Raw genomic sequence first — 288,358 nt, 5'->3', positions numbered from 1 at the left:
TTACTCCTTGTCGCAGGGCAAGAGTCACTGGAGGATACCACCCCTGCAGTAAACTCTTTTCACAGAAGACAGCTACGACCCTGAAATAACCTGGTGAAGGCTTCAATTGCCAGGAAGCAGCAATAGCAACACAGTGAGAAGGCTGAACTGTGTCAGTGTTTCGTTTATGTAATAGATAACCTCCTGCTTAATGAGTATCTGAAATGAAAACCTGCCATTTTATACTGGATGAAACATCACTCCCTCTTCTACTGTAATGCAGTATGTAAGCCTGCTCCTCATCAGTAGCATTGCAGATTTCACTCTGTGTAACCTGTATTTATTTTGCTGTTGGAGCTGAATCCTCTTAGAGCTGCAGTCAAGGAGTCAGTCTGCGCTGTCTAAGGGGGACATACCACATGACCAGTGTATCCTTTCACATGAGCTAGTGGTTTGATTCTCATTCCTTGCTTCCTGACATAATTTTATCCAGTGGGACAATGACTCTGATTCTGCCTTTTCTCAACAATTCCCCACCCAGCCCATGGCTTTGTGCAGCAGAGCTCTATTGCCCCTGTACCTTCTCTTGCTGACACTGGCTGCGTGAGGACAGCCACCAGAACAGTATTACGGTTCTCATAACCCATGCTTGCATGGTTGTCTGTCCTCTCAAAAGACAATGAATACTCAGATTGCAGCTTACCTACTAGTGATCAGTGATAACCTGCTGATGTATCTCAGAGACTTTGGGCATTGATACCTTTTAAACTTTCATGCTCAGTTTGCAGCATCCAGCTGGTGATGACATCTGCTGGTTAACAACATGTACCCATGTTGTTTAAATCATGGATGTTGCTCCTATTCATGTTGAAACTGTTTAAAGGCTGCGTGTTAATAAGGACAGTACTTTCCTTTAATCTTGTCTGCGAAGCCAGATGCTGCTGGTATTCTTGGTAGGTTATAAACAGATCTACCAGGTTTGCTTTTGGAGCACTGCCACTTGGGTTATTAACTCCATTTTGCTCTGCGACTTGTTGCGGTATCTTTGTTTTGTTTGTGGTTACATCTGATGAGAAAACAGATGTTTGCTGTGCTCTTCTTGAGTCATGAAATTCTAGAGAAATGGTTTGAGTATATATCTAGAACTTTCCTTTTCAGTAGCTTAAAAAGAATTGCTACATAAAGCAAACTGACCATCCTACATTTGTTTATTACACATGCATGCCCATATGTGTATAAAATCTATATATCTATGGATACGGCTTAGGAAGAAGTTCTTTACTGTGAGGATGGTAAGGCACTGGCACAGGTTGCCCAAAGAAATGGTAAATGCTCCATCCCTGGCAGTGTTCAAGGCCAGGTAGGACAGAGCCTTGGGCAACATGGCCTAAATGTGAGGTGTCCCTGCCCTCAGTGGGGGGATGCCTCACATATGGCAGCAGGGTTGGAACAAGATGATCTTAAGGTCCTTTCCAACCCAAACCATTCTTTTAGTCAATGATTCTATGAGCTATTTTCCGTGCTTCTGTTGCAGGGCACAGCTATCTCAACAAAATATACTTTCTGCTGTCTTGAAACTAACTTTTATTGTGGTGACATTTCCCCTTGCCTGGTGATATATATTTAAAAGTGGTTTTCATGCCACTGAATCATACTGTATACAAAAGACGGAAAATGACAACATTATTAATCTTTTTCCTTGCTTCCTCAGATAAAAACCTCTTTTTTTTTTTTTTTTCTGTGTGGGTTTTACACACTCAGAAAGAAAGTAGCTCCTGTCACTGTCATCAATCTTTATAAATTTTACTGTGATATATTACTGAAACATGGCTCAATACAATACAAATACTGAAGTTCAGTAGGTTTTACCTTTGAACTGAATAGAATTTGATGTACTTTTGTAAATGCCTGAAGAACACTCTGAATTAACTACTCACAAATACCTGTTTTTGTTTTTTTTTGGTAATGCAGCTGATGAAAAATAACTCATATCTCTGTCTTCTATATTATGTGAAAAAGTAGCCCAAGGAACAAGATTTGTCAGGCTATATTTGGACTGCTTCATGCATTACCCCCTCTTAGTTTATGGCTGTGTGTTTAAGTGATATGGCAGAAATGAATGGCTCAAAGTGTTTAGCTTGTGTGTGTCCAGGTGCTAGGGAAGGGAAAACTTTGGACAAATTGGTATGATGAGATTTTTTACTTGCTGCTGCCGAAAATAATAATTAAACCAAGTGGAATTCCTGTAAAAACTATTAGCAGGCTTTTCTTGAAAATACATGCTTAGGTAGCAGTTACATATTTTCTATGCTTTCATTAAATTCTATCACCTAAGTAACAAATAATTTGAAACCGCATTTTATCCTCTATTATAATTCTAGGGTTTTTAAGATAACAGCATTATTATTACTTATATAAGAGATTATTTATATTTAGTTTATATTTTCCTTTCATCTTACAGTACTTACACTGCTATTCCAAAGATTAGCAGACAGAATTTTGCAATAAAAACTCAGTTTACTTTTCCATTGTGAAGGTACTCCAAGACATCTGCTCTCTGGAGTTGTAATGTAAGAGGAAAACCTGCAGAGGGCACTGTATTGTCTTAGATGAATTTGACAGACTTCGGAATAGATGCGGATGTAGGATTTTCCAGGTTTCTGCATTTTGGTAAAATTAAAATCACAAAATATTTTTTCATACATGTAGTGATAAGCGAAGTTACAGATAGGAAGTAAGGGTGACAATCTCTGTTTCTGATATCTTTGAGATGAAAGGATATAAACCAGAAATATGCCAATGTAATTCTTGCCCTCACCTTCCTTTCTTCACCAGCAATTAATTGGACATTTTAGCTGTGTAAGTGCTTGGGAAATTAATGTGTGAATGAATAGGGTAAATCCTGAAACTGCCATGTGTCATAACAGGAGACCTGAAAAACACAAGGTGTGCAAAATTTGCTTCCATCTATCTAAAGTAGGGCTCGGATTTCAGATATGAGCTCTGCCTCCTCCTCAGGAGGATAGTACAGTACAGCCCTCCTGTAGAAAGGGATTTGTGAATGGAAATTTCCATTCATTGTGATTTTCCAGAGATTAACATTTTCTGCACTCCATCTACACAGACAAAACATTTTTCATGCCTAGAGAAAAGTGGTCAAAATGTGTTCCACTGTGTTTAGTTTAAGTGATTTTAAAATGCAGACCACAAGTTACTGCATATCCTTTCAAGTCTTGTTGACATCTTTGTTTAGATTAAGGGGTGTGAGCCAGCTGGTGCCTCAGCATTCCAGCACTCTGCCTTGTTTTTCTTCTGCAGATAATTATAATAGGATTTGCTTTCTAGTTTCATTTTCACTAGTGTTTAAATTTGTGTCTGACATAGTTGTATGTTATAGGTTTTATTGCTCAAACTGGTTCTAGTCCCTTCACATGCACTCTTTTCACAAAAGGGCTTTTTCCTTTAAAATGATTTCTTTTTTGTTTTGAGAGCTGAACTATAAAACGGACCTCAAGACTCACCCCTGTTCCAAAGTGATGCTTTATAAAGAACAGTGAACAATGACAGTCTTCCACAGCTTGTAAAGTGCTCAGCTGAAAAAATACAAATGATGATATGCCTTGATTTTTTTATCTTAGGTCTTCTAGTTTTTCACATTTTGCATAATTTATGTTCTAGTTCTGTAATTGGAGGATATTGTGTGATAATGTGAGATAGGTTTTCCAGAGTCTCTGCATCTGGCCACTTTGTATTTCCACTGCATTCTGCAGTTTTTTCTGCCTGTAAAACCAGGCAAAGGTAGTGCCCTGCAGAGAAGAAAAGACCCCAAGCAGACTGAGAAAAGCTAAGTTATCTTGACTCAGATCTTGCTTTAGAAAAAGTTACAAATGATCTTCATCTTTCAGGCTTGTGGCCAAACTTTCATCCTTTGCTTGTTAGCCCCAATCTGACAACCCCTCCCAGTGTGCAGGAGAAAAGCTGATTTCCATGTGATCAGATCTTCCAGCAACTCAGCATTTAAAAAATGCTACTGTCCCTATGTGTTTCCATCAAGGGGACTCAGGACAGGTGAACAGATTCCTGCTCCTTGATAAAGTAGAATTCTTCAGCTGTCAAGGAAATTTATTTGGCAGAGGATACCTCCAGTTCAGCTCCTCTAAGGTTCATTGCTCTTGGCACTTCCTGGTGAAGGACAGTTTGCTTTTCTGCCTGGAGCTGCAAGCTAACACCTGAAAGCTATATTATAAAACCTGTTAAAGATTATATGGCAGAGATATGAGAGCAACCTGTGTCTAAATACTTTATCTGAACAATGAGGAGAGTGGATACTTGGACTGTAGCTTGGTTCTCTTCTTCCATGCCCACTGGGACCTGTATTGGGACTTACATGGTTTCCTTAGTGTCACACGGACCTCCCAGAAAGGGGGATAACTATGGCAAAAATCAAGATTGAAACAATAAAAATCAATTTTTGTCTGTGATACAAAATAATGTGATCTATCTGTTTGTCTTGATCTGTAGAATTGTTAGAGCAGGGTGAGCTGTAAAGCAATGGAAAAGGCTAAAAGTCCTGGCAGTACCCAAATGTCCTTTTGGCATTATAGAAGTAGCAGGTATGACAGCAGAGAAAATGCAAAAAATCCTGTATTTGTCCTTGCTGTGGAGCCTGTCTCCTTGATGCTTGCCTTACATCTCCAAGTCCCTGCTAGGTATTGTGAGAGGGAAGGGTATTAGCAGCTCTGCAGAAAGGTGAATTAAAACTCTGCACAGCTTTATTTCCACTGCAAAAGAGCACATTTAATTCACATCCTGTAGAAGGCAGGGCAATACTAAAGCACTTGGAAAAGATAAATTTGTTCATATCACTGGGAAGATGACCCAGAGTTTTCAATAGCCTTTCCTTGAAAGCCCCTACTGCCGATTGCCTGAAAGTAATTATTCTCTGAGACCTGAATGGCAATAATGTATAGTTGGTTTTGCCTTGTGCAAAGTCTGGAAAGCATGATACCCTCATACCAGGGTGAGTGGGGAGCTGAAAAAAAAACCCCAATAAACGTATCACTTGCTGTGGTTTGCTATCCTGGCTGACAAAGACAGCACAGATATTAAAGATTAAACAAACTGGACGCTCTGTGCTACTCATTTCCCTCTCATGTCAAAGTTCAGGTGTGCTTCTAGTTTTGAATATTCTTTCCCTTGAACTGGCAATTTTGGATACACACTGTGGTTAAAGAAGAAGCACACAAGGTTTTAAGAGCATCAGACTCACTTGAAAAGAAAGTACTTGCATTTCTCCTAAAACTGCCCTTACAAGCTTTCTAATTAAACTTTCCTAACACCATATAGTCAGGGATATAGGTAACTTATGCCAGTGCCTCAGATCTAGCAGCACTTGAGGACTCCTGTAAGCCTTAGCCCTCTTTCCTGAGGTCATACTCCAGGTGAGTGGCAGTCAGCTGCCATGTGGTATGGCCAGGTTCTGTGTGCTGAGTTTTTATCTGAAGGTAAGAACAGGAAAGGACAGAGCCATTTTCCATAGGTCTTTCTAAAAATAACCACAAAAATAATTGAACTTGCTGCTGAACAGCTGTCTCTGGAGTGCACCACAGTGACTTATTAACAAAGCCCACAGTAATAGAGACTGGATTACAGCAAGGATGGGCTGTCTGTCCAAATGAAACCATCCAGAAAGGTTGGATGAGCAGGGTAGAATCTCTTCAATCAGAACTAGGGCATGTCACCATCACAAACACATCTTAACCATAATAAAACATGGCACAGAATCTGTAATGATCATAAACACTCTGGATTGCTGATCTTGTCTGAGACACCAAAATGGTAAAGTCAGAACACTCTGAGCTGCTCCCATGCTGTTTCTGTTTGGCATCTGTGTGGGAATTATGAAGCAAGATCATTTCCCCTTCCTACATTTTTATAATTTTTATTGTTTTCTCCACTTCCTTGATCAGACAAAGCATTTTTTATGCTTAGAGAAAAGTGATCAAAATATTGTGTCCCACTGTGTGCTTTAGTGGATCCTAAAGTGCATATAGGTTATGTTTTAATGATTTTTAAATGCTGACCATTATTTTAATTATTATTTGTAATCATTATTTAATTATTATTAGTGCATTTGAGAAGAATTCCACATGAAACATCACCATGGAAAGTCAGCATGCCAAACACCTTGATAAGTCTTTTTTGTTCATTTCCCAGTAAACTGCAGTTTTAATCTGTGTAACAATTTCTAGGGTCAATGTTCAACTCAGCTGAAGTTTTCTCTCAATTTTATGCCATACTTACAATCTTTGGTTACCTCTAAATAATGTCTTCATTCCACTGTTACTGTAATGGGTTGAAGTAATGAGTCATGACAGGAGTGAGCCCAAACTGGTGCTGGAATTCATTTGGCCTGTGGAAAACAGGGATTTGGCTAGTGATGCAGTAATTACAACATCTTGAGTTTTTGAGTAGCTGCAGACAGGCATGTTTTCCACTGCCGGGAAGGCAATCTGTGAATCAGACTTTTCTGATGGAACATTGGAATTAAGTATTGACTAATACTTCATTTTTCTTTGGTGCTTTTTCTCCAGCTGGCCATTGTATGCATGAAAGTGAGTGAGATCAGTCTGGTTGGATAAACTGTGACGAAGTATTTAGCACTTACTTTGTCTTAGTAACAGTGTATTATAGTCTGCTCCTATGTAAATGCCTATGGGAGTCCAGCAGTCCAACTACAGCAGGGAGACAGAGGCACTCAAACCAGTTTATATGATTTTTGCTTTAGTCTTTCCATAGTTTCAGTGTGTTGTGACATGTTTGTTAACATTTTTGTTAAATGCTGAAGCCTTAAACCTTAAGGTCTTTTTAGATCTTTCCCTCTTCACCCTTTTGCCCTTTGCAAAATGAGGAAACTATGATACAAAGGCAAGGAAGTTTAATATTTTCCCTCAAAAAATGAGACTTTTTCAGTGAGGTGTCCTTTATCCTGTATCTGTTCTGAGCTTCAATGAAAATAAATTTTCTACTCCAAAAAAGGTACTGTATCACGAATGCTTTTTACTTAGGTTGTACTCCAGGGAGTTCCTATGCTTAGACACAATACAAATCACACCTATTAGTTGGTAATTTTGCCAAATGACTTCAGTTTCAAATAGTCAGACTTTAAGCAATCTTGTGGGACTCTATAACCCAAACAAATAAAACCAGTTCGGAATTTAAAATCATTTTTCTGATGAAGCAGAAGGCAAGAGTAAATGGAATCAAAGAAGATGATATAAGTTCTGGGTTTGGATTAATTGATTGACAGGCAAGAGAGAGCTTTTTTCCCCACACTTCAAATTTAAATTCTGAAACAATGCTCTACAGTATTTTGCATGCTTGTGACTGTCTCTAGTAGGGCTAAAATGTAGGTAGTGACAGTTATAAATAACTCAAGCTGTATTAATGCTGTGTACTGTGGTATAATTTATGCTTTAAGGAAGATGGAACTCAGCTTTGGCAGGGGTGTCATTTTGAAGGAGAGGCTCCAGAAAACCATAATTTTAAAAATATTAAATATATGACATTATTCTTGTCTAAACATAAGATTCAGCACTGACAATTTTAAGTTGACACAAAAACTTGTTCAGAGAGAAGTGAGTGTTTGTGACAGATCCCTGGTCAATATTTTAGAGTCATTTTCTGAATACTCAGAGGAACTGCTGTGACTGTAATTCACACAGCACTGGTCTTCTACTCGCAAACAACAGTAATAGGAGACATGGTGGGTGCTTACAGCAAGTAACAATTAGCAGAGTGGCTCTGGGCCAGGTTAACTTCAACAAATCCAATACTTTTCTGTGACCTGCTGCAGCACTGTTCTCCTTCAGTAATTTTCCTTGATTTCTGACTTCCATCAGTACCACCTTACAGAAGCAAGGCCAATTCATTTTCAGGTACCCTCTTGGTCTGACTGTCATCTTCCGTCTAACTCTTCTGGCTGCAAACCCTTCTCACCAGTTTGAAACTGCCCCACTAGAAGGGTTGTATTTTGGGGGAGTGAGGATCAAGAAGAAAGGACTTTGGGAGGAACAATTGACAATTGAAATTTGGCATATTGACAAAATTGGCATTCCTTGTTTATGCCTGTTAACAGATATACATTCAAGGTATAAAAAAGGATTAAATTTCTTGATTTAATTTTTCATGTGATGGGGCTCCAAGACAGACAAAGCTTGGAAGTGACCTGCCTAGACAGTCTGCGAAGTGTGGTGCCCAGAATGCTCAAAAGGCTTTAAGCCATGGCCTTAAAAACATTTATTTAGAATTAAACTCATTTCAAAATTTCATTTCAAAAATGAAAAATCCAAAAAGCCCAGAGAAGGGTAAGCAGGAGCTAGTGCTTATGCACAGTTTTCCAGCCCACTGTCCTTGCAGATGAATCTGCGTACTGAAGCTTTAATTGTGTAGCTCAACAAATTTTGGTGCCAGGAAACTCTGCTCAGTTCGTGTTGGTCCTGGGGAAGTTCTAAGTTCTGAGCAGCTCTTTCTTTCCTGTTTCTTTCTGTATTTCTGGTTGGGCCTCTGTTACCTTACCCTGCCACATACATCACTGTCCCAGGGGCCTGTCTGCCTTTTCCTTCAGAATGCTCTACCAGGCCCTGCTTCATGCATTCCACTGAAACCACATGAATATAACAAAAAGAACTTGCCTCACTGTTTTTAAAGCATGCTGTGGCAAAGAGAGACATGTTTGTCTAAAAAACCTCTTAAGGAATGGTCTTGTGCAATTCCAGAAGAGCGAAAACACCCCACTTTTGCTTTTTAAGAGGATATGGATAAATTTCAGAAGGGAGTGCATGGCTCTACCTCTTGTGGAACTTACTGGTTTGAGTCTTTCTGGGATTTTTTTTTTTTTTGGTTTTATCTCTATATATACATAACTGCTGAGCTAAGCTCTGTGTTGTAAAAATTTTAGTTATCTCTGCCTATGCAACGTACTCTGACTTTTCATCTTCCACTGAAGCTTCTTAGTTGTACTTCTGAAATTATGTAACTGCAAAGAACTGTGCCTGAACAAAGTTTAGAAAGGGTTGGAACAATTATGGAGATTTCCTCCATTGCTGCTAAGGATTGACTTGAGTATTTGTACCAAAGAGTTTATAGCAGTTTCTATTTAGTATAAAATCTTGGTTGTTTCTTATCTAAGATAAGATGAAAAATAAAGCTGTGCAAACTACATAACGTGAAGATGGAGAGCTTAGATTCAGATATAAAATATGGAGAAATGTGGAAAATTTTATTTTCCTTATTTGTTATAATTTAATACCTATTAAAAAGCAAAATTAAAATTATTTAATTACTACAAGTGAGAGAAGCCTAATAATAGGGGAAAACCTTCTTTTATGCTGAAGCAATAGCGCTTGCAGATAAACTGGTGTTTAATCAAGTGGTCTGTTAGACCTCAGTCCTTTCTGTTGCCTTGTTTGACATTTTTGATGAATTTGCAGCATGTGTTTGTGAGATGTTAATGAGACTTAAGTTATAGAAGCATTGGGAAAATACTAAGCTTTTCATCACGAGATGAAAAAGTAGCTAAGTGAAAATTTATGCCATAAAGCTTCAAGTGGCTGGATTCAGAGAATGTTTAACATGTATTTGCAATTAAGCTAGGAGTTATTTTTGTGAAACTGCCTTTGGGTAATTGATAGCTCTTTCATGAGAGGTAAGATGATGATATAGGTGTTCTATAAATCACTAAAATTAATGTTTGTCTTGCATTATTATAGTAGCACTGTTCTTGAATAAATTGTCTGAGCTCTGCTCTTCCTCCTTGAGAAATCTTGGTGCTGATGTGGGTGAGGCTGTCAGCATCTCATTCACAGAATAACCAACCTGGCTACTCTCAAACGGTTTGCAATTCTTACAGTGAAAATAGCCCTTTCAATATAAATCTATATCCCAAAGTCATGGAAAGTCTGTAGCAAGGCCAGTAAATAGTGGCACTAGAATATCCTTAGGTCCTCTTTATACATTTTGTGCAATCACTGAAGTGCTATAAACATTAGCGGCTTCAGAAATAAATGAGATTATAAGTGGCTCAGGTAATGTAGTCCTCTTATGAGACTGGGTATAAAAATACACTTTAATCCCCCGAATTACCCACCAACAAGAAGAACAGTTAATAAAATGGTGTGATTTTTTTTCAGGAGAAATACTAATGCAAGACCCTCTTTTACTAAAAGAAGCCTTTCTTGGGAAAGCAGCTACTTATAGCTGTGTGGGTGGGGAACAAACAGTATTCAAAGATCAAATTATGTGGGCTGGGATCATTTCATTTGTATGAAAGTATGGATGTTCCCACTGGAATAGCAGCTCTTTAAGTATGTTTTGCTGTATATTTTTTTTTTTTTCCCTTTTTCTGAAATTTCCCGGGGCTTTATCCTCGCTCTATGTGCCAGGAAAAAAAAAAAATATTAATGTTAGCCACACTTTAAGCAAGAAAGTGAACTAGACCTATGGAGCTTCCTTCCAGAACACATTTTTCTGTAAGAAATCATAGATTCCCTGAAGTTTTTCCTGATGGAATTTAACAGTAACAGAATACTATCAGGGCTTACATTTTGCAGGGCAGTATTGAAATATTCTCCTGTTTTGATTTTTTGCAAGATGTACAGGAAGCCAGAATATCAGCTTCAGGGGTTCTTATCAGTGCAGAAAGGCATATACTGAGCCTGAAGAACAGGTGAAAACAAATGTCTGTGCCTGTGATGAACCGAGTAACAAGAGCAACGAGTGAAACAGGGCTTGCTATCAAGCCAGCTCCTAATCTAACAGTAAAATCATTTAGAAATTTGTTCTGTTACACATTTAAAATACTCATCTTCTAATCAGCCAATCACACCTGAAAATTATTTAGGAATTCTATAGGCTGCTGCAGCCATCCTGAGTACTCCCTTCTCGTTGTATTTCATCCTGATTCCCTGCTCTTTTAGGAGGCACAGTGAGATTCTTAATTTCCTACAGCTAATCAGATTCTTACTTAAAGTAGACTGAAGTTAACATACACATTGTATGTGCAGTAAACCATGCCCTAAGTCTTGTGACAATAAAACCCATGTTTGTTTATGGGTGAAATAGCTCTAATTTCTTTCTCTGAATTAATTCCTCTCTTCTGTGTTCCTCTTCTCTCAGTTGTGTTTCTCCTGATCTTACAGGAAAATAATTTCTTTTCCATGAAAGAAAATATTTTGAAATCATCCAAAACATCAGCGGTTCTGAATTACTCTGGTTGCTTCTTACCGTGGTTAATGAAGTCCTGACAGTAGCTAATTAGGCTGTAAACAGGTATTCTAATTGTAAACGTGTCTAGTGTGGAAATGAATGATATACTTGAGAGGACTCCTTCCCTTGACTGTTTATCTTGGAGTTCTGAGCTTTAACCCAATGGAAAATAGAAGCATTACTGAAGATACTTGGATATTCAGCATGCTGTTCATTGGCTCTTCCCTATGTATGTTTCTATTAAAATACTAACAATAATAATAGATGGGGACCCCTGATGCCCGCCCTCCGTGTAGGGCTGTTGCTCTGGGAATCTCAGCTCAGGGTGCATTTCCAGGCCTCCAGTTTTATAGTAGAAAACCAGGAAATGCTATGGAGAACTGAGACAGATGGGATGGTAAGGAGGCAGGCACATGGGCAGGGAGCCAGAAAGCTTCAGTCAGTAGAGTTCACTTACTTGTCCTGCAGAATTTTGCTGGATTGGCATTGTTCTGATGGAAAATATTTATCTATGTCTGTTGAGGAACAGTACCACTTTTGAACAAAGAGCTCCCAGCCAGGCTGGAGTTGTCATCTCACCTTCTGTGCTCCTTTGAGTAGTGTTGCAGGGCCAGGGCAGTGTGCTTTAGTGGGGCAGCATGGTGGTCTCTGACACGGACTCCTCTGCAAAGGGCACCTGGTACCCTCTGCTGAGACCCTGGGAGACCACTCCAGGAAACTGGGGTAGTTACAGCCTAGTTCTAGTCTGCGCTAGTCCTGACTAAAAGCTAGAACTATTCTCACTCAGTTCTTAGCTAGATGAGACTGGAGACAGACTAGTTTATTGGTCCATTTTGTTGAACACGTATTTTCTGATTTCACACTGAAAAAGTCTGAATCAAGTGAGCAGATTTTAAGGAATTGTTTGGTTTTTTTTTTTTTTATTGCTAACAGTACCCTGTGTTATTTCTGCAGTGTGTACATTGAAAGGTCCCTAAAAATACCCACTTTATTTTTGATTTGTGAGTACTCAAGAGGAATGGTGTCTACTGTTGCTCCCTGTGACACTATTACCACTGTTAATGAAGCCACCTCTTGCCCTGTGGGGACTTGCAACCCGTTTCTCAGAGAAGTTGCTTCTATTTATTTATCTATCTAGTTATTTATTTATTTTTAGCAGATCTAGTTATAGCAGCTGTCTTGATTCCTTTGCCTTGCCTTTTAAGCATGGCATTTCGATTATATCCTTGTCACCTCTGAAGTATGAAGAGCCATTTACAGTATTGTTGACATGTCAGTTATAATGCCTTCCCTTCTGCTCTTCTGAGAAACTACCAAATGGGATTGGATTTGAGGGAGATCAAGTTTCTTTGATGATCACTTTTAGTATAGGCAGAACAGAATTTTTAAATTAACTTTACTGTGTGACATCAAGGGGAAAACCCCCACTATATACCATAATGATTGAATATAATTCATCTTCATATACTTTATTGGTGACATTATCTCTCCCTCCTTAATCTAATAAGAGCTTTGCATACTCATGTGAGGAAATGTACTGACAATACATTGTTTTCTGTGAATTTTCCAGAGCAAATTATTTTCTGTGTTATGATTTAATTTACTTCAGACCATTTTCCAAGTTTTTCTAATTGAAATTTGGGTTATTAAGCAGATGAAAATATTTTTCTATGTATTTTTTATTTGGCACTGCTTACTAACTGGTAGTAGCAAACTAACAGGTGGAAAAAGTAAGATTTGCAAACTTGGCTTGGACAAAGCAGGAGAAGGCTAGGCTGTTAGGAGAGTCTCCTCTGCTCATTTCTCAACCATTTGTGCTCCAGACACCACAACAGGCTGTACAATCCACTGCCATGCCAACATGGGCTGCCCATCCGTATGGGCCCAGCTAGCAAACACAGTATGTATCAGAAACATTGGATTTACTGCCCAGTCCCAGGTCACCTGTGCCACAAATTCACAGCAGGTTCCTGGGTCAGATTCCATTCTGGGGGATAATGCATGAATTTGGACATGAGGTGCAACTCTGAAGTTCACTATTTTTTTAAGCCTTTCCTCTATTAAATATTTTCTGCCCCCGTCCACCTGGAGCTTGCTTTAAAAGTTAGTCATGTCTGAATCCCTGGACAGGAAATCTGCAATGTTTGCTTTCACATATGGTGCAACCACTGCAGAACCTGAATTTAAAAAAAAAAAAATTAGAAAAGGAAATCTAACTTAAGTAGTAAAATGGAAAACCTTGGAGAATACTTGATGTCAACACAAGTAGTGTTGGAGTAGAATGAAACATTAGCTGCCTTTCAAATACTAGGAAAAAGTCAAATGAACAGTGACAGTCAGTAGGCAATTCTCTGCTTGTTTTTCTTCAGAAAGATTGATTTTCTTCTGACAGATAAAAAAAAATCCAATATCTTCAGGCTAACAGCTAATAGAAAACCAGGAAGCAACAGAAAATAAAGTTGCCAAACTTTAAGTCCCTTTGGGATCATTGAGTCACGAAAGAGACATTGAAGCAGCAGAATGTAGAAGTTCTGTAGAAGAAAAGTAAACCCGCAGAGATCTACTTTCCTCTTATTCGCAAGGTCAACACAAACAATCTCTGCTGCTTCAGTGTCATTTCTCCATGAAAGCTGCTTGGTCAGGTACTCTGAAACAAACCAGCATTAACTGCAGTGCTACCAAAATATTTTTGCTTATGGAAACATGCATTTATCATGAGTAGATGTAGCATAAGTTGGCATAGTAGAATGATGCTTGTAATTGAGACTGGGGGCTGTCTTGCTTCACATGCAATAATGCTTTTTCTACAGCTTGTCTTAATTCCTCTGTGAACTGTACAGAAACGGGGTTGGAGTCTTTCACTGTGGCCATGCGAGTCTAGTTTCTTCTCTGGGCTACAGCTATGAGAGGTGCAGAGAGTAAGTTTAGCATTTTTAATGCCATCTTATCCAGGAGAGAGGGCTGCTTCACTGGATGGCTTGGGAACATGCTAGTTCACAAAGGAATGTAGAGCCAGGAATCTAGTAGGTACAAGGGGTGTCAGAACTGCATTTACAGTGTGGTACTTTGATCTGCTCAGATGGCTTCAGCTGGGTTGTGGGGGGGAAGGCAACCTCTCAGCCCCATCATGGTCCCATGCTGAAGCAGGGCTGTGGAGGACAGGAGACTCTGGAGGAGGGTCAAGCAAGCAGCCCTGGTGAGAGGCACAGCCCACTTTCTCACAGCAGGAGAGCAGCTCAGAGCGAATCCTATGGCTGAGAGAGTAGGGCAACTTCTACAGGGGTGGTTTACGGTCCTGAGGAGTTTGTTGTAAATCAGGAAGAACTGAAAATTGCTATATTAGAAAGGAAGAGCAGTGCAAAGCGCACTGTGCAAGGACACGGTAGGGAGGGAAAAACAGGGTTGTTCTCAGGTCATTTAATTTTAATCTGTCCATCCCAGCAGGTCTGTGTTTTCCTGCTTTAAAAGGTTACCTTGGTATAATTTTCCATATGTTTCATTTTAATGAAACCTGGCTTTGCAGATTGGAAGCTTTTGTTGCCTTTTGGCTTTGAAGTGAAGATGGGTGAAGCAGTTCCTCTCTGAGGTACCTGCTGATTCAGGTCTTGTAATATATGGCAATCAGAGGGGAAGAATATATGTACTAATGTGTCAGTGTTTTAGAAATTCACTCTTGAAAAATGAATGATAAAGAGCCCCTGGTAAAAAGTCCCAAACACCCAAAATACCTAACACCTTGCTAATTTTATTCTTCTGGCATATTCTGGCTGGTGGGAGCATCTAAAAGCATCTAGTTTGCATTTTCCCCTCCTACAAAGTAGGTTCATCACTTCCTTGTTAGGCTTCATATTTATGCAAGGGTATGAATTGAAGCAGAGAAGCACTGTCTCTGCAGAAAATATTTTCCAAGCTATGGCTGTGGTCCTCATGGCACTGTCCATGTCACAGGATTTGGGTTTGTGCTGAGATTACCAGGCTGTTTTGTTCTCATGTTCTCACTCCATTTCATAAGAAATTCAAATATCTTTCAAAATATTTCTCTTCAGAGCTGTGTGTTTTTAAATCAGAACTGATAAACCAAATAACTGTTAGGAGTAATGCTGGCATCAGATTCACCAGATACTGAAGTTTTATATCTATGTACCCACATTTTAAACTTGCAAGCTTCCTTTCTGGGTAATACATATTAACTTCAGTGTTCCTCTGGTTAAAATCAAAGATAAATTTGCATCCTTCATATCATAACCTGTTACCCATGGACATATATTTAACCTCTTAGTATAGCATGAAAAGGCATGGTAATGACTCTTTCTAAATACTTTTTTTTTGCATGAGTGCCTGTTGGAGCCTTTAGCTTTGCTTTGCATTTGAATAGGTGTTATAAAAGTGGGAAGAATGTTGATGACATTGAACGTTTTAGCTCCAGGTTTGACGCTCAAATTTTGGTTAAATTCTAAACTCTTTAATGTTTCTTTGTCTATAGTGACAAAAAAAAAAGAGTAGTGTGGGCTGAAATTCTAAATGCTCACTGAAATGCAGCAGCAGGGTGATTTGCTCACTCCAGCTATGATCCTTTGTGTTTTCTTGGCTGTTTAACTAAGATCAGTTTTGTTTCTCCTACAGCATTTTGCAGGCTAGTGATTGAGAACCTTTTGGAGAAACTGTGTAACACACCAGGAGGTTATTCAGATCCTATCTTTACTATTAATTTTTTAAGTCCAGTTAATGGCAGGTTAGGGAATGGCTGGTAGCTGCTTTGTAGTTTTTCCTTCTAGCAAGACCTGCAGTGTCAAGCACTGTATGCCTCTATCCTAATCACAAGGGCGTGCTGCTGCAGAGCTGTTCTGTTTTCCTCTTGAGCTCCCATTCTAATAAGGAAGGTGCCAAGTGCCAGATTTCTCAATTGTAAACTAATGATTTCTGATTTGACAAGCAGAGATAAAAGGCAAATATTTTTCAGGCAGCAAGGGAGTTTGATACCCTGCTTGTTTGACATTACTGAGGCGTTTTGCTGGTGGTGTTTCTGCATATTAACTTGTCTAATGTGAAAAGATTTAGTGAAAATCTAGAGAAAGGCATTTGTTTCTTTTGAACTGGGTCTTGGGCTAATCATGAGAATGCCTGGCCCGCCTCGGAAATTGGGATGATAATGCTGAGCCCTAGAGAAGTGTTCTGAGCTTTTTGAATGGAAAAGTCCTGTGGTTAGTACGAAGGTCAGTGTTAGTCCCATTGGGGCAGCACAGGAGGAATACTCTTACACAAAACACATTGAGACTTGGTCAGCACATGTCTCTGCTAAGTGGTAACTAGGTGTTGTTTTGTGATATCAATCCTTTCTTATTATTAGTCAGGCAGATTGAATTTACTGCTTAAAACCAGGCAGTTTTAAACTAACACAATGGAATTCAGAGTGGTGAAATCTACATTCTTCTTTTTCCAAACTGTAGCTTTTACCTGTAATAGGTGCAGCATAGAGAGAGATGGATACACAGTCCAGATTTTCGTAGAATACAGTCTGCTAATAACAAACACTTTGTATATGAGTATTACTGTGCAGGGTTTTTTAAAATGGAAGTTGTTGTCACATGAGCCTCTGGTGTTTTGTGGCAACAAATTTGAAGAAAATTATAATAAATCAAGTGGTTGTAAGAATGGAAAGTACTAGCAGAAATTAATTACTGGCAGAGGGCAGCAGGAAGAAAACTGTCAGATGAATAGCTCCCCTAAAGGTTTTAATTTTTAATTATAGATTAAAGAAAGCCTTTGCTGAGTTGCCTAAGATCAATATGAAATACAAATCATTCATCCACACAACAGTAGCACTAGTGGAATAGTTATAAATATTCAAAGAGAAAACGAAAGTAATGCAAACAGCCCTATTTTCCAAGGACAATTACTTCAACTTACAATACTTTATAAGCTGTGGCATACCGCAGACTATTCAAAACCATGTTCCAAAGGTCTAGAAGTATGAACAGAAAAAATATGTAATTAGTGATTGCATATATTCATCCTGACAGAGCTTTCCCTCAAGGTTCCTTCTGGTGGATTTTGCCCTGCAGGTGAGTGAGCCGCAGCATTATGTAATGGTGTTTTCAGAATGAAGAGTGTTTGCCAGCCCGGGGAGTGCAGTTCACTTCAGTGCACAACAGTCCTACTGCCAGTCTGAACTATAGTGTTTTATTGCTCTGCCTGATTTTTGCTCAAATTTAGTTGCTAGATTACTGACCTTTATCTGCTGTTTTACTCTGAATTTATTAAATTAATAATTTTGTCCTGGATGATGATGTTTAATATAGCCAACAACTGTGCAATTTTTTATGAAAGTATTAAATCAGATTCAGTTTTAATTTAATGAGCCTTTCATTCTGTGTTCTGAGTTCTGCTGAAAGAGGTACATTCATTTTAGTTTCCTATTTGCGTAATAGTATTGCCTTTTAATAACATTTTTTTAGATACCTTTTCTCTTGACAGGTGAGGTTGAGTTATTTCTCTATTGACAGTTTTGTGAACTAAAACAGCTGTAGTCAAGGGGGACACCCTAGTGAGCTGGATGCATGTCTGATGTGAGCTCTGTTTACACTGCCTCCAGGATGACTTGCTCTTAACTCCTGTTGCTGTGAGGTAGCCCATTTTGTTGTTAACAGGTTTGCAGAGATGCTGACATGAGAACTTCTGTTCTGTGAAAGCCAAAAGAATGTGAAGTTACACTGATGGGAATAAGGAACTCATAGTGTAGGAACTGTTTGCTGCAGATGCCAAAGATAATTAAGGGGCCTTCACTTGAGCCTGGCTGTGGAGACATCTAATTCACTATGTAATTGATTAGTTGCAATTATGTGTATAAGACAAATTAACAAGACTGTTTCAGTGTTCTTTTAGTTACCCATCACTCTGTCAGTACTGCTGCTCAGTGTCGTGGGAATCTTGTCTTTCATTCCGGTTTGCATGTCTGAATGCGATGTTAGAGACAGAAACAAACTGACGACTGAGGCAGACTGAACCTTTTAATAGTGTTTCAGAAAGAAACTTGCCACCTGTATAAGGCTGCAGAAGAAAATAACTTCTGGTGACAAATTCCTTGCATGACTGTCCTAAAATGATGTGTGGGAACGGGGTGGATGGTTTGGTCTTCAGCCTCTGGAGTGGGCAGGGAGAACAGGACATGAAATCACAAGCTGCATATGCAGAACAGTTGAGGTTACTGACAGTGAATGAATCCTCTCAGGTGCTCTGTTTTGGTGACCTCCTCTCCCCCAAATCTCTTGCTAAAGAAAGTAGATATAAAAAGTCCAATGAAAAGTAACAGCTGTACTCCTTTCTCTACGGCAGCTCATAGAGAAATGTTCCATGTGTTTTACTGTGTAAGAGTTTTAGATGCTGAAAATGTGAAAGCTTCTTTGCAACCACAGCCCACGCAGGGAGCTAGGAAGAGAGAGGGTTGCTCTGCAGAAACGGTTTAAGTCAGCTATTTTGACAGGTTTCTTGGTGTTGTTTTTATCTCTGAGAAAGAATGTCCAGAATCCTTCATCTTCCAACAATGGGAATAAATAATTTTGCACAATAATTCTGGCTTAACAGCCACACATCATTTGTGAGCTCTTTCCCTCTTTGCTACAGTTAGCAGAAGCAGCTATCTGGGCCGTTAAGATTCTGCCGGCTTGATATTGCTGTCTTAAGAGCACCGAAGATGGGGGTCTCTGGAACATGTCTATTCCAGGTAGGAAGTTGCAAGAAATCCTAAGATTATTTCAGCACTGGTTATGATAGACAAAAATTTTTGAGGTTATACGTGCAGGGGAAGAAGTGAAGTTAAAAGGTGAAAAACTAAGATGAAAACAGTGGCTGCAGCTGGCAGAAGTGCCCTGGTCACCAGCCAAAGCGTCAGACTGCAGTAGACGCTGACTGGCATTTCAAGTGGAACACTTGAATGTCTCTAGCATTAGATAGCCCCAAAATGTTTATTCAAGAGGCATCATAAAATAATTATTTAAGGATTTTTCTTTGTAACTCTGTGTTGTCATCTGAGAAACCAGTAAATCAGTGAGGACACTTTAAAAATAATGTGTGACCATACAGAGACTCCTGAGTTGTGTTTTGCAAACACTGTCCCTTGTGAAAGTGTGTGTGTTTGCCAGGCTTCTGGGTGGGCTGCACAGACCCCTCTGTATGCTCTGCAGTCCTTATGGAGCTCACTTCCTTTGGTCAAATGGCCTTCCCAGAGCACTCTGGTATTCAGATAACTCTGACACAGAGCTACTTGTTGTTAAGCAGTGTTATTGCTTCTAAATCCAGTGACCCGTACTGTCTTTTTGGTGTGACTCATATTTTGTATGCATACCATTGAAGAATATACGTTATCCCAAATATTTCAGAAATTAATGTACTGTATCAGTATTTTAAAGAGCTCTGAAGACTTTGAATGTCATAGTGAGAGGAGGCACAGTTTGAAAATTAAGGCATAGGAGGCAGGACTTGGGAGAGGTTTGGGCTGTCTGCCCATTCTGGTCACAGATGTGCTGTATGACCTTAGCCAGCCATATAAGACCACCTCAAGCTCAGACTCTTTTGTGCTGGGAGGAGTTCTGGTGACTGCAGAGGAGACCCTACATACTGTGAGATACTGTGCAAAGCAGTAGAGTGTGAATAATATTTTTACCATATTTTTTCTATAAGACATTTATTTCCTTCATAGAAGTTCTACAGATTAACTGGACATATCATATTGATAAGTGAGAGGGCTATTGTTATAGCAAAGTGAGTTACTGCTGTGTAGAGAAGGTGACTTCCAGATCTCAGCAGAAGTGTTTCAGGAGTAGTGTTTTGCATCAAATGCAAGCTCCTTCAAATTCACTATCTGAAATCAGAATCTTGGAGTGAAATCCAGCAGCATATGGCAATTACTCAGGCCCTGCCTATGGTAGGAGCAAAGGGCACAGTAGAACTTCATGGTTCTCTTTCTGCTTGCAGGATTTTGTGTGGCAAATACTATTTTCATTAAATTTAGTAATAAAACCCAAACAAAACCAGAAGTCTGATAAATATAACTATGTCCAAACTTGCATGCATTTTTGTTGTAGTGTTGAAGAGTTTGGACTTTGGTTCCAAAGCTCTTGGTACCAGTAGCTAGGCCAGTCTCTATAAATGAATTTTCAAGGCAACTGTATGAAGCAGTCAAGAAGGACGGACAGAGAAAATGTAGATAGGAAGGCATGAGGCTTGAATCAAAAACAAGAAAAAAAACTGCTCTGTAACAGCTATATTTAAAGTTCACAGGCTATAACCAGCCTGCTTAGGTTACATCAGTAAACTGTTATTTGTAATTTGAGGTCACCTAGGAGCATTTATTAAAAAAAATATTTTCTTGCTACAAGACCATTGGAAGCATCACAGCCAGGGACTGAACTGAAGCCCAGTCCTTTCTCCCTCTGCTTTGGAGCCCAGCTTCTCAAGTCTTTCTTCCTATGCCTTTCCACTGTCAGAATTAAACTTCAAACACTTCAGAAGCTTTTTAGTTTCGTGTTGTGTTTTTTTGTTTGTTTGGTTTGTTTGTTTGTTTGTTTTTCTATCTTATGGCTTCTTTTATCAGCAATTTAATAGTGGAATCAAAGAATGGTTTGGGTTGGAAGGGACCTTACAGATCACTTGCTTCTAACTCCCCTCTCACAGGCAGAGGGACATCTTCCACTACACAAGGTTGCTGAAAGCCCCATCCAACCTGGTCCTGAACAATGCCAGGGATGGGCAGCCACAGCTTTGCTGGGCTACTTGTTCCAGTGCCTCACCATCCTCACAGTAAAGAATTTCTCCCTAACGTCTAATCTAAATCTCCCCTAATTCAGTCTAAATACATTCACCGTTATCCTATCACTACATGCCCTTGTAAAAAAAACCCTCTTCAGATATCTTGTAAGGCTCCCTTTAGGCACTGGAGGCTGCTCTAAGGTCTCCCCAGAGCCTTTTCTTCTCCAGGCTGAACAACCACAGTTCTCTCAGCCTGTCTTTATAGGAGAAGTGCTCCAGCCCTCTGATCATCTTCTTACTGCTTCCATGGACTGAGCTATTAGGAGTAAATTTAACCAATTGCTTTAATGGAAACCATTTGAGTGTAACTGAGAGCCCCTTCTGGTTTCACTTGGCAATCCATGGGCCATCCTTTAGTGAGAAACCAGAGCAGGTTATGCATCAGCAGACATTATGGCCTTTCCAGCAGTGAGAGGTACAAAGCAATAAAGCTTATTTTTGATCTTGAAGTCAGGATATACAAATCTGAACCTCCACAAAAGCATTGATAATATCAAAGAAAAAGTGGTAGGGATTTTGTACAAAGAACAGGAAGGTATTTCAAAGGCATAAGGGAATTTAGCTGTCTGGGAGTAATTACAAAAATTGGAGCTGAGCCAGCATACAAGAACTGGTGTTCCTGACTTGTATAAATGGCTCTATGAAATCTTAATAACAAGAAGATCTCAAGGCTTTACTCCTTGGGCAGAATGTTATCTCTTGTATGTATTCCCTGAGGTCTTGTTGGGCTATTTGCTCCCCCAGTAAAAGGAACTTTTTCTGTGAATCACTAGCATTAAGCCATGTAACACCTCTGGGCTTGTGGAAGGTCTTCAACTCAGAATATTGCACTACTACAGGACTTGAACCAGAGATTTCAAAAATTGTATAATAAATATATGTGAGTTAAAAGGTCTTGCAAAATTGAAGAAATATGAGTTACCTTCATTATAAAATAGCATCAGAACAGTTTTGCAGAAAGCTTAAATCCTTGTGGTGTTCTCTAGAGTGAATGCAGGTCTGTAAACTGTCATCCTACTACATTTATTGATAAGGTGAGAGGGGAAGCCAAATCTGAATCTCCTGTTGTATCTTCTGGCAATAGACTTGAGGTGCAGTCTTACTGTAAAAAAGGTTATCATCCATCAGCCTGTATTGCCCCCAGGGAAAAAGTTACTCTCTGAAGAATGCTAGAAGCAATCTTTAAAGAATTTCTGAGTGTACAGATTTTTACTTAGGTCAGGGATTTGGAGATGTAAAATTAAAACTTTAGAACATCTCATAATTTTTCTGTAACTTTTGTGGAGATTAATATATTAGCTACAGTTTTGTCTAAAGCTTTAAAAGAACATCCTAAGATCTTATTTATTTTTCTGTAGCCTTTTTTTCCTCCCAAGAAGCATGGCAAGTATGATAACTACATCCTGTATTCACCCTGCAGAGCACATATACATTTAAATAAAGGTAGTGGAGGTTAGGATGTGATTGATATCACTTGAACTGCTCGAATGACATCACTGAATAAATATTGACAAGAAATGAGGACAATTTCATAGGCAAATTCTGATCTATCATCTCCTCACAGACTACTGATATAAGATTAATGGAGAAAGCGTAATATTATATCTGATGAGTTGTGAACCACGTTGTGAATCTTGCCTGATGTATTGGTGACTTCTGACCTTTTTCCACTCATGAACCACTTAAGTTTTTAAAGTGAAAGTTTGTTTTCTTGTATTGCAGGTTTAAAGCTACTGCTAATGGACTTCCTGTCCTTAGTTACATATTGTAGACATTTTATAAATACTGCAAAGCCCCTGACAGGAGTCCACAGACCACAAGATTAAAACTTCAGGCTTACACAAACCTCTGCTGAATGGATGCCACCTTGGTTGGATTTATATGAATGTTTAACAGCTGTTGCTTGAGTATGTGCAGCATTAATGGATTCATAAAAGAACAAGGGAATCAATAAGTAAATCCTCACTCAACTTTTTCAAGCTAAACCTATATGCTTCCTTATACTCACATCAGTTCTCTCCGCCCAGTAGTATCTACAGTGCGTATTTCTAACTTCTGCTTCCACAGACTGTTCCAAACATGTAAAGTAGTTCAAAGTTGATGTCTCCTTCATGCTTCAAATGTTGAATAAGCTTTCCACTAAAAAAGATGACTATGTGTAATATAGTTTTATAGTAGGGATGTTTTCACGGTTAAGTTTGCAAGAGGTGAGCTTTATAGCTCTTTCTATAAACATTTCCAAATAACTTTACTCTTCTGTTATTAAGCTCTTATTTGAATATTGCATTGTTACTTTTTATTGTGCTAAAGTCAAAAAACAGAGCAGCCAGTGCTTGCACTGTACATTTAAGGCTAGATTTTTTTTTTTTTCTTAGAAAACAAAGTAGGGAACATTTTAAACAAATCAGCATAAACTTATAGTTGTTAATGAATAGAAACTTTAAAATATTACAAGAGAGTCTTGAATTTCTTTCTGACCATACAAATCTGAGTTAGAAAGATAGAATATAAAGAGTGTAGCAGGGTGGAAAAAGATCAAAGGTGTAGGAACTGTATTAGGCTGTGGATGGTAGGTTTATATATAAGCTATAATGTGGAAGCTGCATGTAGAGCACTAGTTCCTGATTAACAGAAAGAATATGTGTGATTTAATTGGAAAGATGTACTGAGATTTTTTGTATAGGAAAAATAAGGAGAGTGTGAAGTAGAGAAGAAAATACATCCAAACAACTACTGACAAAAATTGTCATTTGGCTGCCCTGAGAGAGAACATAGGCAAGAATAAGAGACAGAAAGGTCAGAGAAAAAATAATTGGAAATGGCTATTTATAACCACTACTGCATACCTCCTAGGTGTTTCAGCATAAGAAAAAGCAGACTAAACCAGGACAAGGTAATGCAGGTAAAAAAATTCAGGAAGATGGCCATTGCTGAATGGCATTAACTGGATCTTTGTGGAATTGTCAGGGTGGGAAAACCATCTCTCTATGTGGAGCAAACAGCTGTAGGACACATAGAAAGTATTCAGTTAAAGATATTATTATACTTTTAATATTAATTTGGGCTCATGCATGAAAATGTTTTGGATATGTAGGAGGAAGTTGTAGGTCCATACCCTGTTTGCAAAACAGAACTACTGAAAACTCTATGCTTCCAATGGTGGTTAATGAAAACATGGAGGTGAAGATGACCCTGAAGAAATCTCAATTTTATGTCCTGAGTTAAAGGCATGAAACCTGCAATGATTATGAATGTAAGATCATAATTGAAGACATTTCTAGAAGTTATGCATCGATGAAAAAAGCAAATCCAACCTCCAATCATTCCCAGGAGAAAGGAAAGCTAATTTAAAGATATCAGTAAAGCTTGGGCTAAGATGCTCAGACCTGCAGAGATCTAATACAGCCCCTCTGTGGGAATGGCTGCTGCTCTGGGCTAGTTCTGGGTCACTTAGAAGAGCAAGTACCTTGTCCAGGTGGGTGAGCTAGAAGAGGTTCTGAACTTTGAGAGGTTGTCTAGGCATGCTTGCTCAGGTCATCTTTCTTTGTTATTGGGGTGATTCTGCATTGTTTTGACCATTGCTCAGAGTCAGTGAACTTTAAAATAACATTGCTTTGCTGAGCTCTTGTGACTAATGTGCCTGTCTGTCTGTAGGAGGTACCAAATTCATTGCTATTCATTGCAACAAAAAGCTTTTTAAGCTCTCCCCTCCCTGCCCGCCCCCATGATAGTGCTAACTATGGCAATCTTAAAAGCAGAATTTGAGTCCTCACACTGAACTTTTCTGTGAGAGCTGCAAGTACCATCAAGCATTCATTGTCAGGTACTCTTTGAAAGGAATAGTAATGTACCCATTATTGTGGACTGTTGATATCCTAATTACCTGCAAGCAATTCAGGTCAAAGACCTCCTGTTTCAGTTTCCCCTTTTCAATTGATTTCTTAGAGTTTAAAAACAGTAATAAAACGTGAACTGGAAAGTCTCACTATAACTTAAAAATAACAGTTGGGGGCATTTAATCTTTTCATGACCATTAGTTGGGATTTCCGTTTGTGTCCACACTGTCTGACTGTGCTCACATTATTAGCAGAGATGTGGGAAAGAAGCAGAGACATTCATTTGTTCTTTAATTATCCATTTTGTGGGTTGAGGTTTGAAGAGTCAATAAACCAAACCGTTGAACTGAAATACCAGTTTGTATCATTGGTGATGTGGCACATAAAGAGATTTTTGATACACAGGATCTGCAAATTAGCCTTCAAACACTTGCCCCTGGCCACAGATTTGCTAGTGGTAAGCATATGAAGTGATTGCAGGGGGGGGTCTCTCTGGCCAGCACCCAGCAGTCTGGGATAACCATAATTGCAGCAGATTTTACCTGTTTGAATGTTTGTGTCTTTTTTTCTGATGATCTTTTCCAGGTGGATTGTTTGGGTTTTTTTCCCCTTTCAATTTATAGGAGAAGAATAAATGAGTTTGTATCTTCATGACCAGTCTCTAACTGACTAAACAAAAGATTTAATTTTGCTAATGTATTTTCACTTATACTGAAAAATTTACCAGAATCATAACCCTATGAGGTTTTTTGTGTGTGAATTCATTCAAATAATCCAAGAGTTTTCAGTCAGTGTAGTACTATGTGCATAAAATCTAGTTTATAAACTTAGCAAATCTATGAATTCAAATGATCTTCCTTGAATTTTCTCTTGCTCTATTTTGCTGGTTGGAACATATGCATTTTTTACAAGAAAGAACAAATTTGTGAGCTCTCATCTGCTGGTATCACATGAATTTGTTTTTGATATATCTCAAATAACCCCACTGTAACTTTATTGAATTCTCTCTTTAATAATGCTTGATTTATTGGAAAAGACAAGGCTGAAATGCTAAAGCCTTGGAGCAAATTCAGATTAGTTTAGCTAATTGTCTTCAGTGGAGTAAGTTTAGCAGCTAAATATAACGTGTTTTATTTCACCTCTGCCGCTGACATTAGTTTCCAGTTCTGGAGTGAGTAAGCAAACTAGAAGTCAAACACATAATTGAAAATATTTGTCTGATTTATCTGGAATTTCCAGATTACCTTTAGTTGTGTTTCCAGCTTCCTAATTCAGGAACCTTGTGCCAATAACGAGTGAACCAAAATTTTCGACTGCATGTAATGTTACCCATTTGTTGATTTACCAAAAGCAATTCAGTTTAATTTCTGTTTATTTTGCTGTGACTGGAAAATATGGACATGGATATTTTTATACACATCCTGATATCCAGCTGCTGTGTCTGGGAATCATGAATAACAATAATGAGAACCATGGTCCATGTGGGAGAAATCCATGCATATGCATATGTTTTGGGACTATTTTCTTCTATTATAAAGCTCAAAGTCTAAGTAGTGTGACATAATGATGTAGGAATCATTAAGGCAAAGGCAGGCTGAGAAATGTGCTGCTGTATACAAAGTTTCTTGTCAAGGGTGCAGTACTACTGAAATAGATGTTATTTATGTTTCATATTTAGATTTTAAATTTTTATTGTCAGGTTGTGTAAAAAAAGCAATTTTGCCTTTCCAAATAGATTTTGCTTTTTCTACTTCAAGTTTTTCCCTGAACTGGCTTTTCTTTCAGTGTTGGAAATAATAGAATAAAATTGTTTCCATAGAGCAAGAGGTTTTAAGAAACATAAACTGTACTAAAATGAAATTTAATTCAAGCTTCATCTGACGAACCACTGAAATTCTAGGACATTAGGTGATCCTGGAATATTTACGAGGAAAGCTGCAATCATAGAATCATAGAATCATAGAATCATAGAATAGTTAGGGTTGGAAAGGACCTTAAGATCATCAAGTTCCAACCCCCCTGCCATGGGCAGAGACACCTCCCAGTAAACCATGTCACACAAGGTTCTGTCCAACCTGGCCTTGAACCCCCAGGGATGGAGCATTCACAACTTCCCTGGGCAACCCAATCTAAACTTCCACTGTTTAAATTTGAACCTGTTACCCCTTTCCTATCACTACAGTCCCTAATGAATAGTCCCTCCCCAGCATCCCTATAGGCCCCCTTCAGATACTGGAAGGCTGCTATGAGGTCTCCACGCAGCCTTCTCTTCTCCAGGCTGAACAGCCCCAACTTCCTCAGCCTGTCTTCATACGGGAGGTGCTCCAGTCCCCTGATCATCCTTGTGGCCCTTCTCTGGACTTGTTCCAACAGTTCTATGTCCTTTTTATGTTGAGGACACCAGAACTGCACACAATACTCCAGGTGAGGTCTCACAAGAGCAGAGTAGATGGGCAGGATCACCTCCTTCGACCTGATGGTCATTCTCCTCTTGATGCAGCCCAGGATACGGTTGGCTTTCTGGGCTGCAAGCGCACACTGCCAGCTCATGTTCATTTTCTCATCAACCATCGCCCCCAAGTCCTTCTCCTTGGGCTGCTCTGAATCTCTTCTTTGTCCAACCTGTAGCTGTGCCTGGGATTGCTCTGACCCACGTGTAGGACCTTGCACTTGGCATGGTTAAGCTTCATACAGGTGGCATCAGCCCACCTCACAAGCATGTCGAGGTCCCTCTGGATGGCATTCCTTCCCTCCAGCATATCAACCAAACCACACAGCTTGGTGTGTGGTTCTATGTAGGAACCTTTAACACTAGCAGAGAACTCTGAATTCCAGAAAGGCAACTGAGAGGAATAAGAGGCAGGAGGACACACAGGATACTGCAATGTTTTCATATTTATATTTTTGATTTAGATGGGTTGGGAGGTAGAAATCTAAATGTCTTCTGCTGAATTAAATTAAATATGAACATTGTCTCAAAAAGTATCTGAAATGTCTCAAGGGAAAGATGAGATGTTGAACTATGTAATCTTTCGAAAAGTATCCTGCACAGGCTCATAAGAGCTAATGAGGGCACAGGAAAGTATGAATGCAAACAACTGAGAAGTTTGTCATGTCCATTTATTACTGCTGTGACAAATTTAAGTGTCTAGTTCACACCAAGAAAATTATGAAATATGGCCTATGAACTCTGTAGAAGATGTCTTCTAAATGAAAAAAGCTGGTTTTTTTTTTTTGTGTTTATTTTTTGTTTCAGAACGACATGGTATCATTGTATATCCACTTACAAAGGGAGATGTTTTCGTTGCATGTTATCTATGTCCAGCAGAGGTTCGGTTCATTGTTTTGTTTGTTTTCTGCTATATGAAAATTTCTGTCCTTTGTGCATCTCCAAATTTCCGCTTCTGGCTGATGACCTCTGCCCTTATAAATGAATTTGTTGGGTAGAACAGCATTGGATACTTCCCAGAGATTCTGGTACTTTTCTTTTACAATTTATACTTACCACTTCAGGAGTGAAGATGAAAAAAAGAATAGATCATAATCTTCTTTCTGTAGATACAGTTTTAACCTTCCTCATGCATTTCAACTTTGTGATCTTCTCTTACTTTACTGATTCAAATCTGTTACTTGCCATCAGGTTTGGTTACAAAGTTGGCCATTTTGTAGTTTAATACGGTTATTCTGTACTATCCAATTATCTTCTTTCCCTTTCTAGACTGGTTAATGCACCACTAATGACATGCATCCCTGATGATTTACTAAACGAAGTTATTCTATATAATATTCCATATTTTTTATCAATATGATTCTGTCATAAAAGTGAGTTAATTGAATAACTAAACTCCTTTAAAGCAGAGATTTATATTTTGAGATTGAGTGACACTGGTTATGCAAATCAAATATTAAATAGGCTTTGAAAAACATTGAAACAAAGCAGGAATGGCCATAATTTGTTTTTCCTCAATGAAAATATTTTGGGTTGTCTTCTTCTAAAACATTGGCAATCCATTGGATTATCCTGTTCAAGATAACAGAATGTGAAAAACTGTCAAATAAGTGAAAAGTAACTTCACTCTTACTCTTTGGAATGTGTTAAATGATGCAATTGAAAGGAGAAATCAACTTTCCTACCAGCAGCTGGACATAAAAGTACACATTTTTTTTCCTCCTGTTCTAACCTCTACAAATGAAAAACCTGATGGCAGGGGAAAATCTCTTCTGTATAAGGACTAAATTTAAATAAACAGAACAAATTGTCATTGAAGATGTTCTGATCATGGCAATGCTTGAATATTTAAGGCACAGGAAGGTTAAGGCAAAGCTATAGCTTTTCTCTTGAAAAGCGTCATGTTAAATGCAAGGCAATTTGAGGAATGATTCTTCCTGTTAGGATAGACCTGCTGCTACTCTAGAATGGACTTGCACAAGATAACAAATGAGAAGACAGAGAAAGAGAACAAACCTAACAAAGAGCTGCATTAAGCCAATTGTATCTTTAAAGTGGTGCTGTAATATACTGTGCTGCAATATCTCTTTTTGTAAGAAAATTTTAAAGCCTGTTTTTTCTTCAACGTGAAATCAAAGTTTCTCTGTTGCCATGTTCCTGACAGCATCACAGTAGAAAGGCATGTTCCCTCATTTAGCAAAATTGCCTAATTCATGAGTAATTCTCTTTAGGTTTGATTGTCACTTATTGAAAACATTAAAATCAAATATGCAATGGCTTATGAGTCTAATAAATCTGCTAAGGACAAAGATATCAAAAAAAGGGTAACCATGTATTTGAGGCAAGATAAAATTTTCACAGTTCACAATAGCACTTGAAAATAATGTTTTTCCTTTTAGAGAAACCTGCCAAGGTAGGAATGGTCTGCCTTATTCCTACTTTTTCTATTGCTGTATGTTTATATAGTGTTAAAATCACACGAATCATTTGCAGATAAAGCCTCCTAGCTGTGCATGGGACCCAGTGCTCCCCACACCTGTGAACTTCCTGAGGAAAAAACACTTTCCCTTTGGGACACTCCTGTATACTCAATGGGAAAAGCACCACTTGCTGCTGTCTTGTGAGAACATCACATGTGGGTGTTGATGAAGGACCCAGCCCAGGGTTTGTTCTTTGTCAGTGCGAGGGATGAGGTTTATGGAGACATCGATGAATTTGTTAATATGGAGAGAGAGAACCAAACCCAGCAAGGCTGAAAGAATAATGGATATTATGGAATGTAATTTTTGTCAAAACTGATTTAGGAAAAGCAGACAATAATTGAGATAAATGAGTATGCTCCACTGCACCTCACCATCCCCTTTTTCTTCCCCCCAGCACTACAGGAACCTATGAATGTATTTTTGGTTTTTTAGCATTGGATCTTTGTCAAGGTTACCTTTACTTGACTTTCTCATAATGTGTTGTAAAGCTGTAGTCAAATTCCTTTCTTGTGTCTGAAATATAAGGCATGACTTCTAGGGCTTCTCCTAGAAACATGCACTAACCGACTAGAAGCAGTCACATGCATTTCAATAAATGCAATCATTTGAATGGTTTCGAGCGAATTGTGATTGTAATGAGAAGCAATTCCTGCAGGCAGCAACCAGAGACTCCATAGGAAGTGGGAATGCTGGGAAACTGCACTGAAGAATATATTTTTTTTTATATAAGTGCTTTTTGTAAAGGATATCTTTCAGTGTCAGTTCACTGGTGTTGTGAAACTTGGCTTATACATGTCTGAGCAAAACCAGAAGGTAGTAACTGCTAAATGCCTAATCTAGCATCAAGGATATCATCCCTTAATGCAGTCTCCAGGCTGGTTACAGTGGTCAGTTCGTGCCACAATGTGAAGGCAGATGGGACCAAGCTTCCCATTATGCTAATTTCCTGGAGTGGGATGCCATTAATGGAGATGAAGTCAGTGTTACAGGCACCCTTTTCTTGTGCTGTAGTGAGAGAGGTGCCCGTGCTGCTCTGTACATTCTCCCCAGCACATTATCCAAAGAGGAACTTGTCCTTCAGGCCTGGAGATGATAGCTAGTTTCAAGCCATATTTACATTTCATAATTACCTTAAAGTCTCATTACAGCAGACACCTGGTACTTGCTGTCACATTTAAGGTTGCAAAACAGTTTCCATAGCAACAGCTGTCTCTGCACACCATAATTTCATGGAATGTTTCCCTATTGGCTAAAAAACTCCACAATTGCTTTGTGTCCAAGGTTTAATTTTCCCATCAATCAATTCTGAATTAATTTGAGGTGAAAGAATAGATTATTTCTTATTAGAAAAAAATATCCCCATTTTCTTCTGGGAAAAAATATTGCAAAATTAGAGAGGCTGAGGACTACTGATATTGTTTGGGCTGAGTTTGGTTTTAATTAAAGTAAAATAATAACACGGGTGTACAAGGCAGTGATGTGGTTTTGACCATTTAGATGTACTGCTGTGTGTCTGTCCTTTTACTTGACTTGCTCGCCAGTTTTAAATACTTAAACGTCTTTAAAAAGTAATAACTATCTATCTTAAAGATTAGCTTTCTTGGCACATATTGTACTTTGAATCTTAGCTGTCCAAACAGTACAAATGATCAGTGTTTTCAGGCTGCATCCTTGTCATATTAATGTACCTATAACTTTGTTAGAATCAGTCAAAGCTAAAGCCATGCTGAGAGATTTATACCCTCTAGCTTTGAATTTATCCACTCTAACATGAATCAGGCCCAGGATTTGTTGCTTTAAATGCTTTTAACATAAAATTAACAAACTGATTTTCTTCAGACTTGGACTTGTACTGGCTCCTGAGGATATCTATAAAGCAAATCTAATTTGAAGAAAAATACCGTTTTAGTTCTAAAGTTACTGCATTTAACAAAATGAATTTTAAAGTGATACAATCTTAGTAATGCTATTTCAGATCTCTATCTATATTCAATCATTGTCTCTTAATGTTGTCATTCTTGGATTTCTCCAGTTTCTCAAGCTTTATGAAACTTTTTTTTTGATACTCAGGGCGGTCTCTTTTATTTTTTTTGGTAGATTTTAATTAATATAATTCCCATGTAAAACGCTTGAAGGATTTAAATTATGGGCACGTGACCAAAAGTTAGGGGATAGCAAAATGTACTAGGAGCTGAGATATATTTAGGTTCCTATTAACAGTATATATACTATGAATATTAATCTGGAATTGCATGGTCAGCTCTCAGATTCATTAACAGTTTCCTGTGCATCACCTTTGTGCCCAAAGCAGCTGCAGCAACGTTACAGGTCTCCCATTGCACTTTCTGGTGCCTAGCAGTTCTGGGCATTGTGCTTAAATGCAGTTCCCAGCTTGACCCCAAATGCCCTCTTATCCAACTGTTTACAGTTCAGATGTAGTCTTTGTTCCTTAAAGAAAGCAGTGAAGGTTTATTGCACATTTACATCTTGAGAGATCAGAAGAAAATAATGACATTATGTTTAAATTAATTTTATTCTTTGTGTATATATGTTACAATAATCTTCAATAATTTGAAGATACCAGTTTTATTGATGGCATGAAACAACTTCCTATTCAAACTGAAAATGTGTATTGGTTTTTATACTAGAACACTTTCTGTGTGAGGGAATGAGTTAATGAAATTGACTTAGGTATAAGTAGAAAATTAAACGCATTGAATTACATACCGAAACTGTGGTATAAAAAAAGTCTGCAAAAATCTGAATACTAAAGCTGGTAATGTTAATGTAATGTGACCATATTTTTTTTTCATCTATCACTAAAATGTATGCTATTGCAATTTCAGTGTATTCAAAATAATAGACTGTAGAACCTGGGCTGCAAGTCTGAGATGGATTCAGGGTTTTTGAAAGCTGTTAAAATAATGATAGAAGGTTTTGGAAGGAAATATTTTCAAACATATTTGTGGTCTAGGAACAAATTTTGCTCCTAAGAGCATCAAAACACATACTGACATTTTAAAAGATCAAAGTCCAAATCTTATTTAAAGAAATACCTTGTTTGCCGTTAACATGTTTTAGTGGCAATTATGAATGGTATATTTTGAACAGTTCCATTACACAGGAAATACCTATTTTCTCCATTTGCATTAAGGAATGTATTTTCCGAAGGATCAAAGACATACACTTAGTTCTATTAAGATTAAATTCTTTCCACAATTTTGAACTATACCCCTTTAAATTCGTAGTTCAGCAGCAGATTAGCAGAAGAGGGTACATTTACATTCACTTTTTCACCCTTCTTTGCATCCTTATCCATCAAGTTCAGACCTTGGTTTTTATCATATTTTTAGTGAAATCTTAATGTATAATGTGAGCCTGCAAAAAGATGCTGGGAAAATGTGTGGGGTGAAAATCACAGGCATCCAAAATAACAATTAGGGTAACTGAAAAGAGTACATGGATCTTTTGTTGCTTATGTTCAGATGCTGGCTTTTAGAAGTTGACAGTATTCCTAAACATCTGAATGTGCCTATTTCTTGAGTCTGGTTGGTTATTATTTTTCCATTATAGCTGCATTCTTGGACTCTTATAACGGTACCATAGTTTTTGCACTCTGACACTGCAAATTATGTGGCAATATTAAACTATCTCTTTACTCTTCGTGTTTGAATAATACAAGCAGGTCAATAAAAGAGATGAAAGCTGAGGTTTGCAAAGACAGGTCTAGCTAGAAAGGCAAAATGATGTGTGTCTCTGAATCAACAGTAGGCAGAGTGTTCTTATGCATATGGATATCCAAGGACACCTTTGTTAATGACAGAGGACATCAAATTAAATAGCAAACCAACACATTTTTCATGCAAAATAAGTAATTTTCCTTGGTGTGTTTGGCAGGTTCTGCAATTTCCTTTAATGTTTTATCATTACTACATTTTTGTGTGGTGTATTTCTAAGCACTTTTTATAAGATGATTTATCTTGGAATGACTGTCTATTAATGTTTGGGTTAGACATTAATGTTTGGTGTTTGATGTAGTGATACCATCTTCTGACAAAGGCTTTTGAGGAATGAGAATCACTTCTATAGGATTTTTTTGTTTGTTTGGTTTGGGTTTTTTTTTGTTTGGTTGGTTTGGTTTTTTTTTTGTTTGTTTGGTTTGGGTTTTTTTTTGTTGTCTTGTTTGTTTTTTAAAATAACATTTATTTTCCCAATAGTCAGGAAAAAACCCCATTTTTTTTTAATTTAAATGCCAATTAAGATGCTGATCTGAGCATGATCTTTAATGATTGTTTGCTATCTACATATAGCTCACTTCCAGTATTTTGGACAAACTCTTAATTTGATCCAGCCGTTCTATGTTGCTAAAGAGCAGGATATCTGCTAAAAATAGGCAGAAGGAGTCTCTCCCCTTTGGGAGGAATCTGTGGCAGGGGCATAGCTAATACAGCCAGCTTAATACCCCCTTGTTTTACATTTTTGATATACTGAGTTTTGTTTTCATTTTGAGTGCCTGCTGTGGTATGGGACGGGGAGATGTGCACTTTATTCATCCTATGTTCTGTTGTCAAATGCCATTCAAGGAGTTATGCGAAGCTAGTGCAGGTCTGAAACAGCCTTGGAATTGTTCTAATTTACATGTGGAGCAGGAACAAGCCAAACTGGGGTTCTCCAGGAACGTGAGGACTATAAACAGCTGTAATAATATTATTCCCAGCTCCCTTAGGTCTTCTAACGAGCATTTGAGGACCTTGTCTCAGGTTACTGAAGTCAGAGATTGGATTGCAGTTGATCACATTCTGTTGCGTTTGTTGTTAAGTGCAATTTATGTCCACAGAAGAAAACAACAACAACAATCAACAGAGGAAAGAAGTTTTCACTCAGGGGACTTTAATTTTTGCTTCACTAGAAAAGTGGTAAGTTGACATAAAAAGAATTTTTTGCATGGAAATCACAATAGCAATTGAAGAAGTACTATTTTCATTGCAGTGTCCTATAGGAAGCTTTGGGTCATTTCCTATATCTCTGTCAAAAACACTAGAATTTTTGACAGTGACTGGAAACATGCCCCTGCATAGAAGCTTTCTGAAAGAAGGAGGTGGGACACCTGCTCAATCACTACAGTTTACAGTTGGATTTTATGCTAGGAAGACATGATGTGAGCTACACTGGTAGCTTGCCTGTACCTATGCACTGGGAGATCTTCTGTGCAAGTTTTAAAAACTGGGAATAGATCCTTTTCAATCTTCCAGATGCAAATTTTTATTTTACAGAGAACCCCAAGTGGCCTTCACTGACTCAGATGTCTTTATAGAACTGCAATGCACCTTTCCAAAAAGAGAACAGCTTGTTTTCACAGGGCCAACTTGCTAGGAAAACATCAGTTATTGTTTTGACTGCTGTCACTGATGATGTTTGAATGTGTGTTGCCAGTTAAAAGTTAAATGTTCCAGGTTTTGCATAAGGATGACCAATTTCCAGTTCCCCAGCCACCACTTTTACTGCTTACAGCCCTACAATAACATCGGGAACACTTTGTACTTGAGGATTTCCTTGGGTTTGATAAAAAAACCCTGTTAGTAACTCAGAGAGCTTCTCAGCTAGTTATCTGGGCCTCTTGATTTGAAACTGTTAAATTTTTTCACATGCTGCCTTACATCTTTTATTACAGGTCATTCAATTCTGTTTTGTTCACAGTCAGGGAGGATGAAGGTGTCTTTTAGTGCTCTATTCTAAACATCGCACAAAGAACTAAGAAGCATGTCTTCCTGTTATGAATTCATATTTGGTTGTACTACCTGTCTAAGGCACTGAGTATGTGCCTTGCTTACAAGTTCTTATTTTCAGAATTTGTTTTTAAGAGCATGCACTTGATGTCTGTGACCTCTTTCAGTGTTCGTCATCATCCACTTGCATTACAAATCTTGTAACGTGTTTAATCTTTTGCTTTGTACCTTTCTTTGATTATTGATTAAATTGCAGTTCTGTTTTGTTTCCCTTGCTTTTAAATCTGCTGCATTTTTCAGGTTTGTGAAAGTGTGGGTTGCTGGCATCCAGTAGGATTTTTGCCAGTGTTTTTAGCTTGAGATCACACAGAAACTCAAAATTGTTAGGCTTGGAAGGGACCTCTGGAATGCAGTATTTTTAGCAGGGATGTTTTTGCTATTATACATGCATAAGTTGTGAAAGAAAAAAAAGGGTTTCTGGGGCTAAATACTTTATAATTCTTATTATCTTTTTTTTTTTTTTCTTTTAAAGCTTTTTTTCCTAAAGAAAGAAGTTAGAAAGTACATTTGTGTCGTGGTTTAAACTCAGTCAGCCAGGCAGTCTCTCTCTCACTCCCCCTCCCCTCTTCCTCCTCCTTACTCCTGGAGGGATGGGGAGGAAAATTGAAAGAATGCAGCTCCCATGGGTTGAGATAAGAACAGTCCAGTAACTAAGGTATAACACAAATCACTGCTGCTGCCGCCAATAATAATGATGATAAGGAAAATAACAAGGGAAGAGAATACAACCACTCACCACCCACTGACCGATACCCAGCCCAACCTGAGCAGTGATCTAGCCCTTCTGGATAACTGCCCCCAGTTTATATATATTGGGCATGATGTGCTGTGGTATGGAATACCTCTTTGGTCACTTTGAGTCATGTGTCCTGTCTCTGCTTCCTCCCGGCTTCTCCTCCTGCTCCCTGGCAGAACATGAGACTCACAAAGTCCTTGGTCAGAGTAAACATTACTGAGCAGCAACTAAAAGCATTGGTGTTACCAGCACTGTTCCCAGGCTGAAAGTCAAAACCACAGCACTGCACCAGCTACTAAAAAGGAGAAAAAATGACTGCTACTGCTGAACCCAGGACAATTTGACATATTGTGAAATAAAAGTAATGCAAAGAGATACAAAACCAGAAAGAAACAACTTCTATATATAAAATAAATCTCTGAAAAGTGGGTTGATTATACAGGAGAGGTTTTATTCAGGAGAAAAAAGTAAAGTCAAGGTTTTTTTTTAATTTTAAGTTACAACTTCCTAGCTAAGCACAGAAGTCATGCAAATGAGGGAGAGGTGAATCATTTGAGTCCTTTGGAAATGGAAAAATATGTCTCATCTTAGAATCAGGAGGGAATTCAGTGAACTATTTCATACAGACTCTCAAGTTTATTAAATAGGGTTTCTCAATTTCTGAACTCACATTAGAAAAAGTCCTAGCTGATGTTTAAACTATTTGTTCTATTTATGACATTGTGGTTCACCTTAGAGATGATAAAGGCAACGTCGTCTGACTGAGAACTGACAATCCAGAGCAGATTTATTATCTGGATTGCTGTCTTGTGTTCCAGGATCTATGGAAAGCAGGACTTGCCAATTATATATTTTGACTTAAACTGGAAAGAACTGTTGATAAAAATTTTACCAGAAATATCAGCTGAAGTTTTACAAAAAGCAGATTTAGTTTGAATCATAAGATATTACGTGCTACAGCAAGCTTTCACTGCGTATGTGTAGCTCAGATGGCAACACAAGGAACATATCAATATGAGGCAGCAACACAAGTAATGTATTAGTCAGACTGAAAGCGCAGTTTGTTGTTCCCAACATTAACCCCCTGTGGTTAGTTAGGCTTCTGGAAAACAATTTGGTTTTCCTGAGCTGACAGCTGTATATGGACTAGTGTGTGTAATGGCAATTATCAGACAAATTTTCTATAAATGTATATAATTATTCTTTTTGTTCTTATATCTCCAGAATGTACCTGGCTATGTTTAAACTGGTCTACAGTTTAACTTGGCTTTCTATTGGCAAGTCATTCACTATAAACCTTCTTGGTACTGTGTCTGTAGCCTTCACTGCACCAGAATGGCTGTCCTATGTTTTACCCCATACCTCCCTCTTGTTATCTCTTTCTAGAATTGGAATTGTGTTCTCTGGGCTTTCACCCTGGTCAGTCTCATCTCTGTTGTTCTGAGAAGCAGACAGATTGAAATCCTCATGGTAAGTTGGTCAATAAATTTATATTTGCATGTTTTTGATATTTTAGAGGAAAATTTTCTGGTCTTAATGATTTTTTCCCCCTTCTTTTTATAATTTGCTTCCTTTTCTCTGCATTTATTCTGATGCAATTTATCTCATTTCTTTTTAAATAATTGAACTGTTACAGGAACTCTCCAGATGTTCACTGCAGGGAATAGCAGCACAGGTAATTCATTTATTTTCTCTGCAGAGAGTCCATCTAGCTTGCAGGTTTTGCTTCTGATCAGCCACTACCCTAACCTTATAAGAAGGGATAAAACTGTGGATCCACTGTACACAGAGCTGCAGGTCAGTGCTGCAGAGTCACAGGGGTCCTGAAATTGACAGAGGTACCTTGACACTGAGAAGGCAGGACTCCTAAGTTAGCATGAAGTTATGCAACCACATTTTGAAGAGTGTATATACTTGAATGTACAGAGTCACAGTGGTGCTCCACTACATACTACCTGCTTGCACTAAGTAGATGCCTAGTCATCTATTTGGACTTGTGCAAAGCGTTCGACACTGTCTTGCACAGTATCCTTGACTCAGAGTAGAAAAAGGCAAATATATGTGATTAAATTAGCTTCTAACTTCACTCTTAAATTGTATAAAGCTGGATACTCTGTTTTTCTGTTCTTTTTAAAAATTATTATTTGTATTACTGTTTTGAAACAAATCATATGAAAACTGTCTCCATTTAGTAAGTAGCATAAAGGTTTACAGTATGACAGAAACACTGCTTGTTCCGCTATTGGAATAGAAGTTTCTGTGTTTCATTGCTGAGAATTGCCATTTCAAAATATGCTTACAAACACTCAAAGGAAAATAATCCTATTTGCTAGAAACTTTCCGAATGTAATTTCTTTAATAACTTAATGCAGTTCAGTAATAGAATGGCATGTTTGCAATGCACTCAGGGAAAGAATAGTGGTTTTTTTGAAAGCTAGTATGAGATAGCTGAAATAGAAAATGTTGCTATTTTTCAGTAGATATTAGCTCTTGAGAAATAAAAGCATAAGGAATGACATCTGGCCCATGAAAATATGCCATTGAATTGACTATGGTATTAAAGAAAACAGTCTACTAACATTTAGCAGTGTAATGAATATCATTGCTATCACTTTAAATAGGTTGGCAAAACAGAGGATTTGTTAGAGCAAGAAAATTCTCCACTGTACGAGAGGAAAGAAATTCTTCTATGACATTTATGGCCATAGGTCACCAATTTAGATAAACTTCTCAGTCGATGCAAGACTGCTAGCAATGCAAAGCTGGTGCTGAATAACCATTCCAGTTTCCCTTACGATGGAAATGTGTGTGTGCAGCTGTAAATGTAAAACCTCCTACAGATTTTCTGTTCTGTTCCGCTCCTTAGATTGCTGGTATTTCCCCTGGCACATAAAGAACCCTCTGTTCATCTCTGGAGATATCAAAATATTGACTGTGACAATGATGCATATAGCACAAGCTGTACAAAATGAATTTGTGTCACGTCACCTGTAGAGCCTGATAACCATACTGATCATTTCCACCTCTGGGAAAACGTTTGTGCTCTTATGTGAATATAAAATGCCTAGATGGTTTGGATGTGATTTGAAGATGGTTAACATTTTACAGGGCAATGCTGGTAGTTTAGCTTAGCCTGGTAAATGTGTGTCTGCCTCTTTCAGAAACAGAGAATGAACTATGAAAAATATGTGGGAAGCAAACAAAACTGTTCTCACTTATTAATTTAGTACTGGACTCTGGGCAAATGAGTGAAGTTTGTATTTGCAAATGTGACCCTAATTTTTTGGTTCTCCACACCTTAGAGTAATTTGACATTTGTTTTTTCTGAGTTCAGGAGGATTGGATGCCTGCTTTTTCTATTAACTACTACGTAAAGTACGCTCTAGAGTTGTAGGAAAAAACCCCCACCCAAATCTCTGAAAATCAAGTAATGAAATTTGGGACATTTTTGAAATACATCTTTTGATTTCCTGCACTTCAATGTCCCCAGGTGTACAATGGCCTCCCCAGCTGGATGTTGAAGACGCTTGTCAGCTTGGAAGTAAGCTGGAAGAAAGTCATTAGTACTGGTCCACGGTAATTCACTTTCCCTCATGGAGCTTTTTTCTTACTGCTCTGTCAGGGAAAAGACTGAATTTCTGTCGCCCTTCAATGGACTTGCCTCTAAATCTCACAGATATTGGGCCCTATGCAGAAACTCTGAATCACCATGGCAGTTATGTGCCACTGGTGACTGGGTAAATCTTGTCAGCACAACCTTAAGGGATCTGTATCATCCACTAAAGGATCCCCTTGAATGATGAATATCTGCTCACAATGTGCTTCTCCATCCTTTTATGGCCATCCATCAGCACGCCTGCAGAAGTGAGGAATGTGTTTTAGTAGAGTGGCCTCTACTCAAATACACATGATTAGGGCTCTCTGTGGGGAGCTTTGATAGTCTCATATCTGCCTCCCCACCAAGTGGTTGTGATGTTTGTCACATAATGTCTACTATGTATACAAACAAAGTCCCACTGTGAACTTGCTGGGCTGGCTGTGAAATACATTAAACTCTTCTAATTGGAATGTTTAGATTGAATAGTAACATCCTGAGACTATATTTAGCTTTGTAGTGTCTAATTACCTCAGGTTTCTAGGAGCTATGAAACAATCCTTAATTTTCTGTTAAATACAAGGAGTTCCTATTTTATGTTATCTTTTCCATGTTGAAAGTGAAATACCTTGAACATCAAATAGGCGTTGAATTTTACATAATTTTCTCCCCAACTTTGATAAAGCAGTGAGCCCACACAGAAGGTAAAAAACTCTTTAGCTGACCAGTCTGAGCAAACGTGTTTAGAATAAAGCTTTCTTTGCTCATCAGTTAAAACTTTGTGGAGATTTTGATGACACATATCAAAGGCACCTTGTCTGTGCACCAGAGCAGCTCACAGTCATTTGCTGAAAACTGCTGACTGAGGCAGATTGTTGCACAACACCAGACAGCTTCCAGCGCTCTTCCTTCCATACTCCTGTGCTGCAAGTAGCAATGACCCATTCTTTGCCAACTTTTATAGGGGGTTATTTTAATTTATATGAAACTCCATTTATGAAAGATCAGGTTTTCAAACTCCTGATTGATCAGTCTCAGATCTCTCAGAAGTATTACATTCCATATTACAAGTTTTCTATCATGAATAATTTCTGATAGCTTTGAATTCTTAGTGGCTAAAATAGCCTGAATTTCAAATTTCTAAACTTTACAAGCTGTGCTAGGAAACAGCATGGGGAGAATTTCCCACTAAGATAGGATTCAGATAGAAAAGGTAGAACAAACCTAAAAATAATTTAATTCTTTTTCCTAAGTAAGGTTCTGACTACTCATTCTATTTGAAAGAAGAGTATAATACTTTGATAAACAGAAAAAAATTGGAATTAACTGTAAAAGCACTTGTTTTTGTATTACCTGCTTGACAATGTGTTATTGCCTGCAAAATAATAGCAATACCTGAGCAATATCAAAGGCAGTTTTACACACATTTACCCTCTTATTTCCAATATCAAGTACATTTATGTTTAGTATATCTATTCCTTGGGTTTATACAAGACAACCTCCTGCACACACATTCGCAGGTGGCAGTAATAGTTCTTCCTTGCAAAACTCCTTACATAGTCATTATCAATGAGGCTGTTTTTTAATTTCCTAAGAAATTTTAGGAACCTAGCAAGGCTGAGAACAGATGTGCTGCAACTGGGGTAAGCACAAGAAAGACTATATGCTTGATCCTGCTTATGCATGTTGTGGTAAATGAGCTCCAGTGGGGTGGTGGAGCTGTACCCACCAAGTCTGACAGTAATTGGAAATACAAACCTGACAATTAGAGCCATGATAATTAGAGATATGAAACCCCTTCCAGCAGAGGGACTCAATGAAGTGGTTGTGTCTTTGGCCTCTCAGTAGGGAAACAGTGCTTGTTGAAAATGGGCTGTATTTTAATAACATCTGATTTCATAAACCAAAAAAAAGCTATTTGTCCATTATGAGATAGAATGCTGTAATTCCTATTCTGTGGAAATCAATGCTGAATTTCATATGTATATTCAGATCAAAATCTAGCATCATCTATTTTCATCTTAAAGCTTAGTTAGGTGCATACCCAGAGTAGCAACAGCAAATCTATTGGTATTGCAGCAGTTACTCATTTTTTATGTTTCCATGGTATTAGAGTTATTTCAGGGACAATCTAATGTGGAAACAGAGACACTGCAAGTGGCTCAAGATCATAATGGTGGTACCAGTTAGAAAAAAAAAAGGCAGAATTTATAAATATTGGATTTTATATGCAGTTAAAGATGCTCCAAAACAGCTTCACTTATGAATATGATTCTCTTTTTTAATAACCTGTGGGCCTCTGAAAAGCAGTGTGATTGTTCTGCAAGTGTATTTCCATGGCAAAGAATAATGACATAGTCACACAGCACATTTGTAACACAGAAACAGCAAGATTATGTTCTGATTTGCTAATTGAGCTGTTCTTTCCCAGCTAACGTGACTGGATGAGATGAAACAAGAACACCACCATTTTTAAGGATTACTTCTGGTTTGGATGAACAAAAGAGGGTTTTTCTTTTTTCTTTTTTTTTTCGATTTTTTTTTTATTTTAGGACTACAAAGGTAGCAACTAATTAAAAAAACAGTTATGATGGAACAGTGTCTGGTTTATTACAACCAGTGAAATCTTCATGCTATTTTGCGTTTTATAAGTGAAAAAACAAAACAAAACAAAAGCAAGTGTAGACTAAGAGCATTCTCATACAAGAAATCTGTTTCAAGGAGATCCCTCTGCTGCCAAGTGCAGTGGTGAAATGCCACCAGTTGCAACTCAAGCACTTATTCAGGAAATATTACAAATGGCAAAACCTACTAAACAAGCCCTTTTGCTTAGACTGCCAGTCAGGCTGGTCTAAGGGTACTAAGGGTTTGGGGTCTGGAGGGGGAGTCTTCACCAGGGACTGCAGCGATAGAACAAGGGGTAACAGGTTCAAACTTAAATAGAGGAAGTTCAGGTTAGCTATACAGAAGAAGTTCTTTGCTGTGGGAGTGGTGAGGCACTGGAAAAGATTGCCCAAAGAAGTAAATGCTCCACCCCTGGTGGTGTCTGAGGCCAGGTTAGATAGAGCCTTGGGTGACATGCTCTAGTGTGAGGTGTCCCTGTCCATAGAAGGGGGTTGGAACTAGATGGTCTTAAGGTCCTTTCCAACCCTAACTATTCTATGATTCTAAAAATGGGAAAAAGGCTGAATTAAGGGAATGGCTTTAGAAAGAAATTGCAGTAGTCCTTTACCTTACCCGAAACAACACCTGTAGAAGATAAAGACCTACAAAGGAGTGAATACTTGCAGGCTATTTTGATGTTTTAGATGTATTTTCTTTTTCTTCTTTTACATATCGTCCTCACCCTAAATTTTAGTCACAAAAGACGTTTTCTAGATGATTTTCTTAATTTCTGTTTGGGATGACTTTATCAATATTTACATGAAAGCTACTATCTGTAGTATCTTTACATGAAAGCTACTAAATATTGCATATAAATATTTAGATGTAAGAGGAAAGACTGAAACATCTTTACAGAGAGATTCCTCCGCAGTAGTAAGATAAACCTTGTCTCTGTTTTTGCAGAGAAAATTAACTGAAGCTGTTTGCCTACAGGATGCAGATCTGGACAAAACTGTGCTGACTGTGCGAATCCTTATTGTGCGAATAATTTATATAGCTCTAGAGACCTGCTGTATGTTTAATGACTTTCAAGCAGATGTATTCATTTTACAAATAGATAAATCAGTCAGTTAAAAATCTCTTTTAATTTCTGACATAAAACACACTGAATGGTGATGAAGTCCAAGTTATGGTCACTGAGTCCACTGTCAGTGCAAAGTTTGCACTTCATCTGTGCAGCTTTGAGATTGTGGCTGGCAGTTCTAGCTGAAAGGTGCTGGAGATGAATCCTAGTTACTGATTGTACGGGCTAAGTAGGGTAGAAATAGGCTTTTATTCTATGAGGCAGTAGATCTGAACCAGTGAGAATAAAACCAAACTACATAGTTAGAGCCACTCTTATCTTCAGCAGTACCCTGAAGACCACTGAATATCAAAACCACTTATACTTAATTGATAGTCGTAGATGCCATGTTTTTCTTTTAAGTACTTTGTCATAGAAATGCTGCTACTGTAACACCCAAAAAAATCACATTTGCAAGTGGGGACAGTTTACATAAGAAGGTTCTTCAGGCCAGGGCACAGTCTTGCATGCCTGCAAACCATTGTGCACACAGACTCTTCCCTGTTAATGACAACTCAAGAGAGCTCTCATGGGTTGGTTCAACCCTGGAGTAACATGGTACTTACAAATGAGGGGCAATTCAAAACTGCATTACCTCTCTACTTATTGCATTCATTGCTATTGGGAAACTGCATGTTTTGGACATAACTAAAGCAAAAAACATCTGCTGGTGGTGTAAATAAGGCCGGCAGTCACTGGCCAACCCACAGACATTTTTCACTCTGAAGCAGTGTGGAGGCACTGGGATCTAAAATGCAACCCTTAACCTTGGTGCAGTTCATCCCAGGATGACAATGCCGTGGGCTGTGATGATTTACATGGCACTGTTCCCAGAAGTGCAATCTTTTGAAGTAACTATTCTTTTCCAGAATATTAAAACCACTACGTAAATATCATATGGCATCATTCAGTGTATGAAGGATAGTTAAGGGAGTGGATCCTCATTCACACAACTTTGACTTTTAACTCATTATGTAAAGCTCATGAATCTTTACTAGACTGCTTCTTTCACTGCAATCCCTAATTGATTTTTTTTTCACCATTAGACTTGAGCTGAACAAATCAATTTTTAGCATCTGTCTGAAAACAGAGGTCATAAATCACTTATTTTACTATGAACTCTTGGGATTTTAAGTAGCAGGTTTTTAAAGCCTTTTCAACTAACTTTACATGAGGGATCTATCTACTTATTCTACTGTAAAATGTTCTACTACATTTACGCTAGTAAAATCTGTGTGCAGCTAGGAGAGGTCTTACTTGTTCTGTTATTTTAATTTGGCCCAAGACATTGACTGGCTTTTGTTAAAATGGAAAACAATGGAAAAATACATCGAGTTTAATATTTTAATATCATATTTTATAGTGTTCTGTAAAGTCCTTTATGAAATTTAACATCTACCTTGTGTTTGCTCCATCAGTTACTTAATTTGTATTCCATTCACTCTTAAATACCTTACTTGGAGTCAAAGCCCTACTATATTAGATGCTATGGGAATGTGAAGGAAGAGGACAATCTAGTTTTACCATCTGCTACTCGGCCTTGTGAATATGCACTTATGTGGCTCATTTTATGCAGCTAGTACAGTTACTGTCATATTAAAAGTAGTGTTTGCCGTGTATTAACACACATAAGCCCTTGCCTAAAGTTTCAGGGCTACAAGTGCTGCTTGAATAGTTCTCAGTAAGAAATTGTTCTCAATATAAGGCTCTGTGTGTGTTTGTGCCTGTAAGAGTGAGCTGCAGGTTAAAACGTATTTTGAGAAGGAATAAAAGAAAATGACAATTACAGTGTCTGCGAATATAGGCTAGCTACATGTACAGCTGGTTGGTTTGTTTATTTTCCAAGTCCTGAATTATGAAGAACAGATTGTGTAAGAACTGCCTACCACAGAATTACTACTCTATCATAGCTGGCTTCCTATGGGTGTTGTAGTATAAGGTCTCTCCAGGCAGTTCTGCCACTGACTCAACAAGCAGCTTTCATCAGCATGCTTGCAGTTGTGTTTCAAGGTGTCAGGGCTGCTCACCTTCGCTTTTTTTTGCTGTCTAAATTGGATGGTGGTATCTTAATTTGATATATCAGCTGCCAGTGAAACGGAGCAGATTATAGGATTTGCAAAATTGCAAGGCATATAAATTGCCCATGCTCTGGAATCAGAGAAGAGAGTTTTCCCTGTCTTCTGGTTCAGCTTCTCTATGCACAAATTAGAGATTAGCCTTAACCTTGCTTTGTGCAAGACTTGTAACTCCTCAGCTCATGCAGTTAGTTAGGATTATCTTCTTCTTTCATTTTATAGGTTGTTACATTATTTTATCCATACTCCTAATAAAACAAAGTTTTACTTTCTAATAAAGTTCAAGTTACACAGCAAATCCTTAAACAATACAGATATGAGAGGTTAGCTACGCAACTAAATCAAATACTTCACTGAGACCTTAGACTTAATTATTCAGTAATAATTGAAACACTTTAGTGCTCATTGTGTTTGTTTTCTATTTGGAAAGGTAATTTTTATATGAAAATTACAATTATATAATTTGTTATTTCTAATGCCCATATAAACATAATGTACCCAGCTAGGAACCTGCAGGCTGTGAATAAGCAAAACCAGCTATGAACTTCACTAGGCATGAAACTGAATGACTTACATGTTCATGACGCTTTATGATTGTCACTGATGGATAATACTATCTGTTTTATATATTTCATGCCTCTGTCTATGACTCTCCAAAGTAAAATTTCTTGTGATTTGCCCTATGGGATATAGACAATATTTGTCAGGCATACCAAAACCCGTAAGAATAGTAATTTTTCCTTTAATTATTTGTCCCATTACAACACCTTTCGTGCGAGCTTACACATTTTAGTGATTTACCAGCTACATTAACACATTTGTTTTCTGAGGATTAAGCTTAATTGTGGGAAAATAGGTTTTCTGTTTAGTTTACTCTGTGTAATTTCAGGGACCATACTTTCAGGGACTACACTGGTTATAGAGAAGAACTCATTGGAATAGACAGCATCAGCTGCCTCCAAGCATCAGTAGCACTTTTCTGAAGTCAGTATGAAGCATCAGCAAGCTGTCTACAGACACCACTAGCTACAGTGGGATACATTTTGCGTTTAAAAATGGAAGAGAGACTTTGTAGCTCAGTAGAAATGAAAGCAACCTGTCAGCAACCTTTCATGTGTCATGATGGCAGTGGGAGTAGGGGGAGGGCTGGCCGTTTAGGAATGTCAGGGTGCAGATAAAACTGACTGATCCCTAAAGTCAGGGAACAATTCCACGGGTGGCAGAGCAGGGGTATCTCCAGCCTTTATTTTTGCCTATAAAACTGAGGAAGAAAAAGAGATTCTCCATCATGAGTAAGGGTTATTCTGTTTTCTCCCCCTGTATAGCTGGTGTTTTCCAGGTGAGGATAACAGAAAAATATCAAAGTTAATTCTAGTTCTGGAAGCTGTGTATCTTACCACTGTCATCATGCTGATTGCTCCTGCTGCAAGTTTGGGATGTTTCTGGGAATTTTTCCTGACAGAGCCCCATTGATTCTATACAAGTGGAACATTCCTAGTGTGCAGTTTCATTTGCATTAATTTAGGCTTATTTTTGGTAACACTGACCTCTGCAGTAATCTATAAGGTTCACAACATTTTAAATAGGTGCTTGCTCTCATGAAAATTCAGAAAGCCAGAAGAACACATACAAATTCATGTCCACTGTTCAATAGGGAACGCAGGAGAAGGCCTGAAATAACACTTTATAGAAAGTAATGGCAAATTCATTGAAACAAAGAAACTAGAAATTCCTATTTTCAGGCTGGGGAGTTTCTGACCTATGCTGGATGATAGCATGCAGGGTGGAGTCCCTTTTACTGGGTGAGTTACCAGTGTCTTCTCTCCAGATTGCGAGAGCACTTCCTTAGGCTGGGAGTCCTAAGCTCCAAAATCCTCATACAAAGGAGGGAGTTGAACTGTACAAGTGCCCTACCCACTGAATTACCTTTTAGTTTTTGAGGGAAGGGTCCTAACAATAGTACCAGCCCCTTACTTTTTCTGACCATATTTTGTAATTTCAGTCCTGAAGTAACCAACCCCTCCAGATTGCTGGTGGGTTGACACAATAAAAGAGACACAATTCCATCACTCCAGAGAATGGCTGAGATTGATTCATGCAAAGATATGTACCACTGTGCCCAGACTGGGAAGATTCTGCAGCATTGTGGTATGTGCAGAAATTCCACATTGAAAAGCTAGCCATGTATGAGCCTCAGGTATTCCCTGGAGGTACCCGAGGGATGAGTAGGAGGGTTGAGTATTTCATTTTTTACTTTTGTTGCTTAGATCCCTTTTGGATGTAGATGAACACTGGTTTCTTCAAAGCCTCCTTATGTCATACATATTTGTTTCTTTTCTATTCCTCTGCATGCAGCACTGGTGCTTTTTAATAAACAAGATATGAATCCAGTTAATTTTAAGTCCGTGTGACTCTCCTATTACAAAATGGCTTCACTGCTATATGAATAGCTTTTGTATAAATATTTTAAGGAGTCTTCTAGCTTGCATTTGAAGCCGATATTCGAGAAGTGCTATATGTTTATTTAGAACAACAAAGCAAGCACAATAATCACCAGCTGGCAAAATAAGCACTGTCAGTTTGGTCTTTGTGATACCAGCTCCCCACCCCCTTCTCCTGAAATGTTGTTTCCGTACTTGTCAAGATGAGAAATGAAATTGAAACATATCTGGAAACAGCAAAGATGCTGTTGGAGATGAAATCTAATGAAAATCCACCAGCTTGCAGAGGGAGGTTGTGTTTCAGTGCAGTTCACCTGTCTGAGCTGGGAGGACTCTGAAGCTGCAGTGACAAAATGCTGGTCTATTACTTGCATATTTCTGTCAAAGCTGAAGCCTGCCAAATTTGAAATATCCTCCCAGATTATACCCCGTGACAGGAAACTTAAAGTGGGAAATAGTATAATTTTGTGATTAGAGTGTCATTTCTAATATGGCTGCTTCTAGAAATCTCTGTTGGGTATCTTGCAAATGGTGGATTTTTCTTTCACGTAGTAGTAGTTAACTTTGATCAATTGTTATTGTATATATAATTTTCATCTGAAGGTTTTGTTTTGCACTCAGGTATATTCTGTGAATGGAAGGTTAATCATAGAGTCCTATTGAGTATGATAACAATACCGGTTCTAAAGATGACAGAATTTTGAATTGTGGCAGCACAGGTGTGTGCTCCTGTCCTGCGTAGCAACAGTGATGCAGATTCCTTTGTTAAGTCAGGGCAGTCAGGATTTCACCCTTTCTCTCTTTTAAAAAGATGTGGAAGCTAACAATAGCTCTCACCTCTGTCTCTCCTGCAGTTGAAGAAGAGGTATGTGGTGAAAACAATCAGTAATGTTTAAAGTTTCACTAAAAGTGTGAAGTTTTCAGCACAGGCCCTGTGAAGAGCTGTGTGTTTACTCAGCATTTGGAATGGTTGCTTACTTTGTTACACACACAGATGAATATGTACACAATCTTTCACAACTTGATCCAGCTGAATGAGGTAAGAATACCATATCTGAAAGAACCTGCACATACTCTAATTTTGATGTGACTTTCCCTAGACCTTGCTAATGTTTCTTTGGCACTCTGCAGATGCTTGTACATTCAAATTTGGTAGTAAATACCACAATTCATCAAAATCAATGATTACAATATTTGATACTGAAACAGATTAGTTTATGGAAAAATCATTTTTTAAAATGTATGAATGTCATCAGTAGTTACACTTAAATGTTTGTGTAATGAAGCCCCCTTGATAACTGCTCTTTTCCCTTCCTAGGAACAACAGATCAAATTCAGAATATTTGCAATCAGTTCTTTGGAAAAAATGGTTTATTATTTTAAGCTAAAATGTATTGAGTAATTTTGTATCTGCTGGCAGAGACAGTCTTAATGGGTTGAAAAGAAGTATTAATTACTCATTCAGCTCTAAAATAAACATGCTTTCAAAATTGTAAGGGATTTATACTGATTATAATGGAAATTGTGACAGTGTTGAAGCCACTCTCAGATTTAAAACCTAATGTGATAGGACATGTAAAGTTATATCTTAAAAATGCCTCAGTAATGTTTTCCTGTTTAGTAGTTACACTTATTACACTGGATGTCTTTTATTACTGTTTTAGAATTTCAGTAGTGATTGCGAGCTGAAAGCATAATTGTGGCCTTTAAATATAATATTCTTGCTTTGTGTTTGTTTGGAAAAGCTATCGTTAAAAAAAAGAAAAGAAAAAGAAAAAGTAAGGTGTATCCTGAGGTTCTTTTTCATATTGAGAAGTGTTTGTGATAAGACATCCCTAGATATATTGTCTGTTTTGTACAGAGTAGTTTTTTTCCTGCGTATTTAAAACTGTCCTTGATTCAAACTTCACCTGGGTAGCTACAAATAGTGTCACATTTAAATCACTTTATTTCCTTTCTTGTTTTGAACCCATGTTTTCAGGGACTTGTCCTTTCAGGAAAAGATTAAAACATTCTGCTGGGGCCAAATTCTGCACTCTTGTGATAATTGAGCAATATAGTTTTGGGCAGTTGTGTGACTTTAACCAAGGACACAATCTGATGTCATTTTCTGAGGACAGCTGCATATCAAGATAACAGTAGAATTACTGACACCTGTGTGGGTTAAAATCATTGTTCATACTTCATTATTCTATTTATTTAATATTAACACTTAGCAGTTAGACAGTTGAAACACCATCTCTCCCACCAGCCTTTGTGTATAATTGTGTAGAAATGCTAATTATGTCTAATAAATAATGACTGGATACAAATCAGTGTGGACATCAGATTTCAGTGGCAGACATGCCATATGGCATCAGAGCTATAGTTGTTTGGATGTGTGAGTTGACTGAGAAAATAGAAGTTATTAACAATTCTACCAATTCTCTCTCAGTGTGGACACTTCTGCACTCACATAGAAACTGGTGCTGTTTAATTAAACAAATGGCGTATAAGCACATATGAGTGCAAACATAAATTATACGGTAATGCAAGCTGCATACATTAAGACATACATTAATTTTCTGTTATAAAGTAACCATATGTTAAATGAAGATGAAGGGTAAATGGCAAAAGCTTGTAATGATGCTGAAAACCATTTTTGATTTAGAACTATGTCTGAGGCTTTGCTTTGTAACAGGGTGACAGTAACTTTTCCTGGTAGTTATGTTAGTATATAAAGCTTAAATGGCTGTGCAATGCTGTATGAAATCAGTAAGTATTATAATGATAATGTGCCCACCAATTCTATTTTTAAAACCTGATGCATTCAATGTTAAGTACCTAGATTCAGATACAGTAAAATAGATATTTTTTATTATTATTTTTATTTCTTTAGTACAATATCTCTAGGCCTAGATCTGCAAAAGGCTGATGGGTAGGTTGTAATTTTGGTTTCATTGTAATTATTTGAATCCTTGTACCTTTGCAAAAATTGTGATCATGACAGATTAAAGTTGAAAAGCTTCGTATTTGCACTCTTGATAATAACATAAAACAAGTATAAGACTTGCACCTTGTATAACGAGCTTTTGATTTAATTCTACAACTTACGTTGCTTTTGTAATGATTTTTCCCACTCATTTTTGTTAACACTGTAATATAAGTTTTTAGTGCGTAATATCACATTATCTTCTAAAGTGCATGTAACATGGAGGTCCTTTAATCTGTAAAATAACTTTTGTCTTCATGTACTGTTTTAGGTATATTTGATGGCACAGCAGAGTTCTTCCCCCTCCCCCCATTTCTTTCATTATTTTCCTCAAAAAGCTGAATTCTCACTACTTATTCTTCAGTATTTCAATATATTGGCTGCATGTCTATTACAGTCTATAGCAGTAGTTTTCTCCTTGAAATCATTCATCATTCTACTAGCTGCAGAATAATAATTTTACATTCTGTTCTGCAATATATAGGACAATGAGATCTAAGAAATCCAGCTTACTGAATGTTTCATCTTCTGGAAATCATTCTCAGAGTTTTCTGGGACTTGCTTGAAATATTTAGTAGTTCCTCAGACACAGTTTTGTGAGATGTGAAAATACTGTATCTTTTTGGTAGGTACAGTAACTGTATGCTTTCATTCAAATTTTATAAATGGAAGGCATTCATTTTTATAGTTCCACCATGAGTGTCATAGAATACTATAAGGCTAGTTTATGTGCACTCATATGTCAGAAAATACATTGCAATTTAATGATGCAATATAAATTTGAAGGACACGAAGCCCTTATTATGCTTATGAAAAGTGTATAAGTTCCTTCATCAATCAAATGGGGATTAATTATATTCTTAATTATGCTATGCCATGGTATTTCTCACTGTAATTCCCTATTTTAAAGAAAGTAATGTGTGTAAAAGAAGAAATATAGCCTTACTTCTGTAAACCATCTTCAGACGCTTGTAAGAGTTACATCCTACTTAATGAAGGTCTGATTGATAGCGTAATCAAGTTGAAAGTAAGTTGGGATAAAAAAAATTACTGAAATTGAAAGAGATTGCAGGAATGTTTAGTGAAAAGTAGCCTTTGTAACACATTTTCACTCTGAAGTACAGCAGAGTGATATTTGTGTATTATTCATATATAATATGTGTTATATTAACACATATCATATGTGTTATACAGGGATTGATAATGAAGTACAGTATTACAGAATTACTGTTTTACAACTTTTTATGTAGAACCATTGGTTCCTTTGCTCTGATTTGTCAATTAATCTCAAGAGGACAGGTACACAGGTAATAAGTTTAACCATAAAAACCAAGTTTAAAATTATGTAAAAGTGTATAACTGATGTATTGAAGCTCCAAACTGAGAAATTATATTTTAAAAGCATTGGACCCATGTCTGGTGATTTAATCCTCTGTAATCCTGCCTTGGATCTCTACACATAGAACTCAATACTATGTAGTGCAAGAAAAGTATTTTCTCACCTGAACCACCTAAATTCTTTAGATAGAGATAATGTAAGAGGAATTTAGTGCAATTCTAGTCTTCAGCATTAAACCAAGAGCATGCCCATAATTTTTCGAGTACAAATTCAAGCTGGAAAGTTGTCTCGTCTCTGTCTGGTACAAAGTTGTTCCTAATCAAGACATTTTTAATGCATTGTAGTGAGCAGTAATCAACTTGACAGTGTTCAGAAAGGAGTTGATGGTGATATGATCTCACTGCCTAAGAGGCTTTGTTATACAAAAAACCTCAAAAAATTCTTGTCACTGTTTCACCTGAATATTCCCTTATCTAAATGCTACTGTGTATGTCCCAGTTTAATTTCCTCATAATATTTCAATTTTCAGTCCTTTACCTTATTGTGTATCTGTATCATAAGTCTTGATGATCCATATCTTTTTGGTGGAAGTATGTAGAACTGCTTTATTTCAACCTTCCATGGCAGTCAGCATTAGCCTGTTCAGGTGTTGAGAACATTTTAGTGGAATATACATTGTGAGAAAAAAATAGACTAAAATGAACGTGTGTATGTATGTACTGCATACAGCAAAAATAATGATATTAATTTGCAGTATCTATGAAGAGCTGATGTTAAGTTAGAACACTTTAATCATGCAGATATAAAGCTTGCTGCTGATGGATGTTAATGTTGTAGATAAATAATCCAATAAATGGATTATTTTCTGCAGACACAGCACTGGATTTTAAGCGTGCATACAAAGAAGATAAAGTGAATGGAATGTACAGGGAGACTTTGTGTTAATTTCTTTTTTCTTTTCAATTTTTTACTTTATACACATGCTGCTGTCCAGGCATACAGGACATGCAATTTGTACAAGTATTTTGTTTGTTATCTTACATAAAGGATCTCTTCCATCTATAGTTAGAATCAATTCTAAGAAATACTTTTGTGCTAGTGGTTGATTCTTCATTATTTTGAGAGTGTTTAATTAAGAAGACATCTTCTGAAGGTGTGTGTACTCCAAAATAATCTTTGTATTGCTCACTGTTTTGTGGCAATGTTAAGGCATTTGTAATTTGACCTGTAGAAAACACATTGAAGTTGTTTCTAAGAAAATAATTTGATGAAATACTAAAACTTCAACTGAAGCAGACTAGTTAGAAACCTTCACAAAGCAGAGAATTAAAAAAACAGTCTGTTTTCATAGGATGGATGAACAGAAACAAATAAAAAGATTACAAGTCTTTCAGCTTAAGATAAATACATATTTTTGATGTACCTTTAAATTTAAAAATACATTAGAAGCTTTCATTTTTAGGTAATCTCTTGTACAATCTGTCTTTCATATATTTAGATTTATGTGCACAATGCAGATTGATCCCTACAGAAATGAGAAAATAGGAAAACATTTTTATCCTAACAGATGTGTATTGGCCAGGAGAATGACTGTTTGGTAACAATAATTCTTCCAGGTGACATTCCAGTTGACATCTTCTGTTGTGTTTTCAGACCCCATGAAGCAGATTAAAACTAAGTGAAAGAGCTTGGTAGAATACTCCTAATTAATTAAAAATGTTTGGACACTCCCTTTGGAAATGGATGATGAAATTCAACTTGTTTTCCACTGATGAGATGTTATGACTTCATGTCAGTGAACTTTTATATGCAAAGTCTTTCTTCTCCACCCCCCCCCCCCCCCCCCCCCCGCCATTTCCCCTGTTTGTATAACTAAAGCATTTAATATATAGGAGTATATCTATCACCCCATAGAAAGGCAAAAGCTAGATTCTCAAATGGTGTGGTATACCAAAACATAATCATAGGCAGCAGCTTAGATGAAGCTCTATTTTATTTAAAATAAAATATAATCAAGACTTAGGCAAGAGTAAGAAGTTATGCTCATTACCATGCATGATACACCACCAGGTTTTGACAAAAAGCTGAATACATGTATCTTGTGCTCAAGAAAGTACCCAAATGTACTGTCTGAGGCAGCCTTGTAGATGGTGTTCAGCTGTGTCACAGCCTTTGTGTGCGCACCCAGATGGAGCTAATGAATGGTGCATGTGCTGCTTGGACAGACTATACATTAACTAGAAGTGCTGCAGCTGCTGCAGTTGTGGAGTTGATTTTCTTTGAATTTACCTATCGCTTGGGAGGTAATTGGCAACAAGAGCTGATTGAAAATTTTCTGATAAAATAAAATACCCAGAAGATAGTGAATGTAATTTCCTTTGCTCATTGAGATTAGTGGGTCAGTCCCATTCATGGACAATAGAAACTCTGGGTCACAGCCCACAAGGTTTTCCCATGACAAGTTTGCTCCAGAGATGTGGGCCCTGAATAACGTGACCAATGGACTCTGTCCTGAATCCTGCTGTACTTCAGAACAAAAGTGTGTTAAGGCTAGGGCTGAGAGGTTCCTGGCTGCCTGTGGTCCTGGGGATCAGCTTGTGTGAAAAATGGTGAAATGTGAAACATTACTTTTCCCAGGGAGCAGTGTGGGAGGAGCCCTGTGCTGCTGTCAGGGTCTTCCATGCTTCACTCGTCCTGTGAGCAAACTGTCAAGTTAATTTGACATGACCCCAGGACCATTTGCTTCAGGAATACCGCACTTCAGTGTTTTTAGGGCAATTTTTTTTCAGAATTTTCTTCGAAGTTTGATGGATTAGATTCATCAAAAATTGAAAGAGAGACTGATGCCAAATCAGAATTAAATTGATGTTTTAATGAAATATCTATCCAGCCTTTACAGCCAGTTTTACTGACCTCAGAGAAGATTCAGCTCCTAGAATTCTGTAAATCAATTGGAAGACAATTGTAATATTTGTATTGTCAAGTACAGTTAAAGTCAAAAAAAGAAAACTCTTCTTTCATGTATATTCATACTAGATTGAGCTGTCATCGGATGTGCTTCTTTGGTGATTTTTCTCTTTCCTTATTTACTAGTATTTAAATGATCTATAAATGCAAGTAAATACTGATGTCAGTTCTCATCATGCATTGTACTAATTATTGTATCTAAGTTTTAGCTGGAAATGCAATTAGCTGAAGATGTAGCAGGGAGACAGCAATCTATAGCATGGAAAAGAAGAGGATACCTTTTTATGGTTGTGTGGGTTTTATTTATTTAATTTTTTTAAACCCCAAACCTTGTAACTTAGTTTTGCTGAGAGATATGGTTGGAGTCCTGAAACATATTTAATAAGATTATAAATTTGAAACATTTTAGTGGCTTTAATAGCTCATATTGAGCTGCTTTTGGCAATTGCAGATATGGGTGGTTGGGATGTTTGTCAACCCAAACTGTTTATTCCTCAGGCTTAGTCTGATGAATAAAAATGTCAAAGTTATTTGAGAAAGCTCAGCAGGAGAATGGGAGGTCCAGCAGCTGCCATTAAAATGTTACGGATGTGGTTCCAAATGACAAGGGGATAGCCTTGCACAAAGAAATCCAGACAGAATAGGAAAACCTTTCTGAAAAGACTGTAGTTAACTTTGACAGAAGATACTAAATGCCAAATTAAAAAGAAAAGAAAGGCCAGCTCTCAAATTGTCATAATTAGTGTCAGGAGAGATTTTACAGTTCTTGCTTGGTGATGTTTCTCATGTTTTCTCATGGGGTGATGAAAGTGATGGGAGTCTCTGTGAGACAGAGAATAGAACATTGTAGATGAGAAGACTTTCTGGTAACTTGCTCTACACTTGCAGTTTGATCCGAAAGGATTTCACTGTCTTGCTGAGCATGTTCATCATTTTGTAAAGCTGTAACAGGATTCATAAAACACTGAGTGAACCAAATTTTATAGCTTTGCACATTCCAGAATATGTACTCAGTTATTTTACTTTTAGAATGGTGCAAAAGCCAGTTTCACTTTATCTCAGTCTATTCTCCTAGGAAGGAGGGGATGGTAAAGAGGCATTCTGTCTAAAAGATACCACCTGAAATACCTTTTTTTAAAAAACATACCACAACTAACACTTCAAAATAAAACAATTGTTTATTCTTTTGAGGAACTCTTCTAGTCATGAAGATACACCTTCTCTTTGATTAGCCCAGTTTTTTCAGGCTACCTACTAAGGATGCAAATGTCGGAATGTGTGTTTGAATTATGCAATATTCTGAAGGCAAAACAGTTTATTCTGAATTTGTGAGAATAAATAAAAGATCACAAAGTGATAATGTACATAGTGTAGAGTTTCTTAAACGGATCTTGTTCTTTTCCTGTTGCCGTCTCTTATGGACCATATTTGATTTGTTTTATGGTTTTTCTGCTTGTTATGGCATCAAGAAGATTGGGTGGAATTGAGCCTGCCTGGAAAAGTTGTGGAGATTACACTGGCAGCAAGTGAGAAGGCTCAAACTGAGAGCAGCCAGCCTGGCCATAGGGTTGGGGGTGAAAGGAACTTCCTAATGATCAGAGGAGATTGGGAAGAAGTTTCTGCAACTCAAAGTTAATGAGCTGGGTAAAATCAGCTCTAGAATGATATATGTGCTGGAAAGAGCTGTGTATACTTAATTGTCTTCTGCTTTCATTTTCCTCTTGTGCCTTCTCTGTTTAAGGCAGCAACGCTTAGTTTAATTCTAGTGATACTTGTCTGTTTGGAATGATAAGCCTTTCAGTATTCTGCAGACCCCTGGTCACCTCAGGGTTGTTGTTTCTGTTAACTGCTGAAATGATTGTGCTTGACCTTGGATCCTGCATATTCTTTACTTCTGTGTGGCTTTTTAAGACTGCATGAACAGCAATGGCATTGTAGCTGACTCTACAGTCTTTTTATTGCTCATCTAGGAAAGCTTTAAACTCTGTAGCTCTGTTCCAAACAGCTTTTGGTGTACATATATATTTTTTTATTATGTTGTAAAGTATAAGCTTCATAATGAACTGTCAAACGTTGCTTTGGTGTAATCCTGTGAAAATTCAGAAAGGATGATGTGATTGTAGATCACAGCAATATCTGAATTCACTTATTTTGGTAACAGTTAATGTTGTGGACTTTAACCAGATGAAGATTTTCCTCTGTTTCTAAATATCAACTTCCAAATATATAGGCTTATTCTGGGAGACCATGCTCATTCTGTCTGTAAGATATTAAGGCAAATGTTTTCCGATAACTGTATTCTTTGTAAAAGAATGAACATATTCATTGTGAACAGGATGGGCTATGCAGCTGTTCAGTCATGAGCCCATTTTTGCCCTAAGGGCATGACTTGGTGGTGTGGTGAAACCTCCCTAGATTACTTCAGTAGAAGTTACTTGAAATTGAAGTTCTGCTCAAGGGAGTTTATTCATGTTGTCTAGTTAACCTGAATTGCATTTGTGTCTCTCTGTGATCCTATGTAGTTTCTTCCACATCTGTCTTCAAGTCTTGTACATGCTAGAACTTGCCATACTCAGACAGAAGAGGGACCATCAGATAGGTTCGTATTCTGTTTGATCCCAGGGTTTATGTTCTTGTGTTCCTCAGGGAAGAGGAAAAAGTTTTGTGGTGCTTTTAAACAAACAAACAAAACGCTTGGTCATAATGATGCTTGCCAAAGTATGAAAGCTTTTCACTCTGCAATGCTAATGTCTTCATTGTTGTTTATTTGGTTTTTGAATTATTTCACTGAGGTTTATGTGTTTCTGTAGGAAGATTTAAGGAATGTTTTCTCAGGTACTAGGAACTGCTGCAGAAAATCATAGAATAGTTAGGGTTGGAAAAGACCTTAAGATCATCTAGTTTCAAGCCCCCTGTTGTGCTCTTGAGGAATTTAGGTATATTCTGCAGAGTAAAGGTTTGAATCTGAATGAAGGTATATTGTTTTCAAGTTCAGAACAGGAATGGCAAAGAGCACTCGGCTTATGTTATGGCACCTGGATTCTACTGTCCTCTACTTTCCTCATTGACAGCAGAAAAGACCCTTCCATTTTCAGGAAGATACAGCAAATTTAACAACTGTAATATCATCTTACTTCAGATTTTCTCCAGGAAAACTCAGATGGATTGGGGTTTTATGGTATTTAAAGCATATCCTTGCATTTTGAGAAAACTCATTGATTTCCTATACCATACTGTATGTGTCTGTCTGATGTATTTTGCTATATATTTGTATTGTAATTCCTGTAATAGAACGAATGTCTTTTTCTTCTGATTATAAATTCTAGTACTTATTTGATCAACATATATAGCTAGGTATATGAGGAGGGAAAAAATTATTTTTAAATATTAAAAAAAAATTCCTACACGTTCTTGTTATCAAGAATTCCTTTCCTATCTTTAAGCTAACATTACTTGATTGGAGAATAAAAACAGTAAATCCCAAGCACAGGTAGTGATCAGTTTTCAAATGGTTTGTGACCTGCATTTAGTTACCAGGAAATAATTTGTAGTACCATTGAATAGTGAAAGATAGATCTTTACTAGAAAGATATTCATTGTGTGTTGCTGGCCTAATTTTCAATTCTTCAGTGTTTTGAAGGCAGATAAACTTATGGCTACTGTTGCAATCAAGGGAAATCTTTATGTGAGAGAATGAATGCTCACTAGATGAAAGGCTGACGTGTAATTCAGTTTTTGCTGTGTTTGCAAAAAAAAGTCCAAATTTTTAACTTTGGTATCCACCTCTTCCCCCCAAATTTAAAGAAATGGAGAATGAAGAATTTTAAAGAAAACTAACCTCCCACCTGCAGGGCAGGATTGATGTTGAATAGCTGTGAGCTGCAAATCAGAATTAGTCTTGAGCAATATTGACTGATGGTTGAATAGCTGTGAGCTGCAAATCAGTATTAGTCTTGAGCAATATTGCTAATGGTGACATTGTAAAAGACTACTTTTTTGTTAACCTACATGTTACCTACTGTTAAAAAGAGAGGTATTTTTCTACTGAGAAAATGGTCATTGCTGGCATCAATAGCTGGATTATTTGGGATCCTGTTCACATTACTTCTAGGAGCGACAAGAGCAAGAGATATATGTTTACACAAAATCGGCAACAGAAAGAAATCAAGGTAGTGAATGTGCACTTGTTTTTAGGGCAACGGCTGTCCATAGCAAGCAAAAAGAACATCTTACTTTTCACATAATGATTAGTGGAATTAGGGCTCATACTGAACAGACTAGATCCTTCTTGTTTCTGTTAATCACTAGTTGATATATTTGAAGCTGCATAAGGAGAAACTGTAGATTTGTTATGAGTCTCAGGTAATGCATTAATAATTCGTCTTCTAGAATTTCTTGGCTGGAAGGAAGTAGCATACAGAATTTATTATCTATTTCAGCATGTTTTGGCTATAGCCTGTGACAGCTATAGAAAAATATTACCAGGGAACACAGAAGATTTAAGTAACAATTATTAGCAAAGTGATTATATAAAATGGTACTTGAAACATTTTCAAAGTGGCAAAGATTATTTTGTTGTAAAGCATGAATTCTTACTTTATCTATTCATCACTTTTTAGAGAAGAGTGATTTTATCCTAGAGTCTTGATAAAATATTCTAATCAAAACACATATTAATACTGTTTCTCCAAGGAATGATTTAGCTTATGGGAATTTGGCTTTATATATTATGTTCTCATATTCTGGATATACATTTTCTGAGGTCTTTAAGTCATAATAGAGGTAACATGTTAGTAGGAAAAATATAAATACTGAAAATAATGTCTCTGCAGTAGAAGAGATATCACTGTGGTGTTAAGCAAGATATTGTAAATGTTTTTTATTAATAATTACATATATATAATATCAATTATAGCTATTGACAATTATTATTTACTATAATTTAATAATTATTAATATAAGATCTGCAGAAATGCAGATGATACTGTTATTAGAACTGTGGTATTAATAGCCTTCCCAGTTTTTAGTAAGATCATGAATGCTACCAGTAAGAAAAGGTCCTCAAATGGGGCTAGGCAATTTGTTTCAGCTGTGATAAGCTATCAGAGCAGACATTTTACATTGGCTTCTGTTTAATAGGGGGAACTAAGAAGCTAAATTGAAAGCAAAAAGTTAAAAAAAAAAAAATAGTATTTGCTTTTTAAGGAGAAGATGATATTGGAGCAGCAGAATAATACATTTCAGAGAAACAGACTTGCACAAGTTCAGAGAATTGATATATAAGACTTCTTGGGAAGATAAGCTAAGGGATACAAGAGTGCAGCTGCTGAGGGAGATTGGGAGTACGCTTTTGTACGTGTTACACAATGCGGAGGTGAAATAGGAATGATAGAAACAGAAGATAATGGTGTATCAGGAGCTCTTCACTGACTTGAAGATCAAATAGAAATCATATGAAAGTCCAGAAAAAGAGCATAAAACTAAGGGTGAATGCAAAGGAATAGAACAAATCTGTAGGGATAAAAGGGGATAAGAATTTCAGTTAAGAAGGCACACACAGGATAAGAGACAACAGGGCTGAGTTGAGGACACAAAGGAGGTACATTTCCACTAATAAACAGAAAAAGCATAAATTCCCTGATTCAGAGAAGGTGAAACTATCCAATAACTTTTCTGCTATAATGCTTATTGTTTCCATATTTACAAAGATCCATGTTAACAAAGAAATGGAATTTTAGGTCAATTTACCTCAAATAAACGTTTCGGGATACTTCAGAGCTAAATGTTCAAGTTGGCCGGATGTGACTAAATTCCCCTTCCAGCACTTTTCAAAATGAAGATGGAGTCACTTTCAAACTCCTTTATGACTAACTTTCTGAATGAATGGAGCCAGCTGTTCTGCAAGAGTGTCAATATGACTATGCTGATTGATCAGGACTAATAATACTAGGGAATCGTCCTAGCCTAGTCCTAATTTAGTGATTTTTCCTATAAGAGGTTTTCACTGAGACTTGTATGTCCTTCTTTTCTATTTCAGAGAAAAGCTTTCCTTCTGCCTTCTTCCTGCTCTGTGCTCCTCCCCATCATTGGTAAGAAAGTGAACAAGAAACGAACTCTTGCTTATGCATGTTTTGCTGAAAGATTTTTTTTTTGGGTTAATCTCTCCCACTTGGCCAGCTAGCCAGCTTTGCTTTTTCTGGGACCTCCATGAGAGATGCTTTAGTGTGTGGTGGCTTCCAGCTCTATAATGTATAAAGGCTAGCTTTAGATTTTCTGTTTTCTCCTGACAATATAATACAGGACGGTAGAAGTGATGTATATTAGTGTTCTCTTCTTTTGAGAAGTGATGACAGTGAAAGATTACCATTAATCATATACACTTGTAAATATTGTAACCAGAAGAGTAGAGCAATTATTCCTACTAACTTTCTCCATATTATTTTTTGACATTATAGACAAGTCATTTGAGCAAAAGGTGATGCAGTTCTGTGTTAGGACTCCCATGATGACCAATTTACTTTGCAGTCAGTCTACATCTTTTTTTTCATTTGTTTTTTAGTGTGCTGTGTAAAATATGAATATTCTTTCAGTGCCATGCATAGTGTGAAATCTGCTTTATTTGTACAATATGTCAAGTTTTTTGTGTCCTGCATTTGCAGGGGAATTTGAGTCATCACATTCCAAAATTGTCATCTTTTTATTTCACAAAATGTGTGTGGAATTTTCCCATGACAGAGTGACTGTTATGAGCTGGGCTCTTTGGCAGTTATTTTCATGCTGAGGAGCCAGATGGATAGGCACAAGAGTAGATTAACTCCCTGTTTAAAATGGTATGAACTGAAGATCATTTCTTATTATTTGAATCAGTAAGGTTGTTGAGATCTATTAAGAGTAATTTTGGCCTTTGCACAATTTTGCATTCTTATAATCACTTTTTCTGAATTTAAGAGCAACATACTTACTCCTGGCTAAGAACTTCAGAGGTTTAAATGTTGAAATAAGCATTTGTGCTTAAATAATGCATTTGATCAAAAAAAAAAAAACAAAAGAAGAAAGATTGTTTTCAGGGCAGACCAAAAATGCAAAACAAAACTAAGCTGCAAATGTCTTTAGTAAAACCTCTTTTGTGGTAGAGGACAAGTTGTTGTACGATCTTGGAAATGCTTCTTGATGTTGAGAGAACGTGATCAGAAGTTATCATGTAATGAGTTTTAACCATTGTCCACTGAAGTAGCCTGTGAAATGGGAAATTACAGAGTAATGCAGTGCATCTATAAGAATAGCTGGTTTTAAGGGTGTTATTACAAGAAGAGTTGTTATATTCCTCTGGGAAATTACTGTAATTGCTTAATGATTCTGACAGAGGTTTTCCACACAAGCTACATTTCTGCTATGTTTCTAAAATGCACCCAGGAGAATTATGTGCTGTTCTTCTGTTGCCACTGAGCCTCAGGGTCACCTTCAGGCAGTGCATGTGTAAGGCTGGAAAGAAACCTTACAATTCAGAGAGAAAACCAAAGCTCTTTATAATTATCTGCTTTAAATTGTCTAGACCGTGTAGGAAAACTCACAGGCTGTGGGTAAGATGATTCCATAAAGGTCATCTAGTGGGATTTATATACAGATTATTTCTTAGAAGAATTTGCTCCAATCCTCCAGAGTGAAAAAGACTTTCAGGCTCTAGAGTAATTACTGTTCTTTCAGAAAGATAGTTCTGCAGAGCGAGTGGGAAACCACATGTTACTAAAGAATACCATGTAAAAAGCTTGGAGGTGGTTTCAGACAAACTTATTTCTGATCAACAGCTGCATTTTTTAGATTATTTGAACATACTGCGCATATAAAGTAGTCCTTAGCTGCTGTTTGGAAGCAGCCCATGCAGACAGCTTACTGTGAATTCTCTCTATGAATCTTCTCTCCCCTCCACATTAATTGATTGCATATTATTATTTACTTGGTTATTTCTGGATTCCTCAGAGCTTGACATAACATGAGAATTGGGCATGTCTAAACCTTTGTGTCAGACCAAACCCAAGATATAAGTTAAAAAGAGGTATTTGAATGGAGATTCCTATCCTTTGATTCCTAAAGCAAGCTGCCCAGGGTGAAGGCATCAGAAATGAGAAGGTCATTTTAGATGAAAATAATCTGCTCTGTTTCTCCAGCACTAGGGAGTTATTTTTTATAGCTGCTGAAAGTCAAGAACCCTTACGAAGTGGTTTACTTGGGGAATTCTATTGAGATCAGAGGTGCAGGAGACATTGTAAGGGTCATAAGCTGACAAGAAGTAAGTGATACCATCTGCACATCCAGGTGCAGAACAGAATGCATTTGCCATTTAATGAGTCTCATGTTGCAAGTCTTCTCACATGAGTGGTGAGAACAGCTCAAGATGAACCTAAACCTGGGTGCAGGTCAGTCAGTTGTGGCAACGTAATTTCCACATTGGATGTGGTCTATACATTTTCTCACTCTAGAGCCTGTTGCTCCTTCAACAGTGCTGGGCCTTTCATTGTTTAAGGGTTATTTGCTGGTGGAAAAAATCTGACAGAAAATTACTTATGATGACTATCATATAGGTGCCTGAATGGTCCCTTGGGTTTTACAAGCTCATTTTAAAGTTCCTAGGTGCCAAAAAAGCTTTTGTTTTTAGGAACTGTGCTTTCTAATTCTAGAATATAAACAATATAGTTTTGCAGGTTACATCACAAGATCAGTATTATTTCCTAATATGCATATGTATGCTTCAGATAAATCTTTCTCCATTATCTCAGGGTGTTTTGTTTTCAATGTTTTCTGCTTGCCTTTATACATAGAGCTTACACAATTACTTTGTGTTATCTTTACTTGCTCTCATTTCCAGACTTAAAGAAATAAAAAAGAAAACATAAATCAACCTTCCCCCTACTTATGTTGCTAATTAGAAATGATGGTTTTCATGTGACAGGGGAGGAAGTATGAATTGGAACAAGAAGACATAGTTTATATTAGAAAGAGAATTTATTCTTTTAGGTTAAAGAAATACAAGTGATTAGTTGTCTTTGTGATGTTCATACAGCATAATTACCTCACAACACAGCAGTAAAGAGTATTATTGAGCTTGCTAATATTCTGAGTGTAGAAAACCAAAAACCATAAATCCCTGCCCCAACCAAATATATCTGGATTCTTTTTCTTCAGCTGTGGACATGAAGCTCTAATTAAGTATGTGCAGCTTGGTCAGGGAGGGTGGATGGTCTCATCACTGCCCACAGCTGGGCTAAAATCAGGAAACATGGGAACACCTGTGACCACAGGGCTCGGAGGGGCACTGAGGTGAGTTCTCTGCTACCAGTCAGTGGCTGTTACTCTTATGAGGAGGTCTGTAGAGGGGTGAGAGCAGGTTAAGGCGAGTCTCCCTAGACAGCACCAGTCAGAAGAGAATGTTCAGGAGTGGCAGGGTGCAGCTGATTGTGGCACGTGGGTCTTCAGGACTTGCAGGTCAGTTCCTGGGCTGGCTCTCAGTAAAACTTGAGTTCTACTCCCTTTCTTTCTGGGATATCAGCAGGGATGTGTCCAGCACAACTGGGACATGCCCTGAGAGAGGGGGAAAATGGTTTCGGGGAGGAACTGCCAGCAGGAAGATGGCAAGCAGCTAAGGAATATGGTGGCAGAGGAGAAGAAGCAGTTGTCCATTCTGGGCTCTGGTATGCCAAAGACTTTCTTGTTTCTTTTTTTCCATGCAGAATTAGAGTAGAGTTCTAGGGGATAATGGAAGTGGGCCCTGTTTTTGTGATGTGAGTTATACTCTGCTGGGTTAACCTGGTGGGAGTGATCCCCCTTGTCCTCAGGGAGAAGGGATGGCACAAAACAAAATGAATCCCATATCCACCAAAAGGTTTGTGTTACTGTACAAATTAAACCTTTTGAGGGAATCGTTTGAGATTCAATAGTCGACTGCTGGAATTATTTATTTAGAGAGCTACATTTTCTAGGTTGAATCCGAGCTTGTGATGCAAAACACTATGAGAGCTTGTGAAATGAGGGATAACACAGAATAGGAGGTATCATCAGAGTAACTTTTGTTGTTATAAATCCTGATCTAGAAATAAATTTAGCAAAGATACTGATGATTTCTGCTGGTCTTGTTCCCATTTTGTGTTGTGCACTAGCTGTATTTTCTGTTAGCCAAAGAAAGAAATAAAGATACTGCATGAATGGAGGTTGTTATGAATGTTATGGTTTGCTGAGAGAGTTTGATGCTTGTGATTAGAATCATCAATCATCACCCCTTAGCTTTTAGCTGATCTTAACTTTCATTTGTAAGAACTTAATTCCCCCCTCTCCACCCCTAAAATCTGAACTGGCCTCTTGAGTTGAAAACTGTTATGTCTTCTTCTCCTGCTGCTAAGATACTCTCCCTCATTAATGTCAGTCTGAGTAACGGAAGTACTAAGTATGTGATTACTCTGTTAGGTTCCAGTTGCATGGCTGTTCTGGATGGTTAAGGGAATGTGAGAGGACAAAAGAATAATCTGAAGCTATTTGACAAAAAACACAAACCGAAAACAATAAGGACATGAATTCTAGCTGCTTTTTCTCAGAAATTTGTTCTCTGATTTGGTTTTTGTTTTTTTTTTGAGGCAAATTCCAAAATATCCATCTGCATCCACCTCTGAGAGTTCTAAGTTCTTTATCAGCTGTTGTCTGCTAGTGTGGTTAGACAGACATCATGGAATCTATGTAGCCTGTATTTATGAATGCATACAGTTCGAGCAAGTAGTTAGGCTGTCAAGTGCCTGGCAAGATGCAGATGTGTTCTTTTGCAAGCATTAACACCATATGAATTGCAGGTTGTAATGTACTGTCATTCTGAAAGGAATTTGTACTCCTCAAACTAAGGAAAGACAAGGGGCCTCAGCAAGCCTCCTGTGCTGAAGGGTGAAGAATGTGATGTGCTAAGCCTTTCATTCAGGGCAGCCTACTTTAAAGAAAGAAAACAAATTTACTTATGCAAAGCCAAGACACAAACCTTGCATCTGCACTTAAGCTGTGAATGTCTTTAGGTTCTTGGGTAGTTAGATCCCAGTGGAGTCATCACCTGGTATGTAGTGTTGCAACTAGTCAGATCAATACATTTTTGCTTTCATAAATGGTAATACGCTTATTAAAGTAAGGTTGTATTTTCTTCTCCAGATCTCTTGCTTCGATATCTCTTGGTTTTGTTGTGAAAAATAACTCTGAGGAGTAGAAATAATTAATTTGCCTGGTAGGTTTAAAATATATTTGAATATAAAATAAAATGATGATTAAGTAAAGACATCTTGTATTCTTAAACATGACAAAGATACATGTTTATATTTTTGTTGCATCATTTTACATCCCTTATATTGCTGTAGATTCATTTATTGTTGGTATACATTATGCCAATTCAAAGTATTTTTTGTAAGTAATCTTAGTCTGCCAACAAAATTATAAGAGAATGAATGCTAGCTTTAAATAAGATTTTGTGCTTAGTTTTATTTCTGTCACCTTCTAGCTTAATTTTCTTAAACTTTGAACTGTATAAAGAAATGGTCTCTAGAGCCAGAATCACTTTTAACATCCAGTTTTAGAAGTGAGCTTTATTTTTATTGCTCTGAGCTAACAAAAAAGTGTGATTCCTCTAGAGGCTGTTCCAAGCAACTTTGTGAGAAAAGAAATATTTCAGGAAACAGATTATCCCTGACAACTATATACAGCTGTCTAATAGCGCAACCTCCTCAGACCCCATCCATGTCATAGGATTTTTTTGGTCTCTAATCTTCTTACTTTTACAGAATCCAGTTTTGTATTCCATTAGTATGCATGTGTATATTCTAATAGACTACAAAAACGCTGCATGACCTACTTACTGAGAACCTGGTTTTACATCCCATTAGTGGGCATGTGCATTCACAATAATAGACTTTTAAAAACACTGTGTGACCCATTTATTCTGCTTCATCAGTAACTCCCTATGTAGAGTGTATGTGTGTGTATATGTATCTTCTTTTTCTTTGTTTGAGAAAACATGAGAAAACATTGCAATGCTGAATAAGAGTTCTGTGCTGTTTGAACTACTTAGACACTAATACGTACTTGTTTTGCATAAAATAATTCATGATAGTTGAAGGCATTTGCAGTGTAAGAAAACAGAATGTAGATAAAGCAGCCTGCACTTTGAGGAGAATTAATATTGCAATGTAACCTGACCTATTTTTAATGGGATCCTTCTCATCTTGCTGATTTGATTCCCTGTTGAGCTCACTCATGCCTTACTTGATTTGGTTTTCTCCAAGACTTACTTAAGATGTTGAACAAACAGGAATGCCCATACATGAAGAAAGCATCTATTTTTCTTTTTCTCAGAGTAATTCCTGATTATTGTGAAGAGTGACATCTTTTGTTTGTTTGGAACCTGCCACCTGCCTGTGTCTTTTGGTATGCTTTATTTTCCATTACAGCCTTGATTTTATAGACTTCTATCAAAATTATCTCTCAATCTTAAACTCAGGAGTCCTTGTTTATTAGAATACAAAATGATTTATTACCTTTTCTCATCTTTGTCAGCCTCCTTTGTGCTTTTTATTGTTCTATTTAATTTTTTTGAGGACAGTGAGAGCAAAAGTTGATGGTATTTAAGATAGACTTCCCCATGAAGTGCATAATAGTGATTTAGTTTTTTGTTTTCTTTCTTACTACTGCCTAATATTCAATTTACTTTTTTGACTGATATTGAACAGTAACATGGTGGCTTCATGAAATTAACTCTTATAACCCTGGATCTGAAATCCAAATGAAGGAGCTCTTAGCTAAGAGCTTATTGTATATACCAAGTGATTACTTCTCTATTTGTATCATGGAATGCTATTTAAAATTAGCCTTAACTGCTGTGATCTTTATTTCTTTTGCCCCATATATTTTCAAGGAGATAGAGTGTCTTGTGGTACAGTGACATCCTTGGAGTGTCCCCAGGGCACCATGGGTTTAGATGATCTGTGCACTGGTGAGTCTGCTTTCAGACATAGCCCTGGAATGCTCTACATCCTGAATCAGAAGCATATGGTAGTGGTTTTACTTTCTTTGTATCACCCATACTGATGGGGAGACTATGCATTGTATGAGATGGGACTTGAAAGCTTTAGGTTATCCCTTAGGATTATCATCTGTGTGGGATACAGTTATCTTAGGACCAGCTGTGCCACTTAAATGGGTACAGTGGTCTGACCCTGGATTGACTCTGGGAGTATTAACTTGTTGCTGGTGTGAAGTTAATCTACTGAACTAACTGTACATAATTCAGGGGTTTTACATTGTTCTTCTGAGGCAGAAGCATTTGCATGGAGGAATTACACAAAATCATACAGGTTGCTTTATTGTACCTCAGCACATAAATGCTTCCCCTTTTATTATATTACAGGGGCTTATTTACTTATTTATTCATTTTTAACCTAAGCTAATTTATACCTGCATTCATTAACTGCAGCACTGGAATTCTTACTGTAATAGGAAAAGTTGCTCTGTTGAGAGTGGCATTGTAAGATCTATGTTGTAGCTAACTCCTGATGCATAGTTAATACATTTGATCTGCAGTTAATCACCCCATGCTTGTAGGGAATGGTACTTTATTAAATAGTTTTTCTGCCAACAATATGTTGCCTACAAAGCTAATATTTAGAAGATGGCCATTTTGTTCTGACTTTTCCATTTGGGAACTCAGAGTGTGAAGAAATCTACAAAAGAGATGGGAAAATGGTTAGGAGCTACTGCTTTCTAAACATCTCTTTAGTCTTGCAAAACATAGTGCATCTTTCCTTGTGTTGCTGATAAATCATTCAAAGTAGTAAGTGTTATATGTCTCAAATAAGTGGATATGTGACCTGGAAAGATGCAAGATCAGTCTTTAGTTTGTCAAGGTACATTATATGAGGTAGTTGATCCATTTGATATGTAGTAACATGATATAAACAAAGTTTGTATATGCCTACTTGTTTAAGGAAACCAATATTATTAATGCTTGCATGTTTTGGAGCCCAAATATTAAGCTCTTAGTCTTGTAATGAGAACATGTTTTAAAGTCTGAAACTGAAATAGATTCAATAGGAATAGCTGCGTTACATAAACATATATTTATTGTTTAAGTCTGTTAATCATGTAGGGAAGTCTTTACTGTATTGAACTTTTCACCACCATAAACCTGAGTTACACAGACTACTTGATGGGGAAGAGGAAACAATCTCTCTTTAGATAGAATCATAGTATTGTTAAGTTGGGAAAGACCTGTAAGATCATTGGATCCAACCATTAATCCAGCTCTGCCAAGTCTACCACTAAACTATGCACTTTTTAAACCTTATTGGATGGTGACTCAACCACTTCCCTGGGCAGCCCATTCCAAAGTGCTTGACAACTGTCAAGATTTTTATCCAATTGAATTGAATTTTAATTATATTTACTGAAATACACTCTTTTCCTCTTGGATATCTGTAACTGCTGCTGTTCAAATGTGTTTAAATATATCTTTTATAACTGTTTTCATGTGCTGGCTGTGATTTTCGTATTATTTATTTATTTATTTACCTGGCTTAGGGTGGGTTATTGGAGAAATAATCTACCAGGCAGTTGCCAGCAAAGTCATCTCATAACTTGCAGGGAAGTAGTCAGTACTAGTGCTCCCATTTTGTGGTATGGTTTTATACAGGACAAATGGATTGAAGAAGTGAATAAGCTCTTTACTTGGCACTGCTCAGAGATTGGTTGTTTGGTTATTTCACAGTAATACTGACAAGTGTATAAAGTGAAATGGCAATTAGTATATTTTTGCTCCTAATCTTTATTATCTATATATAAGCCCCCAGAGTTTTGCTTTTATTTGTTAATTGCTAATACTATGTTAATCCTATGTTAATACTACGTTTAATAAATTTATCTGTTTTATTTTTGAACTGGTTCCTTCTCTGTTTTAAGGTTTAACTAAATGACTTATCATTTCCCACTTGCCAAAATATTAGCTGTTGACTAATTATACTTTATGATGTCTAGGATTAAACAGTCAAATTCTGTTGCAGAAAATGTGATTACAGAATGTTTTAAAACTATAAAATGCATATAGACATCAAAATTTCTTTTCGGAAGAATGCTCTGTTTAGGGGTGAGAATAACTGTGTGGGTTTCAGCAGAATAGTTGATGAAGATTTCAGTTTTCCACTTAGTTCATGAATATTTGTGAATTTTATTGGCTATTTTAACAGTCCATTGGGCCCAAATTGTTGGCATAGCTCCTCTTAGTGTCACAGAAAATTAGTTGCTGCTTTCATAATATAAATCAAGAAATAATATCTCATTTTATTTAAAAATAACTGTTGCTCTTTAAAGACAATAAATATAGATAAATGTTTTCATATTTGCATAAATGACAAATTGAAATTTCATTTCTTACTGAAATATTTTTAATAAAATTCTGTTGCTGATTAAACCAGATAGAATCCAACTCTCTCCTGGGATTATATCTTTTGAATAAGAAATATTAAAAATGAATTGCATTATATTGATATAATTTGCAATTGTAGGAAAAACCTGTTGCATTAGATGAACAAAACAGATGATTGTGGACAGAGTATTAAGCATTCATATTTATATAACTACTATACTGTCGTTTTTGAAGAAGAGTTCATATTATAAATTTTGTCTGGAAAGCACAAGGTTTACAAACCACTTTTGTGGGTTTGTTTTGGTTTGTTTTTTAATTTTCTCCATGATGGTATAAGAGAGAACTTCTGCATATTCATTCCCAGTAAACACCTCAGTTGTGGTTAGTAATATGACATAGAAAAATGTTCCATTAAAATTTACAAGTGATGCAACTGAAGTTTTATTTTTGTTAGATGAGCTGAACACATTTATTACTTTGATTCATCTCACGTGGGTTCACATGACCTCTTCAGTTAAAGTAGTAAATCTTTTTTCATATGACTTCCTAAGAATGTCTGTCTGATTATTTGGTCAGTACTGTTGACATTCTTCCATTTGAGAGCAATCAGATTAGAGAATTGCTAGGAATCTGATTCTAATTCATCTGGCATTTGTTTAGATTAAGCTGCTGTACTCGGTAGTTACCAAAACTGATCTCTTGGAAGTGAGGAATGAGGGCAGTTCAGAAATGGAAACCGTTTTAAAGTGATGTGTTTCAAGTATAGCAGTCTAGTGTAGTTTTGCAAATAGAAACTGTCATTTAGACCAACAGCAGCAATAGCCTTTTGGTATCTTATTTCATTGTTTACTCAAAATACAGAGTGGTGTAAAATATCTTGACTATATCATTTACAATCTCCTCCATCTGTGAATGCAGTGAAACAGTCTTGTTCTCCATCTGTTCCTTCTTTCTATCATATGGTTGATTCAGTAAAACCTATGGTTGTTTTCTTTGGAAGAGTCTCAAACGGAAACCGAGCAAACGCAACTAAGTGAAATGTTAAAGTGCATTGCTATTTTGATAAATTGTATCACTAATTTCAGCACCGGTGATTTAGATTTTGTCATAGTTCTGAGTCAAATCCTAAATATAAACTGGGTGGTTCTTTTTTCAGAGACTTTTAAAATTTCTTTATATAATGTCCTATGAAAAGACATCAGATCATGCTTTATTTATATGTTTAAATGATTTGAATCTAAAGCAGCTGCACAGGTACTGGGGATGTAGAAAACAGCTCAGGTTAAGATTTAATCACTGTCTTTTAATTTGTCATTGTTTGGTGGTTGACAACTGATTTTTGTCCATGAAGGGAGCTTACTCTAATGCAGATGTGTCTAGAAACAACTGCAAACCTTGGAGTTGCTTATTCGCAAGGAATTCTGTGTGTGATTTTAGCTGATCTCTTTATTTGTCTTTTGTCCTTGTTTATTTATATGTTTTTTTCCACTGAAATATAGGGTGATTGATGATAACTCTGGAGGCTCATGTAATGTTCAAGTTAATGTCAAATGTTTATGAAATTTCTGTGTGGGTTCTAGTTGTTTTGGCTATATATCTGGCATTACTGGTTTTAGTGCAGACAGTTCTAATTATCAGTTGAATGACTAGGAAGGTAATATTTTTCCACATCTCTCCTGTTTGCAATACGTTCACATGTAACTTTTTAAACAATGGTACTTTCAAAGGCAGGTCTTGAATGATGTATAGGTTAGCATCCTGTTACTCCCTTTAGTGCAGTCCTATCTCTCTACTAGTTTCATAATAACACAAGATGTTAAACGTTCAACACCTTAGGAAACGGGCCATTAAAACCATAAATATATTCACTGATCATTTTTTGTGGACAGCATTTAGTCTGCAGATTATTTGGGAGTACTAATCATAATTGCACTTAAAATTTGAAATCTAATTCATGAAAACATTGAAAGATGGAAATGTCTTGGATTTTTCCCTTCTGCTCTTGGTATACAATTAGTTAACAGCAATTGACATTAGGTTTTACTGCCATATCTTCATGAAGAATTATTTTATGCTTTCAAAGGTTTTGAAAAGAGCATATTGTCACATGCTGCTTCATAGAATTGGATTAGCTAAGTCCAGTTAGCTTTATTTTTTTTCCTGCATAGGTTCAAATCAGTCTTTGCTTAATTATTTCATGATTCTACCATGCTTCATTCATGTCAGAACAAAGCTCCTACCAGATCCTTGCATTTTGCAGAGAAAAAGTGATTATTCACAGGGAAGTGTTGACTTACATGGGAGGTATTTTGTTTGACAGGCTCTGGTATAATCTAGTTCTATGTTCTAGAAACTAGATTTTCTTGTATAATGTGCTTCAAAGTGGAATTTTTTTTTCCAGAGACCCAATAAAAGTACAAGAAGTTTAAATCAGTTTTATATGGTCTCTTATCCTTATATTTACAAAAGGTCTTAATTTTATGACATTACTATGGCTTGGAACATAGAGTGATTAATTATATGATAGACAAACAATTGCGATTTCGGCTAGCGTGGTGGGTATTGCCCATGGGGAATATGCTGGGAGAAGGGTGGAGGAGAGAAGGGAAAATGGCATCAAGTTCTTCTCTGCTCCACTACTATTTTGAACACTAATCTCTATCATAAACTCCTTTTGCTCTGCTCTAGATGTTGCTAATTTTTTGTTTGTTTTTTGCCTTCAATGTATTCATTCCAAAGATTTTGTGACAATGGTTTGAAACCTTAAAATTTTCTTCTGCATTGATAGTTTATTCATGCACATTTGTATACAAATGCTATTGTTGGCATATAGTTTGAAGAAATCCTTTCTCCGCCTTTTGGGTAAGGGCACAGAAGTTTCATTAGCTTTCAAGATTTTTACTGGATGAGAAGTTTCTTAGTCTTTGATTGTGTCTGCAGTTTGTCTTTACATTTTATTCAATATGAATTAGTAAAACTGTTTTTATTGAACATGTTATGAGAATTATATAAGATATGCCAAAAGCCTTGTTGTTGACTTGTGCATTGACATTTGTATGTCAGTATGTCCTTTAGAGATGTTTGATCTCTCATTTTTCTAATATTCCTGCTTATGCAAATGCCATTCTGGCTTCTGATTTCTGTTATCACCTTTCAGGTGTCCCCCTAGAGCTGGCTTAGGCTTTTCAAAACTGAATTTTGCTGTCTGGAGGTGAAGGTGCTGGGACATTCTTATAAAGAAAGAAAAGGATTTGAACTGGGAAGGAACATGGGGAAAGCAGCTGGATAGTCAGATGGGGACAGCAAGGACACTGGTGAGGGAGAAGAGGCAGAACATTACCATTTTCATAGAAACATAAAATATTGTGAGTTAGAAGTGACAATGAGGATCAGTGAATCTGACTCCTGACTCCACAGAGGGCAACCTAGAAGGTAAACCATATTTTGGCCCTTCTAACTCTTACAGTGTCAAGAGTGGAGCCTGTTTTAACAGGCAGTGCATTTAGCAATCTGCTTGGGCATGTGTCTGTATTGCTATCTTTGACTTCATAGTCCTTCCTTTTGTGAGTACTTTCTATGCTCCTTTGGCAGTCATTTTTTCTTCTGTCTCTGATTTTCCAGTCTTTTCAGAATTGTTCCTCTACTATATTTCTGCCTCTATGGTTGCTTCTTTTCCCTGTGCTCTGTCCTTATTGACACAGCTCAGTGGATCACTGTCATCTTCAATGGATGCCTGCCAAGGTTTCAGCTCGGCTACTGGCTGGTAATCTTGGCTATAAATATAACCCCTCTCTTTTACAATAAATATAACCCCTCTCTTTTACAACTTCCCAGTAAATGAGAGAAATTACAGTTTCATACAAATACGGAGTTTTAGCATGGATGTTTTACATTAGGTGTTTAGAAACACAAAATACCACATTTAAAGAGCTGCCTCACACAAAACTTGTAAAAGTGATGCCCTTTTGTTAGCCATTGGTAACTGCTGGTGGTTCTGTGTTACATATAAATGTTTCAAGAGGCTGACTGTCATATTTACAGGAAGTCTAGCACAACAGAGCCTCAAACTTCTTGACCTTTAAGCATTGCCTCTCTAAATGGGAAATAACAGGGTATGATAGGTGTCAACAGATGGTACTATTACATGCAGGCTTTCAAGTATGCTTTTTCCTTAGCCTATGAGCATATGTTCAGTCATGGGAAGACATGCTGTGTTGCTGTTAGCTTTGGTTATGCAAGCCTCAGTATAGTGACAGGTCTTTTGGAGAGGGTGCATGAGAGCAGCAGGAGAATTTGCTCTCTGCCTGGGTTTTTGATTAAATTCAATTTTTGAGGCAGAGCTGCTCTTTGAGAACTGCTCTCTGCTGTTTGGTTTATTATTGAAGGAAGAGATCGCCTAGAGGCAACCTGATAATTTCTGTTCCAAGCGTTGAGCAGAGGTCCTGCATAAATAGAACAAGTAACACTTAAATTACACCCACACTTGATGTCACTGGTTTCTCTTCCATTAGGAAGCTGACCTAGAAGGCCCCAGACATCTGCCATCATTTGAAAGAGCAGCGTCAGAATGAATGCTGCTGAGGGAAGGAAAGGGAAACAGTGGAAAAATATTTCACAATATCATACACACTGTGCATGGTATTTCATTCAAATCATATGTTTGACAGGTTCCATGGACTATACTTCTATTAAGGGAAAAAGTAAGAAAAAATAAACAACTGAATTCAATTTCATCGTTGGCCATAGATACAGAATGGCTTGGCAACACAGATAAATACATTCTTTGGGTAAGAGGTACAGATACTAGTGAAGGGAGAAAACCTGTGTTGGTGTTTAAAGCTCATGGAAATCATGCTTTGTGTTCACCTGTACTTGTACAGCCTAACAATTGTCCTTTTGTTAGTCACATCCATTGTTCCATCATGCCTGTTGTTCTGGTAAAGTATTCCACAGGTTTCATCTGGGGAAAGTCTGATAAGTGTATATATCTGTTAATATATGAATTCCAGCTCAATTTATGAAGTAGTGGTGTTGTCATTCTCTCTCTTTGTAACATACCTCAGTTGTTGGAGGCATTAAATTGGCCTTTGATAGTCTTTTCCTGAATAAAAGATATTTAGAATGGTATTTTAGCCACTCAGTTGGAGTGGCTCTGAGAGGTATGCTGTTGTATTCCAGTCTTATGTTGACCACTACTCTGTGAATAGGAGTCACTCAGCCTTCCTTGGGAAAAGCAGAGCTCTGTCTGGGGCTGCCACATGATCCCTCACCCTGGGGGACTTGCTGGATAAAACCATGCTCACAAATGTAAGACATTCTGAGAACATAAAACCTGAGACAGGGACTGAATCAGGAAATCAAGCTGGGAAGAAAGAAAGGTAATGCAGGAGAAGGCTGAGGCAAATGGATGAAGCATATATATATATATCTTTGAGCAATGGTAGTTTACTAATTTTCCCCGAATTTGGCTGCTTATTCAACCTTATGCCGTCTCCTTTTTGTGCTAATATAGAAAACTAATTGAGGTTAAAAATAATCTTAATCTGGCACACTTGCCCAGGCTTTCAGCCTGTAAGTAAGTGTTCATTGTAGTTTGCCTAGCTCCTTAGGCTAAATTCCAAAGTTTGCTGAAGAATAAAGCTCAGGAAGAAAAGCTTGGAAGGGTGGTAACAGGTCTCTGGGGAGATGAAATAAATGTTCACAGGTCCTGTGAGGAAAAATTTTTGACTGGGACCATCAATTTTGGAATTGTGTGGAGTGAGAGAAAAAAATATTCACCGCTTCTGCTGGAAATGAAAACAAAGCTTTTCTTTATTTATTTTTTTAAGCAATTTTCCTTTCAGTTCTAGAATTCTCTTTTTGGCGATGGACTCTAGGGAGCTCCAGAACAGGCAGCCATCAGTAGTAAATTCCTCATGTTCTGATGAAGGAAGCTGGTAGATATAGTTCCTTTTTAGCTCTTACTTTGGTGGTGTGTGTGGTGTGGGTTGGGGTGTTTTTTTTATTATTCTGTGTGTGTGTGTGGTTTTTCTTTGTTGTTTTTTTTTGTTTAATTATAGTTTTGAAAATCCTATTCTTCTGGTTGTTAAAGTATAAATTATCTTGTTTAGGTGTTTTCAGTGTGCTAGTTTGCACAGTTACATGTAAAGTGATTAAATCTGCCTCTGCTAAGTTGCTGCACTGAACATTGCAAGGGTTTTCTTGAGAAGATATTGGCAAATCACAAAGCAAATCAGAAGATAAAAAGAGGTGAAAAGGGTGTGTATCAAAATGGGACTAAAAAGAAAAGTTTCCAAAGCCTTCTTTTGTGAAGACAGTGTTTACTGAATGATACAGATGAAACCAGATATCGCAGGAACCACTTGGGCATGATCTTATAATGTATAGTGATGTAAATTTTACATGGCAGAAGATTAAATGAAACAATTAAGCAAGGAATTCCTTAACTTTGGGATTGTATATCTAATGGCTGTAGATGAAATATCTACACATTTGTATGTCTACAGAGAAACAGGTCTTTTGAGACTATTCCTCAGTTCTGTTTTGGCTGTATCTACAGCAGGTGTTAGTAGCATTAAACTATATAGATTGCCTCATCATCAGTATGTAAGGTCCTGTTTATCAGAAATATTTACTTTCATTCTTCCCTCTGCACCCCTTTGAAGAGGGTTAGGGTTAATATTTTCTAGTGTATTAAGGTTGCCTCTTCTGTCTCTGTAGATATATATGGTGAATATTGCTTTTTTATTTTTCATATCTTTCCAGGAAGTGTTTGAGGTCTGTTTGCACAAATTTTATCTTTTGAGATGCACATTGGTCAGATGTGTATAGACCAATATATACATCTGCTATATACATCCAATGTATAGACTGCTATACGTATAGGTGAAGGGAAGTTCAAATGAAGGTATATTTTGAAAGGTATATATTTCAGGGTATATATTGTACTGAAATAGTTATGCATTGTCCTCTTGATGATACAAATTTCAACTCTTGTTTATTCATACCAACATATTTGAAAGCTACAAAACTTGTTTATTTTTATAGTAGCCAATCAGCACGTAGGAGAACTAAACCACGCAACCTGGGAGTTGCTCATCAGTTGTGTAATGAAGACAAATGGCATGTTAAGTCTTGTTATCTGATTATGCAAAAGTAGCTTTTTATGACGGCAGTGGTTTTGCTTTGAGCTTGTAGAAAGCCATGCACCATGCATCTGATTAATCATGCAAAATAAAATTGAAAGAAGGAAAAAAACCAAGTGCATGTATTCTGGGTCTCTTCCAGGCAGGTGGCTTAACCTTGTGCTGAAAATCTTGTTCTCTGTGGACAGATTTCAAGGCTGGAAGAATATTAAATGATAGTGAATTTTTTGATTTTACTAAGGCCTAATATAATCTCTAATGGCAAATATTTGCCAGGATTGGCTAGATCATAAATCAAATGATGATATGGATAAGCAAAAGAACAGTTCTGAACTCCTCATCCTCTGGCTTCCCTGTGGAATCTAATTATAAAGCAAATTTCTTGATGATATCTTTGGTAATAGGTTCCTGCATCAAAAATTGAACTCCTATTTGTTTTGGCTGGGAGGTGTGTGGCTTGGGACAGTTTTGAGCAGAAGCCAGTTGTGGAGTTTTGGGGTTGGATGTGTTTGTGTTGCTTGGTTTTAGGGGTTTGGTTATTTTTTTTGTGTTGTTGATTTTTGGTTGGTTGGTGTGTGTGTGAGAAATCTCATAAGGCACAACATGGGTGATCTATGTTCCTGACCCACAGTTTAGAGACACAGTATCACAATGCCAGAAGTCTTGCAGGAGTCTTTTCTCAGAAGATTTGCAGATTTGGTGCAGTTCAGAACTCTCTTCCAAAAAAACAAATGTTCTCTTATCCCAGCATATTGGGTCTGAAATAGAGTACTGCATTGGAAAGCACTGGGAAACTGAGTCAGATGATGAGTGTGTTTTCCATTCATCCTCAGACTTTCTGTGAACATCAGGACAGTTATACACCAATGAATGGCAATGAAAGCAGAGTGCGTTATCATGCAGCATCATGAAAACTCAAGCACAAGTGCTTGATGTGAATGTTTTTTGCTTACCTTACAGAAGATAGCTTACTTTTGGCAGGGGTTTTGTGTTGCAACACCAAGCAATATTTTCTGGATATTACTTTTATCACTACCACTGCAGCTAATATCAGTGATGTCCAACTCAATCATCTTTGCATTATTACCTTGTGTACACAGCTGTACACAGCTTTTCTACTGTGCTGCAGGAGAAATGTGACTTAATTTTCCAGAAATAGGACCTGGTTGAGAATAGGAAGCTAAAGTAATGACTGCACATGCACTTTCAGGCAGTTGAATGAACCTAGAAGTGCTGTGCAACTTTTCAGGGTGGCTCTGTAGTGATATGATAGGGGACTGACCATGAAAAGTCAGAATGGGCTCTCAAGGCATACAAGTGGCTTATTGAAAATAAGATACCCATGCCTTCTCTCCTTATCACTCAGTCCCTTCCTTTCCCATCTAGGAAATCTGCAACAGTACTAACATCAAAGAATTTGTAATGTGAAACTGTGGTCTCAGAATGTATTTTAATCTCAGGGTTGAAAGTCAATGTGTCCCTTAATGGGAAACACAAGGAGAGATTCCAGGGCAGCTAGCTGAAATATGACTTGGAATTAATTCAGTAAAACAAAATCGCCGCTTTCAAACTTCTTCCATCTTTGTATGGTTCAGGTATCTGAACTTGGGTTTCTATTACTTATCTAACTACATTGTTGTATGCAGAATGTGATGCTGGCTTCTGGCGGTAATCAGACTATGTTATGTTTTCATCTGAAGGATGCACCCAATTTTCAGGACAACCAACAGTACTGTGAACATGCTGGTTTTGGCTCAGCCTATATAGTTGCTTCCTGGTGAATGCATTTGCCTTCCAGGTTCATGGTGAGTGAAATGGTATCAGAGGAAGATTGAATAGGGAAATGGCATCTCTTCAGTCAGTGGAAAGACAAAGCATAAACTAAGTTTCATTAGCCAATATGTGGGCTAAGAAAGTATTTGTTCAAAATGCAGCAGACATGCCTTTGACAGACCTGCTGCTAAGTGGTGGCTGAAGTCCAAGTTGGAAAGTCACCTTTGCTTTCTGACAGTAGTGTGTTGTGGATATAATTCTGTTGCTTTGTACCTTATACAGTTATTAACATCAGGGCAGACTACAAATTTGTTAAAGTAAGATTCTCTATAAGTTCTTCATACTGCTCTTAGAGTTCAGAATGGGGAAGAATCGGGACTTGAAAAGTGTTGGGTGTCTAGAAGCAGTCTGAGAATGTGTCACTGATCCAGCAGACAGGAGAGAGCAGTTTTTGATGGCAGGGATAATAGTTTTGTTTTAGAGTGTCTGAATAAAAGTGTTGGTTTCTTATGTGCCTCAGAACTCAATGCCAGATGCTGATCTACCTTTCTGGATCAATTTTTTTTTTGTATAAATACATGGTTTTCTCTCTGAGGGCTCCACTATGCACAGATTGCCTTTATGGAAGTGCTAGGATTGTGGGAGCCTTGAGGAGAAGTACTGCAGTCATTCCTTATTATGTGGCTTTAATTGAACACCATTCACTGCATTCTCAGTCAGAAAACAGGAGAAAACGAAAGGTGACAGCCTTTGTGCCTTGTATCTTATCTGTATCAACTTTCCCTTTTCCAGTAGATGAACACATCATCTGATAATTTAATTCCATAATTATTTAGCTTCTTTCCTTGGGAATGTTTATCTGGGTAAATGTTTTTCTTGCAGTGGATAGTTTAAAGGCAAACAAATGAAAAAATGTGTTTTGAAAAAGATTCTTTTGTGTGTTACTATCAACAGATAAGGCTCTGGATATTTAGAGAATCCTCTCTATGATCTTTTCCCTAACCAGATGGAGATGGTAACATCCAGTCAACCTTCACTAAGCAATTGCCATGAACATGCAGCATCTGAACACAAAAGCTTCCCTGTGCTCCTCAGAGATTTGGCATGCAGTTTCAGAACAACCTCTTAATAGTTTACAAATATTTCTAAGCTCCTGAGAAGGTGTTTCTTATTTAACTTGATTGTGACCTATAAGCTTTGTACATAGATGTTGTTTCCTTTTCATGTTTATTTGCTATGGATGTAAAAAAAAAAAAAGAGTAAGTGTCTTGATTCTGAATATATTTGAATTTTGTGTCTACTTTTTTTGGGGGGTGTCAGAACATAACTGCGTAATAACATGTCATATATACCTGCTGTATGTTTGGAAATGCAAAACCTACGCATTGATTCTGAAGTCTGGTGGTAACTGTGTCAGTATTAGTGAGATGATTATGAATGTGTTTCCCGGTGTAGTTGGGGTCTTGGTTTAGCACTGCTAAACTCTGGAGATTCCAGCTGGTAACAGGAAGATGGCATGCATAATTACTTATGAGACTGGCAGTCTGTATTAACTCATTTTTAGGTTTTAAGTGTATGTAAGGTGCTTTTGTGCAGCTGAGCCAGAATCTAAAACCCTTGTGAAAACATGGGAATGCTGTGCTGTTGTGATTAAAGGAAACTGATGCATGACCTAATGGCGGCTTAGCTAATAAGAAGAAATGGTGAACCATTTCATTTACTAAGCTAAAATCTGACAAAAGGAGAACTTCATGGCTAGAGGCTACAGTGGATCTAGGTATTTTTCTAAACAATCAGGACATAATTCAATATGTGTATTGTTGAATATTTGAAAAGGGTCAGGGAAATTGGGACATGGTTTCCTATAGTAATATTAATTAAGCATATTTACTGAAAAAAATCCTGTATTTAGAGCATCTGTCATTTTATATCTAATTTGAAGAGATTTACTCATTTGAATTTGAATATTATTTGCTCACTTGAATGAATATTTAATATATGGCATACTTATCCAATACCTGTGTATGGGTGTGTAATATACATTTAAATAGTTATAAAAAGTTAGCAGAATTTTTAAATGTCCATCAGGGCAGTTATGGTGGTGTTTGGTGATTGGCTTTGGTGTTTGGTGATTGGCTTTTTTAATTTTTTTTTTTTTGTTTGTTTGTTTCCTAAAATGTTTGCATGAATTTCTTTTTATCCGAGCTTGGTTTCCACAACGTATTTTTCTGTGTGTGTATGTTGATGCTCTTGATTTTTCAAGTGTGATAGGCATTCAGGAATGTGTCCAATTACATACTTTTAAATTGCTTCCATATGTAACAGTACTGTAGGCTTAACTATTAGAAGTGCTCACCTGTGTTATCTGCCAAATTGCATGAGCGACTGCAACTGCAGCTTCAGAGGCTTTATCAAACAATGGAACCTAGCCTGTGTGAGCTTCATTCCAATCAAATGAGATGTTAGATTTATGGCTTGTGTGATAATATCACATGGTGTGGTAGGAGCACATTTCCATTTGTTTCTGAGTCTTGATAATTAATAAAGTTGTGAAGTAGAAGTATAGCATGTATACATGCAAAACAGAGCTGTCTTTTATTTCCGATTACTGCTTTTCAAAGGGAAAACTCTTCTTCACTGAGATGGAGAGTTCCTGAAGGGGTATGCTTGAGTATGTTTTGAAACAGTATCCCTAAATAGTTTATTCTTGTTAAAAAAAAGTTGAGGTGTAATCAAGTCTTAAAAGTTAACTAGAAACTAAATAATTAAATATCTCTTGAAATAGGGTATCCTTAATGCTTGTTCTGTACAGTAATCTTGCTGACAAGCTTCAGTTTGAGCTTTCTTCATTTCTTGGTCTTTTTTCTTTCTCAAGTCTTTGGATTGACCTTTACTTAAAACTTATTTCTTCTAAAAGTTTTTCATCTGAAAGAACTACACAAGGGCTACATTATTCATTGCATCCTTCTCAAAATGGACTTGATTCACTTTGTGTAAAGACTTACGAGTTTTATGTCAAATATACTTCATGTGAAAAGCTGAAACTTAAATAGTAGTTGTGTCAGTTGTTTGAGTGTAGAAGTTTACTTCTTTGATATTTAAGTTAAAGGAAAGTTAAAGCTGAAATGTACCTCCTTTTTAATGGTGTGGGGTTTGTGCTGTGCATCTTGCCAAGTGACAGAATAACCTTGACAGAGTGTGTTAGTCTTTGTTGCTCTTTCATATATATTTATTCTGCCATCCTATGACCATCCAATGGGAATTCATTATTTCAGCAATGACTGAAAGTCTTATTTCTAATCTAAGCTATTATCTGTGAAGTTTAATTCATGACATAAAAGTAGCTCCTGGCTAATATTGATGTATTTTAATGAAAAAAAAAATAATTACGTTGAATCCTCAGTGTCTAGCAGACCTGCCTGCCTCTCTCCAACAATCATAGCAGATCATCTTTGCCATATAATGTTTAATACTTCCTTATCTTTTAATTACTGGGTAAATTCAAGATTAATAATAAGAATTGTCTTGACTGAACTAAGGGTCTTTTAGAGATGTAGGGGAGACTGGTTTCCAGTTCATTTCCCTCACTTTAAGGAACATTAAATTGGCTTGGGAAGAGCTCAGGCTAATAAGACCTTAAGTTGCTGTTTTTCCAATTTGAATAAAGGCACAGATTTCAGATAGTGGTTGTGAGTGAGGGCTTGTAAAAATGTTCACAGTAATATTGCCAAATGATCCTCGGCTCTCTCTCTCTTCCATTCGATCCTCCCCTCCACCCCCCCAACTCCATGTGTCTGAATAATTTTTAGCAACATTGATTGTAATAATAGTTCACAAATAGTATGGTCACTTGCCAATGAAGCAAAACTCTATATCTTGAGCTCCTGGGTTAATTAGTCAGAATAATGCTGCAGAATAACTGAAGTTCATAACTTGCAGATAGATTACTGAATTGGCATTCAGAAGCCTGGCTCTGTGCCTTGCTCTGTCGCAGATTTATTATACAACTGTAGGCACCTGTCTCTATTTCCCTCTATTCCAGTGTGTCTTATCTATTTTGAGAATCCCTTTGCAGCAATAGTATCTGCTTCTGGTTGCATTATTACAGATAATAGGTGGCATACATAAAGTGGCATATATCTTTACCAGATATGTTACAAAACGTGTTGTACTAAACCAGAAACATAAGCATGTAACTCTTCCCTACTTTTCCTAGAGGAAAGTATTTTACATAGTTTTCTGTCACTTAATTTAAAATTCAGTATAATCATAGATCAGAGTGCATGCTGACTCTGAATTAAAACCTTGTCAGCTTTGAATTTTAAATTTGGAACTTGGTTTGCCCTTGTAGCTTAATGAATTTAAATAGTTCTGTAGATTTGAAGAATACTCAGCCTTTTGGGATATTTGAATTTTTGCTTTGGACTTGCTTTTTTGACAGGTAGTAATAGCAAATACAGAAGTATCAGAATTTTGCCAAATGAAGCAATATCCGGAAATGACCTAAAATGCTTTGGTTTTATTTTTAATTACACCATATTTTATTTGTGAACATTTTATTTTACATCTTGGATTAACTCCCAGTTCCTATGGTGTTGGGTTTGTTTTTACATTGTATTGTTTCACCTAGGCACATTTAAAAGGGCCGGGGAATCATTGTAGAACTCCATGAGTCAATAGCTTCTAATTGAAATGTACACTGAAAGCTTTAAAATATACAGTGTATACAGATTTACTTCTTAATTAATAGGGGACTTTCAAGATGTATTACTGAAGCTGTGAATTAGTTAAGTACTTGTGTAAACTTGATATTCACAGATTAGCAGAAAAATTGCTAATTGTCTTGCAGGAATTATTGATGGCTGTGGTACATGTCTTGTTTTTCAGTTCTTGCAGTTTTAGCTGGGAAAGGGTATAAAATTACAGAATACTCTCTAAAAAAAGAAATTCAGCTTTTTGAGTTGTGTGAGAAATTCAAATAATTACTGATGAATTTTTCATATGGAATGAAAATTGAGTATTTCAGAAAACATAAAGGATGTCTGCTTTTAACATTGAAAATTCAAGAAAAATCCTGTTAATACCTTACTGATGAACAGTGAAAAGAAATGGGCAAACTGGTCTTACATAAACAGAAAAATTAGTAAATAGGAGAATTTATTTACGTGGGTTTAAACAGCATTAATGCTTGATTCCCACTGTCTGTTATTACTGTCAATGTTTTCATTATGGTCAAATCTCGGGCAGCTTTACCAACTGATTACAACAACAAAAAAGAATCATAGCTGTCTGTGAGCATATAGCATCATAGCTTCAGGTTTTAAGAGGTGCCTACTAGTTTTCTCTTAGCAAGGATGATTCTGGGTACAAGTGGGAATTATAGAAGGTTCTGAACTGAGACAAAGAGTCCAGATTTTACTTTTCTAATTCATCTGCCTCTTCAGGTGTGGGTTTCCCCAGTTTGTTTTGTTGTTTTTTCCTTTTCCATTACGAACTACCCCTGAGCCCCAAGGTTGAGCTGCATGTTTATGTCTCCAGTAGCCTGTGTAAATAGTGTTTTCAAGTGCATCACACTTTTACTTTCATTGTAATCAGGATCTCAGAAGTTACATTTATTACATTAACTGCCCATCTCACGCAGAAAGGGTTGATAGGAATTTGACTTAGGGTGTTTGTTAGTTGCACAATAAATCTATAGCTGATTGTGATCTCTTTAGACCTTCAGAAGTGGGGTTTGGGGTGTGTGTATTTTTATAAATAACAAACAAAACCCAAATATTGGCTATAGGTGAGGAAGCCTTATGAAATAGTCTTCAGTGATGACTTCTAAATTGTGAGTTAAGTACTTGATTGCCTGTGAATATTGATACCCTTACTACAGTGAACTTGGATTTACTTTTCATATTGATATCTCCCCCTAGAAATTTCAAGGAGTCTCATAATTCATGGGCTTTTTTTTTCTTCAACTTACTACTGCATTTACTAGAGAGCAGGTTTGCTCAAAAGGTTGGTTGAAGTCTTCCTACTTGGTCTAATAAAAATCACTGAAGCACATCAAACAGTAAACACCCATAATTATAGGTAGAGATAGTGACATACCCCATGTTGTGCCTCAGGAAATAAGACATGCAATGGTTAGAGAATAAATTTGGAAGCGAAGGCAGCTGAATTTCAATGTGGATTCTGTCACTGGCCATCTATAGGTAAAAAAAAAAATAATAATCATTTAATCCTACTCCCTCAGTTTCTCTGTATGTGAATAATCCTGATGGGACATTGCTTCCTTCAGGTGATGATGACTGCGGATAGGTTAGCAGTGCAGAATGAATGCTGAGAGCAGTTTGCTGTTCTCAGAGTCCTGACTTGTGACTGTTGGCTCACTGATGGCCTAATTAGAAATCTGTTCTAATACCGCCAAGAAATATGAATTAAAAAATGAGGCTGCATGTTAGAGCAATGTACACATCTGTAATGGAAATTGTAAATCAATCTACTCGTAGGACAGCACATTATCTTGTTCTCTGGACACATCTTTTATATAGAACATGCTTGCACGATGTGCTTGACACATCTCTCTTTTAGGGTGAAGTCTGATGTACATAGAATTCAACAGGAAAAACTCTGATTCTTTCCAGTGGGAAATGATTCGGGCCTGAAAGGCTGGGGTGGGGGGCTGGGTTGGGAGGGGGTAGGTAAATACTGAATATCTGGTGGCTTTGAAAGGAGACAATTCTATCATTGAAGTTGAATTACCTTCTATGTACAGAGACTGTTGGGTATCAGTGCTATCTTATTCAACATAAAATAATTTCTAATGGTATTTCATTAAAAAAATAAGAATAGGTTTAATTTTCATGATTTTAAATGCTCTCTTTGGCAAAATAATATAGCATTTACTTTTAATAAAAAAGTTGGCAGCAAAATGTGATATGAAAAGGTATTTAAAATGGTCTGATATAACCTAAAAACCAAAGGCGACTTTGAACTTTCAGGTTCTATGGATTCTGTATTTCTTTTTGAATCTTTTAGTATCCAGTCATGTGCTTATCTCAAGAAAAGTTTCACAGAGCTCATTCGTCTATTGTGCAGGTTACAAAACTCATTGAGAATGCTTTCTTCCTCTAAATCACATTTGTGAATGAAATTATGCTGAGGACAAACACCGTATTCATAGTAACTTCATCAAGCTTTTTTTGTTTGTTTTAATGGTCCTGATTTAGCAGAATGCAAGTATGTAAATCTCCTCTTGCTAGACCGTTTTGAAAAACAGGCGTTTGCAGGCAGGCTTTGGTGCAAAGTCAGTATTGCACTATGGAGATGTGCCTTTTTTGATGGTCCTTTAAATAATGCAGGATTATCTGCAGGGTTATTTCAACCATTATGATAAAAAAATGGAGAAATATCTTTAGTACAGAGCTAATCTTGAAAAACTTCCCTGGATTTCTTTTAAATATTCTAGTACTGAGATTATCTGAGTCTGAGTTTATGAATCCATTTATATGTTCCTTTGGAATACTAATTCTGGTTCAGTTAGTTTTTGTGCACTGCGCTCTGGAGCTGGTTACCTCATCATGATTGCTCCATGGGTACTACTGAAATAACATGGATATTAAAATGAGCTGTTGAAGTTTGAACACTGGAGAAAAATGGCCCTCTCCTGACTTGCCTTTCCTGAATGTAAATGGGTGGGCTAAATACAGAGTTAATTTTGGGTTTAAGACAAAGAATCCAACAGCAAGCTCCTGGGCTGCCATATTATAACGGTTATTACTTAAATTTTTGACACTTAAAAACCCCTGTGCAGTGACTTCTTGTTAGCCTTAACATCTAGAGCATTTTCTGTGCTTTGATATTGTTGGAAAGATAACATAAATCAAGAACTCTGTCCCAAGTAGGCCCATAAGCAAGGGCACAATCACTTGGATTCCCAGGTTGAAAAGTCACATAAACTCAGAACTTTACATAAGTAGTGACTCAGTGCTCCTGATATCGTTAGCAGTTCCCTTCACTCACGCTGCATGCTCTGACTGGAGAGAATCCAGCTCATATTAATGGTTTTGTGATTTCGGTTACACCACCCCCCCAGTTTGGCTTATGGCATTGTCTGACTATAATTACACATAGAAAAAGATGCTGTGATGGGTCTGTTACCACAAACAGCGCAACAACAATTGAAAACAAATGTTTTCAATTTCTCTTCAGATAGTGTTCTGACAACAAACCTTTCATGAGCATGGGGTGTGGGTAGAAAGAATGGGAAAAGCCTCTTGTACTACTTCCCTACCATATGTTAATCAAGGAAATACTTGGTACTTGCTATAAATCTAACTTTGTTCTATCATGGAATCTCAGAATGTATCTAGAACTTGATTCCTCCTTCACAGTATGGTCTGAGGAGGTGTTTTTGTTTTTTCACTTATGGCTCATCACAGTCACCTTGTTATATAGAGATCTGCTAATTATCCTTTGTCAGTCAGTTGTCTAAATAGTTTACAGTGTGAAAGTCTCAACGTACTCTCTAGCTGACAGGTCTGATTTAGACTGGCACAGTCTTTGTTGCACAGAATGGTGCTTTTCTTCCAGTTCTGCCCTTCCTTCTCTGTTCTGTTGCAATGTATCTTGTTTTGGTTTCTGGTGATATTAGATACTCTCATCCCGATGCAAACTTCTGCTGTAAATAATTATGTTCTAAGCTTTCCTCTTGTGTCTGGCAAGTTATGTTTTCTAAGGTGTTTCCTCTGCTTTCTGCATAAAGACATGTTATTCCCTAAGTATTCTAGTTAATGCGTTGGATTTTAAACCAGTTTTGTGTTTCAATAAGCTGATTCTAGGCATTGCATTCAGCCAGATAGGACTCCGAGTTGGCAGTAGCTTCAATAGCTGACTTGGAGCATTTAACAAGGATTTAACCCCTTCTCACAGATTATTTAGTCAGCCAGCCTAAATAATGCCATTTGCCAAAATTGCAAGCTGCTTATAAGCAACTTGTAAATAGAAGAGAGATTCAATTAATGTACTTTTGTATATAAGTTTTGCTTACTGTCTGTGTGACAGTGAAGGATATATATTCAGAGTTACAATCTTAATTGTTTCCTTCTAATAAAAATGAAGTGAGCAAATGTTAAAAGTAAACAGTATTCCTAGTTTCTATTTTTTTTCTGCTGTGAAATTTCTCCCTTATCAGAAATGAAATTCCCTGCAGTAGAGAGATGTGCAATTATATGGGCTATTGACCATTACAGCATATATTTGACAGGAGTTAAGTTCACTGCTGCTACTGACTCCAGCTCACTTCAGTGGCTCCTGCAATGTTTTGTCTCCAATGTCAAGCTGAGTAGGGAAGAGTGAGGAACTTGACCTAATTTCATAGTGGTCACTGTGCCAAGAAAGCTCAGCCTGGCACATGAGTTTTTCACAAATTACATAAGAAGAGGATAGGATTTTAAAGGTGTATATATTTGCTATTTTCACCTAGGTACTAATTCGCATGTTGATATATTGACGCATTGCTGGATGTGAATTGCTTTTGTTTCAAGAGAATATTCTACCTAGTTACTGCTATTGTGCATTGGATACTGTCCTGGGTTCAGCAGTAGCAGTCATTTTTCTCCTCCTTAGTAGCTGGTGCAGTGCTGTGGTTTTGACTTTCAGCCTGGCACCAGTGCTGATAACACTGATGGTTTTAGTTGTTGCTCAGTAATGTTTACTCTGACCAAGGACTTTGTGAGTCTCATGCTCTGCCAGGGTGGAGGGGGAGCTGGGAGGAAGCAGGGACAGGACACCTGACCCAAACTAGCCAAAGAGGTATTCCATGCCACAGCACGTCATGCCCTGTATATAAACTGGGGGCAGTTACCCAGAAGGGATAGATCACTGCTCAGGTCGGGCTGGGTATCTGTTGGCAGATGGTGAGCGGTTGTATTCTCTTCCCATGTTATTTCCCTTATCATTATTATTATTGATGGCAGCAGCAGTGGTTTGTGTTATACCTTAGTTACTGGACTGTTCTTATCTCAGCCCGTGGGAGTTACATTCTTTTGATTCTCCTCCCTATCGCTCTGGGAGTGGGGGTAGGAAGGAGGGGGAGTGAGCAAGCAGCTGTGTGGTTCTGAGTTGCCAGCTGGGCTTAAACCCAGTTTTTTTTGGTGCCCAATGTGAGATTGAGATAACGACAGATCTGACCAGAGTGTGTCTAATCGTATTTGTGATAAGCATTCGTTGTTTCGGATTAATAGTCACTCATCACAATGCTGATTTATTTGCTCTCAAAGTTGTTGCTCTTGATCTCGGAGTTTCAGCAGGTTGTACTTTACTTACATCCAGTATTTGCTGTGTTAATCGGCTGGGGGGCCTGGACTGAGGTTCTCATTTCACTGTAATTTATGGTAATGACTTGTAATACAATAGACTCTTTGATTATGAAACTGATCTGGCTTGCATTCTTAGTGTGGTCACCACCACTATACTTTGGGAGGTATATAATAGAAGTGTTTAGCAATTGCACATCTTTTTTTCCCTCCTCAGGTGGTCAACCTATGGAGGAGACATTCTCTTACATCCCCAGCCCCCCCACCAGACTATTTACAGCATCATTTGAGAGTTCTGAAGGTTTTTAATCGGCCTTTAGGTACCCTAGAGACTTGCCTGCTGATTGTGATGGGGATCACAATGTTGGCACACACAGAGTTTGTTTTACTCATGACCGTTTCTTCTGATCTCAAAAGTTAAGCAGAGTCAGGTTTGGGTCTTGTCTAGGGTTAGATGATATAGGAGGGCCAAGAGATTTTCCCCAGAGGCTGGTTGAGTAAGTGCCGCCAGTTACACAGACAAGATTTGCATCACACAAGGGATACAGCTCTTCATATTTGCTTCATGTGTGTGTCGTAGGATGGCATAGCTTCATGTACTTTCACCACCAGGTTCTGTACCCGGGCAGTGATATCTTGCCACAGTGCAGCAGCCCACATGGGTTTACCTCTGTGTTGCCAGTTGCTCTGCTTCCATTGCTGCAACCACCCCCACAGGGCATTTGCCACCATCCATGAGTCAGCATAGAGATAAAGTACTTTGCCCTCTGGCCAGTCCATGATGTCTTCAGGCCATCTGGGCAGAGATGGAACATGCAGATGGGCTCGTGACCAAGGGGTGGACTTAACAATGGACGCTATAGCCCAGGTTATTCATGACTGTGAAACGTCATTAAGCAAGCCAAGCAGTTAAAGCCTCTTTGGTAGGGAGGACCATGGCTGAAGTACTAACATGGGGAAGCCTGGCAGATTGATGGTATCACACTCCCACCAACCCACCAAGGCAAGCGCCATCTGCTTACCATGGTGAAAGCAACCACTGGATGGCTGGGAATGAGGGGAGGATGGAGGGGTTAGTGAGCGAGCAGCTGCATGGTTCTTGGCTGCTGGCTGGGCTTAAACCACGACAGGTACCTATTCAGGAAAATCACGTCTGCAGGCTCCTTAGCTTGAACTTGCTTGTGATGGCTCCTGGCTGGGAATATGTTTATCTTTTTGAAATAGAGGGTAGTGAAATGCAAACTCATGTATTCAGATTCCACTTAGTACAAAGGAGGGGGAGACCCTTTCAGGGATTGAATTCTGTCTTGTTTCTCCACTGAAATCACAGTCAAAAGAGGTAACTCTGTGACTAGACTAGCATGTGACAAAAACACAGACATCTATCTTTTTGTGTCTGTTATATGAAAGTTGCACCTAGTGCTTTCTGGTTCTGCTGTGAGGCCAACTGTCTGGCAGTTCTCTTCCATGTCTATCCCTTTCTTTTTTTCCTCTCCATCTTTTTGTCTCAGTGTCTCCCCACACTGTTGAAAAAATATTGTGAAGGTGGCTATGTGAAAAGATACTTCACTGTTTATGTTAAACTCATTATGTTTCCCTTCCTTAGCTCTGTAAAATTATCTCCCATTGCTCATGCTATTTCACCCTCCACCTGTAATGCAGTCTTCCTGCCCCCCCGCTGAGATTCCTCTCTCTTAGCAATTATATCCTTGCCTTCCAGGGTAACTTATTCTACCCAAGAACAATGATCACAGTAGTTCATTCAAAGCACCCATCCTGTGTCACTTTCAGACTGGTGGTTTGCATTTCTGTTTCTTTTTTTTTTGTGTATCTTTCCAGTGTTAACATTTTGGTCACTAAGAATTTTGAAACATAACAGTGCAGCTGTTTCACTTGTATGCAGTAGCTTATATGCACAACTGCTGTGTTATGCATATAAACTGTGTGTGGTTTTTACAGACAGTGTTTCTACAAACAACTGCCATGTGTTGTAAAGTAAAATCTAGCAGGCATTGTTTGTGTACTTCTCAGAGAAGTCTAGGAGACGGGAGCGTATTCACTGCACTGTAGTTTTCCATTAGTGTTCTACTGCTCAATGCGTATTTATGCAATTCCTTTTCTTTTTTTTTCGGTTCTTCTAGTTAGTAAGTGACATTTGTTTTCCTAGTGTCGTGGCATCAGGCCTGGAGGCTTAACTCACATTGCAGTTAACTGCCATGCAAAAAACTTCAGCCTTCAATGGGTAAACATTATTGAGCAAAATGTGTGGGGCCTCTTAGACTTCAAAGGAATTGGAGTTAGAGCTGCCTCAGTAACTGTCAGAGGAACTGCACTGAGCCAAGAGCAATTATTGTCAGCAAGCTCTTCTATATCTGGGCAAGTGAAAACAGATCTCTGATTTTTTGCCTGAGTGTGCTCTGTTACATCTCCCATAAAATCAGTTGAGCTTACCAATATGGTAAGTAGGTATGCTTTACCTACTCTTTATGCAGACAAACAACAGTATACATCCAATTTACAGACCAGAGCTGTGAACTGATGGCTCAGTAAGCTGGTTCTATGGCCCACAGTGCTTTCTGGGAGTGCTCTTTGCCTAGAACTCCTAATACTGTTTGGAAAAACTAGAGAAATAGGTGATAACTTACATGAGACCCCAGGTCAATGCAGATTGGATCCTTGGACTGTACCGTAGTCCACTACTGTACTGTCAGTACTGTAGCAGAAATAAACAACAGGAAAATATTAAACAGTGGATTTCTCTTCCTTCCTTGGATTAACTTTTCTGATCATCTTGTATTGTTTTAGTTGAAAATTAATAGATGACATTTTAATGCCTTTCACTACAAAGTTTACAGTATGCTCACTTGTTATTTCATATTCTGCAGTGATTAGCTAAATTCATGAGGAAGGCTTTCGGCTTTAATTGTTGCAGTCTTTTAAGTTTGCTGAGGTAAGCTCATTTTCAGCTATAGAACCTGTTTTGAAAAGATATTTTTGTTTATTTCCTTTTTGATTGAATTTGTTCTCAAATTAGGTTTTGTAAATTCATAATTTATGAATTGATTTATACTCTGTACTGTGTGTATGCATTTGCTGAGAGTAGCAGACAAAAGAGAAATGGATATTCTTCAGATACACGCTTTGATTAAACACCTCTAGTGACATCTTCTTACAATATCCAAGTTCTGCTCATTAGTCACAGTCTAACATTTGTCTGCCATCTCCTGATTATAATTTCTAAAACAATTCAGATTTTGTTTCCTGAAAATTCATTTCTATGAATTTTTGATAGGACAAGTCAATCACCTAAATGTGATGCCTCAAGGCAAACAGAAACGGTACAAATATACAATCAAAATAAGCATGTGTAAATAATGGAATTCTTTCCAACACTTGCCCAGCTGTGTTTTACAAATAGCACTGAATCCATTTACATTAATTTTATGTTTGCTAGCTGAAATTAATTTATGAATTTTCCACGTTTTTGTTCAGCCCTATAGTTTTTCAGGGATTTGTAAGAAATGGTTATTTAATTGAGACTAATGTAGTAACGGTAAATTATTCCTCTTTTTTCAGTACTTGCTACAAATTTGATTTCTATGGTCACTAGTATTAGAATGCCCATGAAAAATAGTAAAATAGAGAAAACAATGAAAAAATTGTTTTATTTTATTCTATTCTATAAGCCTCTCAATTAATGCTGTTGATAATCTCTTGGAGTTGAAGGTACTCTTTCCTATTTGACATTAGTTAGCATGTCTTCCACACTAACTGGCAGGATAATTTTTCATATGGGTTGTACTGTATGTACAGTGTACATAGATGGCTGACAAACTTGTTAATGTTGAGTCCAAATGTGCAATGCAGATTTCTCTTGCACAGGGAAAATACTGCTTTTCTTGTTCTAAATATGCTGGATTATCATCTACCAAAATCTACAGTTTAAAATATCCAGATTTTATTCTCTTTTGTGCACATTTGGTACATAACAGTTCTTTCTTAATTTGGAATTGAAAGAACTTGGACATAAGTTTTTGTTTTAAGCACATAAATGCAGTAACTTTCTGGTTACAAATCAGCATGCATTTAACCACAGAGGGCAAAGGGCATGCAGAAAGGATGAAAGGTCTCCACAAGCAAATGCTGTGCAGTCTCTTACTTACCATAAAGTAGTAAGTGTTAAATATTAGATGTGCCATTTACAGCTGCCTTTGGACAGCTGTGAATTAGTGGAGACATTAAAACAAAACCAATAATTATATTCTTGATTTGCGTTAACTGTAATGATTAAAACCACAAACTCAACTACATTCTAATTTTGTTATGTCTTGTTTTCATAATGAAAGATCTTTATACAGAGACCCTGTACACATTTGTTCAGTATCGCTATTAAAAGAAAATGATGCTAATTTTGTTAGAGGCCCACTCAACTTCAAGTTAGCTGTGTAGCTATGGCTACTGTTTATATGTACTGTTTGCTGTATGTCACAGCTTTGATAGAGCTATTTCTTAGACTTCTCTTAGTCTATTGTTCTAATTGCATATATCTTAAGGTGCAAAACTGGAAGGTACATCTGGTATTGCAGTTTTCTGTGGTAACAGCCTGTTTTCATTTGTCCATGCCGAGGTGGTCCAGATGGTCTCCAGAGATCCCTTTCAGTCAAAGTTATTCTGTGATTATAGGGTAGGCATTTGCACCTTAATTCCCTTCTCATATGTAAACCTCTACTAGTGCTGCAAACAACCCTTACAAGGTGTAAGGTGTTTATCTAATCAAATCCAGCACTTAGGAGTTTAACTTTCTTCTGACACTTATTTCTGATTAAGTCCATCTTAACTTCTAATGACTTTCAAAGTTCCATTGAACCTGTGAACCAGAAAACTATATCCTGAGTGGTTACAGTAACTCAAGCTAAATTGCTAAGCTTGAATGAAATGACTGAAGTGCAGCCACTGGACAAATCTCCCATTACCTTCACTGAGAACAGATTCCTGCCTTCTGGTGTGTTCTCTTCTGGAAATAATGATAGTAAAATAAATCAATTCACCTTCTCTTTTAAGCATGAGATTTATAGTGGCCAACAATTCTATTAACTGAAGGGAATAAGTTGTGTAAATTGGTTCTTTAATTCATAGGGGAATCATATGTAATAACTTATAAAGCGTCTTGTAATTAACTTTCCTTTTAAGTGTGGAATACTTGTATTAGACAAGCTTGTGTAAAGGATCTCATTTTAAATCAAAATACCTGTGAAGAAGCAGAAAGAAAATAGTAGTTATGGATATGCTAAAACATGTGTATGGGGAATATAGCCGGAGGGATCACTAAGCCAGATGGTGTCATTGCACATGGACGTGCATTTCTTGAATTCCTTATAAAGGATCTCTTGATTCTTCCAGGGTGTGGACAAACTTTTAACAATAATTTGCAATCCAGTAAAATAAGTCTTGGGGGATTTTTCAGTGATGGAACATACGTGACGTGAGGAGACTGAACTCTTAGGGACGTCTGGATTTACTTGCATAGAAAAGATTATAGATGACAGCCAACAGGGAGAAAATAACTTGAAAAATATTTTCATAGTTTGCTGCTGAGACCTGTTGAGTCTCCTGGTGATGGCCCAATGCCCGTGTTTATTCTTTTGATGCAAATTTAACACCCCAAAAGAGACAGTCTGTCTCACAGATGTTTCCATTGGTATTTCAGCAGATTTTTGAGTTCAGAGTCCCATATGAAAAGGCTAAAGTCCAGTTCAAGTGCTGTGTTCTGAATGGATATGGCATTTGAATTTGGGATCAGACAAAATAAAATTATTCTAGGTAAGCTGATTTAGATTTCAGAATGTCTGCTAATATTTGCTTTTTCTTATAATTATGTATTAAACTCCCTGAGACTTCACATTTTAACTTTTCACAGGGAGAAATGCTTTTTTGAAGTTAGTGAGTTAGAAAAATGTAGCCATCAAAATCTCTCTCTGCCATAATGTATTTTGCAATGCAAAACTATCAGGAGGATATACAATAATAAGATGACTTGGGTCCCATCCATCCTGCTATGATCCTAGTGAAGCACCGTGAAATCACTCTCTAAGGGCTGTGCAGATCTTCTCTAAATGTCTAAATATACTTATGGCCAATCTAATTAACTTTTACTATTCAAGCAAGAGTACTGAGGCTGCTGAAAGACTTCTCAGCTACTATCTTCCAAAAGGATACCCCAGAAAGAAGCTGGTTTATCTATGTGGAATCACGTACTGTTATTTTTGAAAGACTGGCTTCAATATAGTAGGTATATGTCCTCCCTTCCTCTTGTGTTTTTTTTTTTGTTGTTCCCTACCCTCTCCCCAACCCTGATCCCCCCAAGCAAAGCTGAAAACTCCAACCTGTGTTAACCAAAGCCAATGGCAAATATGAATTTGTATTATTACAAACATTGTATATATACCTACCCCATTTATCACACTTCTTTTTAGGACACTGACATCAAATCTTACTCTTACAAAAGAGCTAAATGCTAGACACTGGAAGTTCTTTGATACACTATAAAGCTCTATTGTAACTCCACCGCATGGCCTTCACATGCACATAATACTGACAGGTACACAGTCATATCGAATGACAAAGCTAGAAAACAGTTTCTTCATACTTTATTTTACAATTTCTCACTAAGTATATTTACAGGACACAGAGTTTGCTTTAGTGCAATACAGAGTAATGCTGCGTAAGTACAAACTGTTTAACCTTTCTAAAAAAAAAAAAGCACTTACCTGATGTTACAGCTAAGTATATACAGCAACATCACTAACTCTGAGTGAAAATGCTAACAGCATCTTTTCTTTTCACAACAATTTCTAGAAACAAACCACAAACCAGCATTACAAATTCCAAACTTCTAACCCTTGTACAGTACCAAATCATTTAAAAAATGATTTTTTAAAAGCACATGTACTGTATAGCAGTCTTTCTCTACGGATACTGACTTACTCTTTTAATACAAATATGATATTACCTTGGCAGTTTTAAAGAACAAAGTTATCTCAAGATATCAAACATCAGTAACAAACTCTGATAAACACAGCTTCTTGAGAACTTGCTTTAACAGCATTTCTTCACAGTGATATTTATGAAAGGTTGGAAAAAGATTAGCATAAAATATTTCCATCCTTTTTCAGTTTTTATGCAAAAGTCATTACTTTATATTGGCAATTATAAAATTACAAACACTTTCTATAAGTAACTGCATCTGTAGTAATGATTGATTGATAGAAAAAGTTATCAGTAAGACTTAAAATGAGGCTTGCATAAAATGATGGTCTGAAGAAAGGTACGTCTATTTTAAATAATAGTAAGGGAGGTAACTTAATTTAGAATAAGCAACACAGTAGTTTAACAACCAATTAATCAATTAAAAAAGCTAATTATTTATTAATTAATAAATGTTTAAAAAATAAAGGAATTGTCATGAGGTGAAATCAACATTTAAAAACATATGATGAAATGTTTTACCCTTAATCTTAGTTTTGGCACTTCATTGGAACAAATACTTTACCAAAGACCAAAATATGTACAAAAGACATACAGCTCTTTGATATATCTTGTAAATATAGTACATGAGTACTGGCAAACACTGAAAACATAGTTAAACATTCTCACAGAATTGCTCATGCATGCACTATTCTGACAACAGCATTGTATCTATGCTCTTGGCGGCGACAGTCTTGCATTACTTGGGTATTTTAGGCTGTTTCTTCAGGAGATCTTGTTTCTGATTTAAGTCTTACAAATTCTTTAGCAACTTCATCATTGGTCCTCTGAGAAAGTATTCTAAGAATTGTTAGCCCAGTTTCATCTACAGAGATGTTTCTCAACAAAGGGTACCAAGATGCGCAGCTACCTTTCTCTGCTACGTTTTGCAGCTGAATAACTGTCATTCCTATAATGCGATCTTCCCGAGCAAAGCAGTAATCTTTCACTGAGAGGTGAAGTTCGTAGGCTCCTGGCTTATCTTCATTACTCAGAATGCTGCAGGGATTAAAAATATGAGCTTAGAACAAGGAGTTCAGTTTAATTCTCCTAAGAAATGAGCCTACTCTAAAAGGCTTGTAAGAAGTGAAGTGATTGATGGTGGCAGTTTAACTTTTGTAGTTCCATTTTTTGTTTCAACAGAATATAATTTAGTTTTAAACCTTCTAAACAGTTAACCTTGCAGATGCTACTGATGATGCATTCTCTATTCCCCCGACCTGAACTGAAATAGAGCATTCTTTATTTCCTCAATATCTGAAATAAACACTGTTGATTTCCCTAGAACATACCTAAAATGTTCTACAGCTATCATAACCACATCTTTGAATCAAATTGAATTGTACATTTTAACCACCTTCTGTAAGTTGAAAAACTTAGTGGTTGTAACTCATGTTCGTATAAAACAAAGGTACAAATTACTAAATAATTTTGAAGTTGTGTCTGTATCTATGAACTCTGTATTTAATGGCCTTAAGATGTCTTTTATGTTCTTGCTGGTTTCACCACAAAAAATTCTAAGAAAATTTGCAAAAAAAAAATGCAATTAACAGATAAAAACCACTTACAATTGGAAAGTTTCGTTGTATTTTGGAGACCAAGTGTTGCTCTTTGTCTTGGTTCCATGTTTTCTTTTCTTGTCACTTAGGTTAGGACCCAATATGCAAACTTCCACAAATGGTCGGAACATAGCTGTTGTTTGCCAGTTTAGATTATTAATTGCCACAACTATAAAGAAATAAAAGAAATGAAGTTGAATAAAATTCCATTGGAAAAGCTCAAAATATTTATCCAGCATGACTTTGTATAGGTAATGAAAGGTGACTGGAGAGCTTTCCTATAGGATATCAATACCTGGCAAGCCTCAGAGAAGCTTTGCTTGTTCTCTGCCAGATAAGATGTCTGACTATTTGCAGTTACAACAGTAGCAAATATTAACATGTATTTTACAAATGCTTTACATGAAAAGGTTTTTTTCTGCTACCGTCACTGTAATTAAAAAAAATGAGCTTATGCTGATCTAAATAATACTGGATTTCATCTGGAATTGCAGTTGTGCAGAATAAAGGCATGTGGTTAAAATGGAACTTTAAAAATCTTGGTGCAATCATTCACCACCCAGCTCTGCTACAGCTTTTTGAAAATTAACTTATATTCAAGCAATTCAGAAGCGCAACTTAGCAACTGTGAACTTGTAACTTCATAACTTTGTATAATAAATTTTAACGGTCTATGCAGAGAAGCTTGGACAGTGCTTACCTGGATAAGCTTAACTTCTGCTGTTCTTGAGCAAGAAAAAAGTATAAGCCTAATCACCTGAAGCATACTTACGGCTTTACAAGTATTGTAACACTTAACATTTGTTGTTTCATTATTGGTGTGTTTTACTTAGGATGATAGGATATAGTGCTTGGGAGTTCTGGACTTTGCTACTGCTTTCTTTTTGAATTTAACTATTTTAAACTTACCTTTTACAGTGACTTTATGCTCACCAGTTCCAGGATGTGTAGAGATATCCACCTGTATAGATATCTCACCCACTGAATTATTATTGGTTTGACCTGAAATAGTAATTAGTAGGTTAGCACACTTGGCTTTCTAATACATCAAGAGGAACAGACAGTGAAAGAAGGCGAGTGGTATTTTCTGTCAGAAACAGAAGCTTCTGACAGATTTCACATTTCAGTGGGAATCAGTTACAGATTCGTAAGTGATTTTGCCACAAAAGTACGTGGCAATCGCAAATGTCTACGTGAAGTGCCTCAGGAAAATAAAAAAAACCTTTAACCTGAAACTTTGTTGTTGTCATTTGGTGTGGCTGCATCTAGAAATGCAAACATTGGTGGTTTTGTCAAACTGTGTTTGCATGTACAACCCATCTTATTGCAAGTATGTGTTTGGAGATTTTGGATACCTAAAATTCAAAAGGCAGCTTATCTGGGCTAGTACTCTAATATGACATATAGGATGTATTTATTTCATTGGCTTTCTGATGATGTAAAGTAAATCAAAGAGTGTAGAGACTGGGCCTTCTAGAACATTACTCTTGTTCTTCGAATTGTGAAATTTCACCTTTTCAGATTGTGACAAAATACATGGAATTCAACCTGAACAGTTTGGTTTGTGTGTGTGTTGTTTTTTATTTTTTTTTGGCAGTGGACCTTTTTATGAATGATGCTTTTGATTCTATGTGTAGCCAACTTTGGCTATGAAGTCTGAGTTGAGCATACTGTAACTTGAAGTCATTAATCTTTTGTTCTGATTAAAAAGCTTTAATGGCGAAGCTGAACAGGAGAAGCAGGAATTTGCAACATCTAAATCACAGGGAAACAGAGTGCATAGGATAAACTGAATGTACTGAGGACAGAAATGTCTCCTATTTACTGTTCAGAATGGCAAAACTTGGTAGCAGCCTTGAAAAAACAATAATTTGATGATATTAAAAAAAAGACACAAATACCTAGTACTGAAAAAAATCTGTCCCTGCAGTCAGCCAAACAAACTGTCTTTTATCAGCTCTGTGACTGTGGTACATTCTGAAATGTTTGTGTAATCCTAGGTTAACATATTATTTCATGTTCTGAACATCAATTTATCTAATTTTCTATCTTATGATCGCAATTCTTTCTACTGAAACTGCTTTAAGAGCTTTTCATATTCATCATATCTCTCTGCTGGTAGTTTAAAGTAAAATCCTTGAATCTGGAGGAGGCTTTATTTGAGGGTCTGTTTCTCACAATCTAAAGAATAAAAGACAGTAGCAAATTGTATGTCAGAGAGAGATAGTACAGGCTTGCCTGCAAAACAAGGATTCTTTTTATGCAGCAGTCACCTAATAGCAAAAGAGAAGAATAATGAAATGTTTTTACTGTTCTTCAGCTAGGGAAGAAGCTATTCTTGTAATAGAAAGCTGAAACTGTTATTGGATGAAAGATCAGAATATTGTATTTTCTATTTTTTAATTTCTTAATTTCTATTCTATTATTTTCTTTTTATTTTTTCTATTCTATTCTACCTCTTTCTACTCTTTTCATTTTTTGTTGGTGTTTTTGGTATTCTTCTTTTCTATTCTACTATTGTTTTTTAATTTCTTTTCTATTCCTTTAATTTTATTGTATTCTCTTGTTTGCTATTCCTTGCTCTTATTTGCTATACTATTTTTAAGTATTTTCTATTGTATTCTGTTGTTTGCTATTCTTTGCTGTTGTATTCTGTTCTTGGCTATACTATTTTCCTTTGTGTTCCCTTCTTTGCTATTGCTTGCTATACTATCTTCTAGGCTTTTCTATTTTCTGTTGTATTCTATTGAATTGTGGTGTTGTAGTCTCTCTATTGAATTGTGGTGTTGTAGTCTCTCTATTGAATTGTGGTGTTGTAGTCTTTCTATTGAATTGTGGTGTTGTAGTCTTTCTATTGAATTTTACTTCCTATTCTTTCCTATACTATTTTTCTAGTATTTTCTATTGTCTACTGCATGCCGTTGCATTCTACTCTATTGGTTGCCATTTCATTCTACTCTATTGGTTGCCGTTGCATTCTATTCTGTTTGCCAGACTCTTTGTTTCTTTTCTATTTTGTTTTATTCTATTATATTCTATTATTTGCTATATAATTTTCTAGTATTTTCTATTGTATTCAGTTGTATTGTTTGCTATTTTCTAGAATTTTCTATTGTCTATTGCATTCTGTTGCATCCTATTGTATGCTATTGTATTCTGTTGTATTTAGTTGTTTGCTATTGCATTCAATTATTTGCTATACTATTTTCTAGTGTTTTCTACTTTCTATTGTATGTATTATATGCTAGTCTTTGCTCTACTCTTCTAGTCTTTTCTATTTGATATTGGTTTTATTATTTGCTATTGTATTCTAGTGTTTGCTACACTATTTTCTAGTATTTTCTCTTGTATTTTAGTGTCTTATATTGTATTATTTTCTGTCATATACTTTTTTTAGTCTTTTCTATTGTGTTCTGTTATTTTCTATTGTAGTCTATTGTTTTCTATTTGATTCTTCTTTTCTTTGTTTTCTTCCTCTTCCCTCCTTTTTTTGTTCAATTTTTCATTTCATTCCATTGAATTTCATAAGAACTGACTGGGGAGGTGTTTGTGGTCTGTCCAGTGTCCATTCCAATTTAGTGGTGCTTGCAGGGACATTTCTATACAGTCATAATGTAAAAGTAAGGAGGACTCGCTTTTTTTTGCAAAATACCTGAGGACAATATGCAGGTGTTCTCACTTTTCCACTGTGTAAGTGAGTCTTTCCACCAATTTGCATTGGTTTTGCAAAGTTCACAGGACTTGATTAATTCAAAAAAATAAATCTCTGCAGTTAGCAAAGTCAACTTCCCCTGCCCTACTTTCTGTCCAGTTTATAGATCTGTTGACCCTTAAGTGTATGGTTGTCAGAGCATGTGCATTAGAGAGAATAAAGATGTGAGATAAGGGGGCATAGTCAAAGCTAGAACTTTTAAGAAATTCAGGCAAAATTCAGTAGAAAAATAAGGGTTAGACTTTGTCTAAGCTGGCTGCTTGCTGTGGAACTAGATTCATTATCTTTTCCAGCTCAGGTTAAAAGAGAAATCGGAAATGTACGATATCCCCCTCCTAATGTGAGAACTTGCATATCTCCGAGAAGAGAATATGTTCAATTTCTGGAAGCTGGTATCTGTGAAGCAGTCTAAACAGTGGCCAGAAGAGATCAGTATATGTTCTCAGAAGTTTGAAAACGGAACTCCTGTTTGTATTTCAAAGACTTTTATAGTGTCTGCAGTTATTACGAAGCAATAAGCTTTGAAAGGACCAAATGTCAGAATCCATTAAATACATACAGATATATTGTCAGAAATCCTTTACTTAAATTTACTTTTTTTAATTCACACAATTATATTCAACTTTTGCATCTGTTATACCCTATAAATAGTGGTCCAAAGTGAGGCCCTTGGAGCTCTCCTGAGCCAGTGTGTGTTGCTTAGCGTCTCCCTCTGAGCGCAACACCCTCAGAGCTTGCAGACTCTCAAGGTTGTGATAATCATGGGACCACTGGGACAGTCACCAAAAGACAGAACCTGGGCTGAAGTCTGCCACTCTTCAGGACTTGATCCTCACCTGCTGAGAAACGCTGACATACGAGGTGTGATCTCTTTCACTGATCTTGTGGGGAATTTTTAACATGTACCTTTCTATGTATTTCCTTATGTATGTGTGTAGAGATTGTTATAGCAATTGTGCAAACTTCTGATCACTCTGTAAGATCCACCTTAAACCTACAAACTGCTATTAGATGAAGGGTGTGTAAAAATTCCCTCTGTGCTGAACTGGTATGCTTGTAACCCTTTAGACAAAAATCATTGTCAAAGTCTCAGACTAAGACTAGATGCAGCCACACGCAAGCTCCTTTGGGAGCTTAGAAAGCAAGAGGGTCCAGTCTTAATCTCATGACTCAATGGGAGCATCTCCCTTAATTTTTTCACATAAAAGAGCTGCTAAATGATTGTTGTTTTCTGTACTCTGTTATCTGCTTGCCCTAAACTGCAGCATGTTTGCTGTTTTCTAAGTTGAACAAGTAATTTTCTTCCCTATGTGGGTGGCTTCACATGGAAAATATGGACATTCTATTACAGTTACTCATTCTCATTAGATAAATATTTTTAATTCTGCTTATTTTCTTGCTTTCAGATGCTTCTTCCTCTTTCACCTTTCAATTGTCCAGAGTAAGAATGAAGAAATCAGATAAAAAAACAGCTGATTTGAAATAACTGTGCTTTCTGCAGCCATTTGAACACACAGGTAGGGATTGTGGTACAAGCTAAGTTGCTAGACGAGTATCAATTTTTCTGTGTAAGTTATACAAACTCTTCAAAGTCAAGCTAAAAACATATATTGCAGTCCTGCCACTATGGAATGCTCTGTCGTGTACCTTACAATAACAGCAACATTCTCTAATGAGGTTTATAAAAGAACTAAGCTGCTGTAAATGTATATGAAAAAGAATTTCTCTATTTCCAATAAGTAGCTATTTTAGATGCAACAGTGGCATGTACTTTGGACAAATTAGGGGTAATAAATGAAAGTAAATTCAGGGCACTGCAGTGTTCGAGGCGCTGTTTTTTTATGTAACTTGCTAAAACTGATTACTGGTGATGGTAACAAAATGTAAGCATTCAAACACAGGCTATCGTTTATAAAATTACTGAAGATTTAAGACTTTAATAACTTTAAATTAGTTATTAAGATAAACCACAGCTATAAATCTCCTTTTAATTTTGTTATCTTTTAAATTAAGTAGTCTAAAAGGTGAGGGTATAACTTAATTCAATTGAAAGGTGACTTCCAGGCTAAATAGTTATTATTCAATATGTTATTTTCCTTAGATTTAGAGCAATCTTTCCGTTGCTTTGAGTGCAACTACATCCAACTGTCTATTGATAATGGACCTGAATGAGTATGAGGGCAGATTTAAACCTAATTATACTTCAGAGAAAATTTTTACTTGTAAATAGGAGCATTTTAACTAAATGCTAATGACAATTACAGTTGTGATGCTGGATATTGTACCAAACTAGATTTTTATCTCTTTTAAATGAGACATTAAAGGATGCTGAAAAGCTGTGAGTCACTTTTCCTTACCTTTCATTCCCAGTGGCTAATTTCTGATAGTGTGCAAATATAGGCATGCCTAATGTGTGCACAGGAATGAATACAAACCTCAGGCTGAAATCATGATGAAAATCAGGAAATTCATGGTTGTGGTTCAAGATTTATAAAAGATCTCTACTTGTGACTATAACCTGGGTGATTTTTTGTCCTGAAGCTACAATGAAAGTATGCATAAGGAAAAGCAAAATTAATTATTAATTAATAATATCTGCCTAAATCCATATTGTTAATCTTTTCTGAGAGGGAGAGCAGACAATCTATTCCTTATATATTAAAGTTCTATAGCAATTTTTTCAGTTGTAAAGTATGAATCATTAACAGAGATCCTCAGGCTAATACGGAAACTGCCTGGGAAGTCATTCCTTGGGCTTCTTAATCTTGTGGCAAGCTGCAAATGCAAAACTAATGTTTCATGCTTTTTTATACTGTAACATGCTGTATTCAGAACTAAACCCAAACTATTTCCAGCTTAACTGTCCAAATATAACGTTTCTGGTTCTCCTCTCTGGGAGCAGGGTAAGTCTTTCTAAAGCAGAAAACTGCGTTCCTTCCCAAAGGGAGTAAGTGGCAGACAGGCCATTTTTAGAAATGCACACTACATTTAAAACACATCTGTCAAAGATTACTATTCTGCAAAAATTTGCAGTTTCTAGAATGAAGAAACCTTCAACTCTGAATATAATGCTCATTATCTACACAAAACCAGTTCCTTTATGTACTGTGGAAGTAGAAAACACTGTCCTACATCAAGAAGAAAAATACTAAGAAATAGCTTCTTTTTGAAAATGGAATCTTTGCTGAGAGTGTAACCATGAACTCTTGCCCTCTTACTGAAACCATGGAATGTCCTCTTCTGAAACACATCATTGATGTGTATGCATATTTTAAATGAAGAGGCTTTTGTGTTTCAGGTTTTTTTTTTTGATGCACTATACCAAAATTCTAGATCAAGAAAAAGCGGCTTCAGCTTTGCTGATGTCCAGATTCAAAGTACACCTAATATTATAATCTTGCATGTTCTTTGCTTTTGGTAAAGCAATGGAATTTTGAATTTTGATAAGTAGGCGTAAGAAATGATGTGACATTTTCAGCAGGATGGTTTTGAATCTGAATTCTGAATTGCACAAAGGAAAATAATACTGTGTTTTAGCCTACAGAAACCTATTCCTTTTGAATGTACAAATGCCATGCTAGAAGTGGTGTGCGTTTTGTACGTGTGTTTTATAATATGGAATCACAATTTATTAATTGCAAAAGGAAACCTTAAGGGATAGGACATGCTTTTTGCTGTTATTTGTGATTAGTAATTAACATCCTTCAGGTCTGAAAGTATCTAGGGCTGCCAACGTACTCTATAGAATTACTTGCTTTCTGCATTTATGATAAGCATTCTGGTATGGCCTCTACAACCCTGGTTGTGTGTGGAGTACTCCTATAAATAACCCTGCTGTTTAGTGTTCATATAGAGCTATGGGACCCATTCTTCATGTAAACTGAGAAGCTGAAAAATGCACTGCCTTCAGATAACCTCCACTGATTGACAATAGCCATTGATGGGGATAACATCACAGGGACAAATCTGTGCCAATAAACTCTAAAATACCACAGTGTTGGAAAATGTGATTGGCAACCAATCACTGAAAACATTTAAAATAGAATTTGACATACTTATATCTCTCTTACAGATCACTTACTTTGAGATGTCTGAGTGTCTATAAACTTCTTTATCAAGGCATCAGTAGTTTGTGTGTAAAGGCTCAAAGCATATTTCAAGGACTGTAGGTCTGGGCTCTTTTCCAGGAAATTCTTTTTCAGCCCACTGCCTCCAGCATGGAAGTATTGCTACAATGAAAACCAAATATGGTTATTCAGAGAGACAATTCATCTGAGAGAGGCCTCGTTACTGATGCAATGTTAAGTGAAATTTTTACACAACTTCAAAAAGTAACAGCTGGCATGTGGAGCTGGATTTATAATTGCAGCAGTTGAGGTAACTATCATAATTTTTACTACTGAGCTGCTTTCTAAAGGTAGGAATGTAAGCTTTGTGGGAGAGAAAATAAACTACATTTTAATTTTGGTCTTCATGATCTCAAGTATTTCCATATCAAAACTTGGGTTCTTTTAGGTTGTGGAGAGTGGAATCAGCCTTAATTCTTTATATAAAAATCTTCTCTGAAAGCAAGGCATGGTTTACAGCACAAGAATGTATTATTTTTGAGGAAAGGGAAAATTTGTTAAAACTTAAAAAGATAAGATCCTAGAATATGAAGTTTTGGATTAGAATTGCATTGTGATTATCCCAGAAATTATGATTACACTTTGAGAAATAATAAGAAATTCTGTGGCAGTTTCCATGGTGATTATCTTTTTGATTCCAATTTTGACCTCGTTTATTGTGGATATGCAAAAAACATGCGTGTCATCCTTGTCTGACCACATTAGGGTTTCCTGAACTGTAATAGGAAAAGGATGGGAGAGAAAAGGTTGGTAGTGCCCTTGAAGACAGTGTACATTTCGCCCTTTAAAAGAGTGTTTCCTTTAAGGCAGAATATTTGTGCTTGCTTTACGTAGTTTTCTTTATGCAGACCGATGAATGATGGAGCAGTAAACCACTATGCCAGTGGTGTTTCCTGCTAAATTAGCTTAAATACTTTAAATAACGACTCCTGATCTGCTGGCATAGCTAAATTTGGAACAAAATATGTTTACCTCTTTGATGCCATAATGACTATGTAAACTATTGCAAGTATTATATGTTGTTTCCAATCCCAAAGCTGAGCTCACAAAAATTAGGACAGATTCCTCCCTCCCTTCTTCCTCCCAGAATGAAGATTATTCCCTAAAATTTTATAAAAACAGTGGTTGATGAACTAGTGCATTTAAACTACAAAGAAAAAAAAGTATATATATGTGTGTATATATATATATATATATATATGTATTGGCTACGTTAGTAGTATTTCGTTCAAACACTTCGAAAAGCATTTACGTTACAGTTTTAGGTCTCAAGAGTGATATAGAAAGCCCCTGGTAATGGCTAATTAGTAAAAGCAATCAATGTTTTCTCAGGAAAACACTGTGACTACTTGACAGGCAATATTGGTCCACTCAATACCGGGACTGTTGGGCATTCTAAGTAGAATCTGTTGTCTCTGCATTTCTGTAGTGTTGTCGAAGGGATATATGCAATATATACATTTCAGTTCACATACACACATACATATATACTATGTGATTTATCCTAAGCTTCTCTGTGACAAAGCAGACCATAGTCCATACACACCCATTGTTCCTCAAGATGTTTGCAGGAGATGAAACATAAACATATGTTTCATAGCAAAGTCATTATTTACATTTCTATATTGATGTCTACTGATTGTTACGGGGGGGGAAAATCCGTGGGAGCAAAAAAAGGATTTGAATTCATCAGGCTGACAAGTTTTATATTGTTTTAATCCTATGTGGGCAGTTAATGTCAATTTAAGAGGTTTTGAATAAATTATCTTCTCATCTTACATGAAATGTGTATCTTCCCACGTGAATTATTTCATACTATATGTTCCAAAGAAATCTGTCTTAATTGTTTAAAACTGTATTCGTTATTTCACTAAGGATCTTAATTTATAAGCAAATGTTAAAATCTGTTAATATTTCCTGGTATTGTGACAATCAATTTGATTTTTTTGTAATTAGTTCTATCTCCCAATAAAATGTTATCTGCAGCAGCAGCTCCATGATAACAGACCTTTAAAGAAACAGGGACACCTGACCCTAATTTTCCTGAGCTTTTACATATTCTTTTGCCTATAAAGGCTAAATTTAGCATTGTAAAACGAATGTTGTGAATATATCATAAATACAGAAAAATGAGTATACAGAGTTTTACAGATTCAGTTAGACACCTAATACCCTGTTCTTTAGGGATGCAAGCCTTAAAATAGTTCATCTGCTACTCAGTCATACTCCAGTCTAAGAGTTTTCAAGGCTCAGAGGTGACAAGAGAGGCTTGAACGGCATACTGACAAATGAAAGGTGCAGACATAAGTGCATAATGTCAAGTATGTGGAAATCAATGCTGCAGCTGCTGCAGGCACAGCCAAAACTTGACAAATGCCACACAAGTCATAGTGGGTGGGAGGTTCACTTTGTAGAGTGCCTTTGGTTTTAGGGTGCATGCAAAGATAAAAATAGAAAACGGCATACTATTATCAATTGACATTATCTCTGGCCAAGATAACAAGATAGCTGAGAGAACTCAGTTTGAGATAATAGGCCAGAAAGCCACTTCTCCTGACAATAAAATGCAAATTATGCTAAAAAATGTAAGTTTAAATTGGCAAGGTTCTCTAAGACTGATGATATACTACATGCATTTAAGATGAAAGAGATTATTCCTTTATGTTCTTCAAAGCATTAACACCACCATCATCTAGTAAATTCCAAGTTGCTCAGCAAATTAATTTTTGGTACTAAAAATTAGACTAATGAAAGTTAAAAAAAAGACTGCAAGCATAGAGATCAACCTCCTCCTCAGTCCTTCTCTTATAATGATCAGTTGCTTCATTTTTGAACAGATACCATATGCCATTTTTATCATTTTCTTATTCTTATTTGGGTAGCCATTTCTTTTGCTTTTAAACAAACCATGCTCTGGGAGCACACAATACTTCAGCATTTTGTTCCATTTCTGTTTTCACAATATCAGTAGTCACCAAATACTATTTTTATTTCTGAAAGAAATATAAATTCTACTGCAAGTACAAAAAATGGCAATTAGGAGCCCTCTCTGATACTTCTTTCTTTTCCCTTGAGATGCTATTTTGTTGCACAAGACTTGATCATGAATACGTCCACTTCAGTATGTATATAAGCTTCAATTTCATATTTAAGTAGCAAACTCCTTACTTTCCTGATGTGCTGTCTCTTCAGCAGCAGACATAAAAATATCTTGTTGTTCTACAAATGTATTGCTTTCAAGATATTTACAGCAAGTAAAGATTCAGGCCAATGTGAAAAAGATTGATAAATACATCAAATGGCTTCTTTTGACTTCAGAAACCACATCTGTGATGACTGTATAAAAGCCTCAATTTTTTTAATAAAAAAAAATTAAAAAGGACTTTGTTAATCTCTTTATTTTTACATTTGGAGCATAATGCAATAACAATAAAATGAGTGGAAGTGAAGAAAAATTTTCCATAACATTTCATCTGGTTTATGGCCTGATGCTTTCATCCTGTCAGACACGTTAAGTCTTAGAGTTACTTTATCAATTACCAGTAAATTGATCTGTATTTCTAGTAATGAGATTAGCACCAGGTAAGGTTGGAGGGATTTTCTCTAATAAGAAATGTTTTTTAACAGGTGTGTGATTGATGGCTCTGTTTTTTTTTTCCCACTGAAAAGGGACCAATGTGTAGAATAATTAAAAAGCATCTTTAAATTAATTCAAATTATTTATGAGGGACTGTAAATTCTGTGGTGAATTCCAAACTGCAAAAGGTTGATAAAATTCAACTGCACTTTTAATTTAAGAGAGCGCACAGTAATGCATTGTATTAAAAGCCTTATTTTCTGGTGTTCTACAAAAAAACATGCGTCATACACATTTGCAGGAGAGTGCAGTGAGGAATAAACACACTTTTCAGGCTCAGTGTCTCCTTTGTGGGAGAAAAAGAGGCTATGCTGCAACATAATAAGGATTTAGCCCAGCTGCTTCAGCTGCACTAAGTCTAAGCATTAAAGGAACACGAATCAGATAAGCTTTGGCCACCAATTCCTTTCAGGGAACATATTCTGTCTGCAACTGGTAGAGTATTTTTTTCTGACTTTTCTGCAAGCAGACTCTCAGACATTTGCTTTCAAGCCAGTACAAGGAGCTTTGTTTCAAATGGTTCTTGACATTAAAGGGATCTTTATGATTCTAAGGTCCCATTCTGTATTAGATTTTGTAGGTTACATCCATCATGCTCTTGGTCATTTAAACACAGAACAGAAAAACATGTAAAGCTGTACCTTTATAGTTGCTAGCGCCACTTCCATTATTGCACACTGCCTCAGGGTCAGGCTTCTGGCTTCCTCTCGAATCACATGGTCCTGCAAAGCAAGTTAAGACTGCAGTTGGTTTTGAGACAGTATTGTGGCCTGTCTGTGCTTGGAAAAACAAATAAACAAAGCAAGCCATCAAATGCTCCTCAAGCCTCTATGATTAAGAGGGATTAATTCAACTTCATACTTCTTTTACAACAAATTAGAACCTAGAGCAATCACATGTTTCTTGAAAACACAGGCTGGAGGGATAAAGAACCAATGTTTAATACTGAGCACCTGTGTAGCTTTATTTCTTTTCCTAAGATATAGTATTTCTCTCTTGGGGGGGGTGGGGACAGGGAAAAGATTAAGTATTACATTTAAATAATTAGATGACACTGAGATAATTGTATTAATAAACCTGACAGTTTAACTAACATTTGTTAGTGCCCTCTGTTTTTTTAAAAAGGGTTTCCTATTAGAACAGAAGTTAAAGATTTATAAAGTGACTACACTCATGTGAAATCTTTTCCTAAAATAAGCATCCTCTGATTTACTTAGGCAGTATTTTAACTCCTCTAGCAAACTGAGCAATTGTTCATAGAAGCATGAATTACCACATTTCTGTTCAAAACTGAAATCCTAATGGAAAATTGATTGGCAAACAAAGTGACATCAATATCAAGTGACTGAGCTCTCCATCAAGTGTGTTACGGACTTCAGTACTGTAGTGCTGATGAGTTCATTGTAGAGGTACATCCTGTATTTCAATACACACCATAAATAATACACAGAAAGAAAAATTACTGTATCCATACCTTAGAGTTTTTAAAGAACTGGTTCTAAAAGGCAATGAAAAGATCTCATATTTGTGATGTTTAATGCTTAGGAGACCTATTTGTGCAACACAGCAATGATCTCTTCTTCATCTATCTAGTGATGACTTACCATAGAAAGCATACATTCTTATCGTCTTAATTTGGTTTGATGAGACTGGAAAATCATTATTCACCTGTTAATAGTTTCTGCCATATTCAATCTTACTATTGTAAATAAGCAATAAGCAATAACTGTAAATAAGCAATATTATTGTAAATAAGCACAAGAATCATGCATGGCCTTATAGTCACTAATATTTCATTCATTTCTTTTCATTAGAGCAAGCCACTCACAGTTTCATTTGGCCCCATTACCTTGAGTTTTGACAGTTGTCCAAGATCTTTGGCTGCACTGAATATCATCTGGGGCCCCTGTAATCACATAGAAAATTCAGGAAACAGACTCACTACAGCGTGTTTGCTTTTTATGTCAACATGATCTTATTTTCTGCTAGGACATCAGCCAAAGCCACTGTTTTGCAAAGCTAAATAGAAATTTCAATTACACGAGACGTATTTTCATCCAGTTGATAAGGCCAAGTGGTTGAATGCCTGCAGCATTCCCTCTGGTATCACATATTTGATACAAATATTGCGTGTTCTGTTGATAGTGGTTTCTTGTGCTCCTGTCTCTTCCATTTAAAATTTTGAAGCTAAGGCTGGAATTATTCTTATAGAGCATATCAATGAGAGATCTGACCATAATCATAGCACTCAGGTGCTAATATAAACAAATACTTCAGCACAAAGGAAGCTGAAAAAGCTTAACTGTCTACAGTGACATCTCAGTTGAGTCACACACAGCACAACAGTGTGCTGTTAAGCCAAAACCATTTCTTTTTTTAAGAAAAGATACCAGTGTTACAAACTTAAACCAATATTTTACAATAGCCAAATCCTGGAATGTCACCAAAGGCCAATGACTACATGTTTGTCTTAGACAAACAGAATCCACGGTTACGTGTTTATCACAATTACTCCAAGAAATACAATTACTAGTGCATTATTTGGTAGTTCAGCAAGACATAGTTCTGAATATCTGGATTTCAGGATAAAAGAAGCCAGTCCCACTTACACAGCACAATGCAGACCAACTTTTCATTAAACTTTCTGCTCCAAAACATTTCAGTTTCCAGACAAAAAAAAATGCTTCTGTATGGTTCAATTGCAAAAGATGTGATATAGAACCATAGCTGAAATTGTCAGTATTTATTAGGAGTGACAATAGTAAGATATACCCCAAAATTACAAAATAAACAAATCCAAATGTCTGTACCTCTCACCTCAGACAGAAAGTAATATTCAAGGCTACAAAAGGGAAACGTTTCTCTTACAATACTCTGCTTTTCATTGATTTTGTTTAATACTGTGTTCAGCAGTAAACAGAGCTAGCAAATTAAAGGCAACTGGCTATACACCTTTCACCATGCCTGCCAACAGGGACACTTTATATAGAGGCTACCATAATAAAACCCAACAACTGGTAAAATGTAGCAATTACATGCGATACAAGCACTAATCCAGTAATGTGCCGGGACACTTACAGTTTGGTCCGTCAGTGGTGGAAGCACAATTTGTTTTTCTATTTTGTTCAAGACTAACTTCCAGAGCTCCTTTAAAACCCGTTTCAGAACTGTCTTCTCACAGATTTTCGCAGAGACACTTAAACTGGAATAAACAAAACACAAACCAGTCTCCAGCATCAAGACTTCAGAGGTGGGGTATCACATATACTCAGATTAATGGACATTATGGTTTAGCTTTTCTCTACCAATGAGTATTTCTCAATGGATTAGTTATTTTTCATATTAAGAGTGAATAGTTTTGGTAAAAAGAAAACACATGCAGATCATAAAATCATGTAAATCTCCATTTTCCAATTTGATACTTATTATAGTACTGCTATATATTTATTGAAAAAAAGCAAAATAATGCTGAGTTATGCAGTTTGATGGATGAAACAATTTAGCATTCCTAAGCCCCTAAATTAAAGTTTTATTACATTGTTTATGTCTTAAAAATAAAACCCAAACATCTCCTTTGTCCTGTGTTTCTACTGTGATGTAGAATTGAGTGCTGATAGCTAATGCAAATTCAGGGCTATCATTTGGAAGCATTTAATTCTATATATACTGGCAAGTCTGTGCAATCACATCATGTATTTCTAACACGGTCCACATACTTACATTTTTTTCTTTAAGTGCATATTCATAAACCATCTTGTATGTATTGCCATGATTAAGTAGTGTCATGAGTAAAGTGCTGCCTTTTTCAGGCATAGGAGGAATATTTCATATTCATATCATGCAAATGCTTTGGTGGGTAATTTTACAGAATTGTAACTATTCATGTAAAGAAATATTGTAACATCATTATACACATCACATCATAAATATGCCAATTCATATTTCTAGCATCTCTTACTACTCCCTTGTAAGCAAATAACTAAAACGTTAATTAAGAAATAATGGAAACCCAGACCATATTAACATGCTATGTCTGTAGTCCTTATAGAAGGAAAGGTGATACTCCCTAACAGTTTTGGTTTGTGGGTTTGGTTTGGGTTTGTTTTTTTTTTTTCACGTCTTTATTTTCTGTGCATGGGCTCAGCATCTGCTAAAACTCCACTTACCATTCCTGGGGTGAGGAGTATTTTCTATTCGGACAGTAATTTAAAACTCAGTTTCCATTATGCCATTATTCAACTAACTCTCTAAGAAGCTATGAAGTCAACTTTGAGAAATGGCAATTTGGGATTGAACCTGACAAGCAAAAAGTCAGCTCACCAGTTTTTTAAGTGAGCTTAGGACAGCCTATGTATGTGTATAAACACTTCTGGCTTTTCTTCAAGACTTGTGCAAGCAGTAAATGTTTTAACTCAAAGACAGTTAATATTTAAAATCATACTGCTTGAAAGCAACACATACCCCTCTTTTAGCTTAACACATGGGACGAGGTACACTGCTAAAAATAGGTTGACACACACAGACAAAGCAGCTAAAATTTCTTCTGGGCCAGGAACCCAGGCAAAATATGCAAACAGATTAAGCCTAGTACTCTGCACACATGCAAGTACTACAGATATTAAAAATACTACAACATGTTTCTAGGTCTTAATGATGCTTCAGGGCAAAACCACCTATGCCTGACTGTAGTGTCCTGTTCCTAGTCTGCCGCACTTACGTTTTGTCCAGGAAATCCATGAGAGGCCGAAGCACAATCTCAGCATCAATGGCTGCACTGTTCTTGTTGGCTGCTGCATTCCCATTTCCTCTCATTTGATTCAATTCGTTGCTCATTTGTCTTATGCAATCTTCAATAATCAATTGGAAACTACAGGATGGGGAAAAAAAAAAGAAAAGAAGAGAATGACGAAATTCGTTGACAGAAACCAACATTTACCATTTTGTATCAGGTTCTTCAACAAGACTTGAATCTTCTCTGCAATGATGGAAAGTTCACAATTGCAAGATACTGCAGGTGTTACAGATGAAAAATAACACCTCCCTAAGGATTACAGTTCATAGAACTAATTTATGTACTGTTTTGATCCCCCCCCGTTTCTGCTCTGTCACTGTGCTTTTCATGACCTTATAGGTGTGCCAAGTAGTTATTTTCTGGAAGCCATAGGGGTCCCAGAACCTGCAGTTCAGTCTATGACCGACTTAACAACTAGCAACAACTTCCCAAGGTTTTATTTTTGTGTGAAAGGGCAATAGGAACAGCTGACTATAAATTATTTTTCTCTTGATGGTTCGTATGAACCAAGCTCTCATCCTTTTCTTGAGGTCAAATAGAAAACTGCTACTGATTTCACCCCATTTAGCTCTATTTGACCATTTCCTAAGTTTCACAGAGCCAGCACCATCAGAAGCTTGTGTATTTATTCACAACAAGACAGAGCTAAAACATTTGGGCTGTTTAAAATATTCTTTTGCAAAAAACCCCCAAACGAACAACGCCAACCCCCTAAACAGAAGGCAGACTCTTCCTCCCGGAAGGAATCTTTTCTACTTCAAGGTGTGTGGGAACAAATTCTTCCTGCACAACCTGTATCTGGTCAGTTTTTCTGAAGACTGTTCCATTTCTTAATTGATCTGGTTGGGCAACGTGCCTGACAGTCTTTGTGTCATCAATGTGATACAGTCTTCAGTCGATATATTTAAACAATGCAGAACAGCGGTTCATCACAGTCAATAGTTCCGAGGCAGAATAAGTCTCAGCACACATGGTAGTTTGGTTTATGGATTGATTCATGATGAACTGAATTTGTTTAGGTTTATTTATGAACAGAAGTGCAAAATGGAGGCCATAAATACACCAGGCCTATTAATGTGAAACAATAAATGGCAGAGATTAACTTGAGGAATGTGAAAGAATTTACTGAGAGAAAAGAAATGTTACAATCAGACAGTGAGCTATTCCAGCTACATGGCTAATCATAAAAAAAGAATCCAATTTTCCATGTGGAAGCACTGGAAACTTTTTGAAGTACATTTGGATGTGTACTTGCCTACACACTTCAAAGCCCTAGATAAAATCAACATGAAGTTGTTACTGAAGCCGCTCATGTAAATCCTTCTGACTGATCCCTCCAATAAAAGCCAAAATAGTGCACTGGCTTTTCTTGTCATCACCCATCTTTCTAATATTGTTAACCTCACAAATTCCAGCAATAAACTGACCCATGAGGAGTGCTGTAGCTACCTGGAGCATATCCTAGATTGAACTGTCCCTGGTTTTATTTGCAAAAACCCAGTTGGTTCATTCAGAAAGAAGCCCTGGAAAGAAATAATATTCATGCACTGTCAATGATCTGAGAACCAGGGCTGGGGGCGAAAATAAAGGGAGACAATATGATGAACTAAGCACACTCAGAAAAAAGCGCACACTGGCCACCCAGCCAGTTCAATAGATTAAAAAAGCAACTGCAGACTTTGCTTAATGAATACCACTACAGCACTAATTCCTCTTTTCTTAGATTCCTTTCTAATTGGGAGCAAAAATATCTTACAGCTTTTTATAGCAAAGGCACTGCTGGCACAGCACCATATTCATTCAGGACTGCAGCAGGCACTCTGATTAAAGAAAGATTTTGAGAGTAAGGCTCATCAGACAATTGTTGCAGAGCTACAGGCAAGCTGGTGACCCAAAGAAGGCCTTTCCCTGTGACCACTTGAAGCGGGCTAAACATAGGCAGACATCCCCAGCTGAAGCAGGGTCTCAGCCTCAGGAAGTAACATAAACATGGCCAGAGAGAGAGGTTTAATATAGCATCAGACAAGAAAAGCCCAGCAATTTTTGTTTTCCAAAAAGCAGAACAAAAGCCATCAGCCTCACCTTGTAACATGTTCATGCCCACAGATGATTTTCAGTTTTCTTTACAGCGAAGTTACTGCTGTATGTTTCAGAGTCTAAACATACACACACACAAGTGCACACCACTTCATCAGGGAAGAAGCAAGCTTCACCTCAGGACATCCAAACAACCACCCAGACTTAATCAACGAGGTAGATTTTTGAAGAGGAATATTTCTCTAAGGTTTGCTGTAAAACAGGTTCGTTACCTTGCAGCGTATGTTACACTGAGTTCATCCAACACGTTGCTAAGTTTCACCTGAAGTTCTTTTAGAAGAACACTAGCTTCAGGATCCAACTGTAAAGAGAGAAGTAATGTTATATTCTACTTATACACTATGTTTTGGGGTTTTCCATTACAATTAATGAATTGGGAATTACGTGCAATGGTACACTGCACTATGGAACACCAAATGTGGAAACACCTCTTACAACACAGGGTTACTTTAGCAGGCCTAAAAATCCAATTACCACTTAAAGAAAAATACAGAAGTGAAAAATTATATTATTAGAAATCAAAACTGTGCCATTAAACAATGTCTTTCTATAGGATGGTGTAAATTCTGTTAGCACTCACAAAACCAGAACTACTATTAGCAGACAAATGGCGTTCACAAGGCATACCAAGAGAAAGACCATGAGAAATTAGTACCTGCATTAATAACACTGCACGTCTTTATCTTTTAATTACTTTTTTACATTTCACCACTGTCAGTAACTTTTTTGTGATTTGTGTCGAGGATGTTTCCATACTCCCAATAATGCAGTGTAGAGACAGAATAGCCAGCACTGGAAAATGTAGGCTGAAGACTATCCATGCTACTCCTATTGACGTAATGTGAGGGAGGGGGATCTACAGTACTTGTGTTTCTAAAAGCCATTAAGGCATACATAATTCAAGCATGGAGTAACACACTGTGATGCACAGGGAGAACAGCTCTTGTACATCTGTTACGAGTTTTTTTAAACGCAGGAAAGAAGCGAATGCAGGGGAGAAATAGATTTCTGCATTGAGAGGGATGGGGATCCGTGCATAGGTATTTAATCAAAAAGGTTCTCTGTGATACTGATCTGCAACTTGTTTATTGGCTAAGTGCTCTTTTTCAAATTAAAAAAAAAATAGTATGACTTTTTGTCTCTTTGAGCTTAAGCTTTTGGGAAAAATAGTTACAGTCGATTGCGGGATGTGGCTGATGATCATCAGGATCAACAGCTGAATGTGAGTTAATAGCTGATGTTCCAGGTCATTCAGCTATCTACATAACAATCTTGAGGAATGATTTTCACTTAAAATCCTCAAATTCTGCGCTCTGTTCTGCAGGAAGGCCCAGCACAGATCTCCTGACATTTCAAAGGAAGCTGCACATTCAGAATACATAATCAGGTCTGTCTCTATTTGTGTTTTCATATCTTTCATTTCACTAGAGAATTATACTGCCTCTGGTGGGATACATATGGAACACAAATTTAGGACCGCTAGGATATTAGCATTTAACAAATACCGAACACACAAGCATTAACACTGAACACTGTACACATCAGAGAAAACACAAAATACCAGGCAGGCAAAAGACTTAAAATTTCTTAGCAGATCATGCATAAGCTGGAGAATCATCCTATCACTGGGCCTGCAAAGGCCACTGTAGTTACTTTTTATCAGAAGTTGTTGTGATAACCAGAAACCACAATATATTTGCTAAATTCACCTGGAACTGGACTTAGTCTGGCCAAAATTGGATTAAATACTAGTATCAGATTGTGGACGTAAGACACATTATAAAAAGGTGCATGCAAGCTCTAGACGTTTTTAGAGGGCTTTGTGCTCACAAATTGCATGAACAAGTTTGTGTGTGCACAGCTGGAGACATCTGGCAGAACATCCAGCCCTGTGTATACACATGCTCATGCTTATTAATGCAGTGTCATAGGCAGGAGTGGAATATAAAGAGGTATGCGGGCTGACCATCCAGGGGCTACATACTGAGGATGTCGTGCTAGCCAAGAACGTGTTAAATGCTACTGTTATTTTTGTTTAACTACTGGACAATATGGTAATTCGAGTGCCTCACCAGGACTAAAATGTGCACTTTTCATTTATTTTACCATGTGCTTTCATGTGCTACCGAGTTCCCAGGGCAAATCATAGGGTATCAGCCCTTAACTGGCATCATCCAAATATACCACAGCCATTCTGCTATCGTGCAGCTAAGATGGGAATTGTTATGGTGATTCTGTACTGAGAAGTTCTGGGGGGGGACCTCACAACTGGTAAAAATGGTTTTAGGATTGCCTTGTGCAGTGGAGATGTCTTTTTTCAGTACCTCTGCACATGACTCACTAACTACTGTGGATTATCTTCTGTACAACTTATCTTTCATGCATAAATTAATCTATTGATATTTTTAATACTGAACATATTTTAAGCAAAGCAGCTATGGTGCTTTACTAAAATCCAAAATTCTATAGAAAACGCACTGCAGTTGAAGCAGGAAGGGTTACTTTCTCCCTCAAATATTCCTAAAGGCTGTGGTTCCCAACATGACAAAGCTGTGCAAAATCATCACAGTTTCGCAACAACAAGCTCAAAAGGGAATTTTATTTGTGCTTTAGAAGGCTCTATTATTTCAGCAGTGGTTTGAGCAACTCCTGCTAACACATTTTATACCAGGTTTCCTTATTCTCAGGAAAGCGTGGTGTGACAAATGCACTATTGCAGCTGTGCAAACGGTTTGGCTTAATGAAGCTGTCAAGCTGCAAGACTTATATGCAGATTGACATCACAACATTCCCTTCTGCAGACAGTTACATATAGCTCTCAAAACCACTATGTAAAGGAGGTAGGTTTTCCAGTGAGGAAAATCAGTGATAAAGAGATTAATTCATTTTTCTAAGGCGTTCAGTGACCAAGACAAGTCATCCTCAGTATTCTTGTCTTGGCTGAGATTAATTACTAGCAAGGGAGCAACAATAAAACCAACCATCTCTGTTTCATGGGCCGACCTGTTTCTGTACAGAGTGCTATATTATTATAGGAAGTGTATAAGAATACAGGTAAATGCAATCTGTCATTCTTCGTACTAGTTACTATAAGCACTTTAAGAAAATAGACTCAAACATGCTCAGCTGCAGAAATCTCAGCTACCCAGATGTGGTTACATGATGAATTACAGGACTAACCTAGCCATAATGTTACCCTATTTTGCAATCAACCAGAAGAAAAGGATGAAAGCAAGACAAAAGGCAATGCTGATCGGCATCTAAGACATCATACAGGGATATACAGATGTGACCATGGAGGATCTACAATACTGGGGAATTTTTCTCTTCAAGTCTCATCTGCTTTATAGAATTTGATGAAGAAGGAAAAAATAACAAGCCATGCCTAAATGACTTTTCAGGAAAATAAGAGGGAAAACACCAAACTAACTGATTATGGGGGGAGTTGGGGGGGGGGGGGGGGGCGGGGAAGGGAGAGAGAGAGAGGACATGAAAGAGAGAAAAGACCAATTATCCCTTAGCTTCTTGGTTTCCATTTATAGTCCACAGCATGTGTGGGCTTAAAATACAGTGGTAGGTTGCCCAGGTAGCAAAGTCTGAGTTTTTTCTAAAGAGCAAACTTCTTTGGGTAGCTGAAATATTATTAGTCCGTTAACATGAAAATCATTGTCTTGTAGCAATTCTTAATTCCCTCGGCTTTCTTAGGTTGATAAGTATTTCCGTTGCTTACCATCCTCTTATTTAAGAGTTACAATTTAACCTAAACAGAAATTACTTGTAAATTTGTTGGCACACTTCAGAAGATCTGTTGCTTTGGGATTATTAAATAGATAATGAGAAGTTCGACATTTTCTGAACGCTAGACAATAAGCAGATCACACTTTCGCTGAATCAGTAAAAAAATAAGACATAAGAAATATTTGAACATCACTGTTTCCAAATGCTGCCTGTCTAAAACTGAATGTTTTTATACACACGATCCTCATAAAAGTGTTAAAGATTTGATGAATTTGACTGCTTTTGACATAATGTATTAGACTGAGCTACTCCATGTTGTAATTTACAGTGCGTTAGTATGGACATAATCTTGTTAACTGCAAATTTGGTAGCACTTCTATAGGAAACTACAGACACACAAATTCTTTTTGCATGAGTTAAACAGAACCTCTCTAATCTGAATTCCATTTATCTGCAATTTCAGAGCTCTAACTGCTTAGTTTCCTAATGGGACCACCTGGTTGCCCCTGTTCAGAAGACAGTGTATATCTAGGAAAGATACACATATTTATCAGATCTGTCACTTCAATGGTTCTTTTTGTCTCTGATAGACATGATCCTTCCTCCACCCCACCACCCTACTATTCCATCTTGAGACGCTTGGCTGCCACTGCTCGAAGTACTAAAGCCTCTGACTATACAGATTTAAAGATGGACACTTCTGAACTGTTGTGCTTAAATTGGCCTCTGTCTTTATGACCATTCCTACAGGAATTCCTAAGGATCACATGTAAAGTTGGAATTGAACTTGACCAGAGTGGAAATATGATTTACCTACAGCCAAGTTAATACTGTTATACAAAAACAACCTGCTCTTGTTTTTCAGCTTTTTGATCCTAATTGCTGTAACTCATTTCTGCCATGTTCTGCGATCTGGTGAAAAGCAACAGAAGCACTAACTTTCTGCTTTCCCTTTTATCAGCTTCCAACTTGTCAGACATGAAAACAGGACTTAGTGCAAATGTATACACTCCTTTTGGAAGAAGCAAACAGGAGCGAAACCACAATTCTACATTATGATAAACTGGTCCCATCATTTTGCACTTGATTTGTTTTAGGTATCCAGCAGGTTGGGTCCCACTTTACTACTCTTACTTTACCATGGCTGACCGTCTTGTTTATGCAATTGCAATTGTAATGTACCCTTCCTGCTTGGCTACAGCAGAAGAAGGTTGTTAATAAAGAAATTCATATTGTTCAAACTACTTTATTTTAATGGCAGGGGAGCTGAGAGCCGACTTTTTTCTCTATTTATAGAGCTCCCTGCCCTGCAATATGCAATAAGCCTGCTCGGAACATAGGGACTGCTGCCTGACCGTGGTATTTTGACTGCGTAGTTTGAAAGATGTACTGTTCACAATGTGACACTGAGGAGATTAACAGCATTTCATTTTTCTTAGAATTAGTTTTGCTTCAACTGAATTAGGTCTTATTATTCCACTGAAAATCATCTGGCTTTTTATGCCCTCCACGAACAAGATATTAAACTATTTTCTCTCTGCTTACAGATTTTATTGCTGGCTTTGTTTCTTATAAGTACCAGTTCAATAAGACAAATTTGCTATGAGAATAGCTAGGGGAGTAAGTATTCAATCTGAAGACAAACATTTTAGAGACACTTTGATACATGTGACAAAAAAAATAACACGAATGCACTTTTCTTCTAGAAATTCCCCCAATGAGAAACAACAAAACTTTGAATGTATTTTTTAGATCTCTTTTTATAGACCACGAATCAAGATGCACTTTAGGTACCAAAGCGAAAAATATCTCCAAATTCTCTCCAAGGGCTGCACACTGCACCACATCTGTAGCAAATGTTGCTTTGAGACTGTAACATCCTCATTAATATCAAAAAGGACAGGAAAAAGGATGAGAAGTGATGAGAGATTTTGCAAGAAAGCTGCTATGAAAACTCCTGATTATTTTTTGACTGGATTTGTTGTTATAAAAGCTATCAGGAGCAAAAAGAAAATATTTTGAAGATTCAAGAAAATATTCTAATGTGAAAATAGTTTGACAGATATAGATATAAGGTGTTACTTATGGCGGAAGGTGCTACATAAGGCGGAAGTCATTGCTAGACCACTCTTTATCATCTTTACCAAGTCTTGGGAAACGGGAGAGGTGCCTGAGGACTGGAGGAAAGCAAATGTCACTCCAGTCTTCAAAATGTCACTCCAGTCTTCAAAAAGGGCAAGAAGGACCCGGGTAACTATAGACCGGTCAGCCTCACCTCCATCCCTGGGAAAGTGATGGAATGCCTTATCCTTGGTGCCATCTTAAGGCATATCAAGGATAAGAGGGTTATGAGGGGCAGTCAACATGGCTTCACCAAGGGGAAATCATGTTTGACCAATCTCTTAGCCTTTCATGAGGAAATAACATGGTGGATGGATGATAGCAGAGCGGTGGATGTGGTCTACCTTGACTTCAGCAAAGCATTTGACACAGTCTCCCACAGCATCCTCATGGCTAAATTGAGGAAGTGTGGACTGGATGATCAGGTAGTGAGGTGGACTGCGAACTGGCTGAAGGAGAGAAGCCAGAGAGTTGTAGTCTATGGGGCTGAGTCCAGTTGGAGGCCTGTAACTAGTGGAGTGCCTCAAGGGTCAGTACTGGGACCAGTATTATTTAATATATTCATCAATGATTTAGATGAGGGAATTGAGTGTACTATCAGCAAGTTTGCTGATGACACTAAGCTGGGAGGAGTGGCTGACACGCCAGAAGGCTGTGCTGCCATCCAGCGAGACCTGGACAGGCAATAACTTGATGAAATATAACAAGGGAAAGTGTAGAGTCCTGCATCTGGGCAGGAACAACCCCAGGTTCCAGTATAGGTTGGGAAACGACCTGTTAGAGAGCAGTGTAGGGGAGAGGGACCTGGGGGTCCTAGTGGACGACAGGATGACCATGAGCCAACACTGTGCCCTTGTGGCTAAGAAGGCCAATGGCATCCTGGGGTGTATTAGAAGGGCAGTGGTTAGTAGGTTGAGAGAGGTCCTCCTTCCCCTCTACTCTGCCCTGGTGAGACCCCATCTGGAATATTGTGTCCAGTTCTGGGCCCCTCAGTTCAAGAAGGACAGGGAGCTGCTGGAGAGAGTCCAGCGCAGGGCAGCGAAGATGATTAAGGGAGTGGAGCATCTCCCTTATGAGGAAAGGCTGAGGGAGCTGGGTCTCTATAGTTTGGAGAAGAGGAGACTGAGGGGTGACCTTATCAGTGTCTATAAATATATAAAGGGGGAGTGTCACGAGGATGGAGCCAGGCTCCACTCAGTGGCAAACAATGATAGGACAAGGGGTAATGGGTACAAACTGGAACACAAGAGGTTCCACTTAAACTTGAGAAGAAACTTCTTCTCAGTGAGGGTGATGGAACACTGGAACAGGCTGCCCAGGGAGGTTGTGGAGTCTCCTTCCCTGGAGACATTCAAAACCCGCCTGGACGCATTCCTGTGTAACATTATCTAGGTGTTCCTGCTCCGGCAGGGGGATTGGACTAGATGACCTTTTGAGGTCCCTTCCAATCTCTAGCATACTGTGATACTGTGATACTTAGCCTTCCTCTGCCCTTGTCTCCATCACGATTTATAGACACTTAGCTGTTTCTATGATTCATGACATTTAACATGCAGGATTGGACCCAAGACCTTAATACAGAAGTACTTTGCATAGAACATGGAAGACAAAAGAATGGAAGACAAAATTATCTGTAATATTTGCAGAGTGAAAGGGGATTAATAGGAACCACAAACCCCAGCCACGACTGGATGATAAATACATCTGTGCAAAGTCTGAGATAAAATTTTCAATGACGACAAGGCTGCCGAAGTTCATTTCATGTTCTCTGCAGCAGGAAGCATTTTTGCCATGGCAGCTTCAAGAAGCTCAGGAAGTTAATCTGTACGTTCATTTGGCAGGTGCTATTCATTCTCACACAGGACTATCTTACCTCTGCAGCGTCCACTGTGGATGTGGAAATATGAAAGGATGTATTTTCTATTTCTTTTTGTAACATGGTCACATTAGATCAAAATTTTGTGGAACTATCAAACTACAGTCTTAAGAAAAAGAGCTGATGTATGCGTAACTTCTTTTTTAAAGCCAACTACTGATAATAAGGACAGGATATTCATGACCTAAATATTGCTTTTTAAGAAGAAGACAGGTTTCTATAGCTTTAAAAATATGTTAATTTCTTAATTAGCTTTCAAAACAGTCAAGAACTATAATCAGCAAAGTACTAAAGCACACGTTTACATGCTTTTACTGTTGACAAGACTTCAGACACTTTAAAGTCTTCTGAAATATAAAAGGAGATAAAGCTCAGCATGTTCTGGACTGCTTTGTAGCAGCTCTCAGTGAAATGGTGCTAAATCTTGAATACAATCAGGCCCTCAGACACTGAAAAGTGCACTTAAAAAAATGTTTTATAGATTTTTTAGAACCTCTGAAAGATTTTATGCTGTCTGCCTAGTAAAACTTTTCAATTTAGAGTGTCAACTAAATGCCCAAGCATAGCTCTTTTTGATTTTAGATCAGAGGGGATTAACACAAATGCATCAATGGAAATTAGTAGGAAATGTGACTGTTCTTAGCCTTAGAGAAATGGTCAGGAATAATAAAAGATGCTTACTATCACAAACCTCATAAGAGAATCTCTCTCCTTCTTTCTTCTGCTCAGTGGATTGCAAGTCAAAGGCATTAGACAAAGACATGACACATTACAGACAAAGCACAAAGCACATATTCTATGAAATTTTCAGATACAGGCAAAACGTACCAATACGTACAAAAGCAAATAGTCCAATACAAACACTAAAATAAAGCTGGCACTACAGATTGCAACACAAAACACCCAGTGCTGACTGAACTTTACAGATCATTAGCATATTTCTGTGAAACAGTGTCAGGTCTCTCAAGTATTGTCGGGGCAATAAGCACTCTCATAGACTTTTGGTTTTTAAACATTTTGATTTTCTTTGCAAGCAGAAGTGAAGGCTGTGAGTAGGTTGCAAACATGGTGCTAATGATCTCTAAGGAACTTTGAATGAACCAGGAAATATATACGACTCACCTCCTTTCCTCCCATGGACTCAAACATTTTCTCAAGCTGGACTCTTAACTGCTGAATGTTGTTCATCAAGATACAGGGCTGCAAAGAGAGCACCAAATGTGAGACCGCGCATGTTATGTTCCTTTTATATATGAATATGCATATTCATAGCCTCTGGGCTTAAGACTTGTTCTTCAACAGCCCTATGTTCATGCAGTTGTGCTTTTCAGAGGTGAATATAAGATTCTTGATCACTGCTGCCCTCCCTTTAATTCACACTCCTCTCTGCCCAGTCAGCCAACTCACTCTGCCAGTGACTGCCCATTATGCCCTTATGACAGTGTTGTCCCACAGGAAGCTGAGAACCTTCTCCCAAACAGCTGAGCAGTTTTCAGATCTGCATATTTCATGTTCTGGACTTTATAACCCGTGTAGTAGCTAATCATATTCAATTCAGTTACAGTAATGTGTTACCATCTCTTGGAGAACAGACACAATAACGATAAAAGTACTTTACGAATGAAAATAGACCGGAGGAAACAGACTGCCAGATTGCTTTCTAGACGCATTCTTTGCAGACAACTGACAGCACTGCAACCCAGATAATGGGTGATACTTAAGTATTTGAATAATTCAGGAGGCAGTTCTGTTGATAACAGTATTTCAGAAATGTACGCTTTACATTGCTTGAAAAGTTGGTGAATTCTGCAATAGAATTTTGTAAACATACTATTTTAGTCTAAAAATATTGTTGTTTAAGCTCATTTCTTTAGGGCAGAACACAGAGCCACAGTGTAAAAGACAGCAACTGCTGGATAAATAGAAGGTAAAAAGTACAACATAAATAAAAGCTGCTTATTAAAAAATTATGAAAGAAAAATTCTATTACTAGAATTTTGTGTACTCAGATGCCATTTTATGTGAGTTTGGTATGGTGCAGGGGAAGCAATAAGACAGTACTTACTAAAAGAATTGTAATTGGCCAAGGTCAGTGTGATCTAGTGCATAATTGGATTGATTTAGAAACAAGTAATACATTTCAATGAAACACACATATACTTTTTCCTGAAGGTGATGGAATGATTACAGTGATTGATACTCAGTTGTACCTTCCTAGTTAACAGCATGTTAATAGCACTGAAACATGGTAGGATTAGATTTAGGTATTCTAAAGACCAGTAATGTGATTTAATTATTTCTGCATTACTCTCAAAGGAATTTGGTGTCAAAGTCCTTCCCAACTAGAGGAAAGAAAAACCCTGAAATTTTATCTAACTTCTTAATACTTGTATACCAGTATAGCATTTTATTTGCTCTCCTGCAAAAGACAGCTGCCTCTGTATAATGGTTAAAATACCACCTCTCTTCCTGTCTTTCAAAAAATCCACAAACCTCACTTCTTCTATTTGTTTATCTACCTTCTATTAATTTCTGATCACTTTCTCCTCCTCTCCTATGCCATCTCCTCTCTTCTGACATGATTTATTATTTTGGAAATTATCTGCAATAGCACAAATCAATGATTATAGAACAATCATAGAATCAACTAGGTTAGAAAATACTTTTAAGATCATCAAGTCCAACCCTTACTCCTGGACTGCCAAGTCCACCACGAACCCATGTCACTAAGGGCATCTACTATGATACTGATGTGGGAACAAGAAACTGAATATAACAACCTGATTCTTTTGTTCACGTCAAGTGCAAACGCCTATGGCAATACACTGAAGCTATGAGATAAATACTTCATACTGAGTCAGTTTTCAAAGTTTCCTTTGAGAGTGGCTAAGGCTGCTCTTTCAGTCTTAAGTTTACCTTGGCTAAATGAAAAATTTTCTATTGCTGTCAGTAAATAACAGAACCAGATCTTGAAAACATCCTCATTACTTCATTATCATCTTGCCCTTCAGAATACTTTTTGTAGCAATTTACAGGAATCCGCCAGATAGAGCAACACACAAAAATGAATGGCAAGTACAGTACCTAAACCCAAGTTTGCAACAGTGAAAGTATTGACTTGAAAAAGAATGCCAAAATCTAATCATAAAAAGTATTTTTTAAACCTCTTATCAACTCTAATGCAGGAGATGGACTTTTAATAGTTGAGATCAACAGATCAAATGGTCTTTTATTAAGCTAAAAGTATGTATTTCAAAAAGGTAGCTTCGGTTAAAAATATTTGTCCCCAAAGCATTTGATATAATACTTCATACCATGAAGTATTATGAGATTAATTCCATCTAAAGCCTTAGCAAACACTGGCATACCAGGTGGCTTCAGAAATCAATCACCCCAACAATTAACAAATCCCACTGGACGGGGCAAAAGACTTCACAGTTTGACTCGATGACTCAACACTATGTATCAAAACTAATTTCATCTAGAAAGCAGTAAGATTTACTTAGTATTAGCATTAAATTGAGAGAAAATGAAAAAAAAAAGCTACAAATTTTATTTCTTTTTTTCACATTAAATTTTGAGAATAGTTATGGCTTATATTGGATTAAATACAGAGACAGATTAGTTTACATGAAGCTTTGTTTGGCCTGATTAACATAAAAGTACAAGACGTGTAATGCATTCACTCCTCCATACTGGGGAGAGAGTATTATGTTCTCTTCAGCTCTGTATTTGCCCTGGTGGTGACAGAGGTAAGGAATATGTAGATGTATCTGGAATGTTAAAAATACATGAAGATTTACATCCTGCTACATGGGGGGGGGGAATGGCAATATTCTGGGGTGGTCTATCATATATCAACTGGTATCCAGTGACAGGATGTGTGGGAATGGTTCAAAGCTGCAGCAGGGAAGGTTCAGACTGGACATCAGGAAACTTTTCTTTATCAAGAGGGTGCCTGTAACACTGGAACAGGCGCTTCCTAGAGAGTCGGTCAATGCACCCCAAGCCTGTAGGCGTTGAAAAGGCATTTGGACAATGCCCTTAGCAGCATGCTTTTGGTCAGCCCCAAAGCAGTCAGACAGTTGGACTAGATTATCATTGGAGGTCCCCTTTAACCAAACTGTTGTATCCTGTTCTGTACCTGGCATATTTCCTAGTGTTTCTAAAGCTGTAAGACTGATACTTCTTACACAATGGTATATAAAAATTCTACCTAATAATAAAGTTTGGTACTTTTATTTATTAATTCTATTTTAGACAAAATTTTCTAAAACAAACACAATGGTGTCTTTTCTAACAAATATATATCTTTAGGCTGACAAATTAGGAGGTTTAGTCTTTTGCAATGTTTCCTATAAGAGGAACCACCAATAACTGATATTGAGCTGCAATAGATATCTTTTTTATTTCTATTATTGTGTGTATGTTGGTCTCCTCTAGATTATGACAGTCTTTCACACTTACAGAAAGCACCTGCAAGAATGAGCACATCCTCAAGCCACGTACAGGGATGTAATAAATACAGCCGAGATCTGTGTATGAGCCATATAAGGGCTGCAGTTTTAAAGGTGAACAGTATGAGGATAGTGCTGCAGTTATTTATCTAATCATAGAGTGATACAACATACTACTAAATACAGCAGACACAGTGCTAAATGTTACCTACCTTGGGAGTAGTAGTTTTGACTATCAATAATTCTGACAAGTCAGTTTAGAAGAACAATTTTCCTTGTTAAGCTATTGATAATGTCTTGATTTGTTTAACCAAATTTTTAGTGTACATTTCTCATTTACATCCGAGTCCACAGTAATCTAGTCCTTCGATAGGGAGTCCCTTGTAAGCAGTGAGGCAACAGAGTAACACATGATTTTCTTCTCACTGCTACACAGATAAAGCAGAGAGAGTGAGTGGTAATAGCAGAAAAGTCTGCACACATTTCCTGCACAGGGAGCAGTGATCTCATAAATTCTCTAATGAATAAATTCATAAAGAGAAGCCAGCCAATGTAAAATGAAACCTCAACCAAAAATATTTTCTTCTGTTTTGGAAAAAAAGATGAAGATACCTTCACTGTACTCACCACTGCACATGGCTGTTATCCAGGGAGTGTTTCTGACCATCTCATAAATTTTTTCCTACTTTAACACTGAAATTATTAACTAAGGCTCTTAACTAATTCCACCCATTCCAGCTTTTACACAGCAATGTACGCAGCTATGAAAACATGCTGACCTTATTAAAAAATGAATCAAAACGAAAATCCCTTCCACCACTCAAGCATTTTCTCATATACAAAAATTATTACATTTTGAAAAGTACAGCAAGTCATTTAAAGGTAATTTCTGAGGTAGAAACAAAGCACAGCTTTTTACTCACCACATTTTCTTTATCACAATATGAGCTGAAGTAACTTGAAATAATTGCAGCATACTGAAGGAGCACTTTGTTGATAGTCTAGGAGAAGAGAAGAATCTTTTAAATGGTAAAGTTCATGATGCAAAAATATAATCATAAAAAACACAAAAAAGGAGGTTTGTAGAAATTCTAGATTTTACAGGTGCTTACACATTTAGTCTATAGTATTTCTTTGTATATAATATCAAGCAATCCTATGAGCATATTTTCAAATCCCTGCAAAACAGATGGGGGGCTGCTCTTAAAGGAGTATAATCTTCAACAGCAAAGATACTTTAATTTTAGTCATACTGCTTTTCAGAAGCATTGGCAGCTCTACTCCTTGCGATGTGGTGCATACTTAATGGGACAGCAGCAAGCTCAAAAAATCCTCCAGGGTGACAATGCACAGATTAAAAATATAATGGAAAAATAAGACCAAGGGAGCACTGTTCAAAGCCTGTCTGCATAAGCTTACCTTACAATGATCATGTAAATAGGAACTCTGTTTGCAAATGGAAAACTGTTGCAATGGAAGAACGGGAATAAATGTAAATGCAGTTGTTTTTAAAGCTATCAGGACCAAATGGAAATCTAAAGCTTGTGAGGAAATACGTTATAATCCAGACAGTCTAAAAAACTGACTTTATCAAACAGCAGATAAATAGGTACCACCGCCTCAGGGCCTCAACCAAAACCATTTTATCGCCATACCTTGAATTTTTCTTTCCCTTGCACTGACTAATTAGATCATTGCATTGCATTTCAGTGAATTGCTCCATTAATGGAATTATAATCAGTGCTTAGCAAGAATAATAATTGATTGCATAGCATAGACAAATATGAAATCTCAAAGAAAATAGAACTTCTCAAACAGGTAAATGATCTTGATAGAATAGATGAAAAACAGTCTTACGCCACACATACCATGTCTTTCTAAGGATTCCAGTCAGAGATAGAAGAGATTGATTCTAAATAACATTGGAACTACTTAGCTTTTTAAGTACACAGCAACACAATGGCACTCTCTCTGAAGCTTAGTTGGAATGCATTGAGTTTAATTTACCTTTGCAAATCTTCTCATTAAGTGAGATAGTGTTTCTGGATTAGGACACTCCAGTTTCCTAATAATCTCAAAACTTTGATTGAGCTGTGTGAAGACATCAACCACGGAACAAGAGAAGAGGGCATGATCTGATGTTTGCTGAAACTAGAAAGAAACATTCAAACGAGTTAATACTTGTTCAGAGTTCAAGACAGTTATTAACTGATTTTCTTACAGTTGAAAGTCCTCCTAGAGTCATAAAAAAGTAATAAAAAATAAATTAAAAACCAGTCTCTTTGATAATACTGAGAAATTGAGCTTTTAATATTTCTATCGCTTTAAAACCTCTTAAAAATAAACCCAAAGTTATCTTTACTGACATCAGTATCACACCAGAGTTTAGTGAAACCATAGACTGAAGTCTATAGGGAACTTAGGGAGATGAAATTAGAGCAGGAATTTTTCCACTGAGTTACCCTCCAAGAACCATTACTGACTGTGGATCCTTGAGGTGTAACAAGGATACTGTGGGACCAAACGTACTTATGGTTTTGCAATACTAACTAACCATCATAATACTTTGTTATTTTCTTTAAAAAGGAAAGGCTCACCCCGTCCTTTTTGTCTCTTTCTAGTGCTCCATGAAGAAATTCCATTGAGACATCCTCATTTTCATCCAGCCACTGAATGACAAATGGTTCAAACCACCTCAAAATTAAAAACAATTTCGTTAAGTGAGTGCATTCCCCAAAACCCTGAGAGAGAGCTGCTGCACCATGCAGCAGTTTGGCAAAACGCAGCAGTCTGGCATCTTGTGTCTTCACATCTGTTCTAGTTGCTAAAAAGTCAGTCATCCTTTAAAAATTTGTGTCACTGAAGACACCGTGGCTACTAAAATGTCTTTAAAGTTCTGTTTCACCACACTCTAACTGGTCTACCCTAGCCATGTAAAATCAGTAGCCACCACAAAAATGTGTCCACGTTTTGCAGGGGAACGCATTCTGTGCAGTAGTTTTATTTTAGTGCCTTTTATCAGTGTCGGTTCTTTGTTAACATTTATTTTTTATTTGTATGTGAAATACCTCAGATAAAACTTTGCTTTCGCACAACATCAGTGTGGTTTATTTTTCTTTAGTCTATTTTTTAAAAAAATCATGCAATAACAGGCCCCAAAACATCTCAGCAAATCAGCAGACTGGCAGAAGATCAAGGAACAAGATTAAGGATAGCTCATAGACAAGGTCAGGATTGAATGTACTAAATGAAGGAGGAAATGCAAATTTGAAAGCAGCTGAATACTAACCCAGTGCAGCAAAAATACCTTCAGTAGCATATCCCATTAGCATTGTATCTTTACCCAAATTTGGGTGTGAAACAAATGCAGAGGCCTATAACTAACACTGCTGCTGTTCTCACATTTCATATCTTCCTCAGGCATTCTCTGACCAAAATACTTTGTTATTTACGAAGACCTGCAGTTACAACATCTGGATCAAGTGTCCTATGAAATAGCTAATCACACTTTAAATACCCAGACTATTTAACTTGATAGAATGAAGAATTAAAGAGAGGAAGTGCAAAAAGTAAAGAGTTGTCAGTGCACACACCTTGAGATCCTGCACAAACTTGAGAATAAACGTTTGACCAAAATAAACCTTGCACCAAGACAAAACTCATGGGAAACTTCCCTGTACACTACTTACAGAGAGTATTCAGGCACCGCATCCTTGAAAGCAGAGAGTTCTCGCACATATTCGTTATAAAACCATTTCACTTTGAAGTGCAAATTCATATAATCCGTGCTTTTGCATAACCACTGCTTTTCATGTTCTGCAATAAAAGCAGTTGAAATAAAAGCATTTAATATCATTCTAACCGCAAATAACATTCTTGTGCCTCAGCACACAAGTGACAGAATTATACAGTACTTGTATTTTAAAGCACAAATGATTTCTTTTTACAGGTAGTGGTACCCACAATCTCCAGGTTCTGAGGAATCTGAGATTCCTTTCAACTCTCTTCACTGTAGTGAGGAAACCCCACAAATTTGCTGACTTCCTGTCGGCAGATTCTTCTTTGGTTGTTACAAAATGGTTAAGAAGCTGTGTCAGGTATCAAGTTAGAAGTGTCAACTACAGTTGTGTGGTAGCCAAATGAAGTAATGAATACATAAATGTCAGCCCTGTATGAATCTGTGAAAACCTGCATTAGTAAATAGGCTGCTTTTATCACGTATAATTAAGGAAAAGAAAGAGGGATCTCCACGGGTACCATCTCTCTGAGGAGTCATGTGACTTGCATATTCATTTTTTCCCAGATCCCTAAAAAGTGACCTAACACCGATGCTCTGTAGGAATGACATTCTTGCGTAAATAGTATGTAGTAAGAACTTAACTCTTCCAAAACTCCTGTTTGCTCCTTACTTCTGCTTGCACTGTAACAGTATCACACGCATTTTTCACATCTATATTTGGCTGTGAATCTGATTTTTTGTAACAGCAGGAGTACCCCATCCTCAGTCACACACACACATGAATTTACCACTTGGTTCTCTGTCAGTGTAAATGCACTGTGAAATACATATTCTGTCTTTCTCAGATCTGAACAGGGACATTAACAGGCAATGTTTAGTTTAATTATTCTGCTAAATCAGTACTCCAGTAATATCACCGTGCCATACAAGAAATGTTTCAGAAGCATGTTATTATGCAGTGAATTGTGGAAATCAGCTTATAAAGTGCCCCTGTGGGCTCTTACTGCCTTTTTAGCATTATGTTAGCTTTTTCACCTTCACTGCCTTTTCGTCACACTACAGAAAAATCAGTAAATCAGTTTCTGTCTAAATATTGCCTTTATTCATGCCCAATTGCTACTTGAGAGTACTACAAATTCCCCCCGAGCATAATGCCATTGGTCGCTAATCTTAAACAGAACCACAGAGAGAAAGATGTATGCCTTCTCTCATGGTTCTTACTTTATACAGACCTAAGGAGTCATATTTTTATGCTGGTAGGAGTTTTTCCGCAATTTACTATTATAGACAGTTAGGTGACAAAATATTTGCTCAATAAAAGGTAGTTCTTAAAAGTGAGACCAGTCGTTGACTGAGAACAGTTACCTCCTTGCTATCAAATTCAATACACACCTACTGCTTAAGTCATTATTAAGAAAAAATCTCTTGTACTGCAAGCCAAGAGAGTGGAAATTCTGAAAGGAATAGCATTTCTGCCTTCAAACATTGCATGAATGTGATATTAGACTATACAATGCAACTTAAGGAAGTTTGCTGTAGGATCACGAACTAAGCAAATACTTATTTCAATTTTAGAAATGAGCTGCTGTCAATGACAGGCAAACTTATCCAGGAAGGTACAACATACATAACACCATTCATTGGTTTATTTTTTTTTAAGTTAAGATCTAAATTGCCATACATAAGAAATGAGCACAGAAGTCATTAATGAATAATTGTGTTGGTTTGGTTAAGTCTCCTGGGACATTACTTGTAGTTCCATAGAAGTGAAACATGCATCCTCAATTCCTAATATTAACCTATGAGAACATCAGAAAATACTTCACATGAGCTACAAAGTCACTTTGTATCCACACATACTACCTCTTCAGCTTATATAAACCAAAAAACAGAGAAAAGAGGCGCCCACATGAGTCAGCCCATGACAATTTTACCTGGATATCAGAAGGGTTTATCCATAGCAACCATGGATTTCGGTTAGAAAGCATAGGAACATCATTGTAGGCCTTCTGAATTTAGATTAGGACCCACAGATTGCTTTCTTAATTTCTGAAGAAATATATAGGTTTGCACAGGATATAGGTTTGCAGTTTGGAGAGTTGCATCTTTTTTCCTGTAAGGAAAGCTCGCACCGTGTTTCCCTATGCACATACATCCATTTTGGACTTTCTGGAAGACAGATGTAGTAGCTGCACAACATGACTCTTTAGCCCATTATTGCTTTGTAAAATTATTATAATGCTGAGTCAATCTTGAACTAAACCTGCAAACTGTACACTGTGCAAAAGTGCTCAGCAGAGATTATGATAGAAACAGCAGGCCCCTCTCATAACCGCCTCTAAGAATCTCCAGTATAGCAAACCTAGCATTATTAAACTTTTCGTATATGCTATTTATGAAATGTTCCTTGTAATGCAACATATCCTTATAAGCATCTATTAATTTACTGAGTTTCATGACAAGGATATTTTTGGTTCTATATTCTATGTTAGCATCATGAATCAATGAAAAAATACTGATAATATTTCTGTAAAATGTAAAATATGTAAACCCTAATCTGTGCATATGGGCACTTCAGATGCTTTTATCTATTGCAGATCCAGAGTATCTTTTTTTCCAGTACTGATTACACTGAAATCAGTTGTTCAGGTGCTGTTTTGGTAACTAAGAAAGAAGAGAGATTTTTAAAAAAGACTATTATGTGGAATGCATTAATATATGCAAATATATTTGGTGTACGCTGAAATCAGCCATGGACCTGGTAACACTATTTAGCAAATAATCTAATTGCAAGCAATTGTTCTTTTACAGGTAATGGTATAAAGAGACACTGTAGGAAGGTCTATAAACTAAGGTACTTTCCTCACAGGCCTGTGACCAAACAGGGGTACTTTGGAATCATGTTTGATTTCTTGCTCAATTTTCAGCAAGTGCTAAAGAAAGCAGAGAAGATTTTCTTCAGGCAGCAAACACAAAGAAACTGCAATACAACTATTATGCTTTGGTCTGATGTTTGTAGTGTCATAGTATTTTGTCAGTGAAGTCATAATAACTTATTAAGCAGAAACATCTACACGACAGTACAGATACAATGCCATTTAAGAAGCTGGAATAGAATCTCATTCACTACAGAATCTTTTTTCCTTTTTAACCTTAAGGCAATAACATCACTCTGAGTATCCATGCAATTTTTGATATGTATTACTTGCTAAAAAAGGGTAATCTAACAACCTTCATAACATATGAACATTTTAAATATTCGGGCACTCAATCTGGCATTTTGTTCAACTCTGATTTTCCCTCATTGGGGTAAAAAAGTTAAGAGCAAATTGGTTTTTTTACTGCAGCAGTTTCCTAGCCACTGTTTATTGTAACAGCATACAGCTAAACTGCTCAAAGGATTCCAATAAAGGGATTTTAACTAACAAACAATGTTATTAATAAAGCCACTTTCCAGGTTTTAAAGATGTTTCAGAGATGAATAACTACAACAAAGAGTATTTACATATTCATTTACAAATTCATTATATCACAATCTGTTGGCTTGACTGTTACATACATGCTATTGCACTACAATTTATTAAAATGGTAATGTTTGGCGCTAAGTATAAGGGAATTGTGTTTCCAATAATTGCAAAATTTGCCATTAAAACTCACATTAGTTTCAACCATTGTGTTTTAATTCCACATCATCTGCAATAATTACTTAGCAATCATTAGAGAGACAACCAGCTGCATATTTTGTCTATTTCTTTCAGAACTGCTGTTTCAGAAATCCCACTATTTCCAGACTTTCACTGGTACAAGTGGGAAGTATCTGCACAGCACTAAGTACGGCTAGTGGAAGAAGAGCTCTTAAGGAAGTCCTATGAGGAATGAGACTGAGTGAGTATGCATTGGTATTCCTCCCTCTGAGTCACTTGGAAACATTACACCGGTAAGATGCACCTATGATTTGGACAGAAGTAGAAGTAATGTTTTGGGTACTTGATCCCGATGCAATTTCCCTCAAATGCAGGAGTTGGCTGCTATGCCAGTGACTCTTAATATGGGTATTCCCCTTACAGTGGTCTAAACTTAATCCCTGAACTGCTGAAATGAACTGGAAAATTCCAATTGAATGTAACATTGGATCAGGCCACAAATGAAGAAAAATGTCAACTCAAATTTCAGAACCGATTTAGAAGGAAACATTATATTATACTAGATACTTCATCCCAAGGTTCTTGTAATTTGCTAAAGGGAATGGAAGTCACTGGTTATTAACTGAAATACAGAGCAGGACACAACTAATTGATATTTATGTATAATTTACATTGATTTTGGTAATTTGAAACACTACTGGCCTTTCTGAAAGGTCTCTGTGTCATGATGAATACAATAAGCTTCTGTCATTACCTCCTTTTTTGGATTGCACTTACAATTGGTTCACAACTAACCCCCACTACTTTTCCTTTTAAAAATATATTGTGTCCTTCATAAGCAACTTCCACACATTCAATCTTTCCTCTGCATTTACTTGGAAATTTTCATCAAAATGTCTTTGAACACTTCACAAACATAATGGATTACACCTTGAACAGCTCTATGAGGTGATTAAGCTGCACTATTACATTATACAAAGGGGAAACTGAGAGATAGTGAGACCAAGAAGATTTATTAAGGGAACATACATAAATTATGAAAGGCAGTCTAGATCTTGTTCAAAGACTTCTTAACCACACAGTCATATTTCCTTACTGAAGAGGGACCAGGGCAGGAAGGCAGACTGTCTTGTTCTGAATTGTTAGAAAAAAACAGATTTACTGTTATTTTTTGTCTTCTTGCCTGCAGTGTAAGTGGTCTAATCAATCCTTAATACAGTGCACTTTAAAAGCTGATACGGCATTGCCCTTTATATTCAAGGATGAGCACTCAAAGTGAGAGGCCATTTGCTCAGAGTGCTCTGCTTTGATTCATGTTTCACAGCAGACGCAAGTGAGTTCAGGGCCACCTGCTCAGTGTCTGTAAAGGCAGAGCTTCACATTGCTTTCTGTGTGTGGTAAACTGCTTATGGGAACTTGGTGAACACCAAATACAAACATTACATACCATCTAAGAGATGCAACATGTAAGATCACGAGGGATGTGTGAACCTGCTCCAAACAACCCTATTTTCTACCACAAAATTCTGCATTTACTGTTTTTACCCACTAGGTTATATTGTCTAAGTATTCCAAATTACTTTAATCAAATTATCTTTGAGATCTTCTTAACATTACTTAGTAGCTTTTTTTCTTCATTGAAAATTTAGCCTATTAGTCTCTTCAATTAATTACTACTTCACAGCCAAATACTCCAGAAAAGTTCCAGAAAAGTGGATGGGTATATCACCAACAGGGCAACTCAGGATATAAAATATAGAGCTTACATAAACAGATATACATAAACTTGTTCTGTCCTGCTTGCAACAAACACCTATACAGCAAATAATAAGATCAACTTCAGTATAACATTTACCCTTCAGCACCACAGCAGAGTGAAATTTATGCACATGAAAGCTAAACAGATCAATAATATTCAAAGAACAAACACTCGGAGACAAAATTCTGTCATTGGATATACACAACTACTATCGATTAGAGACGGAAATGAGCCCTTCCAAGGATCCCAAGGACTGAAATAATCTGAATCGTGCTTTTTTCTGTTAATGGAATTCTTGCTCTGTATGTGAATTGACCATGGAAAGCCTAAGAAATTGCAAGCGATGAATGGAGCAGAAGAAATGGTCCATCCTATCAGATACCAGGTCTATGGTGATGATTAAAGCCCCGATTCTGAAGAATATGATGGAAGTTTCAAGTATTCCATAAGGAAGTTTTAACATTTACTCAAAGTAATCACATAATCAAAGTAATAAAAGAGGGAAAGTAATCCTGGTGTAAGAATCCAATTTACATTGATGAGACTCCCATAAAACTCTAACATGTACAAAAATTGAAAATAAAGACAATATACATGCTTGGAAACCACTGCTTCTTGGGAAACATTATCACATAATTAAATGCTATATTATAATGCTTGAATCTGGGAGGGAAAATAGAATAAAGGTAATAAAGGCAGCCTTAGTCATGTTGAGTCTTAACTACTGAATACTCCGCATTGCATCTTCAGTGCAGTTTTTATGACAACTTACTTTCATCTACTTATTGTTTCTTTTTTACAAAAAGTGTACCTTTTCATGAAGTAAATCTTTAATTTTCTGCTCTTTGCCTTGTCACAAGAGTGCAAAATGAGCATAAAACACTACCAAACAGGCATGGTAGCACTTTATAAGCAATTAGTAGAATGAAGTACCAGGCAGGAAGAATCAAGCAGCAAGATAAATGTGAGGCCACGCTTTAATAATTACCTGTGGTGTATCTGGCTCTGCCTGTACAGCAGAGCAAGTGCCAAAACACAGAGGTGCTCTCTAATTGTTACCCAGCAAATTGCACTTAAGCTTATTAAAAGATAATGTGGAAACAAGCTTTTAATAGATTTATCCTATTTCCCTGGGGGTGCTGGAACTGGTATCAAATTTACCTTAGTATCTATAGGGCAAAAAATTACAGTAATGCATAATCTGTATGTGGAAAAGTCCTGAAAGTATAAGGCTTCAACATAATAAAACAGGAGGCTGGGAGAAGAACAGTTCTTTGCTGTATGAGGAAAGCTTTTACAAGTTTCTTAGAGTGAAGTTTAAGAATAGACAGGATGGCATGTGGGGTGCTTGTTATTTCAAATTTTCTTTTACTCAAATATTTTATAGTACCTGATGAATACTTTGTTTTACTGTTGGTTACTGTTTCTGAAAGGGAAGAAGTTCAAACAGTAAGCGGACTCACAGCTTGATTATCTCACAGAATTCATGCAGCTTCACTCTGACAGAGATAAGGGGAGGAAACCCCTCAAGAAACAGGACAGGGAAATTCAAGCCCTAGCTGCTGGACTACAGGACTGCATATGGAGAATACCCTGCAGGAGGAAGAGGATGAACGTTTTCTCCAGCCAGCGGATGCAGAACTGCACTAAACAATGCAGGTCCTTTAAGTTGCTTTCTGTGGGGACTCAGTCACAATTTTGCCTGATTTCTTTTTCTGTTTTTCTTTGCCCACCCATAGAATTATTTCAGACAAAAGCCGTAAGTCTAGTTTTTGTAAACAGAGTTGCAATGAAGTTGTATCACCTTACCGGTGAAGAGCAGTAATCAAGGACAGGAAGAAAGAGGCAAATTATTATTCTGGACTGATATACCTAATAAACTATAGAGGAAGTCTTGACTTATACCCCTTGGTGTAAACCAGAGTTCTCTTCCTGTTCCTATAGGTGATATGCATGCCCTTCACCTGAACATAACGCTCCTCCCTTTCTTGCATATGTAACTCTTGGTTTGTGGAAAGGATTAATAATAATCCCAATTAATAATCAATGTAGGATTCATTTAAAGCACCATTTACAGTCTAATAACCTTTCTAGCATAGTAGTACTATTATATGAGCACCAGCAAAATTGTCTTGCGCAGAATTAGGAAGCATTCAGGAAAAGTTTATACACAAATGTTTTACAATAATTGACTGTCTGGCAAGAGCTAGTGACAGTGTTTCAGAACAAGATTAATATTCAGTCATTAAAAGAAGGTTAAATAAGGCAAGAGCTTTTATTATAAATATATGAGGCAATATTATTAGGCGACAACTTTAAGACTAAATAATGAAGTCGGTCAGTCGCTGACGCACTACTACGTTTTTTGTAGTAACCTCTCGCACTGCGAATACACCTACAATCAGACATATAAAGCATTAACTTATTAAGATTAAAGTGGACTTCTACTACAGTATAAACACCCATTAGCACTTATTGTTCTGATTATGGTTCAGTATGTAAAAATCAAAGAAAATGAGTTAGGGAATCACCAAATGATAGAGTGATCATGCCTCCAAATACAAGGTTGTGGCATGCTAGAGATCTCTGAGGTAGTTCCAAGTAAGATGACACACTGACACAGCACAATACAATGCCACGAAGAAATATTAACTTAGCTCCTGGGAACAGTTCTGTCCGCTTTATCTGTCTTAATTACTGGGTCTAATTAACATCAACAAACTAATGCCACTTAGTATGGCTGCAGTGCTTTTTTTGGCAAGCCTGGGGATCTGTGTTGGACAGGATAGGTACTCTAGTGGATTCTCATACTTGCAAAGCTCAGCCCTCCAGTTCCTACAGTATATAGCTGCTACTCTTATTAAAATCATTGTCTGTTATGCTGACCAAAGAACATTTCTAATTCCCCTCCTCCTCCAATCATGTCACATTCAATCATTAATTATCTGCCAAAGGGAGGTTCATTATTCACTTTAATTGTAATATCTCCTTGTCTTTGCCTTTAAAATCTCTCTGAATTGTCCAAGAGACTATGGGTGACCCTTTATTCCTCACATCTCTGGAAAAATGAGGATGTAATATGTATGTGGATGTGGACCTGCTGGAGAGAGTCCAGAGGAGGCCACAAAGATGATCAGAGGGCACTTCTCCTAGGAAGACAGGCTGAGAGAGTTGGCCTTGTTCAGCCTGGAGAAGACAAAGCTCCAGAGACCTTAGAGCAGCTTCCAGTGCCTAAAGGGGCCAACAAGAAAGCCGGTGAGGATCTTTTTACAAGGACATATAGGGATAGGAAATACAGGGAATGACTTTAAACTAAAAAAAGGTAGATTTTTATCAGCTATCAGGAAGACATGCTTCATTATGAGGGTGGTGAGGCACTGGAACAGGTTGCTCCATCCCCAGAGGTGTTGAAGGCCAGGTTGGACAAGGCTTTGAGCAACCTATTCCAGTGGAAGGTGTCCCTGCTCTAGAGGGACAGATCTAGAGCTAGATGGTATTTAAGGTCCCTTCCAACCCAAACCATTCTGTGATTCTATCAAATGTGTGAATGCAGAATGAGATTCACCAAAATAAGAACCTTTCATGTTTTGATACCGATGAAACCCTGCATATTCTGAGGGATGCTTCCCTGTTCTGCCTTCCGTAACTGCAGCCTCACCCCCCACCCCGATCTTGGTAGTCCCCTCTAAGCCAAGGCTATATTGTGTCCTAAGGGGAACTCTGTAAAGCTGGAGTGAAAACAGAGCTGAAATCTGCCACCAAATGGGATGACTTTTCCCTGGGCAGCATTAGCGTTTTTGTTTTTTTTTCCTATGCTGTCTCTCTGTGCTCAGCATCAACTCACAGATCTGCCTCTTCTCTTTCAAATCACTTTATCAGTCTGTCATGAAAGAGGGTCTGTCAGAGAAACAGGAAGACGATACCTGCTTATGCATTGAAGGCAACAAACTCAAAACCAAACCCTCATTAAATGCATAAAATGGTGTAATGATTCTCTTGTTCTTCTCCTATTTTTATAAGACCTGACACTTCAGAAACAGTTCTGCAGGGCTGAGACTGTCTATTGCTGTATTTACACAGCAGCTAATTAATTTCTGGCCTGATCCTGGTCTTGACTTCTGACCACTACCAGAATTATATTATCCTGACAACAGCAATTAGAATGTTCTCTAACAGACCGAATAGCTCTGGACACTTGATCTGACCTATTCAGAAGTTAGCGATATGAAAGACCTGAAAAAAGACATTTCCGAGGACATAGAATAAAAAAAGATAATTTTGTAATCGCATGTCTAATTTCAGCTCATTACTCTCTCCTCATCTTTTAACCTTTATGGCTCCATACTTGGAAAGGAAAAGACTTCTTACCACATGAAGTCACTAACAAATCACTTGCACTGCTGGTGAAATTCTCTCCCTGTTCTTGTTTGTACCATAAATATAGATTAATTTGAGGACCAGACAGTACAAAAATATTAATATCCTATAAGTTCAGGTATAGAATATACTTGTGTAAGCTAAATGGCAAACAACTATGTATCATCTACCATGCAAATCACTGCTGCTTTATAAATAAAAAGAAGGGGCCAAATCTAATCAAGTCAGTTCTCAAGGACAAATATTCAATACTTTCTAAATGCAAAATCTATATACAAAAATAATCTGAAACTCCTTAGGTCAGAAAAGAATCGCAACTAAAGTGAACTTAATCTATTAAAGTTTGCATAAAACTTTTATTACTACACAAAGGCTAAGCGTTGTTATTTAATATGGAAGAAAATCTAGAATGAAATTATGAACCAATACCAGATTTTAGTACAGTTTTGTCTGCAAAGCACGTCAGCTTGTCACAGTGTAGCCCTGACCTCGGCAGCTACAGAGACCTGAACTGTGCTTTTGGATGTCCTTTCCTCCCTTATCCCAAAAGAAGCTGTTTCCCGAGACAGCAGCCACCCACCCTGTCACATACAACACATACAAATACGCTCCTTTGTACTCGGAGACATGAAGCTGCTGTAGCCTTTCCTAGCAAAAGGCCACTGCTGTGAAAGCTGCTGGTCCCTCTATCCTGTCCATGTCACACCAGCAGCCTCCCAGCTAGACTGTTCTGAGCAACAATCAAGGGAGAAGACAAGGAAGATGGGTGCAATGACGTCTGGTGCCTGGCTTACTGGGCCTGTTGGCTCCTGTTGCAAAGGTTAGCAGCACTGATGAAAAGCAGCAATCAGCCAGGTTGGACAAGGGTTTGAGCAACCTGTTCTAGTGGGAGGTGTCCCTGCCCATGGCAGGGGGTTGGAACTGGATGAGCTTTAAGGCTGCTTCCAACCCAAACCATTCTATGATTCTCCCCAGCAGCAGCTGCAGCTCCATACATCCCCTGGGCAGGTAGAGGAAGCATTCAGCTGTACATTGAGAGGATGTAGTCTGAACAGCCATTCTGAGCTGCTCTCAGGAAAAAAGAATGTAAACTGAATGTTCCATTATTGGTCTTCTGATAGAGGATGATGTTATGACATCCTCATTTCATGAATTTAAGATGATCAGAGTGCTGAATATACTCAAGAATATATAAGGTGGGAAAAACCAGAAACAGGATCTCGGATGAGTTAATCTTTTATCACATCAGCAATACTTCAGCAAAAAAAAATGTTGGACTATATCATCGTTTCTTGATTGAATGCAGAAAGAAATAAACTTCATATCACAAAAGATGCTGCTTCAGGAGATTAATACTAAATTGAATCAGGCAAAGATTGCAATCACAGCCCTGGACACTACGTATGAACAGATGGTAGCCTATGTTAGTAACTTGGAAGGCGAAACTGGCATAGCAGAATGCAATGCATTTTAATGAATTCTATTAAAACCATGAGGATTGAGCATGACCATATTTAAGGGCTTGCTCCAAATTTTGTAGAATTTGAATAAAAAAAACAAACCCAAAAACTTACTGCTATTGACAACTGGAGAATCAAACTCAGCTTGTAGAATATCTATGGAAAGAATTAATGATTTTAAAACCAGCAAAGCTAGAGAGAGGAACAGCATGCTGATCTATAATTTGTGACTAGGTTTACTGAGTTTCCTGTTTAGGAGTGAAACCATAGAAGGTGAAATTATGTGTACTTATAATAATTTATAATTAATTTCAATTTCCTCTAATTATTATGCATACACAGGAACTGTTTCACTACTGATTCCAGGAGTGACTACTGACAAACATGGCATTTAGTCTCCTCAGAAAGACAGTATCCACAGCGACACAGAGAAGAGACCATAAGCAGGGACTGGTTTGGAATAGACATAGAAAGTCAAGTGCCTCCTAAAGAGTCCTCTATATCTCTCTCTGCCAAATTAGGATACTACCGTTAACATTTGTTTTAAACTCCTGATCCAGCCCAACCATCCACACTTCAGATATTGCATAATTAGCTCTTAAGAGTTTCCTTTTCTATTCTTTACAACCAAGTAACAAGCCACAGCTTCATCTGAAGCTGCCTTTTGAATGATCAGCATGCTCTTACTTAGCAAACAGTGACTTATCTTTTGTGAATTATCTTGTTGCAGTACAGAATGTTCATAGTTCAATGGCTAAACCACTACAAGCACTGGGGTGCTCAGGGATGCCTGTGTGCAGAGCATAACTCTACATTCAAAGGCATCCTAGAGCAAATAATGTAAAAATTAATCTTCAGATATTCCTTTCTTTCTTTTTTTTTTTTTTAAATCCTTTATGCCTGTTGAATTGCATCATTGTTTAAACTGAACCACACACTTTCTGTTCACCACTGGCAGACTTGCTCTGTTTTCAGTTGCAGGCTTAACTAAAGATTTGAGTTTTGCTTACTTAAAAATCACAGTTAGCAATTTCTGCTTCTGTGGTAGTAAAAAAAAAAAATAAAATTGGCTAGCACTATAAATCCTTTCTTTCGCTGAATAACACTTTTTATAAAAGGATAAGGAAAAATTCTATTTTGCTTTAAAAGAACCCAGTGCTTTATATTGTAATGCCTTTCACCTCATGTTGGGTTTGACCATGAGATTATAAACTGCACTAATGATTTACAACTGGTTTCTGATATACTTCTTTTTTTTTCCTTTTTGTAAATAAACACTGTAAAGATTGCACACATACAAGATGAACAGAATGGATATTATTACATATCTTACAATAAAGAAAACTTTTCTGATAAAATTCAGATCTGACAGATTTCAGAAATTCTCAAAAATTTTCCAAATTTCAGATTGGAAAATAAGATGATTTTCCAATTCATCTTAGCTATGCTCTTTATGCCTGATGGAAATCAAGATTCTCTTGCATTTCTCTCACATTGAAACTTGAAATCCATTTAACAGATAAAGAAAACTGGCAAACTTCAGCTAATGCCATCATTTATTATTCTGCAAAAATAAGTACGAGTAAGGGAGCGTTACAGTTCATTTGTGTCCTTCCACAGATAACTCAGACAGTCACAGTGCAATGATTTTCTTCCTTTAAAACTCTTTTTTTTTCCACTGGTTTATGAAACATAAAGAAGTACTCCAGGAAGCTCATACCACCCGCAGAAATCTGATGCCAGGTGTCATTTGCAGTGGAAATCAGTCTCTGTGAACTCTCTAGTGTAATTAATAGTTTGTTCTAATTACCTTCTAGAGCATATTTCATGTCCTGGGCAAACAGAGTCCACATGATTTCAGCACTGATTTTTCCCATGTTCAGCTCTTGAGGGAACCTGCAATCAATCACATTACATCAGTTCACCTGCTGCTAAGAATTATGCTTACTGCTGCACAGCAGAAAGGCAAATATCTCCACAAAATAATTCCCCTAGTATGCACTTAAGGTACACTTTGTGTTCTGTACAAGTATATGAACCATCCAAACGGAAATAAAAACTTCCCTTAGTCTAATGTCAGGGGCCTAAGCAATGGTTGAATGTTGTAATAATTCCCCCACATGACATTTCAAAATCAAGAAACATCCACCTATTTTGCAGATAACTCCTCAACTTTGGACAAATCAGATGGCTTATTAAAAACTTGAAATAGGTGGCACAGGTGTTCAGCAGCTATTGTTTCTTAATTCTCTTATTACGCTGGAAAATAGTGAAGCTGTCTCTTGCTGCTATACTGATTTATAGTAGTTGAATCCAATTCAGTGTTTGAAGACTTTCAAAAGGTAGAAAAATACATACTTTCAATTCAAAATTTTAGTTTTGGTATTATGCTTCATGTCACCTTTGAAAAAGAGGCCTTCTCAGCTGTTTCCTGCTGCTATCAAGTATTTTCCACAACTTATTCATAGAACCAAGCTGCTTCTTACTGTATGCAAAAGAAAAGCTCTAACCTTTCAGTCACCATCTTCACTGTTAGCTACTAGCAGAAGCTGACATTTTGATGACAGACATTGTATGTTTCACATTATACTTAAAGACAGTTCTTTGTCCTTACTGCAGGTGTGGGACTAAGATTAATGTGAGCAGTTCTCAGGGCACAGAAGCATACCACATGACACAGCTAAAGATCAGAAAGTACTGCACAGAACCTTTGAGCAGTAAACCAGTTGTTTATACTACAGTGGTGCAGCAAGAGCTATATGAATGCACTGGCACTTTACTATGAATACATAAAATCATCAAAGACCATATTCATAAGAAACACAGAGCTGTGTGGCTTTTGTCTTGAGTTTACTACACCACTTTAGACTAGCAGAGAATTTGATCCAAAGTATTTTGACCTTTTATTGAAGCATTGATCAAATTCAGAAAGTATTCTGTAATAATATTTGCAAAAATGTAAGAAATTTTAAAGGTCTTGTCCATGAAAGAATGAGAATAATGTGCAACTTTAAAGTGATAGCAATATAACCTAAGTATCATATTCTTTCCAGGGACATGTTTGACCCAGATCATATCTGCAAAGAAAAATTACTTACACAGCTCATTAGCTCTGCCGCATTCATATGAAATGATTGCTATCTCAGTCACTGATACACTTTCTTTATGCTAATGGCTGCAAAATTACAGAACTTTGATTAATTCTGTTAACACAAAATTAATTGTTATTCAAAAGGTCAAATGTTGATTTCTTTACCTGCACTACAGTCCAAGTGCTCTATTAGCACCAGACTTGAACTTTGAAGCTCTGTGGACAGTTGACCTAACACTTTGTCCATAATGCAAAGCTGGCTGTAACGGAAGGCTGAGTCTGATAAAAATGCATTTATTTGATTAATGCTATGTTTATGTGTCTATATTTTAACTTGTGAAAACGTATGCATGCATAAACTGCAATTGTCTTTTCACTGTGTTGCTTGAACTACCGTAGTGTGACCCAGCATTATGATTCAACCCACCTGACTTTAATTTGGAACCTGAAATTTACACCCAGAGATACCCATTTCTATTTCCCTGAGAAATATAAACTGATGAAATATAATCATCAACTGGACATACCAATGAAATCCTTCTATGCAATGCAGAAGATGCGGATATTTGCAATTTTATCATTACATGGGTACATTTTTGTATCCAGCCCTGCAGGGTTGACTGCCATTCCCATATACCTTATTTATTTTTTTCCAACACAGTGGCCTCTTAGCAGGAGGTCACTGTGACAAAAATGATCACACAACAGAAAGACCGCTGTGTTTTAGTACTTTTCTCATGCAATTAGTTTACCTCATAGTAGCTATCCTACCTGTAAGGTGTACTCGTCAGAGACTCTAATAATAGAATATTAATTTGTCCAAAATTAGTAATATAATGTGGACAGTTCAGCCAGTGAAATTGATTTAACATGTTACTAAACTATTACCTAATATGCCTGTAGATCTCACTGTGCTGTGATATTACTCATAAAATGCACTTTTCCAAGCGTTAGCATCACAGAGCTTACCATGGTTCAGCTATTCTTTTTTTCTATAGAAGTTTCCTACAATTTAATAGTCTAAGTTCCAGATAACTAATCCTGATTCAGAAAGTAAAACTAATTGCTTATCCCATTATAACAACAGAACTCTGGCTTCAGCACTATTCCATCCCCTTTTCCATACAATGATACCATTGCTTTCCCACTTTTTGCATTTATGAACAATACTCATATCAGAGCTGGTAGTAAGTGTGGGGAAGTGAATCTGGTATGGATATGCTGTGAAACACTCTTGCCACAATTTTCCTTAGAGACAGACAGCTTTAAGCACATTTACTTCAATTTGGTTACTCATATTTCTAGGATTACTCATGTAATAATAATATATAATTTATTATTTGTATTACAGCAGTGCTTAGAGGCTTATGGTATATTTAAGAAATTACTATGCAGGAACCTTAAAGTATGCAATAGAAAATCACACTCTCAAAACTCACAGTTTAAAGAGACAAGACAGAGAATGGGGAAGATGACAAAGTAGAAGTGTCTTGCTCAAGATTTTATGACAGGTGAATGTCAGTCAGCAAGAGAATATAAGCTTTTGAATCTTCCTTCTGAGTTCTCCTCTCACCCAGGACAGGATTCTAGTTTGCATAATATGCATATATACATAAAAATAGATATACACATACTATGACATGAATAGTCAAATAAAATGTGAAACACATAAGAATAGAAAATTTCAGGTGATCAATCAAAATCTGGTACTTATCTCCAAGTATGTGACTCTCAAAAGTCGTAGTCTTCCCCCATTCCCTGCTTGCACATTGTCAGAAAGATGCATTTAATACCCTGTCAGACATATCTGACTAAAGTGACAGGCTGAATTATCAGCCTCATGAGAAATGCTCATTTTTCATGAATGTATACAATAAACACTAATGTAAACTGCAGAGCAGAACATGATTTTATTATGCCTGTAATTCTTCAATATTAAACTGTTCAGATGGTTTTGCTTCTAAGTATCCTGTTAATTTTCTAATTCTAACACCTATACACCTATAGGTAAAGAAGAAGGAAAAGAGTCTAGGCTTGACATTTGCACCATCATTAAAACTGCTTGGAGGACCCTAAAAATAGTATTGTAAAAAGGAAGAGAGTTTCTCATAAATTCCATGTTATATTACATTGCTTCCTGACTTCATGTTATAATGCTAAAATCAGCACTTGACAACTGTAAGTAGAACTTTCAATTTGTACTATGAATAGTTCCAGCACATCTTGAGTTTGGTTCCAAATGTCATAAGCAGCAGTAACATTTTTTCAACTGTAATATATCTTTCTGGCTAAGAATAATGTCAGAAGCAGCTATATAATTCTTTTTACTTATCCTAAAAGTGACTCTCACATAGACTACTCAGACACTGCTCAAGAAAGTCCTGTCACAGTTCACAGAAGTCACCACTGACTTATCTACATTTGTACCACAACTGAAGGCAAATTCTGACATATATAAAAATACAAACACAGCTGAAAGCAGAAAAAATAGTCAAAGCATTAAAATATAAAGAAGAAACAAGTCCCCCCAAAAGTGTCTTTTAAATTCACCAGATTAAAAAAATTCACAGGCAAATTCATCACAGACTCAGGTAATTACAACACAGAAGTTCTCTGATTCTCTGACAACAAAGGCAACAATTAGAATCACGTGCATGACTGATTCTCCTTTTCTTACTAAGGTTTGATATAGGGAAACCTTATCTACAGATAACTCAATGAGAAAACATCCTTCATGGAAGGACTGAAATTATTATTAAATTCCAAACAAGTTATTACAGAGAGCTCAAGCTTAGCATGATTTATTGCTGTGCACAAGATGTTAATAGATGCTAAAGCTGGGGCTTGGATTCAAAAGCTAATCCAAATAAAGCCAAAGGGTATACCAAGCACTCTGATAAGATCAAGAGATCAAGTCTCCTCATACTGTAAAAAGAGCTGGACTGCATAAGAAACTAGTCAATGGTTAGTCAGAACTAGGTTGGATAGTCTAGGGTTTATTTTTGCAAATCGAAGACTGAGATACCATCTCTAAATTGCATAAGCTGCAGACAGAAATAGCCTAAGTAGCTTTAAAATGCACAGTGACAAAAATAGAAGACAAGGAGCTTACTGGGTACCATACTTCAGCATAATGGCTCATGTGGTCATTCTGAGAAAGGTGATGGCTAGTATTTCTGCTGTAATAAAGGAACAAAGAATCTAGGTATATCTTTATGTAAACAAGTGCTGACTCCTATCACACACATCTTACCTAATGAAAACAGTATTTCATGTTCCTGGATTTCAGATTAAAGTCTGGGCAAGAAAAGGACAAATGTATTTCTCTTTTCCCTAACATCTAACTGTACTCCAGACATGCAATTACTGGAGTAAATCCCCAGTCCTCCCTCAGGTCAAACTCTTTGAAAGAAACCCTGGAAAGAAATCTGGGACTTCTTTGCACTTTGCAAAATCTTTTACCCCTCTCATGGGAAGATGTATTTGAAGGACTAGATGAGACATGTATTTGTTAGAAAAAAAGTACGAATCCCAGAATTTCTTCATCAAGTTGGAGGAAGGACAGCTTTCAGCATTCATATGAGTATTAGCTTATATAAAGGCCTTTTCCTTTTGAGATAACTTGTTCTAAAAGGACATGGTAGCTATGAACTATACTCAAAAGCAGAGATGCTGTAACTCTGGAAGCTGTAAAGCAGCACAGAAAGGAGATACCCTCCTTCCAGTCTTCTGCATTATGAGTATCTGCCAAATAGTTATTATTAAGCTCATTTTGCTGTAATTTGGTTAATCCCTCATCATCATGGTAATGAAGCACAAGTGTATCAGTCTACACATGCCATCCTTTTGTGCACTGTTAAGCCTGGGATCTAAGACCTATACATAATAGAAAATCTGGGTTTCTTTCCTGTGTATGAATCCATACAAGAATTTGCATTTTCTGTTGTCATGGAGCCAATCTTCTTTTTGTTCCCTGTGTCTAAGCACTTATTAAAATATGTGTTTTCCTAATTTGTATAAATCAATATAGTGTTCAATATAGTGTTTAGGGGCTACATGTATACTTAACTCCAAGCTGTCTCTGAAATTCCTTTCTAAAACTCATGCTAGTTTCCATGCTTATAACAATTAGAGACTGATGGGTATTACACAGCTATCAGTTATGGGTATTATGAAACTATCATAGTTATTGTTGCAGCGTTATTGTATGCAAGAAGCTAACAAAGCTTAACACACAACAGAAGCATACAAAATTTTCCACATGCTGACGACGAAATGGTAATAGCAGCAGCCAACTTATTAAAGGGAAGGGGTAATCAAAGGTAAAATTCTACAGCATCTATATAAGTAAGGAATTTTGCATTATTTATATCACCTTATTTTTCAGTAAAAAGACTTTTCCTCTGCAGACTATTTCAGAATTTGGTCCCCAAGCAGCAAAACATTGAGAGAAATTTCCCATGCAAATCTCTACATATTACATTTTCTAACTTTTGTAAAAGCCACACATTTTCACATTTCTCAGTGAAGTAAGAGGACTGCCAGGGGAGTACTCTATTAATCATTTTGTTTCCTCTTGCTACAATTATTTCTCTCTCATAGGCCATAAGTTTTCCCAATTTCTCTATTGTTCTTGGAGCAATACTATAACATTTCAGTTTATCCAAAGCATGGCTATTAAAATCACCTTCCCCATTTGCATGACAGTCTCTAATCCTCAACTTGTATGTCAGCCATACAATACTATTGATGGAACTTCTTGACAAACAGAATATAGTAGGTTTTCATGGGAAATAAATTAACCATTAGGTTGTCCATACATGATAATTCCCTTCTATTTCCCAAAATACTAAACTGCATATAAAAGGTATCCAATTATAAATGTCTTCCCTTTGTTGATTTCAATTAAGCAAGAATATAGTGAAAACTGTTCAAACTGGGTAGCTCTAACAAAGTGCTGTATATAAAACCACAGAGCAATGGAGTGAAATTGAACTGAGCTTGAAAACAAGAAGAGCCAGTGTATGAAGCAAACCATAAATAATTCCTGAAAGCATTTATTCTAGATAGTACTGCATGTCTCCAGTTCAATCCTATCCTGAAAATGAAAAATGCTTTTTCTAAATTTATGGTGCTAAATATTCAGTTTGCTATTTTTAAGAATACTGAAGTCCCTGAAACTCAGATTTCAAACCCTGAAACTGCCAGCACAATCTCAGAATAGTTTATATTCCTTAAATTTGTATTACAACACCACACATGACTATTCTATGTGCTGTACAATTAAAGAGAAAGCTTTTTACTCAAGATGTACAGAGGCACAAAGTTGAGATCTTGATTTCCAAATACACAAGCGTATTTCAGTTGATGATTTTGTTCTTGATTTGTTGTTCCTATAAGTGAACAGATATTTTGTTTTGATAGCATTTTTTTCTGCCTCACAGTATGTACAATGTGTGTACAAGTACTGGGAAGTCCTGGATTTGCTTGTGAATCAGGTTCCAATCACATTTTACATTGTTTTAACTAGTAGAATGAGAATTCTACAACTTAAATACCAGACGTCATGCTTTCCCTTCAAACTTTTCAATTTTCTTATGTCATATAATAACTGCAGGTTGTTCATATAACTCCCACTGAATGGTTTGGTATGGTCTTTCAGTTGCTGCAATATTTTCTGAGGCGAATCATGTCATGTTTCATCTGGATTTGTAATCCAATACAGTTCAAGCTGCTCTATCACAGCATCTTTTTTGCCTCCAAGGCAGATATAAAAATAGGGTTTCCAAAACTGGTTAAGAAAAAAAAATCCTGAGTAATATTATACCATTATGAAAAACCCTATCAGAATGCTTGGATCCCTCCTGGGGATCTACAGTAACCTCATTTCTACACCAGGATTCAAATGGATATAGGTCTGAATGTTCCACTGAGACACTGCAAGGCCATGTAATTCTAATGAGGTGTCACAGTTTTCCATTATTCTTATGCATTCAACTTACATTTTCCTTCCATCAATTTCCTTTTCTGAGGCAAGCAAGGGGAAAAGGCTGTCATTTTTCTCAGCAGCTTTTACATGCTTTTGTGTTAGGAGAAGCATCTCTTTTAAAATGATCTATACAAAGCAACTCTGAACAGTTTTTCAAGGTTTTCCACCCACAGCCTCTTCATCTCTTGCTCCTCATTTCTCCTGTTTCTCAAAGACACTTTCTTCCCTGCGTTCACCCTTAAAAAATGACAGTGAATATGGGAAAGAAGTCACACACATGAACTCTCTCCCTTAATCTGTCCCAGCTCCAGCCACTCCTGATCCTCTTTTCACTCATTACACAATCACTCAGCTGTACTCCAGAGAAACTCCTAATCCTGTCAGAGGAACTCTGTTATAGATCCCTTTTCTTTCTCCCTCATATTTGCCTAACTATACAGCTAGACCAATTTTTAGGATACTTAACCCCAATTACTCCCGTTTCATTTCAGTGAAGAAATTATTAAGAAGTGTATTTGTTATACAGAGAATTGATCTTTCACTAATAGAGGAACTTCACACTAAGTGGCATAAATAGAGTAAACAGGAAAAAGTTCTTCCCACTGTAGGGTAAGAATTTGTTCCTTACTAAGATAACTGCAGAAAATTACTGAACAAAGAGGTATTTATTATCCAGGACTGAAATAATCCTTCCTTAATTCAAAGGAAAGGAAGAAATCAGAAGGCAATAAAATCTCTTCCAACTTCTGGTTATCACCAGGAAGTTTCATTCATAATTATACTTTGGGCTCATAAAAAGTATGGTACCTTTCATCAACAGACAAGCACATCTTTATGTACAGAGTGTCCTTCAGTGTCTATGATATTTTGGCTGAAAGAAAAAGACCCATTCTCGCTCTCCTTCAGACCATTCGATTAAATGCCATTGCAGACACCTCTATGAATTGTTTTGCCATAATACAGAAGTAAATTTAAATTTTAACTTTTCCATAAATCACCACAGCTAAACTATGCCCAGATTTTCTACAGTCTCTCTGTAAAATATCTCCAAAGAGCTAAAAGAACTAAAAATCTTCCCTAGGCTCTTGTGCCACATTTCAATTAGTGCAACACCAGTTTACTCAGCCTTAATATATAAGAATTATTATAATTAATAATTATTATAATATAATAATAATTATATAATAATGTTCCTCTGCACTACTCCTGTACATTTCATTTTCAAAATCCAGCACTCTATCTCCTCTTTCTGTGTTTATTGATTGTCTCTCTCTTCTCTACTAGTAAATCAATGATAAGTTATTTGATTTGTCTTGGTTATTGATTGTACTTCCCTTATCTGTTACATCTTCAATTCTGAGTAGTCAACTTCCACCTAAATCCAGGATATTGATCTCCATTTTATAAATTTTCAAATCCACGTGGCTAAGCTTTCTCTTGAGCCAGTCAAAAAAGTGGACAGGGTATTTTGTGAAGTTCATTATTCTTTTACAAATACTAATCCCTAAAACTCTATAATAATGCCTTGATAAGTCTCAGCATGGTTTGAACATCTTCTGTGCCAATATCATAACATTAATACTGTCATGCTATTTCACTAATCTTTCCCTTCTGTTTATCCATTTAGTTCTCTTGCGTAATATTTCGCTCCTTAGCTTTTTGGGATGGTTCATATACAATGTCTTCAATGTTCCTAAACCAAAAGATTCTCTTTCCATGAACAGAGCAGTAAGTCTTCATCAAACAGTGTCAATGTTATACTCTGTATTTTTACAAATTTCTAGACTATATTTAAAATAAAACTACTGATCCAAGTGCATTTCCTGTCCTTATTTTAATAAACCCATTACCCTTAATTTTTAGGAGGAAAGTAATTACTTACTGGTTCAGGACAGGTGTATATGCTGTTTTATCTTCATCTATGATGGTGATCATCAGAGTAATAAGCTGCACCCAGAAATCCAAATTCTTTGTTGTTGGTCCCTGTTCTTCTTTAGGAACTTCTTGCTTCTTACCCTGTTAAAACAAGATGGAATATATTTTATACTAGTGAAATTAGATAAAATATTCTGGAATTTCCAACAACAGATTCTTTCTTACTTGGTTGGAAAAAATGGCATATTAAGAATCTTCAGAAATTTTGCACACAGACTGTCTATCCAATTTAGAGTAGATTGTGTGACATACTGTGTCAGCCGTATATAAAAAAACAGATGAAGTGCACAGACAGCCACATCAGCAATGAAGATGAACAGAACCTTGTTTTTTTAGTGCATTTCCACGCTTTAATTAAATACATTCTTAAATGCATTTAAGTGCAGGTAAAATGGTCTGCTGAGGCCAAATGTTTGTATCCTACACAATAAATACTGATCATGTCAGTGAGAAGGAACGTTTCTTGTTTTCTTTTGGATTATACACTGAAGTTACTTGGCCTAACAGCTGTTGTGCTGTTTGCTTTAAATGAAGAAGCAGTTGAATTTCCATTTACTTTTTAATAGCCAAAATGACAAAGGCTATTGCCCAAATTATTCTGCAGAGGTTTCCCAGGGACTCACAGATTTACTGGCAGAACCACAAAGTGTACATTTAAGAGAGGCAGAGGAAAACATCACAAAGTAGGAGTGGGAAAAAATAAAATATTTGGACACATAAAAATACTAGAAAATGGTACATAGGGACGTCCAAAGGAGAGGCTTGTGAAGGTATTGCTTTGCCAAGGATTTTAAACATATGAGCAAAACTAATCAATATGTTATTTGATTCCTTTTTTATCCACAGAAAGGCAATTCTTGTATACTTCTTGTATGTTAAGAGGACTGCAACCAGTTTCACATCCACATCAGAGAACCTGAGATGCCCCATTCTGTAATAATCACAAGGAAGGACATGGCTTATCAACATGGCTCTCCAGTCATAAATTAAAAGTTGGTAAGTATAGCAGTGCTTTTTATTGCTGCTGACTAAAAGTCTGCTTTTTGCACCTCTTTACAGTTATAAATATGTATTAACATTCAACACTTACCAACTTCTATTGAGAATTTCATGCTTTTTAATCTCCCTAAAATATTCATTTATAGCTATATTTTGTCTTCACACATAAATTTTGATTTATGAATTCTTAGTATTTTTCAGTTCTCTTGGCAGAAGGATCAGATTCCTTATCAATGTCAAATAAATAACTTCACTGCAGAACCAAATATGAAAACAAATGCTTTTGTTTCTGTATGGACACTCACATACACACATAACTTCTGCCAAGCAGAGGTACGTCTGTCTGCACATGCTCTTCAGCACAACTGTCAGAGATAGAAAGGGGTCACCCAGCTAGCAAGTCAGAAAATAAACATGCCTATTATGCTGCAATTTTAAATATATGTTGACTGTATGTACAAACATACCTTTATAGTTCAAACACGACCACTTCAATGAACCCCATCTCTCTTTGAATAGACGACTCTAGTCAGTCTCATAGTGAATTAATTGTTATCTTAGCCTCAATTAACTTTTATCTACTAACAGCATTTAGAATGGCAGAAAGGGAATTTCAACAACACTTAACTGAAACTGCTTTTGCGGTCACTGTGGAATCATTTTGGAAAAGTATCATTAATCACACTGCTACATACTCAGCTGATCTGCAGATGCTACAGCTCCAGTGTCTAAAGGAACTTAAATAAAGGTGAGGCTCAGAAGCAATTAAAATGGATGGTGTGACTAGTACCACCAGCAATTGACAAACACACATGCAAACAAGAGTGTTTTTCAAAACAGAAATTAATATTTGACCGTTAATGTCACCCTGGTGTACATTTCACTTTTATTAAAAGACATTCTTTGCATAGCAAAGATTTATTTTTAGTATACCATTTCTCTCAGAAGCTAGTGAATGAAACCAAACCAACTGAAAGGCAGTTGTAGAAGACAAAGCCAGTTCCCATTTAGTTCAGCATCTTACCCAAGAACCGTATTTCACAGAAATCAATACGATCTTTTTGGAAAAACAAAACCCAAACTGAAACAGAGAAGGAATTTTTAAAGTAGTCTCACATTAAAAGATGCAGTTTCACGCACTGAAATGGAAGTGCATACTCTTCCCATTCCTTATCCTAAAAATCTAACTGGTTAGAAATGCTTGGAATCATTTAAGTTGTTCTTACATAAATTGCTATTATTGCTGGCATTGTTATTAGTTTTATATGATTTCTGACAACAGACACCTTCACAGAAGCATTATACTGAGGTAAAAAAACGTTGGCAGTTTGATTACATTGAATAGTTGCAAACTTGCAAAACCAACAGAAGAAAGTTCCACCTTGGAATAAAAATCAACTTGAAAGAGAGTTATTTTCATTTAAAAAAAAAATCTGAGAGAAGAAATGTTTTGATTGGCTTGAAAATGTTTCTACTAGCAGAACTGAGAGGCACAGTAAACCGCATAACAGTGTAGAAAAACTGAGTGGGAGGACAGCATCATACAATTATTATTTAATACTTTCTGAATGAAACACAATTTTAGAGGCACAAATATTTAATTTCTCTACTGTTTTGCTGAAAAATAGGGCTTCTCCTGGGCTAAACACTATTGCACAATTTTATTTCCCACTTCATACTGTTGAATGTGTTTGGAGATCACAGATTGCACACTTCATGATTCAATTCTTATAGTATTTCTATAAGAAATTAATAATCTACCACATTTTTTACCTTTCTATTAATGAAACAGAGATACACCTTCAGAAGCAACCAAATGCCTTGGGTTCCCAAATTCCAGTTGAAAAATTGACCAGGTACTTACATTTAAGTACAGCAAATCTAAGCTCTAAGAAGGGATACATCACAAGGTAAAAGCACTGTGTTGCTATGGCTGCCTAACACCTGGCTCCAGAACTACTTAGTTAGTTGCTAAGGTCTTCTGTGACAACACACAGAGCTGACAAAAGGAAAGGTCTCCAAAATAAGGTAGAATTTCAATACTATTCTGCAGAGCAGGTGTCAAACAGAGTGTATCCCAGTGTTTTTTTCTCTCATACTGGTGCTGCCAGTCATGAAATGATTTGTACTGATCAAGAACTCTTCAGAGAACAGAAAGAGCTTGATTTGCATGTCATTGGTTTCACCCAGTGGAGAAGACTGCAAAAAGAATTACTGAAGGGACTTTGGTCATTGTGAGTGTCAGCCAAGACTTAAGATTATTTTTTGTTTTCTTGAGAAAACAGAAACAGTGACATATTTTTAGCTGACTCAGAAAGCTTCCAAAATGCTTCCAAACCTACTTTTTCAAAGCATTCTTATTTGCAATACACAGCAGCTAACTCTTCACTCAGATCAGTGTTAATTAAAGAGGAAATACTACATCTGCTGTATAAGGAATTAAGTAGTTCCCCATCAAAGTGCTTTGTCTCAAATGAGGACAGTAATATACGAGTCAGTAAGACTGTCAAGATGTCATGTTTTACTATCTGTATTGCTTTTTTTTTTTGACACTAGCTGTTCTTCGCATTCTGGTGTGAAACTAGTATGACACGTTTGCATACTGTCAGCATTTACCATGCTTCACTCCAGGAAATAGAGCTGCTCCCCAGGGGTGATATTTTGTTGAAAGATATTTGCTTTTTAACGGTGATTGTCTCTCTGACACAAAGATAGAGAGTAATAAAATGAGGCAGTGGGGACTGCTGAGCATATTTTGCAGTTTACTCGTTACTTTTCTTATAGTGATAGATTTCTCAAAATGCCAGCTTGAGCACCCTCAATTTCATCACTGTCTGATTTTGGGCTGAAAATAGAACAATACATTCACACACATTCCGACATTGAATATATTTTCTAGAAATACTGTGGCAGGCATCTCCGAGAATTCTGGTTGCAGCAGGTGGTTAACATGAGTTACAAAGATAGCATATATAACATGCAGGAACCTACCACTATAGGCCAAGATGGAAATACTACTGTGTAAGTAGACTGTGTTGGGTTCCACCTTTTCATAACATCATCCACAACATGATTCAGGAAAGAAATGAGCCATGAGGACAACAGCTGCCAGTCTTTCCCCCGAGTGAGAGCAGGTGGTGACCTACATATGAACCACTTCTTGTTGCTTTGGGGTTCATCCATTTCGGTTCTCACTACTCATAGCTCAAATCTCAGCTGTGCAGCTAAAACATGAATGTCCTGTGCTGCACCACCATGAATGGTGATGAACTCCTTTCCTCTCTCTGAGAGGAGGAGGCCTCACCAGAAGGGGACATAAGCTAAGAGAATAGTTAATGAAGAAGGCTTGAGGGTGGAATCTGGTGTAGTCTGACTATGGGGTTTGGCTAGAAGGTTAATGAAATGTTAATTACAAGATTGGTTACAGCTTCATTATTATAACAGTGTTACCACAAGCCAGTCTGCAGCTCCCCTGGATTCACTGGAAACCTTCAAAGCTATAGGTTCCAACAGCTGTATGCTCAGCTTTTCCTAAAATTAAACGCACATACAGATACAATGGTAGCAAACTGTATGAGGATAATTAAAAGGCAGTTTACGTGTACAAACTTAGAGTTGATGCAAAATTTAGCTGGTAATATTATCTATTAAAGCTAGATTAATTAGATTATGTTTCTCAGAACTGCCTCCCACCTGCTGTGAAACAAAGTTTTACTATCTGTAATTAAGTTCATATATGATTGTTGTTCGATTACTGTTATTGATATTTTCAGTGTGGTCTATTTATCTTAATTTTAAATGTCGCTTTTTGCACATTTTCACTAAAATTTCTTGTACTTCCTAGCGACTGTAACTATAGACACTTGTCTGCTTACAGCTTCTACATACAAACTCACCCACTGGAAATCTTGCTGAAAGAGAATAGAAGCAGCATATAAATATAGTGAAATGCAGTTAATTCAGTTTTCCAATGGAGTGAATATCTGTGGATTTATTTATTTATTTATTTATTTCAGGACATACTGACTATTATTGAGCTGCGTAAGAGAAAACCAAAACAATAACATTGCCCATCCTGCTCAAAAATAAACAAACAAAAAATTGGAGATGCATTACTTTAAAACTGTTTTACATTCTCTACCAAACACTAAGGCTATAATATCCCTGCAATTTTAAACCATCTACTAAAATAGACTAAAAACTACTTTATGGAGTCATAGAAAACAGTAGAAAAAATTTTTTATACAGATAAGCATTTGCAGATATCATAATGCTGTGCAGAAGTAAGATTACTTCACTTTTAACTGCTTACTAAAATGGATATCATCTGCTGAGAAACTCTGCACCCAGCCTAGCAACAGCTCATATTATATTTAACAGACAAAATCAACTTGCTGCAGAGTAAATGGTAAATGTTAGCAGGAAAACAGAACACCTTATGAGACAAGCAGATGTGATGTCTGGAGCTGCTGCTTCCTCCTTATTGTTATACTGCCACTCAGGTTACAATATAATCTGTTGAAGAATAAACACTCATATAAGCACTTGAGCATGAAGTGCCTGTGAGTGCTGGTGAGAAACACTTATGTTCAAAGCTTGGGAGACAAAGGTAAGTTCTTTCATGTAACAGGAATCCAACATTAGAAAATAAATTCTCGTTTCAGAAGTGTTGAATATATAGCATATACTGCCTCTCCCGAAATATAGAAATTCATATTTTGGATTCAAGTGAAATGTGCTTTCAGATAAAATTTAATGTCTTAGGTATCACGTAGTATGACTGTTCTTATCTATTAGATACTACACAGCAAATATGCAAATACTTTTCACAGCTGGAATAGTCATTGAAATACAATTTTTCCGGTGTACCACCCAGGAGGCAAAAGTAAAGAACAGGTAACGTGATAAAGCAGTGATGCTCATTTTTGACAGCTGTATAATTTTGCAGGTAAAATTCTTAATTGTAACATTAGTTATAGCATAAACGCTGGCCATACTGTAGATAAATAAAAAAATAATAAACCATTCTCTAATTCTACAATTCTAATAGTTGTCAAGGCTTTTGCACAGCATTTGGAATACAACAAATGCTATAATTATTTTGCATTGACAGTTTGGCCTGATGGACTAATATCAAGAAAAGTTACAGAATTATCATGTGCTTTCTTGAAGCAGCTATTTGCTCGGATCCAAGTATGCCTCACAGGTGTTAAAATATAAGGCTAGAAAGACAATCTATCATTTTTAACAAATTATAATTCTTCTTTTCTAAAGCTACCAAAATGAAATATTAGATTAAAAAAAATAATTTCCAATTACGGATCCTAAATGAACAGTAATCAATCTAATGTTATCTTCTCTAAAGCCACTGGACAACTTTATAGTCATGTCCAATGTGATGACTAAATTATGAGTTAGCATGTTCATTTTGAAACTCAGCTTGTTAAACATTTTAGAGTTCCTAGCCATCTGTGGGTTTACTTATGAAACATTGCCCCTTCTCACACAAATAAAATGAAAATAACCTGAGTGCTTTGGTATGAAGGACACTGAAATGCTTTGTATTTACCTATGGTAAATTAACAATAACAAATGAGCAATAGCATGAAAGAAGTCAATATATGCCTTACCTGATCCACTAACTGGGAGTACAGATCATAGCAATTGTCAAAAATGTATTTATAAGTTGAGTCCAGGCAGGCTCTTACACAATCCTTCACCACAGTACTGGCTCGAGGTGGACTCTGCAATTCAAGTACCTAATAAAGTATTTCAGAAATGACAGAATATCAGAATTAGATTGAACACAAAAAAATCCAAGTGTTGCAATGAATGTAGTTCTGTAATGCGGGAATGAAAAGTGTTGAAATATAACGGTAAAAATATTTATGATTGCATTGACTTAAGGGGAACAGTTTAAAGACATTTTAAAACACATTCTTAAACAAGTAGATTGTATCACTGTTTTATTTTTATGAAATGATTCATAGATGAAAGAAACATAAATGCCCAAGGGTTTACAACCACCTGCAGTGGAAAACCTAAAGATTTTTCCTTTATTTAGGAAGTAATTAAACCACAAATTATGTGCTTTCCTCTGAGTATCAGCCAATTAACTCTTTGGTTTTTAAAGCAAAGGGTTCAGCTTTTTACTACACTTTGACTCCAATTTGAACTTCAACTAAATGCATTATTTTAATTCTCTTTAGGTAATGCCTAACACAGTGAAATCAGACGCTATTGCAACAAATGCTGCTTTGTGTTTCTGTATTTTCATCCAGCAATATTAATGTGTACCATCCCATTCAAAATATATTTCAGAACTTAACCACCTAGATATCAACATCTAAAGTGACTAAGCTAAGTAGATTTATCAAACCTGTTTTACTGTTAGACATGTGACATTATGATACTACTAGGAAAACATTTTATATGATACATGCTCGTAAGGAGTTCAACTGAGTTTGCGTTATGTGACTTGACTTTAATAAAATAGGTAAATTTTTTGTTTTCTTCAGGAGATATAAAAATAATTGTTGAAAAATAAGACAACTGTTAATTTTTCAGGGATTGGCTTTTACTTCACAGTTAAATACAAAGTATGAACAAGATGACTTCAATGATTCCCAGTAAGTTGAAAGATGAATTTAAAATTGAAGATTATGATTTTCTTGGAAAATAAAAGGACCATACCTTCATTCGAAAAAAAGTAATGCTTGTAAGTAGGTCCACAGTTGATTTCAGATCTTGGAGTCTTTCAGAATTGCTGGCAGGAAAATTATCCTGGTGAATCAGGAAGAGAGGAATCATGGTGAAACTGGAGTTACAGGTAAGATCCTTGAGCAGCTTTGAAAAAAAAACCTCTAAGAAAACAAAGATGCTGTTTGGAAGGATTAGAAATGTTCATGTGTTACCTGAATTCTGCCCCTGAAAAAGTTTGTAATGAGTATCCCTTTGACATGAATAGAAGCACTTCTGATAATTCTCCTCTATTTGTAATACAAATGATTTAAAAGAGTGTGGTATTTCAAAAATATTAATGGAATAAAAAATACTACAAAAAGATTGGAAAATGATGCTAATGAAAATAATTTATGGGTTCTCCATGGCACAGAAATCACTTGTAGGCATAAATGCAACAGTAAGCTTAATATAGAAATCATATATTGAATTTTTACTATGATCTCTAGGCTAACAAGAAGACTGATGGGAAGTAGTCTTATTTAAATGGCTCCATACCAATGAAACATCACTCAGATATCCTCACGCTCCAATACTTTCTGGATAATACTCTGCAAAATTAAAAGTTTCTAGGACGAACATGTCTGCTGCATGAAAGATGTGGTTTTAAAAACTGAGTATGTGCAACTTTTACTACCTCTAATGCCTTGGCTTCTTTTAAATATTCCCTTTCTCCTTCAGTTTTAGAAAGCAGACCAGATGAAGAACAGAGGAATCCTTGGTTTGGAGGCTGCCAACCCTAGAAGCTGAAAGGAGAGCCATAGCTGATGGACCACTAATTGTGTATGTATCATCCAGAAGTTCATGATCCAGTGGAACAGAAAAGAGAGGGAGCTCAGAATGGTATGATAACTGGGAGGTATTCAGTGCATGCCTCTTTCCTGAAAGGCTGGGTTGGAGCATACCTCAGTGGAAAGAACTTCCATGAGGCAGAAATGAAACTGGACTTCCTATCATGTAGAAAAATTAAGAGTCAAGTCTCTTTCAACATTCCTAGGATCACAGCATGGAAGCTGCAGCAAAGGTATCAGTCTCTCAGAATAGATACAGCAGTAACTTCAAATTAACTGCAAATTGCACTACATGAGAAGGTAGCTCCCAGATGAACTAGCTTAATCAAGTTATAGATTAATTTAACTGAAATTGGTGAATCCTACTGTTTCTTGAATGCCTGCTCATCCCTTAACTCATTCTTAGCTTTTGGAAATAAAACTTTATTTTCAAATTGGAAAAATATTGTTATTAAAATGCTTAAATTCTGGGTCTCATGTCAGCACCCAATATTTGAAGCTTCTTTGCCACAAAAGGGATTAATGTCTGAAACTGTTTTAACCAAATATAGCCTACATGGAATATTTAACACACACACACACACCCACACACCCACCCCCAACATTTGAGTTGTTCTCTACATGGAATACATTGCACATACCCTGTATTTAGACAAATCAATCCTCAGAGAATTGTGCAATTGATCCAGCAGTTTTATGAACTTTTCCCTCTGTAAAAAGAAAACAAGAATATGTTGCATAAGAATCTGCAGGTTCCTGTAACTGGTGGGGTTTTAGAAAGCTGCTTTCCATTCTTAAAAACAGATTGTTTTCTGTGTTTCCTATATAAGTACTGGTCTGAGATAATTGCGGTTAAAGGGCAGACAATGTATCTTTTACTACTCTATTTTCCCTTTTTATCCTACTTGGTTTGCATTCAGCACTATGCAGCTGTGCAATATATTAGTGAGGTGACACAGACTTTCCCATGCAGCTTTTTCCTTTTAAAATGACCTATGTATTGTTAAATAACTCAAAATATCTAAAAATTGAAAAACATTGTTTGATGTCTCTGACCAAAAACACAGTAACAGCATAAATTCAGTATAAAATTCAAAGTTTTAAGTTATGTTAGCAATGTTTATTAAACAGATAAGCTTGTAAAATCTTTATACTTGCCTTGTAATTGCTTACCTCTTGAAGAAAGCACTTCCCCCTCCCTTTAATGTGTACTAAGCAGTAACTATTTACAGCAGAATTTGGTGTAAAAGTATGACTGAAAAGTATATTTCAGAAACAGTGGATTTTGTAGGAATAAGCTAACCAAAACTATGCAGTTAGTTTTCCCTTTCGTATGTGGAGATTAACATGCTAACCTGATAGATGAAGGTGAAGTGAAAGTATTTTGCTGTGAGATACCCAGCTGAATTGTGCCATTCTCAAGTAATACTAATGAGTTTCTAATTAACAATCTTCATGTTAGAACGTTTTCCATAGCCCACTGCACAAAACTGTGCAGAAATCCTTGCCAGCTTAAGTGGAAACAGCAGATTTGTAGAACTATCAAGATCTGGTAGCTCTCAGAATGCGTAACTGAATCTGAACCATTCCTGAGATATGACTGGCACTAATATGAAGTAGGGTTCCTTGTGCACTCTCACTAGGGGAGCCCTAATCTACACCAAAAGCCACTACTCTGGAACAGATCTCAAGGGATCAAAAAGGAACTTTTTTATCATGCTATAAATCTTTACTGAAATATTCAGTCAGCCAAATCCTTCCCAGCTGTAGCCTGAGGACTTGAATTTGAGATGTTCTTTTTGATGAATGATGTGCAGCTATCCACTAACAAATGCCTTTTGACCCAAGAGAAAAATAATCTAAAATTTTGCCTATAAGTCAACTGTTTTGAAAAAAAGAGCTACAAATCTCTATTAGTAATGCTTACTATTGTCTTCCCATCCATCTGTTGAACCAAGAATTGGATTGAAATTTGTGTCAAAGGTAAACTGGCATTAACATCAGGGAGAGTACTAAATCTCCATCCAATCTGAGGATAAAAGTAGTTCTGATTGTTAGAAAAATGGAAAAAAGGATAGAAAATCCAGTAAAAACATTCTCAATTTAAAAATCTGGATGAAATCTAGAAGTCTAATAGAGCTTGAACATTGAAAGAATAGTCTTCTTTCAATGAAGATAAAGGCTCATTCCATAATAAACCATCAGTTAGCTTAGAAAACTTTAATGAGAACAGAATAATATTCTACTGTCATCACAGTAAAATCACTAGATCACATCTTATATATAAAAATATTTGTTTTATATTGTATATATTGTTATTATATTATTGTATATATTGTATATATTGTTATATAAAAATATTTTACTTTGCAGTATTGGAACAGTGTTAATATTCCTCTTTCAAAGCAAATCTCTAGTATTAGGAGATAAAGTTCCACTTCAAGAACATGCTGTCTCCAAACTAAAGACCCATAAACTGTTTTTATAGTAAGTATTTCTCTATTGCTGAACAGACATGAAAATAACTTGTTTGTTTGCTTGTTTTCAACAGACTCATCCCTTAAATTTGAAAACATGTTTCTATTAGTACTACTTTAGGTGTACTGAGAAAGTAATTTACAGCTGTAAGCAGTACCATCAAACCCTGACATTCAGATTCAGCACTAATAAGAAAAATCAATCTTTGGCATTACTACTACACAAAGTGAGTTTTATAGAGATAAGATCTATCTCAAAAATGAAATGCAAACTAATATTTAGTTTTAACTATTTGAAGCCCTATATGAAAACATTATGAAGGAATGCTGTAAGCTGTTTGCTACAAATCAAAATCTGTTTTAGCATCTGGAGCAAGTTTTTGCTACAAAACTAAACATTTACACCATTTTCCAAACATGGATTAAATTACTGACAATATTTAGATAACTGTGTTTCTGACTTTTGATGGGAAGACAAAAGCAAAACCAGAATTAAGCCCTTCTTGGTTTACTAGTCCTAATGTATCATTTCATAGCATTATCTTGAAAATCCCAAAATTCAGACTCTTTCTGTTACTCCTAATACTGGAGAAGAGCATCATAACCTCTAACACTACTTCAAGCTATAATTTATATTGAATACATTTTAATTATGCTTAATCATTTATTTCATGTCAGGAAATGGTATTTTAGAAAACATTATTATGCTTCCATAGCTACTGATAAATGAAAAATACCTTTGATATCAGCTATAAAAAAAAAAAAAGTGGAATTAATGCATTTTTCAACATCAAATTGTGTTTATATTCTGACTACATCATGTGTAATAGTAGAGAGATGAAAGCCACTCCTGAATTTTTGCTCTCCCTTCCTGTTCTCACCTCCCCAGTGTGGACAGGTGAACAAATTAGAATACAGAGTAAATGTAACTTTACATGTTCAAGGACTGGGAAGTCTGTGCACTGAGAGATATCTACCCACAGAAGGAAAGTTAGTAACAACAAAAAAAAATACTAGCACATGCTGAAATGCTGGTATTCCTCCTAAAATTTCTGATACCTAAATCCAGGACTTGGCCACTGCACCATTACTTTATCAAAAATAAGTGCTCTTGTACAAAGAATAGTATTTATGGCTAGATCCATTTGGTTACTATGTGTTCACTGATGGCACAGCCCAAGAAAGCAATTGCAACTGAGACTTGGTCTAGCGCAGTTAACTTTTGGCAAGCCCTACTGCAATAAGAAAACCTGCTTGCTGAAGAGTTTAGTACTGTGCATGAGTGCCCATACTTTCCACCCTATATGCATTACATATAAAGAACTGAATAGCATCTTCTCTACCTTTTATGATGATTGACTGAAAAGACCCAGAATAAAGATTTTTAAAAGCTAACAGCCACTCTTATTCTTTTTAATGACCAACTTTTAGAAAAATAATTAATTTCGAAGTTAGTACAGTATCATATATTTGATATAGAAAAAAAAAAGTACCAGTATTCTATTAAAAAAGAAAGTCTACTTACCCCAAAGTTAGTAGCAGCAAACCGATCTGAGGCAGACACATTAGTTGCTGCTGTAGTATGAGCATAAAACGCATTTATATTGGCCAGCAGTGTACTCATAACTGCTGGAACACCAGGGCACATATATTTAGAAGACAGACAGGAAAAGTGCCTATAATTCAAACAAACTGACAGTTATTTTAAATGGCAAAGATTTTGCTTGCTCTTTCACCACAACTTCCTTCCAGCTCCAATGTTGAAGCTTTCAAGCTACCTCATGGACAATTGTGCAGATACATATGAAGAAAATCTAGACATGTTTGATATAATTGCCACTTGTTGCACACTGATATTTTCAAACTGAACACATAGGTTCACATCTGCTTCTTACTCTAAACACAAAACCGTGATTAACTATCTTAACTGCTATTAAGCAAAACATTCATTATTAAATACAAACTTAAAATCAAACACAAATTTAGCATAAAAGGCCACAAGAGATCTATCTGTACTGTAATGAAGAAGCATTTAATTGACTGCAACAAAGATTCAAACCAGCATTTTAGTGTTGCTTTTTAGGCTATGTTGTTAATGAAAGGTGAGGCAGCAAGCAACTTCTTGGTTCACCTTGATCTGATGTAGGCCATAACTGAAACTGTTCCACTTTGATTCGGGCCAGTAAAGTTTCAGTTAACATTAAAACTAAAACCAGGTAATCAGTCTGTTAAAACTGAACCAGCCAAAACCAGAGTTGCAATGTAGCAGCAGGAGATGACTGCTTATTATGTACAAAGAGATTATAACATAAGAAAACATGAGATACAATATGGATGAAAGATCTAACACATGAGAGTGAACAACATCATGCAAACCCTAAAATCTTAATTTCAAGATTTATGGCTAGGCAGGATTAGGAGGAAGATAAAGGGATAAAGGGTAAATATATAGAGACAGGAAAGAATGAATGGGATTAGGCAGAGAAGATGGCAGTGAAAATGAGTATAGAGCCAAACAGGAAAGGGTGAAGAAACTCCAATTGCTCTGGAGCTCTCTGCATGTCTGAAGGTCCTGATTTGGCAGCATGCTTCTCTTAGCTGGAGTCTCCGGCTCCACTCTACTGTTTCACCATAGGAGCATAAGGCAGAGCAGTGTGCTGGGCATAAACCACCTGGGCCCTAGTGCCTTTTCAAGCAAAAATGAACACAAGGTACAACTGAGCTCACTCCTGCTGAACTTAAGCCAAATACCCTGAACTGCTGTCACTGCCCATTTTTGTGGGCCTGTGAAAACAGCAGCCACTAGCATGAGTTATTAACAGTTTCTAATGGGCACATGATGTTACACCAACCATTGCTGTCTCACATAGAGTAATATTGCATTGTTTAAGCTAGAGTAACATGTCTAAAACCAGACCTGCATCAACTTTCTTAGTATGCAATTTGCTGACCAATATGCAGTGCCTGTGTTCTTCTAATCTTTCTTCCAGTGTGAATCAGCAAAGAAAGATGGCTAATTAATTTGCTGCACCCAGTAAGCATATGCTATCAATGAAAATTACTTTAATGGGTGATTTGTGTGCTTTTTGCAATGCAGCCACATTAATTGAAGACTAGGAGGGGAACAACATGGCATAGTTAATGCCCATTAGCCTACTGGAATGAGAACTATGTCACTGATTTAAAAACATTAGATTCTACCTACGGTGATTCTCACCAGTAAGAAGCAAAGATCTTAATAGAGCTTTTATTGCACTTGTCTCCGTTACACAGTAAATCCAGGATGCTGACATTATGTATAATTTCAGTGTCTAGTCAAAGACTGCTTCAATACGTGCTCTGCTTGTTGCTGTCTAAAGAGAAATAAATTACTTTAAAAGATGAGAAGAAGAAAATTATTTTTTTTCTCGGTGGTGGAGAGGTGGCTTAATAGAGGTAGGTAAATAAAATTCCAGTACAATTCCGTGAAGAATCTACAGCATAAATCACCACCCATCACAGCAGTCATCAAAATAAAGGCCAGCTGGATCACTGAGCTGTCCTATTTTGTTAATCTGTTTTCTGTCTTATCTATTTTTTTTTCCTGTTCTCTCACACATACGTGCTTTGACTTCTGGGAGTATACCCATATCATCCGTGCAGCAAACTGTGTCTATTTGGCTATCCATCTATTCATCCCTAAAAATATAAATCTCTTCTGACCTACATAAGAATGGCTATAATTGTTTTTTCATTTCTTTGCCCAATACAGACTCCTTGAGGAATGGAAGAATATAATTGTAAAAAAGAAGAGTGGATTATGGAATCTCTACAGTGAAGACTTTTCAAAGAGCCACAGTTACTGCAACACAGGCATGCTTTTTGTTGTGTTTTGCATCAGTGCTTGTTTTTCACATGAATTCCACATTTGGTAATTTAAAAGCAGTTGGAACTTGTGTTTTTATATTAAAACACCCCTTCTATGTCAGCATTCTTTAGGGAAGAATTACCAATGTTTAGTCTCATAAAAAAACAAGTGGATGCATCTGTCTCCAACAACAGACTATGTAAACTTTGTAAGTTTATCAGAAAAGGTCTCATTGGAGACAATGACTAAAGCAGGCAAGTAATCACCCATGAAATGTCTTTTGTGTTGATATCCACATTCCAACCAATACCTGGTGGTGCACAGGTAATCTGATCTAGAATCTAACACTGACTCAAACATCATATGTTTTAAACCACAAAAAGTGCAAGAAAAAAGTGAGCAAGAAATAAATCTTCAAGGTTTACTAAGAGTATCATAGGTGACAAAGCCACCAGTTTTTCACTTGTGGTTGTTCATCAAAACCCATCCATGTTGTACCAAGATAACCAGCTACTGGGGTGATAGTTAAGAAGAATCACTGAAGAAATGCTAAATCAGTCCTGAGCAAACAGCCCTCCCTTGGCACTAATAGCCCTTGAGAATTCATCTCATACAAAACCTTGAATTCATTTTGATGCATACAGCAGGATCAACTCTACCATTTTAGAAATTAACATTTTGGTAAAAATAGCATACCAATTTAAATCAAGTTATAAAACTAGAATACCATGGTAGTTAATAAGCAACATACTTAATCAAGATATGAAGACTTACATGGCTAAAGAGAAGCTAAACATGAAACCCCAAATATTCATGAAACTCGGCATGTGAGTTTCTCCATATGTAGTACACATATACACCACCACAGGGGAACTGTCAAGCTTACTTAATTATTCTGTGCAATGTTGTTTAAGGTCCTTGGAGGAAGAACATTAAAAATGTATGTATTACAAAGGCATCCTCTACCTTTCTATCAGATGTACAGCACAGTAATTCACACTGAGCAATAAAGTTTCACTTTCAGTAAAGTGAAAGACATGTTCACTGCAATAGTAGATGCTGCCATTATATCCTGCAATAAAAAGAAAACTTCACATTTATGTGCCTTTGTACTTACATTTTATAGAATGTACCGTAAAGAAACGGAGGAAATAGGATACATGTTCTGAATAAAAATTCCATAATATCAGCTTTCTACGGGAAAAATAATCTGTGTTTCAAGGACTCATTCGGAGTCATCTGCTTTCCTATGGCTGCAGTAGGAGCAGAATATAGTCCTTTTCACTGGCAAACTTTTTACTGAACAAGAATACAGGACGGAGCTCTTGTATTTCCAGGTTTTTAAACTCAATGGCTCTGTCTTCTAAAGTGATCAGACAGCTGCTTTAGTCTGGACAATATAGTAACAGGTTCTAGTACAGTTAAAAATGGATCGCATGAATTATTTACGTGTACTACAGAAGTTTACTGTAGCCACTGCCGGTGTTCTGTGATGATTTCTGTACTCCTTGAAAGGAGGTAGCTTGTGAAAACCTGTCCTACCATCCCAATCCCATCTGAAACAATGGAAGTCTTTCTGATCCTTGCCACAGATCACTATTAGAAGAATTAAGAGACGCATTAGTGGTAATACAAGTAACAGGTTATAAAAAGCTTATAATAGATCTTAATTCCATTGCAGATGAGAAGCACTTCAATGAAAATGAGATGGACAAAACTGAAAACAAGAAGTTTAAATCAGGAACAGGAGAGAGTAGACAATGAAAGCATGAAGGCTTAGAACTCATCACCTCTATCAAACACATTCTTGACAGTGGAGTAGAAAACCAGATGCGATCATACTTACGTCATAGCTTGATAAATATATTCAATTCCATAGCGCATTGCAAATTCATCTACAATTTCTTGTGCAGCATCATCAAAGTACACCTTCCAGGCTTCATCACCTCTCACTTCAGGGATTTTTACAACACCATTAGATTTAACTTCCGTCAAGTAATGGAATAAATTCTAAATATAAGAAATGTTTCAAATAGGAATTTTCCTCTTTTAAGTGGCATTCTGAAAGTATATCCTACATAACAGTCATCAGTATGTTGACTGCTGGACTGTGGGTTTTTTTGTGTTTTATTGTTGGGGGGGGTTATTTTTTTCTGACAAGTCATCATTGGGTAAACAAACCCTGACTCTAACCATGGTTTTTGTAATGGAACACTGCTAGTGCAGGCTTGTGATGCAGAGCACTGATCTACCTCCTTGATATAAGGTCATGCCAGCTAACTGGCACAGAGAGACTGCAACATAAGCTTGTACATAAACTCTCTTCTCTGTCATATGCTTGCGTCAATGAATGAAATCCTCATGTTACAATGCTCACTATAGTGCTTCAACTTTAATGGGATCTGCAACCAATAAATTTCAAATTTACTATTTAAGATCTGTAAGTTATAGGAAACCTATCAGAAATCTTGCTAAAGCTTCTCAAGTAGTAAAAGGCATGCAATAAGGTTTAGGTTTAGCAACATTATGACCCAAGCTAGTATTTAATTTGCTGTTCATGTCAGATTACCTAGCTCCATATGCATCCACCAACTGAGCAAGAGATTTTATTTCCTATTTTCAGTGACAAAAAGAAAAATGCCCAAACCTTGAAATAATTTCCTTTCTGCTAACAGTCCACAATTGTCATGTGGATTATCCTAAAGCAAGATTTTTGACACTTCACAGGTCAAAAAATTTGCATATTAGGTCAAAACCTATGAGCACATGTGCCTTCAACACTTAGTTTTACAAATGGTGAACAATGGGGTTTTGTGGACATATACTAGTGATGAACTTTCAACCATGTATTATCTATCAGCTTTCAGAAAGTACTTGAATTAATTTAAATTAAAAATACGTCAGAAAGTATTGTTTGAATAGAACTTCAATGTGGGTCACTGTTAAAGGGAAGAAGAATCAAATACAAAGAAAAATATTTTGCAAGACACAGTGGTTTATCAGCGATGAGTTTTTTTCAACGTTAACAAAAGCAATCTACATGAAATGGAAACAGAATTTTAACTGTATTTTATATTGTGCTCCTCCTGCTTTTTCTCACTCTTTCCAAAATAAGAATTAATGTAGCAGAAAATAAATCCTTTACAGTTAATAGCTATGTTTCTGTAATATACACAATGGTTGTATCTCCTTGATGTTAGTAATCAAAATGCTAAAATAAAGTATGGTACAGGGAGAACTGAGCTGACTCCACCTCTTTTTCTAACTCCTAATGGCAGGAGCAGGAATGATGTGTTGGTATTTGTTCTGCCTTTGTCTCTGAACCTGACATGCCGTCAGCAGTGAGAAGTGGAAATCTAAAATAAACTTGTCCTGGGGTGTAGCAGCAGTTACTTGTTTCAGTGTTCTAGTGTTCTGTAGCCTTTTTTGCTCATCCATGCAACAACTAGATGGTAATTTATGTATAGTACATTTTCTTTAACTTCTCCAACGTACCTCATGTAGGCAGGTGTACTGCACATGGTAGGGAGCAACTTTCTCCTCTCCTTCTATTTCAACATTGATTTTCAATCTAATGGCACCAGAGACAGCTGATTTATCTGTTCGCTTTTCTGAAGAGCGAAAAAATAATGTATTAGTAACTACCAAGAATATATATATGTCATGTGAAAAGCTTTCAATAAATCTTTCTGGCTGAATAAGAATGTTTTAAGTCAGAAATTCCTGCTGTTGAGAATAAGATTTTTTTTTTTTACTACCTCACACATGGTTCAGGCCATGAAGCAGAATCCCAGGCTCTGAAGTAAAGAATTTTATCTGCCAAATCCCAACCAGCCTGCACAGTACTTTGTTTAACAATTTTCCCCTTTCAATAGGAATTATTTCAATTTTACAGTAGCTGTACTAATTATTATTTTCATTATTGATATTTTTCTGTAAAGACTTCAGCCACAACCTGAACTATGCCTGAGTAGGGTGGATTCACCCTTCCTGGATATATTGAAAAAAATCAGTAAGAATCATACCTAAATTATACCACACATCCATTTCTCCACTCAGTGTTCTTACTTCAATGATTGTTTGCCCGAGGAAGTCGTCTGATTCCTTTTTGAAATGTTGTTTTACTCTAGATTTTATGTCATCATCTTCATCCCATACTCTCACTTTGATTCTATCTGTAGAATTATGGCATTCACTGTAAAAATAATAAATACAAAACGTGAATGCTACATAAGCTTCATACATTTGTACTTCTGTTTAATTCACTGTCCTAGATTTCTATACACTTGCTTAAATACATACAGTGACAGAATACAAACAACCTGCAACATTCAGTGGAATGAAAGGCCACACCACATTGCCAGGAACAAAACTACAATTACTATATATATATAAAAGAGAAATTATATGCATGAATTATATACACATATGGATTGTACTTTGGAATGTTATGAACTTTTCATTAGAATTATTTTTAACTTACAATGTGTACTTCTCAGTGTTAATATTTAACAAATATCTTGGAAAGGTACAGTTAAGTCAGTTTTTTTCTTCATTTAGAAATGCTATATAGTGCATGCAGTAGACCATAAAAGTAATAGCCTAGAATATTATAATAGAAAATCTTCAATAATATTTCCAGTATGTGGCAGGAAGTTTGGAAAACCAAACCCAAAAACCAAATCACAAAACCCCCCAAGAGCTATGAACAAACAAGACAAGCCAGGCAATCAGAAAAATGTAGAGAAACAAGTACCTGGCTTGCCTTTTTTTTTTTTTTAAGATGTATTTCTTTCCTCCAAGGTTCCCATTCCCTGGTAAGGAGCAGGAGTAGGAACAAACCACCATATACTAAAAAATTCTCTGCAAATTTAAGTGGCTTACTAACCCCTCATGAGTTCAATGGATTTGAGAAACTACTGGTTGTATGAGAGTGAGGTGGCTTCAATTGCAATTTGCAGAATTCCCAATAGATAAATTTTTTACTTCCAGCTCTTGCACATATCCATATGCATTTTTACTTCCATATCCTGCATATATTCACACAGAAATGGAAAAGAAACTCTACTGCTGAATATTCCTATAAGCCACAATGAGGACTGTTTACTGTTGGTCAGGTTGGCTTTCATGACTTCACTGGAATATCCTAACATTGACTCTAGAAGTCTGTGGCAGTGAAAAAACTTTCTGATGACATTTAATGGGTAGTACAGACCTGGCATCAGTAATAAGCCATGTCACCCCATGCATCCATACTAATAGGGTTTTTTAATATATTTTTTAATAACTACAAAATATTTTAATTAGTAAAAATCTTTGATTATTTGTAAATATACCTTTAAAGTGTATCAGCAAATTTTCATCTTCCACAAGGTCTTAGTTTGACACCAGATTCTGAGTTTTTACTTGAATTCTATTCCAAACACTATCGCCGCTCAGTGATCTGTCTCAGCATTTCCAGCATTAAAACAGTAATACTGTAATTTATCTCCCAAGTGGCACCCCTCAGGGGTCTTCTAGGAATTAATTAGTGGTGGTAATGAGTTTTGGAAGTATAAAGTGCTTTAAATGGTATTATTACTGTCAAAGCAAATCAGTCACTAAAAATGGCATACACAGATTTTATTCTGCCTCACTGTGACATCATTCACTATCACAGAAATGCTTGTGTCTAAATTTCAACATTGCAGATATCTTTGGTAATTAAAACCAACATTGTTCTGTGATTAGCAAAACTAATGAAGCCTGGTTTACTTTCGTCTTATGACTGGCTTCCCTGGCATCTAACAAATTGCAATCACCTATTTAAACTTTTCCCATCATAGAGATTTTCCTAAATTACCCCTTCATATGGACTCCCTGGGGAGCTGGGGTGAGCTGAAATTGAGGAAACTGTTAGGATCTCATCTCTGTCTGACCACCTATTTTCATAGAACATGACTGACATAGTTAGGCAACCTGTGAATTTTCTCTGACTGACCACAAAATTAAAAAGCCATTGGCCAGGATATATAAAATACAGGAAGATACAAGATGGATCAAATAAACACCCTTTGTGTTAAAAACCTAGGCTAAAGCCTTTGATTTTCCTCATACACAGCTCTGCATTATTGCCTAACATTGCTAGACTCCTGATCTACATTTAACTGTGCACCTAATAGAGAGAGTAAACAGGATTTCCACAGTGGCATAGGCAGACCTGTCACTGGTGTGGCATTTAGTGACCCTCATCACCGTATCTGTAGATACATTAGTATCTGATTAGTATCTAATTGCCATTTGTAGAAATCTTGTTACTGTTTTGCTTCTCAGGGAGACGCTACATATATAAAAAAATATCATTAAATGGTACTTCAGTACAAATACCATATTTATGGTATTTCTCCTGAGACACCACCAGTTTTCCTCTGATGTACACTTGGTTGATTAAGGGATAGTTATTCAGATGATCAGGACAACTGCACTTTTCCTGATATCCTCTTTTGTCTCCTTCATATCTTTTTCCCCCTTAACCTTAGGTCAGTGAAACATAGTGAAACCTATCACAACTGATGGGTTTACTCCCATGCTCAACCATATGTCTAAACCTTTAGCACAGAATCAGCTCTGCTACGTATTTGCAATGTTCCCATGCAAGACTCCACAACTATCATAGATCTGTGATGCAAAAATGGAAGGCTGGATGAACATGTATTTCTACAGGCCTGCACTGTGGAAGGAAGAATTACTATGAAAGTTACAGAGCTGTCACTGAATTCTACTTACCTGCCAGCCTCTCAATAACAGCACTACATAATGAGATGCACATTCTGCTTTCGTCACCGGTAACATCGCTGCAGAAGCTCTGTGGCTTTGCAGAAAGCATTGGGTGGGATTCCTACTTCCTACTGTGCAGGAAAACCAGCCCACCGGGTTCAAGGCAAACAACATATGCTATTTTCACTGTGCCTTTTCTAGCCACTCCACTTTACATGCTCAGTAAAAGTATTCAATAAGGTGTGATACAGAAAAGTGAGAAGTGATTTAGTCTTTAGCACACAGAGAATGAAGATACCAATGATTTTGAAAGCTGGAAAAACTGCAGTATATTTGCAGATGTTAAACAGAAGTCACAGTTTTGATATTTAATAAGAAGTCTGGTGATGCTGCATCACTCCTACATTTACAGGATGAAATATATTTACATAGACATGAAATAATCCTCACAGCATTCCTGCGTATTCTAATGGCTAGAGTTATAAAAAAAGCAATAATAAACTATCTTTACTACAGTAGCTCAATGTAAATTCAGTATTAGGTGCTCTGGCACAACCTGATTGTACACCTCATCTAAGAGATCTACACCCAGTGGTGAAACAACAACTGACTGATATTATGCTACTTTCACTAAAGAAATAAACTTAAATGAATGGAGAAGCTGGTAAAGAATATATGGAGACTAATTTCCCACTCTGCCAAAAAGAAACGTGCTCATCATAATAGCATTCTTTCCTTGTAGTCTTCAGTAAAAACTCTTACATCCACTAACAAATTTGCGTTCTCTGATCAGATGAAGTGGAGAGGATTTTTTTTCTCCTACTGCTTTAAAAAAGTGTTACTTCGAGAACTTAAAGAAAGTAACTTTTTCAATAAACTATTTTGGTGAAATTCTGTAAGCAATCAGCAGACAAATTACCTTATGCCTGAGATGTAGGGAATTACTGCAGAGCCTTTGTAACAGCTTTGCCTGCAGTTTTGCACATTTTGTAGCAAGTCACTCTGGTTGTTGATGGATAAACCTGAACATCTAATTTGTTTTCACCAGCATACTTCAGCTGAAGATGGCCAGCCTGTCTATCTGGGAGCACTTGCTGAAGAATCACTGTGGTCTATGGTAATTGAAGTACACAGGCTCCTTTTTTCTCCTGTTTTTTGTTTCCAGTTTCTTTCTCTGGTAGCTGCTATCACTTCTTATTCTGTTTCAAAAATACCTGAATTCTTTCCGAACATACATTCATTAAGACACATAAAGAAAACACCATACATACCACTTTGTGATACTAACCACAGGTAAAGTCAGTATTCGTATTGTTATTTCAGATGGCTATCTCTTTAGTTGTAGACCATTACATATACCTTAGGTCTCTTCTACAAACTAAAGGAATAGATTTTGGAAGATGATATTTTACTCTTTTAAGTGCTATAATCACTTAGTGACTCTACACTGACTTAACTGGAAAACAGATAAAAACACAATGCCACTTGAAAAACAAACAAAAAAACCAAAACCCCCAAACAAAACAGAAAACCACACACTAAATGAGAGATCATTGTTCTTGGGAAATCCCCTCATGAACAAGCCTAAGGAATACATTTTGCATAGCAGGTAACGTACATAAAGGAGAGAGTTGAACCTTGCCAAATTCCTACCAAATTTTGTTCCCTTATACTAAAATATCTTGGATGCCATATTGTCTGTTGTAGGGAATGGAAGGTGGTAACACAGATATTGTCCTAAAAGTATAAAGAAACCACATGGTCATGGAAGACAGTAGTAGAATGAAGGTCAGGAAGCCATTTACTGCTAACGTTACCCTCAAGTTAATGATTATTGCCATTAATGCAAGCCAGAACCAGATACATCCATGGCATTGCTATGAGAATTGTCCGTTCTGTTATTAACTGTTCAGAGATAGTACCATAATCCCTCAGAAAAACTATCTATTCCAGTATTTTACCAGCCCAACTATAGCCAAATTTTTGCTGAAGTCTTATATAAGCCTCTAAATGGAATTTTTGTGCCTGTTACTCCTTATTCTACTATAACAGTAAGCATGAAAAATAGATTATTCCTTTCATCTTTGAAGAGAAAGGATGTGTTTAAAGACATTCTTACCTACACTACTTGTCTCTTCTCTAGTCTGGACAGTCCCAGCTCTTTAACAGTGTGGTCATGGGGCATGCTTTCGATAAAGTAGAATGAGACTAGTTATGCTTTTTCTTGCATTAGTTTACTCTGTCATAACAAAAAGTGAGCAGTATAAAATTAAGCTGGATTGACAACAGTTTGAAAGAAAGACTCAGACTGAACACGCTGTAACGTGAAACTGAAAAACATTATTTCTGAACAAACAATTTATCATTTGAACTTGTTCTCAGAGTCTCGTGCTTTGGGCTGCGGCTGTGAGATAGTCATGTTAATTAGCAGGATGTCTCTGAGGGACTGGGCTGCTTACTGAAGAATTTTTGGAATGGATAAATCCAGTAAACTAATTTGTGGGTTTCTATTACCTAATTGCTTGTGTGTAATATAATTCTCTGTTATATATTCTTTCTTATGAAACAATCCTGAAGATGTTTCAACAATTCTCACAAGACTGTGTTTAGTTATCACTGGAAACTGGAACACCACATGGTCATTTAACCAATCCCACTGTCTTCAGGTACAACCAAGATCATACTTTTTACAAGGCAGCTCAGTTGATCTGTATAAAACAACAGTATGAAAGAATTTTGGCAAGGTCCTCTTGTATTTATTTCCTATACATGGCCGATTATAGTAAATATTGCTTTAAATGCATAAAAAAAAAATCAGTTCTTTGCAGTACAGACTGTGTGAGTGATGCTCTTTAAAATAATTTCAAGGTAAGAGCATCCACATTGGATGCCTGAAATAGCTGCCAGAAATTCTCAATTCATCAGAAACTCCAGACTGAAATATCCAAAATATGAAGCAGTTGAACAGTTTCTCTGACCAACACAGAAACTTGAACTATCACAGTCTCTAATTTACATCAGTGCTGTTTGGTACCAGGGGATACTTCTCCCCAGTATTATCTGCTGAAATACATAGCAGTAGAAATTCTCAGCAACACTCTACATGTTTTAACAAACAGTTGGGGGGTTTTGTTTGTTTGGTTTACCTACAAGCAATTGAAAATCTTCTCTCCATAACATTTTATGTCTGCACTGATATCAGTATATTACCAGGAAATCATCAAGAATGTCACAGATCAGACAAATTCTAACAATACAGTGATGACCATAAAAAAAACAAAAAACAAAAACCCCACCTTTCTCATTGTTCTAATTTAAAACAATTAGATCAAATGTTTTCATGCACTGAAAAGAGTAACAGATACCCATTGAAGCTATTGATCAAAGCCTAGTGGCCTAATGACAAAGAAAATTGAAAGAATATGTAAAATAATCATCCAGTTATGTGAAAGACTTCTGTATTATACAACCAGATCTGAGGCATTAATGAGTGGTCAGAGGGAACATTATGCTTGCAAAGTCTGCAAGGCAATTTGGAGGTGTACGCTTCCTAGACAACACTCCCAGAAAAAAGCAGATTTCCGTATTTCTGCAATCAACTATTGAAAATAGCCAAGAAATGAATATGAGTGGAGTTTTATTGCAGATTTTAAAGTTTGTACAAAGCTGAAAACTGTACAGCCAATATATGTCTTTCTTGTAATTGAAAATTAAAAAAAGCAGGCCCCTTTCCCACATCAGATGTCAAACTCAACCAGAAAAAGGAAGGTGACAGAGAGCTGCAGGACTCTTCCTTTGCTGGCACTGAAAAAGCTCTCATATCACTGATGTTTTGTTGAAAAAAATAAAACCTGGTCTGTTATCACTGACTTAATAATACCACGACAAGATCAAAGCTCTTACCACCTATACTACATTAATTAAAAGAGCATCTTCTGTCCTATTTACTTCTCTATCTTGTGTATAAAAAAATATACATTTCAAGGAAAGATGTATTCTTCCTGTGATAGCCCTGGGTTTTCTTGCTGAGATGCATACAGTTGTAGGTAAGCTCTAATTTGGTTATGGATTATGAGTTCCCATGTTAAATCTATGCCAGTATTCCATGGTCATTTAACAGAGGGTTACGTTATTTTCTGTTAGAAACATTCACTCCCTGCTTACCATCCAATCATATTAGGGTTACGTGTGATCCTGCAAACAGGAACATTGCCCTCACTCTATCTGCTATGACAGAGCAAATGCACAGTGGGGAGCCAATGTTTTTTCCAAGTCTCTGTTTCGGAACAGATGGGGAGATTTCAATGCATGTTTTGGTATTATGAGTCAATATATGATTGTGAGATCTTGAGATGTATTTTATTTCTGCAATTTATCATTTAGGAGTTATAATGATGATTAGTATTTTATTTTAAATAGGACTATCAAATATCACTAGTAGAGCCTAATTTTAATGAAACTTCCTGAGTCAATGGAATAGTTACATTGATCTATTTCCATTTTAATCTTGTGGTTAAACATTTATAATTTATTTAATATACTTTACAAATTCTCATATACTTTCAATTGAAATCCAATGCATTAAATAAGGAGATTATTTTAGAAAGCACAAGTGCTATAGACGTGATTGAAAATGTATTCAGTTCAAAGCAGTTACTCAGGAGATTTATGCTATAGTAAGGTTGGTTTTTTTTTATTATTAATGTTATTGCTAGAGCAGCAGATGACAGTAATACTTAGTGCTGAGTGAAAAAAAGGTATCATTTTCACGTTTCCAGGGATTTAATGGTAGCCCTGCTCATATCTTTGAGCAAATATATTTAAAACTTCATATCAAATTTACTGAATTGCTCATCCAACTTTTAACACTACCTAACTCATACATTTAAATGCAAGAAAGTAACTAATCTCTTACCTTTGTTTATTCACAGTGATACGAGGTATGAAATTTCAAATGTTATTGAAGTAATACAAATAACTCAATAACAGAACACAATCTCTATAGGGGAAGCGTGTAAAGTTTCTAAGTGTGTGTTTTCTCTGAATTAACTATTCTAGTACCGGCATTTGAATCTGTGAAAGGAATGGGCATCCACTGTTTAATACAGTCGGAATACCTACTACTTTTCCAGGCAAATAGAAGTGGCGTCTGGGTCATACATCTTTCAAACTCACTAGGGAATCAACCTCCTCATCAATAAGGTAGCGGATTTTAGTCAAAACAAACAAAACCAGCCAACCAACCAAAACCCCTCCAAAACCAGGCAAGTAGATGTGCTACATAAGAAGGTAACCTATCATGTTATGACATTGCCCCTTCCTGAAGAAAACAGAGGTCTATTTCAAATTGCTGAAGCCTAACAAATTGTTTCAATTGTTTACACAGTAATAATGACAACTAACGTGTTCCTTATAGGAGGAAAGTAAGGTAAGAGAAACTAAACAATATTATGGCTTGAAGACAATTATTTTACATTGTGATGAGTGGTTATTTTGAAGTTGCCTGTTGCACACAGTGACTAACTAAAGATTCTGAATCTTAACTGGGCAGTCTGCAGGACCCTGAGCTGTTCTGCTACTGCTGTGTAAATTCAGGGTTGCTTAAAAAAAACGACATATCACTTTTATCATCACTGATACAGATTTTCATCAAGTTGTATCAAATTAAGATACAGTTTTGAATAGCATTATTAGGTACAAACATATTAGACTTTTATAATGTAGTAGCAAGGTTAGATTATTATGTGTCAACAGTCTGCATATATTTTCAGTAAAAATGCAAATAAATCTGTTGTATTTAACAACCACTGAAGTTGTATACCCTTTTTTATTATAGTTTCTTCTTTTTGTAATTTACGATACGTTTTCACACAGCTTCCATAAAATACCTACTAACTTCATGTGATAACACTGTGGTAGATGCTCTCAGGGTAGACTGGAACTTTTCTGAACAATTTAAAATATCTTGCTAAATAAACAGTTCTCTTTCACTTAAAAACTTCCAAAGGAAATCTAGGGTTTATATTAGCTTTTCAGAATCTTTAACTGACTTTAATAATAGTAGTAAAGTGCACATCATATACTTGAGCACACGGTAATTGAGCTGAATAAAGAGTAAATGCTGAAATATTTTTGCTATCAATAGAGGAATAACACTCAGCAAATTGATACTATTATCAGATTGAACACGTTCTCAGTCAGGAATGTGTTGTATCCCAAGGTAATATTTTCAGGAAAGTAACAGTATAGTTCCTGTGAATTGGGATTTCTGGTACTGTAACATGTGTTTCTGAAAGAAGTTCCAGGAACATTGCCAGAAGTTGAACTGGCATGAAATCATACCCAAACTGTTGTCAGTGTATTAAAGACTGAAACATCTACTTTGGAGTCAGAACTGAATTTCTGGATATGCTGACAACAAACTATTCCATATTCAGTTCAGAGGCTGTGGCCAAAGAAAGGAGACAGAAGGATCATATTCTCCACATCAGACTTCTGGACAGCTCTCAGTCTTAAAACGATTAGACATACAAACAGCCCAGCCCAGAGCCTAAAGCATACCAGTTACTATCACATTCCCCCGTTTCACCTAGGAAAGTCATCCTGAATAAAAATGCATTTACCTTGCATGGTGAGTATCAGAGACACAAGAAGGCATTTATAGTGCAAGCATTTTGTATGTAAGGTTTGAGTGTGAAAAATATTACTGAAGTTCCTTAAAAAAGGAAAATAAATGCCACCAACAGATGCCCAAAAAGACATAATTATGAGCCGTATGATTACTATATCATAAAGTCACTTCTATGCTCTTTCCCTTCAGAACTTGTTAATTTATTATTGCTATGAACATGCATAATATAGACAACAAATATTTTCCAACTAAGTAACTATTTTACATGGTAGCACTACATTACCTAAATGTAAATTCACAAACCAAGGAACAACAATATCTTCTGTACTTACAAGTAGAATTTTTCATCCCATACTGGATTCAAGTTTCCAAAGATAGTCTTTGTTCTCCGCTTGGTTTTGCCAACTTGCACAGTAACATATGGGTCACTTGAGCCAGTTTTGTCCTTAGCCTGTAAGCCCTGAGCACAAAGAACTGCAACAAAAGGAAAAAAATATGCTTCAGCCCTCATAGCCTTCATTGCCAAGAAATAAATGAGACACTAATAACAGCAACAGGAAACAAAGCCTTCAAACTGAGGTCTCCTAAAACAAAGCTTTCTGGATGAATTTTCTCAGCACCTGCTATGCTCGAGATGGACAAGCCCTGTCTAACTACCCTCTGGACTGTATAAAATTTACAAATATGGTTTAATAGGGTAATAAATTTAAAGATTCACTACAGAGCACAAAAGACTTTTTTTTTTTTGCCATGCATAATCCAGATAAGCTTCTCAAAATTTTGTTTTATCAGCACTGCAAGTAATGTAATATTTTTGTATAACTTTGAGTCTAATCATCCCGAAAATTTCCACTCCTCATCCCCAATAAATGAATCATTATTTTCAAAATTTCTCCAAAGGTCCAAACTAAAATTTCCAAAATAATACCTCCCATTGGCAAAAACCTGCACTGTGGATTATGAAACTAAACAGGAGAGGCATGGTTATGACTTTGTAATTTGTTTTCGTCATGTGAGAGATGTACTATGAGGATTTTCAGATTACTTCCTATTCTATCACAGACAGGGTGACAGTTCAGATCAATTATCATTAGCTGCTCGTGTATTTGTTAGCCCTTCTGACAGTTAATGCGGGTGTATAGTTACTGTATGCACATTTTGTGGCAAATAAAAATACACACAACTTGATTTTCCATCATAATTCATAAAACTAGAAATCTCAGCAGAAAGCAGAACTATCAAGTAGCAGCCTATGGAACCCAGACAGCTGCAGCTAAAGCACATGCCATGGCTCCCAGCATCAGCAGAGCTTGGTTTTATTTTTTTGCATATATTTCAACTGTCTTGGTGGCAACATTTAGTTAAAATTCTGTAATGCAAATCATTCTGGATAATGAAGCTCCCCCAGTGTGCTCAGAAAAATGATTATATAACAATGGCACCTTCTTAGGAGATCAGCTCTCACTCTTGAAAAGACTAACCTTTTAGGAATAAACTGCAACATATTTTGTCTTCCCTGTTCACTGCAAATCCAAGGGGAAATTTTTAGAAGGCAAGGAAGTATTCCTCTCCTATTTATAGGAGAATTAAGGGCCAGTGTCTTCCAGAATTGCCAGCTATTATAGTGGCCTGAATACAAGGCAGCCTTGAGTATCCTTTTGCAGCAGAAGTAAAAGTAAGAATGAATTAAGTATTTTCCCTGATGTATCTCTCCATATCCCCTGTGCTTGGTGACAGTCCCAAAATTCAACAGCTATTCTTTATGTTTCACATACTGTCTCACAACCTTCAGAATGGCCTCCCTTTTTCCTAATCCATCTAACTCACAATCTCAGATTTTCTTCTGATTTCTCCTGGCACATATCTGCTATTCTCAGCTCTGTGTATACGTTACATATTGCCCCAAGTGTGACTGGGCTTTAGTTCGGACTACAGAGCCATGCATAACTAATAACACACCTACCAACTCTCACAGAATAATTTGTTCATGGTTCACTTAACAGATGCTTTTGTCCTTTCCCTCCTGAATGCCAGCTTTAAATTTCAGCACTGCAAATGGCCATTTCATCTCTCAATGACCCTTCCTTGATACATTAAAAAAGTGCCACAGAATTGAAAAGTACTATAGCAAAAATTTTAGAGCACACAACCCAAATACATTTACAAATTATATACGTTATAAATGTACCACTGTACTAATAAATTATGTACATTATAAAACACATACAATACCAGAAATGAAAAGAAAAAAAGAGATAGTTTCATTTTTATGTAAAGAAACCCCCTTTTGGCTCTCACACAAAAGAACATTACTATTATATTTAGTGAAAGAAGTGTGACTGTGCTTAGTTTTGAAAATATCGTTTTAACACTTTGCGACACAGTAATTTGAAGATGTGGGTCTAAGTCCAGTTCATTTTTGTTCTCAGTTATAACAGCTGCCATAGCTGAAAATGATACCTTAACAAAAACATGTAGATCCAAATGGCTGAACTTACTAAATCACAACTCTCATTTTTTAATCCCATCCAACAACAATGGAAGATTTTTGTTGCAATTCAGCTTGTAAATTTCCATCTTGCTTGATGTCAGCCAGTTCTTGCAAACTAATTGCAAAGTATTTTGGCAAATGAGTTCAAACCCCACCAGAACTCCTCATTTGGAAGTTTTTTTAAAAGGCAGAAAATCCAATTTCCAAGCTTTTTAAGTGTAAAGATTAGAGTTTTTGTAGGTGACACACACCAGTTTTAGCAGCAAAACCATGTAACAATGGAAACACGTCCAAACGTTCATTTTCAGCAAACAAAGAATGGATGATGAGTTTCAAATAAATGGGGGTTGGAATTGCAAGATGCAGTGTTCTTGGCATCAGAGTAATTAAAACCCCATAAACGAAATTGTGAACTCTTGCAGTTGGTGGTAAAAAGCTCAGCACTAGCACAGAAGACATTGTTAGGACAAAGAGGAGACAAGAAGACTATTTATCTTCCTTCCTAGAGGAGTGGAATATAAAGTAGTTTTGCCAACAGCTGTAACTTCTTCCAGCTAGCATGCTATAAATTCAACCAAGGTACCAAGTACACAATTGAACACAGTTCCAGGTCTAATTATAATAAATTTTATTCCCAAACCAGGAGACTAGGAAAGAAAGGGCTCTTAGAGCAAACAGTTCAGAAGAAAATTTACCTGTGATTGTTATTTTTGCTGACCACTTGGACGTGCCATCCAAAACACTTTGTTTTGCTGCTTTTGTATATTGCACAAAGTCTTCTTTGGAAATATTAAACATCTCCTGGATCACTTCAAACACCTCTGGTCTATTCTTTTCTCTGATCTTCATTCTTTCCTTCATAGCACTGATAATGTTCTGTGTTTTATCTTCTGCACCATGTTTGGAACTCTTCTCAGCAGCTCCTGCAATAACAGAAAAGGTCAAAACTTTTTTACAAGAATTGTTATCTTATTTCTCCTTTAATTCTCCAGCCAATTGCCAGTACTGCAGTACTCAAAGATGTACCCAAATAATTTTTTAATTTCCCTTCTAAGTCAGCATGATGTAACAATATTTTCATTCCTTTTGGAGCAGAATGGTACAAGAAACCGTATTTGTCTAGTTAGAACAAAAAACTCCCCCAAATTAACAGAAACAGTATTCAAACAAGATAATGTTTCCATTGCAGTTTTTTAAGAGAATTTTTATTTTGACAATAAGGACATTAATCTAGATACCTGCTATGCTCTCCCACAGTGGAAATCTAATGAACAGGAGAGAGAAATAGACATAGCAACTTTCTTGACTGTTTCCAGATACATCTTGATATTTGCTGATGCTGCCTGACTCATGGAAAGTTTTTCATTCCTTCCAGGAACAGTGTTAATAAAAAGTTAATGATGACATAAATCCATTTAACAAAGCATTCAAAACCTATGAATGTAAGCATTCCCTGGATTTAAGCATTTATATTAATTTGGAACTATCCTAACTGTAACGCTGACTTGACATCCTCAGTCTGAAACACCAGTGCACTCCATCCCTTCATTAAACATCATGCATCAACAAAGGAGAGCTTCACAAAGCTCAGTGTTAGGAGTGGAGTCTTCTGATGGCTATTAAAGCCACTCTTCCATGCTCTGCTTACCAAAGTGTAGACATGTACTTAGCTTTTTACTCTGGTTGCAGCTGTACAGATTTAAAGGAGTGCTTTTCCAAGAATTCTAACACTGGAACCATACAGGGAATTTCTGCAAGCAATATTGCCCCTGTGCTTGTGTGATATTAAACTTAAGGGTCTAACCTATAGATTAAATCAGAAAACAAAGAAAATACTCAGGTTATTTGCTGATTTGTCTGGGACATATTACAGGTTTTATTCACAGTTTTTCCCAGGAGAACTCTGGAGAGATTTCTCTCTCTAAAGATCATAGGTGATTTCAGAGGGCCTTTAAAAGCCAAAGTGAAGTTCTCCTTACAAAATGAGGAAAGTGTTTCTACTCAGTGTCTCTGCTATGCATATTGTATTGGAATAACTCAAGCGTACTCTCGAAAAAAAAACAAATGTCCATCTTGCAGTTGGGCATGAGAAAAGAATGGTTAAAATGGTATTACAAATGTTGGAAGCAAAAAGATTTCTGCAGTGCTAAAGAAGTTGTTTCAAGTCTTGACAAGACTGACATATTAAGCAAGATGCAAGAAGACTACAAATGTAATCAATGACACATTAATCACCTGCTACAGGTATTGTTGAATTTTAGCCCATGTTGTTAAACATTGCTCAGGGGCTCATAGCACTGAGCATGACAATCATCATCATACTAGCAGCAGTAAGTACTTTGGCCTTCCAAAAGGTTGTGAAAACATCACCCAGCTAGCCATCCTCCATGCCTGGGAGGATCAAAGTATTATTGTTCCCTTTAAATGGACAGTAAAATTAAGACAAAATTATGTTGAATCACTCACCACACAATTAGAATTCAGATTTCTTAATAATGATGAGGAACACAGTTCCTTCTCTGCACTACTGTCAAATATCCTCTTCTTTTGAGTACATTATTTTTGTTGAGGCACTCTCAGCTTGCAATGGCTAAAGAAGATCTTGATAAATCCTGAAAATCTCTTTGAATAGGTTTGTTTTTTTTTTTTTAATGCAGAAGACTAAAGTTCTAGTGATTAAGAGTTTTACACACTGAAAAACTATGAATTGGTAGAAAATGAATTAAATGCTACCATGAAACCAAATACCAGTTAAAAATTCTCTAGGGATTTTATCACAAAAGAGATGATTTTGAGCTGCCTAGAAAGAGTGACAGGTACTTCCTGCAAGATGCAGGAAAGCAACATTTTTCATCTCTTGTGTTTTCTGCCCTTACGTTAAAAGTACAAATACAACGTCATGATGAATTGATAAACCACAGACACAGTCTGAGTGGCAATAAAGTATTCCTATTGAAAACCTTGCTGCTTTTTGAGACAGTACAGGTAAAATTGGAATTTGCAGTAAAGAGAAATTTGCTTTATGTTTTACTGAACAATCACAATAGGCTTCTATTTATACTAAATTATTTATTGCAGCTATTGTCACATCCTCTATTGCTGACAGTCTAACAGCTCTTTTCATGCAGTATTGATCAGACTAATTAAGACAATATTCTAACATATTGCAAAGGAAGTGAACAAGCCCCTTTTACCCTAGGGACTGATACAAATGCAACATGATTAAAATCAATTCTGATTTAATACCTACTATTAGAGAAAGGGTACCTTGTTGAAGATGAGAGGTCTCTAATGAAAGTAGTACTGATTTTTCTTACATCTAATTTAGAACAAGCTTAGATATTGATGTTAAAGAGCTTGAGATGTCTACAGTCTACGTTAGCAATCATTAAGCATATAAAAAAATGACAGAAGCTTGGAGGGCAATATGTCCTATTGATTATGAAATGGCCAAAAGGACAACTTTAATAAAAAAACCCACAATGAACCACATTCATTTCACTTTATGATACTGTTAAGCTTTCTTATAGAACCAACTGCGCTGCTCAATTCATTCTTCAGTGAAATGTTAAATATTTTAACATAAAAGAAACAAAGCACATGAGGTTAATTTTCAAAGCAATCTAACAGTCAAACCTGCTGAACAATCAATCTGTTGCAAAAATATGTGACAGGATTCTCAAAAACATTTGTATAGTAATGGGAAGATTTGGATCCCTTAGGTGTGTCAAGTATTTTTTTTGCCTCCTAGAGGTTTACTCTTTCAAGAATCAGTTGTTCAATGCTTTCAAACTTGACACCACAGGTGACTGCCAATCCTACTTGTTTTTTGCAGGCTCTCTCTCAGCATTATCATTTATACATTTGTAAAGACAATATGGCTCTTTGAGCCATTTGTTATGTATTCTGGGGCAGGTGATATGGGCCAGCAAACCACTGGGCTGAGTATATCTTCAGATAAGTGAAAAGGAAGATAAAAAGGATACTTTTAATCTGTATATTTTTGTAGCTTTTCAGCTTTAGCTTTTAACCAAGATTCACCTAATACAGGGATGGATACATATCTCATGTCACCTCCATGGTTGTGGCACCATGAAAAGCAGCTCAGCTGTTCTGTAGATAACAGAAATTATTTGCACTTACTGAAGAAGCTATTCACAACTACCTTCTTCACTTGACAGACTTCTGAAAACTCACCACCAACAATCATATTAATGCTGCACAATATACTTCTATAATACTTTATTTTCACAGGAAGCATTCTTTTCTCACTTATGAAACTATCCTACTTACTGTTCCATATTTTTGTATATTTTATAGCAGTAAGTAAGTATTAGGAATACAGTAAATATTAGGAATATTTTTTTATCTCTGTTTTAACATTTCTTGAGTTTTAAGTTAAATAAAATAAGGAGGGCTTATGTCATGTAACAAATTGTTCTGGATATTGACATTGGCAGGAGAAAGTAAATAATATACTGGTGCTGCCAATGTTTATTTTGTAACTGACCAGCAACATTCATCAAGTTCCAAGGACAAAACCAAAATTAAAAGTCAGTATTTCATGAAGTTTCTGGAAAGTTCCTTAGCCAATAGATACCAACACGCTTTCACTAATTTCTGATGATCTGTCTCTTCATTTTGAGGAGTATCTGAGTGTACACACAAAATCAAAAGGTGTTAAGTACTGCAAAGCTTTAGCTGTCAGGAAATACTCACTCTGCAGGCAGTCAGCATTTAGGAGGTCTTGGCACTTCTCATGGCATTTGACACCACATTCAGTACATCTCATGCCTTGCCTGGCTATGCCCCAAAGTAGACCTTCACATTCATAACAATATGTGGGAGTTGTAGCTGTCCAGACTTCAAAGTTATGAGGTGTAGTTGATGATATTGGATAGATCAAAGCCTGCAGCGTCTTCTTGAAGACATGTATTTTCTATTGGATAAATAAAAGATTTAGGTTGAAGTACTGGTTAATACGAGTGAACTGGAGCTAAAGCATATACCTTTACATTTAAAATGTTACAAAATATACATAGAAGCATGAACTAATTTGCAAAATACTAATTAACTCATTTTGCCTTGCACTTAGAAGACAAAAGAACCCTAGATGCCTGTCTAGTTGTACATCTGGCGAGCATCTTGGAATTTGTGTGGTTTGCCCATATGAGCTTTAACATCACTGTTGCCATTCTGTAGTATAGAAAGCAAGGCTGACTTGCTCAGTTAAGCATGTGTTAACACTCCCATAATTTGAATATTCCCCAGTGGTAAGTATATGAGAAATGCAAGACATTAGCCTATCTAACAACACACTGACACGTTCTTGGTTTTATGTATCTGAGTCTCGACTAAAACATGTGAGATTCTGCTAATAATAAATTGCCCCATAAAAAAAAATATTTTTTTGCACGTGCATATCTGCATAACATTGCACAGAAACATCAATTAAAGCATTTCTGCTACCATGGGAAAAAACGTATAGCCATAAATCTACTGATTTATAGGTTCAAGCACCACAAATAACAAAACCAAATGTTAAGCAGCTTAGGCTGCAGCAGCCCTTATTAAAGTTCACAGTTAAATGCTAAAAACAACATCTGTCCTGTGAAGCCTGGCAAAACAAATGCAGTCAGACTTTTCATGGACATTTTACCCTAGCACCCCTGAGAACACTGTAGAGCTGAACTAGGAAAAGAAGCTGATATAGCAGGAAAAACTAAAACAAATACAGAATTCTCTCCAGAGCGCTTTCTTAACCTACTCTAGACAATTAGCCATCTCAGAACTCCCCTGAAAGCAAGCAAAGGTTAGCACTGGTTTGATCTAGCAGAGGGACTGGGCTAATTCATGGCCACGTAACTCAGCAGACTTCATCTTTGTGCATTTCTCCACCCTCTCCCTCCCAGGTCAGAGTCTACCAGCTACAGGTGTCAGAAAGAAAACTTCAAAAACAACCTAAAGTCAAGTTATGCAGCTTGTTGAGAAATCATGTTTGTCAGAAACCACCGTCTTTGAAGATTCCTTTGCAGACTACACTCTCACTCCTGAACTCTAGTAGTATCAGTACAACTACTACCCTTTCACCCTGTTCAACTTCACTGTTTTTTTTCACAGTATAAATAATTTCAGAATTTTGCCCGTAACTTGTATCTATTTCTGAAATGGCACTAAGTAACAAATGGCACAGCTCTATAGGGCTTGAACTAAACATCTGAGGGTAAAAGAGGTTTTAAGCTGAAAATTCAGTTGTTAAAGCAAACTAGAATTGTAGATACTTTTTTTAAATATTACTATCTAGGAGCTTTCATTCCTAATACTGTTCCCTGCTTAAATGCATCTGTTATTCACAGAGCTCTGGGCACGGCAGTATTTAGCACTGCTAATATAAAGGAGATTTATTTAGTTACCTGTTTATCTTCTAAAGTGAAATTTATTTCTGTCATATAAGACTACGGATACTTTTTTAATGTCAATAGTGTATTATTTTTACAGACTTGCAGCTCTCTGTTCTGCAAAGCAATTAAATGAATGCTCAGCTGAAGTCATGTGTTTAAGCATCACTGAAGTTAATACTTTGACACTTTAAAATGTCTTTGGATCAGTGCCCGAGAACCTACAAACTCACTGTATCATGAATGGGTTATACCAGAAGGATAGCAATGTCACGTGGCACAGCTCAAAGCATTTAACCTCTGGTTTTAATTTTTTGAGTAAGTAGCATTTGATTTTTAATAAAAGGCATTACCTCAAAGAATTTCCATACTGAATCTAAACAGCATTAGTGACTCTTCCGTCAGAGTCACTAATGTTCCCTCCAGAAAAAGTTGAAGGAGAATAAAAACCAAAACAGCCTTAATCAGAAGAGTAACTTGCCCAAAGGGACTTTTCTTCCTTAACTTTCATCGGTGACTGCACTTCTTCTGGTTTTGTGGAGAGTATCTGGAGAGTTCTTTTATGCCTGAAAATGCCTGCTCTTTTTGTTTTCAAATCTTGCTCTACTAAGTTTTAATAATGCCTTAGGGCATTAAGTTCTGCTGGCTACTTGCAGATCAAGAAGAAAAGTATTACCTTTCACTTGTTTTAGACATCTTGCAAGTAGTTTTATTAGCTTTACCATTACATTTATCCTGTAGGGAAGAGTACCCACTTCCCTTTAGTATGTTTAGTGAGAGATGGCATAAAACAGGCTTTTCTTATTCACCTCTCCTTCTGAATTAGCTTTTTACTTTTTCTCAAATCAACATTTATGTATCTAAATTATATTTGTTGTCTGCCTTTGGGCTTATGTTTTTAAGAATTTCATAACAAATATCTACTTCTGGTACACAATTTTTCATTTGGCCTGGTTGAAGTGGAGGCCAAAGAGTATAATGGCATAAAAATATATTCAACTTATTTTCCCTTTCCATTTCTCCTGAACCATAGTTCAGTAGTTTCTCCTGATTGACAGCAAGCATTAGAGAAACGTTTGCTGTCCACTGGGATTTACTGCTGCCTTTTTGTATCCTGAACAGTACCACTAAAGTCAGAATGTGCAAGTACAGTTCAAATTATTCTCTTTTCCTGCATTTGTTGGCAATTTACATGGCCAACTAAACTTGCACCTTTAGCCCTCCAAAGTCATAACTTGGTAGTTTCTGCATGAGGAAAGCCATGTATATGAACATTTAAACCTGTATTTACTGTCATAAAAGGCAGTAAAGCTTATAAATGGTTTACTTGTTTGTTTAGCAGATGCCTTTTAGTAAAAGATAGGGAGTATCTTAGGGCCTTTTACTGAACTTAAATGGTTTTATAGCAGCTATAATATAAATGGAAAGTCTCTATTTTGCAGCACTTACACAGCGTAAGTTTGTTCTCTATAATTTTCCTTCAACCTTTAACTCCTTTTTCACATTCCATAGCTCTCCATTCTATCTACTTTTGTTGTTATTTTGACATAGCAGAACAAAATAACTACTGCTCCTACTGAAAGATCATTTCATATACCAGCTGCTTCCCACCTCATCAATCCATCCCTGAGCACTACCAAATTGTTCCTTTAGGATTACCATATAAGCACAGAAAGCTCACAATAAATAAGAGAAGAGGAATGGGCATGTGTGTACTTGTGTTATGTGTTTCAGCTCCCAGAATACTTGTCAACGTATTCTACTCGAACATTTTTCCACTATCGATCTTAACAACGGTGTAAGAAAAATTCAACACTTCTTTTTTTTTCCAATGTAGGATATATTCTAGATGTCAATGTTTTCACTAGCAATATAAGGAACACAAAAGGGGCCTTTACTCCTTCAAATTAGTGCTTTTGCTTAGTTTAGCCATGTAAATCTGCTTGCATCACACCAAGTACTGCTGAAGAAGATGGCATGTGTTGTGGTTTTGTTTAAAATAAATTTCATTTGCAAAAAGTGAGTGAAGTCAATAATGGAAACCGACAATACACGTGTTTTACTAGCTATGAGAATATGACTTTTCAAAAGATTCTCCTGGTCACTTCTTGTATGAATGAAATACTTCTTCATCTAGATCCCATGTGTTATTAAAAGAAGTTACAAGTACAAAATCACATAATGTCCCAGCCACCCATAAGGACTTGGGAAAAAATTAATAATCATACAGAAATCTTGCAGAGTCCTGGCATTCTAATTGTACTGAGGGTGTGATGAACAGAGAGAGATCCTGAAAGCCTGCAGGTAAAGTGTGGTGCATCTGGTCAGTTTAAAATAAACGGTTTTCCAAAGCAACTGGCTTTTTAAACAAAGTTTTTCTGATTAGTGTCTTCTAACTGTCAGCAGAAGCAAACTTGTTTCTGTCACTGTGAATCAGGCAGCAAATTCTGTTATGATACCTGAAAGCTCCTACAGAATAAACAGGATGCTTATACACTCAGTTTTATCCAGTTTGGAATGTCTAAGGCTGAAATAAGTTCTGAAGAACTTTGAACAAAAAATGTCCCTATTATTTAAATTACTTAAACCTGTCATTGAAACCACTTACCATTTCATCATTGTCTATGGAGGTCCGGATGAGCATTGCCATGGAAATGCCAGATTTTCGAGCTGCAAGGGTCTGTTTAAGGCAAAATGCAAAACTGTTAAAAATTATACTAGTAATTTCAGTTAGTGACTCTAATGGAAGGCAAGTAGTACTTGATTATGCTATTTGATTAAAGCAAAACTGTAGGAGTTACAAAGCTTTTAATTAATGTTTTGTATCACAACGACCTTTCAGGTTTCAGTACATAATGCAAGCATACTTTTCATCATCATTACTGTTTCCTTCACCAGTGCCCAGCTTAACTGACATTCCTAATATAAAACCTGGTATTCAGAGGTTTTTGACTCATATTTTTTAAACCGCAGGCTGTCACTGTTTTTCCGCTTTGCCAACCAAATTAATGTGGTACAAGGATAGGCATCCTGCCCTAATTTGGAACCTGTCTGTGCCTTCAGCAACATGGGAGATCATTTTGCAATAGTCTTATCATTCAAGTTGTCAGTCCAGATATTTTTTTCTTAATTCAATGCTTCTTGTCTTCAATAAAAAAGTCTGGGAAACTGAAATTTGATTTTTACCTTAAAAGACAATAGTTATTCAATACTATGAATAGCTATGTGGATAAATACTCTGGTTCTTGGAGAGAGGTAAAAAGGCTGGAACCCTGTCTCAATCTGTCCTCTTTAGTCCACATGATGTTATGGGTATTATAGGAATATTTCCCAGTTCTTAAGACTACATCCTTGGTCATAGAGAAAATGTCATTTGCTCTAGCATAGTACACGAAAAGGCAATCAACGTATTTTTAATATACAAATTTTATCTTCCTTAATGCAATATTCCTGTAATTAAATGGGTCCTTGAGAATTAGAGAGTATAATGATCAAAAGGAAAAAGATCCCTGTGGAAAGGAGTTCTGTGTGTTTTCCCAATAACATTTCAACTCTGATTATCACTTCTGCCATCAGCAGTCCTTCTGGCCTGACAGAGACAGGTAAGATTTATTCTACTGTACAAGATACTAACCACAACACTCCTGTATTACTGCATTTTACCTGCAAATTTGGTCTTATGCATCCTTCCCCCTATTCTAAATAATTTCAAGACTGCCTGTACACTTTTGCTTTATCTCTGTTTTCCTGTAATCCAGCATCAGTTTTGTCATGCTTGCTGCCCTCATAGTCTAGCAGTGTGAGGGGGATCAATTATACCATCCACTAACCATAAATCTGTTGTTGCCTTTGTTGTGAGGATACGGATTTTCACCTTACTGTGAAGTGGGTCTCTGTAGCCCCCCATTACAGAGCTATTACAGAAAAAGATTCAATGATATATTGCATATGACATCCTTATTTTTGTGAAATACATATCGGTTCAGAAGTAACTTAGGTTTACATGAGCAGAACCACATCATTAATCTTTGGATTAATTAATTAATTAATCTTCCAATTTTATAACAATGACATTTTAGATGTTGGTGAGATGTTTTTTTTTTTAAATTTATTTAGAGATATTAAGGCTGTTAATTTTAAACACTTTTCCCTGAGAACATATGCATTCAATTTTCAGTAAGTTTCCCTTGATAATAATTAAACTTGCAGATAGATACAGAAATATTAATCTTTTGAAAACAGTTATAGACTAGGAAGTCATCCTTGGCACAGAAACATTTTATTTATCACTGTCCTATTACAGTTACTATGGGATGCAAAGAACCTTCCCCCCTTTTATTTTAAACTCTGAGCAGTTTACCAAGCCTATGCCATTAATTTACTCTCAGTTTTCCCACTTTGTTATTAATAAGTAAATAATTCTGCTTCTCTGTGACTGTATTTCCTTCTATTTCTGTGAATATGAGAAATTCCATTGGCGTGCACCACTGAGATTAACAAAGTGACCAGAAAGATGAAACAGAAACTTTTTGTGACAAAACCTAATGCTACAGGACCCCCAGCTACACGCCAAAGTAGGAAATGGCAAACAAAAATGGGCCAGAAATGTTAAGAAACAAGTACTGAACAAACACAGAACAGTGTCTCTGCTTAAGGACAGAAAGAAGCAAACAGGAATGAGTATTTTGGAAAGAGGAAGAGAAAACTGCTGCCAGACTCATTTATGGGAAACAAGGATGCGGGATATGAATGTAGCAAGAAAACTTTTCTCCCTACTGACCTTCTGTTTTTAAAGAAAGAGTAGCAAGGAAGAAGGGTAAGTGCTGCTTATTACCCAGAGCCTCCAGGAAGGAAGTCCAAATTGCCAGAGCATTGAAAGAACATGGTGAGCAAAAGGAACCTGAAGCCATTCACCAATTTCCTTTAACAGGAGATGAGATTCGCTTACTCTCTCAAACTGATGTTCAGATACTACCTCATGTCTTTAGGCTTATGAGAATTTGACCTGCAGACTGTGAAGATCTCTATGTTGGCACTATTGCATCATGAACATTTGGGCCCCTCATAACAGCACAAGACTTATGGAGTAGCAGCTGTGGGAACTGGGGTTGTTTAGTCTGGAGAAGGCTCAGAAGGGACCTTACCGCTTTCTAGAACTACCTGAAAGGCAGATGGAGCAAGGAGGTGACTGGTCTCTTATCCCAAATAACAAGTGGTGGGACAAGAGGAAAGCATCTCAAGCTGTGCCAGGGGAGATACTGGATATTAGGAAAAAAGTTTTCACTGTCAGAGTGGTCAGGCATTAGAACAGGCTGCCCAGGCAAGTGGTGGAATCACTGCCCCTGAAAGTGTTAAAAACTATGTAGATGAGGCCCCTCATGACATGGTTTAGTGGTGAACTTGGCAGTCCTGGGGTAACAGTTGGACTTGATGATCTTAAAGGTCTTTTCCAGCCAAGTTGATTCTATGATAAATTTTGGAGGAGGGAATAAATAAATCAATCAACCAATCAAACCTAAAAACAATGAAAGAAGGTGCCAAAGCAGAACACCACTTGTTTGATTTTTAAATGTTTCTCCAAATCCTTGATACATGATTTAAATTAATGTAGTTTACTTTATGTTCAGGTCCTTTTAGACCCCTGCATTAACTTGTATCTACGCTGTGTTATGTATCACCTCTGAATTTGCCTTAGTAGCTTCAAAGAATAATAAAAAAATAGAAGTAATCCTAGCAAAACCATTGAAAAGTGGTAATTCCAAGTAAAAGAGAATTTGACGCAAGATACAATTAAATGTTATATAAAAAAAAATGTGTAGGTGAAAAAAAAAGAGCCTCCTGCAATGCTGAGATGAAAGAAAGCTCTCTTTTGAGCAGCAAAAGTAGCAGCGAAGAAGCATCAGTGAGGGTAATGTTTTGCAACTGTTCATGAATGGTGGCTGTGTCATGCAATACTCACTCCTTTGTTTTTACAGAGGGTTTCAGGTTTCCCGATAATCTTTTCCTCCACTTCGTTTTTTCTTTTTTTCCCCCCTCCTTACAAGAGTCTATAGACTATTACAAGAGGGGAGTGAGTGTGTGGGGGAAGTTGAAGATAAAATATTTATTACCACTTGACAAATACTGGTTTATTTGTAATGCAATGTAAAACTTACTCATTACTGTTTATATGGAATGGGCAGTTGTTTCATCCTATGTGTTCTCTTCAAGAGTATGAACCAAGCAGACTGTTTTAGAACAGCATCAAGGAGTCACAAATTATTCTGTGTTCTTATAATCAAATGATAAAGCATAGTAATAATACATTCTTGAATGATCAAGAGAAGAAATCTGGCTGAAATAAGGACTAAAGCATAGTGAAAGAAAACCAGAGTTAGGGACCTTTGTCTATTGGCAGATCAACACCATATTTGGCCATTGTGAGTTAAGTAATTCTAACCTCCACTGTAACTATTTCTACTCCTTTGCCCAGTTGTAGTCCCACCTCAAACAATAAGCTCTAACTAGTACAAAAGACAGAATATGTTTGTTTAAAACTAGAAGTCACAGCAATTACATCAAGCGCACTCAACTCTTCTTTCTGACTCCACTTTAGATAGTCTGTTCAAACACTTCGTATTGCTATTCAAACAGCTGTATTGTTACTCCACTTGCATGATGATTTCTTCTTTCATTCTCTTTCCTTCTTATGTCAGATACATTCTATAAGAACTCTAATAACAATCCATAGTGAAATACCTGACTGCAGCAAAGAGAACTGTTCCTGTAGATGGACTTTATTGCCTTATCCTCTCTAATGACTCAATCAAAAAAAAGCATGGAAAGCAGAAATCCCAGAGCATTAATGAAAGCACTTGTCTTAGAGATTTAGGAGAAAAAGAATGAAAATAACACAACTGCTGTTGAAAACTAGATTTTTCAAAATGTGAATTTATGGAAACAAATGGGAATCAAAGATATCTTCTTAAGAAGATGTACATCATTTTGTTACACTTTATATTGAGATAGCGTGACGAAAGCATGAAAGCTAATGCAGAGAAACTGGAAGTGCAGAGAAGGACCAAAGTTGTGGAAAAAGAAATTATTTCCATGAACCATTAATATAGTTATCAGAAAAAATTACACCACAGTACCTAACAATCTTAAGTTGCTTTGGGAAATTCACCTTTTACAAGAGAGATCAAATAATTTAGTTGAAGAGGATTTAAGAGTAGGGAACACTTTCAACTTCTCTTGATCTAGGAATCTAAGGTTGTTAATTCCATAGGAGAAGCATCATGACTGGGTCCTCAACAGCCTGCTTGTATCATTAGAAAGGATATTTGGAAAATACAGATAGCCTTTTTCTAATAATTTTGGCATAAATGATGCAAAGGACAACACGTTCACATAAGGCAAAACTTCACTTAGGATTAAATTCTTGGTCATAAAGAGTATTTCTATTTTCCCCCCAAAAATGTCATCATAAAATACAACATTCATAAAATCTCTAAGTTATTGAACATTTTAGAACATTGTAAAAAGCAGTGTAAACAGTGTAAAAGCACTTACCATAGCCTGAAAAATCCAGCCAAAATAGGAAAGAAATCATAAAGAATATTAATAATTTGCCAGCTTTATTGGTAAAAAAAATAATCAGCTGATACTTATTTCAGTCAGTGTCAGAAGTAGATATTTAAAGAAAATACAGTTAAGAGCTGTACAGTAAGTCCATAATTATTAAATTCCAGAACAAATCTCAGATTTAAAATTCTGCACTTTGCACTTACTGAAGGTAGAATTCCTTCAAGAGGAGTTATCCTTCAATGACTGGATGGTAAAGCAATAATCATTGACATATTTGAGTACTAAAAATAAAGTTTCATTGCACCATTCAAAATGTAAATTTTCTTTTTAGATACACTATTATTATGGCTTTCAAAGTGAATAGTTACTATTAAGATTTTGATGTCTTAATTTGTTCTGAGCTATACCTATCTGTAAACAGTTCCAACAATTAAGAATAAAGCAAATTGCTATTTAATATGCATAAAAGCATCATAACATGGCTGTAAATTATATTTGTGCAATACAAATTACAGTAGAGTGGCTAGTGTCAAAAAGATGGATTCAATGAATGTAGACTCACTCTAGTATGTTATAAATCACAACTTTTCATTGATTTCAGAAGGAATTCTACTCCAAAATTGTTGCTGTACTCTCTTTGTGACCATTCAGATATTGTGGTATATTACTGTAGAATGACTGAACAGAAAGGCTAAGAATACACTGAGCAATAATTTGGCAAAGATTGATCTTTTAAAGACAACTGTATTAGTCATTTACTTTGGCTGACTCCCCATCATTTCTTTACAACAAGAAATGGATTGGGGGCTTGCTACCACCAGAGACTAAATATGTATTTTATTTAATTATGAATTCTACACTTTACAAGAAGAGAGGAATGTGAATGGCATTTGAAATTCTTCACACAGAGAGATTCTATTTAATGTTGTTTAGACTGGAAGTCAGAATAAATCTCAAAGGAACTGCCATTCTTTTTATTTTTCTGAAATTTATTTGTCTAAATTATTATTGTCTACAATGTCTGCTAAAATAACATACCTGGTCTGTACCAAAAGCATGCATAACTCTTTAAAATATTCATACTGAAACAGGGTTACTTTTTAAAAGGAACTTCCTTTTTCAGTATCATAATAAGTCAATCAGTATATCCCGAGCACTCAATAACAGCTGCCTTCACACAAAGCTTCACACAGCTAATTCAACACAAAAATGAGTAGTTTATTACTACAGGAAATTCACATTACTTGAATCCACAAGTAATATCTAAATACTACATGACATATTCAGACTTACCTAGTACATTATAACAACTGCTCTCAACATTATAAAAACTGCTCTTTACTCCCTCCATCCATTCGCTCAAGATACCTTTTTTCCACAAACCAGTTGTTGACAAACTATAATTCGCATGCACAATAGTAATTATAAGAAAGATCTAGACAACTGGAAATAAATCAGGTTTCATAGCCTCAGAAGTTACTTACCACATCACGAACAATGGGAAAAGATTTCTTTCTGCGTAGGTCTGGCATGCTATCAATTCCATACAGCCCACGGCCAACACTGTAGGAGTTGAAAAGGCAGAGATGAAAATAAAAATCTGAGGCTTTCAAGTTTGCATCCTAAGAACTACTTATAATATCTGTATTTACAGTTAAAGCCCAAAATTAACAGTTATCAGCTAAAGAAAGTATTCTAATCCTCATGAAAAATTAATGAGAGTGTTCTTAGCGTGGCTTTTTCTCCTCGCATTCACTTAGAACAAAGTGTAGCTGAAAGTTCACTTAAATACCTCCTAAAGCTTTGTACCATGGATTCAAGAGTTGTAACAGTAGCTTTCCATCAAAAGGACTTGTATATCTGGTAGTTAAGATGGAGGCCAACACTGTGCAGGATCTCTTTGTCATACATTTGATACCAATAGCAAAATATCTAACTAAATATATAATACCACCCTCTCACGAGTCCTTGTGATTATGGAAAACAGAACTTGTCACATTTTAAGATAACTCCATGGAGATCATCATTATTTTCTCTTGCCTGGTTTACCTTTTTCTTTAAGCACACATTTAAACCACATACTAGATCTGGTATACAATGTGAAAACAGCAAAGAACAACTTGGAGCCACTTCAAAGAATAAAAGGCTGACACACTGATATGATTTAAAAGAATACACACTCATCCAGTATTCTCCCTGACTCTTCAGAACAGGTAAGACAGGTAGTATCCTCCTGAATTTTTTCCAGAGTGAATGTTGCAAAATTACAAGGTATTGTCAGATCTGTAATTCAGAAATATTTAGAGATTCTCAGAGAAGAGGGGATACGATATTTTTCAAGATCCAACATACTCCCCTCCATGCTCCTTCTGTTTGACATTGTCTCAAATATCGTTTTCAGCTGCTTTTACATTTTTATTTCTCTGCTTCTGTGTATAACAAAAGTACATGTTACAATAAACAGTGTATTTATAGAAATCACAACTATTGGGTGAAAAGAGATTTAACTGAAATTAGTGACAGAATTTTCACTTCCTTTTGAAGGGTCAGTACTTTGTCCCAAATACTCTTTTGCTGACCTGATGATTAAAATCTGCTGCCATTAGTAGAGTTAAGAAATTCCGTATTTATTTAAGCCAGGACTCTGGATGACAATTCCTGTTGGATACAGAAGTTACAGTTCCACAGCTGCAGCTAAATCCAGAAGGAATTATGAATCAGAGACCTCAGTTGCCATGATTTACAGCCTGGCATACCAATATAAACTGAAATCAGTGCTGTGTTATGCTAATATGCCAGACTGTAAGCAGTTCAGGGACACACATAGCCTTCTACTCCAATACCTCCACTTCTAATACCTTCAAGATGAATCAACTCAAGCCAAGAGAACTCATAAATCACAATCCAAATTATTTAAGAGAAGTGAAATACATTAACGAGCATTACATAAAAGGACACCAACTCTGGCTTAAGCAATTGTTGAATTGCAAACTATTAGAAGACTAGAAAGCGAGGAGAGTATCCTAAGGAAATACCATCTTATCCCATGCATACACTTTTCTGACAATTTCTAGGTATCTGCTTCTGGCCACCACCAGGAGAAGAGGGATTCTGGGCTAGCTGGACCTTTGGCAAGACTCTGTCACTGGGGTTTGTTTTGATTTTCGGTTGGTTTGTTGTTATTGTTGGGGGGTTTTGTTTGCTTTGTTTTTAAGGCAGTCTACAATATTTTTTTCCTCTCTCACTTGGAACTTGGAATAAAATTGAGCTCTATTTGGTCCCCTTTCTATTCCACAGGCATGAACAAGAAATGGACACAGCAATAGACTGCCACTATTTATTTCCATGCTTTACTTTCAATAGATGCAGAGGAACAGACTCATTTTCTTAGAATGTGTTTGACAGGGAACTTGAAAATTTCAGCTTTGGTGAAGCTTAACTGAAAATCGGAGAAGATGAAAGTAAAATGACATAATAGATTCTATACTGTCGGGGGTATTTGTTCACCTTCTGTTCAATAATTCCCATACTTTGAAGTTCTACTACTCAAATAAAAGCTCAGTGCATGTATGATACACCATCCCTGAAATACTGTAACTTCCTGTAATGTGAACAAACTGGCTAAGGCAGCAGCAAGAAGTTTTTCCCTACAGTTGAACAATTCTGCGTCACAGTCTTCAGTAAGAAAATAATAATGAAAATGAAGAGGTCACTCAGTATCAAACAGACATTTTATGTCATTGGGACACTTAATTTTCTTAAAGTTCTTAGGATTATATAATATTTCAGATTAGATGAGTCTGGTTTATAATATAATTAAATTTATGTAGTCAAATGTGATACATAAAACATCTAAGCATCTTTAATAACACAAAATGCTGGTCTGATCTCATCAAAATTGAAATGAGTTTTTTGAAGACTGAACCAGGGGTATGGAGGGGAAGAAGAAAAATATTGTTGCTGAATACTATAATCACAAAATGTAGCCAGTAGCTTTTGTGAAAACATAAAAATGGCACGATGCAAGTTAATGAAAATAATTATGAGGCAGCCACACTGTCTGAAGATCCACAAATCCACACTTGGGTGGCAATAAATGATTTTTGCTGGAGTAGAAAACTGACATGGGAGAAAATACCAGCATTACAGAAGTAATTACAGGAGGGAATTTATAACTTACCCTGGTCCTTAGTATATTAAAATGCCACCAAAGAAATACCTAGCACTTTCTCTGAAAATGAAAGTTGGATTAGAAGTGTCTTAATGTGAACTAAAAATACCATGTTATAAGAAAAAAAATAAAAAGAGCCAAATCTCACCACGGAAGCAAACCTGTTATCCTGGCCAATGCAAGAAGCTGGGGTAGACTAAGCTATATTAAAGGACTATATCCACTCAAATTTGACAGACCGTGTACTCAAATGACTACGCATATTAATGTCATGAAAATTTTGAAGTTATGCTTCTCATTCATATTTATACAGGAAGGATATAAATTAATCACACATTTGGATATATAGTCAGCTGTTCATTCTAGCTGAGGCAGCAAAATAGACTTTGTGACTAAAGCTATGAGCCTCCTTCTGCCTTCTGATCAGAAATCTGTTGCATGCTTCATCCCCAGATGCAAGCCAAAGCAGACCAACAGATATTATAAATTGTGCTAAGAGGCCTCTGGGGCCATATCTGCTTTTAGAAAAAATAAAGTTGCTTGCAAAGAATTTCTGACCTAATTTCTTTTTCCCATCATGCTTCTTGTCACATTACAGGGAGCTGATGCCAGCCAACTTTATTCTAGCCTCAGGCAATGTGGCCTCAAAGTGCCACCATTTCAGCTTGTAAAACTTGCCTTTTATTTTTTTCAATATTTTGAAAAACTAAGCAAAACACCCCTCCCCCCCCCCCCAAAAAAAAAACAACTCCTAAAACACTATCATGACTTCCTAAGGGACAAACTGAAAAATAAAAAAAAGTTGTTAAAACCAAGTACCAGCAAAACAGCATTAAAACTACATTTGATAATATTCTTGATCCTTACACCAGAGGAAATCAGCAGTAACACTTATGAAGACAGAGTATTCACAGTGCTGCAGAAATTGTCTGGAAGGCAGATCTGGTCTCAATATTTATAGGGAGGAGAAAAATCTGAACATCCTTCTCAAAATTAACACTCCCCTATCATAACTGTTGCAATACCATAAAACCAAAGACTCAGTTTGAATTCCTCCTACTACCCTTGAAATCTGTGTAAAGGGCTTCCTTAGTATCAATATGGCCATAATGAAAGAAACCAACATGGGGAAAAAAGAATCCAATTTGCATAAAGCCTGTGAGAATTTATAAGGTGGAGATAGGAAGCTGTACATGACAAATTCATTTGCAAAACCAGGATGGAGACTTTCCTAGAACCAGGGGAGGTAATAACACGCTGCATTTAGTTTATCTCTGACAACATGCATCTCTGGTTGTCATTATCATAGGATCGTAAGATCTAATTAAAATAAGAATATAAACCTCCTGGAGCAGAAAGAGGTAAAACCCATCAAAAGCAATACTGAAACATCAGTGGCACCCTAATGAAGGTGGTGAGAAATTACCTTACAAATTAAAACCCAAACCCACCACAAAGCCTTTTAATTTCTCTTTTAAATCCAGATATTTATGTAGCTGTCAACTTCCATCATGCTGTATCATCATGGAATCATGGCCAATCAGCTTTGCTAGATTTCCACCTCTGGCTAATTTCTGCAGACACGGTATCACATGGATTTAGAAATACATCTACAGGAACACATAACTGACTGTTCCCAGCTTATACATAAGTCTGGGAAGCATCCACATTAAAAATTCTTCAATGACAGCAAAGACAATTTATTTAATCCTCCAAATGCTGGATCAGAACATATGTATTAAGACACTTAAACATAAATCAAGGAGAGTTAAGTCAACATAAAAAGGCAGAAAACACTGGATCTGGGAGGCTGAGAGTTCCTTATGGGTGTAGATGACAACTAGAGCATACTTCACCTGATAGTTAAGAGGAAGGATGAAATGGAAGAAGTATAGAAATCAGCAAAAGAGACAGCAGATCTGAAACAGGAACAAAAACTTGAAAACTAAGAGGATGACTTTAATTGGTCTTGGTAGTAGCTAATAAGCAGGTGAAAAGATTGAACCTCTCAGAACTAACCTATGCACATCATTCTGACTTGTAAAATTTCCATCAGGGACTCTTGAAAAGCTGAACAAGGAGTAAGCAGTTCTACTAACTTCAAGTTACTGATGAAATTTGACAGATAAACAAGGAAAGATAATAATCTTGTTCAAACCATTTGTGTACTTTTTTGAAAGTCTTCAGGATTTTCATCCAATTCTTCTAATGCATCAAGTCCATATTAAATTCTCCCCCCACCCCCCAAAAATTTGCCAAATTGCCTCTTGGCCATACTAAAACCCTCAAATTCATCCATGTTTCTGTTTGTTGAGTTCCTTACAGTTACAAGAGGAAAAAAAAAAAAAAAAAAATTTAATCCTTTTCCTATCTTAGTTGAGTGGGTAAAGCACTTACTTGAAGCATAGGAGAGTTTACTTTAACCCTTAAGAGCAAGCACTCCAGTTTCCAAGCGCTATCCTAACTCTTATCCTATAAACTTAAGAGATAACCAGTCTCTCCCTTGCTGCCTTCTGATCCACCTGCACCATTCTGTAAGAAAGGGAAAGAGATCCATGGGCTGTTTATACATTTCCTTTCTATTTTCACATAAACAGTCTTTGGTGCAGGGTTTTGATACTAGAATTTTCTTTTCAAGAACATAATGATTAAGGTAGACCCAAATTGCAACTTCCAGACATATCTATAATTCTCAGCAAAAGCATGATAGAAATAAGATTTCTGAGATTGCCAAAGTAAATGTATAGAGACTAAGAAATAAATTCAGATGCTTGGATTCTCAGGGCTCTTTGTTACCCGGGAACAGTTCCACCAGCAGTGAATAAAGCTCATCACATGTATAAGGCATTCTTACATCACAAAGAGCTGCTTCTGACAATTAATGTCTATAAAATCACTTCCATTTTTATTCTAATCTGTAACACAAAATTACAACTAAATTTGAACTTCTTACTGGATGCCATTTACCAAGTACTTAGGAGCAGCATACACCAAAGTAAAAAAAGAATAAAAAAAAAAAAAAAAAAAATCAAGAATGACTGATAGTCTTTTCCTGGGAGAAAAAAAAATGTCAGAATTAAGAATGATGATGAAGTTTCCAAAGACAAAAAAAGGATGACAGGGCATGTGAGGGAATAGTAAGAATGAAAGAATCAAGACAGAGGAGTACATAATACAAAGATATTTCATCATGACATTAGTGCTGTAATATGAATTCTGACTTTATGAGGGACTTGTGAATCTTTCACCAAACTTAGAATTCATCTGGGTCCAACAGCTGCCTCTGCATAATTTGGGATAAACAGCAACTGTTCCTCTCCCTTTGAAGACTGAAGTGAAGCAGGGTGAAAGCAGCTTTAGCCAGAGCAGGTAGTGGTGGCATTGCAGCTGTTTGGGTTGTCAGGAGTGCATGAGGGGTGAGGTTCAAAGGGAGATATTGACAACAACAAAGATGACCCTATTTTTTAAACATGGAAGGAGGTAATAATACGAAAGGCTGGAGTAACTTGAACAGATATGAGCCTGTGTATGTTTTGGGTCTGGTGGTGAGACAAAGTGCATAAGCAAGGTATTACACTTAAGAAGGCTATATCAGAAATTCCAGTCACTGCCACTTAGGCTGCAGACTGGTATTCTGTGCATGCAGGCACATACAGAAGGATAAAGGTAATAGCTACATGACTAGTGCATATATGGAGGGGTGGGAGGGACTGTAGGCAAAATAATTTCCATGTTACTCCTGGTAGCAGAGCAGATATTGTATTTTAGATTAATTTAAAACATTTTTAAACACTATTAATTATTTTTCCCCAATACGAATACTCACTTAGAAGAACTGTATAAAGGAAAGAAACTATACAACTAATTCAAACAAAAATTAAATACACAGACAAAACTAAAAGGTAACAGCGCAAAAGGGGATTGGTGCACAATAAGGTGAAAAATATCCAGCAGAGACATGGAAAGGCTGACCCACCAGACTCTCATAGCTCAGAGATAAATAAACAGTAAGTGTACACTTGCCTGAGAAGATACACTTCATTTTTAAGTGGAGAGCAGGACAATCCACTAGGAGAGCCATTGGAAAGATACAGTTCCACTAACATGTGCTGAAAACACCCATCTCAATCTTACTCTTGGAGAGCTAGATATTTAATACTTTTTGCATCTTTACTGAAACAACCCTGACATTGGGAATATGAACCAGAAATTCTTCTATGCACAAATTCCCTGTACAAGAACAAAATTTGATCCTTATAATATTTAAGAGAATCGTATGTAAAGATTGGTGGCTATCAGCTAGATGCAAAGATCAATATACAGATCTGGATTATGGGATCAAATTTTATTGAAAACCTGGAGAATAGCTACATTATCAGAGCTAACAAACTGGGCAATGCCATATTGACAGCGAAATACTAGTCTTTATGTATAGTCTTTGGAATATTAAACACTAAAGCGTTAGACAAACTGTATCTGTTACGTAGGTTATAGATTGAATTCTTCACTCCCGTCCCTACCTCCAATAACAACAACCCAACAACAAAGTGACACAGAAGATGACAAAACTGATGGCACACGAGTCACCGTTCAGTGCAAGAAAAGTAACTGTAATGTTGACTTTTTCGTGTGCTTCTTGAAGGTATTTTGCATAGCAATAATCTATTTGAATTTGCCAGAGTATCCAAGAAAAAATAAATTCATTTTACCATTGAGAATGTGCCACTGAAGGAAGTGAGTAATCATGTGCATGCAGCACCGTCTGTGTACATTAGCAAATTTCATAATGGATTAGGCCATGTGGTAAAATTATCAGTCTCTGACATCACTGCCCTCAGGCAAGCAGTGAGTTAATACAGAACAAGTCTCTGGAAAAAGCTAAACAGTTCTGGGGGCCCCAACATAAGAAACATGTGGACCTGCTGAGTGAGTCCAGAGGAGGCCATGAAGAGGATCAGAGGGCTGGAGCACCTCTCCTATGAAGACAAGCTGAGGGAGTTGGGGCTCAGCCTGGAGAAGAGGAGGTTCCAGGGAGACTTCTGAGCAGCCTTCCAAGACCTAAAGGTGTCCATAAGAAATCTGGAGAGGGACTTACAATGACAGGTAGCGACAGGACAAGTAGGAATGCCTTTAAGCTGTCATAGGGGAGATTTTGATTACACATTTGGAAAAAAAAAAAAAATATCTTCACTATGAGGGTGGTGAGGTACTGGCACAGACTACCCCAAAAAGTTGTGGATGCTCCATCCCTGGAAGTGTTCAAGGCCAGGTTGGATGGGGCTTTGAGCAACCTTATCTAGTGGGACATGTCTCTACCCATGGCAGGGCAGGTGGAACTAGATCTTTAAGGCTGGAAGGGTCTTTAAGGTCTTTTCCAACCCAAACCATTCTATGATTTTATGATTCATATACATGATGAAAAACCCAGCTGACCTCCATGTCATTTTCAAAAATACTGAAAGGATAAATTCTGAATTTTCTTCATCTTATTGAAGATGAGACAAATAAAATGAAGAGGATATTATTTGGTACTGGCATAGAAAGAACAGGGAAGGTGGAGCTTTTGCCTTTTAACAAAGAAGTAGCATGACAAGCTACAGGAAAACTGTATTTGGTTTTTGCCTTTCCTTTAGTCTTCTTTTTTCTCATTTTATGCAGCCAAGTGAAAATCACCGCAGAGAATGAAGAGCTGCAGTCTGTGTCATAGGCTTGGGATGTACTTGCGCATGTGAGGTGGGTTCACAGCACTATGCTATGAGAAAGAGGGAAGAATAAAGCAGGAAAAGAGGCAATTGAGATACTTCTATATAGATAAAGCAAAGTATCAAGGGTTGCAAGAGAAAGAATATCCCCTCACTTCAAACAGAAACACCTTTTGGGGGGAATTAGATGGCAAAGGAGTCATATCTAAGGCTGCAGCCAGTTAATCCTGGCAGTGAAAAGGCTGAGGGTTTTTAGTTTTTTAGCACTTTAGTTTTTACATTCAGGAGTAAAGTGGAAAGTGTGATTAAAACAGAGCCACATCAGTTTTAGAGATGTCAGTGTTCTTCAGCTGAATGAGAAGTTAAATGAAAAATACATCACTGTTTTCAGGAAGGCCTGGTGAAACAGAGGCTTGCATTAAGATACTGCAGACAGCAAAGGGAGTAGAGGCTCTTTCTAAACTTTTTCAGCAAAAGAAGTAAGGTTTAATCTAAAACCATGAGCTAGTATTGAGATACTGTCAGTCCTTTGAAGCAGTCTTATGCAGTGGTTATAGGATGTCTGTAGAAGGCATTGACACAGAGGATTCAATATTTGAATTTTTCACCCATGAATGGAAGAAAGGGCATAAAAAGAGAAACTTCCATCTGTATAGTCCTTGAGTGGCAAAAGGTCTCCTTATGTCTACGAGATTGTTTTCTGTGTGCAACCCACAAAAAATAAGAATTCTGTACACTCTTTACCTTATGTTTCTAAGTCCTACACCTATTAGGAAACTGTAATTAAGTAAGTGGCTATGGGAAGTAGTGCATACAACAAAACCATATTGTCCAAGGCAGCTTCCTGCATGCACAGATACCTACACCTGATTGTCAGAATCTACACTCACAGAGTCCTCTAACAAAATGCTATTCCTAAACTATATAATAACTAGATGTTAAACTGTTTCTCTTCTGGTTTTGCAGATTGCAAGCAATATGACTGAGCTCTCTAATTACGCTTATGCATATGAGGGGCAAACAATAAAATTTAAGAAAGCAAGAAGTAGGTTACTTAAAGAAAGGGAAATTAAAAAAAAAGAAGAAAAATCATATGAAATGGAAAATTTTCCTTACAATTTTGGTTAAGAAATAATTCTCTAGCTTGAACAATGAAAGCCCAACCACATGTAATGATCAAAATTGGGTCATCAAAAACCACAGATGGTAAATTCACAACAGTTTTGAACTATCTATATTTTCAGTCTTGGATTTCTGCTTTTTCTAGAGACACCCCCCTCCCCCATTTCTCCTTATTCTAGAAATATGGCATTGAATGTATTATACAAATCAGCACTGAACAGCACCTATGAGAGTATCTGAGAATGTTAATTTCTACACTATTTCAAGAATTTGAACTTATTTTGATGTTAAATATTGTTCTCTTATTAGTTCTGAAAACTGTGAGGTGACCTATACACCAAGCTTCTCAAATGTAAAAATGTAATTGTGCAAAGATATGAACAGCTTTTTTTTTTTTTTTTAATACACAAAATTCAAAGTTTTGTGCCAAACTTACACGTAATGATTCTGGGTACAAGAATTCTTAGTTTCAGTAGACCACATCTTACTCTGTAGCTTTTAAGACATCAGGTTTCTGCTTTTCAATGATGAGTTACATTACTATTAGTGGTGCATCAAACTATAAATTACTGAAATCTGGGGTCATAAAAGCCTATGAGTGAAAATGAACTGACACTGCATAGGACAAAACAGAAAAGAAGGATATACTGTCTTTGCAGATATGACAGAGAATTTGAGGCAAGTATCAGAAGCTGCCCCTGTGACGCCTCTGGTTCTGATATGCATTAATGTTTTGAACAACAAAGCCACAAAATACAAATTGTTATACCTCAAGTTACTGTCATTTTTTTTTTGCACAGTTGCAATGGATCTGATCAAAGCCCTCCATGATTTCATTAGAGTAATAACATAAGCATGAGCATAGAGAGTTACAGGCAATGTTTTTGTGGCTAACACCTTGCTGAAAAAGTATTCAAGTTAGTCAACAAGAGAAACAAAGTTGCTTCAGATGCACTACTTTTATGTTGACAACCAATATAATTCAAACAGAAATACTAACATTCATACATTTGGAGGTCAGGAAAGAAAATTCACAGCACTAATCTTGTTCTATTTTTAAAATACAGAGAGATACAGTACTTAGAAAATTCCATTCAACAGGAGTAGTTGTTTTCACATAGTAAGAAATACGGCTGATCAATATGCAAGGCACCAGTTTGTTTCATTTTAGTACTGAGTTACTTTTGACCTTTGTGACCTTAAGAGAAAACTGCATCCAAGCGAAAGCAATGTGTGGTTTGCAAGCCAAGAGAAGGATAGTACAATTTCATCCTAATGCCAAAGAGACCACTAATAAAAAATCCACATGAATTATCTTTTATAATACTTAAAATGTCTGATGTTGCATTCAGCATGTAACCCTGCACAGTGTCACATACGGCCTTATACTTTTACACCAATTCTGAAGTTTCTATGAGCTGGAAAAAGAAGTAATACAACACGTTGAAGTATGACAAACAAAGTTGGAAAACTTCATAGTGTCTAGCACCTACTGAATAGCCTTTAAGATGCATAAATGAGAAGATGGAAGACTGATTAATTCAACCTCATCACCTCATCTTTACGACAAAGCATAACTACACCAGATAGTGCATATATAGTGCACCAGCAAGAGGGTAATATCTCTTTTAAATAGTTAAATAATCTAACTGATGAATTTTACCAATGTTTTTCACTTTTTCTCCTCTCCAAACTGAATAAGAAGAAAGTATTCAAAATAGGAAGAGGAGGTTTTCCCCAAAGGAAGAAATCCCTAGAACTGGATGTAAGATACTCCACCTGGGAACAATCAAACAAAATGTACACGTTCCTGTCACACTCACTCTCAGCAACTATAAGATCATTTTCCCTTGACCTGTTAGATTTCACATCTTAGACTGACATTATATTGCTACACATTTACTAAAACAAAGGGAAAACCAAACTACAGCTTCAAAAGGCATTTGTTTTGTATGCAAACAGGTAAAAAAAAAATTGTCTTTGTTGCAGTTGGCACCTGCAACAGAATTTTGGTCATTAATTTCTTAAAAATTAAGGACTTAAAAAAATTAAAAGATGACATACACAACGAAACACTATATTCCTTTTCAAATAATTCATATTCTTATAAGAACAAAACTTAGAAAAAATACTATAACTCTATGACACTAATTTGTAAATATAAGTAACAGAATTCACAGTCATATTGGTACTTACCCACTAAATGCCTGGACTGCATAAAGCTTGGAAGTATCCAAGGAACTTCCACTTACTATCCGAGCCTTCAGTAAAGACCAAAAAAACATCAGTTACTCAGTTGCTTTTAGTAAGCCTTAGACAGAATTTAACTGTATAACACATGTAAGACCTTATATGAAAATGTTTAGCAGGGTCAGCTCCAGGCCAAAGCTAGAGTAACTATTGCTTTAGGAATAAATTTTGACAGCATTCAGCATTTAATGAAACACACTGGAAGAACCCATGGGAAGATAAGATATTGCTTCCCAAATATTGTTGTCCATTAAGTCCTATAGTGTATGCAGTATAGATGATAATTAGAGACAAAAATCCCAGATAACTTGTTTGACAGTAGCAGACCCCCGTGTTGGCAATTATGATAAACACAAGATTGACAGTTATCCTGTTCATAACTGCAACACATTTGCAATACACTCAAAGGAGAACAAAAGAGTGAAAAGCTGTGAAAAACATGCAGATATCACAACTAAAATGAAGGAATCAAACAGGTCAAATAAGTCACGAACAAACATCAACAAAATACATGATCCCTATAGTAAATACGTGATTTTAAACCTTTTCATCCACAGAAACGCTATCTGGAAGAGAATTGGGAAGAAGGGGAATATAGGTTAGACAAAATACTCTTCGAGAAAACTTCTTATGCTATAAAAAGCTGTCACTATTTTAATCTGCTAATGAAGAGCAGAATCCCAGTAACACCTGTGCTTAGCTGTACCACTGTGGCAAGACCATTGTCATCATATTTTAAACAAGAAAAAAAATGTTTTCAGTAGATAAGAATCCCTGCTACTTCTGCAGGACTGTGTGGATACTGTTTAATACATACTGTAACCCAGCACAATATGATTTTTAGGGGTTTTGTTTTGTTTTAGGGTTTTTTATATTATTTAATATAGTTGCAGTGTTCAAAAAAACAATGCTCTGTTTTCAAGGAAAATGAAGGTGTTTCTACTAAGGATATATATATTAGAAAACCCAAACAAACACCCAAACTCCTGAACTGTAGCTATTCTATTCTACCACAGCAATTCATGTAATAACAGAAATTACCCCCAAATGCAAATGGAATTACAATTGGGAAAGTATAAGGTATACATTTATATATAAAATTATAAATTGCTTAATGCAAAGATGTGACGCATTCACATTTACTATAAGACAGAAAATATATGCTGAGAAGGAGCATATATTATACACAGGGAGCACTACCCTTATTTTATCATCTTGTCAGTTTGATGCTTTATAGTACAGTGCATACATGAAACTGCATTCTTTTAATTGTCACCTTACTGATCTTTCGACTTTTCCTCCCTAGTTCAGTAATTTTCAGATGTTTGAAAATATGCCACGTTAAATACATTATAAAATTATCATATACACCTTAAACATCTGCCACATTTCATTTTTAAACCAGTTTATCTACAAGAAAATACCAAACATATACATTAAAGATATACTGGAAAATATAAAGGTGCATACATTTTCATGGCGACAAGCCAAGGAACTATAAGGCTCTATTGTGCCACTGATTTCAGAGTCTACTAATGTGATCAAAGTAAAGCACTGGCACAAGAACAAGCAATAGAACTGAGACTGGAGCTAAGTTGTTCAAAATGTGTTTTACCAGTCAGATTATATTTGATTTTGTATTATTAAAAAAAAAAAAATTAAAGAGGATTGAGATACTAAGTATTAGCAATACCACAACATCAAATTTGAATCCACACAAAATTCAACTATGCAACAGCCTCCTCTCCTTCGTGAGACCACCAAATTTGCCATTTTCTTATCCTTGACTACAGATCTTAGCTTCTCTTTCACAGTCACTGTGAATAATCCATTTAGAAAGAGTATGTCTCAGAATGAACTACAGTTTATTGTTCCAAGAATAACTTACATTTTGAGTTATACAGAATATTAAAACTATGCTAATAATAAAATCCATTATTTAGTAAAAATAGAGTAAGACATCTTACTGTATTTTCTCACTTCAAAATTCCCCCCTTCAGAAATACTAGAATTTTTATTTTGCCTCAAAAATTAATTCATGACTAAATTAAGCTACAGTGTTGTAGTTGTCAGATTACCCTTGTTTGACTGGGTAGATTTTTAAAAATGAGTTTAGTCTTTATTTTTAATTGTGAAATGTATTTGTCTGACAACATCAGACATGACGGGCTACTCTTTCCTCACAAGCATAACAAGATTTGGAAGACCATATCATCCTACTTTCCCATTATAAGAATATTACAGCATTTTTATAAGCAGGCTAAGAGCAGAGCCAGGAGCACCTAGACACCTGTAAACTGGGCTGGCTGTGGATACAAAATGGGATATGCTTTTAGGAGGGGTAAAGGAAATAAAAGGAATATTAAAACCAAAGTGCTGGAGCAGCATCTTGGCAGATGGAATGAGAGGAGAGGCAAGAGAGGATATATCAACAGGTGAAGAGAAATAAGAGGACTGAGGGAAGTTTTAGGCAGAACATCTCTTATAAGGTAAGAAGCCTCACCATCTGTTCATGCAAACTGTAACTTCTTTCTACACTATCTAATCATACCAGTATTTGTAATACTGCTATTTAAAGATGTATAATGAATCTCAGTATTACAGATGTGGAATGCAACTTTTAAATAGTTTGCAGGTAATTTCCTATCAGCTGCCTAAAGAATCCCATCAATTATATGTTTAATTTTGTTGTTTATAAAGTTATATTAGAAAAATACAAAATTGTTAAGACTTGTTCTCTACATTAAATGGAATTTTGTATTTCAGAGCATGAGAGATAAACATATGAAATTTTCTTTACCTCTCTTGGGTTTCAGCCAGCTTCATCTAATTTCACTACATTTCCTTTACTGGAATCTAATTTTGCCTAAATTTAGGAAGGAGAGCAACAATCAAAAATTAGGAAGGGAAAAAAGGTATTACGTTTTTGGTTTAACTTGTTTTTCTTTGCAGTTGCTACTTAGGAAAAAAAAAAAGTACAACTCCAACAATGCAGCAGCCTAATGGCCTCTTTTCTTAATAGAAATTGCATAAAGCAGACAACTGATGCAAGTTTTCCAAAACAAGATATTGAGAACATCTCTTTTGTCACAAATGACTGCAACTTCAGAGAAAAAATTAGTTTGAAAACTTCTTTGTTTATTGCTTCTTCTGAACTCACCATGAGTGAAATAATCTGAACTATGGAAGTTTTCTCTGTGTATATGAAAGCACCAAATCAAGAAGCATACAGTCACCAAGCAATTCACTTTAGTAGTCATCAGACTACCAGAACAGACAGCAACGTTCCTTGATGTAGATGAGAAATGAACTGTGATTATGTAAGAGACCACTGAATGTATTTTTAATTCAGGGATACAAGGCTAGACATCTCAGATTATACTGCTGAATGACAATGATTTACTTAAAAGAGTTTATCTTCATACAACTCATTTCCATCATTCACACGTACTATTTCAGGAAACTAACATAAAAAATTGTGAGTGTACTGAGAACAATATAAATGCTGGTTCATTTAGTTAACCCTATGGGTTACTACTTAGATTTTTTTCTCCTTAAATACTTATTTTACAATAAAATTCACTACAATGTGAAATACCTGTAATAGCCTTCAAGTTCTGTTTTAGAAAGTAAATCTATCTTCTATACCATGTGCATTTTCAGATAACTGGGGAGTGTTTCACTACAATTATAAGAAAAATCCATGGAGTGCTCCATAAGCATTGCTATTTTGCACCTGTGTAGCGGAATGAAGTGTGGTCATCTATCTACTTACTACAGAAACTTCAAATTCATATATATTTAATTAGGTAATTGGTAAAAAGAAGAAAAAACTTAACTAAGGATACCATAGTGGTACAAGGTAGAAACAATTTATATCACTAGACAAGGAAGCAGAAAATGTATCATATCATTAATTACAGCAAGCAAAGCATAATGGACAGCTATTGTATCATATTTCTCCAAATAAGCTCATTGCCTATGCTGAATTCTTAAGCTTTGGTGACAGAACACAAAAACTTTAGGAAGGAGAAGACGGTCTTAAGGAGTATTTAGCAAACCGTATTCTAAAATGCACCTGCTTAGCTACAAAATTCTCTCCAGCTCTGTACCATTCTTTACCTCGTCTAATCCTCCTCCCCTTTTACTACCACTCCGTGAGCCTCCCATAAACAAACATAAACCTTTAGATAAGCATGAAATTAGAGGTATTCACTAGTTAAAATTAGTCTTTAAGCTTCAATTAATAAAAGGTTCAAGGTACTAAAAGGCTGTATAGCTTCAACATACCAACTAAATCTAGGCTTCTGTTGACCACAGTTCAGAAATATCCAGAGGTTAGTCCCCAGATGGGGGGAATTGTAAGGGAATGGAGTGAGAGAGGCTTATTTGCCATTCTTCCAGCCCTCTCAAATAAATCCCTAAGTTACTTTCTGTACACATATATGTTTAAAGGTTTTGAGAAGGCTAACTAAAATTTCCCACAAATGTTTATTAATGCTGCATAATAACTATTCAGACTCAGTCTGGAAACTAATAGATCTTATAAAAATTAAACTTTACACTGTTATCAGCTGCTTTCAAATTAATTCATGGTCTGACTTACCCATTTCTAATAGCAGTGTTGTCACCTGTAACTTACAATACAACACAAGAATTTATCATACAAGATAACTAGTTTCTATACCCAAACTTCTCAAAAGAAAAAAAAAATCTTGAAAGAATGCTGATTAAGGCAGAGTCTTCTTGCATGAAAGATAAACTAGTAAGGAAGATACCGAAGTCAAGACAGACCTTTGCTTTTGTAGTTTATGATACTATCAGAAATACAAACGATCAATAGTCTCATAAGTCAGCAGATATATTTAGATCAAAGAAGTTCAGCAGATTCTCTGCTCTTCAGTCACAAGTATCCTTTAAGCCTTGTGTCATTATTTCCCTTTTACATTTTTCTGAGCAGCAGAGCATCATCCTAATACATTTTCTTTAATAATTTCAAAAATATAAATCACCACACACACCCTGTGCTATAGCACAAGAATGGTCATCAGGTCCTAAAATCTACACTTCCTAGGAACTATGTATACTGCACTACTTTTCCATTCTTGTATGAGTGCAAAATTGTATAACACCAAATTGGAAACAGATTTAAAATTCATTATTCTCTGAAAGTATCATTTTAATCTCTAATTCTGCAAAGCAGTTGCAAGAACGTCAAACTGACTCATAACTATGTCATTCCTGGAAACAAACCCTTTAGACATAATACCTGCTGGAATTAAAATAACAATACAGCTGATCCATGGAAACAACATATGTAAAGTAGCCATAGTCAGAAGTAGTTTGTAGTCTGAGCCGGACAATTCTAAGTAGTATGCATTGCTAAAAATAGGTTCAAATAAGAGCAGCACATTAAAGAAGCAAATTGTCTGTCCAAAACAATAACAGAAATTAAGTCATGCTAAAATAATAAATGCTGTATCCAGAAGCTAATATTATCACTACAGAACAAAATATTACAGTATGTAAGCTTAGAAGATACTGTGTTTCTGAAGCATATTCTAGGAAGATATATTGTATAATGCTTGAAAGAAAATATTAAAGCTAGCATATCATAAGAGATGAGTGATGCTTGTCTGACAAAGAGAAGGTCAAACTTGAATAAAGCTTGGTTGACAGGAGAAATAGAAGAATTGCTGCTAGCAATTTACCAGCAGTGATGTAGAAAAATTATTAGCGCATACACTGAGAACCAAAACAGGAGGTCATCTTGGTGAAGATAAAACTGCATTTCTGTATTTATTAATAAACTAGTCTGTGAATCTGAAACAAGAGGACATGCTTTAAAAACATCTCTGCTGTTTAGAAATACAGTCCTGTTAGGCTTCCAATGGTTCTTGTTACCTGTTGTCTTTCAACAGTACTAAATACATTTAAAAGAATAAATTATTGACTATCAAGTGAAATACTTGATTATAGAATGTAGTATGATACTAGATCTTCTCAATTTTTGGTGGTCTCAAAAAATAGTTTGTTTTTTTTTAAGATGTATAATAAATCTCAGTACTATATACACAGAATGCATTTTTTAAATAGCTTGCAGGTACTTTGTTACCAGCTGCCTAAAGAACCCCATCAGTTGTATGTTTAATACAACTGTTTATAAAGTTATATTGAAAAAAATACAAAATTGTCAAGATTGGTCCTCCACATTAAATGGATTTTGTATTTCAGACAAACAAAAAACTTCAGTTTTCCAGGCTTCCTTGACAGTGTCCAGTTTGTCAGAATGATGGTAAGGAGTAAAATGCAGAGTGCATTTTAAGCATTCTATTCTGACCCCAGAACACATCAGAGTGGTAAATCACACATTATCCATAAAGGATAGAGGCATATTTTCTCTTTCGATTCAAATGATTAAAGTAAATGGAACCAAGTAATTAATTATAGGCTATGAAAGCAAACAGATAATTGCAAGTCTTTGCATATCGCATCACCACAAAATATTTGACTTGGTCTTATTATGGTGTCTATCACGGTCTTACTTGCAAGACTAAGTCCCACTGTGTTTCTTCCAAAAGTTGATTTTCATGAAATTCCCTATGAAATCAAGATAACTACATTAAAGTTGAAATTGGTAGAAAATAGCATATACTTATATGGTGGTATTTGGGAGTAATTCTTTTGGTAGAATTATTGTGTAGGGTATCAAACAATATGATACAGGTCGATTTCATCAATGTTCTCAGCTAGTTGGAAGAACAGAATTTTGCAGTCTGCAGAAGACATCAGTATGGAATGGGTTGCGAATATACGAAAGGATGGTGTTAGAAGTTAAAGTTCTTCACTTATGACCAAATTCATGTCATTGCCTTACCGTTACTGTAAAAAGTAGTTCTACATTTGGAAGAAAAAATGAAAAACGGCAAAAACGTATTACATAGCAGAATAAGGTATATAGCATATTTAAATTAAAAGCACTGCTGATGTAATATTAGTACAAAAAAAGACCACTGTCATTCTAGAAAATATGTGAAGTCATCTTTTCAGTTTTTGAAACCACACTGAAAATAAACAAACAGAATAGAAAGAAGATGACAAAAGCCAGAACAAGCAGAAATTCGAAAAACAATCCATGAGGGCAGACAAAAAGGATTTGGTTTGTTTTGTCTACTGAGAGATAAAACTAAGGAGGGAAGCGATAGTACTTCAGGTTCATTAAGGAGTCTAAGAGAGTAGTATTTTTTTTCCTCCATTGCTTATAATGTCAGTTACATATTAGATGTCAAAAGAAGGCAGGAAGTATGCTTACTCATAATTACAAAATCCACAAGTAGCATTTGTGTAGCAAATACTTTAAAGCTCAACATATTTTGTTCTGTAATATCATTACCTTTTGTTTTAACTGAAACAACTCAAAGTCCCAAAATAATTCTCAAAGTAGAGACTGATCTTGAAAAAAAACCATAAAAATAGTTATTTTCGCCACTCTTAGCTTTTATGCTATAGGTAGGAAAAAAAAAAAATCAAATTACAAACTGTTTGTTTCAGCTCTGCTTGAAAGCAATAATAAGTTGGAATAATTTACATAAACACCAAAGAGATACGTAGACGTTAAGAGCTAGACTGATGCACTGGAATTCAAAGCATGGCTTTTGGTTCTGTTGACTTCTTCAGCTTGACAGAACATTCAAAAATCCTGAATTCCACAATCCCTTTTCATAGTTAATAGAAAAAAGCAGGTCTCCTTTTCCTCTGCTTTTATTTTTTCATAAAAGAAAATTTCAACCAACATGCCTTTTATAGTTCCCAAACAAAATTCCACTACTTAATGCTTGCAGTATAGGTGCAGATAATCATCAGCTCTATCCTGTCTGTGCTAAATGGAAGAGGAAGACCTACAGGTTAAGAGTAAAAAAATGCTTTAGTTCTTACTCATCCATTTTACACACATTCTTCTCTCCTTGTTTATTTTAGACTCGACAAGGAGTTCATCAGGCCTCTCTCTCTCCACATTCCATCTTGGTATATACGCAGCTGATGGACAAGAATTTCTTTAATGAGGCTGCAATTACACTAATGATACCTAGAGCTATACATAGTTTATGAATCTGTGACAGCATTGACAAATCACTTCCTGCCTTTTGGCCTCTGATCAAGAAACCTCAGTTCTCAAAGAGAAAAAACAGTGTCAAAAAGATGTTTTGTCACATCACGCCTCTGAGATTCCAGTGTAACACAAACAAGTCCAACTAGTTTCAGTAGTCTGCACCAGAGAAGCTGTATCAGAAGGGTATTAGTCAGCAGCTTGCTCTTTAGCACTACTACGTTGGTGAACACAGATTACTGTCTGTCCTGTGTTCAACAGGGTTTCCTTTTTTTTATCTAGTTAACTTGAAGCTTTTAATACACCATATTCTTTATCACAGTATCAGGACATTTTTAAACAATTCTATTATCAACACATAGGCTTCCTGGAAAAACCTCTCTTTTCAATAGAAAATGAGTAAAATTTTCAGTGGAGTGAATAATTGCTTTATGTGAGACAAGTACAAAAGAAAACTCAACCAAAAATGGTGCAGGTGTCTATAAGTATGTATCTGTGGCTTTTGTTAGAATTACATTTATAGTAATCAATCCTGTCTTTATTTTCAGGTTTACTAAGACTTCTTATCTTAAAATTTCTTAAGAATACCTTCTCTTGGAATCTCTTAAAATATCTTAAGGATCACTTTCTTCTCAGTTTCATTTCATACTTTATTGTAATACTCTACTTCCCCAGTAGATCAAAACAAGATTTAAGCATATTTATGAACTCATGTTTTCCAAGCCATGACATTTTTTAAGTGCACATCTAGATATTTTTCAGCCAGTTAACAAAATTTCTTTTATCCTGAAGCTGCATTATAAAATGATGCAGTGTTATTTCTGCTTCTAAAACATGATAATCTAAAGGAAAGGCTTAAATGTTTTAGAAATAAAGATGAAAAACCTATCTTAGTCTTGGTGATAAAATATTGATTTGCATCCATTTCAACAGCAGAACCAGTAGAAATAAGTCCTCGGAACTGACATTTACACTCAGGTTTCCTCTTAGCTCTAGCAAATTTATTTTAAGTTCATTTAAACACAAAAGGAGCAGGCAAATTGCATAAATATTTATCATCTACTCTCAATCAATTAATCAATTATTTCTGAAGTCAGTGAAAATTGTGTTAGGCAGTTTTCTGTTCTGGTAAGGAGTGGTACAGACCTTCTTTTATGAAAGAAACCAGCAGTTTTAACGAATTACTTTTCCTAATAAAGGAATTAATTCTTGAAACAGAAGTGTTTTGAGGTGGTTTGTTTTTTTTGTTTGTTTTTAATAGTCAAAATCTGGATTATTTTTGCTAAACCTTATTGATTTAAGATACGGGATATGGAAGGATTTTTTATTTGGGGATTTTTTTGTCAGGGGCAGGAAGGATGGGAGAGGATGGGAGGTTTGGTAGTTATGTGTGTTTTGTTGGAGTTTTTTGGTTTGATTTTGGATTTTTTTTTTCTGATTAAAGTGCTAGCAATAGATTTTTTTTGGATTCTCAGACTGTTACACATGGTGTATTTGTGACGAACGTTTTACTGATGTAATGAACACCGACTCAGCAAGTATTACTATGTTAAATTAAACTGCTGATTTTCAATTTATTTGGTTACTATCCTGCAGTCCTAAGATTTATTATTTTTATAAACATAAAGCCTGTAACTACAGAATTAAAAGGCAATCAGCCATAAGAACACTATTATGTATTGTAAAAGACATACTAACCAGGTTTTTAATCACTTAAGATTGCTAAATCATGGATTACTTTTTTTAACAGGTCTTGGAAAAAAAATGTAGCTTCTTATTAATCGGGGTTTGCTTTTATTTGAATGGTCTCTAAGATGATGATCACTATTCTCAGTATTAATTTCCCTTACACTAATACCTCTTTTGACAGACTGAACATATAGTAGCATTCCTGCATGGAGTCCTAAGTTTACAGTAAGTGGTGAATGTAAGTACTTCCTCTTCCTTCTCAGAAAAAAGACAGATGTATCATCTTTATAATTAACTGATTAGATTTCCTCACATATTTTTTTCTAAAGCAACTTTTCTACAATTCTATTAATCTCAAGATGAACAGACTGGCATTCACTGTCGTAAATCTCTAAAATTCCTTTTCCCCAAAGGACAGAAGAGAAGCAAGAAGGGAAGGGTATAAAGACTTACACCTGACACTACAGTAAAACCAGTGGCAAGAAAATAAAACTGCATAGACTCTTGAGTACAGGAAACACAAGCATATGCAAGAGATACTCAGTCAAATCAAATATTGATTCATTTGCAACATCTCGACTGAATTAATGGAGTTGTTAATTTTTTAGAACTATTTTATTTTCTGTAATATTACTGGGAGATTTCCAGAGTGAGCACACACACATATATATGTGAAAAATTATATCCTAGAATTTTAATTAAGCACATTAAGGAATAAATTGTATTTATCAATTACTGTATTTATCAATTCCTACCCACATCATCTGAAAATGTATTTAGTTTCCCCCTACTTCAGACTCTTACCCTACAAAGAAAAAGGTATCCATCATTTTGTTTACCTGACCAAAAGGCAGGCACAAACATGAATTTAGGAAAAAAAAAAAAGAAGAGGCAGTTGGAAGAAACTGTGTTATTAAATTTTGTAGTTCACTGACACCTCCCATACAGCACCAAAACAGATACAGTAACTTGCAGCAGATTTGTTTCCTCAGTACCAAACATCTAGTCAAGTGTATGGCAAGGGTATCTGTTTCTTTCCCAGCCTGGTTACACAATACATCTGTTCCATTGTCACCATCTTCTGACATGAATATAGAAAGGAATTTACAGAGACATACCGGGTCTGTAATCTACTTGTTTACATTATTTACATATGAAGAGCAACGGAAGAGTCAACGTTTGTTGAAAAGTAATATGTTCCCAAATCGAGCTCTTTATATCTCACGCACTGGGTGAAATTGTATTAAAAAAACAAACCCCCAAAACATTGCAGATCAACTGTATGAGCCACACAACATGCACAGTCAGCCCTTATGTCAAGGAAGTCTTTTGTCACTCCAGGTTTAAAAAAACAAAAACAAAAGAAAATAATCCCCAACAACAAACAAACAATTCGGGATATGGTAGCATACAAACAAAACCTTGTATAACTGAATCCTTTGGTTTCAATATTTTGAAGCACAATAGAAAATTCTGGGGCTTGGTATTGCTGTTAACTTTTTAACTAAAAGTGTTTAAAGCTGTATCAACTTAAAGCTGCATTAGGTCAAGATAGATTGTTTAGATTTAATTAACCTAAGCTTTCAATAGTGCTACTATGCCATTATTCATGAAAGGATAACTTAAATTTCAACTTAAGTTTGTACTTAATTTTTAAACAACAAAATACTTGTAGGAATAACGTAGCAATGGCAACAGAGCAGTTTTACAGATTTCAAAGAATTCCCCCAAAATGACTGTTACTTTTGTCATGACAAAAGCAGGCTGATTAAAAAGGGGAAAGGATCTAATCTTATACAGAGGCTGTATATGAAAATGTTTTTGAATTCACATATATGAACATGTTCCTGTACAAACAGGACTGGAATTAGCTGTTATTACTGGGCAGTGAAGGAATTAGAAGCTCAGCTTGATATAATACATGAAAATATACACATTCTACTTTTATTAATTCCTGTAGTATTTTACACATTAAACTAGAATTCTGCCATCTGACTAGACATCCTTCCCTTACCAAATCTGCACCAACATCCTGAGAAGGCACTTTAAAGGAAAAATCCTGCAAACTTGAACACAATTCACACTATTTTAATCAGTCAACATAGTCCACAGCATCATTAGGGTTGGAAGGGACCTCTGGAGATCATCTGGTCTACCCCACCCACCAAGACAGGGCCACCTACAGCAGGTTACACAGGAACGTGTCCAGGCAGGTTTTGGATGTCTCCAGGGAAGAAGAAACCACACCCTCCCTCCGTAGCCTGTTGCAGGGATCTGCCACCCTCAAAATAAAGTTCTTCCTCATGTTGCAGTGAAACGTCTTGTGCTTTAGTTTATGAGCACTGCTCCTCATCCTGCTGCTGTGCACCACTGAAAGGTCTGGCACCATCCTCCTGGCACTTGCCTTTGAGATATTTATATGCATTCATGGGATCTCTTTCCGTCTTCTCTTCCCCAGATTAAACAGGCCCAACTCTCGCCTCTCGTAAGAAAGATGTTCCAGCACTCTGACCATCCTTGTGGCCCTCTGCTGGACACTGCAGTAGCTCCTTGTTTGTCTTACACTAAGGAGTCCATAACAGTCTAGATGTGGCCTTATCAGGGTTGACTAGAGGGTGAGGATCATCTCAAGCAATTAAAAAATAAAATTAGATATAACTTTACTTTTTGTTTCTCTTTCTACCAACAGTAGTCCATTCTTAGAGTCAGCTTCCCAACAGAGCTAATGTAGACTATAGGAAAAAGCTTTAATACTTAAAAGCAATTTATCTTTTAACAAGCTTCTTATTTCTCCATTACAGTCACGACCAACCAATATGCAGTTTCTGTAACCAAGGTAATGGTTAACCAGGGCTGTTCAGCCTGGAGAAGAGAAGGCTGTGTGGAGACCTCATAGCACCCTTTCAGTATCTGAAGGGGGCCTATAAGGATGCTGGGGAGGGACTCTTCATTAGGGACTGTAGTGACAGGACAAGGGGTGACAGGTTAAAACTTAAACAGGAGAAGTGTAGATTGGATACATGGAAGAAATTCTTTCCTGTAAGGGTGGTGAGGCACTGGAACAGGTTGCCCAAGGAAGCTGTGAATACTCCATCCCTGGCAGTGTTCAAGGCCAGGCTGGACAAAGCCTTGGGTGACATGGTTTAGTGTGAGGTGTCCCTGCCCATGGCAGGGGGGTTGGAACTGGATGATCTTAAGGTCCTTTTCAACCCTAACCATTGTATGATTTTATGATTTATCCTGTTTCCACCTGAATAGCTATAAAATGACCGATTCATTTACTAAACAGTACCAGATCAATTGATTTTCATCTGGGCCACAGTACTGATTTTTTAAATCCCAATCCAAGACACATAGTCACACAACAATACTGGCACAATACTATTAACTATAGTTATTAGTTACTAGTAACCGTAAACCTCTACAAGTGTACCAAAATCAAACATGATGGAGGTAAGATATAAAGGAAACAAAAGCCTGAGTACCACAAGACAAGTTTAAATTAACTTCTAAAGCCTATAGTCTCTGGGAAAATACAGCTGACTCTGGCATTTCAAGCAAATAGCTATTATAAAAAGGCTAGAAAAGCTGTCAAAATAAGAAAATATATACTTGTTTCAAAAGACATAGTTTGAATAGACAGAGTTTGAAATTTGCATTAGTAATATACTTATTTTGCTGACAGCTTTTCTTAATGTGGAACTAAATGATGATCACACTATAAGGCAAGTACATTACTGGTTCCTCTGGTTTCAGATCTTAGCATCACATTTTCTCCTTCAGGCATATACAAAATAAAGTTGTATTTATACTGTTCTCCAAGTTCTGTTCTTAAGTCAAGCATCACTAAACATAATACAGCTCCTTCCTATAAAACAATAGAACCCCCACTCTCATCCACTGTTAAAAAGGCAGCTCCCATCCCTGGCCTGTGTAATCTGGCTTGCTACTCTATGTACATATAGAGTAAGATGAGTTCACACATCTTAGCACCATAAGCAATGTAAGCAGATAACTCAGACCAAAGGCTTCTTAGAATCTGACCAGTCACCAATCAATCAGTGAGATCTTCATCAGCTAGATCAAGAAGCTATTGTTCATAAACTACCATGCATAGAAAGAGTCTATTAATAGTAACAGCAACTCAGAAGAATGCATGGAATTCTGGAAGCTTGTCCAGAGTGATAACTTCACCAGGAGAGACAATTATGGTTATTCTAAGGCACTTATAAAAGACAGCAAGACAGAGATGTAATGAAAGAAGTCACTAGGGAAATAGAATGCTAGAAAATAACAAGTGAGGACTGTAAGAATAAGTTAAAGAGCTGCTCTTGATTACACTGTAAAAAGAAGTAAACCACTGGCTAGCGTTTCACTGATATTTTTCTAAAAAGCCATCAAGCCTTCCATGCATCATCACAATGCCCCTATGTCCTTAAAGATCTTTAAATCTGAAGATTACCCATGTACTGCTCACATCTCCTCTCATCCATATACCCTATTACTTTCATGCCACTGTGTATCTGAAACTATGCTGTAATAAATAATACATTAGAAATAAACCCACAGTATATTTTTTTTCTCTCCAGCTAGATACAGAGAATAGAACTACCTGATGGGGCTCTCATGCATAATAAATTCTTTATCAACCAAAGTTTCAATGACTTTACCTCCTATGTTATTAGAATGAAAATAATACCATTCTAAACCTTGGTATTTTTTGCATTAAATTGGAGAAACAACACTACTGTTACTATCTGGCTGTATCTCTGGTTAGCCAGATTGCTGTCTACCAGCTCCTGCTTACATGGAGATATGAAACAATTAATTAAACAATAGATTATATTTTGGTTATATAACAAAGATTCATTCCAGGAACTTACTCCACAACTAGCATTTTTTCATCCACAAACAATAAATCAGAACTTGACTGTCAATCACTTACAGGGGCCAACCAATTCATAAAAGTCAAGTAAATCCTAGATCAGCTATTAGTCACTCTTCTTTAAAGTTATTACTGCTTCTGCAAATAGTAAAAAAAAAAAAAGAAAAAAAAACACACCCCAAAATACTATTTACTGAAATTAAAAGTACTGTCTGCACATGAACCCACAGGCAAAGAAAAGGAGGCAGATTGTGAAAACTGAGAGGCTACAAAGCATACATTCTGTATGCTTTGTAACTCATTTTCATAAACTAGCCTTGATGTCAGTTGGCTTCTCTGTAAATGTAGTATAAGAAATGATTCAGTAATTCAGAACAAAAAAATGTCAGTAGACTAAGAGACTGAAAGAGGCCTTTCACCTGCTGTGCTAAAAGAGCAAATACATTTAATTCATAATTCACAGAACCGACTGCATGAAATGTAACACTGAAGTTAGCTCTTGTTTCCTAACAACCTATTATCTAATAATAAATAACAGTGTGTTATCTAATAATGTATACAAATGCACAGACTTTAAATAGTGGAAACAATTTGCATTTCACTATTTTGGGTGTTCCCTGTGTGCGTTCTTGAATTATATCCTCATACCTCTATATTCCTATTGTACAATAACAACTGGCTAAAATGACTGTGCCCCCCCGTCCCATACCTCAAAATCATGAAAAGATCATGGAAATACTATTGCTAGCTGTCTCTTTCTACATACACCATCTGGTGTCTAACACAGTACTGTAGAAAATATCTGCAAGAAGGAAACCCACAATCTAGTGTGATTATTTAAATGTAGAAATAGAATTTCAAATAAACTTTCATATTAGCAGTATTTAATTGCTTGTGTAACATACATTCAACTTGGCTAAATGTTTATTTTAAAAGCAGTCTATGTACAAAACAGATTTTAAAGTAGCTCAACAAGCTTTGGATGCTCATTACTACTAAACACAATCTCTGACTAAAGGCACAATTTTTCATCTTTAGAATTAATGTATTGGGTGATTATTTTGTTGAAGGCAGATAAAGAAAGGAAAGATTCAGTCAAGGTGACAATTAACAACTGGCTAGCTACGGTAATTACATGCTCCCAGTAAAATGCATATACATTATAGCATGTGCACTGTAAATTGCATTATAGTGTACGTTAATACTGAAAGTCCCCATATTTGTGTATTACTAGAGATATTACAAGTAATATATATGACTGTTTTGAAGTCTGTTAGCACAGAAGATAATGAACAAATCTGTATCAACACCTTCTGTGATTTAAGCTCTTTTCTGCCACCCCTTCATACTACTGCTACCATTTACACTTCTTTTTCCTCCACACCCTTCTCCCTTTCTTGGGGACTGACTACTTAGTCTTTGAGGGCTTACTAGGAGTACAGGTAGGAACAGAATTAAAACCAGTTTAGATTTGCACTCACAAGTACTTAAGTAATAGGTTACATACAGGATGCAGAACACTGCTCACCAGAATGAATATAGAACAAACCATGCCTTGAAAACTGTTAAAGCACTGTAATATCTGAACAGTCAGGATTACTCCTGTGAATACAATGATAAAACTATAAGGAAAACAAGAACAGTGTACCATTTAGTTCTTTTTGTAGGACAGAAATCTTATAAAATTCAATTTTCATGATACTGAAATTCAAAGCAACATAACTGCTTCCAAAACGTGTTCAGAAAATTCCTTCAAAACAAACTTGTAAAATTTTAGGCTCTGAACTTCCAGGGAACTAGTTCACCCTATGAACAAAACCAGAAATAAGCAGAATTTTTGTCACCAAATTCAACAAAAGCAGAACCAACTACCATCCAGAAATTAATGTCCAACTCTAGCGAGAATAATTACTTAAAAGACAATAATAAAACACTGTTACCTCCAGCAAGGATCTTCTCTTCCAAATCACTCATTTGTTTCTTGTATGCTTTTAAAGCTGCTTCCTTAAATGATGGTCGTATCCTTTTTTTCTTTGGCACTTCAGTAACTATCTCTGGGACATTCTGATTTTCATCTTCCCGTACTTCTATGTCAGCAGCCATGTCATTTTCAACTTCCAATATCTCTTCACTGACCACACTCTCAAACAGTGTGTCATATTGCTCCCCTGGTAGTACTACATATGGCGTATCATATGAAGGCTGCTCCGGTTCATATTCTTGGACCTGCTCACTAGTTTCACTACTGTTAGTTCTATTTTCTAGTTTAGCAAGGACTTGTTCCATTACTTCTACATAGTCTGTTTCATTCTCACCAGGTGGTTCAATTAAGTCTTCCCCATACCCTGCTTTGTAACAATAAGGCTCAGCATAAACATCAGAGTCAAGTGTTGTACTCGATTCATTTGCAGTAGATTGAGATAAAGTTCTAAACCTTCCCATGAAAGATGATCCACTGTCTTCATACCCACTTAAACTTTGTGTACTTTTATTCCAGACTACTTCTAAAGCTGACTTAGCTCGCTGAAGTGTAGATCCAAATTTAGGAAAGCTGAAAGTCTTATCAGAAAGATCTATGCTTAATCGGCTATGCCATGATTTAGGAGCTGTTCCTTCCGAGTCATCACTTTGTAGTTCACTCTGACTTCGGTACATCATAGGCAATCTGTTTTGATTCTGATAAGACGAGATGGAATTTGTTTCCTGATAATCATCATATTGAGCAGTCCACTGACTTTGTGATTCGCTGTCAAGGCCTGGACATGATGGAGAAGTACCATCAAGAGTAAAATCATAGCTTTCAGTATCATACTGGAGGTCAGAATTTTGGCACTTTCCAAAATCTGTCTGTTGATCTGAAGGGCTGCTCATATCATACACAAAAACTTCCTGTGCAGATGAGTCTAGGCCCAAATTTGCCCCTTGTTCCAACTGATTCCAGTCTTTCCATGGGGAAAGATCATCATGTAAAGCAAGCTGAGAATCACTATAGTGGCTTCTGTCTCCCGTTGCACATATTCCATTGCTTAGACCACTGTCAACAGTTTCTACATTTCCCACCTCATTTTGGTCTGGATACTGTTGCATATCTTGGACAAAAGTCTGCTCCTGAGAACTGCCATACCAGTTTGTAGAATCATCTTGCCTTCTCTGCCAGAGTTCTCGATCAGAGGAAGACAATAATGAACTGCCATTTGTTCTGCTAAAATACTGATTTTCTGAAAAATCCTCAGAGTAAGACTGACACAATTTTGAGAAATCTGACTCTGAACGGCTAAGTTTTGGTGTCGCAAAATCATTGTGTAAATGCCATAGAGGAGTCATGTCTGAATAATAGGTCTTTGACTCTTTTTCCATGTTGTCAAATTCTGGTGACTGACTGTCATAATTTCTTCTGTTTGAAAAGGTGTTATTGCCAACCGTTCTATTAAGGTCTTTAGTATCTGGGGACTCAATACTCCCCTTTGTAGTGCTCGTTTTTATTTGAAATGCGGATTTGGATATCCTTGCATAACTGTTCTTATTTATATCTGATTCCAAGTCTTTATCACTGTCAGGTGACTCCCAGTCATGCATTTTAGTTTTTGTATCCACAGTTAGAAGTTTCATATCCATGCTCTCATATGTCTGAGAGGAAGGTAATCCTCTTTCCTTTCTGTCTTTTATGTCATGGGAAAATATGTCTGTAGAAATTCCAATGCCAGTTCCTTTAAGTTTATATGACTTTTTTAAAATCAAATCTCTTTGTTGTGAGGACTCAAAGTAAACAAGAATGGGTCTTGGCTTTGCATTTGGACAGTCCCTTTGTTGCCCCAGTCTTTGGGCAAACTCAATTTTAATAGCGCTTTGTGCCTCTGAGAACCCCATTTTACCTACTAATATTCTGTAAACTATGCTTTCAGTTTTTTCAAGCCTCTCTTCAGGCACATTTAGAAACCTAAGACTTGCTTTGTTTCCTGGATGGCCCACCTGCTTAATGTAATCATGTATGTCCCGAGTTTCTCTTCTGGACTGTACAAATCCAGTTCGCAATTGTTCAATTTCATTTTGTACAACTTCTACACTACTTGAAATTTCATCAATTGATTGTTTCAGAGCATTAACATGCCCTCTTAATTCAGACAGTTCTGTTTCAATTTGACTTATTCCCTGAAGCTCTTTAAAGATCATTTCCATAACATCATGGGTTTGGCTAATACAGCTTGTTGAACTAAAGCCAGGTTCAAAAGTATTTGATTTCTGGTGACGGCCAGTTCTGTCTAGAGATTTACTTCTTAAACCCCATGTTTTCTTCCATGTACTTAATTCTGAGTCAGATGAGACACATTCTTGACTCTTCTTCCATTTCCTCAGTTTTCGTAAAGCTCCCAGCTTCAGTGTGTGTAAAGTGCGCTCTCCATCTGAACTTCCATCAGATGGTGCCAGGCTGCTTAAGCTTTTTCTGTTGCGTCTCACAGGCATTGTGTGTGATAAGTATTCGTTTTTCTTGCTGCTACTTTTTCCTTCACTTAGTGACTCAGAATATGAACTATCATTTGAAGACAGATCTTGAACTATATCTTCACTATTACTGTTTCTTACAAAAATATGCTTTTGCAGTCCATTAGCAATAGCAACTCTGTAACTGAATGTTGGAGAAAGTGAAAATTCTCTATTACTTTCCTCTTCTTCAGTTGACAAGTTGCGAGCAGATGGACACTTGGCAATCTTTTTCACAGTGCTCTTTAAAGTATTTGAAAATTTTGGATTCTTTGTTTGCCCAATCTGAGTTAAGTCTTGTTCCTTTTTGCTTTGACAACTCTCTTTCCTTTTTGTACTATTTCCCGATTTCTTTGTAAACATTCCTTTGCAAAGCTTATATATGTAAGACGAGATCAGGTTTTTTAAGAGAGCAGAAACCATGGAGTGTAATTTGTATTAGGCTGCTTCCATAAACCACAATTTTTGATCCAGACAAGTGTTTGTATCTCCAACAGGATCATCAGGAAATATTTCATCCACAGAGACTATAAAGTGCTCTGATGCTCTGGCATCATTTGACAGAAAAAAAAAAATTAAAAATCTGCTTGTTTGAAACCAGATCCTGGAGGGGTTTTGTACATCTTGCGAAATCTCACTCTGTCGCACATGGGTTCTTGAAGTGTCTAGAAAGGAGGGAATGACATTACAATGGCTGCCAAGCAAACTTATCATTCAATAATACCAATGTTGGTTTAATGGGGTAACAACTGAAACACAGAGGACTTAAGTATTTATTTATACTTTCCCCATAATTGTGTGAATAGAATTTTTCTTAAACAATTGAAGCTGAAAGCAGGTTTAAGCAAATATTTTTAATGTAAATGAATAAGCTATAGGTATTCACAGGCTTCTTTGTCCAGTTCAATTCTCCAACTTTTAACTGAGATATCTGTTATTAATGCTATCTGCTTTTTCTTCAGGGTAATGACATTTCAACTTAGATCCATATGACGCACAGCAGTGGTCAAAAAACTGACTGGGGAATGACTTGCTACAAGCTAGTAAAATAGAATTTTTCAAGTTTCTCTTGGTTCATCTTCTGGAGCAAGGTGGGATTCTGATAAAAACCAATATTGTATTCATGAAGTACTACTCTATCTTGAAATAGAATTATGCATATGACTACGGTTTGCAAAGTAGATGCTTTCTTTTTATAGGGGATTTTAACACATGTGACGGTAAGCCAGGATTTAAAGTGGGCACACCTTCTTAGTTTCTCTTCTTTAAGAATTAACAGAAAACCATAATGACAACTGATGGAACATTCTCATCAAGCTTACCAAGTTTTACACTATTAAGCTCACAGAAAAAAAAAACAAAAGGAAATCACAAAACCACAAAAAATGAAAGCAAGAGGGAGAACAGATATGATTTGTTAGTTTCAGCACAAAAATAGGTGGCACTACAAGAAAGCAATTTCGTCTAAAATATGGAAGAAGAAAAGATTTCATGAGGTATGTGGAAGCTTCTATTCCATAACATAAAAGCTTGCATTCCATAGAAATGTAGTCAATGCATTTTAAATATATAAATGTACTTTTTTTGTATAGCATATCATTCACCTCCCAGTCTCATAGCTGTAGAATAAAAATGAGACAAATAGCTCAGAAAAATCCAAGAATTAGTTCTTAAAATGGCCATTCCTAAATCAGTTAAAAATTCTTTGGCAAAATAACAAGTTTATTCAGATCCACAGTATATGAAAGGTTAAAATTTGCTCTGTAGTGTCTTCAGAGTAAAGGGTAAGAACGGCCTTCCCCATATGCAAACAGCATGGCACCATATGAAACATTATGGCCTGCTCAACCACCTCAAGATCTCGTCTTTTCATTACGCAGTTTTTCTTCACTGAGCTTACTATCATACTTATGGTCAATAATAAACATTAACTACTGATTCATACTGCAGCAGCAAAATGCACTATGTTGAAAAGAATCCAAGCAAAACTGGTAAAAGCCTGGATGACTTCTGGAATTATGGAAGAGAGGATGTAAACAGATTAATTTCTTTCCCAGTTATAACAAAATTGGGATGCAGCCAAGAGGAAGCAGAACAAGCATAGGCAACAGTCTCCATCCTTCCCAAAGTTGCTGCCTGTTATTTTATAAAAAAGTGAAATACCTGTGGAACATGAATCACATTTTTAACATATCAGCATAGCTCTTGTGACTTGTTTTGCGTCCAGGCTTATGCCTGAAGTCAGAACACTGAGTGAATTAAGAGAAAGCAATGTTTGGAAGCAAAAGAACGCTCAGTGAGACTGAATGCAATTTTCAAGGCATGCAAACAGCATTTCTCATCAGAATATTACAAAGTTCTAACTGGAGCCAATGCTGCCTTGTTTTCAAATATTATTAATAGAGGAAGGAACCATCCTGGGACATTTTTCAGTATCAAAGGCATGTTTCTAGATGTAGAAACACTTGTTAATCATTCAGCTATTACACTGCATGTTCGTAACCATTTATTGAAGAAGATTTGAAGTGTGACTGCCTGGCTCCTCTGCTCACACAACCACAGCTTAAACTTCACGCAGATGACTTGGACATTCTTGTAATTTAGAAGACTTCAAATCACCAATGCATAAACAAGCTAGAAGGCTTTTTACTGGCTTAGCCTACAAAACATTAACAATTAATGAAGTTATCATTTGAACCTGGAATATTTCCATTAATTTTAAAAAAAGGTTTAATTCTTCTCTGTAGAAGAATCTCGATTTCATAGTCAACAATATGTTTTTTATCCAATGTCTAACCTATGCTTTGTATCAAAGATAACTGAAAATATTATAGAGAGCTGCAAATTCAGTACTCAATTTATTTAAACCCAGTTTCTGACAATGCCATAGTAAATTAAAAGTTCTACTGTCACAAACGCAGACACCTGCTAAATGGAGCAGATTTAATTTCTCTCATGCGAGTTCCATTCCATCTCAGCTATATTAGTCATGATCTGTTCATCAGTTTGCAGCCTACCATTGCTTCATCAAACACTCATTTTAGAAAATTGTATATCTACACATGGAATGAAGTTTGAGTCATTACAGGTCTCATCCATTTCTTTTTGTAAATGATTTGCATGGGGTGGTTCTCACCATTTTAAATTAGTGTAGGTTAAAACTCTAGGAAATAGGGAACAGTCTGTTGAGAAACACATAGGACTAAATCAGTTATCTGAATGAGCTGCAAGTTGTGATTCAGTGATTTTTCTGGTTTTATCCAGGTCTCCCAATAAACTACCATGACCCCATTTTTTATGTTCGCCTTGCTTGTTTATTGACTTAAATTAATTTATATGGTAAAGTTGAACACAGATGGATTAACCCATTTTAAGCATAAGGAATTGAGCTGAACTGCTACAGCAGTGTAGACTTTCTGCTGGATAGTTACAAGGCAGGAAACTGGAAGATGTTAAGGACTGTGAGATTAGAAATAAAATGAACTTTTAATGGGTTCCTTCTGTAAAGAAAGGACACAGTAACACTTCCTTCAAATTTTTACCCATAGCAAGTCTGAATATAGACCTTTGAGAATCAGCTTGATGGCGAACAGGTAATTTGGATTGATTTCAAGGATACTGTTGACAACAAGAATTGCCAAAATAAAACTTGTCAGTTGGAAGCATCATGTCTAAAGGATTTTATTCCCAAGTCTAAAACTAATGTGTCAGGTAGAAGGGGGGTGGAGTGGGCTGGGTTAAGTATGATAATGCAAGCAGTGTATTTTAGTTAAATGTCTGAATGCAGGATTCTCATAGATTCATGATTTAATTTTTCATTTTAATAAACCCAGACTTCTATTTTTATAAAGAGAGAAAACAGAATCATCTTAAAAATATAATTTCAGTATTTAAAAAAAAAATAGATCACTGCAGACCTTCTGTTCATATCCTAGTAAATGAAGCAGAACAACCCTCTCTATTCAGAAGTAGCTTTATGGATGCAGACTGTCCCATCAAAAAAAAAGTGAAAAACAGGCAGAGCCATAGCCCTGCTTAACCTTTACATTATCTGTCAACTACAAGAGACCTGTGCACATTGGAAGGAGGCAGACAGGGAAGAAGATGAGACTAAAGTGCAGCCTCCCTCTATAAAAAGGCATACAGCAGTTTGTCTTTGCAACATCAAGATGGTAGGGAAAAATAGAACAAACCCAGAAAGTCTTTTTCTGCAGCAATACCATTCTGCATTACTGCCAAAGTAGTCACTACCACCTACCTATCTGTGGTATGCAAAATGCTTCACAGAAATTAATTAATCACACATGGCAAACTAAACGCAAACAATGCACCTCCTGTATGAAGATAGGCTGAGGAAGTTGGGACTGTTCAGCCTGGAGAAGAGAAGGCTGCGTGGAGACCTCGTAGCACCCTTCCAGTATCTGAAGGGGGCCTATAAGGATGCTGGGGAGGGACTCTTCATTAGGGACTGTAGTGACAGGACAAGGGGTAATGGGTTAAAACTTAAACAGGGGAAGTTTAGATTGGATATAAGGAAGAAATTCTTTACTGTAAGGGTGGTGAGGCACTGGAACAGGTTCCCCAAGGAAGCTGTGAATACTCCATCCCTGGCAGTGTTCAAGGCCAGGCTGGACAAAGCCTTGGGTGACATGGTTTAGTATGAGGTGTACCTGCCCATGGCAGGGGGGTTGGAACTAGGTGATCTTAAGGCCCTTCCCAACCTGAACTCTTCTATGATTCTAATACACTTCACAGACACAGAAACCGAGGCTAAGAGATGTTCTCTTACTATCAGGAACATAAGGAATAAATAACAGAACAGCTAGAATTCACATCTACAGATTTCTCAAGTATGGTCTTCCACAAGTCTTACATTCACCTGGGAATAGGGTTATCCTGACATAACTGTACTTACCATTAGTGCATGTCTGCTGGGCAAAGCCTAAGCTCCTTGTTTTCAGACAGTATAACTGTGTATACTCCAGACTGCTTCATTAGCTTGCTGTAACAGTAGCATTATACCGACAAACTTCTCAGATGACTTAATACAGAATTAATTTGGAACAATTATATGCTCCTTTAAATTGTCAGTTTTTCTGGACATTATTGAACACTAATGTTTTAAATCTGTGTTATTGGTGAGTCTCTACAGGTAAAGTGATATTTATCATCTTACCTTGAGATACTGCTTCTAATACATAGATGACCTGCCTGCAGACCCTAGCAAACAAAGGGACAACAGCAAGAAAATAGTTCCACTTTCTCTTTTGGGATTACTCTTTGTTCCAGAAATTCCTTAGGTTTTTACCAGCAGAATTTAGCCCTATTCTATCATCTCCTCCCACATTCACATGAGGGCATGGAGCGCTATCAGCACTCTCTTTTGACAAAAAGCTATTCCTATTGCCTGCCAGTATCATATGGAAAGGTCACTCTTTCTGCTTAATTACCTGGTGATATTTTCTTTATGGATCCTACTATTACTGTATATCTAACCACCACTAAACATATTGCCTCACTATTTACAGGGAGTGTTACCAATACTACTAACTGGCAAGCTACTTTTCCAAATGCAAGTCTAAAGAGACTACCATCTCTTTATTTTCTATTTGTCCTGAAGAGCTTGCACATATGCTCATTAAGTACACTGTGGAATCCAATCTGAATATTTAACAGTTATACTAAAAGGCAGTCATTCATAGCTGCTACTTGACTTACTCTTCTTCCAGCATACAACTTAATCAAGTTTAAAGATAACAATAGAAGCAAGTTGCACATTCATAAAACTGACTTTGTCCTTCGGTAACATGGTTTAGTGGGAGGTGACCCTGCCCATGGCAGGGGGGGTGGAACTAGATGATCTTAAGGTCCTTTCCAACCCTAACTATTCTATGATTCTATTTGCATTTCTCTGAAAAGTCTTGTTACTGCAACTGTGAGGGAAAAGCAGCCAACCGGTTATTTATGAACTACAAATAAAATCGTTGACATTTGGAACACTATTTCTTTAGAATCAAATGTGTAGAATGTTATTTATACTTACAAATATTAAAATAATATTCGAAGCAATTGTCCTTAAAGTACAATGGCCTTAATTAGAACTAAAAAAAAAAAATAAATAATTTTTCCAAATATAGTAGATTGATATGCAAATGTAAAAACCTATTGTAATGATTCCTAAAGTTGAAATGTGCTCCCTTTGGAGAGCAGCTTAGTATAGTGCAGTTGACTATATACCTAAGGGTTAAGAGACTGCAGATGATTTGGAACACAGTTTCAGTATTATTTGACTAGATGTACGAGCCTTTTTTTTCCTTAAAGTTTCTGTTTCCTCATATTTTTAATGAGGAAAAAAAAGAGACTGTAGTATATAAAGAAGGTGGCAACAATGAACCTGAGAGTCCTTTTCCCTCACATTTACAGCTGTGTATATGATTTATGCTGTCCTATATAAACTTATGTTTAGTCAGTCCAAAAGCTGCTGAAATAGAGATAATTCCACTTAACAGTCCATCCCTATATAAATGCAGATTACAAAAGGAATGGAAAACCTGGAGATGGAAAAGTTATTTGCTGACAACATAGGGATAATTGTATTACTAAGTCAGTAGCAGGCATATTGTCTTCTAATATGAGTTAGTCTGTTACATGCATGCTACTATGTCAGATTACCATAAATACACAAAAAAAATCCTGTACAGAGTACAGAATAATTAGAACCTATTTAATGCCTTTAAAAATAGGAAGTATCAACATGCATTTGACCAAATTTTAGTTCTGTCCTTAACTTTATCTGTTTTCAACCGTTTTCTTCAGAGCATTAAACTCTGAGAGCACAAATAATTTAATGCACACCAAAGCATAACACATATGCAGAGGATATATGTAGACTACGTGTATATTCAAAGTCTCATACAATTTTAACATTTCAAACTTTCCAGCAACTTCAAGGAATCTCTAAAATAATTCCATGAGAAAAAAACTACATATAAAGAACCCCTCCAATTTTTTTCCAGCTATAGAATTTTAAACCTCTAATTGTACTGGCCTGAGCCTTGGGATGGGCAGTTCTCTGCCCTGAATTAGATCCCTCTTTGATAAGGGACCACTATGGAGTCTATGATCATGCCTGCACTACATTACTCTATATAACACAGATTATTTTGGAGAGCTGTGACTTTTTTGGTTGGGGGTGGGCAAGGGAAGTTTTTCTCCTAAACTACTTAGAAAAATTATCTGTGAAATGCTTAGATTAAGGGAACAACTTTAAATGGGCAAAATGTCACTTGCATGCACTCTGGATTCCACCCTTTCCCCACAAAAACATTTTAAATGCTTTCTAAATTGTGGTAAACTAATAATTCCACTAAATTCTTAGAACACAAAACTATGAAATGGACAGATTTAGATAAAGAAGTCTTTCATGCGATAAATGGTAGCAATCATCTGTGACATTTACATTCGAAAAATGCCACAAGCACAAACCACAACTACAACTACTGTGAAAGCAACATACACTAGGATGAGTAGGCACACACAGTTAGAAGCCATGCTTGCTAAACACCTGAAATGACATTCATTGATAAGAATGGTAGATGTTAAACCTAATTCTAAATTCAAATTATGTAAGAAAAAAATCCCTACTTTGTGTGCTCCAATATACTGACAACTATGGAGTGATACTTAGATTTCTACCCGGAAGTAAGAATCTCTCTTTTACAGCTATCAATTTAATTGAATGACACAGATGAGAAAAAACGTGTACAAGAACCTCCTTAGATGCCAAAGGATTTTTATGCTTCAGAGCTTCTGTTTTCCTGTAGCGGTCTCACAAGGCAGAAGTTAGTATACTACTTCATTCTTCACAGATTTTCACAACACTACAGTTAAAACAAAGTTTGGAATTTTCAGTCTTCCCTGATATTCCAATGAATTGGACGTATTCTGAGCTATCAGTCTTCTCCTCCTTGAAACTCTTCTGGAATCCCAGTACTTCACCTGTGATTCCCTAAGTGTTTCCACAGCAATATATAGTCATTATGATAACATTGTGCTGACATCACTAAAGGATCAAGAAAAATGGTACAGTGACAGAAAACCTTTATAAAACTCTCTTCAGGTTGTGTAAATTCTTCTGAAAAACCTAATCTGTCTTGCATTATGACTTCATTCTATATGAAACATCTTTGAGATGACAGTTAACCATAATTTCTATCATATCTTTTATTAAAGTAATTTATGAGACAAAGATGTTTTAACCTAAAATACTACTTTTCACTCAACACTTCTAGACTCAACAGAATTCTTTAAATGCTTTTCTCAGTGTGTTGATTTATGTAGTAAGAATTAGCACCAATTTTTACAATACTCTTATGTGTCAAGTAACTTTAGCTTTTCAATTGCCAAATCACAGTTGTATACTGCACTAAATTAAGATACCTATACTGTATAATCACCAACAGCTTCATTCATGAAGAAGGCACTTTATCACCTCCTCTGTGAAAAATAACTACAACTTCATGATCCAAGTTTATTTTCACATCAGAAAGCAGTTAAATAATGTTGCATCAGTGATTGCTTTTAAGGCAAAAGAATTCCTGTCAGCCAAGGGTTAACATCGGTATTAAGATGCTGGAACTGACATTAACCCTTTTTGTATCAACATGTTAAAAAAAAAAAAAATCCCACTTAAAACTGGGCTGCATTCAAAGCAGAAGTGCAACAGAATGTTTTAAGAGATTTCAGGACTGCGGACAGATCAGATGAGCATTATTTTTGATGTCTTACATATTTTCAATACATTTTACTAGACATGGCCATTATAAGACAACTATTACTGTCCTTAGTTTAAGGGCGCATAGCTTTATATTCTTTTTCACTTATTACATACAATCAATCAGTAGTCAGCTGAAAGAAAATTTTAAGACAAAAAATGCAATAGGTCCTAGGTGACTAAAGAAAGTTGAGAGGTAAAGAATACAGTCACATTTTCATAGCTGTATAATTATTTCTCTTAAAGCAAAATGAACCATCAATCTCATATTAAGAAATTGGTTTCAGCTATTGCTATTTGCAATTACTCTGGAATTGCAGAAGTTTAAATACTATCTTTCTGAACCCAAAAGAATGGACAAAAAAAGTATTAAATAGCTACGTGCTATTTTAAGGTCATGGATTGGGGGAGGTATATGAGAGAGGGTATTCTAACATGTAGGTTTAGCTGAGGAACAGAATCAAGCATGTATTCTAAGCAAGCTGTCTCTTCAAAAGAAAGCTGCAGGGTGTTCATCTTCAAGATTAATCAAGACCTAGAAATACATAAGCATCTGTGAAGCTCAATTTTTTACTAATCCTATCATGGACTAGGAAAAAAGTACTGGCAGATATAAACAAAACACTATATTTTCACCATGTATTCATATATGTATACTGTTTGTCTTTTTATACCAATTAAAATGTTCCAACTCATTGTGAAATCAAATACTATACTGTCTTACTTAACTTACATTGTGAACTTATCAACATTACAAAATAACCCCCCTACTTTTTAATGAAGTGTTGATTCTTAAATCCACAAGCACAGACAGTTTCATCAGCATTACAGCATTAGAAATCAAATCAGTTACAAATCATCAATACATTGCATTAGCTCTAACAGTGGGAAGTACATCCAGAATTAAAATAAGGAAAGGAAACAAAGGAAACATAAAAATATATGTAGACAAGAGGCAAACATACAAAGAGGATACATACCTGGATTAAATCCTTCTTAAAAATAAAATACAAATTACATACCACCATCTTCATAGTATTTTCCATTTACGCAGAAAAAACTGTACACAACTCCATTACTATTCTGTTGTTCCTCCTTCAGCTTTAAAACGGTACAATACAAACATGAGTCTGCCTCGCAGTGATTCAACTCAAGTGCAATCAGGCATGCTGTCAGTCCGCAACAGTGTCTGTTCTAAATTCCACCGTATTCCCTAGGCAGCATGAAAGGTTTCTTTTTTTTTTCTTCCCTTTTCTGCTTTTTCTTGCCCCTCCTACAACTTGTGCTATCAGCTAAGAGTAATCATGGTGTTAGCTACTAATTCATTCTACAGCTCTGCTTTATTTCTCATCTACAATAGCAAAACGACAGTCAGTATCCTACTCCAGCTCAAATACAACATCAGCATGAGAGAACAGTAATCATCCTGCTGTTTTAGGTGCTGGTAACTTCACCCGTTGCTGTTTTCTCCTGCCGCTTCTGAATGCGGTAGTCACTGCAATAGCCACAGCCCTTCTGCGTGGAAGGCAGTCCCTCTGCTTCACTGATGGAGTAAAATAGGCTTACTGAGAAACCTTGCTCACAGAAACAACACATGCAGTGCATCGTGAGTGCTAGCAGGTGCATCAGTGGCCAGAAGGATAACACTGTGAGACAGTATCTCTTGCTCGGTAGGGCCATGTTTCATCTAACCTTTTATGTATCAGTCTGACATGACCCAGAGGAACAATTGTATAGCTATTTCTTTCAGCAGTACTTTTATCGACATCTGTTTATTTTTGCTAATGAATCTGCTAAATAGATTCGTAACTATTATAATTCCATGATTATTTCAGGATGCTCTAGATAATGTTTTCCACTAAAAGTATTTTGTATGTTCCCAGTTAACGCCTAGAGATTAGGATTCAGTCATTTTGCTGGGATTTAAATAGCAGAATTTATCATTATTGTGCATGTAGTGAGTAAATTATCCTGTACAGAATACTGTAAGTGTTTTTCAAATGTTACGTGATTTAAGAGTGTGTAAAGCCACACTCAGTCCTACATACATATTGAAGATATATTTAAAACTCCAACACATGAAGAACTATGGGAGTACATCCAAAAGGATCCTATATAAAGCCATTCTACCTAAAAAGTATACACAGAATCTAAGTGCAGAAGTTTCACAAAACGTGTACATGCATTAAAACGGAGGTATACTATTAACCCCTTTAATCTTGGGAGATAGCAGCACTGAAATGTCATATAAAACAGTTGTCAGCTAGTAAATTATGTATGTTTCCTGTATAAAATAAACAGGACTTCAGATTTTCTGGTAATAGCTGACACTTTGTAACAGAGAAGCATGTAATTCAGTCATTACTTCAAAAATAAACTAAGGATGTCTTGAATAAAATGCAGCACTTAAAAGTATTTAACAGTTTATAGTAATACCTATTTAAAGCTTATCAGTTGTAGCTTTTCACTTTCTGCAATCCTTGTACCATTGTTAGTAATGCGATCTAGGGATACAATGCTTTTTAAGTACAATTTATAAACTGAACAGTTCTAGAATAAAACTTCTTACAGTGGTAAAAATAATATTTTGTATATTTTTTTAATGTATCATTGTAAAAATCATTACGGACCATTATATTTTTTATGTCCTGCTGAAATGAATGTAACATATAAATACTCCATTAATTAGACTTACAGTTAAGAACCAGATGAATGCTTTATTATTCAAATCTTATTGTAGTTATTAGCCTGCAGCAATTACTTACTATTCTGTCTAAACTTAAATAAACTGATGCTTCAAATCTGCCACACTGCATGCCAAAAAGAATCCAAAAGAACTTTTATATAAGTGCACAACAGGAAACACTGCACTGATACAGTCCTAATTACATGAAATGTGACAATAATGCCCCTCAAAATCAACAGGACTGCCCATGTAAGGATTATAAAAAACCCAAGAAAAAACATGCAGTCTACCCAAGCACAGCCACCCACAGCAGACAGACCCAACAGAAATAAATTGGGTTTTTATCAAGACCAAGCAAATGGTCTTGAGGCTACAGACAGTAAAAACAGTAAATATTGGGAGTGTTTTGCAAAATTATAAGGTTCTCTCATTTAATAAATAGCTGTTTGCAAACAATGTTAACTCACAGCACTTAACGTTGTAATCTTCAAGCAAGTTCCTAACTACTGACCCTGTTTTACTAATCTGTTACATTACCAGATGTTGAATGTTTCAGTTTGAAGCCACTTATTTGATAGGCCAGCATAAACAGGGAACTTTGCCAAATGTATCGAATTGATATTTCAGAAGGAAAACAAAAACCAAAATCAAACCATACATCCATTCAAAGACCCTCAAACTAATTATGGCATACCTACTCTGGAATTAAATTTCCACATCAAATTTGCCCAAGCCAGCAAAAAATCTGGCTTTGCTTGTAATGGTACTGACCAATCAAGAATCTAGTTTCATGTATAAGTACATACTAATTACTTGCAGCCAAATTCATCTCCACAACAAGTTATGTTGTATTTCTGTTCACATGATCCTCACATACATATGATGTTAAGAACTTTCTATAGCAAACATATGAGTGGAAGTTTTTATCCTCACAGTTCTGGTAGCCCAGATACTAGTAAGCCACTTGTAAGTGGAATGCAACTGCTGTGCATCTTGAAAAGGCATCTATGTCAGACTTAAATAAACTAGCACAAGGAGCAGTTGACACTTGTGGGCCATGCCCACCTTCACAGTTACTTGCCAGTAACCTCACATCTTGATGAAGTTGACCTTCCAGAACCACACCATTAAGGGTTCACACTGATTTACCATACCTCACAAACACAGTGCTAAAGATACAAATTCCACGTGCAGAAGGAATAGGAGAAATAAAGACTTTTGTATGGAGATGTAGCAGTTTCTTACACAATTCAAGCCATTCACTGCATCTTAATGGAAAAAGCAAAGTTTCACCAAACCCAAATACCACCACCCTCAGAAATCCAAACCATACCCCAAACAAAAAAAAAAACCAAAACCCCAACAGGCAGCTATAAACCTTCAGAGAGAAAACAGTTAGTCTGTATGCCTATTTCCAGGATTATGTGACCATGACTTTCAGAGATGATTCTTGGAATTCTTTGGAATAAGTCTGTCCAGTGAAAACATGTCATTAGCTTTCATCACTGTTTATAAATAATAAAAACAGTGTTAAATAACATATGACTAGTCTAGATGTTATTTGACTATTTCTATTTTTTAATGCTTATATTGAAATGGTGACACTTATAAACCGATGGAACAACTTTGAAGACATTTATACTTCATGATGGATTTCAGCGTGACAATTGGAAAAGCTGTCACAGAATTAAGCTACCTTTCTCAATTCCCCATCCTCTACGGACTGCTTAAGGAATGGATCATTTCTTCCCTTTCATTAAACAAACGCAATAACTGTGTCAATTCTTATATCCCGTCAACCAAAAATCAACCAGTTCTTAAATCGTAATATGCTGATCTAATCCTATGGGAAGGCAGCTCCCCCAGCCGGTCCCCGCGCTCTGCCGCAGAGACCACCGGCAGCAGAGCACGGTCAGCCCGCTCCCAGCGCGCCCCCTGCTGTCCGTCCCGGGAAACGGCTGCAGCGGCCCCAGCGGGCGCTCGCGGTTTTGGGGGGGAAGTTGCGCCACCGGAGGTACCGACACGGGACGGGATAGGGTGATCACGGTGCTCCTACTGAATTTCGCGCTAACCTAGGGAAAGATCGCGCGCCTACAGCTCTTAATAGAATCGCTAATCTATTAAAAATACGGAGAAAGGTATAAAATGTTTTGGGTTTGGTTTTTCTTTTTTTAGAAGCACACATAGAGATTTAAAGCTATTCTTCTCCATACAAGGTATTTTTTTTTCTATAAAATGCTAGTGGCTCAGTGTTTTCTTCTAAAAAGAAGAGCAAATAACCATTTGTGAGATAAAATATTCATCATTAATAAGCGCATGGAACCCACCTATGAGCCGATTTAGATTTTATTTCTGATGACTATGAGAAGTGTTTTGAAGTCTCTGAAGATATGAAGGCTAAAGCTGTCTCTTATTGTGCACTAAAACTCTTTCAAGCACTGGTTTCCTTTAACCAATTGCTAGGTTTACAGAGTTACGCAGTTTGAATTCTGTTAAGTGAAGTAAAACCACTTTTGAGATTTTTTAAGCTATAATTAACAAGGAACAGGCAAACCATTTAAAAACATCATAACCACTTCTTCCCAGCTGCAAGTTCAACAAAGCTTGGCCCTGATTTCAGAAGGAATCACAGGGTGGGATCATAGTGAGAAGCAAATATGGGGTGAAGCCCCAACAATAACTAGAAAAAAAAAGTCAAGTCAAATCAATAACTAAGCATATTTCAGGAGGAAAAGGGGAGCTTTCTCCCCATCCAGATATACCAAGGACCCAAAGTCATAATGTTATGCATTTGAAGCAGTAACTGAAGAACATATATCACTCCTGAAATTTAATCCTCCTATTACGTTCTCTCCTTATGACTATTTTGTTCCTTGTTGCCCTCTAGGAATGTACTCACCCTAGAGACTACCTGATTTTCTTCCCTAGGAAAGCAGATTGTTTGCTAAAGCATTTTCTAAAATCAAGAATCTGACTCAGCTGCTACTTCTAATTTTAGGATCTAGTCTGATGCATTAGTTTGATGCTTTGCTTTCTACTTTGGGTCAATTTATGTTTTGCCATAATTATATTACCTGCAGTAACTGATCTCTTACAGATATTACTATTAAAGCATTAAACTCTTCATTACTCACAGAAAATATAGTATTTCTGTTTCTAAATATTAAGTCAGACTATTCTTCTACTAAACTGATTCTGGAAGAAAACACGAAAAGTTTCATTGGAATATGAATCTTCATTATTTTTCCACAACCACAGTATAACTAATTGTGCAGCTTTACACTTAATGCACAAGAATCTGCCGGTATTTGCAGAAATTAAAATAAATTGGCCAAGGACTCACACAAGCATTGTATTTCTAGAGTATTCTTAATTTTTAAAATGAAAATTGACAATATTTTTTATTACTGCCTCTTAAAAGTAATTTATTCCTATTGATTCTCTACCCCTTGGTTCCAGATAAAATAACACTTAAAGTATTCAAGTGCTGCTTCAGATCTCACTGCATGCATTAGGCTTTCCTGGATCTCTCCTGTCTCAGGTCTATCAGTGCATGCATTCTAGTCCCAGCTGAGGAACTGATGGGTACCTTCAGCCTAGGTGTTCAGATATCTTTAATCCAAGGCCTCCTCAAATACAGTACAGACATATAGCCTTGGCTGAGCTTTACTGAGAAAGCAGTCATTGTGATGTGAGCAAGACAAGATGGCAGGGATGGAGGGGGCAGGCAGACCAAAAAGGAAAAAAAAAATAGCAGCTTAAGCTGTTTCAGAGGTAATAAACTGGTATGAAAGTCTTGAGAGGGAAGAGGGAGGAGGAAGAGTATCTGTGGATGGCAATTTAGTGTCAGCAAGGATCAGCCCATTTTAAGGGGTGGCACAGGGACCCCCTTCCCTGCCTTCCCAGTGCAGTGGAACATGAAAACAGAAGACAAACACTTGGTCTCATCAGGGAGATGCACATTATCAGTGATTAGCCTGGTAATTTCCTAATCCTTGCTTTCCATTGTTCATATTAAGACATAGTTTCTCAGGACTCTTAAGTCACATTTATCCTGCTTGCAGAGTTTCTTTGCATATGGTAAATGTAATTGGAGGCAAAGTGACCTAGACTTGGAGAGCTACAGCATCTTCATTCCATACAACCCTCAGTCGTATACTTAACCTTCAAGTATATACTTAACAGCACTACCAACAGGACTAAGTAAGAGTCATCTCAAGACTTGCCGTGAGTGGCAGCAGCATGGAAAGATTCAGCAATAAAGAGCACACCACCAAACTGTAGAAGAAAAAAATTCTTCGTAGTGAACTAAAACAACCGACCCCACTAATCTGTAAATGAGTAAAGAGGGTAAATCACAAGAAAGATCCATAATGATGAAGTAAGAACTCTAAGGCAGATACTGCAAGGGTCTTAGAAGTTGAATGCTTGCAACAAGCCTGCTCACAGCGCTAGGACTGCCAGAGCAAGGGGTTACACCATTTATCAGAAAGCTGGAAGCAAGGTAATTTGCTCTACTGGAACTCTTCCCCCTGCCCCAAGCTTCTCTCTCTAGACATTGCTTAGATTTCATCAATTCCTTAGCTTTTCAGTGTCTGAGCCATCATTCTCTTCACCAGGATTCTGAGTTCACCCATTTGTAGCAGCTCTCAACTCTCTTTCCTGTCATAGATCTCCTACTGATATGATTGTTGGTTGTTCCAGTATTTCTCTCTCCTCACCCTGGGACTTGTTTCCGGTTGTTCCAGTATTTCTCTCTCCTCACCCTGGGACTTGTTTCCCTTTCTTGCCATAACAAGAAGTATTCCATCAAACCTTATAATTAACAGAATGGATTCTTGCCTTCACAATCCTAACTATTCGTCTTTAGTACTTCCACTGCATTCCAAAAGCCAGCTTTTGCCTCCACAGAATGGTGACATTAAAGGACAGCCCAGAGGATTCATATAAAATGGGGAAAAATAAACCAGTTAATCTGAGGCACACATTCTCACTTGCAGACTTTGCCTGATAAAAAACCTGTTGAGTTTTAGAGTCTTTCAAACATTAGCTTCCAATGCCACAAAACGCTCTGTAATTCAATTGCAAATATGGTCCAGGAGCTGGACATTCTATAGCACACTGGACAATTCTATAGGACATTGACTTAACCATAGGCTATCAATAAAACCAGTAATAAATCATTTAACGAATTCAAAGACAACCTGCAAAATGCTATAACATGTTTACTCAAAATAGATTTTGAAACAGGAGGAAGGGAAAGAATGTTACTATGGTCCCTGTTTGAATTCTGAAGCAAAGGAGAGATCTGAAGTTTAATCTGGAAGAGAGTATGTTACATTCTTGTTTGTTGATTTATGACAGCCAAGAGAGAAAGCTTAGGTTTGTTACCCCCTATTGTGAATCATGACGGCTCACCTTCTGAAGAGGAAAGCAAAGTGATAACGCTTTTCCCGACCTTGCCTAAGAGAATCCTCAAATAATGGTAGAGCAGCTCATAAAAGGTTCTCTCAGGGCCGATCATTTTTCATACCTTCAATTAACTGAAGAAAGCAATTTTTAGCTTTCACATTGATTTAAAGGAGGGGGGAGGGGAATAAATCATAGAATATCTCAACTCAACAATACCACAGGAAGATCTAAGCTAAAATAAGCCCCATTAACTGTAGCTTTATTCACATAAAAGACATCTCCATTTTCTTTTCTTCAAAATCCTACTGACTTTCTAATACGCTCCCTTCCACACAAAACTTTCAGAGGGAGTCATTCCAGAAAAAAAACCCCAAACAAATACGCTATTAAGTTTACTTAAAAAGACAGGAAATAAGAGAAACAAAAGCAGTTCTTTGATCAAAGTTGACGTAAGTGTGATTTTATCTTTTTACATAGTAAATGTCCTACACAAAAGCCATGAGACATGGAAGATAAGGTGGTGGAATAAAATTTTACTTAAAACATATAATGCAATTATAATTAATCTGTGCTAGATAGTTTACCAACAGAGCAGCATGAAACTTGCAATTGCTTCCATACAACTGGCAGCTTTATTTATTGCTTTTTATGACTTTCCTTCATGTCTCCAATATGAGAGTTGTTATTGTGACCCACAAGCTGAATTTCTAAGCCATTATCTCTTCTTAGAACTAAGTATTTTAGGTTGCAACCAAGATCAAACAATGCATGATTTTTTGAAGCCATGAATGAATATCAATTCATCTCATGTGAACTTTTTGTGGAAATAACTGATGCTCTTTGGAAGCACTGTACTTCTTGTTGTGTGTTAACAGAAGGGAGATATGTTCTTGAACTTCTGCCTTTATCAGTGAATCAACTTTTGTTGAAGTAAACTTTTCAAACTCTACTTTTTGAAAGCCTCAAGGGCAATTATGAAGTGGTCTTAGAACTGTTAGCCTCATCTCCCCACTTTGACCCTTTACCTTCTTCATGAAAACTCAAGCAGTTCAGACACAAGACAGTTGAGATCATTTGCACCATAGAATTGCTTGATATACCAATCAATAATTTTCTTTACATAATTAATAACAAAAAAAAGTGATTAATAAAGACAACCTAGAAAGTCCTTTAACTCTTCAGGTATTTTGAGCTTCCTCTCATACCATGAAGTAACACTCTAAACTATTGTCAACATGTCTTAAAGTTGACAAACTCGCACTGATACTAAATCCACTTAAATGAAAATCCACGTCAGTATTTGTTTATAAATTCTCACTATTTAAACATTTCATCTTTGAAATAAATTCACAAAACTTTAAGAGAAGCAGTTGCTGCTGACAGTCATTTAGCCCAACCAATATACTGCCACTTGAATGTTATAATTACTTTTTTAAATGCATCAGAATACAAATTATCTACTGGTAATACTTCACGCAAAAGAAATACATGTTCATTCCCAGTTTAAGAGACACTTGCATATAAAATATTACTTGGAATGCAGGTTAGAAAATTGTTCACCTGAAAGACTGATTTTGAAAGATTTGTAATTTCTTTGGGCCTGCTGAAATCTTTTAAAGGGAAGTTTCACATTAATCTCATAGCCCCATGGCTCCTAAACAAAGAATGGCTTCTGCTTACCCTAAATTCCCATTGCTGTCCCTGTGTTATACCTGCTTTAGTATTAGTTTGTCAAGTTTTGTTTCTGAATAAGACAGTAAATCAATAGTGCTGACAGAACTGAATTACCAGTAACTTCTTCATTAGTGAGCATTCGCATACTGAACATCACACTACATCCATTGTATAGTTAACCATGAATCACAAAGAACAGCCCAAGAACAATCAACAACAGTGAATATTTAATTCTATATAATTTTTTCTTATATTGAACTCCTCCAATATTTTTTTTATTTAATGAAAAACTGTGACATATGGATGTGCTGTGCTCATTTTGCAAACTAAGAAATAAGGCATGTTGAGAAGACTTGCCTACACAAATCTGTGTCACTATCACTGTTGATCTCTAGGTTATAAGACCAGTTGATATAGGGCCACTATTTCACCATTATCACTGAGCACAGATGTGGAATGATACAAGGGGTAACTTACAATGCGTAGTCTCCTGCTTATTGTGAGCCTTAAGAGTCAATTACTATGTTCTATATTGACCACATAAGCAGCGCAAGTGATCATAATAATTTCTTTTAATTATTACATCTAATTAAGAAAAAAAACCTGTTTACGCAGTGGTACCATCAGTAGAACTTAAAAGATTTTTCTAGGAAAAATATTAAAAATATTTTCTTAAACCCGTTTTATTAAATATTATTGAAGTATTGATATTTCTGAATATCAAAAATTATTCAGAAATAGACGCCTGAAGCTGTGGTTTATGGATTAATACGAAACACAGATAAGATGGCCAAACTACATAATTTCTCATGTATCTAAAGGAAGTTTCAGAATCTCATCCTTTTTCCAGAAGAAAAAATCCTGAGGTAAGGGAATCACACAGATTTAAGAACCAACAGAAGGAATTGTCTCTAGTATCAGAAACTCACCAGCCACATCCTCAGATCTTGCTGAAATTGAATAGCAGTTTACATGAACTAGAAATGCTATGCTAAAGTCTCCCTCCATCTGAGAAAAATCTTTAAATTACAGGAACAAATCAGCAGGTTTAAGAGCAGCTCTTACCTTCTGAATAGCCCTTGCCCATCTTGCTTTTGCAAAATTACTTCCATCATCTTGACTTTTATTTTTCCTGGAGAAAAGGGTGGAAGGAGAAACAATTGTCAAAACAGCAAAGTAGGGATAAAAAAAAAAACAAAACAACCAAAACCAAACTTAAAGAGCTCTAATAATTCTATGGACAAGCAGATTTAAAGTCAACTAGAATCATCTCCCATTTCCTCTGTATTTTCTCTGTATATAGCATCCTCTCTCTATATACTAGAAATTATTAGCTCTGTTCAAGTTATTCTTAATAGAAAGTTATGATAACTTATCCTGGTAATTAGCTTAAGGGTTACTTTACACTTAGCAGGAAAAGGGCTGATCAAAACACACACTCTCGTCCTCCTATTCAACATGATAAGCTGTTCAGTCAGGGGATTCACAAGCGGCTTTGCTTTGTCAATATTAAATCCAAACCAGTTATGGAGAATAATGTAGGAAAACACTTCATTATATACTATTTAGCCCTTAATATGCAAGATTTCAGAACCTGCTGACAGCACACTCAATCCCACTGTCCATGTCACTGATGAAGATACAAAACAATATTAGTCCCAATTCAGACTCCTGATGGATGCCACTTGTCACTGGTGTGCATCCAGACATCGAACCATTGACCACTACCCTCTAGAAGTGATCAGCCAGCCAATTCCTCATCCACCAAACAGTCCACCCACTGAATCCATCTCTCCTCAATTTAGAGACAGATGTTGTGGGAAACTGTGTCAAAGACTTTACAGAAGCCCAGATAGATGATATCTGTAGTGTTCCTTTGCCTACTGGTGTTGTAGCTCCATCACAGAAGAACACTAGGCTGGTCAGGCAGGACTTGCACTTGGTAAAGACATGTTGGCTGTTTCAAATCACCTCCCTATTCTTCGTGTGCCTTAACATAGCCCCCAGAAGGATCTGTTCCATGATCTTCTTAGGCACAGAGGGGAGGTTGACAGGTCGGTAGCTCCTAGGATCTTCCTTTCTAACCTTTTTAAAGGTGGGTCTGATACTGCCCTTTTTCCAGTCACCAGGGACCTCACCTGAGTGCCACAACTTCTCAAATATCATGGAGAGTGGGCTGGCAACTACATCAGGCAACTCCCCAGGACCCTGCATGGGATGCATCTTATCAGGTCCTATGATGCCCATTTTCAACTCCAGCCCACTTTTTCCAGTAGGGAAATAAAAATAACAATCAAAGAAAACCTGATATTCTATTTCAAGCAGCTTTGTTTCTCTCCTAGGATTTAAATATTAAAATCAAATATAACAAATTCAATTATTTTTAAGTTTTGATAATATTTTGTCTTATTTTCATTACAATTGAAGATAAGGATAGAGAAACACATTTCTCTCTGATGTCTCCCCATTTATTTCAAATTATCATGCCACTCTCTACTTGGGCTGTCAGTTGATAAATACAACAGAATGTTTACAGTGGAGATTCCCCAGACCGGATGGCAATTTGACTGTGAAGTTAGTATATAGCATACGTACAGCTGATTCAGTATACAGGGAAAAACAAGCAGATGCTAAACAGTAACTAGAGCAAACCACGTGGCAGTATCTCTATATGATGATTTTCTCTAATATAATATTGGACTGCAGTTCCAAAACAATTCCCATCTATCCAGGCATTGTGATGCAAGTAAAATATGTTCAAGCAGAGAAGACTGGCTCACACTATCCTCTTTGGATTGTAGGAGTTTCCATTAATTCTAAGAGTATACTGGCTTGAAAAGATGCGATCCCTGTCCCCTAGATTATTAACAAGGTAAAAAAGAACAATGCTAAAAAGAACGTATTTCCCAATTACAGCGCTTCATAAATCAGGATTGCAAAGTCTTCAATATCAAATGGCAGGAGGAGAGAAGAAAATAATAACAACAACAAAAAGACAAACAAAACCAATCAAACCACCAAAAGAGGAAAAAACAAAACCCAAAAGCCCAAACTCACACACATAAAAAAAACCTCAACCAAAAAATCCCCAAATATAAAACCTTTGAATTTCCTCAGTAAAGGTATATCCTTGTGGGACACAGAGCTGCACTATCACAAAGTCTTTGCAAACTGCACTAAAGGAGTTACTGAGAAGACAGCCTAGAACTATTTCTGTATCTGAAAACCTGAAATAAAGCTCTGCAAGGGAAACAAACCAACCAACCAAAACACACCACCCCCCAAAAAGAAAATCTTACATTTCATCAGGTAAGCATGATGAAAAGAACTCGATCAAATCTTTGAAATACCAATCTGCTGTGCACTTAGCTGCCCAGACACAGGCCAGTTATTATGAGTGTTCATTCACCACACCTGTGAAGAATATTGGCTTAAGCTCAAAAAAGCCGATTCAGCTCATGGCTGTTAAGCACAGGTGAAAACACTCACTACAGACACTACCACTCTTGCAATAATACAAATAATTGAAAAGATACTGTCTTCAGTAGCAAAATAAAAGTATACCGTAAAATTCTATAGGTACAAACTACAGAGGACAGTAGCAACCTCTCTACTACATAAAGCTGCACATTATTTATATTATACTTCTGTAATACCCCTAAGTCCACACTTAGTACTTAATTGTCTTGGACTTTTGGAAGAATGTTCTTTTATTTGAGGAGAAAAATGTTCTCTCTGATATGCACAGCTGAGCGCACATGATGCAAACTAAGTGTGAGAGAGGCTTGTCTTTCCGTGCCCTCATCTCTGAGGCTGTATGTTTTCAGGTTCTGCCTTTTTCACATCTATTCACTCCTTTTTTATTGTAAGATAAATCAGCCAAATGATACTAGTAATTAGTCCACCCCACCCTACAGCTGTTGACTAGACTGGAAATACTAACTAATATTTAACCTTAGGAATGATTAGGGTAATCAGCCTCAAAGTCAGTTAGGGTTGGTTGCCAATGTTGATTCGGATGGAAAACCCAGATTTCTCTGCCTTAACTGAGAGTTGAGTATTCCTAAGGTTTGAAGCATAATGTACACAGGCAGACAGAAACATACAACTTGTTTGGAACACTTCTAGAAAGTCATTGGTCTGATGAGACTGCTAGCAGCACAGGCAAGTAAAGCAGTTCAATATGCTTCTCCTTAAGCCACAAAAACATATGCTGACAGGCATAGCAGGAGAAGGTTTTACCTGTCCACGTCCTGCTGACAAAGTGATTGGTCCAGGTTACACAACAAATGACAGTTAAATTTCTAATTTCAACTATTAATACTAATTAATTAGCCGGCAGAAAACGATTTCCCAATACTGAACAAAGTCTCCAGATGCAGGAATTCCTGTAAAGCACCAGACACTGCTGGGAATGATCTGTACTGCTAACTGAATGATGTACAAGGAACATAACTTTATTTAAGGCAAATACACTGCTATAATTTTTTTAAACAAGCAACAGCTGATTAAGACATCTTTACACAAGCATAAATAAGGGAATCATAGCTGATAATTAGAAGAGCATTAGTTCCCCATGGCAGGACAGCCAAAAAGCTTGCAAGCAAACAAGTGCCTTCAGAATGCCTGAAAATCACGCTGATTCACTGTTCCTACAACATAATGCCCAGCTGTCATCTCTGAAGCAGTACAGTTCACAAGAACAATAAGAACTAGAAAAGAAGCCTTATAGTGAGAAGTCTAGCAGTATTCAGATATGGTGAGTTGAGCAGGCAGCCTAGGTCAAAGCTTTGATACACTATGCATCAAACTTAGCAGACCTCCATTTCTCCTAGCCATAAGGATCAAAATAGCTAATCTTATTGCAGTCAATTTACCAACAGAAGAGAAATACGCACAAAAGGAATGCACAGGCTAGATAAACATGAGGGCTATTCAGCCTGGTTTATCAAAATCAAAGGATTTTTACTAGTAAACAGAAGTTACACTGACACTTCTATTTAATAAATGCTTTGCAGCTCAATTATGTTACCCAAACACATTAAAATTGGCCTAGTATTTCAACAACAATTTGCATTTTCATGGCACTTCCCATAAAATTAAATCTCACTACAGCCTTCAATGTAAAGCAGTTACTCGCATAGCAGTTGCGGCATGGCCACATACAAACAAATAACAACATCCTCTGAATGCTTACTTGCAATAGGCAGTCCTGAACATCTGCATTGATTTCTAACTATTCATCATTAATGTTGATTTTGTCAACTTTGACTATAACTGGAAATAAATATCGGAAGAAAACCTGAAATAATTACACTCTATTATAAGGTTTTTTATTTGGCAATACCCACTCCCCACTAGCAGCAGTCATGCTGGAATCGATTCTTGTGCTTAAATCAATCTCTAAGGGACAGATTGAGCAGAGTTGCACTTGTGTGGTATACTACTACAAAACTATGATTCTTTATGTTTTATTTTGTAATTCTTCTTTAAATATGCTTTTCAGGAAGTTCTGATGATTATTCTAAGAACATGGGATATGGATGCTGATGGTAATTGCTAGTTTTAGTCTGCATTTGTCTATAGCTCAGAAAGATACGGAAGAATAAAGACAAAAAACAGCTTCTATGCTCTTCAGAAAAAAAAGCACTTTCAAGTTACTAAGTTTCTAAAGCTGGAACTTCTGAAACATGCACAATTTCATGTGCATTGGAAGTATATAAGTTCGTAAGATACTTGAAACTTTTGGGGGAAGATTTACACATCTGTTATTTATTTAGACTTCAGCAGCACACGTTCTCTGGGCATATCTCTAGGCAGTGAAGGACAACATGAGAAGCTGCTACCACAGCCATGCTCATCAGGCCAAAGTGACTTTAGTAATATTACATACACTTCTGCTACAATAAGCTTGGCCTTGTGAAGAGATTATCTGAAGCTGACTGCACTGAAATAGTTTCTATCTGAAAACAAGGTGATTTTTTACTTACCTCTAGAGAGAATGAAGTTATAAGGTATGCATTTATCCCCACAGCTGAACTTACGTTTTTTCAAAGTTCTAGTATTTCCTCTGCTTTTTCCCTCCAAGATTTTCATCGGCATAATTCACACTGATGTTTGCTAAAGAAAGATGGCTACTCCTGCTTGCTTTTAAAAATACCCTAGGCCAAGTCCACTATCTGCACAGCTGCTTTAGGTAACTGATCAATAACTGCCTGGTTACCCCTCCTCTTCCTGGGCATAATTAACTATTTGTTGCAAGGAAAATATTTTCCTCCCCCTAGTGTGTTTTCACCCTTCAGACTATATATATGAGTTGTTGCCATCTCTGCTAAAGCTGATCTGCAAAGATACAGCTTGTTTTAACAATTATTTTCCAGTTAGGTTATTCTAGTGTTCTGACTTACACTATGACCTGACAAACTTTAGCTTCATTTCAGATAGAGAGATGTATAGCTGAGAACTGGTACTGAGAAAGGGAGATAATAACTACTTAAACTTCTATATTTGACAGTGTCATTAATTTAATACACTATGAGTTAGCATGTAAGTGGTCCTTGACCTGAATTTTACTAACAATTTAATTAATAAAAACCTATTCATTTAATTACAATTAATTATACATGTTTCACTGCCTTGAAGAGCAGAGTTCATGAGTAAGAACCATCACAGCAGTACTCAAACCTCTTACATAGGCGTTGAGCCATCTTGTGACGTACCTACAGTTATTAGACCTGAATTTAGTGCTCTTAGCAACTTCAAAGGACTAACTGATCTCTAGGTGAAATGCAAGTTTTGTCACTGACAGGAGAGGAGGTAAAATCACACTCTAATACAGCTTTATGGAGATGGACAAATGACATGAGCTTGAGATTAAAGATAATTTCCATATATGAACAGGACAGTAGCCAGAATAAAGGGTCCAATGAAAATGAAATCAGATAAATTCTCTTTATGATCCTAAAGTGAAAAATTTAACTGCTCCAATAGAGGAAGGAGAGGGGTAAAATCAATCATTTTGTTTATTGGGAAACAGCAGTTTAGAAGGATTAAATTGGTAGGAACAGAGAAGATCAAGCTTTGAAAAATGTTCTAGACCCTAGATTATGAAGTTTTGCTTTGTCATCTTTGTGTACGTCATTTTTCTAATACAAAAATAAGCAGAAAGGCATTAAGCAAGTTGTCATTCAAGACCTTTTGTTAGATCCTCTGTGAAATAGCTTCATTTATACTACCATTTACATGTTGTGACAAGCTAAACGCTCTCTGGGGCACAACTCTATAGTATGACAGAGGAATTCTATGCCACTCTGACAGCAAAATGCTGAAAGATAATAATTTTGGCAATCTTCAGTAGTTAGAATTCCATCAGTGCAGAACCCAACATACACACATACACAAAAAGGAAAAAGATGTTTTATATAGAAACTTGAATTTGTACCATGAACAAATACCTGGACAGGGCTTATGGTGACAGAAGAATACAGCATTTTATTATACTTCTGAGACAATCACAAAATTATTTAGGAATAAACTTAAGTGCATAGAATCCTACTTCTATTAGATCACTTCAACTATTTACACTTCAAAAAAAAAAATATAGACACATTTTGGATTTAACACTGTGGAACTTCCTTGTTACTTGATGAACTTGTTGGGTTTGGGGGTGGTTTGGGGGTTTTGTTTTTGTTTTGTTTGGGTTTTTTGGTGGGGTTTTTGTTTGTTTGTTTGTTTGGTTTTTGGTTTTCTTTTTGGTTAGTTGGTTGGTTCTCCTCCCCACCTCCTAAACACTCATGTGCACCTCTCTCAAAAGGTTTGGCTTGCAAGACTGGGTGGCATCCTGTTTTCATTATTCTGGAGGAACTTATTCAATTACATTAAGCCTTATTCTGAAGAACCCCTGCAACTGAAAGCCTGGTGCCTACATGTGTGAAAACACATATGTACTGTGATCAATGCCTAAACTATTTAAATTCCAATTCTTACCACTCAAAGCTGTGAACTGGACTGTCATTCGGACCAGTCAAAAACACAGCGTCTGATTTTGATCTTAGTAAACTTACTATGGTGCCAGTAAGTGGTAGCTCATTTTTCCCTACACTATAGAACAGCGGATTTCAAGACAGATTTTATTTGAAGTGTGTCAAGACAGTGTAAGTCTTACAAAGTATCTCCAAGCTTTTCTGATGACTACAAGGGTACTACAAAGCAGTCTTGCTACCTGAGAAATCCTCTCAAGATATCTCTTCAGCACTGCAAAGGTACCTTCATAGCTTCCCCAAATGCAAGATATTTATCAGAACAAAAGAATATACAATTAGGACAGAAACTCACTGTAAGACCACAGGTTACCACAGAAGATAGGTGTCACAAAGAAACACATGTTGGTGTGAATAAAACATTAGCAACGCACTGTTCTGCTGTCCAGTGAAACGCCAGCTTCTAATCAATCTTGAACCTATCAAAGTATCACCTTGGACTGTTCCAGACAGAAAACAACGTCTAACTGGCACTTCAAGAAACTTCATTAATAACTCCAGATTTTGCCTGTGTTTGCCACCAAGCAGCTATTTGCTCGTCACCTGTTTCACACCTATTTCATCACCATATCATCAAAACCACTGTTTTCTTCTAATACATGCAACCAAAAAAGATAACGTGGGTATTTTTTTTCCAAATTACACTGGAAAGACATTTTTCTTTATTCAACTGAACTTGATCTTTCTTGCACGTTATCAAGTCACTGTATTCATAACCAATCCCTAATCTTTCAAATTTAAAAACCCTTAGCATCAGTGTTGTGAGTCTTTGATTGTATATGAATGCAGTAAACAAAATATGTAACCTTCAGAAACAGAATGGGCTACAGAGTATATCATGTTCCACATCTAGATCTCTCCCTCAATTTCTAAATCAATACCAGAAAAAACAGCCAACATGCAGCTTACTTTCACATCAGACTCTGTGAAACTCCTATTTGTAAGAGAAGTTTCACAGAAGCTGTACTGTTGACTGTTGCCTGAACTTGGCCTCATGCATGGAACTGTGAGTATTATAAATTTATACCTGAACTAGATCATTACATAGACTCAATCTGTCTCTACCTCTGAACTAAGTGAAGCATAGAAATATGTAACTACTGATAATCCATCATGATGAATAGTTGTAAGATTTTTCTTCACTTATTTTTTAGCTGATGAAAGGATGTAAAAGTAGCTATGTAATAGTTAAAAATAAGAACAAATTTTGAAGGATTTTTCTTCAAAAACTCTCAAAAGGTTTAAGAACAGGCAATGTCATTGTCCTCCTCCTGCACTCGAATGTTGAATGCTTATCTAGTGGTTTACCATAATTGTTACTTTCTGTAGCAAAAAACAGAACAGGATTTGCATTAGGGATCTAATGATGTTTCTATTTTCTCCTTCTACCCAGGCTGATTTGCAACAAGGAATAGGAATAACAGAAGCTCTAGTGCTCTACATAGACTTCTTCAGCTTAAAGCATGAGAAAATTTTATACGCAAGCATATATACTTACATGCTGTAAATTATATCTAATTTGCCTATCTGCCTCTATTTAAGTCCTCTTTAAATAGACTATTGCACTGCAAAACATGGTTGGGCTTTAGGCCGATCTCAACCTGTACCTTTAGTGTCTGCACATACATAATCAGTGTTTTCCCTAACCTTCAGATAATGCTGCACCATGACGCACAAAAAGCTGCCTGCCACCTCTCCACATCATAGACTTACATGGCTTTTCTAAACTGGAATCTTGATATCCAAGTCAGAAACAAAACCGTTTCCAAGAGAGATGATTTTACTGTTTGTGAACATATTTGAGACTACCACAGTAACACACAGTAACTATGAGTTCAGGGAGGACAATTTGTTCAATGAATCTGTTCAGTTATTTTTCAGTGATTTCTAGGCCATGGACAATATGCTAGAAAACTCTGTGCTGAGAATCCACATCAATATGTGACATTCCATCTGAAAAATGCATACAAATGGGTAATGAATTAATGAAAAAAGGAAAAAGAGTAATATGAATTTCTAATAAGTAGCTTACTGCTTTCATTGCAAACCAATCAAAATTCAAGCAATGAGTTTGTAACCAAGCAATTCCTATGCAAATGTAGTAAATTAATTCAAGTGATGTTTACCCAGCATGTGAATGTGTCAGGATCTTTTAGGGAAGCAGTTTAAAGATGAAATATGGCACAGCACTATGAGCCTAATGAAATTTTTCATAAACATTTGCTCCTCTTCCCACAAGAGCTCTCTTTTCTCCTATGTTGTACAGCTCTTTCTGTTGAACTCGTGTGCCTCTACCTGAAATGTTTGCATTTTGCAGGAATTTTGCTGCACAAGAACTGATACCTGACTTGATTATTTTAGCTTTTCTATAAATAAACAGCATTTTTAGTAGGTTCAAGGGAATACTTATGGAGAATGAATATACATCTTCTACACACCACTCTATCAGATAAACTAATTCCCAGAAGCTGACAAGGCTACTTACTTAAATAAATTACTACTTATGTAAGTAATGTCTAAGTAAACTGGGTTAACCTCTATAGCACGTCAACCTTTTGGACATGACATGAAATAACTGCATAACAGTAAAGTTAAAAAAGTTATGTGAGAACAGAAACATCTAAGAAGGCACAGATCTTAGTTAACCTAGGACAAAAAACCAAAAAACAATATCCAAAAGCCTTTCCTATTCCATTCACAAGTAAATAATTCATCATAAGTAATGTTATTACACAGAATTTTAGAGGAAGTCAGTGATTTCTCATTTATTACAAAAGGTTCTCACCACAAATAATACAAACCCAAGAATGTTAATAATGAAGTCAATTAAAGCTCAGTATCAGCTCATAACAAAAGAATCACCAGAACACTCACAATAGCCACAAGCAAAACGGACATTTGAAAAGATTTAAAGAAAATAACTATTACATCTGATGACTGGGAGGAGCGAAACAGTATGGACTGATAGGAAGAGATACTGGAGGAAACTAATAGTAAAGTCTGCCATGTGAATAAAGATATTTACATTTCCTTTTAATAAACAACCTATTTTATATTTTGTAGGTTTTTTTTATATATACTGCAGAGTATCAAACTTGGCTGTGCCTTTTGTGCCAGAACTAGACACTATACCTCTTCTCCTATAAGAATTTTCTCCATGATTATCTCGTTCTGAGACAGGAATACAAACTCATGTTCAAACATAAGGAATGACCTGAAAAATGCGTGTATTTAACAACTGTTCTGTATTAAGCCAATTATCCAAAATACAAAACCTCATTTCCACAAGTTATTCAGAGTCCCCCGGCAAAGCTGCTAAACAGTTTGTCTAATAAATTCCTTTTAATTCCGAAACAAAATTCCTGTCTTTACAGAGACATAATGTGGATATATATAAAACTCTTATATTATTTTTTAAATGAGAAATAATTTGGACTATTAAAATAAAAAAACCAGTTTTATCAATTCCATTTATCATTAATAACTCGCTAATTAAAAGAAATCCGCAGCAGTAATTTCCAATCAATATTTAGTGTCTCTGTCAGGGCCCAACAGACTTCATTAGACTAGCCTCCAACGGGAAAGGGACCAACAAGCCCTGCAGCTCCATTTAAGTTCAGTCCCTGCCTGATGTTCTGCTCCAAGAGTGACAGTCTCTATAAAGTACAGGTCTGCCTATATACTCACTGACCTAGACCCTCACCTGTGGACTCATTGCCTAGCTTGAGCTTGGCTCTGCTTTTTCTCACAGAATCATAAATTCTCTAAATGTCTGTTCTCAATTCTCTCAGTGTCCATGTTCTCAGTCTTTCAAGTTTTGCCTGCACACTGCTAACTGCTATTTATCTTCTTTTCCATGTTTTTCACTCAAGATTTTTTAACATAAGAATAAAATGTGTAACAATTGTAAAGTTGATAAACAAAGTAGAGGCATATACCAAAATCCATTAAAACTTCAGATTCACTATATTTATGATACTTAGTACTCTCCAACCCCAATTATAAACTTTTTCTATTGTTTTCCTGCAATAGAGAGCTACTGCAACATTATTTAAGATTCTTTAGAAGCTTTTCTGTTTGTTTTTAAGTAGATTTTTGAAGAACTGGTTTTATTCCAATCAAGAGCAATAGTTTTAGGCCACAGAAAATCTAAAGGAAAAAACCACATCTGAGAAAAGCAAGAGGTGGAACTGAATTCAGAAAGGGCAGCAGAGCAGGAAGGATCATCAATGATCATGTTAGCTTGACTGACAGATGAGAATAAAGCCTGGGGAGCAATGCACTGAACTCTCAGCACTACAGTGCTATTCTAAAAGGCTTAATTTTACAGAAGACAGTAAGCCACTATTGCAGCAATTTGCTCTTACTGAGAAAATCTGCCTTACTGTAGTAAAATAAATTTATATTATTATTTGCAGTTTTAAATGACTGATATATAAAACTAAACCAAACATCACCTGAAGCAGAGTGCCTTCCTACCCACATTTGCTTTCTATAAATTAAGCAGAGAACAGCTGCCCAAGCAGTTAAAGAGCTTAGAGGAAGCCCTTTAATATATGAAAATAGTTCATATTCAGAGAAGTCAAGTCAATTGATAGGTGCCTGATGTAAACAAACATTTTACCTTGCCTTTGGAACAAACAAGTATTATATGAGTTGAACTGTTATATAGAGAAAAAATGAAACAGCTTTTTTAGAACAGCAAATTAAGGAAGAAATAGTTGCAGCAGAACTTAACATGATTCCCATTCTCTTTTTTTGAACTATTCTGAACATCAAATGTTTCTTGTGTTTTTCTGCTCTGAGGGTACTTTCATATAGATAGTGCTTTCAGAAAATGCACCAAGTGTCACATACTATAACAGCAGCTTAGAGAAAGGATACAAACGAGTTTCAGCTGAGATGCTGTCCTATGTTCAGCTAGTGAGCAAGCGGTTGCGTGGTTCTGAGTTACTGGCCGGGCTTAAACCACGACAGTTGTACAACAGTTTTTGCTAACATTAAGTCTTAACATGACCATTTAGTTGAAAAAAAAAAAAAAAAATTTTCTAATTATCCTTTATATACTTTTTCTATAGCTAAGGAAAGGTCAGGTTGCTTTACCTACCTTCATATCGAAATAAATGAATATTTATTCAGTATTTTTATTTGCATTTAAAACAAAGACTAGAAACCAGTAATTTGTATGGTAGGAAATAACCACATTTTGTAAAAGCATTACTTATAATTAAGCAGTAACACAGATGCCAGATAGAGATTCTATCATACAAGATACTATGAAAATGAGAAAACAATATTGGTTTTTGTCTTAAAGACCTGTATGCTGTGCTATTTATGCAAACTAGAAGATACCATGACAAACCCATTTTGTCTTCTTATGTACTGTGAAGATTCACATATATTATCTATAAGTTCTGTGTCCAGGCTCAGTCATCTTGAAATATATTTGATGTAGGTTAGTTCTAATTGTTTCATCTAGACTATTTTTCCTCATCAATAAAAGGTCTGAGGAGCAATAGAAGAGTACTCTATCTATTTTAATTTATTATTAGGTATTTAATACTTTTTAGAATCTGATAGTTCTGTCCTGAAGGAATTACAGGGGAATTTCAAACCATACTGGACAGTTAGGCTTAGCCAAACTGAAATCTACCCATGTCCCTGCCTGAAAATACTCCTTGGAGATGTCCCTCTGCCAAAATAAAACCAAAGCAACAAACTCAAAACAAACACACCAAAACCAAATAAAAACCCAGCAACACACACATACACAATACCCCCACAAAACCCCAAAACAAAACTACCACAGACCCCCAAGTAAGTACAATATGTCTGAAAGTGCAGTACTGTGTTGACAGGAGCAGCTTAGCCACTTGGAACATGCACCTGTATGAAGTATCACACTACGAAATGTTCCTCGCAGCTTATCAGAACAAATTAAGCTGGTCCACTGGAAGTAGTAGTTCCCTTCGTCAAATGTGTGGGAAAGCATAGTATCATGAGGAAGTAAAGCACAGTGATACAAATGAAGTTCTCTATAACAATGGCTCAAGGACTGCAATCATTAAAGACTGCTTCATTTTAGACAGCAACCTCAGGATAATAAATGCAAAAATCCCCACCAATTTCAACACCAACCACTTTTTATATTTTAAAAGAGATATGCCAGTTCTAAAAGGCTGGGAACTGGTGGACAGTCATAGTCAAAAGGCTTATGTGTGACCTACATTTTTTGTTAGCCTGCTTTTTCCTTTTCTTTCTTTTGGACCTTATTGCTTTTTGGCAGCAAACATGAAAGGAAACAATAACATTATGCAAGGTTGGTTATGCTTAGCCATTCTATAATATAACTTTGAGGAACAACTGGCCATTAAATGATCCCACCCACATCTATGAAAAAACACTATCTGCTTAAACAGCTATGGCTACATAGTGGAAATATTGTTTTGGTTTCAGGAGCTCCTCACCTGCAGCCAAGAGGTGAAGGTGGAAATTTTCATGGTTTAGAAATAAGTTTATGCCTGCCTATCAATTTTTCTGTTACCTGGGCATGAGTAATTAAACAGGTTACTGGAAAAATGGCTATAAAGTATTCACTTAAAAATTAATTTGGACCTTAGCACATTCTTGCTTCTCTGTATGTATAAACAGGGAAGATGAATTAGATTTATTAAAAGTCCATTTCATTTTCAGGATGTTTCAAGCATTAAGGAATTTGTAAGGTTTCTTTTCAGTTTTCATCTGTTAGAAAAAATTTACAAGTTGCCATCATACCACTTTAGTTTATTTAACCAATATCAGTTTAATAACTATTACATTAAAATCAGCATTGCTAGTGGCTGCAGATCATTGAGTCCAATTTTAGTAATATATCTTCTGTCAAAGCCAAATACTTTAGAATCACATACTCAAAACCAACTTTGCCCATAAAATCTATACAGATCTAGCTGATCTATAGCTCTGTAGAGAAGTATCACATGACATGTCAATATTCTTTGTATGAAATTTATGGCTTTTAGAAGAATAACTTTTTTTGCTTAATTTTGCTTGTTTTGGAAATGCCCCAGCCCATTTTATGCCATTCAGTTTAGTTTCTCTTTGACAGGCTCTTGTGCAGCACTTACTTTGTTTAGGTGGCTGTGGATGGCAGCGTTAGTATTTTCTAATTATAGTCATTAATATTTTTAATGTATTTCATTGTTGTTTTTTAAACGCAAGAATTTTTAATACAAGAGTGAGGGTTACATTTTCAAAAGCTGAGTTCTTTGAAAATGGAATATAAGAGCTTAATTTTGCATAATTTTTTAGAGTGCTTTTCCACACAATCCTTCGTTTCAAAAAGTAGCTATTCAAAATAGTAATTTCACAAAACACATTTTTTTATTCCAAGATCTAGATTAATAGATTTGCTTCAATCATTAAAAATATTTTCCATTTAACTTTCCAGTTAAGTGAAATGTCTCAGAAGAGACACTATAAACTTACTGACAATACAAGCATTGGCTGTATTATTTTAGTATTTGTGTGTTTCAAGTTGCAAGTATATGAATTGCATAGTTTTTATCCTAATGTTGCCTGACTGTAAATAGAACAGTTTTCATTTAATGCTTTTAATCAAATTTAGCATTTAATGTAACATTGCATGTACTTTAGCTGCCTATCTGCAGTTCTAATTCAAGTAGCTTAAGGGAATTATGTCATACCCTACTGCTAATACAACAGAGGTATCTGTTACTTCCTGAGTATTACGACACACAAGAGGCGCACATGAAAAGTATGATTTTTGTCAGAAGGATAATTCAAATACTTACATACATATTTTTCCTGACACAGCAACATATAATCACATGAAGTACTCATTCATTGTGTCCTTTTCCATAATTTATATATTTTTAAATTATAATACACTTTATTTTCAGTCATTCTGGTGTTAATTCTATACATTTCTGCTACTCTGGATATACAACCCACTTGCACCTGAATGGTACCAAAGAAATTAACCACGAAATTTTATTCTTGCAAGTACTAGCATTCAGCACTGGAGGCTAATAATTTTTATGCATTCTGTGTGATGAATGCTCCATCCCATGGCAGTGTTCAAGGCCAGGTTGGATGGAGTCTTGGGTGACATTGTTTAGTGCGAGGTGACACTGCCATGGGCAGGGGGGTTGGAACTGGATGATCTTAAGGTCCTTTCCAACCCTAACTATTCTTTGATTCTATGATAGAGAGAGAACAAATTGATTTATTGTATGGTTACTATATACAGCCAGAATGAAATATGTACTAAAAACACTTGATTGCTGATTTACAACAAACAAACAAAGTCATTTGTTCATTAACTATATTAATCAGAGGAAAACTTAGAGGTTGTTTTATTTTTTTTTAAACAGTATTTTCCCCTTCCCTTTCTATTTGGATTTTTGTTGTTTTTTTTTAAGACTGGGAGAAAATATATTGCTCTAATAAGAATCCACTTAATCATTTACTGCATCCTTCAAATTCTGATTAATTTCTGATTTATGAAAGAGTTAATCAGTTACACTTAATTAGCTACTAGTCTACATCTAGAGTCAACTGCTATAAACACCATTTATGTATATAACCAAAGAATTGACAAATAAATATCAGTGTAAACAGATTAATGAAGAAAATTTGTACACATTAATATTGAAATATTTAGCATTAATGTTAAATATTTATAATAGTTATATCAGTCAAATATTAAGTATTTAGTTAAATCTGGTGTTTAATACAACCATTCAAAAGAAGTGGCCTGATCTACTTCCCTAACTTCAAATATTTATGTATTTTTATACTACAAATGCCGTTGTTTTAAATAAATGCACATCTCTACCTTTAATTAAGCTTCGAAACAATCATCTTTCTCCTCATAATCTTTGAAAATGCCTAATATTAGATTTAAAAAATAAATCAAAGTATTATCTCATAGTTCAGTGGTGACCCTTGATTTAGTCATACAAAAGTTCATTCAAATTCAGTAACCTTATCTAGGACAAAGAAGCAAAGGAAAGAATTCCATAGTCAGGTTAGGTTAATTTCTTTTGGCTTAACTTATCCTGTTCAGAGGCTCAGATCTCTGTTGAGAAAGACATGTCTGCCCAGATGATATGCTGATGACTGGATGTGTGCTTTGAAAAACAGAGAGAAATAGCTCTTGAGTATTGCCACGACTGACAGCTCTCACCCTAAGGAAGCAGTTGTACTTCTCTGTAAATACCTTGCAAGAACTTGCTAGTAAATGTAACCAGGCCAGGGATCACAACAGCCAAAAAGGTCCTATAGCACCCTGTATATGTGCAAGATACTGGCGAATTGCTCTCATGAGCTTTACGATCTTTTTTCAATATTTGTTTATTTCCTAGTGATTTTGTGGAAGCTACATGCATTAGGACTCTGCTTTTTTTACTGTATACGGAAAGGTCATTTTAAATGCATACACAACACATCCCCTCAGAGAATACATAACTTAATGAAGTAATAGTCTTTACCATCATTTCTCTCAGGTTTGAGCTATTTTTCTGGGACCACTGCTGTAAGACATGGCTTAAACATGAGCCATGTGCCTGATGCTCAATGTAATTCCTGTTGCGTTTCCCAAGAGCCTGTTCCACCCCTCAGCAGGACAACACACCGTTTTGAGTGTCAGCTGCTCACAGACTGTGTCTTTCCTGAGTTACAATAGAGGACACAATGAATCAAACGTAATAAAGTCTGTGACAGCAAGTATGAAAGCCAAAATCAACAGTAAAGAGAGACGGCTCCTCCTGCGCTACTCCCCAGTTTGCCTTTGCAGGCAGATGGGAAGAGAAGTGATTATACCAGCACACAGAAAGCTCTTTCTGCTCAGACCACTGCTGAGTGATATTTTGAGAGGCTGGCTGGACTCCCTCCCAAGCATTCATCTCCACTTAACAGAAAGTTATAATAGCAGGGAAGAAATACACTTGTTGCCACTTCATTCCTTACACCTTCCACCCATAAGGCACCATCATCTTCTCCTCTCAGGGAAGCAAGAAGACACGGATTATCTTCCCTTGTCTTGCTTCGCCACCCTAGCATTGTTCCTTGCTCAAATGAAATCAAGAAAAAAAACTAATTCCCTTCTGGAAAAGTTCCAGAAAGTGTGGTAGCCTGCCTAAGTAAATATATTAGCTTCAAAAGTGGAATCAGGTGCTTTTCCTGCTCTCCAGATCCAATCAATGAGTTACAATACCCAAATCATGTCAGGACTTGCCTCCCTTCCTCTCTTATGCTTTCAGAAAGTCACTATTGAACAGCTGAATCCTATGTAGACACACACCCAAGGGTGAGAACAGGAAAGACACGCAAAGCCTTAAGGGTCAACACTATCATTAAGTCCAATTTCATTTAAAAGATGTTTATATTGTTGTGAAACACACTACTTTTAACCATCTATTGTTAGACTTAGTCATGAAACCCATATCACTCAAGACCTGTTGGATAGAAGCTTTTAAGCTTTTTAATACTCCAAGAGGGGACATTTATTTCACAATATGTTGCTTTTTTGTTCACACATTCTTTTGATCTCCTTATTCTAACCAATAGCTGATGTTCCTCCAGTCCAGCTTTCTTAGCACAGTGTTGGACCAGATTAAGCTGGTCATCTCACAGAAGTCTTAGGTTTAGATATTAATATTGCTGATTAAGAGCAACAGCTACGCAGAACTGCTCTATGGAGTTTGTCTCTGTCTCCCCTCCTATACAGAGGAAGCCGAGCCTAACAGTAATCACACTAGGCAAAATGGTCATCTCATGAGCATTTATGAATTTATTGATTTTCATGGCAGGCTATCAGAGATGAGAAATAGTGAATGATGAGAGAGTGCTGTAGCAGAAGATGAGAGTCTGTTGGCTATCACTTTCACTAGCCAGTATCTCTAGTTCCACACTGTTTACTCTCTACCTCAAAAAGGCAATAGCTAAATATTTCACTGCTTCAGTGTTTTAGAAGAACAACACATGACTTGTGGTTGGCTTCTAAATACTTTAAATCAAGCAGGATTCTGAATTTCTGAAAATACGAATATAAATCCACAACTGTTCTGTTTGTGCTTTTCAATTTTATGCTGCTCTATTATAATTTAGTGTCATTAAGCATATTGTTTACAGAACATAGAGCCATGCAACAAACTTTTTCACATCTCACTGCTGTCATCAAGAGTCTTCCTTTGATGGGTTGGTATATAGTTTTCTGTTTGTGGCAGTGTCCTTGAATTCTTTATTTTTGGTTGTAAGCAGTTATTCACAATCTGTATAGCATTTATTTCAACTCTGGATGAACCAGGTTTTGTTGCTTCATGGCAATGATTTCATCAGAGAAGAAGGCCCCTTCCTGCTCCATACTGAGCCATGGTTAAAGGCTATTAGAGAACAGCAGGGCTCCTCCCAGTGAGCTGCTGAAGTGACTTTCTGAAGTCCCAGCAATGCAGATTTTCCAGAGTGTTTAAAAGTAAAAGCAGTCACAGCTGCAGATAGAGAATGCTGCAGTTATTTGCACTTTCATTACTACTGAGGTGCTCTCAATATTTAGCCACATAGAACTTAACGCATATCCAGAAAGAGAGTAACAAGGTATCTTACAGACTACTCATCTGCCAGTTTTGCTGACCTACTGAGCACTCTAATAATGGTTACTTATTCTTTCTATTGCTCTCTCTAATTTATTTAACTTTAATGACCACAAGACATCAAAATATCATGCAGGCAGCACAATGCTTGTGAACCACAAACTGGAAAGTCATTAAAGATCATGCAAATACCAGTAACATCAGACATTCTAATGCCACACATTACAAGATGAAATTCTGTTGTTTGGAGCTGTCAAAAACTTTAGATGCTCCACCATAATAATGGAGACATATGCTTCATGTTTTTGTACGTTTATAAAACTTCTAGTCACACATTTGCTTAAAATAATTGTATATTTATGACAATATATATTTTTAAATAAATAAATAGAAAAGCCAATGAATATTGTGATAGATGTGTGATGTCAATCATGTCAATAGATGACAAATCCCAGATGACATGAAAATGATAGAATACCTTAGTTTGCTTTCTTGTATGCTGAAATCACTTTCCATGGATGACAGACTATCATATGTATCTTGATATGAATGTCCTGTATCTTGGAGGGATGCCCCTCTGTGCCAGCCTCTGAAGTCTAAATCTTTGTGGGTATCTGCAGAGAAGGAAAAAGCCACTAAAAATCTTTCAGTCCATTTTACAAAAGAAACTTCTAAAAGAGAAAGTACACGTTCAATTAATGAAATTAATTAATTGAATTCACAGTAAAAGGGAATTAATACAGTCAATTACAAAACATTATTGTAATTAAATCACTTTTTACAAGAATAGCAGAAACAGATTTCCTAGATCATCTTCTGACTGCTGCTCTGAAAACCTGGAGACCTGAACCAGTTATCTTTTTGTTACACAAACTTGGAAACAGTTAATTTTACAATTGAAAAGTGGACTCCAAGAAAATCGATCTCTCAGTTTTCCAGTCCAACTTCGATTCTCAACTGGCCATGCAGAGCACGCAAAAACGTGAAGAGGTTTTGCTTTGAGTGTTTTGGTCTGTTGGTTTTGTTTGGAATGTTTTGTTTTTCCTCTCCTTGTTTGTTGTGGTAGGGTTTTTTTTCCTGTTTTTTTTTTTCTTTGTGGTGGGGGTTTGTTGTTGTTTGTGGTTTGGATTTTTTGTTTTGTTGTGGGGTTTTGTTTGGTTTTGGTTCTGTATCACAGTATCACACAGTATTTTTTTTAAAGTAAGGAATCAGGGTTTACTTTTATTCCATGTCCTATTAGCCTAGAACTAATTTTTTTCCAAGTTTGTATCTCTTTGGAGAAAGCTGGCAAATCCCATCTACAATTGCAGGTAAAAGCTGCTATCCTGCAGAACATTATACTCTAGAAATCATTCTTGTATTTCATAACAAAGACTGATTATCCTTTAAAAACCTGACTTAGAAATATAAAAATGTTTGCAATTCAGCAGTGGTATTCATCTAGAGCCTGTATTTTATGACTGGGAATTTGCTTGCAGAATTTAAGTTACATGAGATCATTATCTTACTTAGTGGCCTTTTAATGGAGCTCAGTCTAGATGGCAGTGGTGAAATGACAATCTTACTGCTACCACAACTAACATTAGATAATAATTGTAAGGAAAAGAAAACCCACTCATGAATGGAGTAAGGATGTTTATTATATGCAGTGGTTCAAGTCCATATTGTTAAACCAGCATGTAAGGCTTTTATATTTCTACTTAGTATCTGGCATTCTTAAATGGACATATTTCAAGAAATGTGAAAAATAACTTCAGTCTTCTACCTTTCCAATGTAATTTATTGTAACAAAGAGGCTGTTCTGATCTCAATAGTCAAGGTCAGATTCTCAGCTGATCACAGCTAAGCTGAGAGTCATTCAACAGAATAAGCAATGGAAATGTAATTCCTTAGTCAAACTCCAGGTAGAGAGTAAAGGTAAACATGTAGCTTTCCCAATACCTCTGCGTATTGAGAATTCTTCCCTCTGCACAGAAAAGTATAGTGTAAGAGTGACCTCTACAGGATTTCTATAGTGCCCCAAGACTACAGACCCAGAGACTTGTCTTTAAAAACACTCTCAGATACATTTCAAAACAGAATACAGGCATCAACCTACAAACCAAAAATCCCTCTAAGCAGCAGCTTGAAATCAGCAACAACCTCAATTTCCAGCTTGTAAACATACAATTAGAGTTTCTATAAGAGACTTACACCAAATTTCTAGATAGGAAAACTACATAAGGACACACTTAAAACATTCTGCAGATTCAAAGGTTTAAAGAATCATACAATAAAAGGGAAAAAAAAAAGTAGGGGCCCTGCTGTGGCTCATAAAAATCTACAACAGTTCGCAGTTACCCCCCCAAAAGAAAAGTAATGTCTCGTTAACATTTCTTCACATTTTTTACTTTTATTCTTGTATAAATTTTAGTTCATTAGACTGTTTACAGAGTATAATATTGAGGTACTTCGCAAACTTATTTGGCATATTGAACCATGGTCTGAATCTGGAAATAATGTGAGATGATGCATTATTTTATGATCAGTTTCCATTTCTACCTTCAAATACACTATTTTCACACACATACATGCATTTTCCACCTTCATACGCACTATTTATAAAGGCAGACAACCTTTGCTAACAAGATAAAACAGCTGTGAAACCCTAGATTTTTCCTACATTTGCTTTGCACAAACAGCAGGTCAAAGCTGACATGATACAGAGCTGTAATGCACAGACTCTAGTAGATTGAGCTCTACAATCCCCGTGTGGATGAACATGAATCAGTGTGATTGTTCATCCAGCTCCTTGTGGGAAGTGGCTCTTGATTTAATTGCTCACCAAGTATTACTTACACTAATGCTCTAGTGATGAATAAGCATTTATTCATCAAAAAAATTTGCCACTATATTTCAGGAATTTTATGGAATAGAATATGGAATATGAATAGAATTGTTGTAAAGCTCGAGAGAAACCTCAATGTATAACTCACCAAATGGTAACACAAAGTAGACATCCAGTAAGATCTCATGTGAAGTTGGGGTTTTTGTGCCTTGAATTTCGCTTCCATATTTTATTACTTCAGAATGCAATGTCCACCAGGAACCTGGACCTTCCTACAAAAAAAAAAATTCTGAAAGTTTCCTGCATAGGATTCATAGCATTCTCCACTTTTTCCTGAATGAAGGGTCCCCCTAAGTCAACAGGAGTTTTGTTATAGCACCAGGATCCCTTGTAGACTTCCAACTTTTGTTTATGTAAGTAATAGTTAGGACTTCATCATGTTTTCTAATAGGCATGAAATAAGAAACAGGAAAGTATTTTCTCTACAATATAAACAAATACATACTAAGATCATCAGATGATTAAGACCCAAGAAACACAAATATTGGAAATTCCTGTTATGAACTGAGATTTTCCAGTTCCCCTTTCAACTGGTGCTGAACAAGTACATTCTAGAAAGACTGAAGCAATCAATATACGCTAGTAACCAAACCAAAAGAAAGCTTCTGAAGTAACACTCCCTTTTAGGTTATTTCTGAGTCATAAAGCCCAGAGCAGAGATGTGGGGTTAACATGAGGAGGACAAATAATCAGGAAAGTTCCACAGTGGCCTTATTATAAATGAAGGCCTAGAAGGTCTCAGGCAATTAAGAAGCAAGCCCTACTCTTGAATCTTTGTTTAACATTTCAGTATTTACTGTTAATCTACAGTCTCTGTCAGCAAGTCATAACTCAACAGCTAGGGTAGCAGAACAAAACAACTTGTCTTGGGCCCTGAAATGGTAGTTGGCAGCTCTGATACAGAGAAACTTCTAATTCAGGCAGGAATTACTTTATTTCCTTGCTTCCATTCTGAGCAGAATTATTGAAATGCCAGTTAAATGTATATATGAATATTTATTAGTTCCTATAAAGAAACGGCTACAGAGTCTGATGGGAGACGCTGTAGGAAGAAGTTTTTCGGTTTCTCTCTCCTTTACCTCATCATCAATTGCCTTTTGTATTTTTTAAAAAAAAATTTAAAAGGCAAACTTAATTTTATTTGCAAGGATTTAATTCACCTTTTCTATTTTACACTTACTCTGTTAAAAAAAGACTGCATATTTATGCATGGGAGAATTGTGGAGTATTAGCGTAAGATTAGCATAGGGCACCTCTTACTTTTTCCAATCTCAGACAATTTAACAGCACTTGCAGATTGCTTTTAGTATTTCCAAACTCCCAGAAACCCTTTTTCTTTGTTTTCTAGCCTACTGAGAGCAAGTATGCTCATTCTGGTGGCTAACTACAACTACACTGGATACATAATAACTCTTGGGATTGATCCATTTTCTTCACTCATCCTTCTCTATGTGCTTATTGTACTATTAATTCCTTCCATAGTACCATGGGGCAAATTGCTGTTTTCCTCTTTGAGACAACAGCCAATTCCCTTGACAGACAGAACAGTATTTTGCCTATTTTAATAGAGATTTACTCAAGGTCACACAATGAGGAACAGGCTGAGAACCTGAATTTGAAATTCCCTCACTCTTATCACATAAACCAAACTATCCTTATCTCCCCAATAATTTGAGAGTGCAGATGAATTCTAACCCACTTACTGAATTATACTTGACTCAGTATGTGAGCCATTTCTCTGGCTCTCAATTGTCAGAGAGTCACATGTACATTACGCCGCAATATTCCAGACTGAAACAAATGAGATGGAGAATACTGAGTAAAATGCAATTAATTTCTGATTCTTAGCTTCCCAAAGACTGTAATGACATTTATGACTGATGTGTATTTCTATTTCCACAGAAAGTCAACTTACATCTGTTGCATGTTCCACAGTTGCAAAGGGAATCCATAAAATTCCTAAAATGCTATCCCAAAGCAAGCCTTTCTTCCACAACTCGATAATGAAGCCCTTTCCATCATCACAGATTTCACTAAAAACAATGAATACACAAACAATTAAACTGAAAATGCAGACTCAAGTGCTCAGTAACCTATCATAATAACTTGAGTTATTGACTTATAGCAAATACAGAGGTGGTTTGTTCTCAGAACACTCATAAATTGTAAGATAGCAAGAATGATACAAAGGTTAGACTGGACAGGTGAAGTCCCACTGTTCAGGACTGCTCTTACAAACTGATGAGGACCAAGGAGACCAAGAACAGGAAATGAATTTAGTTCTGCTATAGCTTCTTCTGAGCAGCTTCTGCAAATGGAATTCCTCAGTTGTCTCTGCAGGCCAGCCCTGCATTCCAAGATTCCATTGTAGCAAACTTGCTAAGCACAGGAATAGTGTAAAATAGCTAGGATTTTGTCAGATGTTTTTAGGTAAAACTGGGATCTACAAAAATGATCAGTCTTTTGAACATAGAACTCAGAACATTTCACTGAAACAGTAAGAGCTGGCAATGTCAACTCTGATGGTACACACTGTCAATCAACATGGATCATCAACTAAGAATAATTTATAATGGTATGGGGAGGGGAATCTGTCTTCCCTCACAAAAATCTAGAAGAGGAAGCGTGAGACCAATTTCTTGTTCTTTTTGTAAAGAAGTCCAGGCACAAAAGACATTTGGAGATTGTTTCTCTCACAGAATTCAGAAGTTGCACTATAAAGCAAAAATACAGTGGGAAAACAGCTGTCAATGTCGAGTGCTGCAGATCCAGGCTCTATTTTAGCTCTACTCATAGGATGGATGCATTTGGTTACTAGTTGGTTTTGACAAAAACAAAAGAAAAAAACATACCATAACCTTTTTTTGTATTACATTTAAAATAAAATTTTACCAGATCATATGACTCACCCATGCATTGAACTAAAATTAAGAGAGAATTTATTTCCTCATGGAATGTCTAGTATTCCTTTGTATATTACTATAAGCAGTTACAGACCAGTTCTGTAAATATGAACGGTATGATAAAGTAGGCATTAGAGTCTCTGCTGTAACAGATTATGTAACCTTCATTTGACTAAAATCATTTTAATTACTAAAACTAATCTTCAGCTGCTTTGTGTGGTGTCACACAGTGAATCATCATGTACTTCAAGGTACCAGGAAAAGGACAGGTGAAATCTGAGAAGGGCAAAGGCTACCACCCCTGAGACAGGTACTGAACTCATTGCATTACTCTAAAAACATTATGTTGGCTGCCTCAGTGTCTAATTTTCGGCTGTTACTCGTGCAGTAGAATAGATAATTTTTGTTTTGTTCAGCTTCTCCCTTTATAAATATGTTATGGAAGATGGATTGTAAATTCTTCTGATATTTTCAGACCCCAACTTTGAAACTGTTGCACTGATAAGTGAACAGTGACACTGCACACTGAAAGCTTAAACAACACTCATTTCTAAAATGCAAGCTGGTAATAGCTGCGTAGAATCATAGAATGGTTTGGGTTGGAAAGGACCTTAAGATCATCTAGTTCCAACTCCCCTGCCATGGGCTAATAAAAACTTGCTGGTTTTACAGGCAGAGATGAAAAGAGACCTTTAAAAACTGAACTACAATACGATTTACAAGGGGCCTATAAGAAAGGTGGGGAGAGACTTTTTAAGCAGGACGTGTTGTAATAGGATATTGGGGATGGGTTTAAACTAAAAGAGGGGAGAGTCAGGCTTGATGCGGGAAAAGAAATTGTTTACAATGAGGGTGGTAAAATACTGGCATGGGTTGCCCAGAGAGGTGGTGAATGTGCAATCCCTGGAAACATTTAAGGGCAGGCTGGATGTGGCTCTGGGGAACTTGATCGATGGGCAGATGTCCCTGCCAAATGCAGGGGGTGGTGGATTAGATGACCTTTAAAGGTCCCTTCTAACCAAAACTATTCAGTGAGTCAATGACTTTACAAAGTCTACATAAATATATTTGTAAATACGTTTTAACTCTGCTGTGCTATATAGTTGAGTAGGCAGTAGATGGAGCTGCACCAACCTCATAACATACTTGCTAGAAAAGTATGTTATGATTAGTGTTCTCTGTTGTAACATTTTAATTGCAAACTAAGAAAATAATCCTAATAAATTGCTCCCACTGATGTCACGGAACACTTTCATTTACATACAGTATAATTAAAAGGAAAGCACTTATACAACAGCAAAGCTAATGTATTAAATATTTTAGCACATTCCTCAGGTGTCCTGGTTTCAGCTGGGATAGTGTTCATTTTCTTCCTAGTAGCTGGTACAGGGCTGTGTTTTGGCATTAGTATGAGAATAGTGATAACACACAGATGTTTTAGTTGTTGCTAAGTAGTGCTTACTCCAAAAGCAGGGACTTTTCAGTTTCTCATGCTCTGCCAATGAGGAGGTGCTCAATCAAGACAGCTGACCCAAACTAGCCACACGGATATTCCATAACATATAACAATCTGCTCAGTATATAAACAGGGGGAGTTGGCCAGAAGCCACTAACCTGGGACTGGCTGGGCATCGGTCAGCAGCTGGTAAGCAATTGTATTGTGCATCACTTGTGTTTCCTGAATTTTGTCTCTTTTCCCTATCATTATTATTATTGTTGTTGTTATTATTATTTCTATTATTATATCTTACTTTATTGCAATTATTAAACTGTTCTTCTCTCAACCTGCATTTTTTACCATTTTCCAATTCTCCTCTCCATCCTACCAGGGGTGGGGAAGTGAGTGAGTGGCTGTACTGTATTTGGTTGCTTGCTGGGGTTTACTCATGATATAGGTAAAATTTAGAGGATAGGTTACACACACTTAAAAATATATTTAATTGCCTCCTGCACTAAGGCCAAGTGCTGAAATTTAAACGATCTACTTCCTGATATGCTGATACATTGTCATCAAATCCACACCCAATGTTTTATAGAACTATTGTCTGGATTAGTAAAGTGCTAAGAAAAAATAAATCCTTTTAACTCAGTATTATCATACAGCAATGCTTCCTCTACACTGAAACAGGACAAACAAGTCAAAGCTGCAGTATAGGAATAGTATTTTAAAAAGCTAACTGAGCTAACTATTGATATTAGTTTCTTTTGCATTTTCAAGCACAGATACGATACTCCTGTTTGGATAATTTAGCCCGTAGCTCTGAACAGTCTGCTAGAGAAACCTGATGGCTGTGGAATGGTGGAGAAATTAGAGCTAGATTAATTTTATGTGGTCAGGAGTCAGAATTTTTCATTACTTCTTTATTATATCATTAGATCTAGCCATACGATGGCATGTAAAGAATGTATGTATGTTGGCTTAACAGGCCCTTCAGTCATTCAGGCTCTAGTTAAGTAAGATAGTAGTCTGCTACTGTTATCTAAGAAATCAGTTGCGCAATACCAAACACATTCCAAATTCAATTAATAACTAGGAAAAATTTGTGATTAAGTCCCTAATTGAGATAAAAAGCACTGCAAAATAAAATTAATTTATGGGGAGTATCTATGAAGAAAAAAAATTCTGATTTTAGAAATGCTGCTTTTAATACAGAAAAAAAATTACATGAGGGGGATGTATTTCAATTAAAATGTCATTTTCAGCATATGCAGTCTGTCAGAAGATGTTAATGGGGGTTTTGGTAACCAGAAAGTATGGAAAAATAATTTAAACCACCTGCATTCTTCTGACTAAATACTAAAAATACTTGGATTAGGGGAAAAAAAAATAGTCAAAAGTACATTTTTCTTACAAATAAGCAAAGCCAATTAAATGCTTAATTCTGTAAAAAAATTTCAAGCACCTCTAGATCTCAGGAATAAAATCTATGTTCCCACAACAAGGATGTGGTGACAGAGGAAGATTTGTGCAGGGAAAAAAGAGACCAAAACCAGTAGAGAATCAACATATAATTTCAGCATCTAATGAGGCTACATATTTATTGGTTTTACTGCTTTCAAGTGGACAGTTGAAAGGAGGTTTCCTCAGAATGTCAGTAAGTATGTAAATTAGTGTCTGGACCCTCTTGACCAGTCAGGTGTATATAAGGTTCTAGAGACAAGAGGATAATAAAAACTGAATAACAAGATGGAGAGTTGAGTGAAGTGGACAAAGATCTGCAGACAGAAGTGAGAAACAGTACAGGTTAGTAAAAAAAAAAAACCCAAACAAAAAACTACCTAAACTGGCAATTAAGTAGATAAAGGAATGTATAAAGTATGAGTCATACAGAAAGGAAATTGAGTGAAACAAAAGTTGCATGAGGATCAGTTCAAGTTCTCCTTCTCTTTCCTGTATTCCTAAAACATTACATGGAATTAAAGATACTGGAGACAAATACTTTCTCCTTGTTGACTGCTATGCCTTGATCTGCAGCAATCTGCTTGCAAATTAATGTTTATCCTGTTCACTAGAAATAGCCTGGCACCTTTCTCTGAGCTGGGTACTTTTTCCTTGCTTCTGTGGTCTGTACATTATCGCAGGTGTTATTAACTGCTCTAAACTATCCAAACACAGGAAAGACAACAGAACCAATTGATAAGAATTCCCTGTTACTTACAACATGAAGTCCTGTTCCCAGCAAGGTTCACTTCCCTTTCTGTCTACTGTAGCGCTTTTTAAATTTTGGACTTTCAAAACAACATAGGTTTTGAATGCATCTGAAAAAGAAATAACCAGCACATTAAAATCAACTTTATTTCCACCTAGAAGCTGGAAACTTTCAACCCCATGGTAGCAGGCATTTAACTCTTACTCCATTAAAAAAACCTTCAGAGGTATGGTTAAGATAAGTGTATTTTAACGATTAAATTCTTGTCAATTTTAATGGGATTATGACAGGAAAACCTTTGCCTATCACAGGTGGGAGAGGACACAATTCTAATGTGAGCAAGTATTTTAAGGATCAGCTTCCAGGCATGGCTTCTCAGATTATTTATCAATCTCCCTGACAGCTCCTGCATCAAAAAAGTACATGCTCCCCTTCTGCAATTTAGGATTTTCTTTGCTTTTCAAATGGCATGATAATATTGGTGACTGGCTAATGGGGTTTTATATCCAATTAAGGCAAGTTCATAGACTTGCAACACGTAATTCAGTCTTGCCTTTGTGTGGGAATCTAGATCTGTCTAGCAGCAAAATGGATCTCAAATGCAGTCCCAAATGAACTCAAACATTTTCACAAACAACTATAATCACAGAGTATGAGTACTCATGCAAACCATCAGCATGAATTACTCAGCAAAAAGAGTAAAATAAAATAAAAAATAAATCAAAGTGCTTGAAAATATCACTGAGAGAAAAAAGCACAAAGATGGAAGGAAAAGCTCTATATCCTTTAGGGCCTTGCACAGGGATCTAAGGAAGCAAAGGGCCTATTATATCATCTCGATGAATGTGGCTGCTCAGGAAAGCTTCTTAGCTTGCATGCATACAACAAATCCTTCATTAGCCTCCAGCATCCCACATAAGGATCAATACTTACATACGGTAATAAAAAAAAAAAAAAGACCAAATCAATAACCCCCTTTTTATTAAAAAACAGAATTACTGTCAAAACATACATGAGATACAGCCAAGAGCAGAAGTAATGTTGAGCTTTCTTTGTTGCCACAGGTCAATCAACTGGTCTGAGTTGGAGGGAAGTTGTCACTGTCTACAACTGCCTGTTGAATAGGCTGTATCAAATTACACTGCATTTAAAAAATGAGGGAGAAGTGTTGGCTATGTACGTCCTGTATGCAGATCTTATCGATTAGGACTGATGATTATGTTTGACAAAAGGACTGGATGGTATGTAATGTGAAGTATTTTTTCAATAAACAAAAATCAACAGTGATCAATGTTTTCCATTTCGTGTAATTCAGTGCAATAGCCTTCTCAAACATGGCTTTGTTCTTAGACCGAAAAAAACTTAACAAAGTCAATACAGACCTAGAAGGTTGGTGACTTATTTGCAGAGAATGGTGCCAACAATGCATGATTCACATACCATCCTTTTGTTTACTCTGTGTAACCAATATAAACAAAACAAAATTTGTGAATTTGTTTGTCCTTTGGAGTCTTTCAACTCGAGGATTGAGAAATTTTCAAAGGAACTCTCCATTAAATCACTTGGCTGAAAACAGCAGCCTACAATGTATAAATCCAGCCATTTTGAACACTCACATTTATACCTACATTTAAATAAAAATACTACAACAAACCTTCCTCTGAAATTAAAGCTTCTTTAAATGAAGCCATAACTAACAAGACAGACCTTAAGACACATTTTTAGTGGGACTCTGTTTCATTGCTCTATTACCTTGATATTCAACTATAATCTCTTTCTCAGTTGAAAATTTCATGATCCTACGTATCACACCAGGTGATCAAACCTAATCAACCTTCTATTTTTCCCCATCAAATTATGTAAGTTTTCTTTTTTACTGGAAATATTTTTTAAATACCACTAGTTTGAGAGACAATGATTCATACCTGAAAATTACAGATTGTTTGAGGCTACAATCCTGTTTCTTAATTTGTTCCTTTAAGTATACATATTTCTTTTAATTCTTTCATCATTTGTTTTGTATTGAACTGTTGATGAAATGCATGCAATTAGTCCCAGGCTTAAATATTCTTTAGTGTGATACACACACGGATGCCCAGGAAACAAAAATATAAAGCCTAAATAAGAAAGGAAACCAGACTTACCAGCTGCTTTATCCAACCTTCCTTTTTTCACTATAAGGAAAAAAAGAAAAATCAGATACTAGCTTAACAATGATTGCCAATAACTTTTATGAAAGTAAATCTAAGAGATTTCTGGGGTACAAAAATCCCCTCAAAAATGAAAACAAGAAAAAAAAATGGAAGCACCTTAGGGGCAAGATAATCTGATTACTCCGAATTCTTTGAGAAAGAAAACATGTGGAAAGTCTTTGCAGTTTACAGAAACTTAACAAATACATGGATGCAACACAAAGGGGAGAATGGAGACCAGGTGACCAGGCGATGTAGCATGCTATCCATCACCTCATAATGATAGTTCAAAATTCTTCTCTGTTGAGGAGTCACAGAAGTCTCACAGACTTCATAAAAAGTACTTCTATCATCTTACAAAGAATCCTTTATTAAATTGTATTTTCTCTGCCTAGTATAAAAGATATACTGCAGTAAACACTTCCAATTAAAAAGTGAACATTTGAAATTCTGACTTTGTTCAACAGCCTTAAGTTCCCTGCTATGGTACGACTTACATGAATGAAAAATGCCCTGAAGCTAAGAGGACTAGTTCAGATAGTTATCATAACCATAAAAATCTAACCTGGTCATCATTTTTTATGAAGTGCCTGACTACTAAAGTTCACTGAATTTAGACTTGAAGAATATAATTAAATATTTTGAAATATTTAATATTTTAAATTTTCCTGCCATAGAACAGTTCAATTTGAATGCAATATCACTGCAGTCTACTTACATATACCTCATATTTCACTATTTTACTTATGATCTAGTAATTGCCAATAAAACAAAAGCTGGGTCCATAACTTCACATTGCAACAGTTCCCAAAAGCTTCCCACTGCTTTATGATTCCCTTCCCACTTGTCTAACTTCATCTACCATCCTTTTCCTTATTCTTGCTTTCATCCATCTCTAAGCATCCCCAAGTATTCTACGGAATTGCATCACATTTCAACTGTCAGACATTCTGCAATAATTCCATCATGTCTCACACTGAAAAAGCTTTCACTTTCAACAGAAATGATAGAACAAACTGTCTCTGAGCTACAAGCAACTTAAACTCTGCAGCAGTTAAAACGCAAGATTGCAGAACTGACACACTGTACTTAGGTGGCTTCCCTTGAAGGAAGTACTGCAAGAAATATTCCCGCTCACTTAAATGAGCAATGCACATCTGCAGTCTGTCAAGTTGCTCAGCTGTTTTTTACAGCCACCTAATAATTATGTCACACTAGTTAAGAAGCTTGCATGATAAAAAAAAACAAACCCTACCTTTTACAGAAAGAAGTTCCATTCCAGTAGAAAAATATTTTAAAGAACATAAATTGAAATTAAGCTTTTTTTTTAACAAATGAGGAAAAATCCGTTTCGCTTTAAGACTAAATTACTCTTTTCCTCCTGTTTCCTCACTGCAAGTGTTTCACTTTTCCTGCATGCTCCTCCCATATTTCACATGGAGGAAAGCCAGCCAATTGATGCAGCAGTGAAAGACCAATGACAAATTCTTTCTCCCTCTGTATACACTCTGAGATGGAAGAAGAAAGGAGAAATATTACAACTGTTTCCTCACCCTCATTTCCTCAACTTTTATCTGCTGTATGCAGCAGTCTCTAGTCTAAACACATTTCTGAATGCTATCTTTGCCAGCAGTAACAAACCCAGTGCAACTATTTTAATAAGAACGTACTTCAGGAGTTCTTACACTTTGATGTTACCACTTGCAAAGCATCTGAAGCGCAATATAGAAGGTTTAGTTATTTTTTCCTTTTTTAAACATATTCACATTGTCAGAACTTACTTTACTATGTTAGCTATCTCTAAGCATAAGCAGACTTCATTTTCTAAATGAAGTGTGAATACATATTGCACAAAGACAAGCTGAATTTAATACACCTCATGAATTCCTAATTCTACTGCAGCACTTCACTGGATAGGAGATATTCTCATACCATGTTAAAATATTTTACAATACTCAAAGCACTGAATTATAAAAACTGTAGTGTTTATGACTACTTGTTCAGATAAATACTGGGGATTTTTTGGGGGGGTTGCTTTTTATTTCTTCCAATAAACAGGATCTGGATGATAGCTACACCGCAGAAGACGTGAGAGCTGAGACTGTTTAGCCTCAACTAAAGAAAGTTCAGGGAGGTTGGGTGGTTTATCAATATTTATTAATACCTGATGGGAGGGTGTAAACAAGCCTGACTCTTCTCGTTGCCTAATAACAGGTAAAGAGGCAATGGGCACAAACTGAAACTCAGATTCACCTAAATACAAAAAAACCTCATTTTTACTGTAAGGGTAGTTTAATGCTGAAACTGGTAGACCAGAGAGGATAGGGAGTTTCTGTCCTTGGAACCAGTCAAAACATGACTGGACACAATGCTGGGAAACCTGCTCTTGCTGACCCTGATTTTTAGCTGGGATGTTGAACTAGATCTAGAGAGGTTCCTTCCTTGTGATTCTGCAATAACCCACAAGGTCACAAGTCTGTGAAGTGTGACAGTGAAGAAAATTCAGGGCAGGGTTTCATGAGAGCCTACAGTCACTTGCATTACGCGTGGTCTTGATTTAGCCCCCCACACCAAAATGTCTAGTGCTTATGTTGTTTGAGGATCATGATATTATTTCATAATAGTGAAGCTGTTAATATATTCCTTTTCAGGCTTGTGTTTTGGATCAGAATATTTGCATATCTTTTTTAATTTCTATTTATTCTTTACAAGTTTCCCACAGCAACCTGATAGTCTTAAGGCCAGATTTCCAACTTACGCAAGCAAGGGAGTTCCACTGAAGTGAAAAGAGTTAGTCTGGTGGACGCTGACTGAGAATCTGATCTCAAGTGTGCATTTGGGTCAAATAAAAAAAAAAAAAAAAAGAAATTAAATTTACTTGGAACAAAAACCTGATCACTGCTGACTTACAGTTCAGTAAGCAGAGTCCACACCAAGCCTTAGCATGAGTCAAAGTTACACAGCTGCATCTCCGTATCCTTCCGAAAGTGTGCAAACTTGCCTCTTCTTCCTTTCTTTCACTCACCTTCTCAGACATCAGGGCCCTTGATGTGGAATACTGATTTTCTCCTTGAATCCTTCAGTTCCAGCAGTCACTGTGGTTCATTTACTTTGCTGTAATGTGATGTCACAATTGTTTGTTACATCTGCAACTGTTAATTGCATATATAACAATTTGTTACAACTGTATGGTAAGGAATATGCAGAGAATAACTGAACAGAAGCAGAAGGTAAATGTGGACTAAGACAAGGCACATGAAAATACTTTTTCACTTGGAATAATGAAAAGCACTAAGCTGGAACAAGCTGTCAAGATGGTGTTTGGCTAAAGGGCATAAGAGTAGAAGCTGCAGAACAACCCTACTACTTAGTCAAGTCTTTCCCAGTATTTCTGCTTTTCCATATTACCATTTCTACTTTAATGTCTGATATTACATTTCAGTCCTATAAGCTGACTTCAATTAAGAGGTCCCATCATTTCAGATCTACATGCTGAATCAAGAATTTAGAAAGACATTGAAAAAAAAACCCCAAACAAAACCAAAAGGAGTTGTTTATATCATATTTTTATCTATACTATATCACAACTGTCTATACTTTCATTCCACTCTATTCAATAGAAAAAGGTAATCTGGTACAATGCTGCTGCTCAGGATGTGCCTGCCACCTGATACCTGACACTGTTGAGTGATCTGCTTCCAGAAAATATATGTAATTATTTTTCAAACCAAGTTCTCCCCTGGTAAAAGGAGGATATGATTATTTTCACTTGTGAACTTACATATTTATTTTTTAATGAGAATCTTTTTTTTTTTAATTTCTCTTTCTTTACATGAATTTATATAGCACGTATTAGCAAACTGAAGCATGCCAGCATCTTTCAGTTAATTCATTACAAGCAAGGAGATTTCAGTCTTTTTATGTACCTATTTGGCATTAAAACTACACATTGTTCTTCTCAGGAAGTTCCTCCTCAACAGGATACTTGTAATGCAACAATTATGGTCATGAACTCAGAGATTTTAATGTAATATGTTGCGCAATGAAAACAAGGAAGAGAGCACATTTGAATACTGATTGCAAAAACATGTGAAAGAAACTCTCAACTTTCACAAGAAAATGAAAATACAGCCTACTGCTGATTTAAGATAAATTAATTACAGAAGAGATTATTAAAAAGTAAACTTAGTAGGGAAAAAACTAGCTAAATTTCAATTGATATTACAAATATAGAGTGCATGAGCAGCTTCCTTGCATCTGATACGTATCTATCTTTGACCATTATGAAGCCATCTTGTCTTGGCTACTTTTATGATTACCCATGTGTATTTTTAAAGAACTTTTGACCTTTGAACACCAGCATTTTAGCTAGCTTTCTTCTGAAATTCTTCCATTGAGAAGAAAGGGAATTTGCTCCTTTGAAAATTAATATAGTGACTGAAATTTTGAGCTGATCAAGATTCATCAGTATTGCCTTACACTAACACATGAAGAAATATGTCAGTCACCTCAGTAGGTTAAAACAAACTTTTTTCTTTTTTTTCCTTCCCTTTTGAAGTCAATCAGTGGCTTAAAACAAGAGCTAGAGGGAGAAGATGTTTGTCTATTGTGGGGAAAAAAGTACACACTCTTCAGATCAAATTCCAAGATAAACACCTGTATTATCATTGTCATCATAACAACACAGAAAGCTGAAACTGATGAGAAGGAATTCAACCAGGAAAGCAAGAGAGAAAATAAATCTGTTTTTCCAGACAGTTCATTCCTACCTTTCAGAAATACAGATTCTGCATCCCCAGGTGTATCATATAATTTTCAGTAGACTCAATGAGTGATAAAAGACAGAATATTTTTTTACAGAGTTCATTATTTCTATCAGGAGATATATCATCAAGGCAATGGATAAGCAAAAGAAAAAAAAAAAAAAAAATCAGCTGATTTCTGACCCTGAAAAACTATAAGCAATATTGAAAATAGAAACTACAAATTAGATCAGTTTTGTCCTTGCATCCAAAAGATAGGCACAGCTATGGCTAGAGAGAATAGGTGAGGAGTCTGGGCTTCACAAGAATCACCTTGATAAATTACTGTAATGCACTCCATTTACCCTCTTCCAACAGGATACAAAGGAAGGCCCATCCTTGCTAGCCAGGAAGTACACAGATGCAAAGTTTACTGAAATACCCATTCATTACTAATATCCAAAAAGTCAAGCCACAGCAATAAAAAAATAATCCTGCAGTTTTAACACAAAGAAGAATACAATAACTTACCACAGGTCCATATTCCACCTGTCATATTTGTGAACTCACAGGAGCTACTAGGTAATTAGACTAAAACCAGACTTATCTCACATGTGTTTTTCCATTCTATTCCAGAAAAGTTTATTTCAATATAAGTATGTGCCACAAATTTCTAGGTTTTGAATAATTAAATACCTGGAGTTAATGAGAACACTGTGTAATTTTTAGTTTGGTACTAAACTTTATTAAAAATAGATTATTAACTCCACATTAACCCTAAGACTTCTGTATGCAAATCTTGCGTATCACCTCACATCTCCTCCCTTGACTCCAGTAAGACTGACAACGCTATCACTTACCTGTCTTATGAAAATATTGTTGGAATTAACATCTGTACGGTGCTTCACGATCCTCTCATTCAAAATGCTATGAAGAGAAAGATAAATATTTTCACTGTTTTACATAAATACTGAGTAATTGCCCACTACATTAAGTGGAAAGAAGACCACATACTTCTGATTATAGTCCTCAAATTTGGGTTTATTTTGCCCCCACTGTCTCTTCAATGACAAAGTCATTTGCAACACTGACATTACATGCCCCAGAAAGCATGCCCCCTTTGTACAGCAAGACAGATGAGAAAAAGCTACCTTAAATAATGCAAATAAATCTCAAAGTATTTTTCTTCTTAGCATCTATTTTAAGTTAACCAAGAATTTCTGAAGTTTGCATTTCATTGTCAGTAGCTCTGCTCATTGCTATGATTCCTGTAAAACTGCTTGCTGACAATCAAAAAATTAAAATGTGCTCATTATAATTAAGGAGGAATAAAATTAAAAAAAAAAAACCTTGAGCTCAGAGGCCAGATCCAACATTTCTACTCACTGACTTTTAAAAGTACAGATTTCTTCCCTATAAAAGGAAATGTTTTTCTTCCTCTGCTC

The 288,358-nt window shown here is 36.4% G+C and overlaps 2 protein-coding genes across 3 annotated transcripts; both read right to left on the bottom strand.

The window, feature by feature from the left end:
- Positions 1-96,898: 96,898 nt before the first annotated feature.
- Positions 96,899-242,821, bottom strand: UNC13C (unc-13 homolog C). Of its 2 annotated transcripts, XM_057397818.1 has the most exons (33): positions 242,097-242,821; positions 229,805-233,008; positions 213,727-213,749; positions 213,130-213,194; positions 201,423-201,501; positions 194,981-195,052; positions 190,694-190,913; positions 186,670-186,897; positions 183,816-183,957; positions 174,122-174,291; positions 173,592-173,707; positions 171,943-172,106; positions 167,775-167,925; positions 164,414-164,482; positions 162,934-163,023; positions 161,871-161,999; positions 155,189-155,322; positions 146,037-146,122; positions 132,937-133,063; positions 131,845-131,941; positions 131,255-131,398; positions 130,171-130,248; positions 125,913-125,990; positions 125,482-125,511; positions 117,268-117,356; positions 114,884-115,033; positions 113,245-113,368; positions 112,016-112,072; positions 110,808-110,888; positions 106,484-106,631; positions 99,600-99,692; positions 98,700-98,859; positions 96,899-98,130 (listed from the first exon to the last, which is right to left on the bottom strand). In XM_057397818.1, exons 2-33 carry the CDS (start codon positions 232,764-232,766, stop codon positions 97,845-97,847), a joined length of 6,642 nt encoding a protein of 2,213 aa, XP_057253801.1. In that variant the 5' UTR covers positions 232,767-233,008; positions 242,097-242,821; the 3' UTR covers positions 96,899-97,844. The 2 variants fall into 2 exon arrangements, with proteins under 2 accessions (XP_057253801.1, XP_057253809.1); XM_057397826.1 differs by lacking the exon at positions 125,482-125,511 and having other exon boundaries at positions 242,097-242,820.
- A 3,028-nt stretch (positions 242,822-245,849) lies between these two features.
- Positions 245,850-283,647, bottom strand: LOC130593000 (protein unc-13 homolog A-like). The gene is made up of 8 exons (XM_057397839.1): positions 283,427-283,647; positions 282,124-282,153; positions 279,989-280,088; positions 275,342-275,459; positions 273,515-273,638; positions 271,018-271,153; positions 251,954-252,020; positions 245,850-245,919 (listed from the first exon to the last, which is right to left on the bottom strand). The coding sequence occupies exons 1-8, from the start codon at positions 283,446-283,448 to the stop codon at positions 245,875-245,877; spliced, it is 642 nt and encodes a 213-aa protein (XP_057253822.1). The 5' UTR covers positions 283,449-283,647; the 3' UTR covers positions 245,850-245,874.
- Between the last annotated feature and the right edge of the window lie 4,711 nt (positions 283,648-288,358).

This window comes from Pezoporus wallicus, unplaced genomic scaffold, assembly GCF_028554395.1.
Source record: "Pezoporus wallicus isolate ANWC-B61680 ecotype Strahan unplaced genomic scaffold, APGP_CSIRO_Pwel_v1 contig_3952, whole genome shotgun sequence".
Lineage (NCBI taxonomy): Eukaryota > Metazoa > Chordata > Aves > Psittaciformes > Psittacidae > Pezoporus > Pezoporus wallicus.
This window is presented reverse-complemented; position numbering and strand designations above follow the sequence as displayed.

Bases quoted from the DNA above. Each gene is read 5' to 3' on its own strand.
- UNC13C (XM_057397818.1), bottom strand. From the start codon at position 232,766: ATGGTTTCTGCTCTCTTAAAAAACCTGATCTCGTCTTACATATATAAG. The intron at 146,123-155,188 runs GTAAGTAATTAC...GATTGATTGCAG, and splicing joins TATACACCTGTCCTGAACCA to GTTCCCTCAAGAGCTGAACA. The intron at 98,131-98,699 runs GTAAGTGGTTTT...TAATCCCTGCAG, and splicing joins TACAACGAAACTTTCCAATT to CATTCTGAGTAATGAAGATA.
- LOC130593000 (XM_057397839.1), bottom strand. From the start codon at position 283,448: ATGGAACTTCTTTCTGTAAAAG. The intron at 280,089-282,123 runs GTAAGTCTGGTT...TTTCTTTTTCAG, and splicing joins AAGGTTGGATAAAGCAGCTG to ATGCATTCAAAACCTATGTT. The intron at 252,021-271,017 runs GTATTCTATCAT...CCTTTTCTCCAG, and splicing joins ATACAAGAAAGCAAACTAAG to GAAAAATAAAAGTCAAGATG.